At 35.2% G+C, this 261,228-nt stretch overlaps 30 protein-coding genes, 2 long non-coding RNA genes, 27 other non-coding genes and 7 pseudogenes across 80 annotated transcripts; 21 read left to right on the forward strand and 45 right to left on the reverse strand.

Annotated features, from left to right (window-relative positions):
* Window positions 1-4,142: 4,142 nt before the first annotated feature.
* On the forward strand, window positions 4,143-4,773 carry LOC147925336 (PMP3 family protein At1g57550-like). Its single transcript, XM_087493101.1, has 2 exons — window positions 4,143-4,340; window positions 4,459-4,773. Exons 1-2 carry the CDS (start codon window positions 4,266-4,268, stop codon window positions 4,540-4,542), a joined length of 159 nt encoding a protein of 52 aa, XP_087349227.1. The 5' UTR covers window positions 4,143-4,265; the 3' UTR covers window positions 4,543-4,773.
* On the reverse strand, window positions 4,742-7,961 carry LOC104759012 (aspartic proteinase A1). 2 transcript variants are annotated; one of them, XM_010481986.3, is made up of 12 exons: window positions 7,602-7,961; window positions 7,090-7,486; window positions 6,819-6,879; window positions 6,637-6,731; window positions 6,267-6,548; window positions 6,021-6,060; window positions 5,862-5,926; window positions 5,683-5,796; window positions 5,545-5,597; window positions 5,221-5,476; window positions 5,031-5,125; window positions 4,742-4,951 (listed from the first exon to the last, which is right to left on the reverse strand). In XM_010481986.3, the coding sequence occupies exons 2-12, from the start codon at window positions 7,477-7,479 to the stop codon at window positions 4,867-4,869; spliced, it is 1,536 nt and encodes a 511-aa protein (XP_010480288.1). In that variant the 5' UTR covers window positions 7,480-7,486; window positions 7,602-7,961; the 3' UTR covers window positions 4,742-4,866. The 2 variants fall into 2 exon arrangements, with proteins under 2 accessions (XP_010480288.1, XP_010480289.1); XM_010481987.3 differs by lacking the exons at window positions 5,862-5,926; window positions 6,021-6,060 and having other exon boundaries at window positions 7,602-7,769.
* Window positions 7,962-8,151: 190 nt separating this feature from the next.
* LOC104759013 (aspartic proteinase A1) lies at window positions 8,152-11,332 on the reverse strand. Of its 2 annotated transcripts, none has more exons than XM_010481988.2 (12): window positions 11,153-11,332; window positions 10,555-10,936; window positions 10,413-10,473; window positions 10,200-10,294; window positions 9,832-10,113; window positions 9,646-9,685; window positions 9,496-9,560; window positions 9,191-9,304; window positions 9,062-9,114; window positions 8,738-8,993; window positions 8,559-8,647; window positions 8,152-8,472 (listed from the first exon to the last, which is right to left on the reverse strand). In XM_010481988.2, the coding sequence occupies exons 2-12, from the start codon at window positions 10,927-10,929 to the stop codon at window positions 8,388-8,390; spliced, it is 1,515 nt and encodes a 504-aa protein (XP_010480290.1). In that variant the 5' UTR covers window positions 10,930-10,936; window positions 11,153-11,332; the 3' UTR covers window positions 8,152-8,387. The 2 variants fall into 2 exon arrangements, with proteins under 2 accessions (XP_010480290.1, XP_087349228.1); XM_087493102.1 differs by having other exon boundaries at window positions 9,215-9,304; window positions 11,153-11,320.
* A 492-nt stretch (window positions 11,333-11,824) lies between these two features.
* On the forward strand, window positions 11,825-12,950 carry LOC104759010 (uncharacterized). 3 transcript variants are annotated; one of them, XM_010481983.3, is made up of 3 exons: window positions 11,825-11,979; window positions 12,196-12,347; window positions 12,582-12,950. In XM_010481983.3, the coding sequence occupies exons 2-3, from the start codon at window positions 12,200-12,202 to the stop codon at window positions 12,743-12,745; spliced, it is 312 nt and encodes a 103-aa protein (XP_010480285.1). In that variant the 5' UTR covers window positions 11,825-11,979; window positions 12,196-12,199; the 3' UTR covers window positions 12,746-12,950. The 3 variants fall into 3 exon arrangements, with proteins under 3 accessions (XP_010480285.1, XP_010480286.1, XP_010480287.1); XM_010481984.3 differs by having other exon boundaries at window positions 11,832-12,012; XM_010481985.3 differs by having other exon boundaries at window positions 11,856-11,987.
* Window positions 12,951-14,628: 1,678 nt separating this feature from the next.
* LOC104760092 (F-box/kelch-repeat protein At1g24800 pseudogene) lies at window positions 14,629-16,422 on the reverse strand (annotated as a pseudogene).
* An 8,415-nt stretch (window positions 16,423-24,837) lies between these two features.
* Window positions 24,838-24,919, reverse strand: TRNAS-AGA (transfer RNA serine (anticodon AGA)). The gene has a single exon. It is a non-coding gene; the product is annotated as a tRNA-Ser (tRNA).
* A 1,194-nt stretch (window positions 24,920-26,113) lies between these two features.
* TRNAS-AGA (transfer RNA serine (anticodon AGA)) lies at window positions 26,114-26,195 on the reverse strand. Its single transcript has one exon. It is a non-coding gene; the product is annotated as a tRNA-Ser (tRNA).
* Window positions 26,196-26,877: 682 nt separating this feature from the next.
* Window positions 26,878-26,962, reverse strand: TRNAY-GUA (transfer RNA tyrosine (anticodon GUA)). Its single transcript is given in 2 exon segments — window positions 26,878-26,913; window positions 26,926-26,962. It is a non-coding gene; the product is annotated as a tRNA-Tyr (tRNA).
* Window positions 26,963-28,348: 1,386 nt separating this feature from the next.
* On the reverse strand, window positions 28,349-28,433 carry TRNAY-GUA (transfer RNA tyrosine (anticodon GUA)). The gene is given in 2 exon segments: window positions 28,349-28,384; window positions 28,397-28,433. It is a non-coding gene; the product is annotated as a tRNA-Tyr (tRNA).
* A 242-nt stretch (window positions 28,434-28,675) lies between these two features.
* Window positions 28,676-28,757, reverse strand: TRNAS-AGA (transfer RNA serine (anticodon AGA)). The gene has a single exon. It is a non-coding gene; the product is annotated as a tRNA-Ser (tRNA).
* Window positions 28,758-29,941: 1,184 nt separating this feature from the next.
* On the reverse strand, window positions 29,942-30,023 carry TRNAS-AGA (transfer RNA serine (anticodon AGA)). The gene has a single exon. It is a non-coding gene; the product is annotated as a tRNA-Ser (tRNA).
* A 682-nt stretch (window positions 30,024-30,705) lies between these two features.
* TRNAY-GUA (transfer RNA tyrosine (anticodon GUA)) lies at window positions 30,706-30,790 on the reverse strand. The gene is given in 2 exon segments: window positions 30,706-30,741; window positions 30,754-30,790. It is a non-coding gene; the product is annotated as a tRNA-Tyr (tRNA).
* Window positions 30,791-31,986: 1,196 nt separating this feature from the next.
* TRNAY-GUA (transfer RNA tyrosine (anticodon GUA)) lies at window positions 31,987-32,071 on the reverse strand. The gene is given in 2 exon segments: window positions 31,987-32,022; window positions 32,035-32,071. It is a non-coding gene; the product is annotated as a tRNA-Tyr (tRNA).
* A 1,195-nt stretch (window positions 32,072-33,266) lies between these two features.
* TRNAY-GUA (transfer RNA tyrosine (anticodon GUA)) lies at window positions 33,267-33,351 on the reverse strand. Its single transcript is given in 2 exon segments — window positions 33,267-33,302; window positions 33,315-33,351. It is a non-coding gene; the product is annotated as a tRNA-Tyr (tRNA).
* Window positions 33,352-34,736: 1,385 nt separating this feature from the next.
* On the reverse strand, window positions 34,737-34,821 carry TRNAY-GUA (transfer RNA tyrosine (anticodon GUA)). The gene is given in 2 exon segments: window positions 34,737-34,772; window positions 34,785-34,821. It is a non-coding gene; the product is annotated as a tRNA-Tyr (tRNA).
* A 242-nt stretch (window positions 34,822-35,063) lies between these two features.
* Window positions 35,064-35,145, reverse strand: TRNAS-AGA (transfer RNA serine (anticodon AGA)). Its single transcript has one exon. It is a non-coding gene; the product is annotated as a tRNA-Ser (tRNA).
* Window positions 35,146-36,329: 1,184 nt separating this feature from the next.
* TRNAS-AGA (transfer RNA serine (anticodon AGA)) lies at window positions 36,330-36,411 on the reverse strand. Its single transcript has one exon. It is a non-coding gene; the product is annotated as a tRNA-Ser (tRNA).
* A 682-nt stretch (window positions 36,412-37,093) lies between these two features.
* TRNAY-GUA (transfer RNA tyrosine (anticodon GUA)) lies at window positions 37,094-37,178 on the reverse strand. The gene is given in 2 exon segments: window positions 37,094-37,129; window positions 37,142-37,178. It is a non-coding gene; the product is annotated as a tRNA-Tyr (tRNA).
* Window positions 37,179-38,887: 1,709 nt separating this feature from the next.
* Window positions 38,888-38,969, reverse strand: TRNAS-AGA (transfer RNA serine (anticodon AGA)). The gene has a single exon. It is a non-coding gene; the product is annotated as a tRNA-Ser (tRNA).
* Window positions 38,970-39,651: 682 nt separating this feature from the next.
* On the reverse strand, window positions 39,652-39,736 carry TRNAY-GUA (transfer RNA tyrosine (anticodon GUA)). The gene is given in 2 exon segments: window positions 39,652-39,687; window positions 39,700-39,736. It is a non-coding gene; the product is annotated as a tRNA-Tyr (tRNA).
* Window positions 39,737-40,932: 1,196 nt separating this feature from the next.
* Window positions 40,933-41,017, reverse strand: TRNAY-GUA (transfer RNA tyrosine (anticodon GUA)). Its single transcript is given in 2 exon segments — window positions 40,933-40,968; window positions 40,981-41,017. It is a non-coding gene; the product is annotated as a tRNA-Tyr (tRNA).
* Window positions 41,018-42,213: 1,196 nt separating this feature from the next.
* On the reverse strand, window positions 42,214-42,298 carry TRNAY-GUA (transfer RNA tyrosine (anticodon GUA)). The gene is given in 2 exon segments: window positions 42,214-42,249; window positions 42,262-42,298. It is a non-coding gene; the product is annotated as a tRNA-Tyr (tRNA).
* A 1,196-nt stretch (window positions 42,299-43,494) lies between these two features.
* TRNAY-GUA (transfer RNA tyrosine (anticodon GUA)) lies at window positions 43,495-43,579 on the reverse strand. Its single transcript is given in 2 exon segments — window positions 43,495-43,530; window positions 43,543-43,579. It is a non-coding gene; the product is annotated as a tRNA-Tyr (tRNA).
* A 1,196-nt stretch (window positions 43,580-44,775) lies between these two features.
* TRNAY-GUA (transfer RNA tyrosine (anticodon GUA)) lies at window positions 44,776-44,860 on the reverse strand. Its single transcript is given in 2 exon segments — window positions 44,776-44,811; window positions 44,824-44,860. It is a non-coding gene; the product is annotated as a tRNA-Tyr (tRNA).
* A 1,196-nt stretch (window positions 44,861-46,056) lies between these two features.
* Window positions 46,057-46,141, reverse strand: TRNAY-GUA (transfer RNA tyrosine (anticodon GUA)). The gene is given in 2 exon segments: window positions 46,057-46,092; window positions 46,105-46,141. It is a non-coding gene; the product is annotated as a tRNA-Tyr (tRNA).
* Window positions 46,142-47,337: 1,196 nt separating this feature from the next.
* TRNAY-GUA (transfer RNA tyrosine (anticodon GUA)) lies at window positions 47,338-47,422 on the reverse strand. Its single transcript is given in 2 exon segments — window positions 47,338-47,373; window positions 47,386-47,422. It is a non-coding gene; the product is annotated as a tRNA-Tyr (tRNA).
* Window positions 47,423-48,618: 1,196 nt separating this feature from the next.
* TRNAY-GUA (transfer RNA tyrosine (anticodon GUA)) lies at window positions 48,619-48,703 on the reverse strand. Its single transcript is given in 2 exon segments — window positions 48,619-48,654; window positions 48,667-48,703. It is a non-coding gene; the product is annotated as a tRNA-Tyr (tRNA).
* A 1,196-nt stretch (window positions 48,704-49,899) lies between these two features.
* Window positions 49,900-49,984, reverse strand: TRNAY-GUA (transfer RNA tyrosine (anticodon GUA)). The gene is given in 2 exon segments: window positions 49,900-49,935; window positions 49,948-49,984. It is a non-coding gene; the product is annotated as a tRNA-Tyr (tRNA).
* A 432-nt stretch (window positions 49,985-50,416) lies between these two features.
* Window positions 50,417-50,498, reverse strand: TRNAS-AGA (transfer RNA serine (anticodon AGA)). The gene has a single exon. It is a non-coding gene; the product is annotated as a tRNA-Ser (tRNA).
* Window positions 50,499-53,992: 3,494 nt separating this feature from the next.
* On the reverse strand, window positions 53,993-54,099 carry LOC147925353 (small nucleolar RNA R71). The gene has a single exon (XR_015585571.1). It is a non-coding gene; the product is annotated as a small nucleolar RNA R71 (small nucleolar RNA).
* A 10,978-nt stretch (window positions 54,100-65,077) lies between these two features.
* Window positions 65,078-68,894, reverse strand: LOC147925354 (uncharacterized; annotated as a pseudogene).
* Window positions 68,895-73,080: 4,186 nt separating this feature from the next.
* Window positions 73,081-75,200, forward strand: LOC147925355 (uncharacterized; annotated as a pseudogene).
* Window positions 75,201-75,468: 268 nt separating this feature from the next.
* LOC147925356 (uncharacterized) lies at window positions 75,469-76,185 on the forward strand. Its single transcript, XM_087492582.1, has one exon. It carries the CDS (start codon window positions 75,469-75,471, stop codon window positions 76,183-76,185), a length of 717 nt encoding a protein of 238 aa, XP_087348708.1.
* An 8,950-nt stretch (window positions 76,186-85,135) lies between these two features.
* LOC147925357 (uncharacterized) lies at window positions 85,136-87,626 on the reverse strand. The gene is made up of 5 exons (XM_087492583.1): window positions 87,126-87,626; window positions 86,429-87,013; window positions 86,005-86,251; window positions 85,854-85,930; window positions 85,136-85,756 (listed from the first exon to the last, which is right to left on the reverse strand). The coding sequence occupies exons 1-5, from the start codon at window positions 87,555-87,557 to the stop codon at window positions 85,136-85,138; spliced, it is 1,962 nt and encodes a 653-aa protein (XP_087348709.1). The 5' UTR covers window positions 87,558-87,626.
* Window positions 87,627-88,705: 1,079 nt separating this feature from the next.
* LOC104759009 (putative receptor-like protein kinase At2g42960) lies at window positions 88,706-92,269 on the forward strand. Of its 3 annotated transcripts, none has more exons than XM_087492470.1 (7): window positions 88,706-89,228; window positions 89,697-90,343; window positions 90,428-90,532; window positions 90,615-90,737; window positions 90,816-90,986; window positions 91,072-91,201; window positions 91,984-92,269. In XM_087492470.1, exons 2-7 carry the CDS (start codon window positions 89,709-89,711, stop codon window positions 92,029-92,031), a joined length of 1,212 nt encoding a protein of 403 aa, XP_087348596.1. In that variant the 5' UTR covers window positions 88,706-89,228; window positions 89,697-89,708; the 3' UTR covers window positions 92,032-92,269. The 3 variants fall into 3 exon arrangements, with proteins under 3 accessions (XP_087348596.1, XP_087348594.1, XP_087348595.1); XM_087492468.1 differs by lacking the exon at window positions 91,984-92,269 and adding an exon at window positions 91,265-91,554; XM_087492469.1 differs by lacking the exon at window positions 91,984-92,269 and adding an exon at window positions 91,265-91,554 and having other exon boundaries at window positions 88,906-89,228; window positions 89,363-90,343.
* A 610-nt stretch (window positions 92,270-92,879) lies between these two features.
* TRNAI-UAU (transfer RNA isoleucine (anticodon UAU)) lies at window positions 92,880-92,953 on the forward strand. The gene has a single exon. It is a non-coding gene; the product is annotated as a tRNA-Ile (tRNA).
* A 1,789-nt stretch (window positions 92,954-94,742) lies between these two features.
* On the forward strand, window positions 94,743-94,816 carry TRNAI-UAU (transfer RNA isoleucine (anticodon UAU)). Its single transcript has one exon. It is a non-coding gene; the product is annotated as a tRNA-Ile (tRNA).
* A 4,362-nt stretch (window positions 94,817-99,178) lies between these two features.
* LOC104759006 (polygalacturonase At1g48100-like) lies at window positions 99,179-101,087 on the forward strand (annotated as a pseudogene). The gene is made up of 5 exons (XR_015583507.1): window positions 99,179-99,517; window positions 99,591-99,800; window positions 99,883-100,090; window positions 100,165-100,246; window positions 100,412-101,087. The product of XR_015583507.1 is annotated as a polygalacturonase At1g48100-like (transcript).
* Window positions 101,088-101,184: 97 nt separating this feature from the next.
* Window positions 101,185-105,290, reverse strand: LOC104759004 (uncharacterized). The gene is made up of 5 exons (XM_087489890.1): window positions 102,671-105,290; window positions 102,018-102,289; window positions 101,839-101,943; window positions 101,713-101,760; window positions 101,185-101,604 (listed from the first exon to the last, which is right to left on the reverse strand). Exons 2-5 carry the CDS (start codon window positions 102,279-102,281, stop codon window positions 101,362-101,364), a joined length of 660 nt encoding a protein of 219 aa, XP_087346016.1. The 5' UTR covers window positions 102,282-102,289; window positions 102,671-105,290; the 3' UTR covers window positions 101,185-101,361.
* LOC104759008 (pentatricopeptide repeat-containing protein At1g56690, mitochondrial) lies at window positions 102,974-105,282 on the reverse strand. The gene has a single exon (XM_087489889.1). It carries the CDS (start codon window positions 105,280-105,282, stop codon window positions 103,165-103,167), a length of 2,118 nt encoding a protein of 705 aa, XP_087346015.1. The 3' UTR covers window positions 102,974-103,164.
* Window positions 105,291-109,434: 4,144 nt separating the features above from the next.
* On the reverse strand, window positions 109,435-112,611 carry LOC104760090 (GDSL esterase/lipase LIP-4). Of its 4 annotated transcripts, none has more exons than XM_087489895.1 (6): window positions 112,058-112,611; window positions 111,184-111,370; window positions 110,922-111,022; window positions 110,584-110,848; window positions 110,245-110,502; window positions 109,435-110,024 (listed from the first exon to the last, which is right to left on the reverse strand). In XM_087489895.1, the coding sequence occupies exons 1-5, from the start codon at window positions 112,124-112,126 to the stop codon at window positions 110,270-110,272; spliced, it is 855 nt and encodes a 284-aa protein (XP_087346021.1). In that variant the 5' UTR covers window positions 112,127-112,611; the 3' UTR covers window positions 109,435-110,024; window positions 110,245-110,269. The 4 variants fall into 4 exon arrangements, with proteins under 4 accessions (XP_087346021.1, XP_087346020.1, XP_087346019.1 ...); XM_087489894.1 differs by having other exon boundaries at window positions 110,922-111,088; XM_087489893.1 differs by having other exon boundaries at window positions 111,184-111,375.
* A 434-nt stretch (window positions 112,612-113,045) lies between these two features.
* On the reverse strand, window positions 113,046-115,617 carry LOC104759003 (uncharacterized). Of its 2 annotated transcripts, none has more exons than XM_087489892.1 (2): window positions 115,487-115,617; window positions 113,046-114,738 (listed from the first exon to the last, which is right to left on the reverse strand). In XM_087489892.1, exon 2 carries the CDS (start codon window positions 114,727-114,729, stop codon window positions 113,281-113,283), a length of 1,449 nt encoding a protein of 482 aa, XP_087346018.1. In that variant the 5' UTR covers window positions 114,730-114,738; window positions 115,487-115,617; the 3' UTR covers window positions 113,046-113,280. The 2 variants fall into 2 exon arrangements, with proteins under 2 accessions (XP_087346018.1, XP_087346017.1); XM_087489891.1 differs by having other exon boundaries at window positions 113,046-114,735; window positions 115,487-115,608.
* Window positions 115,618-116,711: 1,094 nt separating this feature from the next.
* On the reverse strand, window positions 116,712-118,383 carry LOC104759002 (exopolygalacturonase-like; annotated as a pseudogene).
* A 4,652-nt stretch (window positions 118,384-123,035) lies between these two features.
* On the forward strand, window positions 123,036-123,464 carry LOC147925358 (uncharacterized). The gene has a single exon (XM_087492584.1). The coding sequence runs from the start codon at window positions 123,036-123,038 to the stop codon at window positions 123,462-123,464; it is 429 nt and encodes a 142-aa protein (XP_087348710.1).
* Window positions 123,465-124,213: 749 nt separating this feature from the next.
* On the forward strand, window positions 124,214-125,132 carry LOC104760089 (uncharacterized; the record flags this gene model as incomplete). The annotated part of the gene is made up of 2 exons (XM_010482938.1): window positions 124,214-124,436; window positions 124,849-125,132. Coding segments are annotated over 2 exons (507 nt in total), but the record flags the coding sequence as incomplete, so codon positions are not given.
* A 736-nt stretch (window positions 125,133-125,868) lies between these two features.
* Window positions 125,869-127,669, forward strand: LOC104759001 (transcription factor MYB90-like). The gene is made up of 4 exons (XM_019239076.2): window positions 125,869-125,889; window positions 126,250-126,280; window positions 126,867-126,996; window positions 127,076-127,669. Exons 1-4 carry the CDS (start codon window positions 125,869-125,871, stop codon window positions 127,560-127,562), a joined length of 669 nt encoding a protein of 222 aa, XP_019094621.2. The 3' UTR covers window positions 127,563-127,669.
* A 9,988-nt stretch (window positions 127,670-137,657) lies between these two features.
* LOC147925359 (meiosis-specific protein ASY2-like) lies at window positions 137,658-139,941 on the reverse strand. The gene is made up of 4 exons (XM_087492586.1): window positions 139,833-139,941; window positions 139,215-139,739; window positions 138,266-139,017; window positions 137,658-138,191 (listed from the first exon to the last, which is right to left on the reverse strand). The coding sequence occupies exons 1-4, from the start codon at window positions 139,939-139,941 to the stop codon at window positions 137,658-137,660; spliced, it is 1,920 nt and encodes a 639-aa protein (XP_087348712.1).
* An 8,808-nt stretch (window positions 139,942-148,749) lies between these two features.
* Window positions 148,750-152,005, forward strand: LOC104759000 (triacylglycerol lipase OBL1-like). The gene is made up of 6 exons (XM_010481976.2): window positions 148,750-149,132; window positions 149,516-149,715; window positions 149,962-149,995; window positions 150,396-150,531; window positions 150,674-151,157; window positions 151,524-152,005. Exons 1-6 carry the CDS (start codon window positions 148,829-148,831, stop codon window positions 151,806-151,808), a joined length of 1,443 nt encoding a protein of 480 aa, XP_010480278.1. The 5' UTR covers window positions 148,750-148,828; the 3' UTR covers window positions 151,809-152,005.
* Window positions 152,006-154,488: 2,483 nt separating this feature from the next.
* LOC147925360 (putative F-box protein At1g14315) lies at window positions 154,489-155,464 on the reverse strand (annotated as a pseudogene).
* Window positions 155,465-155,906: 442 nt separating this feature from the next.
* On the forward strand, window positions 155,907-158,442 carry LOC104758998 (uncharacterized). 4 transcript variants are annotated; one of them, XR_015583508.1, is made up of 6 exons: window positions 155,907-156,278; window positions 156,704-156,853; window positions 156,955-157,024; window positions 157,136-157,330; window positions 157,469-157,750; window positions 158,108-158,442. It is a non-coding gene; the product is annotated as an uncharacterized LOC104758998 (long non-coding RNA). The 4 variants fall into 4 exon arrangements; XR_015583510.1 differs by having other exon boundaries at window positions 156,000-156,278; window positions 156,704-156,754; XR_762800.3 differs by having other exon boundaries at window positions 156,000-156,278; window positions 156,704-156,754; window positions 157,136-157,271.
* Window positions 158,443-159,531: 1,089 nt separating this feature from the next.
* LOC147925361 (uncharacterized protein At4g02000-like) lies at window positions 159,532-159,915 on the reverse strand. Its single transcript, XM_087492587.1, has one exon. It carries the CDS (start codon window positions 159,913-159,915, stop codon window positions 159,532-159,534), a length of 384 nt encoding a protein of 127 aa, XP_087348713.1.
* Window positions 159,916-161,551: 1,636 nt separating this feature from the next.
* Window positions 161,552-162,576, forward strand: LOC147925362 (uncharacterized). The gene is made up of 3 exons (XR_015583512.1): window positions 161,552-161,794; window positions 161,965-162,037; window positions 162,210-162,576. It is a non-coding gene; the product is annotated as an uncharacterized LOC147925362 (long non-coding RNA).
* Window positions 162,531-165,548, reverse strand: LOC104758997 (F-box protein At1g56610-like; annotated as a pseudogene). The gene is made up of 5 exons (XR_015583511.1): window positions 165,465-165,548; window positions 165,295-165,373; window positions 163,375-164,375; window positions 163,160-163,291; window positions 162,531-163,052 (listed from the first exon to the last, which is right to left on the reverse strand). The product of XR_015583511.1 is annotated as an F-box protein At1g56610-like (transcript).
* Window positions 165,549-178,318: 12,770 nt separating this feature from the next.
* LOC104760088 (galactinol synthase 2-like) lies at window positions 178,319-181,707 on the reverse strand. Its single transcript, XM_087489896.1, has 4 exons — window positions 181,266-181,707; window positions 179,367-179,690; window positions 179,100-179,251; window positions 178,319-178,747 (listed from the first exon to the last, which is right to left on the reverse strand). The coding sequence occupies exons 1-4, from the start codon at window positions 181,308-181,310 to the stop codon at window positions 178,543-178,545; spliced, it is 726 nt and encodes a 241-aa protein (XP_087346022.1). The 5' UTR covers window positions 181,311-181,707; the 3' UTR covers window positions 178,319-178,542.
* A 5,554-nt stretch (window positions 181,708-187,261) lies between these two features.
* On the reverse strand, window positions 187,262-189,144 carry LOC104758996 (galactinol synthase 2-like). The gene is made up of 4 exons (XM_010481973.3): window positions 188,663-189,144; window positions 187,979-188,302; window positions 187,722-187,873; window positions 187,262-187,640 (listed from the first exon to the last, which is right to left on the reverse strand). The coding sequence occupies exons 1-4, from the start codon at window positions 188,990-188,992 to the stop codon at window positions 187,436-187,438; spliced, it is 1,011 nt and encodes a 336-aa protein (XP_010480275.1). The 5' UTR covers window positions 188,993-189,144; the 3' UTR covers window positions 187,262-187,435.
* Window positions 189,145-198,400: 9,256 nt separating this feature from the next.
* LOC104758995 (AP-3 complex subunit mu) lies at window positions 198,401-201,172 on the forward strand. 4 transcript variants are annotated; one of them, XM_010481971.2, is made up of 8 exons: window positions 198,401-198,551; window positions 198,640-198,739; window positions 198,938-199,048; window positions 199,131-199,220; window positions 199,705-199,952; window positions 200,043-200,252; window positions 200,338-200,545; window positions 200,646-201,172. In XM_010481971.2, the coding sequence occupies exons 1-8, from the start codon at window positions 198,517-198,519 to the stop codon at window positions 200,889-200,891; spliced, it is 1,248 nt and encodes a 415-aa protein (XP_010480273.1). In that variant the 5' UTR covers window positions 198,401-198,516; the 3' UTR covers window positions 200,892-201,172. The 4 variants fall into 4 exon arrangements, with proteins under 4 accessions (XP_010480273.1, XP_010480274.1, XP_019094230.1 ...); XM_087491425.1 differs by having other exon boundaries at window positions 198,432-198,551; window positions 199,142-199,220; XM_010481972.2 differs by lacking the exon at window positions 199,131-199,220.
* Window positions 201,042-203,054, forward strand: LOC104760085 (F-box/FBD/LRR-repeat protein At5g18770-like). Its single transcript, XM_087492588.1, has 5 exons — window positions 201,042-201,096; window positions 201,592-201,785; window positions 201,923-202,489; window positions 202,566-202,737; window positions 202,831-203,054. The coding sequence occupies exons 1-5, from the start codon at window positions 201,042-201,044 to the stop codon at window positions 203,052-203,054; spliced, it is 1,212 nt and encodes a 403-aa protein (XP_087348714.1).
* Window positions 203,055-206,452: 3,398 nt separating this feature from the next.
* Window positions 206,453-209,970, reverse strand: LOC104758992 (putative pentatricopeptide repeat-containing protein At1g56570). 3 transcript variants are annotated; one of them, XR_015584269.1, is made up of 4 exons: window positions 209,353-209,970; window positions 209,156-209,251; window positions 207,536-209,073; window positions 206,453-207,431 (listed from the first exon to the last, which is right to left on the reverse strand). XR_015584269.1 is itself a non-coding variant. In XM_087491087.1 (2 exons), the coding sequence occupies exons 1-2, from the start codon at window positions 209,777-209,779 to the stop codon at window positions 207,865-207,867; spliced, it is 1,833 nt and encodes a 610-aa protein (XP_087347213.1). In that variant the 5' UTR covers window positions 209,780-209,926; the 3' UTR covers window positions 207,442-207,864. The 3 variants fall into 3 exon arrangements, 1 of the variants encoding a protein (XP_087347213.1); XR_015584268.1 differs by having other exon boundaries at window positions 206,579-207,431; window positions 209,156-209,970; XM_087491087.1 differs by lacking the exon at window positions 206,453-207,431 and having other exon boundaries at window positions 207,442-209,073; window positions 209,156-209,926.
* On the forward strand, window positions 206,639-207,218 carry LOC104758993 (uncharacterized). Its single transcript, XM_010481970.3, has one exon. The coding sequence runs from the start codon at window positions 206,639-206,641 to the stop codon at window positions 207,125-207,127; it is 489 nt and encodes a 162-aa protein (XP_010480272.1). The 3' UTR covers window positions 207,128-207,218.
* A 266-nt stretch (window positions 209,971-210,236) lies between the features above and the next one.
* LOC104758991 (alkaline/neutral invertase A, mitochondrial-like) lies at window positions 210,237-213,146 on the reverse strand. The gene is made up of 6 exons (XM_087491088.1): window positions 212,396-213,146; window positions 212,100-212,259; window positions 211,752-211,963; window positions 211,160-211,653; window positions 210,991-211,039; window positions 210,237-210,786 (listed from the first exon to the last, which is right to left on the reverse strand). Exons 1-6 carry the CDS (start codon window positions 212,987-212,989, stop codon window positions 210,619-210,621), a joined length of 1,677 nt encoding a protein of 558 aa, XP_087347214.1. The 5' UTR covers window positions 212,990-213,146; the 3' UTR covers window positions 210,237-210,618.
* Window positions 213,147-229,559: 16,413 nt separating this feature from the next.
* Window positions 229,560-230,105, forward strand: LOC147925363 (uncharacterized). Its single transcript, XM_087492589.1, has one exon. It carries the CDS (start codon window positions 229,560-229,562, stop codon window positions 230,103-230,105), a length of 546 nt encoding a protein of 181 aa, XP_087348715.1.
* Window positions 230,106-234,678: 4,573 nt separating this feature from the next.
* Window positions 234,679-238,385, forward strand: LOC104760082 (disease resistance protein RPH8A-like). Of its 2 annotated transcripts, XM_087491091.1 has the most exons (5): window positions 234,679-235,904; window positions 235,981-236,127; window positions 236,199-237,150; window positions 237,243-237,833; window positions 238,053-238,385. In XM_087491091.1, the coding sequence occupies exons 1-4, from the start codon at window positions 235,586-235,588 to the stop codon at window positions 237,316-237,318; spliced, it is 1,494 nt and encodes a 497-aa protein (XP_087347217.1). In that variant the 5' UTR covers window positions 234,679-235,585; the 3' UTR covers window positions 237,319-237,833; window positions 238,053-238,385. The 2 variants fall into 2 exon arrangements, with proteins under 2 accessions (XP_087347217.1, XP_087347216.1); XM_087491090.1 differs by having other exon boundaries at window positions 235,234-235,904; window positions 236,199-237,833; window positions 237,931-238,145.
* A 126-nt stretch (window positions 238,386-238,511) lies between these two features.
* On the forward strand, window positions 238,512-239,788 carry LOC104758990 (thaumatin-like protein). The gene is made up of 3 exons (XM_087491092.1): window positions 238,512-238,762; window positions 238,892-239,213; window positions 239,286-239,788. Exons 1-3 carry the CDS (start codon window positions 238,699-238,701, stop codon window positions 239,656-239,658), a joined length of 759 nt encoding a protein of 252 aa, XP_087347218.1. The 5' UTR covers window positions 238,512-238,698; the 3' UTR covers window positions 239,659-239,788.
* A 4,146-nt stretch (window positions 239,789-243,934) lies between these two features.
* On the forward strand, window positions 243,935-244,722 carry LOC104758989 (uncharacterized). Its single transcript, XM_010481965.3, has one exon. It carries the CDS (start codon window positions 244,084-244,086, stop codon window positions 244,552-244,554), a length of 471 nt encoding a protein of 156 aa, XP_010480267.1. The 5' UTR covers window positions 243,935-244,083; the 3' UTR covers window positions 244,555-244,722.
* Window positions 244,723-245,598: 876 nt separating this feature from the next.
* Window positions 245,599-246,092, reverse strand: LOC147925364 (defensin-like protein 199). Its single transcript, XM_087493500.1, has 2 exons — window positions 245,938-246,092; window positions 245,599-245,836 (listed from the first exon to the last, which is right to left on the reverse strand). The coding sequence occupies exons 1-2, from the start codon at window positions 246,023-246,025 to the stop codon at window positions 245,673-245,675; spliced, it is 252 nt and encodes an 83-aa protein (XP_087349626.1). The 5' UTR covers window positions 246,026-246,092; the 3' UTR covers window positions 245,599-245,672.
* Window positions 246,093-248,484: 2,392 nt separating this feature from the next.
* LOC147925365 (uncharacterized) lies at window positions 248,485-248,967 on the reverse strand. Its single transcript, XM_087492591.1, has 2 exons — window positions 248,845-248,967; window positions 248,485-248,763 (listed from the first exon to the last, which is right to left on the reverse strand). The coding sequence occupies exons 1-2, from the start codon at window positions 248,965-248,967 to the stop codon at window positions 248,485-248,487; spliced, it is 402 nt and encodes a 133-aa protein (XP_087348717.1).
* Between the last annotated feature and the right edge of the window lie 12,261 nt (window positions 248,968-261,228).

Consider the following 261,228-nt stretch of genomic DNA (forward strand, 5'->3'; position numbering starts at 1 on the left):
TATTTTCATATAAGTTTTAAATTTGTAAAATGATTAAGAAATATATTAATCCGGGTGCTATAACATAGGTGCGTTATTTTCATGTAAATTAGAAAAATAAACCTAGTCGTGTTCACTTTGAAATGGGAAACACGTCTCGTCCTCTCTCATCCCGTCACGTCCCAACCCATCCCGTCTCATCTCGTCTCGTCTCATCCAGTCTCGTCTCATCCAGTCTCGTCTCATTTCATCTCGTCATGTTTCCATCATAATTTTTTTACTTATGTTCGTTCTCTTTTAAATAATTACTCGTTAGACAATATTTACTAAAAGAGATTGGGTAAGATATTTAGACGGAATACCAGAGTTCTTCGTTGAATATTTTTTTATATTTAATTAGTTAAAAATATCCAAAAACATTATATTTTTAAAAAACTATATAATTTTTTTCAAAAGTACCAAAATTTTCAAAGTGTCCGTTCCAAAGTGGTTAATTACTTGTTGTATAGTCAATTCTTATCCAAATTTGTCAAAGTTTGACAATTGAATTTATCTACATATATTTTCTGATTTTGTACTTTTATCTAAAATTCATGTCTCTTTTTCTAAAAAAATATAGTTCAATATATAGTTTTTCATTATTCGAATTACCCGTTTTCAGTTTACGTATACTATTTCTCATCTTAATACCATAAATAAACTGGATATTTTCTCAAAATTTAGGTAATATAATTCCAATGATATTAAGATTATATTTCAAAAATAAATAAATCTTGTGATTAAAGATTTTCAATCGTCTTTTGATTCGATTTTGGTTAAAATTATATTGTATTTTTCCACTTGAAACAGAAAACATGTCACATCTGTCATGTCCTTTCTCGCCCGTCTCCTATTTTAGTTGTTTTTTTGTCAACTAAACATTAAGTTAAAATATAATCTTTTGGTTGGTCGCCCAGATCGGAAGAAAATTGTTTATAAAAGAGTTTTCAGAGATAATATAATAATTATTTTTGTATTTTAGTTTTATTTCATATCTCGTATTTCAGTTTTATTTTTTGTTAGTATGTAGTATAGTTATTATTTTTGTGTTGATCATCGTTTTCATTCTATTTTTCTTATTAGGAAAGTTAGTTAAATAATAAGCATGTTCGAATTAATGTTCTATTATCGGTGTTCATTAACCTGGGTAAATAATTTTCCAATAATATTTTTATTTTTAAAAAGAATGAATGGCTTAATTCATAAGTGGAATACTAACATTTCATTTCCAAATTTAATATTTATATTTTATGTGATAGACAGAAAAAGAAAGGAAAATGAATTTATGTAAGCACAGCTCTTTGTTTTTAAAAAATGTAAAGATTAAAATTTTGGAATTTTGGGTGAACTTATATAGCCAAAGCAAAAATTTTGTTATATTAACATGCAAAGTTTTACATAACCTTTATTTGTTAATTATATTGTAAAATAATTTTGGTGTTAAGATGTTTATATGTTAATCCAATATATAAAAAAAATCATTGTAGTGTTGTTCGATGTTATCATTTCCCTTCCCATTAATCGTCAAATTTTTGTAGATAAGAACATTACAAAACAGGTTACATAAATATTTGTCCGTATTTTATATGATAAAAAATAATATGAAATCAGTTTATGTGTGAAGCTTGCTTTTGTACACAAAACATTACAAAAACAGGTTACACAATTTGTCTTCTACATAAAATTTGAAACAAAAAGTAAAAGAGATCAATTATATATAGAGTAGCATCGATGGTGCTAGAAAGACACAACAAAATGATATTCAATATGAACAAAGGATTACAATAGTAGGGATATTTGTGAACAAATGATTTCGTGCTAAAAATATGAACAAAGGATTGCATGAATGATATATTGATTGTTCTGTTTTTTTTGTTGCATTAGTATAACAGAAATATTATCATTGTTTCGCTTTATAAATGTAAAGAATCCAAGTATTGATATAACATATACAAATGGGATAATAACAATATATGACAACTTCTGGATTATCTTCTTCATATCTTCTCTCACTAAAGCATGAATCTGTATACGAGGTAACAGTTTTTGTTAGTAACTGCATATAATGTTATTACAAAAATAATAACAAAATTGACTAAATTATGGCATCTTACTTGCATATCAAAACCAACACCATATCCAAGGCCTCACCAAATCTGGCTGTGTATAATTTTCATGTATAAATGACCCTCACACGAACTCGCCATGTTGTCTTTCATGGTTTGAGGAAGTCTAAGGAAGGAACCATATATTTTTTATGGATACAAAAAAATGTGATAAAATGAGAATTGCTTGATGAGTTAGAAAGTCGAGTGAATAACCATATTTATAGAGGACTTAGACGTCTAGGGTTATGGTTAAGTTGATTTGAGAAAATATTGGAGAGCTAAGATTTGGAAATCTTCAAGTGGTTTTTTTGCTCAATCACCGTGAATGAAACTAATAGTTAAGGTAAGATTATAATGTCGTGAATTAATAATATATGCATGATTGAATATTATTATTATTAAAGATTGTAGATAACTTTCTAAGGAAAGTCTCAGAATGAAGAATATGAGTTTAATTAGATACCAATTATAAAGATTATACGGGATTTCGATTATTGTGAATTTGTGAACTTGGAAGCGATTAATCCCTCCTATTAATTAGATAACAATCCATAAATTTTGAAATGGTTAAAAAATAAATTTTGGTTTCAACTAACACGATATATGAGGGAGGTTATATGTTGGATTTCAATTTTATATATTTTATCATTGCGAGATCTTAGGAGTATTAAACTATTTATTGTGTTGCTAAATTTTAGGATGTAAATGTAAAACAACCTTATTTGATAAGATTCTGTTTGATTTGATTAAATTGCGGAATTAATTATAATCATAATCAATGTAAATAATCGACATTTATGGAAACATAAATCTTTTGAGTTCGAAATGATAAAGAAACGAATAAAGAAATATCGTTCAATTTTAAGAAACTTTATTACCAAGTCTATGAAAATTATTATTACAATTATCACTATTAATGTAAAAAGTTGGGTCGAAATTTATGAAAAGAAAATAATCTGGTCGAGATTTATGGAACAAAAACTGGAAAGAAAATAAAATAAAAATTTCCTAACGTAAAGACATATCGAAGTCAAGACCTCTCAGTGGAACATTTCGTACTTTTGACCACTTGACCATGACTTCCTTTTACAAAGTAGAGTGGAAGTTAAATCTTTTATTAGTACCGAAAAGGTAAAAAAAAAAAAAAGTTAGATTCGACCCGGGATCCGCGTGTTTATCCGTTTAGGATATAAACAAAATTTCGTTTTTACCTTTAATTAAAATATATTATTTTGTTTTGTTCAATGGCATATTCTTATAATTTTTTACAAAACAAAGGTTTATTAGTTAAACGATTTTACAAATAATAATAAGGATGCAAACCCTCACGATGATTATTCTAAATATACTTTCAGAATTTTAAAATATGACATACGAGATCGTAAAAACTATACATAAGACTTGCATATTTTACAAGTTAAGTTAAGAATAAACTTGTAAAAAAACTGTTTTTGTTTGGGAGGGTTATTGTAAAAAAACCCTATGCATTTGCCACAATATTATGAATTGTATGTATACTCAATTTACGATCTACATATACGGAAGTTAAGTTAATTAACTGACTTCCAAATCATTAATTTTCTCATTTTTCTTGATCTTGAACATTAATTTACGTACCAAATTTAGGATTTTCTTTTTGTTTTTAGAATTTATTGTAATTTAAAAGAAGAATTTTTGAACATGATGAAGATTAATTTTCTTCACTCAATTTAGACATTATTACTGTCGCTTATCGAAATAGATAGAAAATATAGTTCATGTTTTTCTAGAATAGAAAACAAATTCGTATATTATTATGGAAACATTGATGTATATAAATAGAATGTTCTTTACATGTTATGTAGTTCAATTTAATTACATGCGTTCATCCCATTTTTTTTTTTTTTTTTTTTGAACCGACGAGCAATGGGTGGTTGCGTCAATAACGCAAAGGTTCGTTGTTGGTGTGAAATGGAGCTCCTTCATTTTAGGAACAAACAGAGGACGAGGACGACGTTACACAATCAGATTCAGTTTCTTACCATATTTAACGAATCCATTTACTCTTCTTATGTTCTTGTTTATTCACAACAACATAAGAAGAAAGAACAAAATTCCTAACTAAAAAAAAAATAAAAAAATAGGAAAAAGGTAAGAAGAATGAGTAGCTTTATTGAAATTCTTTGTGCAATCATGATACCTCCTGTTGGTGTATTCCTCAGATTTGGCTGTGGGGTAATGATTTTTTTTTTTTTTTTTTTTTTGTCATTTCATAACTCATAAATATTCTATGTAACATTTGCCACTAATGGTAATTATTGTTCTCTTTTTTTTTTTGTATATACGTTTGCAGTTGGAATTTTGGCTCTCTTTGCTTCTAACGTTCTTGGGTTTCATCCCTGGACTGGTATATGCGATCTTCGTTCTCACCAAGTAGGATCACAACAACCATAACAAAAACACTGGATCCGTTCTTTTTTTTTTTTCTTTTAATTTCTTTTATAAGTTGTTATTTTGATTTTCAACAACGTTGCTTTTCAGATTTTTTCGTTTATGGATTCAGTTTGTATAATGTTTAATCTCTCTTGTTTATCTAGCAAACTTTTTGCTATGTTAGGTTTGTAAATTCTAGCAAGTTTCCCAAATTGTTATGATTTAGTTTGTGCAATGAGGTTTGAACTTAAAAGTTCTGATGGAGTCATCGATACACACAATGTACTTATGCGGATAATCATAGATAGATAAACCGGTGTACATAAGTTTATGTAGCTACTGCTATTCCGATTTGAAGATTGCCTGAATCAAATACGGTGTGGTAGGCTCCCATAAAGACATCCCCAATAATCCTGTATAGACACGACAGTCTTGGCATTAGAACACTTAACACTAATGGAAATAAAACCTGTAGAAATAATCCCAGCTTACCAGAGAGGACCAGTCGGTGAAGGCAAGTCGTAACCGGCAAACCCGCTTATGCACATCTCAGTATTTGAGAATGCAACTCGAGTTTTGAGAATGTACTAATACAATCAAAACAGCAAATAGACTATTGATATATAAACACTTCTTAGCATATTTTTAGGTAAAATATAATTGAAGTCTTTTTTTTTTAAACCTGTTGAGGGGTGAGAGAGAAGTGGTTGCCTCCAATTGTAAATGTAACATCTGGCATGTTTTCGATGTTATTGCAGTCGAAAACTGCCTCGCCTGCGGGACTGAGATGGCTCTCACAAAGCTGGTATACGTATTCAAACACTTTCTCTTTGGTTTCATTCATTTTCAGTTTTGTATGAATCCAAACAACAACCATCTCACAAACTTTACATAGAGCTGATGATCTTTCTTTCTCCACAACTGATTTTATTCCGGTCCTGCACACATCAAGATCGATTTTAATACCGATGTATAGTTTATTTTTCTTTGAATATTGCTCACATACTCTTGTCGGAAAACGCAGAGTCCGAGGTCTTTACACACTTGACGACGTGGCACCTTCAAGTAAACATCAGAAATATAATGATTGATAAGAATACTATGTAATGAAGTATGATCTACAAAACTGAGTAGAACATTTTACCTTTGAAACTAACAGATCCCATATCATTTCTCCATATTGAGAGATAATTTCATTGCACTCAGCACTTACAACTCCCTTAGCGCCAATTGCGTGGTTTATTTGTGCAATCACGGTCTGGTTTAAAGATAAGTTAAAAATACGTTTTTAAATTTAAGAACTAAAAGCAATGTTTTTCTTACAGTTGGTCCAGCAATTAGTGAAGTTCCTGAGTACATAATTGCACTACAACCTTCCTCACAAAAACCTATGCAAGATAGTTTACGACTTCATGACCCGCACATGACTAAAACATTCAGCATATGTAATTTAGCTGATGAGCTGATGAGCTATAGTTTTACCAGTTGAGTTGTTATTAACGAAGATATCGCCCATGTTAAACTGAAAAACATGAAAATTCTTAATGTTAGGTTAGGATCCCACTTCCCACATCAAAAGTGTGACAAGACCAACACTAATATATAAGGGACATGCGCCTACCATGTATTTACCAACACTTTTTTTTTTTTTTTAAATTTTGAAACGTATAGACCAAGTAATGTCTAAATCATAAGAGAAGAGATATAGACCAAGTAATGTCTTCTCACCTGCCAATAGCCTTTTCTAGTGACAGGGACATAGGTGTGGTTGCCTTTGAAGTGAGCCGGATCAACACCGCCAAACACAATCTCACCTCCAACTTCAGCTTTGGTATCACGGTTTAGCCAGAATGAGAAAACTTTATCCTTCACTAGTCCTTGATCCACCATGTTGTACCAAACTGGTACCGCATTTCCGACTGAAATCTCCTGAAATCCTAACCCGAGTAGACCATCAAACTTTGCTAGGAGATAAGTGAGACTCCTTTCGCGTGTAGCTTCGATAAACTCCTGATTTGTTTTTACGGAAAATTTAAGTGTAATGCAAAATTTGATTTCATTACAAACCAGATGAGTTTTTGAAAACACAAATCCAAACCTGATTCTTGACTACAAGATCACCAACTTTCACATTGTCCTCGCTAAAGAAGCCAGACATCGAACCTGACCCATATTTTATTGTACCTGGCTTTCCTGTTACTCAAAATGTGATTCAAAGATGATGAGATTGGCTATATGGTTCTAATAGATTATTAAAAACATTCTTTGTAAATTACATACCATTCTTGGTGTATGTTTTGGATTTGGTGGACTTGTACTTGGGATGGAGATAACAAGTTAGCTGAAGAACACAAACATAGACAAGACAGTCAAGACGAGACAACATACGCCAAACGCGATAAGTAGCATTTTGTATCCAAAATTGTTATTATGATTCTAGTTTGTGCAATGTATCCAACATACGCCAAACGCGATAAGTAGCAAATGGTTCAGACCTCATTGCACAAACTAGAATCATAATACCATTCTTGGTGTATGTTCAAGAACTCACGGATAAGTAGCATTTTGAAGATGGAACCCAAAGATTGGAACTTCCGGTATCGAATAGAACTTTGAATTCTTGTGGAGGCGTTCCGATTGCAATAACTCCATAGTATTGAGCGTTTAAGTAGTTTTTAAGAATCACCTGATGATCATGGTCACTAGAACCACCTCCTAAAGTAGCAAAAGAATGGTAATAATCTGTGGGATGTTGTGAATGTGAATATTTCAGCTTACTGATCACTCTGCTGGCTCTTATATCGTCAAGCTCAAGCTGTCTCTTCTTCAGACCAACACGAAACAGATTAGTGGAGGTTGTTGGATGAAGCAAGATTGCTAAGAGACAGAAACAAGTGGCTTGATGGATAAATTTGTTTCTTCGTGCTTCAGAGGAAACCATCTTTATCCTGTCATCATCAACAAAATATTTTAACTTAAACTAGACTTATAGTTAGTCATGGAGAATGCTGGATTTAAAAGTGAAAGAGATGCTGGATTTAAAAGAGTCATGGAAAAACAAACCTCAGTAGACTGGAGAGGAAAAAAGCCACGCCAGAAGGCAGACTATGAGAGGAGGAGCAAATCCTTAGTTACTGATTTTTTTTTTCTCATACATTGTCTCTCTCATTCATTATCCTGTACATATTTTTCTTTGTCCAGTGAAAATCATTGGTTTTTTGGGGTCGAACTAGATTTTCATCTTGTCCTCTTCTATTATTAAAAGATAAAATGTTTTTTTTTTTTTTTTTTTTTTTTTTTTTTTTTTTAATAAATTTATGGTATATGCTATCATCGTTCTTCTCACCAAGTGCTAGGAACCACAACCAAAACAAACAAAAATGGTTCTGTTTTTTTTTTTTTTTCTTTTTTCTTTTATAATTTGTTCTTTTGTTTTTCAACAATGTTGCTTTTCAGATTCTTTTTTCATGTTGCGGTTATGGATTCAGTTTGTAATGTTTGACCTGTCTTGTTTATATAGCTAACTTTTTGCCATGTTAGGTTTGTAAATTTTAGCAAGTAGATATCCAAAATTGTTATTATGATTCTAGTTTGTGCAATGAGGTCTGAACCATTTTAGGGATCATAAACGGGTTTGGAAGATTGATGATACTATTACATACGTGATATAAACTCCTAGTTGTATGAACATTATATCTAAAGACTGATGATTTTTTTTATAACATTATAGGAACGTACGTAACTATATTATCTTAAAAGTTCTGATAGAGATTATTACATGGAGTCATTGATACATAACATACTTATATATGCGGATAACCATACATAGAGAAACAGGTGTACATAAGTTTATGTAGCTTCGGCGATTCCGATTTGAAGATTTTCTGAATCAAATACGGTGTGGTAGGCTCCCATAAAGACATCCCCAATAATCCTGTATATAATTAAGAGACAGTCTTGACCTCAAAAGACTCTTAAACCAAAAATGGAAAAAAAAAATGTAGAATCATCCCAGCTTACCAGAGAGGACCAGTCGGTGGAGGCAAATCGTAAGCCGAAAACCCGCTTATGCACATCTCAGCATAGCCTACTCCAGTTTTGAGAATGTACTAAACCATCAAAAGCAGCAAATAGAATATTAATATATGAACACTTCTTAGCAAAGTGTTAAGGTATATAATGTAAGTCTTTTTCTTAACTTGTTGAGGTGTAAGAGAGAAGGGGTTGCCTCCAATTGTGAATGTAACATTTGGCATGTTTTCGATGTTCTTGCAGTCAATAATTGATTCACCTGCGGGACTTGGAAGGCTCTCACAAAGCTGGTTTACGTATTCAAACGCTTTCTCTTTGGTTTCATTCAGTTTCAGTTTTGTTTGAACCCAAACAACAGCCATCTCACAAACTTCACATAGAAGTGATGATCTCTCTTTCTCCACCACTGTTTTTATTCCCGTCCTGCATACATCAGAATTTATTTAATACCGATGTGTAGTTTGCTTTTGTTTGAAAGATTGCTCACATACTCTTGTCCGAAAACGCAGAGACCGAGCTCTTTACACACTTGACGAGGTAGCCCCTGCAAATAAACATAAAAAACTTTTCTGCTATACTGATGAAGAATGTAATGTGCAAAACTGACGATAACATGTTACCTTTGATACTAAAAGATCCCATATCATTTCTCCGTATTGAGAGACAACACCCTTGCATTCCGCGCTTACGATGCCCTCAGCGCCAATAGCGTGGTTAATTTGCGTGATAACAGTCTGAAATGGAGACCAATTTTCAATTAGACAAAATATGCTGTCAAGTTTAATGACACTATGAGCATCTTCATTGTCACTCTAAAGACACTCATAATTAAATAACAATAAAATTAATTCTTAAAAATCTTTAGACACCCACCAAAAATTACGAGTAGAGAGATTAAGAGATTAAAAACAAATGATTTTCTTACAGTTGGTCCAGCAAGTAGTGAAGTTCCTGAGTCCATAATTGCAGCACAACCTTGCTCACAAAAACCTAGGCATGATAGTTTACGATAATCATGACCCGCACATGACTAAAACATTTAGCATATGTAATTTAGCTGATGAGCTAGATTTACCAGTTGAGTTGTTACCGACTAAGATATCGCCCATGTTAAACTGAAAAACATGAAAAAAAACTTATGTTAGGATCTCACATTAAAAGTGTGACAAGACCAACAATAATATATAAGGGACATGCGCCTACCGAGTTATATACCAACTGTTTTAATTAATTTAGAAACTTATATATAGTGTCTTCTCACCTGCCAATAGCCTTTTCTAGTGACAGGGACATAGGTGTGGTTGCCTTTGAAGTGGGCCGGATCAACACCGCCAAACACAATCTCACCTCCAACTTCAGCTTTGGTATCACGGTTTAGCCAGAATGAGAAAACTTTCTCCTTCACTAGTCCTTGATCCACCATGTTGTACCAAACTGGTACGGCATTTCCGACTGATATCTCCTGAAATCCTAACCCGAGTAGACCATCAAACTTTCCAAGGAGAAAAGAAAGACTCCCTTCGCTTGTAGCTTCGATAAACTCCTGAATGGGGAAGATTTAAGTGTAATGAAAGTGTGATTTCATTACAAACCAGATGAGTTTAGAAGGGGAAAAACAAAAATCCAAACCTGATTCTTAACTACAAGATCACCAACTTTCACATTGTCCTCACTAAAGAAGCCAGAGATCGACCCCGACCCATAAGTTATTTTACACATCTTTCCTGTTACTCAAAATGTGATTTAAAGATAACAAGTTTGGTTATATGATTACGTACTATATATATATGGTTCTAGCTAATAGAGTATTAAAAACAATAAATATCTATATAGATTACATACCATTCTTGGTGTATGTTTTGGATTTCGTTGACTTGTACTTGGGATGGAGATAACAAGCCAGCTGAAGAACACAAACATATACAAGACAGTCAAGAAGAGACAACATACGCCAAAGGAAAGATAACAAGTTCAAGAAACTCACAGAGAAGTAGCATTTTGAAGATGGAACCCAGAGATTGGAACTTCCAGTATCGAATATAACTTCAAATTCCTGCGAAGGCGTTCCAATTCCAATAACTCCGTAGTATTGAGCATCCAAGAAGTTTTTAAGAATCACCAGGTTTTGTTCACTAGAATCACCTCCTACAACAGCAAAAGACTGGTAATCTGAGGGATGTTGTGAATATTTCAGCTTTCTGATAACTCTGCTGGCTCGTATATCATCGAGCTCAAGCCGTCTCTTCTTCAGACCAACACGAAACAGATCACTGGAGGTTGTTGGATGAATCAAGATTGCTAACAGACAGAAACAAGTGGCTTGATGGATAAGTTTGTTTCGTGTTTTGGAGGAAACCATCTTTATCCTGTCATCATCAATTTCACGGTGGAAATTAAAGAATCATTGGTATCTCGTTTCTCGTTCTTGATTTCATAAATTAACTTATTAGAAACTCATCAGTTCTTGAAGCAACTAAAAAAGTAAACTCATCAGCCATGTATAGTAATAATAACACAGAGAGAGACCAAAACAGAAAGAGAGATTGGATTTAAAACTTCAAAAGAGTGATGGAAAAACAAACCTGAAGAGGAAAAAAGGCCTGGCCTGAACTTCTCTATGAGGAAGAGCAAATACTTCTTTAGTTACTAATAATTTGGGGTTTTTGTTTTATCATACACTCTCTTATTTTGTTATCGTGTAGATATTTTCTTGGTCTAGTGAAAATGAAAGATTTTTTTTTTTTTAATGTGAACCATGTGATGACAAAGAATGGTTTAAATCTATCTAGATAAACGGTGTGAATAATTATAGCGGTTAAGGCGGACAAATCCATCTGCCGATTAAACTGCTTTTTGTTTACCATTTGTATTAATTTTAGTCTATAGTAGTACAGTTCAAATAGAAATAAAATCGTAGCGAACCAGTTACAGATCGTTTTTACTTACAAATACAATTGGACTGCAATGGTTTGCTGTCCACACTTAAAACAAAACGGTCTGGTCCAAGACGGATTTATCTGTCCTAACTGCGGTTACCATTCAAATCTAAAATATTTTAGTTATTTTTTTTTTATTTATTTTATCTTTGAATCAATTTTTGTAGTTGAAAAATATTTTTATTTTCTTTCAGAAATTGTTTTTTAATATTAATTGAACTTATATTTAACTCAAATATCTTATTGTTGTAAACCGTGTATCACGTGGAACCGACCATTATTGAGACCGGCCCATTAAGATAGTTTAACAGTTATTGGGCTACCCATATCGGCCTAATTTAGACACGAAGTCGCGCTAGTTAGTTAGCTTTCTCTGATGCTCTTCATCTTCTTCCGTCAGGCTTTTCCGGCGACACAGCTTGAAAGAAAGAGCACTACTCATCACCGGAACGACTGAGATTCCCCTGATTCTGGTATTTTTGTACGCAGATTCATCCAATTTTAATGTCCGTTCGACTTCCTTGAATCTATAAACTAGAGAGTTATTGTGTCGATATCTAATTTTTGAAGCTGTCCTTTAACTGTTCGATGAAATGCTTGAGTGAACATCGTTATCACAAAATCGAGACTTTTCGTTTTTCTTATACTAACTCAAGTTTGAGGGTTTTGTTTTGTTGTTGATTATATAGAGAAATGGCGTTAAGGCAGAAGTTAGGATGGTCAGAGGGAGATCTAATGAGATCAGATGCTAAGCCATGTTCAAGACTGATGAGACAAACTGCTGCCATTTTCACTGTTGGTGGAGCTATTGGTTTCTGGGTTCTCTGCAGACTTCACTATGGTAATAATATATTTCTCTCTTGTCTTATCATTAATAGTTAGATTTGTCTGTTTGAAATATTGGATTTTTAGACGTTTTGGGAAGCAGTTGGTTTTGCCTTGTGCCTATTTGCCATGGCTTGATTCTCGGTGCTGGTTTGTTTTCGTGGATTTAAAATTCCAAGGAACATAGAATAGTTGAGACAAATCTAAGATATGGGAATGTTGTCTCGTGCCATCTATGGGAAATGTGTAGGTCCTAGGATCACAGTGCCAAGGAGTTTACGGTGGGCGGGGTGCGGTGCTGTGTCTGTGAGCACATCTACTGCGATGCTTGTCCGTCTCTTCAGCCCTGAATGTGAACCACAAAACATTGCTGCCTATGATCACATCAAAACCCCTCAAGCTTCACTCCCTTAAACCATCAGTTTCTGGCTTAATATATAATGTGTATGGATCTCATCTTTTGTACATTACGTTGCAATAATAGTGTGCATTTTTCAATGTCGACACTTAACAATACCCAATGTTCCTTTATTTTATTGTGTTTGATGATGACTGTAGCATAATTGGATACTCTTCTCTTTCGATGTAGTCTTCAACTTTATAAAGCTTTTGTTGACAAGGGAAGACTTTTTGATTAAGTTATTGGTTTGGTCGAACTTTTCCCTCAAACTAGTCATGGTTGTTATATATCCACACCTAGCTTGAGCTTTAGCGTGAAACAAAGCTCGCAAAAAGAATATTGAAGCAATGACTTCGTGGAAATACCTGCCAGTAGAAGATGAGTAGGAGTTTGATCACCAACAAATCTCAAGCATAGTTATAATCGACATCAATATGTTTTGATTGTGAGCGAAGAGCTAGGATTTCAGTGATATATAGACAGCATATAAGTCATCGCAGTAGAATGCGACTATATCAGCCTGTGGTTGTTCAATGTTGGGACTTGGGAAAGGGTCATTTCCAACCCTTACAATTTCAATGTGCCAATATCACAGGGAATATAACCTAACCAAGTGAACACTCCAAGCTATGGGGCCAAAGATATGTAAAGAAAGTTAAGTAAATGCTTTGACGTTCTCATGTTATGTTGCATTTTTATATCAATAACTATTATGACCTGTGGGACGTAACTTTTTTTTGTAAGTGTTCTATTTTACTACTAATTTTGTTAATATATTATTTTGTTAATTTTAGTGATTTAGTATATAATTCCGGTATACCATACAATAATTTTTGTTTTAGACAATATTAATTAAATTAATTTGATTCAATATATTTTATATTGGTGTTGTTAAAATATTAAAATGAGGATTTAATTCGTATTGAAGTATTATATTAATGACATTTTATTTTTTAGTATTATCAATTAATTCAATCTTGTCATGTCATATAACCCACCACGTAATATAACTCTTTTATATTATTTTAAATTTTTATTATGTTTAAATATTCATAATTTTAATTTTTTATTAAGTCTAGATATATCAGTTCTAAATTATAAAATTCTTAGAATTTTATAATTTTGTATAAACGGTAAATTTACTATATGTATGTTAGACACACACTTTTTATATTAATTGAGTAATATATGTTCGTTTAAAAAAAAATCAAATCACAATATATGAAAAAAGATTCATTTTTATTAACTTTATGTATTATATGATGATTCACTACATTTAAATTTTAACATCAGAAAGAGATGATAGGAGAATAATTTTTTTTATCGGTAATAAATGTTTTAAATATCTATATTAATTGTAGAACATTCTATATATGAATATTTAAAATATTTTAATTATATTTGGTTACAAAGATATTAGAGAGAGTTAACTAAACTTGTTTGGATATGAATATAGCAATTAATAGTATTAAATGGTAAATGTTTCCAAAAACATATATTTGAACACAAAGTGGTGTAGTTACAGTGGTATAGATTATTAATATGTCAAAATTTTATGATGGACAACCAATATAAATAAAAACGTCAGCAACAGTATTCGAACCTACATGGGCAAAGCTGTACCACCCGTCAACCAAAAAAAAATTTTGGCGGTGGATGTCGAGCGACACCAATAAGATCGATTTCAGTGGATGATGTGTGACGTTTGGGAATCCAGGTGCTTTCGTCTTAAAAATCCACATGATTTCTAGTCATGCCCCGATAACCACTCCGACACGACTACTTGTATATGAAAATAGACCTAGCCATTTATTATTCTCTATCATAAATCTCACTATTTTCACTAGTATAACCATGAAAGTGAAAGTGACAATAGCAATTATTTTTTTTAGCAAAGTGAACGACAATTTGACTTAGCAGTCAACAACGCAAGAAACAAAAATTGAACAAGTGACAGGAGATAGAAACGGAACAAAGATGATGATTTGACTAGCAGTTACGTTCATCTCCTACTTTCCTTTTGCGTCGTTGGTGGTTGATTTGCACTAAGCTTGGGAGATAAGAAGAGGAGCACACAAGAGGGGGGGGGGGGGGGGGGGGGGGGGGGGAAGAAAAACTTGCGGAGTATATCCGGAATTGCCAGATTCGCCGACATAGACATTGGGAGCTTCTCCGAGACTCACAGATTTAAAGAAACCGTCGTCTCCAATGATAAAAGCAGTGTGGTACCGGGCACTCTCGGTGTGTAGAAATCCGTCTACATCGAAAACCACGGCAACTTTCTCTTCCTCGTCAATGAAGAAGCTCCCAGAGTTATGGTCAAACCGAACAACATCAAAACTACTACTAGTGAGTAGTAATCTCATATCTACTTTCAAAAACTTGCTCCAGGACACAACACTAGGATCAATCTTCGTGGTAACCCAAATCTCCAATGTTTCAATTGAGTCATCACCCTGCTGATATAGCACAGCGAGCTGTTCTTCTCTAACACATGAGAGGGTCACAATATCTTCACTATAAGAGTGAAACGAAAGAGGCAGACGCGGTCCAAATCTCTCTGTTGTAAAATCAAAACAGAGTAAGAAATCTTCAACATCTTCATCTTCCAATCCAACGCTGGCTGGTTTGTGTATTGAAGCAAAAAAGTCACGCCTTGACTTCTCATGGGCAAAAAAATAAGTATTTCCCTTTAAAGTCACGCCGCATTGATAGTATTCTACCTCCCAGTCGGGTCTGACGTCTAGAATCCTCCATGACTTAGACCCAAAGTCATAGATCTCGAACCCAAAATAGTGTTTTAAATGGATGCAATTATCCACAAACCTCAAGATTTTGTAGTGGTTACGGTTGATGTCGTATCCCAGAGCCTACCTGTCTAGTATGTGGAAACTTGTATTGGGTCCTATCCACCTTGTTTGCCCCAGATAAGGGTTCCACACCACGAGCCTTGATTTGTCCTTGAGGACGCATAATAATAAGCCGTCGCAGTGAAAAACGGTAGATATCTCGACTTGATCAAGTTAAGGTTGATGTATGAAATCGACAATATAAATAATACGGATTTTAATGGGAATAAATCGGAACTGGTCCTTTTATTAACGATGAATTAAAGGTGAGAGTTTACGGAAAATATAATCTAATATCTAATCGCAATTAATACGAATATAAATGCTCTTTTCTCTCTGATTGCCAAGATTTCGGATCCAGAGCTCTGACAATGACCTATGGTATTTATAGTGGACCATCGACCTAGGGTCCCCTCTGTCTCTTCTGTAAATGACGATTTTGCCCTTGCGGCCAAATGAGCCAGATTCATGACTTTAGGCCCTAAACTTCTTGAGAATCTTCTGCTCGAGCCTCTTAGAATGTTGGGGGCGAAGCTCATATCCAACAGTAAAACTACCTACTTTATAGATAGATCAACCAAGTCTTCTTCCTTGCGGCGGAGATGGAATCTGACTGAATAAACCTTGGAATCCATCGTCATGAACACCAAAAACTGCTGCCTTGATGCTTCTGCTTCACCCACAATCCAATCTTTGGATAAGGCGTCCCATAATTTGCTAGTGGATCGCACTGCTGATAGGGATGTTATCGGAACCTTGGTGAGTATTTTCTCCCCTACCAGTTTCGGTGGAAGATCACATATTGTCTTACTACTCATTCTTCCAACTTTAGACAGACGCATCCGCCTCGCAACAAATATCACTAGTTATATATACACTAGTGGTTCACCAAGGGGCAAAATTTTTTTTTTCCTTTTTCTAATTATTCTTGCACCTTTAGGTTATTTAAATTGGCATAATAATTACATTTTCTCCTTTGCTATATATAAATTTCATATTTTTTTTGTATTTTTAATCAAACTAACTATATATATTCATATATATATATAGGGGATTGTATAGATACGATGAAATTGTAGATAAATTTACAATTGAGCAGAGCTCTAAATATAATTGTTATAGTGCTTAATTTGTTATCTATATTTATTTAAATCTGATTTATTTACTATTTAAATGGTTCATTTTTAAAAAACTAAAATTTTATTTATGATTGTAAGTACACCACCAAACCATTTGTTATCTAAGATTTACCCCGTGGCACACCACATAACCATTTTTTTTTTACATTATCTAATTTAGTTTGTTTGATTTTTTGTTTTGTTTGCTAAGACATATACTAAATATATTTTCAAAATCTCAGTTTGATAAAACTAACTACATATATATAGTTAGTTATTACCCAAGGGGTTATTACTATAATAGATCTTATTATATAAAGTATGGTTTCAAAAGTTACTAAGTCACCAACTTATGATATTTGTCAATTTCAAAAGTTAATAACTTACCAAATCGTGACACGTGTCAATTTTAAAAGTTACTAACTGACCAGATCGTGACACATGTCAATTTCAAAAGTTACTAACTTATAAGATCGTGACAAGTGTCAATTTTACATAAATTTTTAATTTTATAAGAAGAAATCTTAAAAAAAATCAAGGAATTAAAAAAATTACTAATCATAAAATAAATTATAAAGATAATCTTAGGATAAAGATACATGTAGTTTCTAAAAAAAATCCTTCTACAATATATAAATTTGGGTTTTGAAAGTTAGTCATTAACAAGATTTTGACATGTGTTTAGTTTATATCAATCTGAGATTTTAAAATGTGCAAAAGTTAATATTAATAGGAGGGATTTGAGATTACAAAAAAAACAATAATTTTTTTTAAAACAATATTAATAATGTAAAAAGATAATTTTCAAAAAATTAAAGTTATCAATATGAGATTTTGACATATGTAAAAGTTAATATTTAATAGGAGGGATTTGAGATTACAAAAAAAAACAAAAAACAATTTTTTTTTTGTTTTAAACAACATTAATAATGTAAAAAGATAATTATCAAAAATCTAAACATTTAAAAAAAATAATTATAAGGAGATTATATATATAGAAATATTTCATAAAATTCAAAATTATAACATTTATTTACTTATTTTGAAGTTTAAGTTATTAATTCTATAAGAAAAATCGAAGAGGGAATATGAAAAATACACAGTTAATTATTAATTCTAAAATATTCACTTCTACATAAACATAGATTGTCTCATATTTTTCATCTAACAAAATAATTTATTTAAAAACACTACTTTCAACTTTGTTCTATTAGTAAAACTTTTTTAAGTAAATTTTCTTTATTTTTTTAACCAAAAATTTTCTCCTACTTTCTTCTTTTTCAGTTTGGAATAGGTAAGATTAATATGTTGACCCCAAAAAAATGTAAGATTAATATATGCGTCTTCTTTTTCTAATAATGTACTTTAAAATTTATTGTAGTATTTAAAGATTATTTTATCAATTTATATTTTCATCATTGAATTATTTAAGATTCATATATTACCATGCGTATAATTTTCTATTTTTCTTTAATTATGTCAAATTATTTTTCTTCTAATTTCTCAACTTTGATTTGTTGGTCATAGAACCTTTTTTTGTGCAAACATAATTGTTACCATTCATTCAATCCCAAAGAGAGATAAAGAGTAAAAGCTCATCAACTTAATGATTGGATAAAATAGGATAATCAAACTCAAGCTTACAACAAACATAGATTGATAAATTGGAAAAACATAAATCATTGTTGATAGATCAATAGGAGCTCGGAGACAGAGGCTACATCATGGTGTGTCAAAGAAACTTCCGCGAATACATTAGAAAATTTAATATTAGTTACTATCAAAAGATTTTGTGATGTTAGTTAGAAAAGGGTCTTTAGATAGCTAAAAGACTTTGAACAAAAAAAAAAGATAGCTAAAAGACGTGAATATGTTCTCTGTACACAGGAGGAGGACAAAGCTGAGGTTCTCTCCATGGTGTGGGAGGTTGGACACAAAGTTATCTTCCTAAGGGAGGAAGGTGGAGTCAAAATTCTCTCTATGGTGGACGAGGTTGGACGCAAGGTTCTCGCCATAAGGGAGGCTAGCGGAGCTGAGGTTCTCTTTGTGATTGGTTATACACTATTGTGATGATACATCATTGATTAATATACTATATATGTAATATCTTTTTAGTGATTAAAGAAACTATGCAAAAGTAAACGTATAAATAGTTAGCTTAATGTGTTCATATAGACATTTTCTAGATGGTGGTAAAGAATATATTTGTAACATACAATATACTTAGGTGTAAAAAAACACTTTTAATGGTAACATACATAAGATTTTTGTAAATGGATATAAATCAGTGTATTATATAGCAAAAAGAAAATTTATAAATAATATAGAATAAATTTTAATATATTTTTGTTAGATTTAATTTTATTTACAAAACTTTAAACCCTCACATCGGGCAGGTCCTTATCTAGTTATTTACATAAACTCCAAATTGTAGATGAAATCTACAATTTATAATATATATATATATATATATATATATAACTTATTAGTTACAGTGTTGACTTTATAATTTAAGGTGTTAGACATATAGATATATTTGTATACACATTTTAATTTATTTATTTTATAAATATTTAGATATACCGAACTACAAAAAGTAATAATATTTGTTTTTATTAAATCTAACATATATATATATATATTTTTTAAAAATTTTGTCTCCCATGTTGGTCAAAAGATCTTCAACACTTTGCAATACTCTCAAAGTTGTGCATCTTGTTGGAAGACTCATGTAGTCTATCTTTACCTTTCATGTATCTTTGTGCTTTTAAAGTTGTATGAACATTCCTCTCTTGAGACTCTAGTTTTAATGAAATGTGTTTGAGACTCTAGTTTTAATAAAAAATGTGTATTTTCCCTTCAGATATTGTGATTTGAATTTTTTTAAAAAAACATATATTACTCAATTAATATAAAAAATGTGTGTTCAACATACATATATAGTAAATTTACTGTATATAGTAAATCATAAAATTTGAAGAATCTTATAATTTATGACTGATATCTCTAAACTTAATAAAAAGTTCAAAATTATAAATATTCAAACAGATTAAATTTTCAAAATAACACAAACGAGTTATATTACATGACATGTTATATAACATTACATGATTGAACTGATAATACTAAAAAATAAACTATCATTAATATGATATTTCAATACAGGTTAAATCCTTATTTTATTATATTAACAACACCAATATAATATATGTCGAATCAAACTGATTTAATTAAGATTGTAAAAATTGTTGTGTGGTATACCACAAATTATATACTAAATCATTATAATTAACAAAAGAGCACATTAACAAAATTAGTATTAAAATACAGTAAAACCTCTATAAATTAATACTCTATAAATTAATAAACACTATAAATTAATAAATTTTGCTAGTCCCAAGTCGGGACAGTATAAAAAATAATAAAATTCGATAAGATAATAAGATAATAATTTTTTTGAAATCCCTATGTAAAATATGGTCCCAATAGTATCATAAATTAATAATCATGTAAAATTACATACATATATATATATATATATATGCTGATATAGTAAAATATGTTTCTCTTAAACCTCATATCAATAAAACAATTGTTATATTGTATCTTTAAAATATAATGATATAAAATATTCTATAACATTCCGTAAAGCACGTCAAATTTTTTAAAGTTTTCAATTTCTAAATATGCATCATTTACATTTGGATAGATTGATAGACTATTAAAATACGATAATTGATATTCTTATTCATAAATTTGAATATTTATGTCATGTATATAAGTAAATTTGTCTACAATATTTGTAATTCATTGTCAAAAATATTTTTTAATTATTTCAAATTAAATTCCAATAACATAAAATTTACAACATCGAAAATTTTAATCTTATTCTGCAAAAATTGTCTCAATTCATTATTTTAAAAAATTGAGCAATTAAAAATATACCTATAAATTAATAATTATTAATTTACACTATAAAATAATAATTATTAATTTATTGATAAATTAATATCACTATAAATTAATAAAATGTCTTAGTCCTAACATTATTAATTTATAGAGGTTTTACTGTAGTATATTAACAAAAAAAAAGTTAAGAAAAAAACTTACCCTGTGGGTCATAATCTAGTTCGATTTTATTGTGAGAATGTTAGCATTTATTATCAAATAATTTGTTATTAAGACTTATCCCACAAAAAGTAGTAGTAAATCTGGAGATATTACATTTTTTGAGTTTTATATCTTAATTAGATCTTACCTAATATGATTGTGTCTTTAATTTGTTGATATAATATAGGGATGTAAATAAGTTAGCAAGTCCGATAGAAAATTTGTGTGATAATGAGATGAGATTTGCAAAGAAAAAAAATCAAATATATTTTAGAAAGTATCCAATTTGTGAAATCGGTTTAGATTTATAAAAAAAACCCGACCCGAGAAGGAAAAAAAGTGGCACAAAATTGTACTTCAAATCCTAATTTTTTTCCCGCAACCTACCATCTCGCAAGTTTAGAGTTGTATATTTTTCCGATTATGTTTGTTTTGATTTAGGGAATAATGTTAATGCATATTCTTATCTTGATTCTAATTAGGACTTGATTTTATTTCATTCCATCATCCACGATATACGTATACAGGGTGATTGATATAAGACATATAAGTATTTACCAAAATGTGTTTGCAATTATTCTATCTTAATTATATGTTGCCTAACATGTTGCTGTATTTAATTAGTTCCTATATTATAGGAATGTTGGTTAATATAGTTAATTAGTGTTATATCTCTATTTAATTATATACCAAGATCCGATTTCCGCTGTATTTAATTAGTTCCTATATTATAGGAATGTTGGTTAATATAGTTAATTAGTGCTATATCTCTATTTAATTAAATACCAAGATCCGATTTCCATAATCGAGTTATTATATAATATATTAACAAACCGACCCGTTGGAAAAAAGTGTCACACAAAAGATGAAGATCCGATTTTGTCAAATCGGTTTAAAACTTAAAAAAACCTGACCCGTAACAAAAAAAAATAGATGACACAAATTTGTACTTCAAAAATGTTAAGATAAATATATATATACTAGTATTATACCCGGTGCTATGCACCTAAATTATATTATATTATCTTAATTGCATTACAAATTTTACAAAAATAAAAAAAATGTTAGGAATTTTTATTTTTGTGGTTAATAAACTCAATTTACAATTACATAACACACATTAACTAATTTATAATATGTCGCATTTGTTGTTTGTGGACGATAGTATTTTCTTCTGCAAGGCCGATAAGGATCAAAGTGGGGTAATTTTGGATGTCTTAGGGAAATATGAGGCGTTCTCGGGACAACAAATTAACTTTGATAAGTCCTCAATTCAATTTGGACACAAGGTTGAAGAGGTGGTGAAGCGGGAGGTCCAGGGTGTGTTTGGGATATCGCATTTGGGAGGGACGAGTTCATATCTAGGGATACCTAAGAGCCTAGGATAGTAATAATTCCAATGAAAGTTACATTTATAATTTCATTTGTAGTGAAAGTGTTTTCTCGTTTGTTCGGGATAGACTACAGGGTCGAACAAATGGTTGGACAGCAAAAAAACTTTCCGGAGGAGGAAAAGAGTTCATGATAAAATCGGTTGCCACTGCGGTTCCGACTTTTGTTATGTCATGTTTCCGGTTGCCAAAAACAGTCACGTCTAAACTTACTAGTGTAGTGGCAAATTTTTGGTGGAGCTCGGGACAGTTTGGAGGTATGCATTGGTTAGCCTGGGAGAAGTTATGTGGGAGTAAGCAGTTGAGTGGTTTGGGCTTTAGGAATGTTGATGATTATAACACCGCTTTGTTGGCTAAACAATTGTAGCGGCTGATTGAGGCACCAGACTACCTTTTTGCACGGGTTTTCAAAGGCAGGTATTATAGGAACTCTATTCCTATGGATCCAATACGTTCATACTCTCCTTCCTATGGGTTGCAGAGTATCGTTTCAGCTATATCTTTGGTAAACAAAAGCCTGATTAAACGAGTTGGCTCTGGAGAGTCTATATCTATATGGACTGATCCATGGATACCAACTCAATCCCCAAAACCAGCTTTGAGCAAGGGACCCTTTCAGGACCTTTCGTTAAAAATATCACATCTCATTGATTGCCAAACTAATTCTTGGCGAATGGATATGCATGAGCATTTTATTCCGGAAGATGCTGTTTTGATCGGGGGTTTACCATTGGGTAGTTCTCAATTGGAAGACTCGTTAGGTTGGCATTTTACGAAAACCGGTAGTATACGGTTAAATCGGGGTACGATGTGGAATGTTTGTCAAAACAGAGGTCTTCTCAGGTTACTCGGTACGGACCGGACATCACCCCTCTATTAGCGGGAGTTTGGAGGGTGGCCTGTCCACTGAAGATTAAGCATTTTATGTGGCAAGTCTTATCAGAATGCATATCGGTTTCGGCAAACCTGACGCGGCGAGGTTTTGCATGTGATTCAGGTTGTGCTCGATGTGGGGCTGATGAGGAAACAGTTAATCATGCTACTTTTTGGTGTCCGCCATCTCGACAGGCTTGGGCTTTAGCTCAGGTTTCGGTTGGTCCAGTTTCTTTTTTCGACGGACTCCCTGTATGCCAATGTGGATCATTTCCTGGGTTCGTCCAATCCGGGCTCCCAAACAGCGGCCTTTCCTTGGATTATGTGGTATATATGGAAGGCTCGAAATGCTCGCCTCTTTGAGAATCTTCTGGAAAAACCAGAGGATGTTGTTCGGTTAGCGTTGGGGGAGGCGTCTACATGGTTGCAGGCTCAAACAGAGGATGTGGACGAGGTTTTAGCCCAAGGCCCCAACGATTCTAGTGTTCGGGAACCGGGGCGCGTAGGTTAATTGTCTACTGTTTTCTCAGGTTATCGGTATTTTGTCGATGGATCGTGGAAAGCGGAGGATGTTTTTGCCGGTGCAGGTTGGGTGTGTTTATTCTCCCAGGACTTTTCGCCGACGAGGGGCGCCGCCAATTTCCGATGCAGCCTCTCCCCATTGCATGCGGAAGTAGAAGCCTTTGTTTGGGCTCTGCGGTGCTTGATTGGTCATGACTTTCGAGAGTTGGCTTTTTATATAGATTGGCTCAGACTTGGTGAAGATAGTGTCTTCTCCTCAGGACTGGCTGGCTTTCAAGATATACTTCGATGATATCAAGATGGACAAGGAGGAGTTTTCTTCTTTCTCTTTATCTTTAATTTCAAGAAATGCTAATGTAATTGCGGCTTCTTTGGCAAGCCACGCGCGTACATCTCTGTACCATGTTTTGTTTGTAAACGATTTTCTTCTCATTGGCTCTCATGAGATGATCTTTTGTTGTCCTAAAAAGATGCCTTAAATTGTTGACTTAGTAAATATTCTATTAAGGTAGAATCAAGGAAGATAAATTAGAGATAAGAAGATATAAAAATTTAATTTTTATTTGGTTGTAACATAGAAACAATTTACCTACAATACAAAAAAGAAAAGAGTTCCTTACCAAAACATGGTGTAATTAAAGATCAGTTGGAAGCAAATCTTTGGAATGATGTTCTACTTTCACAAACGTTTCAAAGATGAAGATCTTAACTTCCTTTGACTTTCTCAAAAATGGCTTTTCTCTCTAGTTTTTAGTGATAATTGGAGACAAATCAATGGAAAAATAAAAAAAATGGAATAGAGAACTGATACCGGAGAAGAATAGAGATTTTTAAAAAATAGTGAGAATGGTAGATGAGTCTAAGCATGACTCAATTTATAACCTAGATAAAAAAGATTAAAACCATAACACTTGTTCGGCTATCTTTATGTTTCAAGAATTATAAAACATTTTCTGAATGCGAAACAAATTTTTTTGATATATTTTATATGCATATAATATTCGGTTTTTATTATAAGATTATACGCATGTAGATGATTCAACATAGTACTATCGATTTTAAAATTATGTAAAAGAGTAGTAGAAAAAAGGTGAGTTAATTAGTAAATTTAACGTTGTCATGTTGTGTTGCATTTTCATATCACATTTGTATTTTACATAAAAATAATATGAATGAAAACCAATAAAGGCTCTATAACCTAACAATACACAATTTTAGAACTTACACGCACAATAGATGAAAACGTGAACGGCAGGATTCGAACCTGCGCGGGCAAAGCCCACATGATTTCTAGTCATGCCCGATAACCACTCCGACAAGTCCACTCTAATACAAAAATAGACCTATCCATATACTATTCTCTTTCATAAATGCTGGTGTTCAGTGAGAATTGTGGATGAGTCTAAGCATGACTCACTCGATTTATAATCTAGATAAAAAGATTAAAACCACAACGCTTGTTCGGCTCTCTTTATGTTTCAAGAATCATATTGCATTTTCTGAATTCGAAAACAAATTTTTTGAAGAGCTCCTTTGTTGATGTATTTTACATCTAGTTATCTATCTGCATGTAATACGTAGATGTGGGCTATGATTGTTTATATTATTGGAAAATTAAGGCATACAAATCGTGGAAGAAAGTGGCAAAGGGTTCTTCACAACGCTTGTAGGAACGTTGACGATTCGTAAGCACTAGCCACGAGCCTTTAAATATAATTGTGCATATACAACTTTAATTTGATCTTTCAAAAACACTATGATCATATGGGTTTTAAAAGCATAGAATAGAGGAAAGCTCAAAGTATTTTTTTACTTAGTGTACTATAAAATCATTTCTTATGCTATCACAATTGTATAAACCTAAAACATACCAATCGAGTGAAAAAAGAATTGGATCAAAAGCTTTTGTTTAAGTGTTATTTTCTTGCCAGCGTGCACTGTTAGATCCAATATTCAAAAAAGAGTAAAGGTCTCAACGCTATAAAAACCCAACATGTGGGAGAAAATTCCGACCTACCGGATTCGAACCAGTGACCTAAGGATATTCTGCTTCAACTACAGTCCTTCGCTCTACCAACTGAGCTAAGGTCGGATTGTATTATAGTTGATGCATGTGTACTTTTCTAAATAATCTATGAATAAAAAGATTTGCGTAACTTTAGAATACACAAAATGAAAAAGGCTTTAGCCCATAAGATCTGACCTATCAGATTCGAACCAATGACCTAAGGATAATCTGCGTCTACTACAGTCGTCCGCTTTACCAACTGAGCTAAGGTCGGTTTTTCTTATAAGATTATGAGCATGTCGATGATTTGACATAGTACTTCTAATCGATTTTAAAAGTACGTAGAAGAGTAGTAGAAAATAGGTGAGTTAATCACTAAATTTAACGTTGTTGTGTTGCATTTTCATATCACAATTATATTTTACATAAAAATTGGATGAAGGAAAACCATTAAAATCTCTATAACCCAACAATACACAATTTTAGAACTTACATGCACAATATATGATAACGTGAACGACAGGATTCGAACCTGTGCGGGCAAAGCCCACATGATTTCTAGTCATGCCCGATAACCACTCCGACAAGTCCACTCTAATACAAAAATAGACCTATCCATATACTATTCTCTTTCATAAATGCTGGTGTTCAGTGAGAATTGTGGATGAGTCTAAGCATGAATCACTCGATTTATAATCCAGATAAAAAGATTAAAACCACAACGCTTGTTCGGCTCTCTTTATGTTTCAAGAATCATAATACATTTTCTGAATTCGAAAACAATTTTTTTGAAGAGCTCCTTGGTTGATTCATATTACATCTACTTATCTATCTGCATGTAATACTTAGATGTGGGCTATGATTGTTTATATTATTGGAAAATTAAGGCTTTTAAATCGTGGAAGAAAGTGGCAAAGGGTTCTTCACTACGCTTGTAGGAACGTTGACGATTCGTAAGCACTAGCCACGAGCCTTTAAATATAATTGTGCATATACAACTTTAATTTGATCTTTCAAAAACACTATGATCATATGGGTTTTTAAAGCATAAAATAGAGGAAAGCTCAAAGTATTTTTTACTTAGTGTACTATAAAATCATTTCTTAAGCTTTCACAATTGTATAACCCTAAAACATACCAATCGAGTAAAAAAAGAATTGGATAGAAAGCTTTTGTTTAACTCTTATTTTCTTGCCAGCATGCATTGGTTAGATCTAACATTCAAAAAAAGAGTAAATATCAGAACGCTATAAAAACCCAACATGTGGGAGAAATTCCGACCTACCGGATTCGAACCAGTGACCTAAGGATATTCTGCTTCAACTACAGTCCTCCGCTCTACCAACTGAGCTAAGGTCGGATTGTATTATACTTGATGCATGTGTAATTTTCTAAATAATCTATGAACACAAAGATTTGCATAAGTTTAGAATACACGAAATGAAAAAGGCTTTAGCCCATAAGATCCAACCTACCAGATTCGAACTAGTGACCTAAGGATAATCTGCGTCTACTACAGTCCTCCGCTCTACCAACTGAGCTAAGGTCGGTTGTTATTATAAGATTATGCGCATGTAGATGATTCGACATAGTACTCCTAATAGATTTTAAAAGTACGTAGAAGAGTAGTAGAAAAAAGGTGAGTTAATCAGTAAATTTAACGTCGTCATGTTATGTTGCATTTTCATATCACAATTATATTTTACATAAAAATTAGATGACGGAAAATCATTAAAATCTCTATAACCCAACAATACACAATTTTAGAACTTACACGCACAAGAAATGAAAACGTGAACGACAGGATTCGAGCCTTCGCGGGCAAAGCCCACATGATTTCTAGTCATGCCCGATAACCACTCCTGCACGTCCACTCTTGTACAAAAATAGACCTATCCATATACTATTCTCTTTCATAAATGCTGGTGTTCAGTGAGAATTGTGGATGAGTCTAAGCATGACTCACTCGATTTATAATCCAGATAAAAAGATTAAAACCACAACGCTTGTTCGGCTCTCTTTATGTTTCAAGAATCATAATACATTTTCTGAATTCGCAAACAATTTTTTTGAAGAGCTCCTTTGTTGATTCATATTACATCTACTTGTCTATCTGCATGTAATACTTAGATGTGGGCTATGATTGTTTATATTATTGGAAAATTAAGGCTTTTAAATCGTGGAAGAAAGTGGCAAAGGGTTCTTCACTACGCTTGTAGGAACGTTGACGATTCGTAAGCACTAGCCACGAGCCTCTAAATATAATTGTGCATATACAACTTTAATTTGATCTTTCAAAAACACTATGATCATATGGGTTTTTAAAGCATAGAATAGAGGAAAGCTCAAAGTATTTTTTTACTTAGTGTACTATAAAATCATTTCTTATGCTATCACAATTGTATAACCCTAAAACATACCAATCGAGTAAAAAAAGAATTGGATAGAAAGCTTTTGTTTAAGTCTTATTTTCTTGCCAGCATGCATTGGTTAGATCCAATATTCAAAAAAGAGTAAATATCAGAACGCTATAAAAACCCAACATGTGGGAGAAATTCCGACCTACCGGATTCGAACCATTGACCTAAGGATATTCTGCTTCAACTACAGTCCTCCGCTCTACCAACTGAGCTAAGGTCGGATTGTATTATACTTGATGCATGTGTACTTTTCTAAATAATCTATGAACACAAAGATTTGCATAAGTTTAGAATACACGAAATGAAAAAGGCTTTAGCCCATAAGATCCGACCTACCGGATTCGAACCAGTGACCTAAGGATAATCTGCGTCTACTACAGTCCTCCGCTCTACCAACTGAGCTAAGGTCGGTTGTTATTATAACATTATGCGCATGTAGATGATTCGACATAGTATTCCTAATCGATTTTAAAAGTACGTAGAAGAGTAGTAGAAAAAAGGTGAGTTAATCAGTAAATTTAACGTTGTCATGTTGTGTTGCATTTTCATATCACAATTATATTTTACATAAAAATTAGATGACGGAAAACCATTAAAATCTCTATAACCCAACAATACACAATTTTAGAACTTATACACACAATAAATGAAAACGTGAACGACAGGATTCGAACCTGCGCGGGCAGAACCCACATGATTTCTAGTCATGCCCGATAACCACTCTGGCACGTCCACTCTTATACAATAATAGACCTATCCATATACTATTCTCTTTCATAAATGCTGGTGTTCAGTGAGAATTGTGGATGAGTCTAAGCATGACTCACTCGATTTATAATCCAGATAAAAAGATTAAAACCACAACGTTTGTTCAGCTCTCTTTATGTTTCCAGAATCATATCGAAAACAATTTTTTTGAAGAGCTCCTTGGTTGATTCATATTACATCTGCTTATCTATCTGCATGTAATACTTAGATGTGGGCTATGATTGTTTATATTATTGGAAAATTAAGGCTTTTAAATCGTGGAAGAAAGTGGCAAAGGGTTCTTCACTACGCTTGTAGGAACGTTGACGATTCTTAAGTACTAGCCACGAGCCTTTAAATATAATTGTGCCTATACAACTTTAATTTGATCTTTCAAAAACACTATGATCATATGGGTTTTTAAAGCATAGAATAGAGGAAAGATCAAAGTATTTTTTTCTTAGTGTACTATAAAATCATTTCTCATGCTATCACAATTGTATAACCCTAAAACATACCAATCGAGTAAAACAAGAATGGGATCGAAAGCTTTTGTTTAACTCTTATTTTCTTGCCAGCATTCATTGGTTAGATCCAATATTCAAAAAACAGTAAATATCAGAACGCTATAAAAACCCAACATGTGGGAGAAAATTCCGACCTACCGGATTCGAACCAATGACCTAAGGATATTCTGCTTCAACTACAGTCCTCCGCTCTACCAACTCAGCTAAGGTCGGATTGTATTATACTTGATGCATGTGTACTTTTCTAAATAATCTATGAACACAAAGATTTGCATAAGTTCAGAATACACGAAATGAAAAAGGCTTTAGCCCATAAGATCCGACCTACCGGATTCGAACCAGTGACCTAAGGATAATCTGCGTCTACTACAGTCCTCCGCTCTACCAACGGAGCTAAGGTCGGTTGTTATTATAAGATTATGCGCATGTAGATGATTCGACATAGTATTCCTAATCGATTTTAAAAGTACGTAGAAGAGTAGTAGAAAAAAGGTGAGTTAATCAGTAAATTTAACGTTGTCATTTTGTATTGCATTTTCATATCACAATTATATTTTACATAAAAATTAGATGACGGAAAACCATTAAAATCTCTATAACCCAACAATACACATTTTTAGATCTTACACGTACAATAAATGAAAACGTGAACGGCAAGATTCGAACCTGCGCGGGCAAAGCCCACATGATTTCTAGTCATGCCCGATAACAACTCCGGCACGTCCACTCTTATACAATAATAGACCTATCCATATACTATTCTCTTTCATAAATGCTGGTGTTCAGTGAGAATTGTGGATGAGTCTAAGCATGACTCACTCGATTTATAATCCAGATAAAAAGATTAAAACCACAACGTTTATTCGGCTCTCTTTATGTTTCCAGAATCATAATACATTTTCTGAATTCGAAAACAATTTTTTTGAAGAGCTCCTTTGTTGATTCATATTACATCTACTTATCTATCTCCATGTAATACTTAGATGTGGGCTATGATTGTTTATATTATTGGAAAATTAAGGCTTTTAAATCGTGGAAGAAAGTGGCCAAGGGTTCTTCACTACGCTTGTAGGAACGTTGACGATTCGTAAGCACTAGCCACGAGCCTTTAAATATAATTGTGCATATACAACTTTAATTTGATCTTTCAAAAACACTATGATCATATGGGTTTTTAAAGCATAAAATAGAGGAAAGCTCAAAGTATTTTTTACTTAGTGTACTATAAAATCATTTCTTATGCTATCACAATTGTATAACCCTAAAACATACCAATCGAGTAAAAAAAGAATTGGATAGAAAGCTTTTGTTTAACTCTTATTTTCTTGCCAGCATGCATTGGTTAGATCTAATATTCAAAAAAAGAGTAAATATCAGAACGCTATAAAAACCCAACATGTGGGAGAAATTCCGACCTACCGGATTCGAACCAGTGACCTAAGGATATTCTGCTTCAACTACAGTCCTCCGCTCTACCAACTGAGCTAAGGTCGGATTGTATTATACTTGATGCATGTGTACTTTTCTAAATAATCTATGAACACAAAGATTTGCATAAGTTTAGAATACACAGAATGAAAAAGGCTTTAGCCCATAAGATCCGACCTACCAGATTTGAACTAGTGACCTAAGGATAATCTGCGTCTACTACAGTCCTCCGCTCTACAACTTGAGCTAAGGTCGGTTGTTATTATAAGATTATGCGCATGTAGATGATTCGACATAGTACTCCTAATAGATTTTAAAAGTACGTAGAAGAGTAGTAGAAAAAAGGTGAGTTAATCAGTAAATTTAACGTCGTCATGTTATGTTGCATTTTCATATCACAATTATATTTTACATAAAAATTAGATGACGGAAAATCATTAAAATCTCTATAACCCAACAATACACAATTTTAGAACTTACACGCACAAGAAATGAAAACGTGAACGACAGGATTCGAGCCTGCGCGGGCAAAGCCCACATGATTTCTAGTCATGCCCGATAACCACTCCTGCACGTCCACTCTTGTACAAAAATAGACCTATCCATATACTATTCTCTTTCATAAATTCTGGTGTTCAGTGAGAATTGTGGATGAGTCTAAGCATGACTCACTCGATTTATAATCCAGATAAAAAGATTAAAACCACAACGCTTGTTCGGCTCTATTTATGTTTCAAGAATCATAATACATTTTCTGCATTCGCAAACAATTTTTTTGAAGAGCTCCTTTGTTGATTCATATTACATCTACTTATCTATCTCCATGTAATACTTAGATGTGGGCTATGATTGTTTATATTATTGGAAAATTAAGGCTTTTAAATCGTGGAAGAAAGTGGCCAAGGGTTCTTCACTACGCTTGTAGGAACGTTGACGATTCGTAAGCACTAGCCACGAGCCTCTAAATATAATTGTGCATATACAACTTTAATTTGATCTTTCAAAAACACTATGATCATATGGGTTTTTAAAGCATAGAATAGAGGAAAGCTCAAAGTATTTTTTACTTAGTGTACTATAAAATCATTTCTTATGCTATCACAATTGTATAACCCTAAAACATACCAATCGAGTAAAAAAAGAATTGGATAGAAAGCATTTGTTTAACTCTTATTTTCTTGCCAGCATGCATTGGTTAGATCTAATATTCAAAAAAAGAGTAAATATCAGAACGCTATAAAAACCCAACATGTGGGAGAAATTCCGACCTACCGGATTCGAACCAGTGACCTAAGGATATTCTGCTTCAACTACAGTCCTCCGCTCTACCAACTGAGCTAAGGTCGGATTGTATTATACTTGATGCATGTGTACTTTTCTAAATAATCTATGAACACAAAGATTTGCATAAGTTTAGAATACACAAAATGAAAAAGGCTTTAGCCCATAAGATCCGACCTACCAGATTTGAACTAGTGACCTAAGGATAATCTGCGTCTACTACAGTCCTCCGCTCTACCAACTGAGCTAAGGTCGGTTGTTATTATAAGATTATGCGCATGTAGATGATTCGACATAGTACTCCTAATAGATTTTAAAAGTACGTAGAAGAGTAGTAGAAAAAAGGTGAGTTAATCAGTAAATTTAACGTCGTCATGTTATGTTGCATTTTCATATCACAATTATATTTTACATAAAAATTAGATGACGGAAAACCATAAAATCTCTATAACCCAACAATACACAATTTTAGAACTTACACGCACAATAAATGAAAACGTGAACGACAGGATTCGAGCCTGCACGGGCAAAGCCCACATGATTTCTAGTCATGCCCGATAACCACTCCTGCACGTCCACTCTTGTACAAAAATAGACCTATCCATATACTATTCTCTTTCATAAATTCTGGTGTTCAGTGAGAATTGTGGATGAGTCTAAGCATGACTCACTCGATTTATAATCCAGATAAAAAGATTAAAACCACAACGCTTGTTCGGCTCTATTTATGTTTCAAGAATCATAATACATTTTCTGAATTCGCAAACAATTTTTTTGAAGAGCTCCTTTGTTGATTCATATTACATCTACTTATCTATCTCCATGTAATACTTAGATGTGGGCTATGATTGTTTATATTATTGGAAAATTAAGGCTTTTAAATCGTGGAAGAAAGTGGCCAAGGGTTCTTCACTACGCTTGTAGGAACGTTGACGATTCGTAAGCACTAGCCACGAGCCTCTAAATATAATTGTGCATATACAACTTTAATTTGATCTTTCAAAAACACTATGATCATATGGGTTTTTAAAGCATAGAATAGAGGAAAGCTCAAAGTATTTTTTACTTAGTGTACTATAAAATCATTTCTTATGCTATCACAATTGTATAACCCTAAAACATACCAATCGAGTAAAAAAAGAATTGGATAGAAAGCATTTGTTTAACTCTTATTTTCTTGCCAGCATGCATTGGTTAGACCTAATATTCAAAAAAAGAGTAAATATCAGAACGCTATAAAAACCCAACATGTGGGAGAAATTCCGACCTACCGGATTCGAACCAGTGACCTAAGGATATTCTGCTTCAACTACAGTCCTCCGCTCTACCAACTGAGCTAAGGTCGGATTGTATTATACTTGATGCATGTGTACTTTTCTAAATAATCTATGAACACAAAGATTTGCATAAGTTTAGAATACACAAAATGAAAAAGGCTTTAGCCCATAAGATCCGACCTACCAGATTTGAACTAGTGACCTAAGGATAATCTGCGTCTACTACAGTCCTCCGCTCTACCAACTGAGCTAAGGTCGGTTGTTATTATAAGATTATGCGCATGTAGATGATTCGACATAGTACTCCTAATAGATTTTAAAAGTACGTAGAAGAGTAGTAGAAAAAAGGTGAGTTAATCAGTAAATTTAACGTCGTCATGTTATGTTGCATTTTCATATCACAATTATATTTTACATAAAAATTAGATGACGGAAAATCATTAAAATCTCTATAACCCAACAATACACAATTTTAGAACTTACACGCACAAGAAATGAAAACGTGAACGACAGGATTCGAGCCTTCGCGGGCAAAGCCCACATGATTTCTAGTCATGCCCGATAACCACTCCTGCACGTCCACTCTTGTACAAAAATAGACCTATCCATATACTATTCTCTTTCATAAATGCTGGTGTTCAGTGAGAATTGTGGATGAGTCTAAGCATGACTCACTCGATTTATAATCCAGATAAAAAGATTAAAACCACAACGCTTGTTCGGCTCTCTTTATGTTTCAAGAATCATAATACATTTTCTGAATTCGCAAACAATTTTTTTGAAGAGCTCCTTTGTTGATTCATATTACATCTACTTGTCTATCTGCATGTAATACTTAGATGTGGGCTATGATTGTTTATATTATTGGAAAATTAAGGCTTTTAAATCGTGGAAGAAAGTGGCAAAGGGTTCTTCACTACGCTTGTAGGAACGTTGACGATTCGTAAGCACTAGCCACGAGCCTCTAAATATAATTGTGCATATACAACTTTAATTTGATCTTTCAAAAACACTATGATCATATGGGTTTTTAAAGCATAGAATAGAGGAAAGCTCAAAGTATTTTTTACTTAGTGTACTATAAAATCATTTCTTATGCTATCACAATTGTATAACCCTAAAACATACCAATCGAGTAAAAAAAGAATTGGATAGAAAGCTTTTGTTTAAGTCTTATTTTCTTGCCAGCATGCATTGGTTAGATCCAATATTCAAAAAAGAGTAAATATCAGAACGCTATAAAAACCCAACATGTGGGAGAAATTCCGACCTACCGGATTCGAACCATTGACCTAAGGATATTCTGCTTCAACTACAGTCCTCCGCTCTACCAACTGAGCTAAGGTCGGATTGTATTATACTTGATGCATGTGTACTTTTCTAAATAATCTATGAACACAAAGATTTGCATAAGTTTAGAATACACGAAATGAAAAAGGCTTTAGCCCATAAGATCCGACCTACCGGATTCGAACCAGTGACCTAAGGATAATCTGCGTCTACTACAGTCCTCCGCTCTACCAACTGAGCTAAGGTCGGTTGTTATTATAACATTATGCGCATGTAGATGATTCGACATAGTATTCCTAATCGATTTTAAAAGTACGTAGAAGAGTAGTAGAAAAAAGGTGAGTTAATCAGTAAATTTAACGTTGTCATGTTGTGTTGCATTTTCATATCACAATTATATTTTACATAAAAATTAGATGACGGAAAACCATTAAAATCTCTATAACCCAACAATACACAATTTTAGAACTTATACACACAATAAATGAAAACGTGAACGACAGGATTCGAACCTGCGCGGGCAGAACCCACATGATTTCTAGTCATGCCCGATAACCACTCTGGCACGTCCACTCTTATACAATAATAGACCTATCCATATACTATTCTCTTTCATAAATGCTGGTGTTCAGTGAGAATTGTGGATGAGTCTAAGCATGACTCACTCGATTTATAATCCAGATAAAAAGATTAAAACCACAACGTTTGTTCAGCTCTCTTTATGTTTCCAGAATCATATCGAAAACAATTTTTTTGAAGAGCTCCTTGGTTGATTCATATTACATCTGCTTATCTATCTGCATGTAATACTTAGATGTGGGCTATGATTGTTTATATTATTGGAAAATTAAGGCTTTTAAATCGTGGAAGAAAGTGGCAAAGGGTTCTTCACTACGCTTGTAGGAACGTTGACGATTCTTAAGTACTAGCCACGAGCCTTTAAATATAATTGTGCCTATACAACTTTAATTTGATATTTCAAAAACACTATGATCATATGGGTTTTTAAAGCATAGAATAGAGGAAAGATCAAAGTATTTTTTCCTTAGTGTACTATAAAATCATTTCTCATGCTATCACAATTGTATAACCCTAAAACATACCAATCGAGTAAAACAAGAATGGGATCGAAAGCTTTTGTTTAACTCTTATTTTCTTGCCAGCATTCATTGGTTAGATCCAATATTCAAAAAACAGTAAATATCAGAACGCTATAAAAACCCAACATGTGGGAGAAAATTCCGACCTACCGGATTCGAACCAATGACCTAAGGATATTCTGCTTCAACTACAGTCCTCCGCTCTACCAACTCAGCTAAGGTCGGATTGTATTATACTTGATGCATGTGTACTTTTCTAAATAATCTATGAACACAAAGATTTGCATAAGTTCAGAATACACGAAATGAAAAAGGCTTTAGCCCATAAGATCCGACCTACCGGATTCGAACCAGTGACCTAAGGATAATCTGCGTCTACTACAGTCCTCCGCTCTACCAACGGAGCTAAGGTCGGTTGTTATTATAAGATTATGCGCATGTAGATGATTCGACATAGTATTCCTAATCGATTTTAAAAGTACGTAGAAGAGTAGTAGAAAAAAGGTGAGTTAATCAGTAAATTTAACGTTGTCATTTTGTATTGCATTTTCATATCACAATTATATTTTACATAAAAATTAGATGACGGAAAACCATTAAAATCTCTATAACCCAACAATACACATTTTTAGATCTTACACGTACAATAAATGAAAACGTGAACGGCAAGATTCGAACCTGCGCGGGCAAAGCCCACATGATTTCTAGTCATGCCCGATAACAACTCCGGCACGTCCACTCTTATACAATAATAGACCTATCCATATACTATTCTCTTTCATAAATGCTGGTGTTCAGTGAGAATTGTGGATGAGTCTAAGCATGACTCACTCGATTTATAATCCAGATAAAAAGATTAAAACCACAACGTTTATTCGGCTCTCTTTATGTTTCCAGAATCATAATACATTTTCTGAATTCGAAAACAATTTTTTTGAAGAGCTCCTTTGTTGATTCATATTACATCTACTTATCTATCTCCATGTAATACTTAGATGTGGGCTATGATTGTTTATATTATTGGAAAATTAAGGCTTTTAAATCGTGGAAGAAAGTGGCCAAGGGTTCTTCACTACGCTTGTAGGAACGTTGACGATTCGTAAGCACTAGCCACGAGCCTTTAAATATAATTGTGCATATACAACTTTAATTTGATCTTTCAAAAACACTATGATCATATGGGTTTTTAAAGCATAAAATAGAGGAAAGCTCAAAGTATTTTTTACTTAGTGTACTATAAAATCATTTCTTATGCTATCACAATTGTATAACCCTAAAACATACCAATCGAGTAAAAAAAGAATTGGATAGAAAGCTTTTGTTTAACTCTTATTTTCTTGCCAGCATGCATTGGTTAGATCTAATATTCAAAAAAAGAGTAAATATCAGAACGCTATAAAAACCCAACATGTGGGAGAAATTCCGACCTACCGGATTCGAACCAGTGACCTAAGGATATTCTGCTTCAACTACAGTCCTCCGCTCTACCAACTGAGCTAAGGTCGGATTGTATTATACTTGATGCATGTGTACTTTTCTAAATAATCTATGAACACAAAGATTTGCATAAGTTTAGAATACACAAAATGAAAAAGGCTTTAGCCCATAAGATCCGACCTACCAGATTTGAACTAGTGACCTAAGGATAATCTGCGTCTACTACAGTCCTCCGCTCTACAAACTGAGCTAAGGTCGGTTGTTATTATAAGATTATGCGCATGTAGATGATTCGACATAGTACTCCTAATAGATTTTAAAAGTACGTAGAAGAGTAGTAGAAAAAAGGTGAGTTAATCAGTAAATTTAACGTCGTCATGTTATGTTGCATTTTCATATCACAATTATATTTTACATAAAAATTAGATGACGGAAAACCATAAAATCTCTATAACCCAACAATACACAATTTTAGAACTTACACGCACAATAAATGAAAACGTGAACGACAGGATTCGAGCCTGCGCGGGCAAAGCCCACATGATTTCTAGTCATGCCCGATAACCACTCCTGCACGTCCACTCTTGTACAAAAATAGACCTATCCATATACTATTCTCTTTCATAAATTCTGGTGTTCAGTGAGAATTGTGGATGAGTCTAAGCATGACTCACTCGATTTATAATCCAGATAAAAAGATTAAAACCACAACGCTTGTTCGGCTCTATTTATGTTTCAAGAATCATAATACATTTTCTGAATTCGCAAACAATTTTTTTGAAGAGCTCCTTTGTTGATTCATATTACATCTACTTGTCTATCTGCATGTAATACTTAGATGTGGGCTATGATTGTTTATATTATTGGAAAATTAAGGCTTTTAAATCGTGGAAGAAAGTGGCAAAGGGTTCTTCACTACGCTTGTAGGAACGTTGACGATTCGTAAGCACTAGCCACGAGCCTCTAAATATAATTGTGCATATACAACTTTAATTTGATCTTTCAAAAACACTATGATCATATGGGTTTTTAAAGCATAGAATAGAGGAAAGCTCAAAGTATTTTTTACTTAGTGTACTATAAAATCATTTCTTATGCTATCACAATTGTATAACCCTAAAACATACCAATCGAGTAAAAAAAGAATTGGATCGAAAGCTTTTGTTTAAGTCTTATTTTCTTGCCAGCATGCATTGGTTAGATCCAATATTCAAAAAAGAGTAAATATCAGAACGCTATAAAAACCCAACATGTGGGAGAAATTCCGACCTACCAGATTCGAACCAGTGACCTAAGATATTCTGCTTCAACTACAGTCCTCCGCTCTACCAACTGAGCTAAGGTCGGATTGTAAATTACTTGATGCATGTGTACTTTTCTAAATAATCTATGAACACAAAGATTTGCATAAGTTTAGAATACACGAAATGAAAAAGGCTTTAGCCCATAAGATCCGACCTACCGGATTCGAACCAGTGACCTAAGGATAATCTGCGTCTACTACAGTCCTCCGCTCTACAAACTGAGCTAAGGTCGGTTGTTATTATAAGATTATGCGCATGTAGATGATTCAACATAGTATTCCTAATAGATTTTAAAAGTACGTAGAAGAGTAGTAGAAAAAGGTGAGTTAATCAGTAAATTTAACGTCGTCATGTTATGTTGCATTTTCATATCACAATTATATTTTACATAAAAATTAGATGACGGAAAACCATTAAAATCTCTATAACCCAACAATACACATTTTTAGATCTTACACGTACAATAAATGAAAACGTGAACGGCAAGATTCGAACCTGCGCGGGCAAAGCCCACATGATTTCTAGTCATGCCCGATAACCACTCCGGCACGTCCACTCTTATACAAAAATAGACCTATCCATATACTATTCTCTTTCATAAATGCTGGTGTTCAGTGAGAATTGTGGATGAGTCTAAGCATGACTCACTCGATTTATAATCCATATAAAATGATTAAAACCAAACGCTTGTTCGGCTCTCTTTATGTTGCAAGAATCATAATACATTTTCTGAATTCGCAAACAATTTTTTTGAAGAGCTCCTTTGTTGATTCATATTACATCTACTTATCTATCTGCATGTAATACTTAGATGTGGGCTATGACTGTTTATATTATTGGAAAATTAAGGCTTTTAAATCGTGGAAGAAAGTGGCAAAGGGTTCTTCACTACGCTTGTAGGAACGTTGACGATTCGTAAGCACTAGCCACGAGCCTCTAAATATAATTGTGCATATACAACTTTAATTTGTTTTTTATAAAAACACTATGATCATATGGGTTTTTAAAGCATAGAATAGAGGAAAGCTCAAAGTATTTTTTACTTAGTGTACTATAAAATCATTTCTTATGCTATCACAATTGTATGACCCTAAAACATACCAATCGAGTAAAAAAAGAATTGGATCAAAAGCTTTTGTTTATGTCTTATTTTCTTGCCAGCATGCATTGGTTAGATCCATTATTCAAAAAAGAGTAAATATCAGAACGCTAAAAAAACCCAACATGTGGGAGAAAATTCCGACCTACCGGATTCGAACCAGTGACCTAAGGATATTCTGCTTCAACTACAGTCCTCCGCTCTACCAACTGAGCTAAGGTCGGATTGTATTATATTTGATGCATGTGTACTTTTCTAAATAATCTATGAACACAAAGATTTGCATAAGTTTAGAATACACAAAATGAAAAAGGCTTTAGCCCATAAGATCCAACCTACCAGATTCGAACCAGTGACCTAAAGATAATCTGCGTCTACTACAGTCCTCCGCTCTACCAACTGAGCTAAGGTCGGTTGTTATTATAAGATTATGCGCATGTAGATGATTCGACATAGTACTCCTAATAGATTTTAAAAGTACGTAGAAGAGTAGCAGAAAAAAGGTGAGTTAATCAGTAAGTTTAACGTCGTCATGTTATGTTGCATTTTCATATCACAATTATATTTTACATAAAAATTAGATGACGGAAAACCATTAAAATCTCTATAACCCAACAATACACAATTTTATAAGTTACACGCACAAGAAATGAAATCGTGAACGACAGGATTCGAGCCTGCGCGGGCAAAGCCAACATGATTTCTAGTCATGCCCGATAACCACTCCTGCACGTCCACTCTTGTACAAAAATAGACCTATCCATATACTATTCTCTTTCATAAATGCTGGTGTTCAGTGAGAATTGTGGATGAGTCTAAGCATGACTCACTCGATTTATAATCCATATAAAAAGATTAAAACCAAACGCTTGTTCGGCTCTCTTTATGTTTCAAGAATCATAATACATTTTCTGAATTCGCAAACAATTTTTTTGAAGAGCTCCTTTGTTGATTCATATTACATCTACTTATCTATCTGCATGTAATACTTAGATGTGGGCTATGACTGTTTATATTATTGGAAAATTAAGGCTTTTAAATCGTGGAAGAAAGTGGCAAAGGGTTCTTCACTACGCTTGTAGGAACGTTGACGATTCGTAAGCACTAGCCACGAGCCTCTAAATATAATTGTGCATATACAACTTTAATTTGTTTTTTATAAAAACACTATGATCATATGGGTTTTTAAAGCATAGAATAGAGGAAAGCTCAAAGTATTTTTTACTTAGTGTACTATAAAATCATTTCTTATGCTATCACAATTGTATGACCCTAAAACATACCAATCGAGTAAAAAAAGAATTGGATCAAAAGCTTTTGTTTATGTCTTATTTTCTTGCCAGCATGCATTGGTTAGATCCATTATTCAAAAAAGAGTAAATATCAGAACGCTAAAAAAACCCAACATGTGGGAGAAAATTCCGACCTACCGGATTCGAACCAGTGACCTAAGGATATTCTGCTTCAACTACAGTCCTCCGCTCTACCAACTGAGCTAAGGTCGGATTGTATTATATTTGATGCATGTGTACTTTTCTAAATAATCTATGAACACAAAGATTTGCATAAGTTTAGAATACACGAAATGAAAAAGGCTTTAGCCCATAAGATCCAACCTACCAGATTCGAACCAGTGACCTAAAGATAATCTGCGTCTACTACAGTCCTCCGCTCTACCAACTGAGCTAAGGTCGGTTGTTATTATAAGATTATGCGCATGTAGATGATTCGACATAGTACTCCTAATAGATTTTAAAAGTACGTAGAAGAGTAGCAGAAAAAAGGTGAGTTAATCAGTAAGTTTAACGTCGTCATGTTATGTTGCATTTTCATATCACAATTATATTTTACATAAAAATTAGATGACGGAAAACCATTAAAATCTCTATAACCCAACAATACACAATTTTATAAGTTACACGCACAAGAAATGAAATCGTGAACGACAGGATTCGAGCCTGCGCGGGCAAAGCCAACATGATTTCTAGTCATGCCCGATAACCACTCCTGCACGTCCACTCTTGTACAAAAATAGACCTATCCATATACTATTCTCTTTCATAAATGCTGGTGTTCAGTGAGAATTGTGGATGAGTCTAAGCATGACTCACTCGATTTATAATCCATATAAAAAGATTAAAACCAAACGCTTGTTCGGCTCTCTTTATGTTTCAAGAATCATAATACATTTTCTGAATTCGCAAACAATTTTTTTGAAGAGCTCCTTTGTTGATTCATATTACATCTACTTATCTATCTGCATGTAATACTTAGATGTGGGCTATGACTGTTTATATTATTGGAAAATTAAGGCTTTTAAATCGTGGAAGAAAGTGGCAAAGGGTTCTTCACTACGCTTGTAGGAACGTTGACGATTCGTAAGCACTAGCCACGAGCCTCTAAATATAATTGTGCATATACAACTTTAATTTGTTTTTTATAAAAACACTATGATCATATGGGTTTTTAAAGCATAGAATAGAGGAAAGCTCAAAGTATTTTTTACTTAGTGTACTATAAAATCATTTCTTATGCTATCACAATTGTATGACCCTAAAACATACCAATCGAGTAAAAAAAGAATTGGATCAAAAGCTTTTGTTTATGTCTTATTTTCTTGCCAGCATGCATTGGTTAGATCCATTATTCAAAAAAGAGTAAATATCAGAACGCTAAAAAAACCCAACATGTGGGAGAAAATTCCGACCTACCGGATTCGAACCAGTGACCTAAGGATATTCTGCTTCAACTACAGTCCTCCGCTCTACCAACTGAGCTAAGGTCGGATTGTATTATATTTGATGCATGTGTACTTTTCTAAATAATCTATGAACACAAAGATTTGCATAAGTTTAGAATACACGAAATGAAAAAGGCTTTAGCCCATAAGATCCAACCTACCAGATTCGAACCAGTGAGCTAAAGATAATCTGCGTCTACTACAGTCCTCCGCTTTACCAACTGAGCTAAGGTCGGTTGTTATTATAAGATTATGCGCATGTAGATGATTCGACATAGTACTCCTAATAGATTTTAAAAGTACGTAGAAGAGTAGCAGAAAAAAGGTGAGTTAATCAGTAAGTTTAACGTCGTCATGTTATGTTGCATTTTCATATCACAATTATATTTTACATAAAAATTAGATGACGGAAAACCATTAAAATCTCTATAACCCAACAATACACAATTTTATAAGTTACACGCACAAGAAATGAAATCGTGAACGACAGGATTCGAGCCTGCGCGGGCAAAGCCAACATGATTTCTAGTCATGCCCGATAACCACTCCTGCACGTCCACTCTTGTACAAAAATAGACCTATCCATATACTATTCTCTTTCATAAATGCTGGTGTTCAGTGAGAATTGTGGATGAGTCTAAGCATGACTCACTCGATTTATAATCCATATAAAAAGATTAAAACCAAACGCTTGTTCGGCTCTCTTTATGTTTCAAGAATCATAATACATTTTCTGAATTCGCAAACAATTTTTTTGAAGAGCTCCTTTGTTGATTCATATTACATCTACTTATCTATCTGCATGTAATACTTAGATGTGGGCTATGACTGTTTATATTATTGGAAAATTAAGGCTTTTAAATCGTGGAAGAAAGTGGCAAAGGGTTCTTCACTACGCTTGTAGGAACGTTGACGATTCGTAAGCACTAGCCACGAGCCTCTAAATATAATTGTGCATATACAACTTTAATTTGTTTTTTATAAAAACACTATGATCATATGGGTTTTTAAAGCATAGAATAGAGGAAAGCTCAAAGTATTTTTTACTTAGTGTACTATAAAATCATTTCTTATGCTATCACAATTGTATGACCCTAAAACATACCAATCGAGTAAAAAAAGAATTGGATCAAAAGCTTTTGTTTATGTCTTATTTTCTTGCCAGCATGCATTGGTTAGATCCATTATTCAAAAAAGAGTAAATATCAGAACGCTAAAAAAACCCAACATGTGGGAGAAAATTCCGACCTACCGGATTCGAACCAGTGACCTAAGGATATTCTGCTTCAACTACAGTCCTCCGCTCTACCAACTGAGCTAAGGTCGGATTGTATTATATTTGATGCATGTGTACTTTTCTAAATAATCTATGAACACAAAGATTTGCATAAGTTTAGAATACACGAAATGAAAAAGGCTTTAGCCCATAAGATCCAACCTACCAGATTCGAACCAGTGACCTAAAGATAATCTGCGTCTACTACAGTCCTCCGCTCTACCAACTGAGCTAAGGTCGGTTGTTATTATAAGATTATGCGCATGTAGATGATTCGACATAGTACTCCTAATAGATTTTAAAAGTACGTAGAAGAGTAGCAGAAAAAAGGTGAGTTAATCAGTAAGTTTAACGTCGTCATGTTATGTTGCATTTTCATATCACAATTATATTTTACATAAAAATTAGATGACGGAAAACCATTAAAATCTCTATAACCCAACAATACACAATTTTATAAGTTACACGCACAAGAAATGAAATCGTGAACGACAGGATTCGAGCCTGCGCGGGCAAAGCCAACATGATTTCTAGTCATGCCCGATAACCACTCCTGCACGTCCACTCTTGTACAAAAATAGACCTATCCATATACTATTCTCTTTCATAAATGCTGGTGTTCAGTGAGAATTGTGGATGAGTCTAAGCATGACTCACTCGATTTATAATCCATATAAAAAGATTAAAACCAAACGCTTGTTCGGCTCTCTTTATGTTTCAAGAATCATAATACATTTTCTGAATTCGCAAACAATTTTTTTGAAGAGCTCCTTTGTTGATTCATATTACATCTACTTATCTATCTGCATGTAATACTTAGATGTGGGCTATGACTGTTTATATTATTGGAAAATTAAGGCTTTTAAATCGTGGAAGAAAGTGGCAAAGGGTTCTTCACTACGCTTGTAGGAACGTTGACGATTCGTAAGCACTAGCCACGAGCCTCTAAATATAATTGTGCATATACAACTTTAATTTGTTTTTTATAAAAACACTATGATCATATGGGTTTTTAAAGCATAGAATAGAGGAAAGCTCAAAGTATTTTTTACTTAGTGTACTATAAAATCATTTCTTATGCTATCACAATTGTATGACCCTAAAACATACCAATCGAGTAAAAAAAGAATTGGATCAAAAGCTTTTGTTTATGTCTTATTTTCTTGCCAGCATGCATTGGTTAGATCCATTATTCAAAAAAGAGTAAATATCAGAACGCTAAAAAAACCCAACATGTGGGAGAAAATTCCGACCTACCGGATTCGAACCAGTGACCTAAGGATATTCTGCTTCAACTACAGTCCTCCGCTCTACCAACTGAGCTAAGGTCGGATTGTATTATATTTGATGCATGTGTACTTTTCTAAATAATCTATGAACACAAAGATTTGCATAAGTTTAGAATACACGAAATGAAAAAGGCTTTAGCCCATAAGATCCAACCTACCAGATTCGAACCAGTGACCTAAAGATAATCTGCGTCTACTACAGTCCTCCGCTCTACCAACTGAGCTAAGGTCGGTTGTTATTATAAGATTATGCGCATGTAGATGATTCGACATAGTACTCCTAATAGATTTTAAAAGTACGTAGAAGAGTAGCAGAAAAAAGGTGAGTTAATCAGTAAGTTTAACGTCGTCATGTTATGTTGCATTTTCATATCACAATTATATTTTACATAAAAATTAGATGACGGAAAACCATTAAAATCTCTATAACCCAACAATACACAATTTTATAAGTTACACGCACAAGAAATGAAATCGTGAACGACAGGATTCGAGCCTGCGCGGGCAAAGCCAACATGATTTCTAGTCATGCCCGATAACCACTCCTGCACGTCCACTCTTGTACAAAAATAGACCTATCCATATACTATTCTCTTTCATAAATGCTGGTGTTCAGTGAGAATTGTGGATGAGTCTAAGCATGACTCACTCGATTTATAATCCATATAAAAAGATTAAAACCAAACGCTTGTTCGGCTCTCTTTATGTTTCAAGAATCATAATACATTTTCTGAATTCGCAAACAATTTTTTTGAAGAGCTCCTTTGTTGATTCATATTACATCTACTTATCTATCTGCATGTAATACTTAGATGTGGGCTATGACTGTTTATATTATTGGAAAATTAAGGCTTTTAAATCGTGGAAGAAAGTGGCAAAGGGTTCTTCACTACGCTTGTAGGAACGTTGACGATTCGTAAGCACTAGCCACGAGCCTCTAAATATAATTGTGCATATACAACTTTAATTTGTTTTTTATAAAAACACTATGATCATATGGGTTTTTAAAGCATAGAATAGAGGAAAGCTCAAAGTATTTTTTACTTAGTGTACTATAAAATCATTTCTTATGCTATCACAATTGTATGACCCTAAAACATACCAATCGAGTAAAAAAAGAATTGGATCAAAAGCTTTTGTTTATGTCTTATTTTCTTGCCAGCATGCATTGGTTAGATCCATTATTCAAAAAAGAGTAAATATCAGAACGCTAAAAAAACCCAACATGTGGGAGAAAATTCCGACCTACCGGATTCGAACCAGTGACCTAAGGATATTCTGCTTCAACTACAGTCCTCCGCTCTACCAACTGAGCTAAGGTCGGATTGTATTATATTTGATGCATGTGTACTTTTCTAAATAATCTATGAACACAAAGATTTGCATAAGTTTAGAATACACGAAATGAAAAAGGCTTTAGCCCATAAGATCCAACCTACCAGATTCGAACCAGTGAGCTAAAGATAATCTGCGTCTACTACAGTCCTCCGCTTTACCAACTGAGCTAAGGTCGGTTGTTATTATAAGATTATGCGCATGTAGATGATTCGACATAGTACTCCTAATAGATTTTAAAAGTACGTAGAAGAGTAGCAGAAAAAAGGTGAGTTAATCAGTAAGTTTAACGTCGTCATGTTATGTTGCATTTTCATATCACAATTATATTTTACATAAAAATTAGATGACGGAAAACCATTAAAATCTCTATAACCCAACAATACACAATTTTATAAGTTACACGCACAAGAAATGAAATCGTGAACGACAGGATTCGAGCCTGCGCGGGCAAAGCCAACATGATTTCTAGTCATGCCCGATAACCACTCCTGCACGTCCACTCTTGTACAAAAATAGACCTATCCATATACTATTCTCTTTCATAAATGCTGGTGTTCAGTGAGAATTGTGGATGAGTCTAAGCATGACTCACTCGATTTATAATCCATATAAAAAGATTAAAACCAAACGCTTGTTCGGCTCTCTTTATGTTTCAAGAATCATAATACATTTTCTGAATTCGCAAACAATTTTTTTGAAGAGCTCCTTTGTTGATTCATATTACATCTACTTATCTATCTGCATGTAATACTTAGATGTGGGCTATGATTGTTTATATTATAGGAAAATTAAGGCTTTTAAATCGTGGAAGAAAGTGGCAAAGGGTTCTTCACTACGCTTGTAGGAACGTTGACGATTCGTAAGCACTAGCCACGAGCCTCTAAATATAATTGTGCATATACAACTTTAATTTGTTTTTTATAAAAACATTATGATCATATGGGTTTTTAAAGCATAGAATAGAGGAAAGCTCAAAGTATTTTTTACTTAGTGTACTATAAAATCATTTCTTATGCTATCACAATTGTATAACCCTAAAACATACCAATCGAGTAAAAAAAGAATTGGATCAAAAGCTTTTGTTTATGTCTTATTTTCTTGCCAGCATGCATTGGTTAGATCCATTATTCAAAAAAGAGTAAATATCAGAACGCTAAAAAAACCCAACATGTGGGAGAAAATTCCGACCTACCGGATTCGAACCAGTGACCTAAGGATATTCTGCTTCAACTACAGTCCTCCGCTCTACCAACTGAGCTAAGGTCGGATTGTATTATATTTGATGCATGTGTACTTTTCTAAATAATCTATGAACACAAAGATTTGCATAAGTTTAGAATACACGAAATGAAAAAGGCTTTAGCCCATAAGATCCAACCTACCAGATTCGAACCAGTGACCTAAAGATAATCTGCGTCTACTACAGTCCTCCGCTCTACCAACTGAGCTAAGGTCGGTTGTTATTATAAGATTATGCGCATGTAGATGATTCGACATAGTACTCCTAATAGATTTTAAAAGTACGTAGAAGAGTAGCAGAAAAAAGGTGAGTTAATCAGTAAGTTTAACGTCGTCATGTTATGTTGCATTTTCATATCACAATTATATTTTACATAAAAATTAGATGACGGAAAACCATTAAAATCTCTATAACCCAACAATACACAATTTTATAAGTTACACGCACAAGAAATGAAATCGTGAACGACAGGATTCGAGCCTGCGCGGGCAAAGCCAACATGATTTCTAGTCATGCCCGATAACCACTCCTGCACGTCCACTCTTGTACAAAAATAGACCTATCCATATACTATTCTCTTTCATAAATGCTGGTGTTCAGTGAGAATTGTGGATGAGTCTAAGCATGACTCACTCGATTTATAATCCATATAAAAAGATTAAAACCAAACGCTTGTTCGGCTCTCTTTATGTTTCAAGAATCATAATACATTTTCTGAATTCGCAAACAATTTTTTTGAAGAGCTCCTTTGTTGATTCATATTACATCTACTTATCTATCTGCATGTAATACTTAGATGTGGGCTATGACTGTTTATATTATTGGAAAATTAAGGCTTTTAAATCGTGGAAGAAAGTGGCAAAGGGTTCTTCACTACGCTTGTAGGAACGTTGACGATTCGTAAGCACTAGCCACGAGCCTCTAAATATAATTGTGCATATACAACTTTAATTTGTTTTTTATAAAAACACTATGATCATATGGGTTTTTAAAGCATAGAATAGAGGAAAGCTCAAAGTATTTTTTACTTAGTGTACTATAAAATCATTTCTTATGCTATCACAATTGTATGACCCTAAAACATACCAATCGAGTAAAAAAAGAATTGGATCAAAAGCTTTTGTTTATGTCTTATTTTCTTGCCAGCATGCATTGGTTAGATCCATTATTCAAAAAAGAGTAAATATCAGAACGCTAAAAAAACCCAACATGTGGGAGAAAATTCCGACCTACCGGATTCGAACCAGTGACCTAAGGATATTCTGCTTCAACTACAGTCCTCCGCTCTACCAACTGAGCTAAGGTCGGATTGTATTATATTTGATGCATGTGTACTTTTCTAAATAATCTATGAACACAAAGATTTGCATAAGTTTAGAATACACGAAATGAAAAAGGCTTTAGCCCATAAGATCCAACCTACCAGATTCGAACCAGTGAGCTAAAGATAATCTGCGTCTACTACAGTCCTCCGCTTTACCAACTGAGCTAAGGTCGGTTGTTATTATAAGATTATGCGCATGTAGATGATTCGACATAGTACTCCTAATAGATTTTAAAAGTACGTAGAAGAGTAGCAGAAAAAAGGTGAGTTAATCAGTAAGTTTAACGTCGTCATGTTATGTTGCATTTTCATATCACAATTATATTTTACATAAAAATTAGATGACGGAAAACCATTAAAATCTCTATAACCCAACAATACACAATTTTATAAGTTACACGCACAAGAAATGAAATCGTGAACGACAGGATTCGAGCCTGCGCGGGCAAAGCCAACATGATTTCTAGTCATGCCCGATAACCACTCCTGCACGTCCACTCTTGTACAAAAATAGACCTATCCATATACTATTCTCTTTCATAAATGCTGGTGTTCAGTGAGAATTGTGGATGAGTCTAAGCATGACTCACTCGATTTATAATCCATATAAAAAGATTAAAACCAAACGCTTGTTCGGCTCTCTTTATGTTTCAAGAATCATAATACATTTTCTGAATTCGCAAACAATTTTTTTGAAGAGCTCCTTTGTTGATTCATATTACATCTACTTATCTATCTGCATGTAATACTTAGATGTGGGCTATGATTGTTTATATTATAGGAAAATTAAGGCTTTTAAATCGTGGAAGAAAGTGGCAAAGGGTTCTTCACTACGCTTGTAGGAACGTTGACGATTCGTAAGCACTAGCCACGAGCCTCTAAATATAATTGTGCATATACAACTTTAATTTGTTTTTTATAAAAACATTATGATCATATGGGTTTTTAAAGCATAGAATAGAGGAAAGCTCAAAGTATTTTTTACTTAGTGTACTATAAAATCATTTCTTATGCTATCACAATTGTATAACCCTAAAACATACCAATCGAGTAAAAAAAGAATTGGATCAAAAGCTTTTGTTTATGTCTTATTTTCTTGCCAGCATGCATTGGTTAGATCCATTATTCAAAAAAGAGTAAATATCAGAACGCTAAAAAAACCCAACATGTGGGAGAAAATTCCGACCTACCGGATTCGAACCAGTGACCTAAGGATATTCTGCTTCAACTACAGTCCTCCGCTCTACCAACTGAGCTAAGGTCGGATTGTATTATATTTGATGCATGTGTACTTTTCTAAATAATCTATGAACACAAATATTTGCATAAGTTTAGAATACACGAAATGCAAAAGGCTTTAGCCCATAAGATCCGACATACCAGATTCGAACTAGTGACCTAAAGATAATCTGCGTCTACTACAGTCCTCCGCTCTACCAACTGAGCTAAGGTCGGTTGTTATTATAAGATTATGCGCATGTAGATGATTCGACATAGTACTCCTAATAGATTTTAAAAGTACGTAGAAGAGTAGTAGAAAAAAGGTGAGTTAATCAGTAAGTTTAACGTCGTCATGTTATGTTGCATTTTCATATCACAATTATATTTTACATAAAAATTAGATGACGGAAAACCATTAAAATCTCTATAACCCAACAATACACAATTTTATAACTTACACGCACAATAAATGAAAACGTGAACGACAGGATTCGAACCTGCGCGGGCAAAGCCCACATGATTTCTAGTCATGCCCGATAACCACTCCGGCACGTCCACTCTTATACAAAAATAGACCTATCCATATAATATTCTCTTTCATAAATGCTGGTGTTCAGTGAGAATTGTGGATGAGTCTAAGCATGACTCACTCGATTTATAATCCAGATAAAAAGATTAAAACCACAACGCTTGTTCGGCTCTCTTTATGTTTCAAGAAGCATAATACATTTTCTCAATTCAAATTTTTTTTTTTTTGAAGAGCTCCTTTGTTGATGTATATTTCATCTACTTATCTATCTGCATGTAATACTTAGATGTGGGCTATGATTGTTTTTTATTATTGGACAATTAAGGCTTTTAAATCGTGGAAGAAAGTGGCAAAGGGTTCTTCACAACGCTTGTAGGAACGTTGACGATTCGTAAGCACTAGCCACGAGCCTTTAATTATAATTGTGCATATACAACTTTAATTTGTTTTTTATAAAAACACTATGATCATATGGGTTTTTAAAGCATAGAATAGAGGAAACCTCAAAGTATTTTTTACTTACTGTACTATAAATCATTTCTTATGCTATCACAATTGTATAACCCTAAAACATACCAATCGAGTAAAAAAAGAATTGGATCAAAAGCTTTTGTTTAAGTGTTATTTTTGTTGCCTACGTGCATTGGTTAGATCCAATATTCAAAAAAAGAGTAAAGGTCACAACGCTATAAAAACCTAACATATGGGAGAAAATTCCGACCTACCGAATTCGAACCAGTGACCTAAGGATATTCTACTTTAACTACAGTCCTCCGCTCTACCAACTGAGCTAATGTCGGATTGTATTATACTTGATGCATGTGTACTTTTCTAAATAATCTATGAATACAAAGATTTGCATAAGTTTAGAATACACAAAATGAAAAAGGCTTTAACCCATAAGATCCGACCTACCGGATTCGAACCAGTGACCTAAAGATAATCTGCGTCTACTACAGTCCTCCGCTCTACCAACTGAGCTAAGGTCGTTGTTATTATAAGATTATGCGCATGAAGATGATTCGACATAGTACTTCTAATAGATTTTAAAAGTACGTAAAAGAGTAGTAAAAAAAGGTGAGTTAATCAGTAAATTTAACGTTGTCATGTTGTGTTGCATTTTCATATCACAATTATATTTTACATAAAAATTCGATGACGGAAAACCATTAAAATCCCTACAACCCAAAAATACACAATTTTAGAACTTACACGCACAATAAATGAAAACGTGAACGGCAGGATTCGAACCTGTGCGGACAAAGCCCACATGATTTCTAGTCATGCCCGATAACCACTCTGGCATGTACACTCTTATACAATAATAGACCTATCCATATACTATTCTTTTTCATAAATGCTGGTGTTCAGTGATAATTGTGGATGAGTCTACGCATCACTCACTCGATTTATAATTGATATATCATAGTTTTTGCGGTTTTTAACCATGATATAATGAGTCTTTTAGAGTCTTTTGATTTGTTTTCTAGGATGTTTTTGAGTCTTTACAGGTTTTCAAGGATTTTGGCACGAATGGAGCAAAGTGGAGCTATTTGGATCATTTTGGAGCAATAATCCGGAGGAAATCAACTTGGAGACAATCAAGAGTGATGGTGTCGTTCGACACCACCCTTGGTGTCGTTTGACACCACCCTTGGTGTCGTTTGACACCACCCTTGGTGTCGGTCGACACCCCTTTTTGCGACAGAAGAGCCAAGTTTTCGAAGTTTTACAAATCTGCCCCAAAGTTTTCCATATTTGCATCATTAGTCCCTGGACGTGTTTTAGGAATATAAATAGGATTTCTAGGTCATTGTTTACGTTTTATTTTTCCCTACAACTTTTGAGAGAAAACCCCGAGAGATTTTAGAGAGCTTTTAGAGAGAAGAATCAAGACTCCTTCAGAGAAGATTCAGAACTCCTTTACTTCTTCTTTTAATCTCTTAATGATATCTATTTTATTCATGGTTTTTGTTTCATTAATCATGTCTGAGTAGATCTCTTGTTAGGTTCAGGGTTTTTCATAGGGTATTTATGGTTTATTAGATCTGTTATTATTTAGGATTCATTATCTTCTATGATCTTCATCCTTGGTTGTTCTTAATGCTAAATCTTTGATTAGTCATCTGGATTTAGATCTTAGGATTGTTGATTGATATGATATTATAATTGATTTTTCTAATAAAACCTTTGATGAGCGAAATTACTTCATACAAAGAGATTTGATTTTGTAATTTTGTGAACAATCTAAACTTGTTTTTAAAGCTGATTTTTAACCTTGAATTTTACAAAGAGATTTGGATTTTAGGGTTTTAAATTTGGGTAATATTTGCAGTGAGAACTGTTTTATTTTACAATTGTGTTTAGAGTTTTAGATCTGATTTTAACTGATACAATCCTAATATATTAATTTAATTAATATTTTATAAATTCCTGAGAATTTCCCTAAACCTAGCGTTTTTAATTCCTGAATTTACAACACTTTTTAATTTTGTTTCTGCATTGTTTTTAAATTAATATTTTGATTTAGCATAATTAAAAGATTAATAAGTCTATTGTGTGATCTAGAGTCTCCGTGGATTCGACCCCTAAAATACTACAACTGCAAGGTTGTTAGTACCACTAGGGTATTACAATTTGAGCATATCAAATTTTGGCGCCGTTGTCGGGGACTCTTTGATCTACCATTAGATTTGAGTTTTTAATTTCGTCTAAATTTTTATTTTTATTTTCTACTTACACGTTTTTACTTTTTTTTTCTCTTTGGTGTTTCAAGTGCATGCCTCCTAAGCCTAACACTAGGAACAATAAGACTGCTCCAGTTGTGACGCTTTCGAACCAAGAGCTAGGAAGACTTGAGCGTGAAAACCAAAAAGCAGCTAAATCAGCGAAGATGGTCAATCCGGTCATTCTGAGAGTTGATGAAGCTGGTGTGTTGAGAGATCAAGAGGGCCACTTGCACAATGAGCAGGGCCAAAAGCTTGATGCTGAGGGGAATGTGAGTGCTGAGATTTTTGTCGACGAGGAACATAACCTTGGTGTCGATCGACGCCAACAAGAGGGTATCGATCGACACCCACCTCCAGCAGACGTACGTGGAGCTGCCAACCACGTCCACAACCCCGTTCGAAGACAGGATCAAAACCGGGATCTGATCAGGACTATTGCAGACTTCAACAGAACTGATTTGATGTATGAAAACCGCTCTGCAATTGTTTCACCTCCATTTCCTAGGAAGGACTTTGAGCTGAAGCCTGCATACTTCCAGCTAATTGGACAAAGACCTTTCTCTAACCTGCCAAATGAGAAGGTTTTGGACCATATTGAGCACTTTGAAGACTTGGTGACTAGTATCAAGGCCAATGGAGTAACTGAAGACTACATCTACTGCAAGCTTTTCCCATATTCACTTGCAGGAGAAGCATCTCAATGGTTGAAACATTTGCCAGCCTGTTCTTTGACCTCTAGGCAACAAGTGAAGGCGGCTTTTCTCAACTACTTTTATGATGATGCCATGTCCGATGAGCTAAGAGTCAAGATGTCCTCCTTCAAGCAAAGACCAGATGAAGCTTTCAAGGCAGCTTGGGTAAGATTCAAGGCATATCAAAGGGATTGTACACACCATGGCTTTTCAAGAGTGCAAGGCTATGATGCAAGGCTATAATTGAGATGCCTTTGATTGATTCAGTCAAGTTTTCTCCTGGGATTAAGCGGTATGTGAAGAGGATGGTCACTAATGGTTTGAGTCCTGAGGAATGAGCTTTGCTAACCAAGGATGTCAGCTCAATTCTCTTGAATCAGCCTCCACAGAGAAGGAAAGAGAGGAAAGAGAAAGTGGTTGTATCTGAGAAAGTGAGTGCAATGATTCAGAGTAGAATTGCAGAGAAATTACCAGATCCTGGAAGCTTTGTACTTGATTGCTCTATCTCTGCAGGAAAGTTTGCTCACTCACTTTGTGATCTCGGTTCTAGTATCAATTTAATGCCACATTATGTTGCGGTGAGACTTGGGATGACAGATTTCAAGCCAACTAAGATCTCTTTTATCTTAGCTGATCGATCTAGAAGGATTCCTGAAGGTCTTAGAAGATGTTCTGATTCTGATTGGAGATTGCATGATTCCCACTGATTTTGTGGTGTTGGAATATGACAAACAGCCTAGTGATCCTCTTATCTTAGGACGCTTTTTCTTGGCTACAGTGCCATTATTGATGTTAACAAGGGACACATATCTCTATGTGGATGATTTGGTCATGAACTTTGAGATGGACAAGCTGAGAAGAGCTCCTACTATTGATGGTCAGACATTTTCTGTGGAAATTGCTTCTGATGATGATCCGCTCATAGAACTTCATGATGACATTACTGCTGGGTATGTCAAAGAGTTGGAGACTGCTGAGAAAGTGAGCAAGCAAGCTGTTAAGCTTGAAGATTGGAGTGGAGATCATCTAGTCAGTACTAGAGATCATGATGAGGTTCTGATCCATGACAAGTCGTTGGTAGATGACGTTTTTGTATTGGAAAGACGGATTGCTGAGGTTAGTTGTAGAATCGTTGAAGAAACACGAGTTGCAGGCCTAGCATCGATCGATGTAGTTGTAGCATCAATCGACACACCTCTACGAGTCGACCCAGACTTGTCCAAAACCGAAGATTCTCGAGTTGATTCCTTAGCTGCAAGTCTTAGACCAGTTGTAAACCTGGAATCTAACCATTCCACAGTCAAGAACCCACAGGTAAAGCCCAGGTATGCATCTTCTTCACCCAAACCTTCTCCATTCATCAATAGGACTTTCAAAGATACAAAAACAGTTTTGCAGTTAACCAAGCCACGAGATTATCGTAGAGCGCTTGTTTCTTGTGTTGATGATTTTGCAGGACATAAAAGAAGCAAACCCATCCCTAAATCCCACCATGGTCCTGTTCCTCATGTCCTTGGTAGACCTCACTCTTGTACTGCTTATACACCACCTTGGATGAAGAGGACATTCTCTCGGAAGCATGCATTGCCATATTCTGCTCCACCCGATGCCTGAGCTTCAACACAGTCAAGCTAATGATTGAAAACAAGCGCTTAGTGGGAGGCAACCCACTTCTAGGTTTTTCTTTTCCTTTTGAGTCATTTTTCTTTTTGCATTGAGTCAATTTGTGTTTGAAATTTGTTTGAAATTATGAACTATCTATCTATCATGTTGCTTTTAACTTGTGTTTGAGTGCTTCTTAACAGAATAATCATCCAAGGATTGATCCAACAACACATCAACACAACTAACTGCAACTAACAAGGAGTTTCGACTAACAAAACACCATTCGTGATGAGTGTCGATCGACACTGAAATGGTGTCGGTCGACACCAACTGGTATCCCGAGAACAGTTCATCTTTTCATTACAATTTTCAATAAGTTTTTGTTTCTTTTTGCTTTCCTCTTACTTGAAAACACTGGGGACAGTGTCGTTTAAGTCTGGGGGAGGTTAGTACTAACTACTAACAGAGTTTTTGTTTTTAGTGTGTCAAAACCGATTATTTTTTGTTGAGTCAAATTTTTCAAAATTGTGTTGGGGACTATAATTTTTCTTTTTAGGTGTATTGCCTTGGTTGATTAATGTTGCAGATTGAATCCACTAATCCGACTAATGAAAAATTCAATGGCTGACCAGTAAACCAGAGACATCCAAATTTCCAACAGAATCCATAAAAGCCTGAGGTAACTTATGCACTTTTCTTTTTACCTCATCAAGGAGATTGATGTTCATAGAGCTTGACTCCTTGTTCATGCCTGACGAGTTAGATTTTCAAATGAAAATGGTACTCCTCTCCCTTATTTAAGTTGAAAAGATTACTCCTGAGAGTTTTGTTAGAAAAAAAACAAGAGAATAAAAGATGAGATGATTTTGATCAGTTTAGAGGAGGAGGTAAATTACCTATGACCTCATTATTCTACTCTTGAGTCAAATGATCACACAAAGCTTGGAAGCGAGGGGTAGATAAATTACCGATGACCCCATTATTCGCCTACACCTTTGAATCAGAAAAAAAAACAAAAAAAAAACAGCAAAGCAAAGCTCAAAGGAGGATAAGAATAGAATAAGTCTGGGAGAGAGAAAGAGTACCACATGTTGTAAAAGTTATATCTTGCTTGTTATGGTATATTACGGGAATGAGTCTAGAAGGTTCTTGATATTGATCAAATTGATGAGACCCACCGATGAAGGTTTAATGGAGAAAGTAGTGGAATTTGGTTTGAATTTGGGATGCTACGAATGTCAACGGAGAAGTACATGGTGGTTAGATTTGGATATATTTGCTAAGCATATGGATTATGGTTTGAATGATCATGGCATTACCTTAGAGAGAAAATGAGTTTCTATGTTTTCAAACCTCTTTCACAGGTCTAAATTTATGTTTTGCTTGAGGGCAAGCAAATGCTAAGTTTGGGGGAGTTGATATATCATGGTTTTTGCGGTTTTTTACCATGATATAAGGAGTCTTTTAGAGTCTTTTGATTTGTTTTCTAGGATGTTTTTGAGTCTTTACAGGTTTTCTAATATTTTGGCACGAATGGAGCAAAGTGGAGCTATTTGGATCATTTTGGAGCAATAATCTGGAGGAAATCAACTTGGAGACAATCAAGAGTGATGGTGTCGGTCAACACCCCTTTTAGCGACAGAAGAGCCATGGAAGTTTTACAAATCTGCCCCAAAGTTTTCCATATTTGCTTCATTAGTCCATGAACGTGTTTTAGGAATATAAATAGAATTTCTAGGTCATTGTTTAGACCTAAGCTTTATTTTTCCCTGCAACTTTTGAGAGAAAACCCTGAGAGATTTTTAGAGAGCTTTTGGAGAAAAGAATCAAGACTCCTTCAGAGAAGATTCAGAACTCCTTTACTTCTTCTTTTAATCTCTTAATGATATCTATTTTATTCATGGTTTTTGTTTCATTGATCATGTCTGAGTAGATCTCTTGTTAGGTTCAGGGTTTTTCATAGGGTCTTTATGGTTTATTAGATCTGTTATTAGTTAGGATTCATTATCTTTTGTGATCTTCATCTTTGGCTGTTCTTAATGCTAGATCTTTGATTAGTCATCTGGATTTGGATCTTAGGATTATTGATTGATATGAGAATATAATTGATTTTCCTGATAAAACCTTTGATGAGCAAAATTACTTCTTACAAAGAGATTTGATTTTGTAATTTTGTGAACAATCTAAACTTATTTTTAAAGCTGATTTTTAACCTTGAATTTGACAAAGAGATTTCGATTTTCGGGTTTTAAATTTAGATAATATTTGCAGTGAGAACTGAATTATTTTACAATTGTGTTTAGAGTTTTAGATCTGATTTTAATTGATTGAATCCTAATTTATTAATTGATTTAATATTCCATAAATTTCTGAGAATTTCCCTAGACCTAGCATTTTTAATTCCTGAATTTACAACACTTTTTAATTCTGTTTCTGCATTGTTTTTAAATTAATATTTTGATTTAGCATAGTTAAAAAATTAATAAGTCTATTGTGTGATCTAGAGTCTCTGTGGATTCGACCCCTAAAATACTACAACTGTAAGGCTGTTAGTATCATTAGGGTATTACAATTTGAGCATATCAATAAGCCAGACAAAAAGATTAGAACCACAACGATTGTTCGGCTCTCTTTATGTTTCAAGAATCATAATACATTTTCTGAATTTGAAAACAATTTTTTTGAAGAGCTCCTTTGTTGATGTATTTTACATCTACTTATCTATCTGCATATAATACGTAGATGTGGGCTATGATTGTTTATATTATTGGAAAATTAAGGCATATAAATCGTGGAAGAAAGTGGCAAAGGGTTCTTCACTACGCTTGTAGGAACGTTGACGATTCCTAAGCACTGGCCACGAGCCTTTAAATATAATTGTGCATATACAACTTTAATTTGATCTTTCAAAAACACTATGATCATATGGGTTTTTAAAGCATAGAATAGAGGAAATCTCAAAGTATTTTTTTACTTAGTGTACTATAAAATCATAATTGTACAAACCTAAAACATACCAATCGAATAAAAAAAGAATTCTATCAAAAAATTTCGTTTAAGTCTTATTTCTTGCAAGCGTGTATTGAATAGATCCAATATTTTTAAAAAATAAAGTAAAGGTCAAAACGCTATAAAACCCCAACATGTGGGAGAAAATGATTTTTGAAAAACTTTAAAGATAATTCTGCAAAAATCACATCTCAAGACTTTTGATAAACCTCACGGCAACTAAATATTCCAGTACATGCTCGTTAAAGGAATCTTTACGTCCGACCTTGATGGGCTAAACTCAAAAGTCAATACACCAAATTCAAAAGCCATACCTCGAAGAATTCAAGAGTTGTAAAGAACAACTTCGCCGTCAAAACAAGAGTTCTGATCTCATCTCTTCCACCATCTCCGCCTCCGTCAAGCACTATATCAAGTTCTAACTGATAATGCCAAGCTCCTCTCGTATCGGGCTACACTCTAAAGTCGAGTACACGTGTCGCATCCTTAGAAAAGTCGAGCTTGATGCTCGCAACTACAAGAATGAATACTTGGAAGATAAGCCGAGAACTCTTCTTGCACCAAGTCAGCTCATTTGCAGCTTACTTATTTCACAGGTCGTTCAAAGCTTATCTCGCAGTTCTCATGTAGCTTGCTTACTTTGCAGCTCATTAGTGGTTTAATTACCTAGCAGCTCATCCATGCTCGCTTATCTCACAGCTCTCGTGCAATTTTCTTATCTCGCAGCTGGTATGCAGCTTGCTTACTTTGCAGTTTATATACAGCTCATTCGCAGCTTGCATCTCGCATTGCAAAGTTAGCTTCTCAGGGAACCTTGAGAAAGAAAAGATTTCACCCTTCATCGAACATGCGGGACTTATTGCTGGAGGGTGATTTAGAACTATCCAGTTAACTGGAGATAGACCAAGATACACCAGATTCGGTCAACTAGCTTATTGGCTTGGAAACTATTAAGCCCGATCAACTCATCCTCGATAATCGGACGGTAAACCATCTTATAAGGGTATATGGAAAATATTGGATCAAATCTACCCAAATATTCTCAATAACGGGGAAAATGGAATATTTCCCCTGGGGAACAAGGAAAATAAACATATTTTAGAAGCAGCCTCTCTATGTAACGAGGAAGACACTTCACTGAAGAGGGCAGACTCCCACAAAAGACCTCAAACACCATCTTTGGTTCTGATTCCTTCTCACTTGTACGTAAGCAGTCTCGACAAGGTGCAGCTGTAACACTAATAAAACCCTAGTTCGCCACCCATCTCACTTGGTGAAGCTCGAGTTAGGATCCTTTTCTAAAACCAGCCAAAAAAATCATCTCGGACATTGAGGTAAGTTCTTTCCTAGTTATTGACCTAGCTTGTTTTGGATCCGAAGACAACGGTCTAGTAAGGACGCATCAAAGCATAGAAGCACTATCCATTTTCTTCAATTAAATAACCTCCTCGAAGAAGCCGGAGCAAATCTTAATCTCAACCTCAGCTCCCAAAGTATCAACCTGACTATGTCGCAAACAGAAGCAAGACTAAGTTGGCAAATCAGACTCCCTCTACGGTTACAAACCCCTAAGAGTAATGGATGAAGTAAGCTTTGTATAGAAAAACATAGCAATTCAGAGGATTCCAAGATCGTTTTTCAACTCCGGGAACTATGTAATGGAATCCTTGGTTGGAGAACCCATAGACTTTGAGCAAGTCACTAACTGACTTCTTGACGGAAGATGTTGCTACGCTAGGAGGGCCCCTGAAAGGATTTTATTTGGGTGGAGTGGACGCTTTTCTAATAAATTTGAATCCTGAACCCAATCATCGAGAGAACATTCGTGTCGATTTTGAAGATCTCGGCTGACGCAGAATCAAGGTGACTCTCTAAATCCAAAAACAATTATGGACATCGCCACACCCGTGATGCGCCTACTAGTAGCTGGGTAACGGCACATCAAGGGTTATCACTACCCGACAACAAAGAAGTCTCATCGGAGATGATTAATTGATCAGTTCGAGGAAGTAACACATGTCAAGAACCGGATTTTTGTTGTTTACACCGAGCTAATGGATTCTTTCACTTCCCGAGCTCCGAGTTCCATTTCCTCTCAACGAACTTGGGGGGACCTATTGTAGGACGGTGATTTAGCACCACCCGGTTAACCCAAAGTAAACCAACACATATCGGATTCGATTGGATAGACAAGAAGCTTTGCCCGTAAGGCCAGTTAAGTTAAGGAAGGACGTTGAAGTTTGTCTCCTCAGGTGATCAACCAAATTGTTCATCGACTTGAGGAGTAAGGGAAGAATAAAGCTAAATAGATAGAAGATATTCGCTACTTGAAGAGAGATGGAATGTTTCCTTAACGGAGTAAGAAAACCCTATATATATATATCAGAAGTTAGATTTCTCGCGTATAAATAGGAGACGAGAAGGCTCTGATGTAACATCCCGAGCCCAATTTTGGGTGGGTGTCGATCAACACAAGGCTACTGTCGATCAAATTTTGGGTGGGTGTCGATCAAATTGTGGTTATACGGGTTATTTTGTAATCGTCTGGTGTAGCTTGGTTTGAGTTTTGCAACCCTAAGTCTCGTTTTTATAGGCGTGAGCAGCCTCTTTCCTTGCGCTAGTGGTGTTTGTCGCTTTTGAGAGAGAGAGAGATTGTGAGTTTGATCATGAGAGCAATGGGAGCTTTGAGGAAAGTTAAGAGAAACATAAGGATCTTTTGGGGGTTGTTAAAGAGTAGAGAAGGAGGTTTCATGGTTGTTGGTGTCAGGGAGATTGTTGTGGTGTTGTTCCTTATCTTGGTCCTAAATCTCTTTCTAAATCAAGGTGAGTGTATGACCATGCCTTATCTGAGCAATTTGGGTTTGTGTGATTTGTTTTGGTGATTGTTTGATTGATTTCCTTATGTTTTGTGTGCTTTTGTGGTGTTTGTGTGGATTTGTGTGGCTGTTCTTGGATGTATTGTCGTGGAAGATGATACGGTGGATATTTAGGATTGATTGATGGAGGAGATCGTCAATGGAGATGTTGCAAAGTTCAGGTGTCGATAGAAACCATCTGATGTCGAGAAAGGAGTCGCGTTGCAGAAGTGGTGCAGTCTGGTGGTGTTGTCGACCGACACCAGTTGTTGATATGTTGGAGATGATTAAGTTGTTTATGCTTTTGTTGTGCATGTTGTTGGCTGATTGTTGTTTTATTGTTGGTTGGATTGTGTTGTTTGGTAAGTTGGTTAGTTAAGTATTATGGGTGCTTGAATTGATATATTACTTTTTTGAAAACGGATCGGATTGTTTCATCTGAGAAGATAACTCTTTTTGGTACTCAAGAACCCTAAACTCAGCAGCTACAAAGAAAACCCTAGTTTCTTCCTTACGAAAGCTAGTAATTCTTGTAAAGAAACTGTTGGATCAAAATTTTCAATCAATAAATATCTCATTCAATTTATTGAGCTGGTGTTAACCGTTCGGTTTACAGTCCGCGCAGATTACCCTCGCACAACATTAACTTATGATTGACATGATTGTAGATGTATCATATCATTAAGTTCTGACGCTAACATATTGGATTTGATTGGTAACCAAAACAAAGCTTTATAAGTGGTACTGTTTTCAATTTTTACCAATCACAAAAATTTTACCAAAAACTTTATTAAAAGTTCTACTCCCAGTTTTTTTGTACATATATATATATATATAGATATTTACAGTTTTTTTGTACAGTTTTTATTTCCAGCTTTCTTAAAGCTTTGCACTATTCCGTAACAGCTTACAGCTTTTCTGTACAGTTTTGACTATGTTACCAATCAGACCCATTATTATTTTTTATTGAATTGCAAAAAAATAATCGAGTTGTATGAACATTACTTAATGTAAATATCTATATATATATATATGTATATTCTAATCCAAAGAGGATATTTATTTTAAATAATATAAACCATGTCTTTGCTTTACCCTCGAAGTAAGAGAATTATTTACCATATCATGAATGTCTCTATCTTATATTTCTTCTGGGTTTAAATATGCTTCACACGTATTATGAAAATGTATAAATAGTCTATTATATCCATACTTGATAATTAAAGTTCATAAATCTTTAATATTTTATTTATTTAACAAAGGACAACTAAGATAATTTCAACTAAAAAATACATTGAAAACAAAAAATGACAAGTAAATTAAAACAAAAATTATGCCTGACAGGTAAAAAAAAAGGGAAGGAGTAGTATTTACTACGATTACATGGCCGAAGGGTTAAGCCGAATTTTCAAGCTAATAATATGTTCATTAGTGGATGTATTTTTCTAAAATAACATTTTTCTTTCACTTAAGTCATTTACATTATCATTCAAAAAAATTAGTAAACTATTTTTAAATTTTAAATTTTAAACACTTAATGCCGCCAATTCTTTTGGCACCTTTTACAATGCATTCGTCACTCGCAAACATCTATTCTCTCTTCACCTTTTATAAGCTAATATGTAATATGATGATTGAGATAGTATTTTTTTTTTTTTTTTTAATATGTAAAACTTAATCTATATAATAATAACAATATGAATAAATGCGAACAACATTTACGATTTTTCGTTGTATCTTTTTGCAAAAACATTTATATATATATATATATATATTAAAAGTCATACAGTTGTATCTATTTATTGTAGAGATGTGTCTTTTACCAGCTTTTATTCATATTTTTTCATCACAATTTTTTGTTATAATAAGTGTGTTTATTTAAATAGGCATTTATTTTGAGCTCTATATATTTGTCTCTTCATCAATAACTAACAAATCATTGTTCGTTAAAACAAATTTTCCGTTTTATGTTGAATCTAAATAATTTGAATATTAATATCAATATTCAAAATTATTCTATAATCTAACTAAAATTTTAAACTGTTGGTTACAGGAATATAGAAAATTAATAAAACTTAATATATAATTTACACTTGCGTATATTTATTGTAACTTTCGCTAAAAACTATTTTAAAATTAAAAATTATTTTCTTTCTTTTTTAGAAGTTGTTTATTTTAATTATAATTTTTTGCTGATACATTTTTACTATTATTAAATATATTTCATAATTATAATAATTTATTAGAAAATTAGATTTACTCATTACAACCATTAGTTCAATATTCTCAGTTAGAATTACTTTTTCTTAATAGTTTTTTACTTGTACCTCTTTACCATAATTCTTCATAAAATATTTTCTATTTATAATACTTTAAACATTGTTTTTTGCAAAGTTGCGTCTCTTTGGCAAAAAAAAATTATTATAAGGATTCATTTGATAGTTGTGTTTTTACTAGCAGTTTATATTTAATGTATTCAAACTATTCTATTACTTTTAAATGATTTAATAATATATAATTTAAAATTTAAAATTTACATCAGTTTTTTTTTAAATACTTCTTCGCGATATCGCGGTGGATCTGAATCCTAGTAATAAAAATAACAAGAACACAATAATTCAGCATTGCATAATAGTAAGAAAACATCACTTACATACCCCAAACAAAAAAAAAACAAAAACAAAAAACTTTAGCTCCTTCGAGGACATGGTAGCGATGATGATGTTTAAGACACAATCCTCTGTTTTGGAAGTCTGAGTTTCCAATTACCCATTTATGTTTAAATAAATTGTATTATCAATTCATTAATAAATAACTAACCTACTGAGAATGTAATGAGTTTAGTTGCACATAGCAAGTTACCTTTTTATTATGAAAAATTCTTGGGTTCAACCACTCTTATTCATCCCCTCTTAATTAACCAATCAAAATACAACAAAACGTCATGTCATATCATATTTATAAAATAAATCAAAATTAAAATAAAAAGACAAAACAAGTTAAGGAAACCAATTCTATAGATTTTTTATTAAGGAAATTATGTTGGTTTAGGTTTATAAAATAATGATTAGAATTTAGATTTTACAATTAAACAAAATCATATGTCGGTTTGGGTTTACAAAAATTTGGTTAGGGTTTAGTTTTTACAATTAAACAAAATTATATGTCGGTTTGGGTTTCCAAAAGAGTGGTTAGCGTTTAGGGTTTAAATTTACAATTAAATGAAATTATATGTCGGTTTGGGTTTACAAAAGAGTGGTTAGAGTTTAGGGTTTAGATTATACAATTAAATGAAATTATATGTCGTTTGGGTTTACAAAAGAATGGTTAGGGTTTTAGATTTTAAAATTAATCAAAATTATATGTCGGTTTGGGTTTATAAAATAGTGGTTAGGGTTTAGATTTTACAATTAAAGAAAATTATATTTTAATTTGGATTTATAAAAAGAGTGATTTGAGTTTAGATGTTATAATTTAAAACTATAATATTAAATAATTTTAAAATTAATGGATATACAAAATTTGTTTTCTTAATCAATAATTTGTTTCCTTAACTAACAGAGGGTGAATCCAAGAATTGTCCTTTGATTCACTACAAGAAAAATGAACATTTATAGCACGGGGTTTTCGCTATAATATGTAGCAAAGTAGATACAATACTTGCAGCCACATTTCTCTCCACATGCATTACGTCTACGTTATGCCTTACCGGAAGATCCTAACCAACACATACAAGAACAAAACGAAATTTAGATAACTCATCCTCGTCTACTTCTATTTCCTCATCTTCATCCTCAGATGAATCAGTGGATAAATCCTCACTATCAGACATTATTCCAGTACAATCTGTACTTTTCCTCCTACGGACAGATTTTTTCAGATTTCCAAAGTCATTCTTGAAATTTTTCAGGTTTTGAGAAATTTCCTGGCCACTTAATATCCTTCCCTTTCTCCCACGTTCAGCTTTACCATCAAACCACGACTTATTTCCTCTGAAACTAATCGTCCAAAGCAACATTGCCTTCAGAGTAAAAGTAGATTTGCTGAAGGCATCATATATCAACTCTCCATTGTTCCAGAGATGAATTAGATCCTCTATAAGAGGTTCTAAGTATACATCAATGCTATTACCAGGTTGTTGTGGTCCAGGAATCAGTAGCGTAAGCATGATTTTCTCCTTTTTTCATACACAAATCCAGTGGCAAATTGTAGTTTACTAGCAAAACAGGCCAGCAACTATACTTGGTGTTCTTCATATTGAATGGATTATATAAATCAATCTGTGGAAAGTCCAAGCCAGATGTTTCTTTCTTCAGCTGCAAAAGAAGGATACTTGTCGTTCATATGATTCCAAGTAACTGAATCTACAGGGTGTCGAAGTTTTCCATCACTGCTCTTGTTAGTGAAATGCCACCTTAAGTCCTTGGCCATTTTCTCTGATCTTAACAGTCTCTTCAGCCTTGGTATAATCGGAAAGTATCTTAATACTTTCTGTGGAACACCTTTGTTTACTTCACCAGTTTGCATGTTAGTCTTCCACCTAGAAGTCTTGCATTTAGGACACTTATCAAGCGTCTTGTACTTTTTTCTGAATAGACAACAATCATTGACGCATGCATGAATCTTTTGGTAACCCATGTCAAATGATTTCAGAATTTTCTTCACCTCGTACAGTGATGTGTGTAGCACATTATCCTTTGGTAACATCTTCGACAATGTTTCTAGCAGGTCATTGAAGCTCTTATCAGACCAACCATTCTGTGACTTGATTCTGAACAATGTTACTATAGCCTAGAGCTTACTATGGTTGACACAACTTGGATACAAGGGTGTTTCAACATCTGCAAGTTTTGCAAGAAAATCATCTTCTTTCTTCTCTTCACCCTCTCCACTATCACCTAAGTCAGCCATATTACCAAACTCGTCAGCCATATACTCATCAGCTGCTTCATATAACCTAAAAATCTCATCATTCCACTTGTTGAATCTGCTGTCACTGTCACCTTCAACCGCTGAATTCAATTCTTCATGATGATACCATACAGATTGTAGCTTATATGCCTCATCCATTCCCCTTATAACAAGGTGATCAACTACAACACTTTTTGAGTGACGATCTATATTACGACAGTCAATGCAAGAACATATAATCAAATCAACGTCTCCCAAAGATGCAGCCACATCTCTTACAAAATTTGAAGCCCCTCTCACATAAGCAGGATCAGCTCTTCATTTAAGAATGAAGAGAAAAAAAAAATCCACAAACACCTTTTGAAAACTTTAACATCTATATATATAATTACATATAATACCTGGAAAGATGCACCCAATTTTTGTCCAGCATTATATGTTCTAAGCTTAATTCAAACCTTTAGTATCCTTAATATCTTTAGTATCCTTAATATCATATCATAACAGAGTTAATGAAGAAATCTTATAACAAAATAACTCCAGTATAAAACTAAATCGCATATATCAATATAGACAACAATTCAAAAAGATATACCAGATCAGTACACTATGTCAAAGACATATCAGACATTTTTCAAAACAATCACACCAAATAAAACAGAAACCAAAACAATACTACACCAATAGTTATTTTCAACAACACTTTATACAAAAGACCATTCAGACACAAACTATCATAAATAAACCACAATAACAAGACAAACACATTCACAGTAATGCTATAAATGAATCAGAAATCAAACACACAACATAACAAGGTAAGACATTGTACCAACCTGTCGTATGATTTCAGCAAAATAGTAGAGTTGCTTCAGCTATCCAATATTGAAATCAGCAAGACTTGCAAAAAAGGAATATTTGAATTACTATATGATGAATAAATTAGGTTGGTTCGACATTGCATTGTATCAAACAGGTCTAAGAATGAAATCATGAATGTAAATTATAACCTTGCAACTTAAATGCTACAGAAGCCTATGAATTAAATCTGTGATGCAGAGAAGACATTCAACAATGGATAAACATGAGTAAAATTAGCAGCTTGGCAGGCATACTTACAAACACACTCTCAACCTACCAATGGATACTGTGATACTAGTTGGTTTGTACCTAGCATGTGCTATATTTTAAACTTTCAATCAGAAGGGTGTGGAAGTTCAACATTCAACAAAAAAGAAAGAAGAAAGAATCTACTAACCTGTCCTGTGAGTGGAGATAAAGAAAAGCTTGAAAACTCCTTTATTGCACTCATCAACACTTGCAAAACATAAGTATAGCAAGAGTATAAGATTTATGAGGAAATCAAACAAATAAACAGATTTGAAACAATCACGGTAAACAAATAATCATCAAAACATGTTCTTAAATTAGATACACAACCTATATGTAAAAATGGTAGAGAAGCTTTACTCGGATAGACTAACTAAAACTCAGATCTTAAACTAATGTTCTTAAATCGGATACATAACCTTAAATTTTTGTTCTTTTATTTGAAATTAATTTTCACATACTACGCTTAAACAAAATCGCAAAGCCTTTCACATACTACACTTAAACAAAATCGCAAAGCCCTTATAATGAACAAATCAACAGTACACAGATTGAGCAAATGTCTAGCATGTCCAAAACAACTGTGAATTTATCCAATTTCTTGACGGAATCGAAACAAATAAACATATTTGAGCTTCAATCGAAACATATGGATGCAAAGAAAAGAGGAAAACTATGAAATCACATAGAATCGTTGTTTACAATCAAAGGAAAAGAACCCATAGTAAAAGAAAGAAAGAAAGAGTAAGAGGAAGCAAGACATGCTTTCGATTCAAGCTCAAATCCGAGATATGCGAAATTAGGGTCGGCGGCTAAAAGCTTGGTTGTCGCCGGTACTTTCAAGGGTGTTTCCGGCGAGTTTAATTTGTGCCTGGTGAAGCAATTTGAGGGTCTGAGAGAGCGATTTGTGGGTTTGATTTGGTGGGTCTCACAAAAGCTTCGAGAGCGGACTAAGTGACTTTAGTTTCCCTGTTAGTAAAATTTTTTTCACATCGTTTTAAAAATGCTATGCTATAATAACACAATTACTAACTCATCTACGATAGCATTGCAGTAAATCGTGCTATAATGTAATGCTATCAATGCAAGTATTTCTTGTAGTGATTATATACACTGAGCCTCTTTTTTTTTGGGCATCAGATAATAAAAGTATATGCCGACACAAACACAAATGATCACAATGAGAACAACAATTGCTACGATGATATCGACAAAGATATCAACATCCAATGATCCTACTTTCTTGCTCTTACGTTTCTTCTTCGAACCTGCAATTTATTTAAGTCTGTTATATCATATGAAATTTAATTTATTAAAGGATTAAGAATCTCTATTTAAGGAAAATAAAATGAAGCAATTTTATTTAATTTAGAACCTTTTTTACTTTTGCTTGAAGAGCTCTTAGAAACTGCTGCATTCGTAACCACCTTAGAGCCATCGAGAGCTTGAGGACCTGAAGCTTTGACTACATCTTCAACAACGGTCGAAACCGATCCATAATCATTCGTAGCCATAACATAAGTTTCATCTTCATGTCTAAAAATAAAGAAAGCAAAATAATATATGTATCTATTTAGTTGCAACCAATATTTTTTATTTTTAGTTGCAACCAATATAAAAAAAGTGAACGATAAGATTATGAGATGTTCTTACTTTGACACATAATATGTTGTTGAATATCCGGAAATTAGAGCGAGAGAGACGAGTACGAGGAAGATGATGATAGGAAGATTGGAAGCCATCAAATTCGTACGTCGGGCGGACGTACGATTTAGTTTGTGTGGCACGTGCCACATGCTAAATCCTGAAAAAAAAAATTGCATGGGATTTAGTTATCATATATATATATAGTTCATAAAATAATAATAATTAATTATTGTGCTACATGCTGAAGTGTGACGGAACTCTTTTTATAATATAAACTAAAATTAAATGTAAACTATATCATAATTTAAGCTTAAGCTAATATAGGTTAAGTCCAACTATTTTAAAATTATTAATGATTCAAGTCTAAAACTCAAAATTCTATAAACTTTTTTTTTATCAGGACATATACCTAGTTTTCATGAGTTCATCGACCGCAATACAACGCACGGCTGCACCGTAGAGAAAGATAAAATTCTTCTTCTTCTATTTTTGATTGTTTCCAGTATTATTTTTGTCTTCGGTTATCTTCTTATCAAATAGCATATAAACAACAGTAAGTTATTGATGCAAAACTTGTCGTTAAACAAAATTCCTTTTAAGTGTTATTTTTGAATGTTACTTCTATAGTTCTATTGATTTTCAGCTCAATAATAGATTCAATAACTTCTTCAGCAAATGAGCTTGTAAGTAAGGTTGTGTTGGAGAATGCTCCAAAAAATAATCAAATAGTGTCTCACAAAATTCAGACTGATCTAGTGCATTCCTTTGCTTCTTGTTTTGTGATTAACTTTTTGAATAATAGATTCAATAACTTCCTCTGCAAAAATTAAGTATTTTTTTATTATTTTCCTTTTTTGATTTTTTTTGTAAAACTGTAAAATTTATTCGAAAACTGTTTTTATAACAAATACAGCATTTATATATATATATATATATATTATATGAAAATTATGGTATTTTTTTAGGGATAATTGCATTTTGTATACCTTTATTTGGCCTTCAATGCAATAGTAGATCCCATATTTGATATTTGAGAAACATAACCACTAAGGGTACTGAAATTACAGTTGACTCCCTTACGACCAAACAAAAAACACAAGCCGAAATGACAGATGTAACCCGAAGGAATTCTGCAATAGATTTATTTAAGGTAGATTACAAATTGAGTATATGTGAAGACATAACTGTAGGTCTACTCGTTAATTATAGTTTAAATTTTAATTAAAATTTTATAAAAAAATAATTTGATAAACCTATTGACCAAATATTAACCACATAGACTTCCTGCATTGTAATAAAATAAATTTACCTATAAACGATTCACATTAAGGGAGGAAAGGCTGATTAGGTTAAAATTATATGATTTAGGGTTTTACTTAAGTAAACTTCTCTGTAGAATTTTCGTGGTCGACTTTGTTATGCCATCAATTATTAATATTATATTAATACCGATAATTTAACCAAACCTTTAGCTGAACCTAACCGAATTTGTACCGATTCCTTGTTTTTAACCTAACCGGATAATTTAAAGATATATATACTTCTTTCTGTAGGTCAAACCTAGTTTCTTATGTGATCTGTCTCTCTCTTCGAAATTTCTCTCCCCAAAATTTCTCCCTCAAAAATTTCCGAAATTGTGTTCTCGGAAATTCAGATTCTCAGACTTCTCTTTTTGAATCTCAAGAACATCTCAGATAAGTATTTCTTGGTTTATCGTTGGCGATTTGCTTTTGTGACGGTGTAGATATTTTTGTTCGTAAATATATATATGTTCTCATCGTTTTTTGTTCATTTTACACACAAATATGGGGTTACACAGCTACACTCAGCCATCTTCTAGTTCTTTGCAAGTATGGAGTGAAGGTCCACCCGAAGTAAACTTTCTTGGCCTAACAATTGGAATTCCTGACAAATGTTTCTGCGGAAGGGAAACCGTTATGAAATGTTCCACCACAGCCGACAATCCTGGAAGAACTTTCTTTGGATGCAATAACCATTAGGTTGTTAGATTGTCTGGTGGTTGATTTGATGTTATTATTTGAGTATATAATATTCTCATGGTTTATTTATTTCTATTGTATAGGATGGAGAGGACCATATTATGAAATGGTGGGATGAGGCTATTATGCAAGAACTTCAGGCAATGAGAGGTGGACTTGCTGACCAAAGGGATTCTATAACAGCCATCCTGGAAAATGATGAAATGTTGTGGGTTCAGCAGGAGCTAGACAAGGTGAAAGACCAGATGAAAGAATTACGTCTGTCAGTTCGGCGTGTAAGGGGGGTGGTCGAGAATGTCTTAATCGCCGGTATAATATTCATCGTGGTATTAATCTCATTGGTTTTGGTTTCGTAGATCTTTCAATTAAGTTTTAAAATCTGTGAACCTTTCTTCATCGTGTCTGTTTGTTTGAATGGCGTCTTTATGTTTGTAATCTGTGAACTTGCTTCAGTTTTTGTAATAGTTGGATGACTTCGTTGATTTCAATTCAGTTAATAACTGTTTACATATTGTCGGAAAATTAAGATTATGAAGTCTACTACTTAATATGTGTAAAGAAGTCAGGCGTTGAAGTCTGCATATTGGTTTTCTTCGAGGTGACGGTTTGCCTTACTAATTAATTATTTATATGTAACTGTTCATTGCAACCGCTTCGTCTCTTATATATAACCCAAATAGTGGGTCTTGAGATTATTTTAAAACTGCAACCAAAAAAAGTATCCTTCCTCTCTCATCTCTTTTCTCTTAAAAAATTTCATCCTCACGACTGAGAATTTGGTGACTGTTCACGGACCGTACCAACAAAGTGATATTGATCTTCCAGTTTCATTGGAACGGTCAATATAAATCATCACAGCCACGAGGAATTGGAGACTGTTCACGGATTTGGTAATAATAGAAACTTTCTCTATATCACTTCGTTTTAAATATAATTATAAGTATAGAATTCTAACATTCACGGTTGGGTAATTATTAGAAAATTTATATTGAACTTCATCGAAGTTAACGATGTATTAATTTGGTTGATTAGATAGATTTGCAAATAAACGGGTTCATCACAGTTAAGTGAACATATATCATAGAAACGGGTTCATCGAAGTCTACGATGTATTAATTTGGTTGATTAGATAGATTTGCAGGTTAAAGTATGTTTCAGTTTCCCAGGAAGAAGTCTCCTTGAGAAGTCTACTAGATCGTACATGTATTAGTTTGGTTGATTAGATAGATTTGCAGGTTAAAGTCAGTTCCCCAGGAAGAAGTCTCCTTGAAAAGTCTACTAGATCATACATGTATTAATTTGGTTGGTTAGATAGATTTGCAGGTTAAAGTATGTTTCAGTTTCCCAGGAAGAAGTCTCCTTGAGAAGTCTACTAGATCTGACATGTATTAATTTGATTTGATGGGCTTGTAGACGGTTCAATTTCTCTTGGAGAAGTCTGCCAGAGAAGTCGTAAACATAATCATTACAAGGTATAAATTGATTTGACGTTAGTTGGCGGTAATATTATATTTGTTTAAGAAACCGATAAGCGGGAATTGATTTACCGATAAACGGGATCCGGTTTTAAACGGGTTCTTTACAATTTTCCGATAATGTTTCGAGTAAAACGGTTTTAGTTTTAGAAACCGGGATTATTATAATTATTATTATTTTATACAACCTAAAAACTCAGATAAAAATATTGTTATCTCTAATTTCGTCTTCATTTTCTTGTTAACTTTCCTCTTCCGCTTATCTATTTTGCTTATCACTAACAGTTGATTTTCCCTTTACTATTGTGTTAAACTTGAATCTCTATCTTTCAGATTGTTTTTTTGACTTCCTACGCTTAACGTTTCTGTACCAGATCTCGCCGAACTCTGTATTATCCAACCCCGCCGCTTCATCTTAACGTCTTCGCCGTCGTTTCATATTCGATTAAACTGAAGGTTAGCTTCTTTCAAATCGATTGTAGACTTCCTTTTCAATTCAATTGTAGACTAATCGTTTTTGTCTTTCTTATATCTCAAAACCCCGCCAAACATAATCTTATTTTGCCTTATTTTGCAGAATGGAGGAGGCGAACAATCCAAAATTTCCCCGGAGGTTTTTCACGAAAGGAGAGGAACCGTTGTTGTGTAAAAGCATCGGATATTACAGCAACGATACGAAGCTGTTTGATGAACTGTACGAAGCTCTCGCAGAAGATGAATGGGATGAGATTCGAGAGTCTCCACTGGGTGTCTTCTTACAGTTCAACCGTCTCAAATTCGAATGGGCTTCCAGACTGGTTCACTATATGCTCAGCTTTCAGCTAGTCTGTAACAAAAAGTACGAGATATGGAGTCTGGTTGGGTCTAACCCATTAAGATTTTCTTTAAATGAGTTTGAAGCAATCACTGTGAAGCAATCACTGGACTTAACTGTGAAGATGTTGAGTCCTTGGAGCAACCATAGGTTGATGTTACAGACGAGATGGAAGATTTTTGGGAGAAGCTTGGAGACAGTTTAGACATCGGTCCGAGTATTGATCAACTCGTCGCAGCATGTAAGAACGCTGCCGAGTGGGATAGAGTTGATCGTATTAGGTTGGGTTATCTAGCCATCTATATTGGGTTTATAGAAGCTAGAAAATCCTCAATGCCCACCCGTCTAAATATGGCTAGGCTAGTAATGGATTTAGATGCATTTAAAGATTATCCATGGGGAAGAGTTGCTTTCAAGAATCTCATCCATTCTTTGAAGAAGGTGGACATTAACAAGAGTTACCAATTAGACGGGTTTGTCGAACCTTTGCTGATTTGGGTATATGAATCTATGCCGGAATTTGGTAAGGAATATGGCGATCTGTTGCCTAATAAACCTACTCCACCGTTGCTTGCTTACCGTGGTTCCCGCAGTAGAAAATATGTCAAAGAGGGCATTCTAAGACAGGTACGCATAGCAGTAGATTCATATAATATATTTGTTTGATGTTGCTGTTGGATTTGAACAGTTATACTGTTTTATATCAATTGTAGACTCGTTTCAACCACTTCAAGACCATTGGTGGCATGAGTACCCCTGTTTGGGAAGATGATGAAGCAGATGAAAATATTGCTAACATTATGAAAGCATTGACTTGGAATTTTGGTCGATGGAAGTGGGGGAGAGGCTTGTGGGAGACAGACGGTATTTATGCGTCTAACAATTCGAAGATGAAGGTGGAGGATAAGGGTTAGAAGAAGAGAGCCGGTACATTTGATGAACCAAGTGGGAAGAGGCACTGTCCAGATACTTCAACTGCCTTGGATATCAATATCTTGGAATCCATTAAAGATGAGCTCGGCATCTGGGGAGCAGCTCTGACTCATGAGATGAAGGAGGGATTCAGAAGTTGCGATTTGAGGTTTGACATGCTGAATAAGAAGGTGGAAAGCCTTGCTTCGGATCTTTCCAAAACGAAGGGAAATGTAACTGGTGCATCAGATGTCAACACCAACACAAAGGAACAGAATGCTCCTGAAGCTACTGCTGAAGAGGATGAACCTAACACTCAAGAAACCACGGATATGGTTAGTTCTGAACACTTGAAAATTCCTACTACGATTCCTCACAAACATAATACCAGGTACAAGGCGAAGAAAAAATAGACTTATAGAGGTTGTCAACCTCTCAGACTTCTAATCAAGTGTATTTGTTAGACTTCATTATGTGATGTCGACTTCAACTTTATGTTGTCTTTGTTTTGTCAAATTCAAGACTCTTAAACATATGTCAGATATGTTTGATTTAATTTTATTTGTTCACATCAATGATCATGTAGTCTTTATATTGGAATTTGCAGAAACGGAACCCTTCTCCATCTGTGACCGTACGGATAAGAAGGTAACAAAAGAGGATAGCCCTGATTCATCTGACACTGATTCAGACCCACCTCTGTTCCTTCGCACAGATATCCCAACAGCAGCTGACTACACTGCCAGGGCTAAGAAGCAACAACCACGGGTTGAAGCTGCTATGCTTGCGGCACAAGGCAAGGCTGAAAGGGTTAAGAGACTGGCGTCAAGTCAGCGTTCTCCATTCGTTGGTGATAACACAGCCAAGACTATCATGGGTAGTAAGTCAAATACGTCAGCATATAATCCTTTTCTTAAAGCAGACAAGGAGAAAAAGAAGGTTTTGCTTGACTTCTTAAAGGAAGATCCGTAAGCCTACTACATTTTATGTTATGTTGCATGAATATACGTTTAGAATATATTGGTTCATATATGTTTCCAAACCATTCTTCATCCACAGGACGTACAGGAACAAGGTTCCAAACAAATCCCGATGTTGTCTTTGGTGGTACGAACTGCAGACAAGAACAGTGTGGCTTAGAGATTCGGTAAGTCTACTAGTAAACTTTTTGAACTCGTTTATGTTGACAGTCTTCAATACTATTTAACTGTGTTTTAAAATCCATGTGATTATCCAGCACATGGATGCGGGTTTGAATCTACTGAGACAACGATACACATCACATCCTGAGAGGTTTAGATCGGATAGAATTGCCTTCCTAGATGCTATGTTCACTCATATGTGGTCGACGAAGTATTTTGACTTTGAAAAATCTGAGCCGAATCCTGATGGGTCTGGAAAACTTCTGTCGGGCGGTGCCTTCAGTTACCACGCAGGTGAGTATCCACCGTATGCCCAGTCTAACAAACAATGGGGTATGGAAGTGGACGATCTGTACGCGCCGTTAAACATTAAATCTGAGCATTGGGTTGCCTTGTGGATATCGATTCCAATGAGACACATCGTTATCTGGGACAGCATTCCCAGTTGTTCTTCCGATGATGAGCTTGCGGCTGCAGTTCACCTGATAGCTGTGATGGTTCCGTATGTGCTGCGGGAGTTAGCCAGTCATGACCACAAACCGATGTACCCGTACGAGAAGTTCACCCACGAGCGAATCACAGCGGCAGTGCCTCTGAATAAGAAGCCAGGTGACTGTGGTGTTTTCACATTAAAGTACATAGAATTTCATGCACTAAGACTGTCGTTTCCTTCTACATTGTGCGACGCAAACATTCCATGGATAAGGGAGAAGCTGGCTTGTGACTTATTTCACGAGATTGAGTGTCGTGGACCAAATGAGTCAAATTACATCGAGGATTTTGGGCTATATGATCCTCCCCCAATTCGAGACTAACTAAGAACTTGTTTCTTTCTAAATTTGTATGACTTATGTATGACTTATTAGGATGATGTTTTGTTTCTGTTGGGGGATCTTGTTATTTTGTGGGTTGGATATATTATTAATTAACTCGGATAATGGGCGGTATCCATATATTTTTTGTGGGATCCTCCTTATTAACCTCTATGTAAACGACATTACCATTCTTCTATTCATAACTATCTATTTTCACTAAAACAGTGGTTCATCCTTATGTCCACAATTAAAGCCAAGGTTGCTACAGAGTTTCAACAATGCCAGCAAAGCGTCTGTTTAATTGTACATTTGTCTGTTCCTCATTAGTTAGTTATTAAAATATTAATTATTTATAGTCTCTGTTAAACAATAGCTTATCATAATAGACATCTTTATGAAGTTAACTTATAGACTTCGAAGGAATATTGTTGTTCAATCGAATTAGAATTTCATTTTGGTAGTTAAATTTTATGGTTAACTCTGATGATAGGATGCTATCTATATTGTGGGATCTTTTTATTAATATAATGTAAAACAGTGCTTCATCTTTATGCTGTCGGACCTAATGCCGAGGCATCTACAGAGTTTCAATAAATGCCAGCAAAGTGCTTTTTTACCTGCTATCCCTACGATACTCACTCTACACTGTTCTCGAAACCGTGAAGCAAAGTAAAATAATATAAAATGTGACAGCTTTCTAAACTTTATAGGGGAATGTGTTATTTTCAAATCTTAGTAAAAATTAATAAAATAATACAGAAAGAGAGAGAAAGTGGTTACATATAAAAAAGAGAGAGAAAGAGGAGAGAACCGAAAACGTTTCTTCTTTTTTTTTCCTTTTTTGTTGGTCGCCTCTGTTTATTTTTACACTTGTCTGGTCCTCGTTAGTTAATATTTAAATATTAATAACTTGTAGTCTCCACTAAGAAATAGTGTACAATGAAAGCCAAGTAGACATATTACTGAAGTTAACTTATATACTTCTAATGAATATTTGAAAATAATGGACATGTAGAGTTGACCAATAGAATTAGAAATATATATTCATTATTCATGTAGAAATGTAGAATTGACAACTAGAAATAGAAATAGGTAGAAAATAAAAAATTAAATACAAATAGGAGTTTGGGTGATGCAACTAATCGTCGAGACGGACATCAAGTTTGCCCCAATCAATAGGAGGAGGCACCTTACACTGTTTGACATCCGCTTCTGCAACCTCTCTCATCTCCTCTACCCTCTTGTGCTCTGCCTCAAAGTCAACAAGTTGTTGACCCAATATTTGATTCAGTTGAGATAGTTGAGCGTCGATCAGATCCACTTGATGCACAAGGGCGGTGGCCTCTTCCTTCTTCTTCATGTGATCTCTCATCATACGAAGAATTGCTTTGTAGCGATCCTTGTCTCTTCTTCAACCATGACTCTCGTCCTCTCAAACGCTTCTTTCATGGCATCAATTACTTCCTCTTCCCACTCGAAATCAGAACTACTTCTCTTACGCTTACTGGAACTCTCTCCGGCCATAGCTCGTGAACCAACTTATTATCTTGTTATCGAAGAAGGAGATGCAATAGATTGAGTGGAAATTGAGAGGATATTTATAGATCCAATGATCGAAGAAGAAGATGATGAGACGGCAATGATACAATGAATGTAGATAAATCGAAAGGGTACAACGAATGTATAGATAGCGAAAGGGTACAATGAATTTAGAGATATCGAAAGGGTACAACGAATGTAGACTTGAAACAATAGCATACATCGAAAGCTTAATAGACGTCTGATTGAAGTTAAATTAGAGATGGTGTACACATCCCAAGACACATTGCGATGACAACAATGAAACCTATCCAAGAAATAACCATGAATTGTCGGTGCATTTTTCCCTTGCTTTGGCTGTCATAGCCTCACACTCAAACTGTATCTTATCTTCCTCATATTTTTTAACCAAATCAGAGTTCACCAAACCATTAACAACTTGTTTATTCACTCAAACTGTATCTTATCTTCCCAATATATTTTGAGGTGCAACGCTTACGGTTAGCTACGCGGTCCACAATAGAACATATATGCACGTTAAGATATTTGGTGACCTAAAAAGTGTTTGGATCATTCTTCACAGTGGCTAGGACCCTCCATGTGCATCCTGGAACAGAGCATATTACCACCAACAGAGACTTTGTTGACTTCTTAATTTTGAAAGAGAATTTTAACATTACCGCGGTCAAACGCACCTCAGATATGACGTCAGCTTTGCATGCAAAGCATTGACCTACTTTCAGTTGGTCTATCCAAGGATTATTTAACTGTCCAACAATACCACCAAAAAATGGTTTCCCTTCTTCAGAATCTAGTCCAAGGTCATCTCCATCTCTTCCGTCATCTTCATCTTTAAATTTCCCGTACTCACTGTAATCGAAATCCATGTTATCAACATCTTTCGGCTTCTCATCTGTATGATCAGTTTCATGACATTCTTCTGCACATTCATCTGCACACTCATCGGCACCTGGATCTACATCGTTACCAAATTCAGCTGTTGGCTCTCCATTGTCAACAGAACGAGAGTTGAGCGGCATAACCGGATTTCCATCCATGTAATGCGTAGAGACGCAAAGGCGAACAACATTCCTACTACTAAAATCTATCAAGTTCTGAACTGATCTATCATTTTTGACATAGACAGGAGGGGTATCTTGAGGCAATTGCTGAAGCATCATCTCTGTTAAGGGATACGATAGTTGCACCATATTTGTTTCTTTGTCAATCAGATAATCTTCTACAGCCATTTCAACAAGCTCAGCGTATGTACAATCGTGCCACAAAAAAAACATTCTCCCACCTTTGCGTCCATCCATGTCAAAATGCCAAGACCCATTTCTCGTCAACCATACTCTGAAAACAACAGGTATTTGCGCCATTTACCTGAAAGAATAGGCAGCAAGCTAAAATACCATAAACCCTAAACCCTAAACCCTAAACCCTAAACCCTCAACCCTTAACCCTCTAAGGAAAGCAAAAAGTATAAAAATTTTATCATCGTCAAAATATACATAGGCAATTACATAACCGATATAACACAAACGAACTAAAAAATCAAAAAAAAATCTTTATAAATTTCCAATTAAGACAATTTCAATTGTACAGACTTTAGAGATAAATACAACAGTTTGAGTTCCTAAATAATGTATAATTTAATAACCTAACTGCCTATGAAAACCAAAAACTTGATTTCTCCATATGTATAATACATAATCATTTCAAAAACATACAGAAGCAAGTACATATCATATGTCAAAGAGTACAACAAGAAAATCTTTAAAATTATTCACCAACTTGTTGCAAATTGGTTTTCAAATTCTGAGGACTTCATGTTGATGTCAACATTGTACACATAAACAAGTCTCTATACAGAGACTACTTGTGAAGTCTATTACCTGTGGTCTATTTTTGCAATTACAATTTAATAAAGCAGACACCTTTTGAAGTCTACTATTATTGTTGACTTCTTTTGTTGTCTTCCTTTGTTAATTTTTGGGTCAGTTATGTAATTCAAAACATAAAAAAGAGTAGAATTCTTTGAAAGTTTCAAAAAGTTAATTTCGATTGCACTCTACACTGGTTATTTTTGCAATTGACCAAACCATTGACTTTGTAGTAGACTTCTATCTAACAACTTCGTAAATCCGTCAACTATAAAAGTTAGACTTCGTTGTGGTTAGTTTTGCAATTGACCAAATTTGACTTTTCACAATTAGACTACTTATGAAGTATCCAGAAATGGTGACTTTGTTTGTAGTCTGCCCTGGTCATTTTTGGAGTTGACCAACATTTTAATTTTTTCACTAATAGATTTCTTTTCCAGTCAACTTGGTAATTTTTTATAAATAATATTATGGTCAATACTTTTATATTTTGGTCAATTGCAAAACTAACCACTATAGAAGTCTACTACCTTTTTTCATGCAAAGACTTCGTCTGACAGTCTGGACTAAAAAGTCAATAATTTGGTCAATTGCAAAAATACACTTTAGTAGACTGTAAAGGAAGTATCCGTTAGAAATATTATAATGCAGTCTAAGACATATTTTTTTGTTTCCAAATGAAATTAAGGAGACTGACGTTTCAGTATACGGGCTCGAAACTCGATAAACTTTAAATTGCAAAACTCACCAAATAATAGACTTTACATTATATTATGATGGTTCAACTAACAAATGAAGTCTAATTTCAACAAAAACACAATGAAAATCACGAAATCTACCGGAAAATAACCTGACGGTGGTTGTTCGCAATGTCAAACACCAAGGACGTCATCTTAAGTCACCACGGAAGAAACCCAGCGCCAACTTAATCACTATCCAAGAATCATGATATATAACAAGATAAATTTTTTCTAGGATTAAAATGGAGAGGATATGGAAGAAAATGAAGTTCTCTTAGCATTGACTGTTATTTAAGCTTACAAATTCAGGTTGTTGAAGCATTAAGAGCTTCAAATTTGGTTGTTCATGGTTGTTGGAAAATTGATGGCGGTGGTACAACCGTAAATCAAAGAAGAAGATGAGGATATGGATGTAATAAACATTTTCGCAAGAAATTCAAATAAATCATCAATAATGGCATTTTTGTGAATACAATGAATGGACAAGGATTTAATAGAGAGAAAGTAGCAAATGTTGGAGAGAGAAAAAAGGGGTCTAACATTGCAATTGACTCAACTTTGTAGTCTATTTTTGCAGTGTCCCATTTTTTTATTTCAAATTGATTAATTATGAAGTTCATGAAGTTATTACTGATGGGTTTTGTCTGTCAAGCATAAAATTACGGTATTATTTGGTTCGTCACGACTTTATCTTACTAGTAGTTTTGTCAAATATTTTGAAGGGAAAATTAGAAATAAAGGAGTTTTTGCCAAACATTTGTCCATATACACTTTTTTTGAAGATTGTCAATTATGACGGAAATGCCCCTACTAATAGATTTAGTGAAGTTTTTAGGAGTTTAAACCAAAAAACAAACAGTAAAGTCATGTTAGTATACAATGTGCAAAAAAAATTTTGAAAAAAAAAATGTTTTGAGTGTCAAAAATCAGTTTGTAAATTGATGATTTCTGGTCTAAATTGTTCAGAAAAGACTTTCTACGATTTTTTCAAGTTCTGAAACATTCATTCTACAGTTTGTACATGTTCTACGAAGTTTAGAGGGAAAATTTGTTCTAAAAACTTCAGAAACTGAATTTTGTATGTTCTACCAAATTAAGAAAATGTATTCTACATTTTTCTTCATTCTACATCAATTCAGAATATATTTTCTACGTTTTACCTTGTATACTAAAAGAAGTAGAATATATACCATAAACATTTTAGAATTCATAATCTGTAAAACTTAGAATACTTTAGAAATCGAAAGAAAATAAACTAAATAAGGAAAGTGAATATTTTTTGAATAATCGTAATTTATGGTTACGATTCTGTATTTATTGTTTAGATATGTTCTAATATATTTTAGAATGTGTATTCTAAATTATTTAGAAGAAACACAAAAACAGGAAAAATTGACATTCGACATAACTTATGATATCGTGATCGGGTGTTTACCATCTCTTCCACCTTCCACAAAAATTTCACTTAATTGTTTATGATGCAAATCTACGTTACTTGTGGTGTATGGACACTAGGTGCCAACAAGGAGTGGAGATTTATTGATGATGAAGAAAAACGTGCGAGATTACTGACTTTGCAACCCACTACGTCTCTTGAAGAGTTGAAGGTGATGGTTTCAGAAGACTATGAAATAGAGCAAAGTATGTTTGATGTGGAATTCAGTAATTTACCCACAGAAGTTAAAGTTGATTCTCCTCCCGTTGTATTGACAAATGATAGAGGAATGAAAATTTTTCTTGCATATCTGAAAAGGAAAAACATGATTCGGTTGTGTGTTACGTTCAAAGGAATAGTTGATGATGATAGGAGTAAATTCCAGTTCGATCTGAATAAGGACCCACATGATACAAGTGATGGTGATGGTGTGGGAGTTGATCTGGGAAAATCAGTAGCTATTATTTCAAGGAATTCACATAAGCTAACTAATGTTGTATTAGAAAAGCCTACTGATGCTAATCTTGGTGATGCTGCTGGTTCAAAGTTGGAAGATTCAATGGTAAAGAAGGGCGAATATTTTAGCAGTAAGGAAGCTTTACAGGCTACTATGGAAATGTATGCAATTATATATAATTGCGACTACAGGATTAGAAAATCAGATAAGAGATGGTGGTGTATACGTTGCATTGAGAGTGCTTGTAATTGGAGGCTCCGGGCTGAGTGTTTACAAGCGTCTACATATTTCAAAATCAACAAGTTTGTGGGTAACGATACATGTACTCCTTCAAAAAAAATCATTTTGTAGGATTCCATCTGCAAGAACAATTGGACATCTCATTAAGCAAAGTTATGAGGGTGTGAAGGAAGGTCCTAAACCGATTGATATAATTAATATCATTCGTTCAAGGTACGGCTGCGAGCTAACATATCACCAAGTTTGGGAGTCTCGGGAGTATGCAGTTAACGAAGCTAGAGGAATTCCTGAGAAAAGTTATGCTAAGATACCAATATACTTGCACATGCTACAAGAAGCGAATCCTGGTACGTTCACGAATTACGAAATTGACTTTGATGGAAGATTCAAATATCTATTTATTTCTTTTGGTCAATCAAGAAGAGGGTTCTACAAGGCAATGCGGAAAGTGATAGTAGTTGACGGAACATTTTTGAAGAATAAATACAAAGGAGTTCTACTAGTTGCTAAACCTGTAGATGGTAACTCCAATTTGTATCCAATCGCATTTGGAATTGCTGATTCTGAGAATGATTGTTCATGGGAGTGGTTTTTATGCAACTTAAGATGGTTATAGCTGATGAAGAAGGTTTATCATTTGTGTCAGATAGACATACATCGATTGCTAAATCAATTGGAAACATTTACCCATTGGCTAAACATGGTATTTGCATCCACCACTTGATTAGTAATATTATAACATATAATAAGGGAAGAGGTGTTGCTGGTATGGTTGCAAAAGCATCAAAAGCTTATAGAGTTGTTGAGTTTGAGAAAGACTTTGCGCGAATTAACAAAATTAGTCCTGCTATTGGAAGTTATCTAGAGGAAGCTGATGTGAGAAAATGGGCTCGCTGTCATTTTCCGGGTTATAGATATGACATTAACACCAACAATGCGGCTGAGTCAATCAATGCAGCTTTGAGGTCACCCAGAGAGTATCCAATAATTCCTTTGTTAGACAACATCAGAGAAATGATGACACGCTAGTTTTATGAGAGTAGAGAGTTAAGTGCAAAACAAAAAGATCCTTTAACTGTTGAGGTGGATAAAAAGATTTCAAGAAGAATAGAAAAAGGTAAATTCATGAACGGTTATCTGATGAGCAGATCCATGTTGCAGGTTAAAGGTAATGGAGTAGACTGCATTGTTGACTTAGAAAGAAGGACTTGTTCATGTGGAAAGTTCAACATAAGAAAACTCCCTTGTAAACATGTTATAATAGGAGCTTTTGATATAGGCAAGGATCTATATCCTTATGCTGATGTTGTGTATACCACTACCGCATGGAGATCGCAATATGAGGAAACTATTAATCCAATAGGTGTTCCTAAAGAAGAATGGCGAGTCCCACAACATGTTGAAGATGCAAAAGTTTGACCACCTGAAACAAGAAGACATCCTGGAAGGCGCAGAAAAAGAAGATATGAATCCGATGAAGACAAGATAAAATCATCACAAAACTCACAAGGGTCAAAGAGACATAAGTGTAGGCTCTGTGGCAAAGAAGGGCATAACAGAACGACATGTGATATCGTCATATAACAATGGTTTGTGCATCAACTTAAGATTCTTGTTCTTGAATTTTTAGTGGATTTCATTTATATTTACGGTACTCTTTTTGTTTTCAGGTAGTTAGTGTTACTTCATAATCACGCAAAGACAATCAAAAACGTTGTTTATGTTGATCACTTCTATTTTTTTCTTCTTCGATTTTCTTCATGTTTTATTAACAATATTAGTTTGATTTTAGAGCTTATTTCTTCATTTTTTTGTGCATATCCAGTATGAAGATAAAAATTCATTAGAAATACACGATTTAAATATTGCATATCCAGTAAGGAGATGGTGAAGGAGATGGTGTGGGAGATGGTGTGGGAGATGGTAGAAAAGGTGGAAAAGAATATGATTGAGATCATGAGGCAAGAGCTAATGGTTGCAAAGGAGAGTGATTGCTCGAGTATATAAAATCAAAAATGAGAACAGAAAAATTTAGAAAAAGGAAATAATTGTCTGGATTGTAGTCAAAACAACAGAGCTTTCCCATCAATCTTTTTGTGAATCTCCTTCACAAGACGAGGGATGACATGTGCGAATGACTCACCAGATTTGTCTGCAGACTTCACCAGACTTCACGAGACTTGTCTACAGACTTCACCAGACTTGTCTGCAGACTTCACCAGATTTGTCTACAAATTTCTCCAGACTTCACTAGACTTGTCTGCAGACTTCACCAGACTTGTCTACAGACTTCTACAAACTTGTCTACAGACTTCACCAGACTTGTCTACAGAGATCACCAGATTTGTCTACAAACTTCTCCAGACTTGTCTACAGACTTCAGCAGACTTCTCCAGACTTCACCATCAGTGAATTTCTGAACTGTTTAAGATCCTTTGTGTTGTTTGTTTGTTTCAAAGATAACACCATCAAGAAATTTCAAAAGACATGAGTCTCTACATTGTGATTCAGCAAATTATAAATACATTAGAATATCAATAAAAAAAAATGTGGCAACTAATGAAAAATAAAAGTGTAACGACACTTAAAAATTAGCAAAGGTCTACAAACTCAAAAGCAGACACTGGAGGCACATATGTTTTCATTTCATCCACTAGCACATGATCCTTTGCTGCTTCCAAAGATCGACTGCCAACTTCAAACGAGCAAACTTGATGTTTTCATCATCAATCAAATCAAAAGGTAGATTACGCATGTGACACTCGATATACTTTAGGGCATAAACTCCACAATCACAATTTGACCGATTTAATTTAGGTGGCATAGGGACCTCGATGATCTCGTATTGACTCAACAAGGGAGGTTTCCCATCAATCTTTTTGTGAATCTCCTTCACAAGACGAGGGATGACATTGGCGAGTGACTCAACGTGTCTTCTGTTGTGGTATTGATTACAATCGAAGACTTCAATTGTTCTTAGGATGAAGTTAATGCAAACTGAGATCCAATGACTACCGTTAATGAAGACCGGTGCATAAATTCTGTCCAAATCTACATCCCAACTTTTTCCTGTCTTTCCATGAGATGGCAATTCACCTTTGGCATAGCCTAACAAAATTTTATTCCAAACGTGGGTTCGTCCTGCCGATCTAAACTTATTGTAGTCGCTTTTGACGTGCACGCTAAACTGACAATTCATGAAACTAACACGATCCAACTTTAGGCGGCCTAAAGATGTATGCTTCCGAAATATATAAATCATTGCATCCATTTCCTGAAAATATTTAAAGACTCAGGTTTCTCCAACTTAAAATCAGGTTTGTCTAACTTAAAGAATATAATATATGATATTTAAAAAGATTGACACGTACCTCGTTTCCAAGCCATTTGTGGCCCATCATGACTCGGTCAAACAATTCTCGATCAAGTAAAGTTGGACCAGTTGAATGTTTTTGTAAACGTAAAACAATTGTAAGGTTACAAAAAAAATTGATAAATCATAACATGTATATAAAAATGTATGAATCACGTATTCGAGATGCCTACTCCACTCTTCAAAAGCATTCCATACATCATCAGCAACGAAATTCAACACCGCATACGGTTCATCTTTACCCGCATCTCGGGGACTCAGTGTAGGATCAAATCCGATTACAACAGACTTTTGAGATAAGTGTCCTATTGTGTTCTTTAGGTGGTCTTGTGTATCTACATTAAGGTCTATCTCAAGAGGCACAGTAAACAGATTATCTAATTTAAACAGTTCAACCTGTCAAAAAAAAAATTATGAAAGGCTTTGGTTAAAGTTTACAACACATAAGTTAAAAAGTATTATTTTGTGTTTACAACATACACATACAAACAAGGATACAACAAAAGGGAAAGACCACACATAAGATTACAATATAACATGATCGAACAAGGCATTGAGCTATTTCTTACGTACCGAAGTTTTGGGCTTCACTTGTGATGGACTAGGATTCACTTCTGCTGGACTAGGATCCACTTTTGCTGGTCTGGATATCAAGGCCTTGATATCTGATACATCTTTCTCCAATGTTTGCAATCGTTCCCCAAAGGTCTCTGTGAAGCTCTTGAAAGAAGAGTCAATCAACTCCTTAAAGAACCGCTTCATGTCATCTCCACAAGAACAATGTGAAGTTGATGCTCGCTGAGATAACACCATCCTTTTGCGTGTCTCTGCTCCATGATCAACTTGCTTCTTCTTCCTCTTCTTCAAGCTAGACACTTCTGGGGTATTAGCTTGCTTCTCACCACTCTCCAAACCAACCGAAACTTCATTGTCCCCTCCAACAGTCTGAGATTGTTCTTCAACATCCTCAATATTATCATCTTCCACACCATATCCTTCGACACTCTCCCAAATATGATCTCCAAAATCATAGCCAGATCTGATCAAAGCATCCAAGTTGTCCACTTCACAATCTTCAATTTCATCACTCTTCAAATATTCAATGGACTCAAATACATCAAAGTTTCCGGTGGAGGAAATGTATGCATGAACAACATCCTGCGAAAACAAAAACAAAAAAATCAATTCAACATACATTCATGTTCGTTTATCAATTAGTAAAAAAATTCAACATATTCGAATATATACAAAAAAAACATAGTCAACTAACCTTATTTCCAATTGATTTATCTACAAGGAGGAGCTCATCATATGATACTTTTGCAGCACCTTTCCAATTAGAGCATCGACCAAGTGTAACCTTTTTGTCAATTTTCTCTCCCATAAGTTGTCCAATGACAGGAATGGCTTCCATAACCCAAACTTGAAGAGCGTATGAGAAACCATTGAGGATGTAACTTATGGGGTTCTTCAGTTTCTTTCTTGCTTCCATTATAGAGCTAACTAAATGGTCAAAAGCTACAAGACCCCAAGGATAACTCCTAACTTTCTCAAGATCCATGACTAGCTTGATGTATGAATGTGGTATAGCTTTCTTCTCATCCTTAGCCACTACCAGCCCAGCAATTACACAAACATACACAAACCGGATATTATCTTCTTTTTCTCTCCACGATGGAGCTGCTTCAAGGTGGGTCTTCATCAAACTTTGAATGGTAATGATACCACCTCTCTTCAACAATTTACTCCAAAACCCATTATCATCAGTCCATTCCTCTAAATCACCACTAAAATCATCATTGAACTTTAGCCCAGTAACTGCATGGAATTCTTGCATCGAGAATCTAAGCGGCTTCTTACCAAACACAAACCACAGCTCATGTCTTCGCTTAGTCACCAACTGCCTACACATGATGTTGTGTATCAACCGAGCTGAGTACCCAAGACCATTCTCATACAATGCAAAAATACTTGCGAAAACCGGATCACCCTTCACAATCTCATACTCCTCTGGTAATGCGCTCTTGATTTTGTTCAAAATAGACATTCGGCATGAGTTATTTATCTGTCCAACTTGTGGCTCACTTCCATCTTCCATAAGCCGCTTAGGATACTTGTTTTCCATTCCTGCCGAAAAAAAGTAAAACATGAATTAGTATAAATTAGCCACAAGTCAAATAAATCGACAAAGATATGAGACTTCAATTTTGCAAATTCAGTTTTGCAAAACAAAAAAATACAGATTACTAAAAGTATGATTCAAGAACAAGAAAACTATGACTACTAATCATTTAGATGCAAAACAGGAATTTGAAAAGAAAAAAAAAAACACAAGTTCTCGTCAAATTGATAACTATTATAACCAAACGGGATACGACTTTTAATTAGACAATCAGACAATTACAGTTGTATTAAGAAAAAAAACTATACTTTGACTCGTACTTATATCAGATTCTGACGGTGCTTTTGTTGAGAACATTAACATTTGCGACTTAAATAAATAATATATAAACTTTCCACGTTTTATATGAAGTCTATATAAAAACTAAAAACAAATAGTTAAAAAAATAACACATCAACTGAATACGGATACCGCGTTAGCTTTAGTAGTCATGTGGCAGGTGGATAGTCCACTTCTCAGTTTTTCATATGAGCCATGCATGTGTGGGTTAGTTGATGCAGTCTTTGGTAGATTCTTTAATGGCGCAAACTCACATGTCACACATGTCACATGATTCCAAACACCGAGCTCGGTCTTTTTTTTTTGTTTTTTTTGCAATTACCTTAGTCCTTATAATTCATACTATTGTAATTTCCCTATTTAAAGCTCGTGTTTACTAATCATTCACTACACTTTATTCTGCTGTTATGTTTTTTTTTTTTTTTGCCATGTAATGCAATAAACATGACAGTTACTTAATTCCGGTAACTAAAAACATCATCATATTCATCATTCATCACCCTCACATGCAGATTGGACCTTACACATTCCCATGATGTTCTGTGAAATGTAATTGCAACGCAAGGCAAAACATCTCTCTCCCTATTGTCTCTCACCATAAAAATTTAAAGAAAAACAAATAAAAACATTAAAGAACTTTCACTACCTACCACTTGATACCTCCATCTCCTCTTCTTCTCTTATTACCTTCCACCAGATCTCTCACTCCCCACATTTCAAGTTTCTCCTATTTTTAAAATCTTTTCTTTGTTTTATTTTCTCCTCTTCTGGTGTCGTTTATTTGGATATGTTTACAGTTTTAGTGTAGTTGTTGTAGTTACATGACAGCTCCTTACAAGCTTAGATCTCCACAGTCCTTTCGTTATCCTCCTTCCACATTGACACTTGCCTTCAGAAGAGGGCCAAAGAAAGGTCTTGTCTCTTTGTCTGAGCTGTTCATTTCCTTTATTTCTTGCTTCTTGGATTTTCTTCTTTACCGTTTTTCTCCTGATTTTTTTAAGTGTTTTCTTTCTTTTCTCAAATTTGGATTATGCCTTTGGTTCTAGGATATGGAATTCTTTCTCCTTCAAGATTAGTAAATGGGTGTTAATTCTTATAAGATCTGAAATATCAAGATCATGTAATTAAACATTAAATTCTTATCTGCTCTAGTACTTACTCTGACTGTATTGTCTGTTTATATATAATTAAGACCAACATTATTGCTCGTGTTCTTTAATATGTAATTGAGTTTAGCTACTTCTGTTTTGTCCTTTTGTGTGTTTTCCTGGGAATATGTTGTCCCTCTGTGAGTAAATTTCAAATGTGGATAAACAATGGACCACAAACACAAACTTGGACTCTGTTTATCTCAACAAGATTTTGGAAATTTATGTAAAGGTTAGGAAAAATATGGGAGGTGACTTGAAAAGCCAGCTATCTAGAGAGAGCTCTGTCTTTGGACTTAAGGTTTGGGAAGTAATTGGGATAGCTGTTGCTTTACTCATCATAACCATCCTCTCGGTTCTTTCGTTTTGTCTCACTTCGAAAAAGAAATCAAGAAGATCCAAAACCGGTCTTCCCGTCATCCAAACTCCTACGGTCTCCAAGGAAATCAGAGAAGTGAGAGTTGAGCATGTCTCAGCAAGTAACTTTGCTCCTGGTGAAGGCATTCTTCTCACAATTCAGGACAAAAATAACAAAGACGCAGAGAAAGTAATGGTTCATTTGGATATGGGGAAGAAGAGAAGTAGTAGTGGCCGGTCAGGCTCGTTTCATCATTTAGAGATCATAGATAAACATTCTGAGTCGGCTGAAGAAGTCTCGGCTTCTTCATCATTGTATAACGTTGCAACTCCATCTCCATTGTCTGGTTTGCCTGAGTCTCACCTTGGCTGGGGACACTGGTTTACACTAAGAGATCTTGATATAGCAACTAACAGATTCTCAAAGGAGAATGTGATCGGTGAAGGTGGTTACGGTGTTGTCTATAGAGGAGTGTTGCTCAATGGAACTCCTGTTGCAGTTAAAAAGATTTTTAACCAGTTGTGAGTGATCATTTTTACAAGAATTTCAATTTCTTTTTAACATTTTTTTCGTTTTGGGTTTAGTTTGATTGATTAGTTTTGTAGGGGACAAGCTGAAAAGGAGTTTCGAGTCGAGGTTGATGCTATTGGTCATGTGCGGCACAAGAACTTGGTCCGGCTTCTTGGTTACTGCATTGAAGGCACACACAGGTAGGTGAATATTTGTTTAGCCTAGGGGAAAGAAGCCAAATATGTGAGTTTACTTACTAAGACCAGTGGAGATTGTTATTAGGATATTGGTTTATGAGTACGTGAACAATGGAAACTTAGAACAATGGCTTCACGGAGGAATGAGACAGCAGGGATACCTAACTTGGGAAGCTAGGATGAAGGTTCTCATAGGCACATCGAAAGCGTAAGCAAGAAAGATCAATCGTTTAATCTGTTTTGAAATTTCTTCTTCTAGTATACTGATCAATGATTCTCTGTATAGTCTTGCATATTTACATGAAGCTATAGAGCCAAAGGTAGTGCATAGAGACATCAAGTCAAGCAACATACTGATCAACGACGAGTTCAATGCAAAGGTTTCAGATTTTGGCCTTGCCAAGTTGCTTGGCGCTGGGAAAAGTCATGTGACAACTCGAGTGATGGGAACATTTGGGTGAGAGACTTATAAACATTAAAAGCAATCAATCAAGAAGTCTTTTAAGTATCAACGCTAAATGCTTTTTGTGGACGTTTTATAGGTACGTTGCTCCTGAATATGCAAACACAGGGCTGTTAAATGAGAAGAGTGATGTCTACAGCTTCGGTGTTGTTCTCTTAGAATCAATCACAGGAAGAGACCCTGTGGATTATGGCCGTCCTGCTCATGAGGTAACAAACTATTTTCATTTAGTTTAATGAGTTTTAGAGCGAACCAACACCAGAGTATTGTAGGTAAACCTAGTGGACTGGTTGAAAATGATGGTTGGAACAAGGCGATCAGAAGAAGTAGTGGATCCAAACATAGAGGTTAAGCCGCCTACAAGATCCTTAAAACGAGCCCTTTTGACGGCTCTAAGATGCGTTGATCCAGATTCGGACAAGCGGCCGAAAATGAGCCAAGTTGTACGTATGCTTGAGTGTTAAGCTTCTAACTAGTAAACTCCATGAACAAAAGCTTAAACTTAGGGAAACTCCATTAAACCTCCATTAACATGTAAATGCAAACTCAAAAGGTTCAATAACTCTCAGATTACAAGATAGAAATGAAGAACAAAGTGAAAGATAAGATCGGCAACCCTCGCTCACATCCCTCGGGTTCCTCTCTTCCCAAGCAGCCTCATGTCGGCTAACCCCTCACAACATTCATCATATCCTTCTCTTCCTAATAAGCTTCCCCTCTTTATTTATATAGCTTAATCATCTTCTAGGTTCTTCTTAGCCTCCTAAGCAACTTGTCTCATCTCTCACGTGTGAAGTTTGTTGCACATGATCCCAGATAGATTTAGCCCTCCTCACACGTGTGAATTTCTCTTTTACAATTCAGTCCCTGCATCTTATCATTGAGTCTGAAGAATATCCCATTCCAAGAGAGGTTTGTGTTGTAACAGGTGATTTATCCTAACATACACCATAATAGGTGTTGGTTATAACAAGGATTATGTTTCTTTCAGGACCGAAGGCGTCCTAGAACGCGAGAGGGGAGTATGGAGATAAACTGACACTGACATGAGTACTCCAGTTTCAAGATCACAGAGCAAGATCAATCTGCGTAAGCTTTCAATGCGCATCATGATTATGAGCTATTCTTTGAACTTGTTCTTTTGAATTTTGTGTTATTTTTTACTGGTTTTGAATTGAGATGAGTAGACCATAGAGGATTGTTTGTACATGGAAACATGGTTTGTATTTGGAGCTCCTATATCAAAATAATATATTGGTGTGTACAGTATTATTGCATGAGCTCTTCAGACTCTACTCTACTCTACTAAATTCACATGGCAACCATTGAAAGCAAATTAGCTCACTAACCAAAATAATCCATTCACCAAGTGTTGACCAATACGATCAAGTTTATCCACTAGATTGACGGTGTCCTCTAAAGTAGTATAAAAATTCATTTATCTTGTTTTTCTTTAGGACGTAAAAGAAATTTTCAAATATACAAGATAAAACATCTGGTCTTGTAACTCAGCTGGTCTTATGAGCCGCTGGTTCGAGCCTGAGACAAAGTTTTTAAGTTAACTAAGTCTTGCCCATGTGTGCTTAAAGAGATCAAAATGACTATGGGTTACGGTATCAACCTCCCTAATTTACAAATATAACTATTTTATATATTTTCTTTTAATTTTACTCATTTTGGAAATTTTGCCCAGTCATTTTGTGTAAGATCGATCTTTCGATGTCTATATTACACGTTTTGTTAAAAGCTACACTATAAGCACTTCCTCTATGGCGTCAACCATCATCACATCACACTCTCTCTTGCAGGATCACACTATATATGTTGTATATCCATTGCTATCATTGATGTGTACAAGAAATTTAAAATCTGATTCATGAGACATCTGGTCCCGTAGCTCAGTTGGTTAGAGCGTTGGTCTTATGAGCCGAAGGTCGCGGGTTCGAGCCTCGCCGGGACCATATTTTGATACCAATTTCTCTCTCTCTTTGAAGGATTCTATTAATATACCCAATTTATCTATTTTCCTCTAATTTCACTCATTTTGGAAGTATTGCCATAAGTCATTGTAACCACTTCTTTTATGGCGTCCACCATCACCAGATCACACTATTTCTTGTCGGATCACACTACATCATAAAAATAACTAAACATTTTAAAAGTTTTCAGTTTCTAGATATGCACCATCTTGATAGTTTGAAAATTGTGCATATCCCTTTTTGTATGTCATTTTTCAAAAATGTCATTTTATGGTGTGTATTTTCAAAAATATCCCTTTTTAATATATAAAATGATTAAATTCTAAACCTAAACTCTAAATACTAAACTCTACCTCTTAAAAACTATACCCTAAACATAAAATTGAAAACCCAAACCTAAAAAAAATTCTGAGAATTAATTTAACATATTGTAATTGTGTAAAAGAGGGTAAAAATGAAATTGTTCAAAATGGGTATTTTTGAAAAGGAGTATCTCAAAATGGGTATTTATAACAAATTCTCAAATTTGAATATATGAAAGTCATATGTATAAGTGAATTTGTCTATAGTATCTTTAATTTCTTGTCAATAATGTTTTTTAGATATTATGAATTCATTTCCAAAAACATAAAATTTACAGCATCTGAAATACTAATTTTATTTTGCTAAAATTTTCTCAATTCATTATTTTAAAAAACTTTAAAAAATTACAAATATATTTATACTGTATAAAATAATTATTATTAATTTATAAATAAATTAATATCACTATAAATTAATAAAATTTTAAGGTCCCAACATTATTAATTTATAGAGGTTTTACTGTATTTATGTTGGGTATTCATTGCCAACGTTGATGCATACTAGAAAATTAAAATACAAAAATTAAGCAATTGTCATGTAGCTCAATAGGTTAGAGCATTGGTCTTATGGGCCGAAGGTTGCAGGTTCAAGCCTTGTTGAGACCAAACTTTTTAAGTATTTCATGTTGAAATAACCATTCGTCAAACTTTACCGATATGTGCCTAAATATATCAAAATGACCATGTGTTACGATACAAATATCTCTCTTTGACAGATTTTACATATATACTCATCTTATATATTTCCTTCCAAAGTCACTCATTTTGAAAGCTTTGCCATAACACATTGGTGCAAGATTTTAATTTTATGGTGTCTCCTTTACACATTTCGTCATAAGCTCTACTATAATCACCTCTATCATGGCGTCCAACATCCTAAGATCACACTCTTTCTAGTCATACCAGCATTGTCTATGTTGTGTATTCATTGCTACTATCAATGCAAAAACCACGACTTCTTCCACCACTGGTTTCTCTTAAGGAAATTCTCTATCTTTGGGTGCAATTGGATGACAATAAAAGAGAGATGGATCTAATTTTCACGAGAATTCAACTCAAAATGCACATTTTACACTAAATTCATATTCATCTAACTTTTTAGTAGGGTCCATGTAGTAGATGAATAAATAATATTCTCTCTTTCAATCTCTCTAATTTACAAATATAACCATTTTATATATTTTCCTCTAATTTCACTCATTTTGGAAGTTTTTCCTGGTCATTTTGTGTAGGATTTTCCGGTGTCTCCATTACACGTTCTATCATAAGCTCCACTATAAGCACCTCTTTTATGGTGACAACCATTATCAGATCACACATTTTCTCGTCAGATCACACTATCTATATTTTATATTCATTCCCATCATTGATGTGTACAAGAAATTTAAAATGTGAGGAATGAGACATCTGATCCCTTAGCTCAGTTGGTTAGAGCATTGGTCTTATGAGCCGAAGGTCGCGGGTTCGAGCCCCGCCGGGACCAAATTTTATAACAATTTCTCTCTCTCTCTTTGATGGATTTTATTAATATACCCATTTTTCTATTTTCCTCTAATTTCACTCATTTTGGAACTTTTGCCAGAAATCATTGTAACCACTTCATGGCGTCCACCATCACCAGATCACACTCTTTCTTGCAGGATCACACTATTTATGTTGGATATTCATTGCCAACGTTGATGCATACAAGAAGTTTAAAATACAAAAAAAGAAGCATCTCGTCTTATAGCTCAATCGGTTAGAGCATTGGTCTTATGAGCCGAAGGTTGCGGGTTCAAGCCTCGTTGAGACCAAACCTTTTAAGTCTTTCATGTTGAAATAACCATTCGTCAAACCTTGCCGATATGTGCCTAAATAGATCAAAATGACCATGTGTTACGATACAAATATCTCTCCTTGACAGATTTTACATATATACCCATCTTATCTATTTCCTTCCAAAGTCACTCATTTTGAAAGCTTTGCCATAAAACATTGGTGCAAGATTTTAATTTTATGGTGTCTTCTTTACACATTTCGTCATAAGCTCCACTATAACCACCTCTATCATGGCGTCCAACATCCTAAGATCAAACTCTTTCTAGCCATACCAACATTGTCTATGTTGTGTTTCCATTGCTACTATCAATGCAACAACCACGACTTCTTCCACCGCTGGTTTCTATTAAGGAAATTCTTTCAATCTTTGGGTGCAATTGGATGAAAATAAAAGAGAGATGGATCTAATTTTCACAAGAATTCATCACAAAATGCACCTTTTACACTAAATTCAGATTCATCTAACTTTTTAGTCGGGTCCATGTAGTAGATGAATAAATAGTAGTCTTTTTGTTTCATAAAGAGTGTCATTTTGACACAATGCAAACAAATTAAGAAAATTATATAAATTTCTATTTTAGCCTTTATAAATACACTAAAAAAATTATCTTTCTAATTAATAAGCTGAAATAGTAGGGAGAAAAATGAGATTTAGTATTAAAAACTGCATTGAAAAAATAAAATGACATTCTTTTTGTAAAAAGAAAAAATGTCAAAATGACCCTCTTTGTGAAATAGAGGAGTTACTATTTTTTAGATGAAAATGTTCCTCCTAACCAATACGAGAGGAATGGGATGAAAAGTTATTCTTTCTACTTTATCTTATTCCTCTAATTTTTAATCACACTCCTTCCCAAAAAAGTTGCTACCATGATAGCTATATCCATAAATTTCATGTGCTTTATATTGGAATGATGTGATGAAATCTACATTTTCTAAATGTTAATCTCCGAATTTCATGTAATTTTTTTTCATGCAATGAATTCATTACTTTTAACATGTTATTTTGCTTAACTCGCTAAATCCTTCAATTTAGCAGGCAATGTTACAAAAAAAAATCACTAGTTTTTATAATATAGCTAGTAATTCCATTAGATATCCTTCTCAATATTGCATATTTAATGCTATTTTATTAACTTTGGCCCGTTTTCTATCACCAAAATCATGATTCAAGACCAATGACTATACATATTTCATGTCATTAAAAAAATCATTATTTTAAAAGTAGCATTTGAGTTCTTCTTGATGCTTTTCTATAATTCATGTTTTATTTATAAAAGGGATTTTTGCCAAATATGTCATATTTTTTATTAAAGATTTGGAGAATGTCAGATTTGCTTCATCTATCCACAAATATCATGAAAGACAAAAATACCCTTATATGAAAGAGAGTGATTGTCGTGGAGGAGATCTGATAGACAAATTATTAAAGTAAGTCATAGACTTGTCCGCGAATTTCATTTTTATAACTTGTCACGAGAATTATATTAACAAATTTTTCCATGAGTTCAAATTAGTTATTCATATTATTAAAGATAAGTTGTATTTGAAAGATAATTAGACAAAAATGATAAAGTTGTCGAGATGGTAGACCAAAAGAAAATGGTGGACCAAAAAAATATGTCGAGGATGATGAATCAAAAGAGGATGATGGACCAAAAGAGGATGATGGACCAAAAGAAGATGATGGACCAAAAGAAAATGATGTGGATGAGGGTGGACCAAAAGATGATGTGGAGGATTGGTTTTTTCGTAAGCATCATTCTCCATATCATCCACATCTTATCTATGATCCGCATCTTGTCCATCATCCACAACTTGTTCATCATTTGTATCTTGTCTATCATCCGCATATTGTTTATCAACCGTGTCTATCATCCGCATCTTGTCGATCATCGGCATCTTGTCCATCATCGGCATCTTGTCTATTATCATCATCTTGTCTATCATCATCATCTTGTCTATCATCCGCATCTTGTCCATCAGCTGTATATTTTCTATCAGCAGCATAGTGTTCACCGAAGAGCATTTATGTCTTTTTTAAGTGAAAGTTGTGCCATTATTGGAAAAAAAACGAACAAATTGGCAGTTTGACTAAAATTTTTTATCATTCCCGACATTTTTGTTAATTAACTATACCTTAGATATTATCTCTCGTCCTCTTCGGTCAATGTCGTACCTCTTCATATTTTTTACAGTAAATATCCATCTTGAGAAATTTACTCTTATTCTCACAAGAGTTTTTTCACTCTTTATAAGAGAATTATTAGTTAATTGTGTTGATTTTTATATTTTTATGATTTTTTTGATTGAGTTATTTCGTGGTCAATACTTTTTCAAGAGAATTGACGTATTAATAAACTAAAAATCTCAAATATATTTTAAAATTTATATACAATATGTACAGTTTACTTCAACTAAAAATAAATAAATAAATAAATAAATATACAGTCCGACTTTTAACGTAACTAATATTTTCAATTATAAACGCTTTTAAATATGCTACTTTACCCAATTCTCCTTAATCCGATACCAAAAACACCATGCCGGTCTATGAGTCCAGAGTCAAGTACTCAACCTTCTCAATTAGATAAATGAAACAATAGGAAAAGAAAAAGTAATAGTAAATGACCAAAGGAAAATGGAATTGCAAATAGAATCAAAAATCAATTTGCTTAGACATACTTTTGGACTTCAGAGGCATAAGAATGGGAAAAGGGGGACTCAACCTATCGGACAAGTTGAAATTTAGAGAAAACGACTGAAGCTAACAGACTTATCATATATATGTTTTAGGGGTTGGGACTGAAGAGCCTTATACAAACAAAAAGATTTTCCAATACTTGTGTGACCACATTTCACCTATCACAAAACCAAATTACTCCGGGTATTTTGCTAATCCGACATTTTTACGTTGTTTTCAAAAGAGTAAGCTCTCTTTGTTAACTCTTTAAAAAGACTAAATACAGAAAGGCTAAAATTCATTTTCCGTAAAAGATAATCATTTTTTTTTCCTTCGAGTCAATAGGTAAAACGTATATGGACTAGATAAACCAAAATTAACTAGGTAAATCCATTAATTGCAAACCTTACCAAATTGGTCATAATTAATTTTTTTCAAGCAAAATAACATTAATTGGCCTAAGGGTTAACATACGCCAAAATAAAAAGGACTATAATTAGTAACATATGAATTTATTGGTAGAAAATTTTTATTTTACATGGTGACATGATTTGCCCCAAAAAAAAAATGGTGACATGATTAAATAACAACAATTATGCGTGAGGGCAAAGTATAGTTTTATCAAACCATGCAAAAAAAAAGTAATTTTTCACAATTTTACGACTTTACCTTAAATATGATATAACAAATTCCAGGTTTGGGATATATAGTATATTAATCCTAAGAAACAATGATATTTTATGTAAAAATAGTTAATTAATCATCGATAAAGTCAACATAAGATAGCAAAAACTGCGAAACAATTAATAGTGTGTTGAGACCACTTTAGCAGTCCATCTTATGAAAGTAATAAATTGGTATGATCTATATATATAATATATGCATATATTGAAATAAAATGCATAAAACATCATAGATATCACTTAGATAAAAAAATAAACATAATTGTATGTCCTGGCTTAACCAATAAAGTATCTAAAAACAATTCAGAAAACAAGTTCAACATCCTTTGGGTAAAAATATATATTGTAGTTTATACGTTTGGTAAAAATGTATCTCTAACCTCAAAAAACCCTTTTTACCTCCTTGAGGCAAAAAAATAATAAAATATACACCCATAATTCTTTAGGCTCTTTTTCTTTTCATATGCTTGACGACCTCTCCATTCCTCGCGTGTGAGACAATTTGGCTAAACCTATGAAACCCTAGTCTATTGTCTATACATTTACATAGGAATAGGGTAATACACTCCATTACTCTTTTTATAGTTTATTCTCTTAGATTCTTAGTATATATACATGTATATTTTTCACATTCTTCACCTTCTAAAACATTCACAAGAAAATGACGTTACTTAATTCACTAGTCTTCCATGCATTCTTCTTAATCTCATTCTCATTGATTCGTATTTCTCACAATATGTATATAATAAGTCCATCACCGGCTCCAAATCCGGCTTACGATGATTACGACAATATTGCACCAACTGTCTTCGACGTGACTTCGTTTGGAGCCATCGGAGATTGCGCGACCGACGACACGTCAGCATTTAAGATGGCATGGGACGCTGCATGTATGACCACAGGGTCTAAGTCTTCTCTGCTTCTTGTCCCTGACACTTTCTGTTTCTTGGTCAAGCCAACCAGCTTCAATGGTCCTTGCAGAACCCAACTTGTACTACAAGTAAGCTAATTTTGATAACCTATCTTTAATGTTGTGTTTATAGTTTCATGAATAGATTTTTTTTTCCTTATAGATCGACGGGTTCATTGTGTCGCCGGATGGACCGAGGTCATGGCCGTCGAATTACCAGAGGCAGTGGATGATGTTTTACAGAGTGAATGGATTATCAATTCAAGGCTCTGGTTTTATCAACGGCCGTGGTAAGAAATGGTGGAACCTTCCTTGCAAACCTCACAAGGGCCCAAACGGAACAACCCAAACCGGTCCTTGTGACAGTCCTGTGGTTAGTCAATGTTTCACAATCACATTTTTGTGTTATATAGGTCAGAATTAGTGAATTATGAGTAAAATTTTTTTGATCTCAGGCGTTTAGGATATTTCAGAGTTCCAAAGTGACGATCAAAGGGCTTAACTTCATAAACAGTGCACAGTTCCATGTAAGGTTTGACAATTGCAGTGACGTGATTGTAGATTCCGTGACCATCAAGGCCCCAGCTTCTAGTCCCAACACTGACGGGATCCACATTGAGAACACACATAATGTTCAAATTCACAATTCCGTGATTTCCAATGGTATTTATTTCGCATTTTTGCAGTAAATAGTTGATTTCAGTCAGTTTTATGTTTCTTTTAATTCGGTATTACAGGAGATGATTGTATTTCAATCGGAGCCGGCTGCTTTAATGTCGATATTAAGAATGTTACGTGCGGTCCAAGCCATGGAATTAGGTACCTCTTTCATAATTTCCATTAATTCTTGCCATCTGCCAAACTCCAATGTGCCTCTCATAGAGTAGGGTTAGATTCTCAGCCTCTAGGCTCTGTTTTCTCAGAAAGTTTTGTTTTGTTTTCTGGTTTGAAGTGTGAACAACGAACTTATGTGTAATGTTGCAGCATAGGCAGCCTTTGGAGTCCACAACTCACAGGCTTATGTCTCGAACATAACAGTGACTAACTCAACTATATGGAACTCAGACAACGGTGTCCGGATCAAGACATGGCAAGGAGGGTCAGGCTCGGTTTCAAGAATTGTTTTCAGTAACATATTGATGGTGAACGTTCGTAACCCTATAATGATAGACCAGTACTACTGCCAAACAATGAACTGTGCTAACCAAACCAGCGCAGTCATTATTAGCGATGTTCTGTATGCAAATATCAAAGGGACTTACGACCAGAGAAGCCCATCGATGCATTTTGGTTGCAGTGACTCTGTCCCCTGTACTAACCTGAGACTCATGGATGTGGACCTGTTTCCTTCCAAAGGCCAGCTTTTGGAAAACCCTTTCTGCTGGAATGCGTATGGAAGCATGCAGATTACAGTGCCACCTGTTTATTGCCTGCTTGAGGCACTTCCAGACTGAACAGAAGATGTGTTCAACTTGTAATCAGATTCAGAACAAATATGATCACAATAATGTAAGGGTAGATTCGATGTCAGTAAAGCGTATCGAAGAAATTAGTCTAAAGTCTGTAACGTTTTAGAATACACAATACATTCGGTTGGGATAGGCTAAAAGAAGAAGTCAATCGAGTTTGTAACATACTAATATAACAGATACTTTGCAAGTAGTTACTGTGAACGTGGAAAAGAAGAAGATCCTTCAACACAGATTCATAAAAGGTTAGTATTTTGACCAAAAGATGCAACTTTTCCAAATTCTAAATCCAGTGGAACGTAGGCATATTTCATTTCATTAAGCGAACACATTTGAAGAAGCAAATGAATGTAGTAGAGAACTGAACTTATATTCCATTTATTGATAGACAACTTTTTGGTGGGGGAGACAAATCAGTCCATGACGAGCATTTCATGAACAAGAATATCCACATTTGGGATAACATTACTTGCAAACAGAAGCGAGTACCTCCAGCAGAGAAACCGTGAATCTCATTTGGGTTTCTTCATCCACGGCAACGAAAAGAGGAACGTGAACAAAGAGTGACTTGGTCTTATTCTGCTCCGCAAATCTTAGAGAGTGGTAATAGACATAGTTGCACACAAATCGACCTGCATCATCTGATGATATCACCTCAAAGCCCTTATTCCCCAACGCCTTTGTTATATCTTCCACTGGAAGAGTTGTCTGCAAATCATACATAACACTTGGATTCAACATAAAAACAAGAATCGCCAATTCTGCAGACCAAAAGGTTAAGAGACACAGTATAAGGAGACAGTATCAACATTGTACCTTTCTTACAGTTGTGATTGGACCATCAGACGGAACAATTGGCAGATTCTGCAAACAACAAGAGTGTTTCACGGAACTAAACAACTAACCAAACAAGAACAAACCAAAGGAGAGTCAAACAAAAACCTGAGGCTTCCAACCCAATTCATCAGGGCAACGAAAAGTCGCTTCATTCACAGCTTGTTGCTCAATTGCAAATTTTGTAGCGCCGCTATTAACTCCAAAGTGAACCTAAAGAGAACGACATCAGAAATGAGTTTCTTCAACACGCAAATCAAAACACTTAGCTTAACCAACTAACTAACCCAGATGGTTTTTCCAGCCAGGGACTCTGATTCCTCAGTCTTAACAGCAGATTGTAGCAACTGATAAAGAGAAGCGACAGCTCCTTGACCAGCGGTCTCGAGCACCGTACAGCTTCCAAGAATTACATCTTTCGACACACTATTCTTTGCCAAATATTCTTTCAGGTTGTTTGCCATTTTCTCTGTAGGATTCTCAGCAACTCCATGGAACTTCTTGAACCCTGTGATATGAATCGTCACACCCGTTGGTCCTTCAGAACCCATCAATAAAACTGAAACAAAAAAAACAGTCCGTCAGAGAGACATTGGATACAGGACACTGACAGTGACTCTATCCTATTAACAACACCAGCCAGATTAGATGAAACTATAAATGACGAAACGAGTCCAGATCTCAACAACGTATAAAATTAAAAAAGTTGTATGACTTTATCAAGGTTTGCAGCTTTTTCAGATTCCGTACGAACCTAACTGATTTAAACGATAAAAAGATCAAAACTTTCAGAAGTCTGATCATCAAACACTGAATACGTTAATGGATTACACAACAGAGAAATAACCAAATCGCAGATTTTTGAAAACACCCAATATAGAAAAACTAGTTTCAAAAGATGGGCAGATGATCAAGAAACGTAAAGGTCGAAACTTTTTACCTTAGAGAAAACAGATACTGGAACCTGAGAGACGATGAACAGAATTGAAAGCTTTGTGGGTCTGTCTCTTCAAGTGGAATCAATCGATTTGCCTGTAAAATCTGAGAGAAAGAGAGAGAGAGAGGGGAGATGTGACTCAACAACCAGTCTTTGGTCTTATCCAATCAATTGAAACCTAACTTTTAATCATGTTCCACTTTGGACGGAAGTTTGATAATCACATAACAAGACACAAGAGGTACATATGTTTAGTATTCTTTATTGATGTAACAAAAGTGGTAGGTCGCGTCCCAAAGAAGAAAATAAGAACAAAACAGCAATGATTCAATTATTAATCGAATAATTGCAGGATGATATGATTGAGTTTGATGATTCAAGTGGTGCATTGATATGTGTGAAACATTCTTCTTATAAACTATAGGTAATAATAATACACCTATCTCAACTAAACCTATGAATTTGAACCGAAATAAACCAATAGCAATGGACCAATCTCACCAATAATCTCTACAAGAACACTCCCCATTGTTGAAATGGTGGAATCTGTTTGCATCTCTTAGAATGATCTCTCTTTCTGTCACTTTCGAAATGAGTTTGATGGCGGAGTGGCAATCTCCACAGACTTTAAGGTTCTTCATGACCCGAATGGGTACTCCTTCGGGTAGCTTTAAAAGTCCATACGCAACTGCGAGTCTCTCGCTGTGACGGCTCAAGCTATCAACTTTCTCTTCCTCGTCTACATCATGTAGGACATTGCTGCAATCAGGACTATAACCAGCTTCTCTTAATAATCCATCTGTTTTCTCCAATACCATTAATATCATCGCCTGCTCGGGATGGTTTCTTATACCTCCGCGAGTGAACATGTGCACTTTTTTCTCTACCTCAATCCAGCTACAACCAGGGAATTTACTTACACTCTTTGTCCTCATGTTTTTTCTCATTTCTGCAACATCTCCCCACTTGGATCGAGATGCATTTATGCTGGATAGCAAAACGTATGGACCAGCGTTCTCTGGTTCAATCTGAAAGAGTTTCTTTGCAGCAACCTCAGCTAAATCTAGTCGTGAGTGAGTTTTACACGCTCCCAACAGAGCACCCCAAACTGTAGCATCTGGTTTTACGGTCATACTTTCGATCAATTTCATTGCCTCATCTACCCGGCCTGCACGCCCAAGCATATCCACCGTGCAAGAATAATGCTCAACCATTGGTGTCACACAAAACTTTGATTCCATTGATTCAAATATCTCAAGCCCTTCCTCGACTAATCCAGCATAGCTACATGCTGTCAGAATCGCTATCAAGGTCACTTTGTTTGGCATGGTACCAGACGATGCCATCTCATAAAAAACCTTAAGAGCTTCCTCTCCTAAACCATGCGATGCATAACCAGAAATGATTGAATTCCACATGATTATATCCTTTTTAGAAGGAAACCTGTCGAATACTAGCTTCGCTTTTGTAAGCTCACCACATTTGACATACATGGTCATCAAAACAGAGGCAACATACACATCAACATCAAACTGACATCTCACCAAATGAGCATGTACCTGTCTACCATATTGGAGACTTGCTAAAGACGCACACGCACAAAGAATGCTGATCAAAGATGTAAAACTCGGTTTAACTCCTTGTCTCTGCATCTGAACAAACAAATCAATAGCCTCCAATTCAAAACCTTTTCTTTCATAAGCTTTGATCATTCCTCTCCAAGTAGCATCATCTCTATCCTTCATCTGATCGAAAACCCTCCTCGCTTTTGCTATCTCACCTTGCTCTCCTAACCCAACAATCATAGCATTACACGCAATAACCGGCTTCACCGGCATCACCTCAAAAAACTGTTCTGCATCCTCCATTCTCCCACTCAAAGAATACCCTAAAAGCATTGAAGTCCAAGAAACTTCAGTTTTCTCTGGCATCACTTCAAACAGCTTCCTAGCAACATCCACTCGATGATTCTGCCCATACCCAGTAATCATAGTAGTCCAAGTAATCACATTTCTATCCTTCATCTCATCAAAAATCTCTCTTGCCTCATCAACTCTTCCTTCTTTACACAACCCACCAATCATATTAGTACTCGCTACAGTATCCTTAACAGGCATCATATCATACAACTTACGTGCATCATCAATACGCCCATCATCAATCAAACCACCAAACATCACAGTCCAAGAAACCTCATTCCTCACAGGCATTCTCCAAAACAACAACTCTGCTTCACCAACCATACCTTCTTGCACATAACCTTTCACCATAGCGGTCCACGACACAACGTTCCTCTCAGGCATTATCTCAAACGCACTCCTAGCTTCGTTAATCATCCCGTTTTTAATATACCCAGAAACCAACCCGTTCCAAGAAACAATATTTCTCTCAGGCATTTCATCGAACAGTTGGCGTGCTTCTCTCGGCAAACCGTTTGTAAAGTAGCCAGAGACAATTGAGTTCCATGAACCGATTGCTTTAAACCGTAACGAATCGAAAAACTTTCGAGCTTCATTGATTTGACCGGTTCGTGAGAGACGAGAGATCTCAAAACTGAAACTGACTCCAGTGGCTGTGTTGTACGTTCTATGTAAAATTAACTGAACCTTCTTCATTCACCAATCGAGTGCTTCCTGTGTAAGGTTCTTGGAGTTTTTTTTTTTTGAAAGGTTCGTAGAGTTTTAACACTTGAAGTTGCTTCTGCTAGTTGAGAAGTTTGTAAAGTTTTTAGTTTTTACAGTAAAAAGCGCTGAGGAATGATAGATTTTTAGGGTGTGCTCGAACTTATAAACTGGTTATTTAAAGTTATAACTACTCTGCTGATATAATTTGTAGAAATCGTTTACAAAGAAACTCATAGGCTACATAGCCCCACATACATATAATTGTTAAGTGAAAAGTGTTTTTTAAAAAATATATATATTTGGACTTAATTAGTTTTTTTTTTAACTTAATTTCATTGTAGCATTATATAACGGCAATACGCAATACTAATAAATACCACTAAGATGAGTTTTTTTTCTAAAAATACTAAACTATCTACAAAACTAGATTAAATTTTTTATATTAAAAACTAAGTCCTAAACCCTAAACATTAACCCAAGTCCTAAAAAACTATACCCTAAATTTATATGTGTCAATCCAAACCTAAAAAAAAAATTTTACCCAATAAAAAAATAATTTTTTTGTTTTTATGGTAATTTTGGAAAAAAAAAAACTTTATGGTATTTTTGGAAAAAAAAAACTCAAAAGTGGTATTTTTAGAAAAAAACTGAAATTGTGGTATTTTAAGGAGTTTGTCCTTATATAACTACATGACAATAATGATTAAAACTTTATTTTTAGAACAATTAAAAATGTTTATTAGCTAATGGAATTATAAACACAATGTATGCCATTATTATTTTTTAAATGTATGTATTGCTACACCAAAATATGATTAATATATTATTACAAGCACGAAAACAAAAACGAAAACAAACAATTTTTAAAGTATTTAACAATGAATTAAAATAAATAAAATGAAACATCAATTACAAAAACACAAAATAGTTAAGTCCAAATATATCTATTTTTAAGTGAAAAGTGTTTTTGAAAAATAAATAAATATTTGGACTTAATTAGTATTTTTTTTAATTTAACTATGACTCAAATCATTGCGATGTCCCGGGAGAAGTATTTTAAAAAATAAATTAAATTAAATTTAAAATTCAAAATTTAAATTTATATGTTCTAAATTTATTTGAAAAAAAAATAGTATAGTTAAGAATATGTTATAGTAATAAAAAATTATTTTAAAAAGAGAAAATAATAAGTAGGACTAAAACTACATAAATATTAAATATAAAATGTTATGGCAAAGAGACATAAATATATATATATATATACATACATATATATATCGTGAAACTTCATACTGAATTGAAGCAATCTTACCAAAAATATTGTGTAATATATTATAAATATAAGATATTTTATAAAAAATTACGATAAAAAGTTGCAACCATCATAAAAGATATCAATATTTATACTACTAGCTAGTAAAAACAATTATGAAAAATGAACTTGAGTATAAATATCGAACAAATGGTTGTAATGAGTAATTGTAACTTTTTAATAAAATAATTATAAATATATTTTTGGTGAAAATATATCAATGAAATTTATAGTAAAATATACAAGTTCTAAAAATAAAATAAATATAAATTCTAAAAACACATATTTTACTAAGAATTAAGATAAATAGACGCAACTATAAATTATATATTTAAAATTTTTAAAATTTCTATATTGCTATAACTATTTCTAAAATCTTTAGTTAGATACCTCTTACACAGAGCTTAAGGGCCGGTCCTAGGATTACTGAGGCCTAAAGCATTTATTATACATGATATTTTATAAAATATATTAACTCTAAGCATATGATACAAACAATTAAAAAAATACAAAAACTGCTAATTTAGAGCTTCGAACCCTCGGCCTGGTGCATGTTTTCGTACAACAGAACCAACTTAGCTAAGAATTTATTTCGACAATTAATCCAAATTATTTGTATATATTATCTGGCATAAAGCAGATGGTTTAGCTGCTTTGGAGTGGGCCGGGCCTGTTTATGGGCATAATATATAAATACTCTCTTTCTTTTGTGTTTCAACCAGCCCCTGCTTCTGCAAATTGCCTGGAACTTCTTGACCTTGTCAAAGTATGACTTTGGGAACAAGACACTTGCTCATTCGTTGGTTATGCTAGTATTGAGATTCGGAACCTATTCATCACTCTGCTACCGCATGGATTTTGGAAGGCTGCCTATAACAAGAAAGAGTATATATGTTAGATTTTTTTGTTAACTCTCTGTTTGTCTTCTTAGTAACTTGTGAACAGTTAAACCAATATTACTAATATAATTTAAACTTATAAACTTTCTTGCTTACCTTAAAATAATGATTTAGAACAATATTAATATAAGTGTGCTAGATCCATTATAGAAAAGCTACAAAGTTGAAGCTATAGTTATACTGTTATGCTTTTTGTTTCTTATATTTGCATAGGTTTTGCTTATGTTTTGCTTAGTTATTGTCAATTTGTTTTTTTTTCTCCTTTTATTTCAGTATTTTCAATAATCATTATGTATCACTAGATTTGTAATAAAAAAAAAGTTTATTCTTAAATGCACAAGAAAAATAGTTTATTCTTAAATAGTATAAAAGGAACCCAAGCAACAAATTTTACGAGGAATTTTTAATTCTAATTTTGTGAGGAGAAGAAGAATTCAAGCCATCTCTCTCACGCTTAAGCATTGTCAGATCTAAGGGAGATAACTCATTTTGATAATTTTCACACAAATTAAAACAAATATTAAAAATTTTATTATACTCTTAAAATTTAATTTGATCTTGATATTCTTTCATGGATTTGAGGTTAAACTATAAAATTTATATCAAATTACATATCGACAATCTAAAACGACACATTTTTTTGAAACATTCAAATAATCTTAGAATACTCTTTATGAAACAAATGAATTATTATAATTAGATTAAATGCATACATTTTCTCACCAAAAATAGAAAAAACGGCTAATTCCCCCCCCCCCCACGAACTAAGTTACTTTATCGAATCCATATACATAACTTTGAACTATGTTTATAATTACATGAACTTAACTAAAATTTGAATTTCCTACACGAACAATGTAAATCCGGTCTAAACCAACAAATAGACAAATTGGTGTTATTGTTCATGTTTTACCCCATGGCAGCGTGAAGTTTCTCAACCAGATTCATCAAGAAGAATGAGCCGTACTTGTCTGACTGCTACATGATGAATATAATAATATATAAATTTAATCAACTTTAATTATGTACATACAGTTGCCTTTATTTATCATATATCTTCGTAGACTATGTGTTCTTTAAAAATTAACTAATTTATCTTTTATTTCTAGAGATTATTTATTTTTATTATAATTATTGGTTGATAAATTTTCACTCAAGATAATATTCTTTTATTATTTTTAAAATTATTTTATCAGAAAGTTGCATTTATTTATTATTATCTTTCATTTTAACTCACAGTTATATATGTATAATATTAGTTATATATGTATAATATTTATGTAGTTTTAGCTCTACTTAGTATTCTTCTTCTGATAAATTTTAATTTTATTTTTAGCATATATTTCAAACTATTTTATTGCTTTCAAATTATTTTCTAATATATAAATCTAAATTTGAAATTTAATTTAACTTGATTTGAAATATTTTCCCCATGCGGGTCTGAGTCCTAGTATTAAATAAAAACTAGGTATATCATTCATCTAAAATAAATCATCTATACTATTAATTAAGAAGCACAAATAACAAAATGTCCAAAAAAAAAAACATCTATTACATGAAATGCCAAAGTAATTAAAACTAGTTTGCAAGCAATGGAAATTGATGCAGCGCAACCGTCATACATTGATGGGCTTGGTCTCGTTTGTTACTTGCCCATCAAGCTATTAGGATTTAGTTAATTTTCTATTTATTTTATTATCAAGATATTCTTTTACCTTTTACGATTAGGACTAGGGTTTGTTTTAACTTATCTATTTCTATATAAATAGGGATCGAGACTCCATTGTATTATGATCCCATTACCATCAACGGAAACATTTACTGGTTCGCCTTTAACTCTGACTACCCCAATGTCTATTGTATGCCAACTACGTCTATGAAAACGATCGGCTTATGTTATATTTGTGGAAGCTAGAGAGTGGGGAATGGCACTTAGTTTCTAAAGCCCTCACGGCCAATATCATTTATTTCCCCTTAACCATAAACCCTTTTGATGGTAATACAATGTACATGTGGAGCCAGACGAATGGACATTTTGCATCTAATAATTTTTACAAAGGACAGTTTAGGTTTCATAGCGGCCACGGTAGCACTCTCAGTTTTGGCGGAAAATGGGACCCGGACAAGGATATCAAGGACAACCTCTATATACCATTTACCTCAAGTTTTCTTCTCCCGCGGCGGCTGCATCCGATCCCTTCATCGCCATCATAATGAATTTGATTTCAACTTACTTCCCTATGCTAGAGGACAAGGTCTAGGGCATATGGTGTTTTATTTATTTATTTCCTCTGATTAAAAAGAAGTTGTACGGATCAGATTCTTACGTTGTGAGACTTGAGATCACAGTGCACTACACAATAAAAGGCTTTTGAGTTTTGACGTCAGTTGAATATAGGCTTTTACGTCGGTGACTTTAAAAACCTCACTTGGTGAAGCTTCTTTGTAGGATAACACCTGACCTACCCATATATACCCAAGCGTGGATTGCGTCCGAGTGATGCCTACACACTTTTTATAATCTGCACAATATGAACATCAGGTCAGGGAGTTAGTATTGACCGAAAATATATGAACCCAACTTAGACGTTCATAAAAAATTATCTAATTTTTATATATATTGTCCAACAATCTTAATCGCAAATTTATGCTTAGTTTTTGAATTTTTAGTACCTAAATACAACTTGCCAGATAAAATTCAATCGTAAAAAACAGTCTAGTTTCCAAGAATGAGCCTATTACCTATAAATCGATAATACTTTTGTTATCAGCGACGGCAGAAGAAATGGAATGGAGTTGACGGTTTTGAATAGTGCATTGAAAGAACTTTCATGGCCACAATGGCATTAGCTGTCTCGGTGTAATGAATCCCATCCCAGCTTACGAAGCGAGACCCTTTGTCACATACATTAGAGCCTTTGTGGCCACATGTTATGTTCACATTGTAGTTGTAAGGAGTCCCTTCATATCCGCAGCAAGCCATTAACGGTCTCCCAAAGCCTGCATTGATTTAACAAAGATATAACCAATCCCATTCGGCCAATGATGGTATGATGGGAGAATGAGTAAACTCTGCTTTACCGTATTCGTTGGAGTTTGCAATGAGGCTGTATTTAATAGTGTATATGTCGACATAGATTATTGTGGCGTCTTTAAGTTGGCTCCTCAGCTCCTCACACATATGATCTAATCTTTGGTTAAATAGCTTTGCTGCCGAGTTGTAACTGGCTAAGCAACCGTGCTGGTCGAGATCTTTGCTCTTGACCATTGAAAGTTTTTGAGGAAGACAACCCAATGGACCAGTGTTGTGAATCCAGAATCTCCTTCCTCCTTCATTATATAATCTCTGTAGACCGAAACACCGATTACAAAAGGTTACATTGTGCATACTAAAGTTCTACAAACTACGAAAATCTCACCATTATGCCACTTTGTATCTCGGAAACAATTTGTGGAATTAGCTTAACCGTTTGAGAATACGAGTTGCCTTCAGCGAAAGAATGCGAAATGTCGTTCTGTCCTATATCAATCATGTATAATGCGTTTTTGAATCCATTTTCACTTATGTACATTCCCTTTAATGAATCTAGAAAACACACATGCCAACTCTAAGTCAAGATCATTAACTAAGAACAGAGTATATACAAATACAACATTGATTTGGGGATGAGGATGGTTTACTTGAACTAGAAGCGAGCTCGAGTGATCGAGATTTGAAATGACTGAACTGCATGAGCTGAATGCTGAGCGAGAAAGGGACGTTTTTGGGGAGAGTAGCGGATCCAACAATAGCGAAATTTGCACCGTTTTGAAACCTTGTTCCACCCAATGAATCTAAGTATGGTCTCAAAAGACTTGTATTTAAACTCTGGCCTACAAATTTCCTCGTTAGTAAATCCATTTAACAATTTTAAATGAACGCCAAAATTCAGATACAAACTCAATACACACCATCATTAAAAACAGTGTGGCTAGTTTTTAAGTTACACTTGAAAAGGGCTTAGCAAAAATAAAAAATGCAGAACAAAAAACCAAACCCAACCAGCCAAACAAAAATCTCATCAATACGAACCTAAGCCAAATATTTTATGACCCCGTTATAGGAAATTAGGAATCTCTATATCAAATTATTCTAGCCAAATTAAACCAAACCCAAATTTTGTGCAGTTCAACCGACTTAACCAAAATTTTATTAAAAGTGATATATATATATATATATATTTGATTAAATAAATAAAAAATACATATAAGTACAGTATTATACTTTAAATTTTACAGCATAAACAAACATATTATTAATACATCCAAACTAAATTTAAACTCAAACCAAACCAAACCACATCAAAAAATCTCAACTAAAACAAACCAAAGTTTGTTGCCTTCTAACATAATCAACATGGGACCCACTGTCCGATTAGATCTCAATGACCAAATTTGTTTATAGTTCACACCTGCCACGCACCGACATTTATGTCTTAACACATCTAAGCCGTCCATTCCAGATGCAAACGTACGGTGGATATAACACGATCACTAACAAGTTTTTTTTACTTACAGAAGAAATCGATGAGAAGACGTCCGTCGGACAAACGACCGGTGGATCGCCGGAAAAATAAGCGTCCATTTGGGAAGCCAACGGGGTAACCAAGTCCAGCAACAAGGCCTCCTGTATCTGAATTAGAGTCTCCGAAGTTAAAAATCACCGGCGGAGTTGTACAACTCGCCGCCTCAGAGGGTTGCCGGAGACTTAGCAGAACCAGTGACACGAATATGATAAAGAAGATGGACAATGTATCCGAGTGAAGAAAGAGTGTGGCCATTGGAGAAACTTTGGTAGTGTGTGAAGAGAGGTTACCTCGGTAACTTTTTATATTCAGTGTGGTCCAACGATATTTATATTGTATACCAAACTATAAAGGGTGGTGTAGATTTGTACAGATTAAATTATCTCTGACAACATTATTTACTCCATAGTCTATTGTGGTTTGTTTATAGGACAAGAATCTTTTTATGACTTTGGAAATATTTGTTTACCGTAACAAAATATTTGGTACAAGAAAAATAGAAAATACCAAATATGTATTGTGAAGTATATGCATTGGCCGTAACCCGTAAGGAACGGAATGGTAACGTGAAATAAGCTTTCTATTTGGAAATCACAATGCTCATGTCTCTTTCTCAATCCATATGTCAAGTCTCGAGAAGATGTTTGCGTATGTTTTTATAAAAGCTTTAAATGAGTTTTCATTACCATAAATAACACATGTACATATTTCTAACATTCTTGTTATAATCACTATAAAATTTCGAGCTTTTGATCGAAAATTTATGTGGTTCATGTGCCTCAACCCCACAAAAGTAGATCAACCCTTTCCCAATATATAGCACATACGATTTGAACTCGGTTTCGGTAACACTTCAACAACATCCATCTAATCAGTTAAGATGAGCCAACCGCATTTAGATTAAAAAATATAGCTTTAATATCTATAGGTGATGCAACATTTTTCAGTTCATTTTTTGTTGTTGTCACAAACGTCATCTATCCAAAGGAAAAGAAATTTATTATTTTGCCAAAAAAACTTTGTAATATATCAACTCAACATAAATTAAAGGGTAAAAAAAAAAACCAGGTCAAGTGCAACAGTATTAAGTTCAGGTCAAGAAACATGTAGCCTCAACTTCTTCTCGGTCGATGGTGCTAAGTCCATATTATTAAGTTCAGTTACATTGCATTATGCTGCTCCCAAATTCTTTCATGTTTCACAGTTAAAAACATCAATGCTCTCCCTCTGCGTCTTTAATCTGGTTCAAGATCTCAGCCTTTTGCTCCATTAAGGCTCCTATTTTTTCATCTATCTTTTCCAGCTTCGTTTTCAGCTTAGTGATGTCACTACCACCCTTCTTCTTCTTCACATCTTTGTCTTTCTTTGCTTCCTTTGTCTTTGCTTTTCCCCCCTTTTCTTCCTCATCATCTTCAGCTTTTGACTCTTCTATATTAACGTCCTTAGCATGATCTTTCTCATCTTCTTCATCCTCTGTCTTTTTTGTTTCCTTTGTATCTTTCTTCTTGTTCTTCTCTTTATCTTTCTTCTTCTTTTCCTTCCCCTCTTCACTTTCACTGTCTTCTCCTTTAAATTTCTTCTTCTCTTCATTGTCATCTTCTTCCTCCACATCTTTAATATTCTTCTTCTCAGCTTCTGGTTCTTCGAATTTAATATCTCTAGACACCACTTCGGCTTCAAGGTTTTTCTCCTTATTCTTGTCTTCTTTGTCATCTTTTTTAACCTTCTCCTTTTTCTTATCCTTTTTCTGCTTCATGCCTCCTTCTTCCTCATCTTTATCTTCTGATTCTTTCTCACATATCTCATCTGTTTCCTTCTTCTTTGCCTTATCTTTATTCTTTTTTTTCTTTCCCTCCTTATGTTCTGCTTCTTCTTCTTTCATCTCATTATCTTCTGCATCATGTTCTTTCTTCTCTTTTCCCTTCTTTTGTTCATCTTCTTTCTCAGACCCATCCTTCTCTCCCTTTACCTTCTTTCCCTTCATCTTCTTGTCCTCCTTACCTTCGGATTCTTTTTTCTGTTTCTTCTCTTTACCCTCCTTCTTCTTTTTTTCCTCTGTCCCTGATTCATCCTTCTCTTTCTTTTTCTTCTTTTTACCAGATTCTTCTTCTTCTAACCCCTCCTTTTGTTGGGATACATCCTCGTGTTTCTTCTCTTTATCATCCTTCTTCTTTTTTTCTTCTACAGCTGATTCATCCTTCTCTTTCTTCTTCTTGTTCTTTTTACCTTTTTTTTCTTCTTCTACCTCATTTCCTTCTGATGTATCCTCTTGTTTCTTCTCTTTGTCCTTCTTTTTCTTCTTCTTTTCCTCCTCTTGCTCTTTCACTTTTACATCACTGTCTTTAAGCTTCATGTCACCATGGTCTTTTTCATCTTTCTTGGAAACAATTTTTTCGTCTTTCTTCTCTTCATGTTTGTCATCTTTATCTTCTTCTTCTACCTTTGTGTCATCCTTCTTGCCCTTAATCTTTTCTTTTTCCTTTTCCTTCTTTGTTTTCCCTCCACTTTCTTCATCATTCTTAGTTTTAACCTTCTCAATTGACTTTGCCTTCACTTCCATCTCCAACTCAACATTGTCTCCCTTCTCTTTTGTATCCACTTCTTGCGTCTTCATTTTGACATGGAGTTTCTCTTTCTTGACATTTTCTTCACTCGATGACATAATTCTCTGCTAGAAAATGGAAAAAAATAATTTGTTATAATAAAATTCATTATGTAAAGAACTACACTTTTTCTAGTATTAAGGAAGAGGAGTAATGGTTTCTGCCTATATAGTCCTTTTGGTTTCGATGCTGCCAGCAATTAGCGCTAGCGACCAGCAACCAAATCACTTTCGTTTTATGGTCTTTTTGGTTCAGCAATAAATTTCGATAACCAAATCACATTAGTTTGATAATAGTTGGTTCACCAACACATTTCCTACATTGAAACCTTTTGGTAGTTGGTCGTGGAAACCTGTCATGCTTTAATGAACCAACGATTAAAAAATAAACATGATCGTTGATTGTTCCTTGCTAACAACAAGAAAAACATAACGCGTACTAAGAGATAAAATGAACATTTTATCCTCTACAACCCTCACCATCGAGATTCAATGGACTAATTATACTCTAGTAGCAAGAAAGACTATTCCTTATAAAAAAAACAAATGAAGAAGAATGTTCGATACTCCAAATCAAGAACTCCAAGAAAATCTCCAATTGATTCAACCATATATAAAACCCAGAGTATAGGACGCAAAGATTAGTTCACCATAACAAAAAAGCCTACCAAGTAAATCAAGAACAAACCCAAAATCTGAGATCTATCAAGAAGATAAAGAAAACTTGAAATTCAAGGAATATTTATAAGAACAAGTACTAAAAGTTACAGAGATCAATCAAGAAATTAAAGAGGAAAAAAAAAAAAAACTTATGTACCTTAGATTAACCAAAGGCTATAGCTAGAAAAGTTGTTGTTGTGTTTGGAGAAAGAAGAGCGAACCGATCCGTAAAATGATCTAAGATGTGTTTGGTTAATATATACATGGGAAGACTTAAAGTTAAAGATGATGACTTACTCTCGTAAACGAGTCACACGGATGTGACGCTGAGACTCACGCGTTGGTGCCACGTCTTTGTCTTTCCTCATTGCTCTACTTTTTTTCTCGTCATTTTATTGTATTTTTCAAAGTTTTATTTTATAACCTTTAGATTCACATTATGACTTAAAAAAATTAGCAATTTTATTATATAAATCTTAATTTTAAAGTTAATAATTCATATAATTACAATATATATCAAATATATCGATAATATTTTGATATGTGTACAAATAAATTTTTATTTAATAATTCTAATAAAATTAAAAATTCTGAAAATAAAAGAATTACAATTAATATTTTTAAAACTTTTAATAAACCAAAAATAATCTATTATACCACTAATTCTAACAGAAAAGTTATCTATTAAATTGCAATTTTAAATAAAAAAATATGTGCAATTAATAAGGATTTATTTGCAATTGAATTGCAATTATTATTTATTAGAATCATATAGTAAAAAGAGATTTATACAGAAAATTGGTTAAAGTATAAAAAATATTTAATGTATTAAAATTAGTGATTAACATAATATATAAAAACTAAAATAATCAAAATAAGAAATTAATGTTATTTTCTTAAGTTTTTCAATCAGTGAATGATTTGATAATGTATTCAATATTATTTTATTATATAAACTTTAGTTTTCAAAGTTAGTAACTCATAAGATCACGATACATGTCAATTTTAACAATTAAATATTTTTTTAAGTGTTATACAAAAGCTTTATTTTAACATATTTGTAAATTATAAGAAATTAAAAATTTTAACCATTTAATAATTATAAAAGATAGTTCATATATGTATATATAAAATAATACTAATTCTAATTTTATTAAAACCTAAATATTATGAATACTTATTTTCAGACTAACCATTCATTTATAAATTTAGTAATTATATATGAAACAAAGAAACATATTTACATGGTTATAATTCGGTTCGAAATTTTGGTGACAAGAAAGAAAAGAAAATATTACACACCATTTACATAGAGAACTATATTTATACATAAATGAAAAATCATATAGAAAATATTGTCATTGCATTGATGGACCGCCAAATCAATTTAGACAATATTGAGGAACCATCTTACCACTAGTGGATCCGTCAACATTTTCACACATCATAGTGGAAGAACTATCCTCAACTTCGTTATGCTTTAGATTAATGTCAATTAGCTCAACATTTTTGCACGAAAAGCTCTTGCTACATTGCAGATTTACTGCCAATTTGTTCTTTGATGTTCCATATATGTTCTTTAACTTAATGTTTTGGATCTGAACGTGAGATTCACCCTGACAAAAGAATCAACAAGTTGTATTTTGCTTGTTTTTGATCATCTGAATATTCTCATACACGAAGTTTGAAATAAGGATCTTTGAAGCTGAAGATTCCCAAGTCTTGATCTGAATACTATCGCTTGTGCCATTGAAAACGATGTCTCTTATTATTAAGTCATTTACGTCTTTCTCGTCTTTGTTCTTCCCTAAGCTTCCAACACTGATCCCATGTCCGGGACCACACTTGACGTTTGAGATATCGAGGTTAGTGGTTCCCGAGAGAATAGCGATACAATCGTCTCCAGTACCAATGTTTGTGTTTGAGATGCGAATGTTGCTACATGAACCCATCTTGATACCGTCAGTGTTGGGACTATCACCGGAAGCTGTTATAGTGACACCGGTAATGTTAAAATGATGGACGGAGAAGAAATTGAAATGTCCCATTTTGCTGTTTAGTGATGTTATGTCTTTGATATTTGAGTTGTTCACGAATGCAAATCCCATAGTCTGTGAAAAAATTCATATTAATTAAAACACTTGCTACTTTCTCATACATATATAAAAGGACTACAAACGTTAATTGTATCTAATAAATAATGATTAAATCACTTTCTTTTCATTATATAAGTTTCATATCAAATTTTCTGTACTACGCTTTGAATGTAAATAATAAGCATATAGTTGAAAATGAAGTGTAACTTAAGGAAGTTTAAGAAATGTTACCATAGCTAATTTAGGAAAATTGGAGTTTTTGTGGCAGTCATTGAGTGGCCAAGACTCTTTTCCTTGGCCGTCAAGTGTACCAAAGCCGGAGATCGAAAGATCATTGATGTACTTAAAGTTGATCCATGTGTCTTGCTTAATGTCTCTAGGATTTGAAGGAGCCAATAAAGTTCCATCAATGACAAATTCAATAGGACTTTTGCATGGACCCACAAACTCTACACCACCAAGGTAGAAATTTCCTTTTGGTACGTAGATTTTACTACTTCCACTGCTTCTTCCACATGCATGGTTCCATACATTTGTGAATGCCTAATTTTGTGTGCGTGGAAAAGGACGCAAGTTAATTATTAAACTAAGTATATCATAACAATTAAAAACAGTTTTTTAAAAAAAAAAATCTTTTGCTGATATATTGGTCATTTATGTTTATAATTATGTCGTAGATTTTCTCTCAAAACTAAATGGTGAAAGAAATAATTTAGAAAAATTGGTCATATACGTTAATAATTATTTTTTTAGATTTTCCTCTTAAAACGAAATGGTGAAAAAAATAATTTAGAAAAACTATTGTATACGTACATTGGCGTTATCAGTTTTTCCATCCGGCTTCAAACCATAACGTTGGACGTTAAAGACTTTTTGGTTTAATGGTCGAACGACTTGCAACGACAATGAACATGAGAGATAAACACAAAGTCTCAAACGAATAAGCCATGAGGACCATTTCTTGTGTTTATTTAGAGTATATGCAGATATTAGAAAATTATTATTATTAATAGGAGACAATGAGAAGTGTTGGCCTTTTTTACCTACTTATATAGAGTTAGTCTCGCTCGACGAACAGCTAAAATGAACTTGATTGTTGTTATTTAATTAATGGTTAAAATTCAGTAGTTTCTTTTGTAATGATACTAGGTGCTTCCCCACGCAACACATGGGTTGTGGTGTAGTTGGCATTTTCTTGTTTTTTTGGTATTTTTGTTTTTTTTGTATTATTTCGTTTTAATTAGGCATATACGGGCTTTGCAGTCACTTGTATTTATACACTATATGTTTATACTATTTCATTTAGATGTGTACAATTGTGGCGTTTATTTTTTATGAATTATGAGGATCTTGTTTCTTGTTTTTGAGGATCCAATCTTATCATTGACTGATATTGTTCCCAATACATTTATTGTATTTTAGATTTTCTAATTAACTGCTTATGTAAACTTTTCATACTTTTCATACGTTGATGTTGCAATATAAGTTATTTTTTAAAAATAATTATCTTTCGTGTAAGTGATTATGTTTGTATGCCCATGTTTTGGTCTAATATCAATAAGATTGTTTCTGTTTTTCTTTAGTTGGCTTTGAAACCAATTCTGAGTTAAGCAAATAATGGGTCGAATTATGGTGTTAATAAGTAATATAAATTCTTATGTATATATATTGTATATATGTGACTATAAGTTTAGCTAACTAAAAAATTCTGTAATATTTAAATATAATCTTGAACATGTATATATATATATATATATATATATTTTTTATTTGTGGGAGGAATGTATGAAATTATTGGACAGAAGTTATTTTGAGTTAAATGTTATTTTATGCCTTTGAAGTGAGTTAAATATTAATAAATTTTTATATGTGTCTTGACTTTTTTAAATAGGAATACCAAGTGTTTCCTTCCAAATTTGAAGTGACATAGTATTTTAGTTTTCTTATATGATTTTATGAACTTCAATGTAAAGGTTTTTTTAAAATAATAAGTACATTCACATTGATTGAATAATAAAATTTGGAGAAATGTTTATTTCGATTAATCATATGCTCTTTTAAATATATTAAATAAGTATGTTGTTGTTCCTACAAATAGGACAACATATATTATAGTTTAACCATAGAGTTAAGCAATGGAAATGGAACTTGTGATTGTAAGACAAAATACTTATATATATTATGTTACACATTGATCGTTTAAAAATGAATAGGAACATCTAATTCTCAAATAAAGTTGATTTTTTTTGTTAAAACCAACATATGTGAATTTAAATTTAACTATGCAAATTTAAAAAATAAATATGAATAGATTAGAAAGGCAAGAAATATAAAAGAAATATTTATTTTTATATAAATAAAATAAAAGTTGAAAACAATGTTAAATATATATAATACTTTCTAAATTAAAATATAGAATCAAACTCTTACAAGTTACAACACATATGAGATATAACAACATTTGATATTGGTGGGAGAGGAGGAGAGAATGATTACTATAAGATGGTAATCCAAATTAGATAATGGAGATGAATCTTAAAAAAATAGAACAATGTAAAATATATATATATATATAGAAATATATAATACTTTCTAAATTAAAATATAGAATCAAACTCTTACAACACATATGGGATATAACATTTGATATTGGTGGGAGAGGAGGAGAGAATGAGTACTTATAAGATAATAATCCAAATTAGATAATGGAGATGAATCTTTTAAAATAAGAACAATGCAAAATATCTATCATGTAGTCTCTAAAATTAAAATTTAGCATTAAAATTTTACAATGAAATTTCATTTGTTTTTTACAACCCATACAACAAAAATAAGAAATCAAAAATAAATAAATAAACGAAAAATGATTTGAGGTATTGTAGAAGAGAATGAGAAAATGTGAAAATGAGATAGTAAAATAATGCCAATATGAGAATGAGAGATTGAGAGAATGCTTATTTATATGGTAAGAAATGATGGAAGTTACATTTAGAATTATGGAGTTACAATAGTAATTTATTGTGTTTGAATAAAATTGAGTGGTAAAATATTATTAATGCATAATTTATTTTATTTTCAGTTATAATTTTATTTTAATGTGTGAGTTAAATGTATTGTGTTTATTGGGTCTTAAATATTGTTTAAATCAATTAGAAAGCAAATAAAAAAATAAAAAAAAATTAGTAAACATTAAATGAAAATCAACCAATAAGGAGAGACCAAAACCTTACTTTTATATATATGATATATTGCTTTAAACTTTGAATTAAGAAATATATTATAAACAATAATTTTACATGAGAAATATATTAATTTAGCCAACCAAAATATGAAGATAAGTTTAGCCAACCAAAATAATTAAAAAATATTAAAATTTAACCAAAAATATTTTCTCTTGAAAGATAAATAAGTTAGTAGGAGGAGTGAATTAATGTATAACTATTGGATATGAGTTACATTTAAGTTAAATGGAGTTACATACCTTTAATTATAAATAAATATTTTAACTTTTTATAGCCTAAAATAAAAGGAATACAAGTGGCCGAATCAAAATTCACATGATTTGGTTGTTTGTTGATATAAATTCAACACTTACACATAATATTTCAAAATAAAAAAATATTACTTTTGAAGTGACAAACTAAATTAGTTTTCTTATAAAATTATATGAATTCTTCAATCTCAATAATTTTTAAAACCCCAAGGATAACTTATATTTTTTTTGGTTTTTTTTTGTTTTTCACTCATCAATTTAATTTATAGTGGTAGATTTCATACTAATGGTTTCATCTTTAGGGAATTTAGTTAAATGGTAGTTTTAAAATTATATTTTATTTTTATATTTAAGTTCCAGTTGAATATGATTTCTTTTTTGGATCATTTTTTCTTTTGATTAAACATACAAAAACCAATTGTTTAGTTATGTTCTTGTTGTTTTCAAAAACCTCAAATCATAAAAAAAAAAGATATTATATTGATCTTTGCAGATTTATCAATTGGATCACAAAACAAAATAGTCTTTATAAATAGAGTTGATAGACTTTACAAAACAAAATAGACTTTATAAATGGATAATTATATTGATATTTAAATATTATATTGATCGTTATAAATTATTAAAAATGATACATGAATATGTAAGATAACCAGAGACATAATAGATAATTAGATATGGATCATTTCAACTTCATGATTTTATTGTGTGGTGAATATTATAAGAAAGTATGAAAATAATGACTTATAAGATGTTAATATAAAATAGAAAATGGAGATAAACCTTTTAAAAGATTAAAAAATATATATATATAAGATATACATATCATACGAACTCTAAAACTAAGCTTTTACAATGATATTTGATTTGATTTTTTATAACCCATACAACAACAATAACAAAAAAAAAATACAAAACAAAACAAAACAAAAAAAAAAAAGATTTGAGAGTAGTGGAAGAAAATGAGAGAATGAAAAAGTGATAGACTAAGAGAATAAGATAATGAGTATTTATAGGAAGAGAAATGATGAAAAATTACATTTAGAAAAATGAGAGTTACAATTCTAATTTATTGTTTTGTTTTAATATAATTGATTAATACAACTTATTGGAGAAATAAAGTTAATGCATAATTTATAGGGGGAATTTATATGATTTCAGTTTTATATTATGTAAGTTAAATGTGAAAATTAATTATTTTTAAATTTGTGTTTTAATATAAATATATTTTTTTGTTAAAATTGCATTGCTAAGTGGACCAATAAAAAGAGAGTGAAACTTTACTTTTATATATATGATTTGATTGGTTAGTATTTAATAATGCATATGATATCATTTTTTATTTCGTCCGTTGAAACAGAATGTTTAATTTTGGGAATGTGCTAATAAGAGTTACCCATAAATTGCTTTTTGTTTAAAACCAAAATGTATTCCAAATACAGTCTTTATGATTTGTTTCGATTTTAATGGATATGAAAAACTAGTCTTGGCAAAAAAAAAGAACATATATCAATATTAAGAATGACCAAAGTTGCATATATCTCCCTTATTCTGATTGTTTTTGTTTTTAAATCATTAATAAATTGTGAAATTACATGATTAAATCAAAAAGATCATTAATTACAAGATAAAAGAGAGAAATGGACTTGGTTTAAATACTTTTTTATTCCCAATATTTATATTTCACTAAAATATATTTTGCCTCCCATTTTTGTAACGCACTACCAAATTGAGATTTTGCGGTTGTGGCGCAAATACAGAATTTTATGGTTTTGACGGGAAAATGAGATTTTATGGTTTCAAGTGCGTACCACCCGCAAAGTGATGGACAAACGGAGGTAGTAAATCGATGTTTGGATACGTATTTGTGATGTATGTGTAGTGACCGACGTCACCTTTGGAGCAGTTGTCTTCCACTTGCCGAGTTTTGGTACAATACAAGCTTCCATACAGCCACTCAAATGAGTCCGTTCGAGGCAGTCTATGGGCAAGCACCTCTAGTGCATCTTCCTTATCTACCAAGGGAGTCCAAAGTGGCTGTCATGGCTTGAAGTTTGCAGGAAAGGGAAAGCATGCTGTTGATTTTAAAGTTTCACTTGCTGCGTGCTCAGCATAGGATGAAGCAGTTTGCAGACTCACACCGTACTGAGCGAAGTTTTGAGATTGGGGATTCAGTGTTTGTCAAGCTCCAGCCGTATTGCCAAGGTTCAGTGGTGATGCGCTCTACTCAGAAGCTTTCTCCTAAGTACTTCGGCCCTTATAAGGTTATTGATTGTTGTGGTAAGGTCGCATACAAACTACTGCTTCCAACGGGTTCACAAATTCGCCATGTGTTCCATGTTTCACAATTGAAAGCTGTAGTTGGTAATGTGCTCACTTCGACTCAGTTGCCTTCCATCGTAGTGGATGTCCTTGTGAAGGAACTGATATCTATCCTGGAGTGTAAGATGGTGCGGCGACAAGGGCGTGCAGCTACCATGGTTTTGGTACAGTGGACAAATGAGACAGCAGACGAAGCAACGTGGGAGTATCTCTACGACTTGTAGAGGAAGTTTCCATCTTTTGAACCTTGTGGGCAAGGTTCTCCGAACAGGGGAGCTTTGATATAGCAAATGAGGAGCTGGCAGTCGCACGTATGAAGTCAAGGAAGTCAAGATAAGAAGAGAAGTGTCACTTGTGTGATGAGCTGGTGGAAAACATCAAGAGATGTCAATGTTACTGAATAAAGAAGTTAGTTAACATTGTTTGTTAGCTGGCTATATATGAGCACTTGTTAGCTCACGTTTTTCATTATGCGTTTATCTGAATTTTGTAGAACTTTCTAGAACTCTCTTCATCACCGTTAGCTGGTTTCTCTCCGAGAGATTCTTGCTGGTGAGATGTCGTTGCTGCGTTTTTCTTGAGCGTTGTATCGTTTATCATTTCTATCTTGTTTGAAACTTGTACGATTACTAATTTCGTTATCACAATGTAAAATCATTGATGGTAATAGAAATATAAAAGAAAAATAAAAGAATACAAATTTAATATGAATTTTTGAAGGATTAGGATTGGGTGAGTGTATTCAATCTTATCTACTGTCTTTCTCCTCGTTCAGCTTCGCTTTGATACCAGTTCTACAGATCTAGAGATGTAGGTCTTGATATTTTGACTGATTACGATTTGTGTTTGGATCCTTTTTAATTCAAATTATATTAATTAACCATAAACATTAAATGTTTTTTAATTTTAGTTATTTTACCCAAGCCTATACGTTAACTTGCAATTAAACAAAAACTATTTTTTTTTCTCGTAATTTGACCTCATTGATGATCAAATTCTCTACACAATCACATCAGCAACATCTATCTCACCAAATGCACCAACGATGATTCAAATCGACAATATATGCCTCAACACCGTGAACATGTATTACTGTGAGCAATCAGTCATCTCTAAGCTAAAAAACCCTCACTCCGAAATTGCAACATTAGCCAAAATCGCAGCCTTCAACGCATTGCACACCACAAAAAAAAACAGTTGCTCTTATTAGAGATGATTTTCCCAAAGCAGGTAATCTTGTGGCCAATGGACAACTTCGTACTTGCCTTACAACTTACAATGGCATTGAGACGATTTTTGAAGATGCTTATAGGGCAGTGATTGAATGGGTGTGTTTTCTCTAAATTTGTGTTCTGATTGAACAATGTTTGTGTTCTGTTATGATCAGTGAGTGTTAGTTAATATTTTGCTCACAATGGCGTCAACACTTTTGCTTGCAGGTTCTATAACTTCTGTCTCTACCACACTTGAGTATTTGACATCTTTCTTATATGCTTTGCTTAGCTCACTTAGAAAACTAGCTTGTTGCTTTTACCTTTTTATTTATTTTTATTGAATTGCAACTGTACACTCTTTGCTATGCTGATCAAACCAAGTTCATTGATCTAGATAACATGTCTTCCAATGAGTGTACTATGTTCTTTAATATGATCTCTAAGACCCAGCTACGTACTTGTCTTGCGACGTACAATAATGTTGAGAAGCTTATGGAAGGTGCTTATAAGGCAATGCTTCAGAATGAGTATTCGGAAATGAGACGTTACCAATCAACTGTGCTTGGTGTGCTTGATAATTGTAAATCAGATTTTGACCTTATGGTGCGTACAAATTGGTGGGTTAGGTTAATGATCAATATCTCTATATTTGCATCTCGTAAGCTCCCTGCGCCCTAATATGATTTGTAATTTTTGGAAATTATTACTGTATGGCTGAATATTTTATCAATATAACAACAAATCCTAATAAAATAAAATTTGTTGGATCATAATTTAAAAGGTAAGATGTCACAAAAACTATACACCCCATTAGATAAGTTTTTCATAGACTTATTTCAATACATGTAGTTAAAATGGTAATGGAATTTATGGGCCTTTAGCTAAAGTTGGCCCAACAAACATTACCGATGAAGACCATTATATCAGTATCCAGATAAAAAGAGTTATTTTGTACAATTTGGAAAGTGTATTTTTCTATCTCAACTTTGATACAGGGGCGATTTTTACCCGAACCCGAACTAAATATTGTTAAAAATTAACAGTCTGAACAATCAAAACCTTGCCAAACAATATTGACCGAAATAGCATTGGTCAACTACGATGAATCATATGCCATGTTTACTGAAGAAAAGGGATGAAGATACTATTTGGTTGCTATGTAGTACTGTATGAACCTTTTGTCTAATCTAAAATCAGTATACCAGACAATAAGTTAGCAAATTAAGCCCGCAAGTTAAAAACATGCAATGTGGATATCAAACATGCACGTCACCTACACCTACGTATGCCCATCACGTGTTTCGTTCACATATATACTCTCCCTTGTAATTATATAACCATAACCAATCATTAACCGTCTTTAATCCTAATTTTATTAAGAAACATTTAAAAAACAAAAATTCAAGTACTGCCAATGAAGGAAGATGCTAGCAAGGTGCTAAGAACCTTTTTATTTAGTACAAATCAGTAACCGAACAATAACTTAGCAAATTAAGCACGACAGCTAAACAATGAAATGTGGATATCAAACATGCACGTCGCTTCCCTAAGCCCCTCACGGGTTTATATATTCGTTCATACACTCTCACTCTATAAGTCCTCAAGTGATTTGTGAAGCCACAATATATACCCCCTCTCTTCTTTGACGACCCCTTATAAATTTGAAATTTGGTTGGATACTTTTATATTTCTATTTTACGTTCCATGGAGAGTTCGTCCAAAGTGTTGCGAAAAGGTGCATGGACTGCTGAAGAAGATAGTCTCTTGAGACAGTGCATAAATAAGTTTGGAGAAGGCAAATGGCACCAAGTTCCTTTTAAGAGCTGGTATGTTTTTTTAAATATACACACACACACACACACACATAATTTACGAATATTCTTCTTTCTCTATCTAATATTCTTCTTTCACGTGTTTATATTTACTCTCATACTTCTTTCTTTTTCTTTTGATGAAGAAATTAATCATTAATATATATGCTATATAAAGTTGTTAATAAAAATAAGAACTCATGCATCTATATGCCGCATATTGGTTTATTTATGGACCTAAATTAAAAGAGAATTTTATTTACGTTGTATATTGCTATCCTCTTCTTGAAAAAAAATCAAAAGAACGATGCCAACCTCTGTAGAGTCTTTAAAATTCGTTTTACTGGTTTTTCCTTTTCTAAATAAATTCATTGAAAATTTCTAGACGAACACATAAGTATGTATTGGAACAGTTCTTTATTGCTATTGGTGTGCATAGATTCTTCATGATAAAAATATAGAAGGGGACACAAAAGCAGTCTTAGTAAAATTAGTAGTATAAGATGGTTGACTAAACCGGTGCAGGAAGAGTTGGTCAATTTTAGAGTTAAAATTAGTAGTAAAATTAGTAGTATAAGATGGTCAATTTTATGTTTTGTAGGGCTAAACCGGTGCAGGAAGAGTTGTAGACTAAGATGGTTGAACTATCTGAAACCAAATATCAAGAGAGGAAAACTTAGCTCTGATGAAGTTGATCTGCTACTTCGCCTTCATAGGCTTCTAGGAAACAGGTACTTTTTAACTCGGAGTAATAAGTTATCAAGTTTCATACTACTAACTCATAATTGTTTATTGTTTTATAATGCTTAGGTGGTCTTTGATTGCTGGTCGATTGCCTGGTCGGACCGCAAATGATGTCAAGAATTTTTGGAACACTCATCTGAGTAAGAAACATGAACCGTGTTGTAAGATTCAGATGAAAAAGAGAAACATTACTTCTCATCCTACCACACCGGCCCAAAAAATTGATGTATTTAAGCCACGACCTCGATCCTTCTTAGTTAATAACGGCTCCAGCAATCTCAATGGCCGGCCACAAGTTGACGTTATTCCTTCATGCTTTGGACTCAATAACAATAAGGTTTGTGAAAATAATATGACATGTAACAAAGATAAGGAGAAAGCTGAGCATATCAATCATTTCATTGATGGAGATAATATGTGGTTAGAGAATTTACTAGATGATAGCCATGAGGTAGATGCCCTAGTTAGAGAAGTGACGGCAACAGAGAAAGGGGGCACCATGGCGTTTGACGTTGAGCAACTTTGGAGTATGTTTAATGGAGAATTTGATTAGTGTTTGTGGCCATTTGTTTACATTTCTGTATGGGTTTGTAAGCTTTTAGTGTGTATTTGTCGGAATGAACTACTATTTAAACAATAAATTTTATGTTTTGGTGTGAATATGCTTGGGATTTTGGAATTAAAATTTATATTTTCTTAAAGGAGATATATTGGTGGAACTTCAATTGATTCAGTGGTTTGACCAAATATTTATTAACGCATATAAAAAAGTTTTTTAAAAACTATAAATGAAAATATAACTGTTTTGGTCTACAGTTGAATTAATGGCTATTTTTGAATATAAACTTTGTAACTTTTGTTATTAGCATAGCCACGTACGAAAAAGAAACAAAAATCAGTTATTAGATTGATACAATAATGGATAAAAAGTGGTATACAAGATGTATTTTTGAAAATCTCTCTGCTTTTATCGTAACATGTTTTATATTTTTTTGTTGCATGGTTATATAATATACTATAAGCTCGCGTAGACTATGTGTAACTCTGTAAGGGCAAGTCCAATGGGGATATATAATTTTGAGATTCTTAAATTTTTTTAACAATATATTTTGTAAATAAGAGCTTGTGGAATCTTAACTAAAATTATTTCTCCAATGGTAGAATTTTAATTGGGATATTTATTTTTTATTTTTTAAATTTCAAAACAAAAAATATTTGTAAGTAAAATTAGAAAGAATTACTGAAATGTTTTCCAAAGTTGGTTTATTTCTGGTATGTAACAATTTTCTTAAAATTGCTCAAATGTCTATTGCCTTGAGTGTAATTACAATTTACCTCTTGAATTTAGTTTTGTTTTTTTATTTTGGTCAAAAAAAAAAAATACACATCAGCATATTAAAATACACATCAGATATGATTTAACATGTTATTAAACAGATTTTTTTTCAGATCAACAGTTATTTTTTGGGAAATTGGGTTGTATAACCTCCGGCCACCTCCTCCGCCGTCAACCTCCGGCCGTCAACCTTCGGCCAACTCCTCTGCCGACCTTCGACCACCGACCTCCTTCGCCGACCTCCGGCCACCGACCTCCGGTCACCTACCTCCACCGCCTACCTCCGGTTACCGACCTCCGCCGCAGACCTCTGGCCACCTTCTCCGGCCGCCGGCCACCGCTTCCGACCAACAGCCACCACTCCCTCCATCACACAAAATCCTAAAATGATAATTTTGCTCTATCCCTATCCTCATTCTCTAATTTTTTTGAATATAGTGTTATTTTCTTCTATATTTCCAGAGAAGAAAGATGATGACATGGAATGCTGACATGGATGTGCGTCCGACGTGGCAAGTCAGCCATTAATCAGCCTTAATATAACTCAGCCATGAAATAAATTATAACTCAGTCACAACATGAATAACATTACAATAATTAAAAAACAGAAAAATGGCTGCCAAATTCAGCCGCTACGTCAACTGAAAATATATAACTCAGCCGTATCGTTTCATAAGTCAGCCGTAACAGAATAACATTCTAATAATTAATCTTTTGCTTCTAAGTCAGCCGTTAAATGGCCGAGTTGTACGATAAGTCAGCCTTTCACGGCGGAGTTATAGTTTTCATAAGTCAGCCGTTTTTCATAGCTCAGCTAGCCGGAAATACGATAACTCAGCCGTGTCGTATTGATAACTCAACCGAAATTTTGACAACTCAACCATCGGATAATAACTCAGCCGTAAGGACGGCTGAGTTAACTCAGCCAAAATTTTGACAACTTAACCATCCGGTGAAAACTCAGTCGTAACATGCGGCTGAGTTATGCTCTAAGTCAGCCGTCTGATCTTACTCAAATGTTTTTTCCTTAAATCAGCCGCAACATACCTAAATCTCAGCCGTCATTACCTCTATTACGCTTTACGGCTGAGTTATTTAATACACGTCAGCGATTTCTGATGTGGCGTATGACGTGGCAATGACATTTTTGTAATAACGTTTTTTCCGGTAACATAAAACAAGGGCACACTGGGTATTTTGAAAATATCCTAAATATTCTAGTAATAAATTTTTTTTTGTAGATTCTGGTAATATTACCTAACATGTATATCATTTGAGTAAATATCCCGTAAAATTATAATTAATATGAAAGTTTAAACTTTAAACATTTGAGATTTTATGAGAGAGCTGGGAGAGAGAGAGCAAATCGGGCAAAAAAGATTCTCTCAATTAAATGATATACCGAGTGATTTGGTGACATGTCTTAGTCTCTAAAAAAAATTTGAACTTCCTAAATAAGAAGAGCTCTTCCTTATTTTTATATTTCTGATTTATTTTTTTTGTACTTTTTCCTTAAAACTTCACCTAATAACCTCCGTTGGGAATAACGTAAAGCTCTTGCAAAGCTAACAATAAACTTTCATGTCTTCCAAAATAATAGCGTATTAGTTGTTTTGGTTTTCAGCAACTTGAATTATATTGATCAATATGCTAGATATTGATAGGTTAAGTAATTTTGTAGTCCTCTCGCGACTTTTAAATCCTTCTGATACTTTCTTTGCTGTTTTTTTTATAATTATAATCAGGAATTAGTTACACAAACATCATCCTTCAAAAAAAAAATTGAGAGATATTTAAACCAACCAAAAACTAAAGTATGAGCAGCAGCACTGAAATCCAAATTAAAGAAGATTTTATTTTGGCTGTTAAGAGAAAAAGCGCCGAGTCCTGTTATTTTCAATAATTTATGCGACAATGACTTTTGGTTTACACGAAAGTGTTGACATCTCCATCATAAAATGAGAGATATTTTTTTCGTCGTCTCTCTTTAAAAAAAAAAAAAAAAAGAACTGATGTCATGCCACCTTCCGATGATCACTTGTGAAGTACTTTTTCCATGCAAGACACTCCATTTCTCTAACTTCTCTAGAAAATGTAACATAAGAATATTTTGTTAAAGCTGTTTAAAAAGAAAAACAAAAAGTATGACGATGCGAACCACAAACTTTTAAACATATTGCTCACGTATAGTCTAAAATAGCACATAATATAACCAAGTTGTACCTATCGTTACAAAAAAAGTCATTAGTAATTATTGCTTATTAGTCAATAATTATTATCAAATTTTAGTTTATGGCATATTAGTTATCAAATATGTGTCATCGCGAGAGCTAGAAGCACATTTTAACAAATAACTATCATTAATTCATATTAATTATATCTATGCTATTATATATTTAAATAAAATTCAAATAAATTAAAATTCTTTGTATTTATTTAATTTGAATCTATATTATACTTCTTTTAAAAAAAATAAAATTAAAAATTAATTATGTTTTATTAAAATCTAAGTCCATACAAATTTCTCTTTAAAGAATAAAATGTATTTTTACACAAAATAAACGTAAATTTGAATAAAACAAAAAAGACTTTAGCTACACATTTTTTTACACAAACAAATCTTAGATCCCAAATAATAATTTTATTAATAATAGTTGTATTTGAATTGATTGATGTGCATTATGCATTGTTACTTAGTGGGTAGTTAATTGATACACATGCCAAAAGAAACTCGGGTACAAAAATTTAATAAAACATTTTAACATTAAGTTTTAAAAAAACATTGACTAAAAATTCGAATTTCATCAAAAATAATTTTTAACGCTCTTTTGTTTGACTCAACTAGTATTAAATTTTAACTATTTTCATCCAATTTTTTATTCTGAAAAATGACTACCATTTGCAGCCTTTGTCAGATACGTACTGCATCGAAATATGGTTGAAATCAACAACAAAGCACGAACTATAGTAGGAAGAGTCTTAACACCAAAGCGGGTCAAATTCATTTTAGAAGAGGGTAATAACGTTCAAGCCGAACAATCACACGAAAGATAATAATAATAAAAAAATGATTATTTATGAGATATTGTAGTACTATATATGTTCCCAAAATCGAAGGAACTTTCAATTCAAAAAATAATTAATAATTTCTATACTACGTACTGCGTAAAAAAAAAATTATACACTACGTACATTTCGTAAATTAATTTATATATTTTTTCTTATTACTAAAGTGTTTTAAATATAAACTTTTTGGCAAGTACTATCCATTTTGATGGGGCTGAACTATAAATGCATGGACACTTTTGCCAAATTTTGTATCTCTGTTCGTCGCTCGTCATAAAAGAAACTCTTGTCGTTATTACTATAAGTTATGGTCCATCGGTCTTGTCATGTAAATTCAATTTACTGTATCTCTGTAGCGTACGTCTTTTGTGTCGTGTACAGTATATCGATGAACCAATAGAGATAATACATACGGAAACGACTATACCTCTTTGGCATGACGCCCCAACTTGCCCTCACCATAACCGTTGAAATTGTATTGTTTAGTAATAAGTAATAACTAATAAGTCCAGATCTATATGGGTTAGATTTTGTACGTATGTGTGTGTATAATTCAATACTTATACGTGTATAACGGCACACCTCATGGGTTTTTGTTGGTGCGGGATTCAGCACCCCCGACATACCGAGCTAAACCAGAAATATTAATTGATTAGTTAACTGGGAAACCGGTTAAGAGTTTGATTAGGTCAACAAGAAGTCAGTTCGGCCAAAGCGTAGCCTTGAAGAAGAAGGAGCCGACTTCCACTTCGGCACGGCGGCCGACTGAAGCAATAAGGCAGTTTTCCATATCTCACTTCGTCCGATAAGGAAAGTTAATATATTGTGTAATCTTAGAACATGTATAAAGAAGGAGAGATTTCTCTATTGTAAGGCATCCAGAATCGAATACAATAATCGAGTTCTCCTCTTGTTCTTAGCAATAAACCCTAATTCTTTTGAGTTCTACTTCTTTACTTTCAATTCGAAGGCTTAGATCTGTTTTCTAGAGAGATAACTCTATTGAATTTGTTTCCCTCCTTAAACAAATTCATTGTGGAAACCTAGTTTCTACAATTGGCGCCGTCTGTGGGGACGCAAATCGTCTCTAGAAAACTTACTCTCTAAGAACGTCTCCCTAAAAAAGCCCTACAATAATGTCTTCCATTATCAACGACATCCCCGAAGCAAACCGCACAACCTCCAGCATGCCCGATCTCACAAGCGTCGCATCCACTCAGGATAGCATCGCAACACAAGGTGGCGTTTCGACCAGGCCGGCCATCGCCGTGTACTCTCGTCACCGCGTCAACGCAACGACAAACCCGGCCGAAACCTCCGCCGAACTCCTAGTCGGGATCAGATCCGAAGGGGAGACCAGCCAAGAAGCGGGGCGAACTCAAGTAGAGCTAGTCAACCTCGACACAGAGTTCACCGATGAACAACCCCGCAACGAGGATGCGCGCATCACGGAGCAGCAGCTCGGCGCACAGAACGGGAACCTCCATGTTCATGCCACGCCGGCGGTCCAGAACCCGCAGGTCATCTCCATGGAGGACTTCAAGATCTTGTTCGGCTCCATGACGAAAGAGATTTACCAGATGATCTCCGAGACCAACCGCAGAGTCGACGCCGCGGTAACCCAGACAACCCCATCGCAAGTCTCGGCCGGACAATCGCCAAACTTGGGCGGTCTCACTCGTCGTCTCGACTTTTCGGATGCACAATTCGAGCGGAGGAATCCTCCCCCTCACACCACGTCGAGTATTCGACCGACGAATCCGAATTCACGGATACACGAGAGCTCGGCCGCCCCGGTCGCCCGCCTCATGAACCCCGGACCTTGCTTCGAACTCGAAGAAATCAAGTCGCAGATTAGCGGCATGAACAAACTCCTCCATCGGGCTATCAGCACGGCTCCGGAGATTGATAGAATTGTCGAGGTGAATCGGTAGTCACCCTTCACTCAACGGATAACGCGGGCTGCCGTACCGAATGTCAAGCTGAAGCTTCCAATCTACCAGGGAGACAAAGATCCGGTCCAGTTCATGACGTCCTTCATGGCGACCATGTCCAAAGCACGATTCACCGACGAACAGAGGGACGCCGGTTGCTGTCAGCTATTCGTCGATAGCCTTTCCGGCCCTGCCTTGGTATGGTTCACAAGGCTCGAGCCGAACTCAATCGACAACTTCGACCAGTTGTCCAAAGCTTTCCTCAAGAATTACCGAATCCTCATCGAACGAGGCGTTGACCTTTGTTAGCTTCTCCTTGAATCTGTTCAAGAAACTGGCGATGGGCCTTCAGAAAGGGCATGATCCCTGGATCACCATTACGAAAGGACCTCAACATCTGGGAACCCAAGGACCTTGACGACGCACTGCATCGAGCTTCCAGATTCGCGCTCGATGAGGAAGAAGAGGCTCAAATAGCCGCGAAAACTAACGACGAACAATCGTCGCATCCCCCCAAGGCTAAAAACCGGGTCGAACATCACGAACCCTGCAAGCACCACGCAGTCTCCGAGGCGGAAGAACAAGACAAGCAGCCGTCTGACCCGAAGGAACTCTACTGCGACTTTCACATGACCCCCGGTCACTCCACACATGAGTGCGTCCACCTGAAGAATTATTTGTATGGGAAGTATCTCTCTGGCGAAGTCGAAGCTGTCTTTCAGCCAAAAAGCGTTCGCGGAGGCAGCGGTCGCCGTGGGGGATGGCGTGGTGGACGATCTAACGGAGGCCGCGCTACAGGTGGCGGACGAGGCTACAACGCACCACCTAACACAGTCCAACAACCGGCCAACCAAGCATTCGTGAACCACCAAGAAGAGGCGTCCCAAGCAGACGAACTGCTTGGCCCTCCCAAGCGGCAGAGGGGGCAAAACCCGGAGCGGGCCAATTCCCCTCCCCGAGGACGAATAACCATGATACTTGGCCCACCGGAGGACTGCACAGACTCCGTCCGCGCATTGAAGAAGAGGGCACGACAAGTTTGCACCCTTCGAACAGCTCCGAGCGAGCCTTCACTCTGTTCGGACCCGATATCATTCACTTCGGAGGATGCCAAAGGAATCCAACATCCCCATTCGGACCCTTAGATTATCGAAGTCACAATGGGCGACTTCGACGTCGAACGAGTCCTGATCGTCACCGGGAGCACCGTCAACGTACTATGCTGGCAAACGTTAGAAAAAATGGGCGTCACACTAGACCAACTGAAACCCGAAACTCGAATGCTGACGGGCTATGATGGGGACGCTAAGATGTCAATGGGCGACGTAAAGCTACAAGTACGAGCTGGCGGAGTGACCCGGAAGACTAAGTTCGCAGTCATTGATGCACCCCCGATCTACAACGCCATTTTGGGGGTACCGTGGATATATTCGATGCAGGCCGTACCATCGACCTATCACCTCTGCCTCAAATTCCCGACCACCACAGGAATTTGCACACTTTATGGCGACCAAAGGATAGCCCGAGTGTGCTCTGTTATCGAAAAAAAGCAGAGGACGGCGGAGAACGTATAGCAATTACAGAGCGGGGACCATCTTACCGGTCCCCACAAGCCAGAGCGGGATCGCCTCAAGTCTCCGGAGTGTCGAATCATTCAGGCAAATATAGACCCCTCCGACCCCTCGCGAACCGTCGGCATCGGGTCCGAACTCGACGAACACATAAAGACAAAACTGATCGCTTTTCTGCAGTCTCGAGCTTCCACATTCGCCTGGTCAACAAAAGATACGGTCGGGATAAGCCCCGAAGTCATGTGCCATAGGCTCAACATCGATCCTACATTCAAGCTGGTCAGACAGAAACGCAGGCGTTTGGGTCCGTATCGAGCCAAGGCGGTCCAAGACGAAGTCGAACGACTACTCAAGGCAGATCAAATAGTGGAAGTCCAGTACCCTGATTGGTTGGCTAACCCGGTGGTGGTCAAAAAGAAAAACGGCAAGTGGAGAGTCTGCGTGGACTTCACCGATCTCAACAAAGCATGTCCTAAGGACAGCTTCCCTCTGCCGCACATAGATCGTCTCGTCGAAGCTACGGCCGGCAACCAATTGCTTTCATTTATGGATGCATTCTCAGGGTACAACCAGATCGCCATGAGTCCGGCCGACCGCGAGAAAACGGCATTCATCACAGATAGGGGGACCTACTGCTACAAGGTGATGCCGTTCGGATTGAAAAACGCCGGAGCAACCTACCAGCGATTGGTCAACATGATGTTCGCAGATCTGCTCGGCAAAACTATGGAGGTCTATATAGAAGATATGCTGGTCAAGTCTTTGATCGCAGAGCAGCACGTCCAACATCTGACAGAGTGTTTTGACATCTTGGATCAATTCCAGATGAAATTAAACCCAACGAAATGCACATTCGGAGTAACTTCCGAAGATTTCTTGGGGTACATCGTCACTGAACGGGGAATAGAGGCGAATCCTAACCAGATTGAAGCCATCCTGGGATTACCGTCACCGACCAACAAGCGAGAAGTACAACGCCTGACTGGCCGGATCGTCGCTCTGAATCGTTTCATCGCCCGATCAACGGACAAATGCCTCCCGTTTTACCAACTGCTTTGCGGAAATAAAGATTTTCATTGGGACGAGGAATGCGAGGTCGCCTTTCGTCAGCTAAAGGAGTATCTGACATGCCATCCAGTGTTAGTCAAACCGGAGGACGCCGAGGCGTTGTACCTCTACGTCTTGGTTTCAAGTTCGGCAGTCAGCGGGGTGTTAGTCCGAGACGATCGCGGAGATCAAAAGCCCATCTTCTATACAAGCAAAGCACTTAACGACGCGGAATCACGGTACCCCACGCTGAAAAAACTGGCCCTTGCGGTGATCATCGCAGCACGGAAACTACAACCCTACTTTCAGTCGCACTCTATCGTCGTGCTCACTGACCAACCACTCTGAACCATCGTCCATAGCCCTCTCCAATCCGGACGCATGGCGAAGTGGGCAGTCGAACTCAGCGAGTACGATATCAAATACCGTTCTCGCCCAAGTCTGAAGTCGCAAGTTCTGGCTGACTTCATCACCGAACTATCGCCCGAGCTTGACAACCCCACCCCCGCGGTGGAGCAATAGACAATGTTCGTCGACGGTTCGTCAACGAGTCACGGCTCTGGGGTGGAACTTATCCTCCGATCCCCCACCGGTGAAATCCTTGAGCAGGCATTGAAGCTCAACTTCAAAGCATCGAACAACGAAACCGAATACGAAGCCGTTCTCGCGGGACTCCGGTTAGCCCGAGGACTTGGAGTCAAACACCTGGAGGTCTTCTGTGACTCCCAACTCGTAGTCAGCCAATTCAGTGGAGAATTCGAACCCATTCTTAATCCAATCCTTCTGCGACATCGACTGTGTTGACGTTTTCTCCAGAAGCCTGAATAGGGTCGACGTCGGTCTGGTCCGGGATGGGATCGACTTCGGCATTCATTGCAGTACGCAACAAGACATGGCGGCAAAGCAGCTATCTTGTCGAACCCATTCTTAATCCAATCCTTTGGGTGAGATTCCAGCATCTCAAGTTTGAGTAGCAGATCTCGCTGTACTTGCTCCGATGCGGCGAGACGATCGCGATATTCCGTGTGGCGATCTTCCACCTCATGAAGAAATTCTTCCAGTTCGCGCCTTTCTTCCGGTTTAACGCGGAACATCAACATCCAGGGAGCTCGGATGTTCGGGTAGTACGCCATCCCCCTTTCGATAGCTTTGGCATTCGAGAACGTCGGCGCATCATTGCCAACTAGTGGGGATTCTACGCTGCTAATCGAGCTTGACATTGTCTTGATTGAGAGTTCTTCTTGGGATGTTTAATCCGTAGGCAGCGCTGGATAGATTTATACGATTATTGGGAGGAAAATCCCCTTTTCAAAATTGGCAACTTTCCGTGCAAAATGGTAAGAATGCAAATTCTCTGAATTTATCAGTTTTTCCTTTTATGATAAAAAGAAAAATTTCGGCAATTAAGTCCCTAAAGAGAAAATGGGCCGAACAAGTCAGCAATGTTTTACAAGGGTACTCAGACCCGTAGGATTAACAACAAGAAAAAAGAAGAGAAGGAAACAAAAATACAGCTAAGTATCATAGGCACCGGTCAAATCGGCCTGGAAGCTATCGGCACTAGAACCGTACGGATGTTGGACGGAGTCCGGAGCCGTCGTTCCGGGGGGGGGAAATCCATAGCCGAGCTGATCCGGGGACATGTTGAGATCTTTTTCGTTTAGATCAAGGACATCGATCGCCTTGACAGTCTTCTAGGCTTCGGCCTTTTTCTCGTCAATCTCCTTGATTCGTTCCGTCGGAATGATGGCCCCATTTTCGACCAGATATTGTACAGTTTCATGTATCCCGGAAGCTTGGTTTAGCAGATCTTCCAGGGGACGAACTTTCTCCTGTTCAAGTAGATAGGCCTTGACCTTATCCAGTCGAGTCTGCGCTTTCATTGTTGTTCGCTCCACCTTCTCATAACGATCCCGCCGAAGTCTCTTATCTTCGAAATTGAGCTGAACCTTTAACCCATCGCATGATTCCTGCAGTTCGTTTTTCTCTTCCTCGAGAGTAAGCGCTCGGGAGTTCAGTTCATTAACCCTCAGTTCGGAGTTGGCGATGATACCATCTTTTTCGGCAACAAGCACCTCGAGCTCTTTGATCCTCGCATCCTTGGCGTCGCTGGCAATCCGGCTTTGCTCTGCGCATTCTTTCACCTTTTCGAGCTCCAATCCAGACTTCTTACTGGATTTGGCACGCCTATCGTATAATTGAGTCAGTGTGTTCATCTTGGCGGTAGTCTGTAAACCCGAAGAGCATATGTCAGTTCGCCCGCTGAAATTTCAAGCAAATTAAACAAAATGATAGGGCATACCATTAGGTGGCACTCGGCGACATCAAGGAACGCCTGTTTAAATTCAAGTTCATCAACCGATGGAAGGATTCGACTGGAGGTTTTCAAGGTTCGGAAGAGCTCGCCTGAGGCTTCGCGATTGGTCACCAGAGGGTAGTCGCCGAAGTAATGATAGGAGAAGCGATATGTCTTGTCATTTCTCCTTTCCAGGCGAAATCGATCGGCAAATTCCAGTCCGGCTTCTTCCGCCGAGCGTTTGCGGTTCACTACCGGCTGTGGTTCAGTGACTGGGTTATCTCTGACTTGCTTCTTCTTCTTCTTCCTTCTTTTAGATCCTGCCTCAAGTTGTGGGACACCCTGTTCTTCGCCCGAAACATTGGCATTCTCTAAGGCCAAAGGGGGAATATCTCCTTCTGCAACATCGACTGTGTTGACGTTTTCTCCAGAAGCCTGAATAGGGTCGACGTCGGTCTGGTCCGGGATGGGATCGACTTCGGTTGGACCCTGAGATGGGTCGATGTCGGCCTCAATGGCAGCCTGAGTGTCTCGGCGAACGATCTGGAAACTGTCGGATTCAAGGACACGTGCTCCGGTAGGTTCCGCAGTTCGTCCTAGTGACCTAGCAAAACTTGGGAATGTCGTCCTGGGTTTGCCCATCGCTGTTTCAACACGGATACGGGTGATGAACTCCCACTGACGATTGTTTCCGGTTAATAGAGCGTCTCTGACAGGATGGTAGTTTGGAGCTAGCCGCGTCGCGCAGAATGGACAATCTGGAAACATGACACGAAAAAGTTAAAACTGGTTAGAGGTGCCGAAGTCAATTAAAACGTGCTGGAAATATAAAATCTACCAGGATTTTCATTCCACACTCTCCGATGGAAACCCAATGGGTTAGCGAGTGTGTACTAATCGACGCGGACGTAGAAGTAGTGGTTCATCGACTTCTTGAATTTGCTCACTCTTTTACCGATAAGGAAATTGTGCGCCGGCCTCATATTCACTTCCCAGCGGTGTAGACTCTTTGATAACTTAAAATTGGATAGTTGTTCAAAAAATTGAACTCCAATATTGACCCCGACTTCGGCTGCTACAGTGAGGGCAGCCATAAAGTTACAAATAGCTCCGGGGACGAACTGGGAGATCGCTATCCTGCGTCTTTGGGCGTAGAGCGATATCAACGCAAGGATTGGGAATAAGAGGCGACATTCGGTAAAATAACATTCATACAGACATATATACCCTTCCGGAGGGTTCCAAGGGCGTTGGTCCTCTCGAGGAATCAAAATTGTGACTTCGCTGTTGAATAAACCACATGAGTTCAGCATGTCGTTCACGGTTTTGGACGAACTCAAACTCTTTTCGCCACCAATCTGTCCTTTATGGTCAAACAAGGGATCGATATCCTCGATCAAGAGTCCTAAGGGAACAAACCGATCTTCTTCTTGTGACAGTACGCCTTGAGTCAGTTCGGTGCTTTCCTCTTCAGGACGAACTGATGGCAACGGCTATACTTGTGAAGATGAAGTTCCTGCTGAATAGCGAACAATGTGTGGTGGGACTTCGGAAGCCGATCTACTCGACTCACCGATCTGCGCGGTATGCTCTGGGTCGAGAGTTTTCCGCCTGGAAGATCGACGAATTAGCTGTTCGCCCTCGACTTCTGGCGAAGAGATGGGTTCTGATGTGCTTGCCATATTCTGAGTTCGGAGAGTGCGGAAGAAAATCGGAACTAACAAAATAAATAGGAGAGAGATCGGAGCAGATTACCTTTCGTTGTTGACAGAAAATGAGAAATGACGAAAGGGGAGGCGTATTTATAGAGTCGAGCGGGTGGCAACCCTACGAAGAGCAATTATGACCTATGCGACTCGTCGAATTCCGGGCTAGCTGATGTGATGCAAACGACATGTGTCGTCCGAACAATTCGCGGCGAAATGACGCGAGAATCCGGGTAAAATCAATTAAGTTTTAATGGGTTAGATCGGATATTCTCTTCCCATAGTTCGAAACATTCGAATTGAATCTCGAATATTCGGAACTGGGGGAGGACTAATTGTTGGTGCGGGATTCAGCACCCCCGACATACCGAGCTAAACCAGAAATACTAATTGATTAGTTAACCGGGAAACCGGTTAAGGGCTTGATTAGGTCAACAAGAAGTCAGTTCGGCCAAAGCGTAGCCTTGAAGAAGAAGGAGCCGACTTCCACTTCGGCACGGCGGCCGACTGAAGCAATAAGGCAGTTTTCCATATCTCACTTCGTCCGATAAGGAAAGTTAATATATTGTGTAATCTTAGAACATGTATAAAGAAGGAGAGACTTCTCCATTGTAAGGCATCCAGAATCGAATACAATAATCGAGTTCTCCTCTTGTTCTTAGCAATAAACCCTAATTCTTTTGAGTTCTACTTCTTTACTTTCAATTCGAAGGTTTAGATCTGTTTTCTAGAGAGATAACTCTATTGAATTTGTTTCCCTCTTTAAACAAATTCATTGTGGAAACCTAGTTTCTAAAGTTTTGCTAAGAAGGTCCAATCAGAGGACATGATAGGACTTGTAATTGAATAGTGTTTTGTATTGAAAGGTTAAACGTGTGTTGTGTTGCAGATAGATCTAACCAAATTCCAGCATGTTCGTATATGAAATAATAATATTAATAATGAGTGCGTCTACTTAGATTTTGCAGTATATTCCATATATAGATAGATTAGAAAATGTGTTTTATTAATGATTAGCTTGATTCGATTCTTGAAAAATGTATTCAGGTGTATATGCAAATTTCTCGAACCACAATACCCTGGAAGAGAGGAGGATAAGGTTCCACGTACATCGCAAATATTACCACCATTCAACTAATTGCTAGGATTTGATAACCGGTGGTTGGATGTTCAAAGATTTCACTGGTCTAAGATCAAAGCTTTGCGTAGAGAAATATCCATCTCTTTAACTGTTATTTATTTATTTTTTCTTTTTTTTTTGTCGTCTCTTTAACTGTTATTTCTTGGCTACTTTTTCAGATTGTCAAACCTGATGAAACATACTCATCCGCAAAATATATAGGCGATTTATCTCTCATAAATTCATGACTGTTTTAAACTATATTATTATTCATTTAAAAAAAAAAAGGCTTTGGCTCATGTTCTTCGCACTACCAAAATAAAAAGAGAAGAAGATAGCTCGTTCGTTAGGTTCATAAATAACATTTTTGGATAGTATTATATATCCTTTAGTTATATAAATGAGCCCTAATCTGTTAAGGATTATGATGCATGAGCAATGAAATTGAGAAATTACAAAGTGAATAAGAACCATGTTTATGTGTTGGTCTTATTTTACTGGTTTGTCTTCTTGTAAATGAATTTGTTGACAATTTCTCTACGAACAGATGTTTATGTGTTGGAACAGTTCTTTATTTCTATTGGTGTACACAGATTCTTCATGATAAAAGTATAGAAGGAGACAAATGAACAGTCTTAGTAGGTATAATTAATGTCAATTATTGGTTTTGTAGGGAGCTAAACCGGTGTGGGAAGAGTTGTGGACTAAAGATGGCTGAACTATTGGAAAACGATTGGAAACCAAGTATCAAGACAAGAAAACTTAGTTCTGATTAAATCAATCTGCTTCTTCGCCTTGATAGGCTTCTAGGAAATAGGTATTATTTAACTCATATGCAACTTGTTTCACAATGCATGGTTAGGTGGTCTTTGTTTGCTGGTTGATTGCCTGATCACACGGCAAATCATGATGTCGAAAATTATTGAAATACCAAACTGAGTAAGAAATATGAGCCGTACGTGTTGCAAGATCAAGATAAAAAAGAAAAACATTACTTCCCATCCTACACACAGACCCAAATCAAATATCGATGTTTTTAAGCCTCTGACCTCTGATCTTTCTCTCGGTTAACATTCGTTTCAACCATCTCAATGGCTTGCCAAAAATTGACATTGTCTATCCACGCTTTGGACTTAATAACAATAATGCTTGTGAAAATATATATTATGACATGTTAAAGATGAGGAGAAAGCTGAGCTTGTGAATAACTTATGAAGATAATATATATATGATTAGAGAGATTATGGGAGGAGAGCCAAGAGGTAGATGGGCTAGTGTCATTGGTATAAGTATATATTTTTCTTTTTTGTTAAAGATTGGTATAAGAATTCTTATCAATAAAACACAACTCTCAAAATACAATGGATAACCCTAGGACTCTTAAGGTCTTCATTATAGAATTCTTTCATAGATTTCTGAATCCTAAAAACTCTTCAAAAGATTAATAAATCTCTCAGCTCTTAAAACCAAGTAACTTCATCAAAATCCAACTCCTCACACTGACACCCCCATATTATAAAGATAAGATGTGTATACTGTATCAATTTTCACTAGCCATATTGTGGTATTTATTTAGGTAGATAACTGTAGTGACAAAAAATTAAATACTAGAAATCTATTTTGATAAATTACCCTCTAGTTTGCACACATATTACTTGTAAAACATTATTTTAGATTGTATTGAGTAGTTGCATAAAAATAAGATTTTCTTATTTCCTTGTAAGTAAATGTACGATTTAGTACAATTTTCTTCTCTGTTTTTCTTTTTTTTGGTCAGAAAAGTCAGATTTTCTATGAGGATTTTCCACCCACACTTACTTTCTCCAAAACTATTTACAACTACACCTACTTTCTACTACTCATATACTTTTCTCAAGTTTAATTACCTATTGCCCCTCACTCCTTTTAACCCCTTCTATTCTCTCTCTCCTCTCTCTCTCTCTCCACATCATATATTTTCATAATTTAGTAATTAACAAAAAAAATCCAAAAACAAAATAAGAAAACGGTCACAATTTATTTAAAAAAAATCAGATATCTTATTTACCATAAAAACAATTATTACTTTTTAGTTCCCAAAATATATCAAAACAAATAATATTTATGCTATAAAATCCTAATTACTCTACCGCACCTCTCATGATCTTAGTTAAAAGAGTCCTAAAATCACTCTCAATTAAACAACTCATGAATTTAAATTTTACTTGTTCCACCATATATTTTCACAAAAATATTTTAAATTTATCAGTTACAAATTATTTATTTTCCAAACTTATTAATTACTGTAAAAAAGCTATTCGTCATAAACTTTTAGAGCTCCGATAAAAATAAAATCATGTTAATTGATACGTTTCTTTTCCAAAAAAAAAGACATATACAATGCTAAAAAAAAAAGAAATAAAGGTAAAAGAAAGAGCACGTTCTTTCTGTTCTACAAAACAAAAAAAAAATTGAATTACACATTTAAGAAAAATTAAAGTAAAAAAACCAAAAAAAAAAGATAAATGCCATTTAATGTCGTATAATTTAACATAATATATTAACGAGAAATTAACAACATATGTTAAGTTATCTGAAAATAATAAACAAGTTACTAATTTTGTAATTAAAATTTTTAAATTTAACTCCTAAACGATGATGAAAAAACTTATTTCTATGATCTTTCTGCTAACTCCCCCACTATCTATTTATTTCTCCCCACAATAAAAATACTATACATGCTGAATATGAATGAACAAAACACCAACGGTATCCATGCTATCATGTACACACGGTTATCATTTTTAGCGATCAAACTAAACTAAATGATATCCCACAATAACAATACTATACCTACAAAATATGAATGAACAGAACACCAATGGTATCCATGCTACCATATACACATGGTTATCATTTCTAGCGATCAAACTAAACTAAATGATATCCCACAATAACAATACTGTACCTACAGAATATGAATGAACAAAACACCAATGGTATCCATGCTACCATGTAAACATGGTTATCATTTGTAGCGATCAAACTAAACTAAATGATATCATAGCAGAAGAAAGCATGTGCTCATTGTTGGTACCGCAATTAACCACTTCGGGTTATGGGTCAAGGCCCAAGACAGACTGACGTAATGGGCCTCGGTGGAAAGCAGAAGTGGTCCGCCAAGCCCATCAAGCGAAGAGAAGCGGAGCAAAGCAGTCTCTCGCGTCACTTCGGAGATCAGGGAGCGGTCAAAGATTCCCTATATTAATTAGCTTAAATGAAAACGCGAGATTGACGGAGTGAATTGATTTCGCATTTAATTGTAATAACACGATATAAGTAGAGGGATGGGGAGATTGTAAGGGGTATCGAAAAACTTCCTAAAAATGCAATAATACACATTCTCATTCTTGCAACATTCTGTTCCTAAATTCAGTTCGGAATTACAACAGTGGTAGGCTCGTCCGCTCGGAAAAACACCTCGGAAGGAGAACTCAGTTCCAGTTCTCACACTCATGTATAACAAACATATGTCAACAAGTTAGGGTTAATGAACATGTGGTCAAAGTTAAGTGGATGGGCTTGGATGGAAATCATGAATCTTAATGTATGAATATACTTTGTTATTGCCGCACATTCCGAACTGGTGGTGGAAAAGAGATTAACCTTGGAAAATTTTACTTTGTTTTGAATGAATCCATTGAGACCTATCCATAATTTATTTATCCACTAAACTTTGTTTATTTTTCTTTTCAAGATAAGGTCCGTAACTAATCACCATAAGCTCTTTTTATGTTCTCTGACTTTTGGGTAACAAATGAACCTTACAAAGAGATCATAACATAATATTGCAATTGATTAACCACTTATCATTGAACAAATGTTCAATGACAAATGGATACTGTATAATCTAGAAATTCATAAAAATATAGCAATATGTATCTTAAAATGTAGAAAATATATAATCATAACATATTATATATAAATAAATAGATAATTTGTTTTATGATAACCATTTAAAGTGTTAAGAACAATAAAAAAGAGAAAAATAGAGAAAAGAAGGAGAGAAAAAGGAGAGGGGCAGTTTTGCCATAAAAAATGACACCTATAGGAAGAGTAGAAAGTAGGTGAAAGTGAAAGAAGATAGAGGTAAAGTATGTGTGGGTTCAAATCTCTCATTTTCTATTCTGTTTTTTTTTTTGAACAACATTTCTTTTTTCTTTTGCGTTGGAAAGTATGAGTAGTTTGCAGTAAGACAAATTTTAAAAAACCAGATCTTTGAGTAAATCAGTAATCTCAGTATTCTTTTTTTTTCTTATTGAAACCCATCGTAACTCGTAAGACATCTAAATGGACACGTAAATTCGGAACATGAAAAATAACTAAATATGGGTGCCCAAAAAAAAGAATAAATAAATAAAGAAAGAAAAATAACTAAAGATGTATATCGTTTCATAGAACAAATATATTTTTTGTTGGTAAGTCACCAAAGAAAAAAAAAACTGAATGAACTCATAACAATACAGTTCGAGGGAAAAAAATCAGGCGAGTGGATCTCACGCGCGGCGATTTTTTCTCTCCCAAACTCTTCTTCTTCTTATCACAATCACGTGCACCGACGTCGGGTCCTCTGTCAATTCCGGTGACGGTGAGGACCCCTTGGCCCATGGTTCTTCAATCGCGACTCATTGCATCTTCTCGGCGAAGTTGTTGGACGAAATCAAGGGAGCAGTGGAGAGGAGAAGAATCTGTGAGATGCTGATGGTAAGAGCTCTACCAGAGGCGTTGCTACGCGGAGTGGAAGAGGGAGATTCACGGCGAAGAACGAGAGAAGAAGGTAGATAGATCGGGAGACCGGAGATTCTGGAGGTTTCATGGGATCGGTTATGATAGGGGAGGTAGTCTCCGATTCGGCGAAGTTAAGCCACCGTCGAAGGTCTTCTTATCTTCTCCATGCTGCCTCTCTCTCTCTCACGACTGAGCATGAAAACCTCCGCGACAAAGGACAGATCAGATCTCTTCCTCCTTCTCAAAACGGTTCTACGGTGGCGGGATGGCAACGGTTCTTGGATCACCATCTCTGTTTGGTTATCGTCGTCCAGGCTCACCGGAGGTCCTGTTTCGGTTGAGCATCCACATATGTGGACGGCGGCTGCAAACGAGTTTTTCGTTTGTAGATTAGGGTTTCACGGTCCCCGGTTTAGTCTGGTACGTGAACCCGGCCGGTTTTGGTTTTCCAGCGGTTTAATTCGGTTAGATGTAAATGAGTTGGATCCCTTGCGATTTTTGTATTAGCATACTCCGGAAATAGCCCATTGGACATTATATTTTATAAATTGAATACTCTTTAACAAAAAAACTCATAACATTGCAAATCACAAAAGTAGAAATAAAATAAAAAAACTCAAAACATGATAAATAAAAAAATGCTGCTCTACATTTCCTAATGTTCTCCCTAAAGAAAACCCTATTTATCGTCAAATTTTTCTTGACAACCCTCTCTCTTTAATAATTTTCAGGAAAAAGTTTATATGTTCCAGAAACAAACAGATATAGGAACGTACAAGGATACATCGATACTATGCAAATAGCATGTGTTTTAGTTTATGCAACAAACGATTGAAATTAAATTTCAGGAACACAAATTGGTATTCCTTTATAAAATTAGATGGAAACGAAAAAAAATGTATGTATTGAAAGTCATTACCCATAGAAGATTGGTCCAATTGAATAACCTCGGCTAAGACCTATTGAAACAAACGATTGATACTAATTAAGAACGAATCTTCAAATTACAAAACAGATAAAGTACAAATCTTATTCATTAATTGACTTATCTCTATCCACAATTCAGCTAAAAAAAAATTTTAATCGTAAGAAGAATTTGATAAATTGGAATTGAAAAAATTCGATCGAGTTACTCTAATTTTTTTTCTTTTTTTTCGCAAGATAACAATTTATCATGAAAAACATAATAAGCATGGGCTGAATGAAAAGCCTTACAACATAAAATGGATTAGAAGAAAAAACTAAAGGCCAAATTTAGGGAGATATTCGGACCAACATAAAATCGTGGATAAATTGATTCATGGGTCATTTAATTTAGTCTTTTTGATTTAGATACACAAACTAGAATAAGAAACTACTAATACTAATAACTATTTCAATAGTAATAAACTACAGATTTTTAGATAAAACATTTTATATATTTTGTGATAGTAGTTAAAATTTCATTAATTTAAAAATTATATATGTTGTATCAAACCATAATAAAATGCATGCTATATTATTTGGGTATAAAAAACATTATGTAAATTGTTCGGATTGACTTTTACCTCTTTTCGTAGAGTTGTACATATCTCTTATTACATAAAAATACTATGAATGGAGAAAAATAGATCTCTTTTATAAGCTGGAATAGTAGCTTCTCGCAGTGAGTATGTTACTCCTCAAAATAGTTGGACACTATGTTTAAGCGTGCCTAGGTCTATCCGGGCTTAAAACTAACTTAACATTAGAGGTTATTTTAATATATTTTATGAAAAATAAATAAATATTAAAGTTCAAAAGTATAATAAAATAAATATCAAAAATTCAAAACTATAAATTTTTCAAAAAAAAAAATCTAAAAAACCTTAAATATAATTGTTCTTCTTTCTTTTTTCCTTCTATTTCACGACTTCACTTAGTCTTTCACAATTTAAGGTTTTGTTTTCCTTTTTGTATATTTTTATAAATAAATATATTCAAATAAGTCATACATGGGTTGTTAGGAAATAAAAGAACTCTCAAAACCATAATGATACACTATATTTTCCAAAAATGGGATTCCAAAAAAACACACAAAAACTATATATTTTGGACCTGAGGCAAATGCATTTTTTCTTACCCATAGGCAAGCCCCTGTGTTTGTTTAAGGATATATCATTTCCAAGTAGCTAGAGAGGCCCGCCCAAGTGGTACGATTTCAGAAATGATATTAACGATCTTGTGAATTTTTTTTTTCTATTGATCAGAATCGTTAAGATGTTTCTATCAAGAATATTTTATTTATATTAGTTTATGCAATATATTTACGTGTAAGGACATTATTGAATTCATAATTATGTTGCTGCAAATGGAATACTAGTAATGCCTTGTTCCGATGGAACAACAATTTGTGATACTAAAAGAATTATTGTTATTGCGAAGCTAGGCGACTTTGAAATTTTAATATTTTCAAATGCATGACAATATGACATGACAAAGATGAGTTTGTTTATTATGCAAAGCCAACGAAGACCATCCTACAAACCATCAAAGCCTCTAAATATCATGATAGAAGATCTCCTAGACTTTCCCTACGTAGTTGTATAGGATTGTACCCATTTAACTAAGAGGTCAACTTACATGTTGGTGTGGTAACATGTTACAGCGTATTACGTACACAGCAGATAAGAGTAGTTTACTAATGAGGGTTTCCGTCGTTATAAATTTTAGTAACGGCGAGTCACGTTTACGGTTAAGTCTTTGTGCAATTTAAGACGAATATTGATCAATGGTATAAAAAAAATGCCATTGATCATCAAGTCTTGATATAGGAATAAACAATCCGAGCATGGACTCGTGGTATTAAATATATGAATGGAACCCTAGAAATGCAGAATTATATTAAAAAAAACCATTATAACTACACAAAGCTAATCGTGACTTTGCTTGCAAAACAAATCTTTCACATTTCAAAGCTCAATTAACGTTGACAACCAAACTACTAACAACAACAAAATGGTTCAACCTGAAAACTATTTTGTTCTTGATCCAAGAGAAGCCACCGTCATGGATCTGATATATCTTCTCTTCTACTCGGATCTCGAAAATAGAAAGTTCGTTGATTCTTCGGTAGAGAACATTCATAATGATCTTTGCCGATTCAGGGGACGATGGATCATCTTTGTATCCATCGTTGTTCAGAAACTAATGATTATCCTCAGGAAACCTCTTTCCTTCTTCGGATTCGCTCTTGGCTTTTGGCTCAACCTTCCTTCTTCCAATGGTGGCTTCTTCAAGATATTCCTAAATCTTGTCCAAGGTTAGATTTTCTTTTGACTTTCTTGTTTATAACTTATTATTGATACAAGTTCGGTTAGAAATTACACAAAAATAAAATAAAATACAAATTCTAATTCTAATTAATTCATATATATTGATTTCTTGAATCAGCACATAAGTGATGGTTACTATGAATTAATATTCTTCATACGAAATAAAAGCAGTGAAGGCATGAGCTAGGTGTTACTACTTAATACGTAAATACAACCATATTTTCTGTAAATTATCTTGCATTATTATCTATATAATTTGTAGATACTTGTGTACTCATACTTGTGTACATAATCTGTCAAATAAATATCATATCTTCGGTCATATATATACCCTAAGTTTCGCATTTATATTACTTTTGTAACTTTTCAGGAAGGTTTGTTTGGCCGGAAAAAACATCAGCCACATTTGCATCGTTAAACGGAAACCTAGACCAAAGAGTAGACTTAGGTTTAGGCCAGAGCATAGAGATAGGGGATGAAAGATACAAACCACTCTTGTCAATTATGGCTTCTAAGCTGTCTTACGAGAACGAAAACTGTATCAGATCCGTTCTTCAAGACCACTGGCAGGTTTTATTGACTAACTTTTTTTTCTTCCGACTCTCTCATCAGTCTCTAAACAATAGAAAAACGTTTTCTATAGTACATTTAGTTTTTCCTTTTAAGATTAAAAAAAAAAAAGAAGACTTAAAATACGGAAACAATGCAGTATTATTATATACAGGCTGTATCTTTCTCCATGATCATGCATGTTCTCTTTAATTTTGAAATTAATAAATGATCACTATCATTTTTTTATTATGTTATTGGGCAAAGATGGACTTATTGGGTTTCTACACCTGCCGGAATGGTGAGACTGCTTCCCTTTTCTCATAGACAGTAAGTATAATGAAAAATTAACTGTACTGGACCAAAAATGCTGATACCACGTGAAAACATGCACCATCTGATATTGATATGTGGATGTTTTAGTTTTTCTTACTAATCAAATCAATAATCATGATCTAAGAAATGTTATATATAGTTATGTTCTTTCACTTGTTTGGGCTTACAAATTCCATTTTCAAAAATTTCAGAGATTTATCCAATCATATATTTAAAATAATTTGAATTTTAACTTTCTGTATAATTTTATTTTTTTATAATGGAACATAAATTCTTTATTAATAAAAATTGATTATAAATTTTTTTTTCTTGTAATTTACAATTTTCGCAATTTTAAAACCGATAGAACTAATTTGATTTTTCAGATTACATACAAACGAGGTCAACAGAAGTGATTATTATAAGGGACACAAAACAAAATCCGAACCTCATCGTCATCAGTTTCAGAGGCACTGATCCTTTCAACGCTGATGATTGGTGTACAGACTTGGATCTCTCTTGGTAATTTTCTTTTCTCTTGTTGTAACTTTCTATCCTCACAAATCTACATAATAATATATTTGTGTATATAACTAGATTTAGGGGTTTATGTTCAATATTATTAGCTTCTCTCTTGATAAAACTATTGCGAATTTCAAAATAGGTATGAGGTTATGAATGTGGGAAAGATCCACGGCGGATTTATGAAAGCTTTAGGCCTTCCTAAAGAAGGATGGCATGAAGGAATAAACTCTCACGAAACTCAAAATGAAACAAGTCAACTTGCATACTACACAATTTTGAGTCAGATGAAAGAGGTTTTCAACCAAAACCCAACATCTAAATTTATTCTGACCGGACATAGTCTAGGTGGAGCCCTAGCAATCCTGTTCACAGCCGTGTTAATGATGCAAGATGAGACAGAAATATTGGAGAGGCTTGAAGGAGTTTATACATTTGGGCAACCACGCGTAGGAAACGCAGATTTCGGAAATTATATGAAAGAAAAATTAAGGGAATTCCGCGTGAAGTACAAAAGATATGTCTATTGTAACGATATGGTTCCTAGGTTGCCTTTCGACGACAAGACACTATTATTCAAACATTTTGGCGACTGCCTCTACTGTAACAGTTTCTACAAAGGAAAGGTTGGTTATAAATAACAACATATGCTTTTGTTTCTTTAAATTAGTCACTCATTATTAGGGTTTGAAAAAGTTTTTGTCCCTTCCCACATGAGAAGACTTCACAAAATTTCATGTGAGAGATAGGAAGCAATATTAATGAAAAACACTAGCTAGTAGATTCTATAGAGAATTAGAAGTTTCAATATTTCTTACTTTTAAATAAGTTTTATCCCCGTTTAATATATATATATATATATATATATATATATATTTAACATAGTAAAATTATTTATAGATAGAAATATGTCCAGATATGGAAAACGAGAATTTTTTCTTGTTTCCACACAATCCCATAATTTATATTAACATATTTGATATAATATTCAGGTGGAAGAAGAGGAGCCAAACAAAAACTACTTCAACATCTTCTTCGTAATACCAAAGATAATGAACGCATTGTGGGAGTTAATAAGGAGTTTCATCATGTCGTGTTGGCAAGGTAGAGAATATAGGGAAGGATGGTTATTGACATGCTTTAGGCTTGTCGGATTGTTGATTCCAGGACTTCCTGCACATTTTCCTAATGAGTACGTCAATGTTGTCCTATTGGGGAACTTTTCTCGTCCTAATTCTCAACATTTGCCTAATAAGCCCTTTCTGGAAAACATTTGATTCACACCATGACTTGCACCATTCCCAATTTTTTGTTTTTTTTTTCCAATAATGGTGTGTTCCTGATACTATCTTTTTTTGCAAACTCTTTCTTTGTAACTTTTTTTTTTTGAATTGAATGTAAAATTAATTTGATAATGTAACAGTCATTGTAAAACAGTTTTTTTTTCTTTAAAACATTATTTGGTTTTTTGAATTATTTTAATAATTTTCGGGAAATTAAATAATGTGATCAAGATCAACTTTGAATAAATGTGAGAAGCAATATAGTGAATAGTATTTGTATTTGTATTTTTGTATTTATATATATTTTTTAACCACGTGTTTGGTTTTTTTATTAGGGTTAAATTGTATTATATTCTTTTTTCTTTTAGAGCATGAGCATGACCATTGGTCATGAGTGTCAAAAGAATAAAAAAAAAGATAAAAATAACAAAAAGTGGAGGAGAGAAATAGACAGAATGTCCCTGCCCAGATTTTTAGAGACACTCTTTTCTCTCTGCTACATGTTAAAAACTGATTGGTTGTTTTTTTAAAACAAACAAAATATAAATTAAATAATATTATTACATTAAAATATTATTTAAGAGCTCATTTTCAGAGTATTATTATGCTCTTATGTGTTGTCGTACAAAGACATAGGCCATGAATGTGTTTGCAGTTTATAATTGATTTTTGTAGTTTCTGATTTTTGGTGAAGATATGGAAGAGTCCCTGAACTATAAAAGATAACGATAATCACTTTTCTGTTTTGCACATTTTGCTTTTAACACAATAGAACTGAATTCACTAAGCAGCTTGGTTTCTCACACGAAGGTTTTCTATTGTGGACGGCGTATGAGCAGCTTTGGAGTTGCATCCTAGTGTATTGTCTTGTAACTTTGAATAGTCAGGTGAGTAAGAGCACGACACTCCCAGTTGCTCTTAATTTTTAGCCCAAAATAAAAATAAAAAACCTAATATTGGGTCCACACAAGGGGAGAAACGTTTATGCAGGAGGAATTTAAGGGCATCTCCAATGGAGTCTCTTTAGTAGGGTTTCTAATAAAAAAGTGTAAAAAAATAAATGAAAAATAAAATAAAAAAAAGTGTAGAATCGTCTCTTATTAGGGAGATTTTAGAGATGGTAAGAAACCCTGTTGTGGCTCTATCTGATTGGCTAATAGTTTGAGACAAAAAAAAAAAGAAATTTTTTCCTCCTTTCTCTTCCTCGACTTTGTTCTGTCTTGCTCGTTTTTTTCTCTCTTGGTCTAGTCGGTGATGGCGAAATGATTTCGCCGAAATCGAACGATTTTCCTTATGCGCCGTCTGGGTTCTGAAATTGGAAGAGAAGTCGCAAAGAAAGTCGTCATTCTTCCTGTGCATCATATCAACCGACGGTGGTCGGTATCGGTGAACCTCATCGGAAATTTAGTGATTCCATATTGGTGAGTTTGGTGAAACGATGGTGTAATATGCTTCTCCGGGTAAGATTATACATGTTTTCGTGTGTAAATCTTGATGAATTAGGGTTGTTAAGATGTGAATTGTGATTAATATTAGGGTTATCTGAATTGGGAATTGTTGTAAGGTAGAGTATTAAGCAGTTATCGGTCTTTTCTTTTCTGTTTCAGGTTGTTCAGGTTGCTTCATTTTAATTGTCAAAACGTTTCTCCTTCAGAATTTTGGATATATGACTGGAAGTGATGCTCTTCTAAAGGTTAGACTCATTGATTTGACTAAGGATATATGAATTAACTTGGATCTAAAGATTGCTGCATTGTGAGCTATACTAAATCTATGAACCTTGTTTGTCTGGTCTCGATTGGGTAATGGATTGTTAGTGTCCTTATTAGAGCCGTAGGTAACATTACTGATTTTGAAGGGTATTTGCAACAGGGCAGTCTCGTAGCTGCCATTCCTCTTTTGTCGTTGAAACATTCTTCTGAACTTGATGTATGCTTTTGGTTTTTTTCAGGTGAAGTCCAACTCGCCACAAGCACTTTCTTCTGCAGTTAAGTGACATTGGATCAGTTGTAAGCATGGTTGATAGGATAGCTGGTTCTTGATCAGGTTTGTGTCGCTCTTAGCATGTATTAGTTTGGATCCTATATAAGTAGATTGCAGCAAAGTGTGTATATGTAGACTCTAGTTCAGTTGCTGAGGATTTAATTGAATTTTGGTTGTGTCTGTATGTGAATTGTCTTGTGCATTCTCAGTATCCTTGTCTACATTGGCCAAGTCTGATTCTGTTTCTATGATCTTGGCTATGATACTTTGAAGCACTAATACTAGTTTTATTCCTAATGTATGCGTCAGGAGCTAAATTCACAAAAGATGAAAGCTTTGCAGATAGAATGTGAGAAAGGAAACAAGAATGATTAGGCAGAATAGTGAACAATCTTTGCTGGTTTGGCACATCTTAGATCTAGAAGATGATATAGCTGTTGTGAGAGCAAATTAAGATGTTACTATGATCTAAGAGAATCTACAAGTCTCGGCGAGATGTAGGTGGTGTCACATTGACACTACTGAACTTGTTAAATGTGTGTGCTCCCATCTTCTTCTCTACTCTTTTTTTCTAATCTCTCTATGCTCTGTTTTTTTTGCTGCAACAAACAAAAAGCTTCTATCATGGTGTGTTTGTGTAAAAAGCTTCTATCATGGTGTGTTTGTGTTCAAAAAGCTTAAGCAATTTATATCTTGGTGTGTAATTTCCATAAGAGTATTAATTTGTAATTTATTTTGAATGTCAAAAGCTAATAAATTTTATTAACGTCATAAGAGTTATTGGTAGAGAGAGGCTAGCGTCTCAAAAAAAGACATAAAGTATCTAGACCCAGAAGAATGGTTGTCACGAAAAATGTGGGTTTTGGAACCGTAGAAAACCCAGATGGTATGAGAAAGATTTGAAAGGATAAGATAATTGTTGATAGTTGCCACTGGAATCATTGTCATCTGGTCGACTTCAGGCGGGAGGCAAGAATATTCAATGGAATACATGATTTCCGGTGATCCCTTTTTTATGTCTAGACCCCAAATTTTCAAGAAAAGGTCCCCCCTGTTTATATAAGGAGCACTCCTGAAGATGCATAGACGATGATTAAGAGCGCACATGCTTAATTCACGTAAGTATCCAGACCCGACATCCGGTGTAACCGAATAGCTTTGAAACGTCTCTGTGTGAAGATCAAAAGCAATGAAGCACTCTTCCATATTGTTCTAGCCGAAGCAATAAAGCACTCCATCCACGTGAATTATAGGGTGGTCATAGTAAACTCGACGGTGAGGCGGATCTACGTATCTCCAAGTATTAGAGTCGAGGGCAAAAACCTTGCACCTAGTAGATTTATTCACCATTTCATTATCAGCCTTGAAAAAACACACCAGCTTATACCTTGGATTATTCAAGAGTGAGACGAGTTCTGCGTGTTTTTCTCCCAAAGCGTGGTACAATTCTGACGATTCTCGCTTGTCCTCCCCCTAGAGATTTCTGAGACCTGACCTGTTTATCTGCGAACCACTTTGATTCTATGGTTCCTTTCCATTGTTTCGACACCGCTTTGAATCTCACCAGTGATCTCACCGGAACCTTCACCAGAATCTCTTCTACAATGTCATCTAAGATGTTTACGCCTCTTCTCTTCTTGGCATCCATCTCTACACGACTTGTGTGTTTTTTTCACTGAGAAGTTAATATATATGGGCTGAGCCTAAAAACTTGCATTAGTTAACGATTTTTTTTTCTTAAAAAAATTAGAACTTATTACTCAAATTCCCGATTTTAAAAAGGAAAGTAAAGAATGTAAAAAGGAAAGTCTATATATCGATCTCTTATTAAAAACCTTAACCAACTCTTTACCATGTTTTAAAATAATAAAGGAATATTCCCTTTTCAAGTTATTCTTTTAACTTTTATGAAAGATTTTAATTTGGTTAAAATAGCAATAACTTTTTTTTTTTGAACAACCGATAGCAATAATTAAAGATTGATAACTCTCACTACGTCCGCGTGTTGTTTAACTTGTTCATTTTTAGGTTTCGGGTCAAAATTTTAATATGTTATTAACTTGTTCATTATTTTGATTACTTGAGAGGAGAGATTACAACAAAAAATATGCCGAAAATCAATACAATAAAACTAGAACGTTTCACACCGTAGTGTTGACAGAGGTGATGACACTTAGGTAAAAATTTCTGTCCTATCAAATTATAACATTAATACAGATCATATAATTATACTCGTACGTGGACGAAAGAGAAACGAAAGAGAGTGTTTGATCTATTTCTCAAATTCTTCTTCTTCTTCGTCGCCGTTTATACCATGGCCCGACATGCTTGATTTCTTCTTTTCTTCTTTTTATCGATCAAATTCAATACTCGATGGAAGCTTCATGCCGGATTTTTGTATTGTTTGAATACACTCTCTCTGTCTCTACGACGCCACGCTCTCTCTAGAACTCTCAATTGATTCCTCGCCGAAGAATCAAGGTACAACCTCTTCTATTCTCTCTTAGCGCCACAGACTTTTATGTGGTTCCGTTTACGAAAGGATTGTTCTGTTGTGCCGATTTGAAAACCTAATTTGTTTTCGCTCGATGAAAAGCCTACCTTGAAACCTAATTTGTCAAACTGAGTCTATAGACTAAGAACTTGGGGGATCAATTTTAGAGATGTTTGATGTTGTACTCCTATGAGCTTTTAGTTATGACTCGACCAGTTGTTTGTTCCTTTCTAACATTGGTTTGTTTTCGATATTTGTATTGAAGTATATATATATATATATATATATATATATATATATGTGAGCTTATGTTGTTTGACATAATGCGTCAATGTGAATTATGTTTATGATGATAGTCGTTACTGTTGTTGGGTGTGACTTATTTTTCTTTTTAATCGTGTGGCCAATACAGGGAATTGAGATGCTCTCTCTTGGATCATTCAAGACTGGTGCCATCCTTTTGGTAAGAACCGCATCTTTGAATGTTATTATTGAAATTTATTTGGAATGATTAGATGATAAGACCATTCAAGTTATCGAATCCTTTGATGCTCCAATATAGGTTAGTAAAATTGCCTCAGAAGTACACACCAAATAAATTAATTTGATTTTTCTTGTTGTTGTGATCTTGTCAGTAATCTCATTGTTGCATATTTGTTTCAGTTTTTATTCCCTACGGGCAATGCTCTAAGACCCTATCCTATGCTTGGCCTTGGTGACATTGTCATTCCCGGTATGTTCTATTATGCCTAACTCAATAACTATATACAGCTTTTGGTTATACACTCTTTTATTTAGTCGGATATTATATGAATATAAGACATTAGCTTTTGTTTTCCTTTAGGTATTTTTGTTGCACTTGCTCTAAGATTTGATGTGTCAAGACATAGAAAACCACAATACTTCACAAGTGCATAATGCTACAAAGATGCTAAAGATATAGAATTTGAGGGTCTTGGCCTACGAAGAGAGGAGTGAAGGTTGCTGCCAAGAAGACGACGATATGACCTTGATTTCTCTTTTTTTCTTCTAATTTGTAGTAAATTTTTGAAAATTTAATTATTTCTATTTTAAATGCTGAGTCTTTTTTCTTGTCTTCCTCTCTCTTATAATGTGGCTTAAGTGTTTGCTGAAATGCCGAGTTCTAATGGTGTTTTTCTTGTGTACATTCTTTAAGGTGGAGTTTTGTCATGAGCCTAAGTTACAACAAAAGAAGAACACAAAAACCTGCTTGAATGAGCTACCTCAAGCTTCTCGTCAAGGAGACCAAAAGGCTGGTTCTAATCTTTTTATGATTTTGTTTTTCTGTTTGTTGGCTGAATTGTTTATTGAGATCTGGTCATTTTTGTGATAGATTTGGAAGCTTTACCGTTTTTGGGTGAGCTTGCAGGTAAGCTCATGGACGTTGGTGAGCTTTCAAGAGATGGAAGATGGTGTTATATAGTGTTTGAGGTTGCAGGTAATTTTAGGTTTCTTTATAAAAACTGATTTTAGTTTTTATAGAAATTTGAGTCATGTGTTAGTGTTTCTCCACCATTGTTCATTCTGGCTTGAGCAGTTCATTTTAAAAAATCTAGGTTATTTACTGGAACACAAACTCGTTCATTGATTATTCTCGATTTATTGATTCAATACCACTCTTGATTTTGATAGTGAATGTCCTTTTGATATTCCATTTCCTTATTAGCAGTAGATATGTTGGGCCCTTACTTATTGATCATATGGAAGTTAGACTTGAGAACTACATGCCTATTAATTTTTGGCTAGAGTAATAAACAAAATCGAAAACAACAAGTAATTTCAGGTATGAATGCAGGGTATTACCTAAAAGATGTCATCCTTGGAGCATGAGCTAATACCCCACGTCGAGACAGATTCATTAACCAAATTTGAGTTAGTGGATTATGACCCAGTTAGAGGTATATGCCCCGTCATATGTTTCGGTTGGTTCGGTCTGTTCTGAATTGAACCGATTAAGTAGTTAGGTTTAAACTGATTTTTTTTTTCCCTTTTGAAATATTTGGTTTGGTTCACATAAAATATATGGTAGTCAAAGTGAAACCGATTTTTTTTATCTTGATTGTCATCTTAGTTTATATACGATGACTTTGGTGCATAATATTTTGCTTAACGAACTTTGGTTTAGACAAATAATTGTTCTACAATCATATAAGACATGGTGTTCCCTCAAAATGCCACTTGATGCCAAACAACTTCTTCAAAAATGCTAGGCACACATTGGTTTGATGTCAAAATGCCACTTGATGCCAAACAATTTCTTCAAAAATGCTTGCCACACATTTGTTTGATGTAATAATGATTTTAAACAATATGATTTATTACATATCATATTTCTACTGAAAAAAAAATTATCCAAAAAATATATCCCGCAACATAGCACAAAACTAAACACAAATACTGTCATAACATCCACCATGTTAATCAGAAAAAATAAAAAAACAAAGCTTTCTATCACTTTGAAATATCTGAGTAATGAGAAAAAAAAACTTCTTAGTTTAACAAAACAAATGGATTTTGTAATCAGGCTATCTACCTGCTCGGTTTGTTGTTTCTACCGGTACTCCATGGTTCTTTATATCTTTCTTTTTTTTTTAATTAAAAAAATAGTATATTCTTGGGAACTCCCACATTCGTTTATGAAAATAAAATAGTCTTGTCTAAAAAACATTTATGAAACAAATAATAATGAAAAAACAAAAATTATCATCGAGCACAATCAAATATTTTATTGATTATGAAATTTGATTCAAAACAACATAATGAAAATTATCTATAAAATGCAAAATAAAAAGTTTATAAAATAAAAACACATAAAAACAATCCCGCGGTGTAGCGCGGATACCAACCTAGTAGATATAACTAGGAACTAATTAAGGACTTTTTGTGTATTACTCACGCACTCCATAAATATTTAACTTAGTGGATTCGTAAAATGATTATAAGAATTAAGATGCCACAAAAAATAAAACACCTAACCTAACAACTTTTTTTTTTGTAATCTCCTACTGTTTGATGATTAGTTCACTTCTTTGTCTTTTTTCTCTGTTCATTGAGAGTTAATATGGCTGAGACTAAGTTGAATTGGTAGAAATTACTAATGAACAATTGTCCTTAGTTAATTTTAAAAACGTTAATTAAAAAATAGAAATTGTTTTCTAGAATAACTGGTCAAAAAAGAAATAAATAAATTCCAATAGCTACCGTTTCCCTTGATGGGAGTTAGAGCTCTCGAGAATTCTTCAATGGTCGACTGACATCAAATAAAATCATGACCCTGACATATCCTTTGCTCAAAGGTTTGAGGGGGTCGAAAGCAACATGCGTAACTCGACCAATCCGACCTACAATCTCCTTGATGGTGTCCGATGTATTATAGTTCACCGGAATGTTCCTCAGTCGGATCCATATTGGTAAAACCTTCAAATAATCTTCTGGTGGCTTTTCCACCCATCTTTCCAGAGTGACACTCCAGTCATTGAAAGTCCAGGCACCAGTATCCAATACCGTGGAGAGATCTGACTCTGAGTCAAATATGAATTGAAACCTATCATTGGGTAAAGCAATACCCCTTGCCCGGTTATAGACACGCCACATCCATGGCATTTCGTGAATCAGACTAGACATTTTTTTTTTATTTTCTGGACATAGAAGCTTCCCAATGATACTACATTCATTACGAACGCACGAACTAAACTGAGGAAAATCTTGTAGAACAATCGGCTAGTCATCATCAAGCGACATCTCTTACAGAGCTTTGTCCAAAGCGTATTCCATAGCTTATTCCACACGTAATCAACCCTAAAATTGAGTACAGATCTGGGGTTTATCTTTCTGGCGGCGTGGTGAGGCTGAAGAACTAGATTAGACTTGACTCGTAATCTTCAAAGATTCAGTAGATATTGTGAAATAAACAGAAAATATCCTATCAAATCCGGCGAAAACAAAGATTTTCCCGGTATACTTCAGCTTTTTCAATAGAAGGAAACCCTCAATATGAAAAAGAGAGTCCTAAACGATTTCAACATTTGCCTTGCTCTGGAATTTGTACATAGTTTAAAAAGCCATTAAAGTAACTAATTTCTGATTCGTCTTATTTTCTAACCCTTCTTTAAAACTTAGCTTGCTTAGGGTATAATTCTCAGAAATAAGTATAACAAGCAACAAAAATCTTAAAATCGCTAGCAAAATTAAAAGAGGAAGTATAGGAAAAGAGTCATATTCAAAATTAAAAGAGGAAGTATAGGAAAAGAGTCATATTCTCATGAAGACATTAATAGTTCACATGACATCTTCTTTAGTCATATTACACTTTTAAAAAACCAGACATAATAAAACAAACACAGAGATAGATATATAATAATGTCTTAAAACTGATAATTGCACTAACAAAAATTAATTATATATGTTTCTTAGTCATGTAAAAGATAATTTGAACCCCAAAAATAAAAGATAAAGTTATTGGAGAGGTTGTGGGAGGTCATAGAGAGACATAAATTTGCTTCCAGGTTGATCCCAATTGAATGCTCCGTGCTGCTGTTGTGTTTGAAACTGACCAAGCTGATAGAGATGACCATTAGCGTTGACGCTGTTGTTGTAGTCATGTTGTGCACATCATAAAATCTGCACATGATAATATTTTAGAAATGATGTGCTAAATTTAAAACTAAAACATATTTTATGCTATTTGTGAAAATTGTCATTCTTTTAACACACTTCATAATTATAAACTTATAAATGTATATATTTAGATTATTTTCAAAGTAAATATAAATAATACCATGTGCATTTTATATATAATTTAATAAAAAAAAATTTTGACTTATAAAATATTTTTGATTTTATAACCCATGCATCGCGTGATTAAGTTTCTAATATTTTAATACGAATTAATTGTATATTACAATATAATAAAATCTAATATCAATTCTATACACTACACGTTAATATGTATAAAAAATATATATATATAACTTTTCCTATCAAATAATTTCTGCATAAAATCAAATTTAAATTTTATCAGAAAATTAGTAAAATAAAAAAAAACTTGAAAAAGTTCTATCAAACTTTGAAAATCATAATATTTTTTATAAAAAAAAAATCCAAAAGAAAACAATATTGTTCCCATTGCAGATCAAGTCGGTTTAAATTGACCGAATTCCCTTCAAATTTAGGCTTTGGACTAGTTGGGCTACGAGCAAATGACACATAAAGCCCAACAAGAAAGATGGCCTTAACACTTGAGTCGGTGGTAACGAGACGTTCGGCCGGAGGAGTGTCGAGGACACCACCGGAAAAGAGCCCCGGTCCGGCAAAACGGCAAGCCGTACATCCGTGGATAAGGAAGAAAGTATAACCCGTGGAGTATCTGTGACCTACCAAAGACGACGACAAGGAAATCGAGAGCGAGTGTTAACTCTCTCTGTATTTGGATTTGCATATGCAGGAGCAGCTAACAAACTCAGTACATGGAGGAGGATAAGAGGTTTGTTCACACTTTAGTGCATGTATATTGTATAGTCTGTTACACAATTCACAGAGTTTTGTTTTGGTTGTAGTTAAATGTTTGGTTTGTCCTGGCTGATCATGGTACATCTCTGCTTTTGATTTCATTTGGTTGTATACTGATGCTAGGCACTGCTTTTGGGTTATCAGGAACACTTGTGACCTTGATGGTAGCTGACAGCATTTTGTTGTAGGTCTTAGCGAGTGTCGTCCAAAGAAGAAGGTACTGCATCCTTGTGCCTCACATCACATTCTCTTATCAACTTTGTCTATGATATATCAAGAGGAATGGATCAGTCTATCACAACTTTAATCATCTATCCCAACTGTGAACCTTGTAACTTTCTCTAGCTGTTTGTTGACTCTTATCAAATCTATCTTGGAGGCTGGCCCAGTCATTTGAGATTCATGGCAAGGATTCTTCATCTGCTCCACGGCTTTGAAAGAATCGATTGATGTTTGCCCGCTGCTTTACGGGTCTGCAAACTCGGAAAAGTTCGTCTCAGCCTCTAATGATTGAATTTCCAGAATGGAGTGAAGAAGAGATAACTATTGGCTGGCAAGCTCAATAACCAAAATTCTGGTGGTGAGGCTGCCTCGCTAGTTTATCAAGCCACAGCTTTGTAGCTTCATAGTGGAAGTTTCAGTATAGTTTTTTTTATTTAAAGTTGTTTTTATGTTTGTGTTTGCTGGCTTTTTAAGCAAAACAGGGGAACTAAAAAGAGTATACGTGTTTTGATAATAAGAACTCATTATCTAAAAGAAGACACGTCTACAGCCATAAATTGACAAGTACTGAATCACACAAACATGTAATAGAGCATACAAAAGACTTTTTCAACTTGGTCCAGAATTACTCCTACAATACGCGTCAAAAGAGAGGGAGAGAGAGCGAAAAAGACGGTTTCAGATCAGAAAATACCAAAAACATAAGTATATGTTTTAAGCTATGGTTACTGAACCGTAGGGGATGCTTTGCCTTCAAGTCTCCAAAGTTGACTGCCATTCAGAGCAGTAACACTATCTTCGGTTTTGCCATATATCTTCACTTGTTGGAGTCCTGGCATTCTCATCAGAAAGAAACTCACTTGCTCAACAAATCTTGCTTCATCTTCGATAACTTCTCCTATTTCATATATCTCCAGAAAAGTTACAGGAGATGTTACAAGGTAAGACTCATCCCTCATCTGGCAGGGACACACATCACCACACTTATCTGTGACTAAGTGGAAAAGTCCCTAAACAGAAAAGAAAAACAGAAATTAATCAGTTGATGCATCTGTTTTCCTCAGGTTAGCTTTTACTAATAAAACTGAATTTACTAAGCAGCAGCTTGGTTTCTTACCTCCAATACAAGGGTTTCCAGACGTGTACAGCATTTGAGAAGCTCGGGTATCACGTCCCAGCTTAGTGTTTTGCAATTTTGAATGGTCAAGTGAGTCAAGTTTACAAATTCATGGACTAGGTGATGAAGAACCTGAAACATAAGCAAATCACAATCAAATCAGTGTGTTAGTGTTGTTAGACAAGCAATTCTCAAGCTGCACAAAATTAACAAACCTGAACAGTGTTATCAGACAAATAAAGTTTCCGAACACTTGTTATCCCCGTGATAAAAGTTGTGGCATCATCACCAGCATTCACAATCACTTCTTCCTCCTCATCATCTTCTTCCTCCTCATCATCATCTTCCTCCTTTTCATCTATGGTTTCAATTATGATCCTGGCTTCAATAAGTGAACCAAGATTCAATACTGGATATTGCCCAGCAACGTGATCAGTATACTCAAGGTATAACAGTTTCGGAGTGTCAAATGACACACTTTGGGGGCATCTTTCAAAATCGTCCATCTCTACATCATTATTCCAGATGATCTTCAGTCTCTTCAGACTTGCGCTTGCCACAAGACAGGCATTCCATCGTTGCCACTTCATATCAATCATGACTAACTCTTCAAGGACTGGACAACTCGAGATTAACCTAACAAACATCTCATTGTCTTCAATAATGATATCATCAAGCCAAAGTTTCTTCAAACAAGGAAGATCAACTTCGGCTACGTCATCTCCAGAGAGGCTAATCAAGTTTCGGTAAGAGGCCAACTTCAAAGTGACCAGACTCTTTTGCACGAAAACTCTCGGGTTCAGCTCAAAATCGTCTTTTATATCATATATCCCAAGATTCATCTTCTGCACCCCCATTATTTAGCGAGTAGTCAACCCAAGAGGACACATCACTTCCATCAATCTCACCATTAATCTTCAGGTAGAAACTATCTAGCTCACAGTTTGCTCCTCTCAGCCCCAAGACTTGATTAACAAATCTTTCAAATTTTTCTTCCTCTTCTTCATTATCATAACAGAATCTGAGCTTTGACAAACAATTGAGCTTGATTCTCCACTCTCCTCTTAGCAAAAGATATGACACTGTTACTGCTGTTTTGGTTGGCAACCAGGACAGAATCTGAGGCACCAAGTCAGTTGGTATATCAGTAATCGCAGACTTCTCTCTCTTCTTATTTGAATCCATGGCAGACACAAGATGAAACCAACAGAAGAACCTGCACAAGAGAACCCCACATAGAGAAATCACGTGTTTGTTCATCACATTGCAAGTTTCAGAAAGTATAACATAGAAAAAATCTGAGAACTATTCATTCCAAAAAAAAAATGGAAATCAGAGAACACTATAAAAGTTTACACAGAGAAATCTCAACCTTTTGCACTGACGGAACCAGTAAACACTAAGAATGAACAATCAAGCTACTGTTAAGTGATACATTCAGTGGGATTTGAGGATACAATCAGTGGGCTTAAAAGACAGAGAGGAAAGAAGAGAACACGAAAATAAATACCCCACATATGTTAGAGAGAAAGATGAGCCAAAAAAGACAAGAGTTAACAAGGTCACCCCACCAAATATAAAACTGTAACGAAGAAGCTTTCCAAGTGGATGAAACACAAATTCAAGCAGAAAAGCAACAAGCATGAAAAGAGGATCAAAGGGAGGTTGTTCTGTAAAAATAAGGTTGTCTTTACACTGAACAACTTTATACTCGATCTCAAGTATTCTGAAAAACACTTTAGGAAATGGAGTATCACAGTATCACCATATTAAGGGAAAACCTTTTGAACAATGAACATTATAAAGTTTCCATAGAGAAACCTCAACCTTTTGAACTGACGAAAACCAGTAAACACTAAGAACGAACAATCAATCTACTACTAAGCTACAACAAAAACAACTCACGGAAGAAGCTGAGCTTGCAATAAAATTCCATTTTCCCATGATTTTCTCCAACAGATGAACAAATTAAAGAGCAATCAAGAGCTAACAACTCATGGAAGGAGTAGAAACCAAAAAATTAGAAACTAGTCTTGCAATTTTGTTCCATTTTCCCATGATTTACTCAACAAATCAACAATTTACAGAGCCAAAAACAAAAAAAAAAACAAAACAAAAAACAAAAAGGAACGCACCTTCTTGACTCGTGCTTGATCAAGCAGCTTGGTCCAAGCCCTAGTCTCTTCCCGTTTATTGAAATCGAAGAAGAAGAACCTAAACTTCAAATTTAGAAACTAATTTAACAGATGACTTAGGGAGCATAAATCCTCAAAGGACAAAAAAAAAAAAAGGAGAAGGAACTCACCGTCGGAGCAGAGCAGCCTTGTTCGTCGATGAAACTATTAGGAGAAAGTTTGTTAGAGGGAAACGAAGAAGAAGAAGAACTTTGTATTTTCTCTTATTGATCTCGATTGTGTTTTTACAATTACTAATAGTAATGAAGCTAACCGGTTTAACTCCGGTTTACAACCAAATCACAATCACAATTGGTTAATATCAAACCATTCTCTATATACTCTAATAGCCTCTCTCAAGATGGCAAGTATATAGATTTCAGAGCCATCTTGCCAATAAGAGCATTGAACTGAGCCGGTAGTAGAGCCTTTGTGAATACATCCGCGAGTTGCTGATCCGTCTTGACGTGAAGAGTCTTGATCAAACCACTAACAACTCTGTCTCGTACAATATGACAGTCCAACTCCACATGTTTTGTGCGTTCGTGAAAAACAGCATTGTTAGCTATATGTATAGCAGCTGTTGAATCACAGAAAAATGCCACATATTTTGTTTGAGGAGCCTGAAACTCTCTGAGAAGATTAACAAGCCAAGCTACCTCTCTTACGGCAAACTCCATTACGGCAAAAATGCCACATATTTTGTTTGAGGAGCCTGAAACTCTCTGAGAAGATTAACAAGCCAAGCTACCTCTCTTACGGCAAGACTTTAAGAGCTGCCTGCATATGTGATCCTTTTGGGGCTGCGGTAAACTGACACAAGCGATTGACGGCATATGTGATGTCAGGCCTAGTGATAGTCAAATACATCATTTTCCCAACTAATCTTCTGTAGGAAGCAGAATCCTCTAGTAGTGGTTCCTTACTATCAGAAACTAGCTTTATACTAGGTTCCATAGGTATAGAAGATGGCTTACAAGCTAAGAGACCAGCTTCCTCTAGTAAACCCAAAGCATACTTTCGTTGGCAGATAGATATTCCTGATGCATTTCTAGCAATTTCCAGACCAAGAAAGTATTGGGGATTACCTAAGTCTCGGAGCTTGAAGGCTTTTTGCAGATTCTCCTTTAGCTGAGCCACTTCACCATCATCATTACTTGTAATGATAATATCATCAACATAGACAAGGACTGCAACATACTTTCCATTAATATTTCTGATAAAAAGAGTATGATCTGAATGTGATTTTTGAAACCCCAAAGACATTAACACGGCACTGAATTTCAAGAACCATTGTCAGGAGGCCTGTTTTAAACTGTATAGAGACTTTTGCAGTTTACATACTGCGTTTGGAGGAAGAGTTTCACCTTCTTTTGATGTATATCCAGGCGGTAGAGTCATATATATCTCTTCTTCGAGATCACCGTTTAAAAAGTCATTAGAAACGTCCAGTTGATGTAAACTCCATTTCTTTGCAGCTGCAACTGCTAATAAAGTCTTCACTGTTGTCATTTTAGCCACAGGAGAGAAGGTGTCAACAAAGTCAATGCCTTCTTGTTGAGTGTAACCCTTAGCTACTAATCTAGCTTTGTAACGTTCTAGACTTCCATCAGCATTCAGTTTTACCTTATAAACCCATTTGCAACCGATGGCACGCTTATCTGGTGGTAATGAGCATATCTCCCAAGTTGCTGTACTCTCCAGAGCTTGTAACTCTGCATTCATTGCTTGTAACCAGTCATCAGACTTTTTGGCTTGACTGAAAGAAGTTGGTTCAGCATGCTTCGTTACAGAGCAAATATAAGCTCTATAAGGAGTTGACAAGGCATTATAACTCAGATAATCTGAGATAGGATATTCAACACCAGAAGAAGACAGATTGCAGTAATAATCTTCAAGATAAGTAGGTGGTTTTGTTTTTCTGCGAGTCCTTGAACCATTAGAACTAGCCGTATCTACAGGAATGGAACTGTCGATGACATCATTCAAAACTGTAGGAGATTCACTCACAACTACAGGAATTGCGTCATTATGTTCAACAGAGTCATTCACAACTGTAGATGCATTATTGCTAGGAAAATAATCCGGTAAGACAGTGGACTCACCTTTAGCATATGGGAAGATATCTTCATGAAAAACGACGTTGCGTGAAACATATATGCTATTAGTCTCCAAATCCAGAAGTTTATATCCTTTAACACCTGGAGGATAGCCAAGGAACACACATGCCTTTGCTCTGGGTTGGAATTTGTTTATGTTTTTGGAGGATGTGGAGCTATAACACAAGCAGCCAAAAACACGAAGACCATTATAATCAGGTAGTTTTGAAGTGAGAACTTCATATGGAGACTTATCCTAAAGTATGGGAGTGGGTAATCTGTTGATGAGAAAAACAGCAGTCAGTACACATTCTCCCCAGTATTCAATAGGCACTTTTGACTGAAACATAAGAGGTCTTGCAACATTCAAGATATGTTGATGCTTCCTTTCAACTACTGAGTTTTGCTCAGGTGTCTCTGGGCATGAGAAATAGTGAATGATCCCTTTTGCTTTGAATAACTCCACAAACTTCAATTCTGGTGCATTGTCTGATCTAACACCTTTCACTGTACTTTTATACTGAGTCTCTATCATCTTCAGAAAATCAGGGAAGATTGTTAGAACTTCACTCTTATTCCTGAGTAGATACAACCAAGTAATCCTTGTATGATCATCCACAATAGTCAGAAAATACCGATATCCTTCTGTCGTTGGCACTGCAAAGGGACCCCAGACATCAATGTGTATAAGATCAAAAGCAGAGGCACAAACATGATTATTAGATCTGAAGGGTAGATGCTTTTGTTTCGCAAGAGGACAAATGGTGCAGTGAAAAGATCTTTTATTTCTCATTTTGAATCCAAGTACATCTGTGACAATGTCTACTCTTGATACAGAAGGATGTCCTAATCTACTATGCCATAGACTAGAATCAACTACAATGTTTGTAGAGAAAGTGATCTTCTGGGTAATAGAATCTTTAATGCTTTGAACATCCAAGACATATAGATTGGATATCTGCTCACCACTCCCAATCATCAACCCCTTGATAGGATCCTGTATCATGCAAGAATCTTCATCAAATGTCACTCTATATCCCAAATCTTTTGTCAACTGACTTATACTCAGAAGATTCAACCTGAAATCGGGAATATACAGAACATTGCTCAATATGAGACATTCATTTAACTGCACTGTACCTATTCCTGTGATTTTAACTCCAAAACCAGTAGGTAAAGTGACTGAATTATTTAGAGTTTCTGATAAACTCAAGAACAAACTCTTATCATGGCAAACATGATGTGTTGCCCCACTATCTATTATCCAAGATTCTGAGGATAAAATGTTTCCAGTGGCCCTCAAAACTCCAACAAAACCAATGGTAGAAGGAGAGAAAGCTATACCAGGTAATGCGGTAATGGTGGCACCAGAAGTAGAGGCAACATTGATAGGTTGGTGTTGTGAGTTGAAGTAAGCAATAACTCCATTAATCTGATCTTTGGTGAGGACCTTCGTCAAACCATCGATCAAGTTATTTGTCTTTGTCATAGCAAGTTGTGCAATAACCGGTTTGATAGGAGCTGACTGTTTCTCAGAATATGGACTCTTCTCTGTCTGGTTCTTATGCTTATGTTTAAAACCAATCGGATAACCATGAATCTTGTAGCATCTGTCCACTGTATGGTCTACATAACCACAATGAGAACATATCAGTTTCTGTGGCCTCCCGGTATTATACGTTGCATTCACTGAAGCTTGAGCTTGAACTGGTGCTTGAATTGGTGCTGCAACTTGAAAGGCAATGGCATTAGAAGGAGCTGGTGTGAAGCTTCGTTGACTATGATCTTGGTCCAGTAAGTTGTAAATTTCTGCCAGAGTAGGAACATGCTTTTTCATAATGATTTGGCTCCTGACAACAGCGTAAGATTCATTAAGACCAGCCAAGAACTTTATCACACGAGCATGATCTGCTTTCTTCTCCATTGCTTTACAACAATCACATCTCTTACACAAAGTCACACAATCAGATCCATCCAACTCATTCCAAAGAGTTCTTAAAGTGGTATAATATGTTGAAAGATCCATAGTTCCCTGCTGTAAAGACCATATCTGCTGAGATAACTGATAGGATCTTGGAAGATTGGTAATATGGTACCTAGTGAAGAGATCTTTCCATATCTCCGACGCATCATCAAAGCGAAGTATGCTTTTATAAATTTGCCTAGATACTGAATTCATAAGCCAGGATTTCACCATACTGTTACAGCGTGACCAAATCCTAAATATATCATCTGATTCTGGTGGCCGTGGAAGAGATCCATCAATAAAAGCAAGCTTGTTCTTCGCATCTAAAGCAACCTTAATCGCAATTTGTCAATCATCATAGTTTGTACCATCGAATACTTTAGAGATAATGGAAATACAATGATTATCACCATTTGTGAGGTAGTACGATGAGTGTATACTATCATACGACTCAATCACCGGAGCTCGTCTCTGAGATCTGGTTACAGGTGAACCTTCCGGAGACGAATCCTCGCGATTTCCCGATCTCCGAGCTGAAGAAGCTATGCGGACCGTGCGATGAGCGTTTCTTCGGTTAGTCACCATCTTTAATCAACAATTTTACAGCGGAATTGAAAGATTTTTGAAAAAATTTTTTGATCGATACAACGATTCTTCAGCAAATAGCCAAACGAATCGATCGAAACAGAGAAATCGAAGACAAATGAAGAAATTTAGGTCAAAAATCGAATGAATCTTTGGGATTCATTGCTCTGATACCAGATAAGCGTGCCATCGGTTGCAGAAACACAATCACAATTGGTTAATATCAAACCATTCTCTATATACTCTAATAGAAACCCTAAATCTCTCTTGTGAAATCGAAGAAGCAGAGCAAGAGAGAGAGAGACAATCAGAAGAGAAGCGTGGGAGTGAACGTACGGTTGATGAAACAACAAAAATGACGAAAACACCACCCCACACAATCACATTTTTTATTTGATGGGTTTACTTAGTTCTTTCAAATTTCATCATTTAATTTTATGGTATGTGTTACATATTGAAAAATAAATTAAAGCTGTTAATATAAATTCTCACTTTCACTTGTAATATTAAACCTACACAAATAAATAAAAATTCTTCTTTTTAAATATTATTGTCTACTATTACAATGTTACGATGATATAATTTTGCTAATTGATAATGGGTTTCTTAGGCATCAAAAGTTAATTAATAGTTAAAAGAATTAAGCGATAGTGGTATTTTATTTCAGAAGGGAAAATATTATTTTGATCAGTAATATTATAGTGGGTGTAAAATTAATAAAATCAGAAAATAAAATAAAGAGTAAAAAAATAGTATAAACTTCAAACAAAAAATGGAGTGTTCTATTTTTTTTCAAAAAAAAAAATTATGGCCTTTTTATAAATAACTAGGTTCTGACCCGCCATACGTGCAAAGTTAATTTCAAAAAGTAAATTTGTAATCAGATTTGCAATATATAACGTATATACAGAATATTTTTGCAAACCTATTTTTAGTAGGATTGGACCTTCGGATAATCCGTTCAGGTTGGGATATTACCCGATCAAGTTTGGTTAAACGGTTTAGAAAAATAGAACCTATTAAGTATTTTTCAATATATAAGTTCAATTTTGTTCGGGTACTATTGGCTCCGTTTCAGTGCGGTTTACAAATTTGAAACCGATTAGTACATCGAGTACCCAAAAATAATGACTTGATATAGCATTTATATTATAACAAAACATAAGAGTGTATGTAAAAATATATATATAAATAATTAAAACATGTTTGATACAAATATTTCGGAGTGAATGTAATTCATGTTTCGTGTTGTACCTGAATTCTAATTGTATAAAGAATGCATTTCCAATAGTGAAGATTCTCGATATATGACATTTCCGATATTAGACAAAAAAAATATTCTCAATTGGAAACGAGATGAAACGAATACAAAAATTACCAAAATACCATTTGGGACAAACACAAATATAGTTCATAGTATATTTCTATATCATATAATAAAAGAATATTACAAAATTAGTTGACTTTTTTATTCTTATTATTTTATGTCTGGTTCATCTATATTGCATTACATTTCTTAGTTTTTAAAATTTTAATATTGTAAAACACACTTTAATGCTTTTTTAAAAAACATGTTACATATAAGATTTTTTTTTTTAACAACATGTTACATATAAGATTGTAAACGTCGATATAATTCAAAAATAAAATAAAATAATATTTTCGAGGAAAATAAATAGATAAATTAGCTCAAAATAAAATATTATGGTTTGATATGATAATTATTTATAATACGTTCTAAAGGTATATCATTATATATATATATATATATAGGTGAGAGTTTATGTTGCTTTTAATTATAAATAGTAAGGATCACAAAGTTTCTTTTGGTTGCTTCGTGGTTATTTTCAGTTTTGGGAATTCTTGATCACAAATATTTCAGAGTGGATGTAATTATTTGGTCGGTTTATTAAAAGATAATTAATAAACTAATTTACAAACACAGTAACCACCATCAACATTATGCACACAAAAAAAGGGTAGATTGTTTTTCTTATTAGAATTCTGTGTTTTTGTAAATATTATTTGTAGACAAAAAATATTAAATTAATTTTAATATTATTTTTAAGAAACAGTTGAGAACTTTATAACATAAAAACAGAAAAATGAATAATAATGAGAAGGCGGAATATATAAGTCAAATTTCATTTTTGATGTCTCAAAATTCATTAAAAATTATAAGTAAAGTAAAGAAAAAAAAATGAAATGTCAATCCAAAACTAAAATAATTCCAAATGGCTCTTACCAATTTCAATTTTCGTCCCTCATGTTTTTTTCATGTAAACCCCTAATTTAAACAAAGTTCACAAAAGATAAATAGATTTGATCATTCTAATTTTAAAATTAGAATTTTGCACCCTTCTAAGATCTATTGCTTTCAAAGTATATCGAGAACTTTCATGAACCAAGATGGAAATCATCCTCTGGTTTGCAAGCAATTTGTTAGAAAATATATATTAACGCTTGAAATTTGTTCTAAACTTTTTCCGCTTAAGAACATGTAAATACTATAGTAATAGAGATCCATAATATAAACCTATACAACTCAACTAATTACAGTGTCTCAGACTCTTGAAAATGAAAAAAAAAAAATAAGTAGATTATAGTTTCTCCGTCTATTGCTTTGTACACTTTTCCTTGATAGGTTTACTCCATTCTCAAGGAGAATGTATGACATGCTTCAAAATCCTTCCTTTCAATTCACCTAATAGACAACATGTAACAATATAATCATGGAGCATAAAAATAATACATTATTATAGTTAATGTATATATGTACTACCATAGAAAAACAAAAACAAAAAAATCAAAAAGAATGATAAGAGAAAATCGATTAGAAATATTTGATCCTTTAACCTGCACTACTATTTTAAAAGTTGTACAATCTTGACTTTTATATTTCACATGTTTCTGAAGAGTTCCAAAACTGAAACACTTAAAACCAATATGAAAAATAAAAGTTAGAAATTTGAAAAACTATGCTCGAAATTTTTTTGTGAATGAATGAAATGGAAGAGTTTGATGTCTTATATAGTGATTAGATTAGTTAGGGTTTCCTAACACAATTTTTTTAATATATTAACACAAAAAGATATTCATCATTATTTTAGATTTCGTTCATTTAAGTTTGTTATATAGATTTTAGGAAAAGAAAAGAAAATCATAATTTATATATATTTATTGTTTCCGTAAATATCTAAAAATATATAACTAAATTAAATATGTTTACATATATAAGTTTAAAATTAATTGCCCGATTTTGATAGTAACAAATTTACTTTTTATAAATTTGAATTTTAAATTAGTTGTTTGTAATTAGATAGTTTCATTTAAATGCATTAAATAGTTTGAGTGATTTTAGGGATTAAATATGCTTGTAGTTAGTATTATTATTTTACCCACGCTGGGTAGGATCAGAATCCTTTCAAATTGGATAGCATAGGATCCGCGTATTTTTTATTTAACCCGATTACAAACGAACCGGTCACTTTAGGATCCACGAGTTTTTTAGTTTTTATTTTGATCAAATTATCATTTTCTCTGTTTTTTTTGTTCTAACTTGAATGACATTACATTTAATAATAGAGAACTTTATGACTATAGAGTGAAAAATAATTCTCTTTTAATAGTATAAATATATTTAGTCAATGTGAAACTCTACATACACTTTTCTATATATTTTAATATATAATCAAATTAATTTTTTTTACATATATAATATTTCGATTTCTCATTCTTTCTATTTATACTAATCATGATTAATTACTTAAATTTCGTGTAGGAAATATTGTAAAATCTAAACTAATTAATTATTTATTTTTATCTAATTTTATTAAATTGATTTGTTATTTCCGTAAATATCTCACAATATAAAATCAAATCAAATATGTTTATATATATATATATAATTTTCGATTTTAATTCTTTGATTATTATGGAACCAAACTTTAAATAGCTTTCAAAGATATTGAGTAATTATTGGTTCTATTTATATGGCTGTAAAAATAAATTGTGATTTCCTTATATGTCAAACAAATTGATGAAATTCATTTTTTGAAAAAATCTGTTTGTATACGCATTTATAATTGTGAGACTTAATATAATGGCATTACATGTAATATTCTCTAACTCTATGTCTACTTAATTAAAAATATTTCCCTTTTAATAGTATAGATATATAGTAAATATATACTAAGGTTTTCATATTTTTTTCTGTTTTTTTCCATATGTATTAAGATGAATTAATTAACATAGTTTTTTTGGTTAAGAAAATTTAAAAATCTAAAATAAAAGATAATATTCAAAAATTAAATTAGATTTCTATAAATATCTCAAAATCTTGAACCATTTACGTTATATATATACAATTTCAATTAATAATTTGCTTTTATGGTAACAACTTTAAACCATTTCCAAAAATATCGGGTAATTTTAATTTTATAATCAATTTCGTAATTATTATTTCCATAAATATTAGATTTTTGAATAACAGTTTTTTTTATCATATATATTGTTTATTTTTATTTTTAATTATATAAGCAATTGGACTTGTTTGGCAACATGGATATAGGATAAGTTTTTTTTTTCTTTCCAAAATCTTGTTTCGTACTCCCCATTTAATAGTATAGATATTAGTTTTGATAACAATGTATTTGCGTCGGTTTTCATAAATTTAACGTCAGTTTTATTGTGACTTTATTATGCATTAGACCGTGATTAGCGTCACTCATGCAACCGACACATGTGAAGTGATTATTTTTGATTATATTATATTCTAAATTGTTTATGTTAATACATGAAAACTATATTTAAAAACTCATCAAAAATGTTGACAAAAAAAAAAATCATCAAAAATATTAATCCATATAAAAGTCAGATATTCAAACATGATATCGTTTTATATGGAATGTAACTCTGTACAAAATTTTCTATTAGAAACTCAACACTTTCTACCTGCATCCTATAGATCCAACATCATTAGCCTCTTTCTTTCTCTGTTTTCTTCTTTCATGAACTAATAAAAATAAATTAAGAAAGTTCAAACCAGTGGCGGAGCTAGGAAATCATCACATCAGGGTCAAAAAAAATTATTAGGGTCAATTATGTGATTTAAAAATTTTAACAGGGTCAATTGTACTATTATACCAGGGTCAATTTGATTTTTTCCTTAAAATTTTATCTAAATTTAGAATTTCACCAAGATCAATTGACCTACATGATTATACTCTGCCTCCGCTACTACTGGTTCAAACACTATGGATGAAAAGGCTCCACACAACGAAATCATAAATGTCAAGCATACTTGAAAAGCTAGCGAGAGAAATTTTGTGTATAAGCTATGTTGTACTCGAAGAATGTTAAAGTTCTATAGCAACCCTAAGAAACACGAACACAAAGATTACTTAACCTTGCTAACAAATTACCATGGTACTGAAGCTAAATGGGGAAAATTAAAGAATGAATGAAACATTTTACCGTGTGGAACTACGGATAAGGGTCCAACGTTCTGAGGCAAGCTCGTATCCATTAGGATTGTCACAAAGAGGATAAAACATAGAAATGCAAACTCTTCCATCAGAATTAACTGGTCAAAGAGTATAAACCATTAGAAGAATCATTTTAAAAGCTTGAGAGTGGAGAGAGTTGTTTGCTTATTTCCAGAATAAGCACTCGAGATAATCAATAAGAAAATGAGGGTTACTTGGAACAACACTTTCAAGTTTCAGACTTTTCTTCGGACTGATAAAGAAATTTGAAGAAAATGAAAGAAATAAAGTATAGAGAGTTAAACAAACACATAATGTAAATGGAAAACATTTACTAAGGTTTGCAAAACAATGAACACATCCCAAACTTTGAAAGTAAACATCGAACAGAGATGTAATACACATATCAACAAACTCGTTCTATGTCTCTTGACTCTCCTCATTCTAGCAGAGATGTGCTTTTATACACGATTTTTCCATACTAACCTTGAAACACATATTAAAAATGGAAAAATCACATTTTAAACCTTCAAAGTGTCGTTGAGATATTTTCATTAACACTATAAATCTTAAAACTAACTTTTTTGTTTGTGCCGCCATCAAAGATGACTGAACAGTAACATCCTTCAATGTGAAATAGTTAAACTATGATGATTTAAATATTTATTTAATTTATTTTAATTTAATTATTATGATGACTGATAAAAAAATTAAAATATATCAAAGCAAAAAAAATGAAGAATCAGAGGTAAGGTTAAAAAATTTGACAGATGTAAAATTGTAGAGGACAATATATTTAAATGATTTATTTGTTTCCAATGAGAAGTCAATCGATTTGATTTAGAATCCAGTGGAGATGTATTTAAAAAGGATTAATAATGTGAAGAATAAATGAACACATATTTATTTCTTATCTTTTTATTTATTTATAAAAACTAAAAATAATTAAAATTTAAATTAAACAAACATAGTTTAACTATTTCGCGTTGACGGAGATTATTATTCTGTTATTTTTTTGGCAATACAAAAACGAAAGTTAGTTTTAAGGTATAAAGTGTTAGTAAAATTATTTTAAATGTTCAAAATGTTAGTAAAATCATTTTTAAAGGTTTATAATGGTAGTGAAATTCTCTCGAGGTTTAAAGTGCTACCTTGTAACACTTTGAAGGTTTAAAACGTGATTTTCCCTATTAAAAATTGCAAAGAACTTTGACAATCGATACCAAATACTTCAAATATGTGGTATTTAGTAATTTGTACTTACATGTAGAAATAAACGTAGCAAAAGCTATAATATATTTTTCATTTTTTATGTTATTTCTCTGCAAAGGAGCTCAAATCCACTGCTAAGTCAACATTTTGAGTAATATATGTCGTCTATGATTATGTATATATAAGGCTTTTGTTTTACGCTTTTGGTTTTTAGTTTTTTGATCGAAAGCCTTTTGGTTTATAGTGCTTTCTCTATTGAACCAGTGTTGCTTCATGAGAGGAAGCACTAAGAATGGATACAGGAAATAAAAAGACAACTACTGATCAAATGGCACCGGCATATAAATTTTAAGCAAGTTTTAAATCATGTCTTGGCTAGAAATTCCAAATTTCAAAATAAAATGCATAATAATGTCAGCAACTTTACGATATATATGGTCATACTCATTCCTCTGAGGCACATGAATTAAGCTCCTCTCCGTGCTCAAACTGATGACACGTCCGTGAGTTGTAGCTTAATTTCTTCTAGGAATCTTCAGGTCACATGATATATACATATACATCTTGTTATTATAGACATGCAAGCATCAGTTTTATATTCTCCCTCTATGTTTTCCGAATCTTGTGAAACTTGTAAGGCACAAGGCAGTTCCGCCTTCCCTACAATTTAGCAGCTATTGTTTGATCAAAGTTAGGTCTGGTGGCACGGGCAATGCTTTCATGTGTCCATATCTTGTTCAAACAGCTCCATACATGCTATTATTGCTAAGTTGTTTCGTTATATCTTGTCAACATTTCATATAGATATTATATATCAAGTAAGAATTTGAGTCTAAGGTGACTTCTATAAAGAAAAAAATTGCTTGATGCAATAAAAATCCAAATATAATTTAACACATATTAGGGCATGTTTATAGGGAGATCAGTTTAGGGTGTTCTTAGAGTATAAATATTGTAAAAATAATGTAAGATCAGTTGTTAAGAACTTTTGTTGAGAAGTTAGTTATTGGGAGAACATGTGTAAGATCTTAAGATTTAATAATTTAAGAATATTTAATAAATACATAGATTAATGTTTAATAAATAATTTAAGAATATTTAATACTATTTAATAATATAATGTTTATTTATATTCTTAAACATATTACAATTAGAAAAATTTATAAACATATCATTTTAATTGCAAACTTATAAAACTTTTACTAAAATTCATAAAAATATATGGATTAATAAATACATAGATTAATGTTTAATAAATAATTTAAGAATATTTAATACTATTTAATAATATAATGTTTATTAATATTCTTAAACATATTACAATTATAAAAATTTATAAAACTTTTACTAAAATTCATAAAAAACAAACATATTACTTAATTAATTAAACAAGAATTACATTTTATTTAATTAATTAGAGAAGACAAATATTTCGAAAGAAAATTATGTTCGAAAGAAATGAATAATAAAACGCAAGTTTCTTTCCGAGAGTGACACGTGTCCTTTAGATCAAATGAAGAACTGATCTTATTTAAGATCAATTGGGCTGATCTTATGGGTACTGTTCAATTAATTTCAATTTAAAAAAACCCAAGATCACCCTAACTGATCCACCGATAAATATGGCCTTATATGTATATAGTAAATATACTTTACAATACAGCAGGAAGCATTGTTCCTACTAAACAAGCTAGTATCGAAAGGAAGTCAAAACTGTTTTGAAGATTTAAAAACGCCTCCACAACCAATAAAAATAAAATAGTAACACAATCTCATATAATATTCCTATAAACAAGTTTCAAACTAAAACAATATTTTATAGTCATGACTCTTGAGAAGCGTAGAAGCATGGTCTTTAATTTTAAGCTGCAGATGGAGCTTTGACGGACTGAAGCACACCAGCTTCGGACAAAGCTTCAATGAACTGCTGAAATGTCTGTTGCTTCTTGTGGGCGTCTCCAATAATGTTCTTGTAATCAAGAGAATCGTCGTTGTAAATGTCCCACCATTTCTTGACTAGCAGCTTAATGTCTTCTCTATCCATGTTCTCTTCTTCTCCAGTGAATCTGATACAACACATCCCGCAACTTTTCAGAATAATTCAAATTAACAGATTCCAAAATTTTGTAAGAACTCATTTAACAAAATCATGGTCAATTTTAGTTAATATGGTTACATAAAACTATTATATGTGTAAGTTATGTGGGTAAAATGATAGTTTTACTACCTACCTCATAAAACATCTTTCTAATATGACTTCTAAAATTCTGATTAAATTTGCAACATATAGATTTTTTTAATATATTAACTTTATACTTTGTTACTTTTCAAAGATCATCTAATTAAAATTTTTTATCTAATATTATACTATGAAATATATGTATTGAGAGCATTTATCAATTTGAACTTTAAAAATACCTCCAAGGCTTAGCACCAGCAGCCCAGTAGTGAACAACTTTAACTTGGTCAAGCTTTATATTCTCTGGATGTCTCCAAAGCATGGCCAAGACCAAATTATAAGCTGATGGTATTGGTTTGTATATGTCCTTGAAGTACATATTCAAGAAATCCTGTAACAAAAATAAGTATAAATCAAATGATTCTAATATGTTTTGGGTTACAGTATATATAAGAATTATAAAAAAAAATTCTGCTTAAAACTACTTTCAATAGCTTCTATTTTACCTGTTCAGCAAAAAGAGTGGGAGGCACGACTTTGATAGTCTCCAAGAGGTTATGATAAGTGGAGAGGTTAGGCTCGTAAACGAACATTCCGGCGTTGAAGTACAAAGGCGGCTTAGGACCAAGCTCGGCCTCTGGCCACGTCACCTTATCCAGACACTGTTGGCAATAACCAATCTTGTATTGTGGCGAGTGGCTCCATGTCTTTTCGCAAAAACAGTCCATGACTGCGTAGAATTGGCCATCAGGGAGATCAAACAAATGATCTATGTTGTCGAACACTTGTATGTCTCCATCCAAGTATATCATCTTGTTGTACTCCACAAACTGCAATCATAAAATACAAAAGAAATTAAACTAAAAGACAAATCAAAATTTTGGCCCACGAATATTTTATGGGAAAAATGTCATTTAAATCATGAACTTTCAAATTTTGGCCATTTAAACCATGAATTTTGTTGTATGTCATTTAAAATATCAACTTTTGTTGATTAGTTTTTTTAAACATGAAGTTTCATGGACCAAGCCAAAAAATACATGACGTTAAATCTGATAATTGACCTACTAACAGACGTTACTATGTCGTTAATCACTCCGTTAATGACAAAACGACGTCGTTTTAATGGAAGTTTTAATTCGAAAAATGTCATTTAAATCATGAAGTTTTAAATATAGGTCATTTAAAACATGAACTTGTAAATGTATACCATTTAAACCATAAACTTTTAAATTTGTGTCATTTAAACCATAATACATGAAAAATGTGACCAATCCTTCAAACTCTAGTGTAGTGTCCCAAAACAAGATGATCAATCCTTCAAACTCTAGTGTAGTGTCCTAAAACAAGATGATCAATCCTTCCAACTCTGTTGTAGTGTCCTAATAAATGAAAAATACTCAAGACAAATACAAAAAGATACAAAATACATGACAAAGATTGAAAGAGAAGGATTAATTGAAGTTCTTCTTTCTCTTTTTCAGAATCGCATCATGAGGAAGAGTCAAAAAAAGAAGAGAGAAACTAAACTAGGGTTAAACGGTTTAGCCGGTTAGGCTTACATACTTATGCGGTTTCTAATAAACCAGTCTGTCCGAACCGAACCAAAATCCGATTATCCAAATCAATTGCGCCGAACGGTTAAGCTTTCTATTTTCGGTTTTCTTCGATAACCAAAATTTTCAGGTTGTTTAGTTTTCACCGAACACCCATGACAAGTTCATGGTTTATATGACAGAAATTTGAAAGTTCATGCTTTAAATGACATATTTTTACAAGTTCATGGTTTCAATGGCCTATATTTAAAAGTTCACGTTTTAAATGACATTTTTTGAACTAAAACTTCTATTAAAACGACGTCGTTTTGTTAGTAACGGACTGATTAAGGGCATAGTAACGTCTGTTAGTAGGTCAATTATCAGATTTAACGTCATGTCTTTTTTGGTTCGGTCAACGAAATTTCATGTTTAAAAAACCTAATCAACAAAAGTTGTTGATTTAAAGGCGTACAACAAAGTTCATGATTTAAATGACCAAAATTCGAAAGTTTGTGATTTAAATGAAATTTTTTCCCATACTTTTTTTGGAAACATAATAAAATGATTGCAAAAGTTGACAAATATTTTTTTGAATTTATTAATCCTTTTCACACATAGTTTTAGACAAACAAACAAAAAATATTTTAGAAAAATGTGTTTTTTAATGATAATATATATATAACTAGTAACTATTTCGGATGAGAATAAATAATACTGACCAATTCACTACAATTAAAAAATTAACCGAAATTCATTTAATATTATTTTAAATAAATAATTATCTAAATATTCAAACTATATTAAATAAATAGTTTTTATTTTATGAAAAAAATTCAAAAATAAAAATATGTATTTAGACATGCATACCTTCCAGATACGAAGCTTAGAGTAGTTGATAACGTAGTAAGCCATAGCAAACTCGGTTTGATTCTCCGGCGGGTAAACCGGCTCTATCTCCTCAACAACACAGCCTTGATTCACCAGCTGCTTCCGATGATCCTCCGGTACGTCGGGCAAAACCGCCACGACGAGTGGATACTTGCTCTCAACTTTCCTTAACCCCTTAGCACAAGCCCCACCACTCCTTTCACGTAGTCACCGTTCCCAGCAAGAAAAGTCACGTAAGCCCTCTTCACTCCGCCGTAAGCGGTGGCATCTTCTAACTTGTTGTCTTTAGAAAAAAAACTAACTTTTGTGTTCGTGTTTGTGTTTTTGTTCTCGTTTGAGTTTGTGTGTAGTAGTGTGATGAGTTTGTGTGACCCACTCTAACCGTTTGGTCTTCTTTCTCTATGTTAAACTTTCTTATGGTAGTTTGTCCCACAAATGACCAACCGACTATTTAAGTACTTCTGACTAAGAAGTTTACCTATCAAATACAATCCAAAGTTGGTAATACTTTTCAGTTTCTTAATTAATACAGATCTGTGTCAACCAATTTGAAAAAACAAATAGTTTTGTAGAATCCTAAGACAAAAAATAAGTATTTTAATATTAAAATAATAACTGTAATAAGTATTTGAAGATATGACTCAAAAAATAAATCTTCTTCATTTTAAATTTAAATCTGTTAAATGTAATCTAAATTGAGCTTTAACAAAAAAAAATGTAATCTAAATTGAGAAATAAATAATAATAAAGAAACATTAACATTCAGAAATATTGAAAAAATCATGAATTTTATTTATGTTCAGTTAAATGTCTAATTTTCTAAATAAATGATAAATTTTTGTTGATTTTACCAAACAAAACATGATGTTAAATTTGCATAACATTTTTGATTTGCCACAAATATACCTTTTTTGGTATTTTCGTAAGATAATAATTTTTATCACATTTTTACCAACCGAAATTAGTAATACTTTTTGTGATATATATGGTTATTGGACGGTTATAAAACTCTTCAAATTTTAGAGATGGATTTATTTTAAATTGTTTTTGGGTTGAGGTGGATGTTCGATGCATTCGTCGTCATGGAAAGTTTAATACCTGTAGGCTTTAGTTCAATAATGTAAAAAGTACTAATTGGAAAGTTAAGCTGTGAATTTTTGAGTGGGCCGACCTTTGCATTCTATAAAGAGGACAAACTCATTTGAATTGGATAATGTTAGTTTTATGTAGTCGGTTGCTTCAATTCCGCTTTTGACTAGTCCTTTTGTAAGAATATTCTATCGGAATCTAAACAAAAAAAGTACAGACGAATTTCCAATTCTTCAAGAAACTTCAAACCGGTGATGGTTTTTTCTTTTATTTTCGTAATCCAGAATTCTAAATCTATCTATATCTATGCTTTTTTCAGATCATTTGATAACACGTAAATTTATTAGGGTATACGATGTTAGTTTCATACAAAAAGTTCTTCTAAGAATTAAGGTAAGAGTCACTTGTTCTTCCTCTCCTGTGGTCGGTAATATTTACCATGAAGAATCTCGAAGTGTACAAAAATCATTAATATATATATTTGTATCGAACACGTTAATAACACGAGTTCCCAAATACTCTTTAGATTTTCAACATATAACTTTGATTCCAATTTGTGACTGAGACTGAATCCAGAAAGTCATTTTAGTACAGTTAGTATTCTTATCCTTTGTCTGAAATAGACATTTAGATAAAATTGCATCCATTAACTCTAGATCTTCTTCTTTTTTTCCTCTAAAAAAACATTACTAATATATATCTGGGAATTAATAAAATTATAGAAATAATCAATGGTAGTATAACAAAAAAATGGTAAAGTAAATTATAACAAATACATGTTTTTGTTATTTCTGTTAAACTGGTGCCATTTTTTTAATGATGAAATTTCCGTAACAAATTCAAAAATCGTAGACAACGATTCATCTGCTGCATCACAAAACTTTTAAATTCATAGAAACTCTCATGAACAAAGAGAGTTATTGTTCTCGGTTGTATTTAAAACCCATTTTTGTTGATATTTTAAAATGACTCCAACCTCTAGCGACCTCCAGCCACTGTCCACCACCTCCCAACAGAACACCAAAATAGTAATTTTATCTACTCCTCCTCTGATTCTTCCAATTTTTTCAATTACTATGCTATATTCTTAATTAAATTTGTAAATTTGATTATTCAGCTAATTAACCCTTAAACCAATATAGAATTTTTTTTAAGAAATAAACAAACAAAAGATTCTAATAGAAATCACATTTTTGTTCGTAAGTTAATAAAAAAAAATTGTTTTTGGAAATATGGCAATGCTTTTTGAAAAGATCCGTCTTCTTTGAGAATCCATTATAACCTCATCATATTTGCAAAGCTCGGAAAGAAGTACAATACAAAAAGTCGTATAACACCAAAATCACATTAAAACTGTTATTTTTTTTGGAAAAATCTTCATTCAAAAAGAAATTATAATTTGATATTGTTTCTTTAGGGAAAAACTACAGTAAAAAAATTAATTTATATGTTAATAAACATTAGAAATTTATAAAATTTGTTGGTCCCAAGTATGGCCATTCTAAAAATTAACAAAATTCGATGAAAATAATAAAATTATAATTTTTTAGATCTCCATATAAAATATGATCCCAATATATCATAAATTAATAATTATATAAATTTACACACACATATATATATATATATATATCTAATAATATACTAAGTTTTTAAAAAATAAATTTTCTTCTAGAGCTCACCTCTGTAAAACAATCGTTATGTTTTTTTTTTCAAAAAATAATGATAAAAAATACTATATAACATGTCATAAAAATCACTAATTTTTTTTTAGTTTTCAATTTGTAGATATACATCACTTTCATTTAGATATTTTTATAAGCTATTAAAATACGACAATTGATATTATTATTCATTAATTTGCATTTATGTATGTTATATGTATAAATAAATATTTCTGTAGTATTTTTAATTTATTGTAGATAATGTTTTCTAAATAGTATAAATTCAATTCCAAAACCATAAAATTTTTGACATCCAAAAGTCTAATTTTATTTTCATAAAATTGTCTCAATTCCTAATTTTAAAAATTCAAACAATTAAAAATACATCTATGAATTAAGAATTTTTAATTTACAATATAAAATAAGAAAATATCACTATAATTTAATATAAGATAAATTAATATATTAAATTATAAGATAATTATAATTTATATTACAAGATAATTATAATTTACATTAGAGGATAATTTAATATCATTATAATTTAATAAAATATTATAGTTCCAATATTATTAATTTATAGAGGTTTTACTGTATAGATTTCAATAGATTTAATCTTGTGTCTGCCATGGATTTCAATAGATTTCAATAATAAGATGAAGAATTATGAGATATTTGATTTATCGAAAGACTTGTTGCCTCCCAATTTGTCTTGGTTACCAATCAAAACAATCGTCATATATATTCGGAAGAGAAGAGTGGAATCAACATGAAGAGTATATCGACGCTCAAGTTCTGAGTTCATAATGAGGAAGAGGAATATCAGTTTGTGAGATGCTTTCATTAATTCAATAAAGATTACAATTGGAGAGATCCGGTGAGAATTTGGTGAGATTCCGATGAAATCAAAGGATCAAGCGGAAGTTAGTTAGGGATTGAGATTGAGATATTTTTGCTTTAATATCATATTCCCAAATAATCTCATTCTCATTAATTCAATAAATATTAAAATTAAGGGTTTATATACAATTGTTAGAGACCTAAATCAAAGCCTGAAATACTGTAATACAAGCAGAGACTTATGTAAATTGACTATCCTATATACACTAATAAGAAACTTTCAAATTGGTCCACATATCAATGGGAGAGGCGCCTTTGTTTTTTAATCATGGAGTATCGATACTTGAACCATAGCGGATGCTTTGCCTTCAAGTCTCCGAAGTTGACTGGCAATTTCATACAAAGCACTAATGTTATCTTTGGTTTTGCCGTGTATTTTCACTTGTTGGAGATGTGACATTCTCATCAAGAAAAACCTCACTTGCTCAACAAACCGTGCTTCATCTACAATAACTTATCCTCCGTCTTTCGTAACGACTCCTTCATCACTTTGTTTATCATTAATAGTCTCATATATTTCCAGAAGAGTTACATGGGATGTTACTAGGTAAGACTCATCCTCAACCAAAATCTGGCAGGGATGACACCCATCACCATACTCATATGTGGCTAAGTGGAAGAATCACTAAGCATAAAAAAAACAGACATAAATCATTTGATGCATCTGTTTTGCTCATTTTTGCTTTTACTAATAAAACTGAATTCACTACGCAGTAGCTTGATTTTTTACCTCCAAGACGAGGGTTTCCAAACATTGACAACATCTAGAAACTTTGGAATCGCGTCCCAGCCTAATGTTTTGCAACTCTGAATAGTCAGGTGAGTCAAGTTTTCAAATTTTTGGAATGGATGACGAAGGACCTGAAACACAAGCAAATCAGTGTCGTGTTGTCAAAAAAATGGAAGTTTTAGTTGCTTAATAGTGATGTGATAAATAACACCAATCCATATAGAAATATTATGTATGTTAAAGCTGGTTTATTTGTAAAAAGGTTTAGCTATTCTGCACAAATTTTGTTCTATATCAAATTCATTTTTTTAGCCAAAATCTCGAAGACATGAACTAATTAATTATTTTTTCATATCAGATTCTAATTGTTGTACTTTTTATCGAGGCCCTTATATGTGGCTTTGTCAACAATAGCATAATATTAGTAGATAGTTAAAATATTACGCAAAATGTAGAGTACAGTAAAACCTCTATAAATTAATAATGTTAGGACCAAAATTTTTTATTAATTTATAGTGATATTAATTTATAATTAAATTAATTATTATTATTTTATAGTGTAAATTAATAATTATTAATTTATAGGTATATTTTTAATTGTTTATTTTTTAAGAAAATTATGAATTGAGACAATATTTGCAAAATAAGATTGAAATTTTGGATGTTGTAAATTTTATGGTATTGGAATTGAATTTGAAATAATTAAAAGATATTATTGACAATGAATTACAAATATTATAGACAAATTCACTTATATACATGACATAAATATTCAAATTAATGAATAAGAATATCAATTATCGTATTTTAATAGTTTATCAAACTATCAAAATGTAAATGATGCATATTTAGAAATTGAAAACTTTAAAAAGTTTTAGCTGTTTTATGAAATGTTATAGAATATTCTATATCCTTATAATTTGAAGATACAACATAACAATTGTTTTATAGATATGAGTTTTACGAGAAACATATTTTACTATATCAGAATTTATATATATATATATATATTTACATGATTATTAATTTATGATATTATTGGGACCATATTTTACATGGGGATTTCAAAAAAAGTATTATCTTATTATCTTATCGAATTTTGTTACTTTTTACACTGTTCCAACTTGGGACTAGCAAAATTTATTAATTTATAGTGTTTATTAATCTATAGAGTATTAATTTATAGAGGTTTTATTGTATATGACAATGGTTCGTTCTGCCTGATCACAAAAAGAAAGCAATAAACACCATTTAGATTAGAAATAACAGTCAAAACCGATTTAACAAAAGTTTTTGAATAAGATCCAATATGTTAAGGGCTAGATTTGTACATTGAACAGATGAAAGGTTAGATATGTGACATAATTTCAAAGGAACAGCTTTTCAGCCATTGGATTTCACATAGTGATTATAGTTTTTTTTTAGGAATCTTGAGGTCACATGATATATATATTTACATCTTTTTCAATATTGACTTGCAAGCATTAGTTTTCTAATGTGGGGTTTTCTTAGCCTCTGAATCATCGAAATTTATATGAACGTTATTTTTTTTCCGAATCTCGCATGGTCAATATAGCAGGACGCATGGTTACTTTAGCAAAAACTGATTTAGATATATAAAAAATGCCTCCAAAACCAATAAAAATAATATAGTAACACAATCTCATATAATATAGCTATATATTCATTCCTATAAACAAGTTTTTAAACCAAAGCAATATTTAGTCATAAGAAGCGCAGCAACAAGCTTAATGATCTTATGGCTTTTAAGCTGCTGATGGAGCTTTGACGGACTGAAGCACACCGGCTTGGGACAAAGCTTCGACGAACTGCTGAAATGCCTCTTGCTTCTTGTGGCCGTCTCCAATAATGTTCTTGTAATCAAGAGACTCGTCGTTGTAGATGTCCCACCATTTCTTGACCAGCATCTTGATATCTGCTCTGTTCATGTTCTCTTCTTCTCCAGTAAATCTGATACGAAAATTTGTAATTATATTAACTTTACTAGTTACTATTCAATGACTATCTTAATAATATAGGCCCAAAATATACCTCCAAGGCTTAGCACCAGCAGCACAATAGTGAACAACTTTGACTTGGTCAAGCTCTATATTCTCTGGATGTCTCCAGAGCATGGCCAAGACCAAGTTGTAAGCTGATGGTATTGGCTTGTATATGTCCTTAAAGTACATATTCAAGAAATCCTGTTTCAAAATACAAATCAAGTTATTATAATACGTTTCGATTGTAATATCAAAAATAATTGAAAAAAAATCCTGCGTAAAAGTATTATTATCTCTTCTATTTACCTGTTCAGCAAAAAGAGTGGGAGGCACGACTTTGACAGTATCCAAGAGGTTATGATAAGTGGAGAGGTTAGGCTCGTAAACGAACATACCGGCGTTGAAATACAAAGGCGGCTTAGGACCAAGCTTGGCCTCTGGCCAAGTCACCTTCTCTGGACACTGTTGGCAATAACCGATCTTGTATTGTGGGGAGTGGATCCATGTCTTTTCACAGAAACAGTCCATGACTGCGTAGAATTGGCCATCAGGGAGCTCAAACAAATGATCTATGTTGTCGAACACTTGTATGTCTCCATCCAAGTATATCATCTTGTTGTACTCCACAAACTGCAATCATATAGTACAAAAGAAATTAAACTAAAGACAAATCAAAATTTTGGCCCAAGAATAAAGTGATCACAAAAGTTGACAAATATTTTTGAATTAATCAATCATTTTCACACATAAATTTTAGAGAAAAATAAGTTTTAGAAAAAAATGTGTATTTTAATGATGATATAACTAGTAACTTTTTCGGATGAGAATAAATAATACTGAACCAATTAACTACAACTAAACAAATTAACCGAAATTCATTTAATATTATTTTATACAAATATTTATATAAATATTCAAAGTATATTAAATAAAATAGATTTTATTTTATGATTTTCAAAAATAAAATATATGTATTTTATATATGCATACCTTCCAGATACGAAGCTTAGAGTAGTTGATAACGTAGTAAGCCATAGCAAACTCGGTTTGATTCTCCGGCGGGTAAACCGGCTCTATCTCCTTAACAACACAGCCTTGATCAACAAGCTGTTTCCGGTGATCCTCCGGTACGTCGGGCAAAACCGCCACCACGAGTGGATACTTGCTCTCAGCTTTCCTTAACCCCTTAGCAAGCCCCACCACTCCTTTCACGTAGTCACCGTTCCCAGCAAGAAAAGTCACGTAAGCCCTCTTCTCTCCGGCGTTAGCGGTGGCTGAGACGACAGGTCCGGTGAGTTTGGTATTGCTCTCAGGTGCCATCTTCTAACTTGTTGTCTCTTTAGAAAAAAAACTAACTTTTGTGTTCGTGTTTGTGTTTTTGTTCTTGTTTGAGTTTGTGTGTAGTAGTGTGTGATGAGTTTGTAAGTGTAAGCATAATGGTGCTTTATATAGAAATTAAAGTTAATTAATTTAAAGATTAATCACTAATAACTTCTGGATAATTAAATACGACCGACTACTAAACGTTTCCAGAGAAAGATTTTAATCCAACGGCTATTAAACCATGAGATAAAATCCAACGGCTTGCGATACGCGCGCGAAGCTTCGTTTGAATTAATCCAGGTGATGCCACGTTGGCGTGACGACACGTGTCAGTATCTAGACAGTTCGACTCATCAGGGGTTGTTTTGTAAATTAAGATCTCGTCGTGGTGGTTGATCGGTCACTTGTCAGTATGTTCCCACTCCAGGTACTACGACGTCGTTTTAACAATTCAATACTGTTACCTTGTGTGATTTTCTGATTGGCTAGTGAAACGACACGTTTTGATGTGAAACGTACTAGGTGGTTTTGACGCCACGTGGCGCTAGAATAGTCTTTGTCGGACCTACCTGGTTTGGTTTATGTTTAAATTTCTTGTCTGCCCGATGACCGACCGACCATTTCCGGTAACATGTGTACGTAACAATCAAAAAATATTTTAGTTGCATGACTCAAAAGATTTATGTTTCGTCACTTTTGTATTAAAGTTTTGTGTCAATTTGTTTCTGTCAAACGTAATCCAAAGTTGGTTATAATATATATCAAAAAGGAGGTTTGTGTTTATACCTCAAACGAAAATGTACACTAGAGTATTTTTCGTTCTTGTCAGTTTAGCTTACTCTATATATCAAGAAATAAAATCGAACTTACGAAAATATATATTTTTGAATCTAAATGTTTTGACAATATTATCAAATTGTTATCAGAAAATAGTAATCGTATTCCATGTTAATTCGTATTCTATATCAAAATAAGAACGAAACTAAAAATAATTACTTGAAAGTTGAAACAATCTAAATATTTTTTTATCGGTTTTAGTATTTGTCTGACTGTGACAAACACAATTGATATTTTCTCTTACGCAACCTTGTACGTTAAACATTTACTTCACTAAATAAAGTTTAGAATTTACTAAGGTTTTGAACATCATATTACAAATTAGACGTTCACATATATATATATATAGCAAAATAAATCTCTATGAAGGATCTCTTGTGTGACCCACTAACCGTTTGGTCTTCTTTCTCCATGTTAAACTTCAATTTGTCCGACAAATGACCAACCGACTATTTAAGTACTTAAATGACTAAAAAAGTTCACCTATCAATTAAATACAATCCAAAGTTGGTAATACTTTTCCATTTCTTAGTACAGATCTGTGTCAAACAATTTGAAAAAAAAAAAGAATTAGTTTTGTAGAAACCTAAGACAAAAATAAGTATTTTAATATTAAAATAATAACTGTAATAAGTATTTTAATATATGACTCAAAAAATTAATCTTCTTCATTTTAAACTTAAATCTGTTAAATGTAATCTAAATTGAGGTTTAACAAAAAAAATGTAATCTAAATTAAGACAAAAATATAATAATAAAGAAACAGTAACATTCAGAAATATTGTAAAAATCATGAACTTTATGTATGGTCAGTTAAATGTCTAATTTTCTAAATAAATTATAAATTTTTGTTGATTTTACCAAAAAAAACATGATGTTCAATTTGTATAACATTTTTGATTCGCCACAAATATACCTTTTTTGGTATTTTCGTAAGATAATAATTTTTTTTCACATTTTTCCCGACGCAAATTAGTAATACTTTTTGTGATTTGGTTATTGGACGGTTATAAAACTCTTCAATTTTAGAGATGGATGTTCGATGCATTCGTCGTCATGGGAAGTTTAATTAATACCGTTAGGCTTTCGTTCAATAAGAATGTAAAAAAGTAAAAACTAATTGGAAAGTTAAGCTGTGAATTTATGAGTGGGCCGACCTTTGCGTTCTATAAAGAGGACAAACTCATTTGAATTGGATAATGTTAGTTTTATGTAGTAGGGTCGCTTCAATTCCGCTTTTGACTAGTCCTTTTGTAAGAATATTCTATCGGAATCTAAACAGAAAAGTACAGACGAATTCTAATTCTTCAAGAAACTTCAAACCGGTAATGCTTTTTTCTTTTATTTCGTAATCCAGAATTCTAAACCTATGTATATCTATGCTTTTTTCAGATCATTGATAACACGTAAATTTAATAGGGTATACGATGTTACTATGTTAGTTTCATACAAAAAGTTCTTATAAGAATTAAGGTAAGAGTCACTTGTTCTTCCTCTCCTGTGGTCGGTAATATATATATTCCTTTTGGTCGGTAATATTTACCATGAAGAATCTCAAAGTGTACCAAAATCATTAATATATACAGCAAAACCTCTATAAATTAATAAGATCGGGATTATAAAATTTTATTAATTTATAAAGATTTTAATTTATCGATAAATTAATAAAATATTAATTTATGAAGTTGGTGCTCATAAACTTGATTGATTAATAATCTTGGCTATTGTAATATGATAGATGTCAATAATTTACTAGATTATTCAGGTGAAAATGATACATATAGAAATTCGTAGTTTAGAAGAAATCACTCATACATGATGAAGTTAAAAAAGATAGGTAAAGTTTAGCAATTATCGCGTAGATAACTTTTTGCAATTTTTAGATACGACTTAAAAGAGAACACTAGAAGTTTTGATACAGTCAGGAAGATTAGAAATGAGCTCCAACAAGAATACAAATTCAATAATAGGTAAATAATAATATAATCATATATTTCACTAGATAATATATATATATATATATATATATATATATTAGTTTATATGATTATTAATTTATGATATTGATGGGACCATATTTTTTTTTTTTTGTCAACCATTGGGCCACAACTGGCCAGCCCATTAGCCAAATTCCTACATTCGTAGGAGCCGGGACTCGATCCCGGGTGTGATGGTGCCTTCTACAAATGGACTTACCTCCTGCCACTGCACTAAGGTCACTTCACCGACCTAACTTACACTGGACCATATTTTTACACTGGATTTCCAAAAAAAAAATTATTTTATTATTTTATCGAAATGTGTCATTTTTTACACCGACCTAACTTGAGACCGAAAGAATTTATTAATTTATAGCGAGTATTAATTGAAAGAGTATTAATTTATAGAAGTTCTAGTGTATTTGTATCGAACACGTAATAACACGAGTTCCCAAATACTCTTTAGATTTTCAACATATAGTTTTGATTCCAATTTGTGACTGAATCCAAAAAGTCATTTTAGTACTGTTAGTATTCTTATCCTTTGTTCTGAAATAGACATTTAAATTAAATTGCATCCATTAACTCTAGATCTTCTTTTTTTTCCTCTAAAAAACTTAGTAACAAGTTCTTCTTGGATTTGCTGATTGGACTTCGGCCCTGTTAAGTGGATGTGAGGACCGAGACTATTATAGTCAGACATACGAGCTTTAGAGTCTATGACACTCTCTTCCTCTGCTTTTTTAGTCTCCCAATTCTCAACCATTGTTTGCTAAAGAGTATCGTTGACCCATTTAGGTCAATCTCGACTAATCTTTGCTTTTCTAACCATGTCTTTCAACCATTTATGCAGAGACGCCGAATTGGACAAGCTAGCATGTGCGCAGAGATGCTGAATTGGAAAATCAGTCGCTCAAACACTAAAAACGCTTGAAAGATCCACCCACAAACTCCTGCAACCACAACCGCAATTCCCTAAAACGTCCATATTAAAATTATAATCAACATTAGAGACTACTATTCATAAACCTAAAAAATTCTAAAAATCCATAACATGCCCTACCTACCTGCCTTTCGCTATGGGTAGTGGTGACGAGCGCAACTGTTCAAAAAAACCCTGATATTGAGTACCACGACAATTCCGAATACACCAGCTCGAGGGAGAAACCACTTCCACAACCTTCGCATACTTGGGAATGCTAAAAAACCCTGATATTGAGTACTACGAACAATTCCGAATACACCAGCTCGAGGGAGAAACCACTTCCACAAGGACCACAACCTTCGCATACTTGGGAATGTTAAAAACCCGTGGACAAAAGCGCCTACTTAGTAAATAAGACAGCCCAAAAAGTACCATTTATCACGCGAGAACAGAGTTGAGGTACCGTTACCTATCTCAAGTTTCAGAAATGTAGCTACAAAATCGCAAAGTTTTAATAACTTCCGCCACGCCCATGAGCCTGAGTTTTAAAAACCGAACAATTTGCTATGTAATATATATGTAGACTATTAATATTTTGAGTTGTGTTTCTACCATCTATTTTATTTTAGTAAGAACCACTGACATTTAATTTGTCAACATATGTAATGTAATTTTAGTGTTTAATTTGGTCATTCACGAACTAATTAGGTAAGAGAGTCACTATACATGATTTTGTTTTGACTAAAAATCTATAAGAAAATTATTTGAAACTTCATGTTCCTTTTTTATTTTTTTTTACCATAAAAAAAATAACCTTTTTGCATATGTTTGTGTTATATATATAATCATCTAATCTAGAAAATTTCATCAAACAATCTTCAGAAATATCACAAAAATGGTTATCAAAATAAAAACTTTAATAACATATGTTTTTACTATCTTTTTCGTCATATCTTTTGTTCACAGTCGTACGACAAGATTGGGTACTACTGTATTCTTACATCCACTTTTTAAATCATGGGCTTGATTTTTTCCATATAATTAATGTGTATATTGGTTTAATGATTTGTATTGACAAACAGGTTATGGAATGTTGTTTGACGAAGTGAAATGCTTCGGAGGATTTGAACCGTGTCATGATCATGGGGACGTCAGTTGCACTGATTATTGTAACGATTATCAGTATGATTTTGGCGTATGTACTCAAGACCGTGTATGTTGTTGTCATAGAAATATTCCAAAATAAATCATGATAAATTAATCTAGTCAAAATGTATTGTTATTTCCTTTAATAATAACATTAGTTGTTTCAAGACTGAAATCTTATATCCTAGCTTCGTCTGTTTTATTGGTCAACGGATCTGAAGGGAAGGAAAACTAAAAAATGTGCAATGTCGATGCTATCTAACAAGGGGTGTCAAAATGGGTAGAAAGAGTTTATGTTGTTCGTCTATTATTTTAACCGGTATGGTTAAGCTTTTATACCCAAATAAATAAATGAGTATTGATGGATTCGTCCAATGGGTTCATGGGTTTAACGGGATAAACTCATCAAGGTTATGGATTACCTATAGATTAATCGAAAAAAACAAAAAATAATATATATCTAATATAATGACTTTTTATTTTGGTTTAATGGATTTTTGGCTTTAGGATTTTAGGATGTTTTTCTATTTTAATATCTGATACTATTTTCTTAAGTTTGAAAACTTTGGTTGGTTTTATAATTCTATTTTATAAGATATGTTATGGATTTAATATTAACTATTTTATTTTATTTTATTTTATTTATATATGGGTAATCCGTATAACCTATTTAGCTATTGGATTTTATATTATTGAATTTGGATAGATAAATCCAACCCATTATAACAAATGGGTCAGATTGAACCCGCCCACAAGAGTCTCCAACCCACATAGGTATGAGTCGGGTCAGGTCGGATTTAACCATCGCACCGGTCAATCATTACCTTTCCTGATAATGATCAAGACCTTGCCATATAAGCGAGGAACTATTTGGAATATGATCTGATTGAGAATTAATTTAAGGAATTATTGTCTCTGACTTTTTCATATAGAAGAAGTTATGATTTTGCAAACTTTGACAGTTCGACGCATGGTATATTATACATGACCATAAACTCATCAACAATTAGAACTCATATGTATACCAGCTAAATGGTGCCAATACCACAAATGGTTCGTCAGTGTATTTTGATACTTCCTTATCTATTTAAATGGTTTTATTTTTCCTGTTTTAAAATATGGTAAGTTTATTGGTAAATCTTTTAAAGAAGGAGAATAAAAAGATAGAATAAACAAGCTAAACGTTCTTGAAGACGTTCTTTGATGAGAATGAGTCTATGAAGACGATTAATTATCTTACGAAAACCGTATTTGCTAACGGAAAATTGGATGTCAAACGCTGTTTAAAGAATGTGTTATTTCACTAGGATTATAAATTTTTAATGTTGCACAAATTACTAAATTAGTACAGCAACTAGCTAATTAAGCTGTTCGTAAAAAATAGCCTTGGAAACATGATTTCTTAATGGGTGTTTTCTGTTCGTGAGATTTTGATGATCTTCGACCATGTAACCAGAGAGGCCAAGGCCAACGCCTTGTTCGTTTATTCATTTGGATGGACCATCTGAATGAATCATTCAGGTGTTGCTCGTTTTTGTAAAAAAAAAAAGCATCATCCAAAATCATTCACATGGATCATTTGAATAGTTTTAAAATTTTAGGCAAAAATTTGAAACTCATTTGGATGATTCTAGTTGGACCATTTGGATGAAAATGGTTCATCAAAAAATAACAGGAAAATTATTGATTGACCATCCAAATGAACTATTTTTTGATCCTGTTCGTTTCACCAGTTAGCATGTTCATTCAAATGATCCATTCAAAAGCGTTATCCAAATGATTCACTTGAATGTCAAATGACTCAACAAACAAAAAAAAATAGTTCATTTGGATGATGCATTTGAATGGAAATGTGTTTGTTTGGTTATTTTACATTCTCATCTAAATGGATTTGATTAGAATAATGACTAAACTACCCATGTTTTGATCTAACAATTTTTTCTTTTAATCTTAACCATATTAATTTTAAATATTGATCTAAAATATATATACATAAATTTTCATTCAAAACCAAACAAAAACTCTAGAAATCCCAATATAAATTATTTATAAGATATAAAACATGTTATGCCATTGTAAATTATTTGTAAATTATTTATAATAATTTTTTATAAGTTTTTACAATAAAGACGTGAAGTGAAGGAGAAGCTGAACTGCTCAAGAACAAGAGCAAGAGACTTAGGATTGAAGCAGAGGAATCACTTTTGGCTTGGAATGGGAAAGAATCTGTGTAATCATCCAACTCCCAAATGTTTCCTGCAAAACCAATGAACATCAATCAAGTTTGTAAATCCTTAGCTAAGTGACAATCCCAAATCCTACTATAGTAACATCAAACAAACACACAGCTTTACCATCAAACAAACCACAACAACGAAGTCTCTGGTTTACTAACCACAACTTCAAGCATCAAATAAACAAACGTAACCACAAAGCTTTACTAACCGAAGTCTCTGCTTAGGATCAGAAAACACAGAGCTCAGAAAAAGCTGTAAAATTCACAATCGGATAAGAAGCAGAGACTCAAACAACCCCATATACAGAGCATAAAACTGAGCACATACCTTCTAATATGGAAGTGTAGTTCCTTCTGCCATCTCCATAGTGATAGAATCATGCACATCTTCCATCATTCTATCACCAGCAGGTATGTATGGAACATGTCCATCATTTTCATCACCATGATGTTCATATGATTCCACCACTTCCCAATGTAAAAAATCAATATCATCCTCTTGTGAATCTTTGATAAAATTATGGAGAGCCATTGTTGCTATCACAATCTTAATCCATTTATTCAGCTCATACTGAGGGTGCTTCCTGTCAAGAATTCTCCATTTGGCCTTCCAAACACCAAAGGTTCTCTCAATTATCGATCTCAGACCAAAATGTTTACGGTTAAACAGCTCCCTACTGTTGGTCGGTGGTCCTCCTCTGCTGAACTGGTCTAGGTGATATCTAACTCTACGATGAGGGCCTAGGTAACCACTTCTAGTTGGATACCCTGAGTCCACTAAATAGTATTTTCCAGGCGGAGGATGAGGGAAAGAAGCTTCTTGTGTAGCACAATATGTTAGCACTTTTGTGTCATGTGCTCTCCCGGGAACTCCAACATAAGCATAAGTAAATCTCATACTGAAATTGCATATTGCAAGCAAATTCATTGTTGCTTCTGCTTTTCGACCTCTAAATGGCTCTACATTCCCTGATGAAGGACGAACTGGCACATGAGTACCATCAAGGGCACCAATGCAGTCTCTAAAATAAGGCATATACCGGCTATCATTCACTAGAAAAGGACTAACACTTGTCAAATCATCCCTTGTAGGTTTCACTATATCTGCTGCAAGTTTTAATAGAGCACTTAAAACCTCATCCAACTTCCTCTTCACTGTATCGAGTGAATGTTGATATTGCTCAGCTATGACGCGTACAGTTAGATCTTGTGCAACCATCTCTAAGAACATCGCAACACTCTTTTCTAGAAAAATATGGCAAGATCCCTCTAACTTATACTGTTCCGATAGCCTCTTACATAAACTCCTAAATGTTGACTGGTTCATGCGTAGAATATCAAAGCATTATACCTTAGACTCGAACATAAACCGATGCACACGGCACCATCCTTCACCTCTGTTTGTCCTCACTAGTTGTCTGTCAATATTAACTTTCTTCACTCCATACTTTTCTTCTATAAGAGCATACATGTAGTTTTCCTCCTTTAATACCAAATCCATGTCATCATCCTCAATCAAACACCTGAACGTTTCCTACAATTTGTATCAAATGGTATCAGAGGTTAGCATCACGTTTCCTATAATTTGTATCATTCGAAAGCATGAACTTATACAAAACCATACCTGCATAATGAATAATCTGAGAAAAAACTTGAATGAAGCAATATTAAAAGACCTTCAAGGACTGCTCTTCAATTCCAAGTGATAGACTTGTGACCAAAATTAGTAGGACAATGAAAGACAATCTCAAATAAACATCATAAATTCCCAAATACACATAATGAAATCTCAAATAAACATAATAAAATCTCAAATAAACATCATAAAATCTCATAGGTATTGAAAGTTAAACACTGGAGTTTACAGAAAACATAAAACAATAGTAGAATCTGGGTACAAGATTATCAATAAAATTATAGAAATAATCAATGGTGGTATAACAGAAAAAATGGTAAAGTAAATTACAACAAATACATGTTTTTGTTATTTCTGTTAACTGGTGCCACTTTGGTAATCATTTTTTAATGATGAAATTTCTGAACGAATTCAAAAATGGTATACAGTGATTCATCTGCCGCATCACAAAACTTTCAAATTCATAGAAACTCTCATAAACAAAGAGAGTTATTGATCTCGGTTGTATTTAAAACCCATTTTTGTTGATATTTTTAAATGACGAAAGGAAAACAAAGAAAAAAAAGTTTTAGAAGTGCAACAGTAAAATCAAAAGCGAACAAAAACTACGGACTTTATAAGCCCAACATGAGCCCATTACTCTACTATTTCCAATCGTAATTGAAAGTCTCTGACTCGCCCAGAGTATTCTAGCTCGAAGCTAAAGAAACCAAAATCGAGAACACAAAGGCAATCACAGATTCACGCATCGTGGGGAGAGAGATGCTTCAATGTATATTTCTCCTCTCCGATTCTGGGTAAGTGAATCTTCAACCCTGAAATCTTCAGATTCAGATCGACTTTAATTTAATCAGTCTGAAATTTTTGGACTTTGTGTGTTCACAGAGAGGTGATGCTGGAGAAGCAGCTTACAGGTCATCGCGTTGATCGATCCATATGTGCTTGGTTCTGGGATCAGTCTTTATCCCAAGGCGATTCCTTTAAGGTATTCTTATACTAAAGTTCCTTTTTTTTTACTTCATTGATTCTTGAATTTGTCTGATTTGTCAAGTTTCAATCTTTTATCATTACATTTACAAATTCGAATCCAAAGTTGGAGACTTTAACTTATGGTTCATCTTTTACCTCTTGACTGTACTGTATTAGTGTGTGTCTTATGCATTCTTGTTTTGTTTTTGGATAGTCACTTCCAGTGATTGCTTCACCAACACATTACCTATTTCAAATCGTTCGTGACGGTATCACGTTCTTAGCTTGTAGTCAAGTTGAAATGCCACCTTTGATGGCAATCGAGGTGAATCTTTTGCTTCTTTCTTTGTAGATTCCAATGTTTGCGTAAATGGTGAAGCTTTTTGTAACTTTTTGTGAAGTTTTAGTTCCTTTGTAGAGTTGCTGATGTTTTGTCTGATTACCTTGGTGGGGTAAATGAAGATCTCATTAAGGATAATTTCATCATTGTCTATGAGGTATCTTTGTTTATCAGTATGCAATTTATGAGTGGCTATTATAGTTTCTGCACGTTCGTTAGTCTAGCTCATATGTGCTTACTTGTTTCTCTGGTGGGATGCGGTTCATTTGTTACTTCGATTTACCATTTGTGCAAAGTTTCTGACACCAAAAGAAAGACATTTTGGGATACGGTTACATATTTTTTGTGTGTGTAATCAACTGTAGTTGTGGATTCTTTCTATATGATCTGGAGATTGGAGAATATATGTTAATCGTTACATTTTTCTATGTCAATATCATAGTATCCGCATTTTTCTCCACCTTTTGAGTGATTGAAACAAAGATGTTACTGTGTTGAATTGTTCTTCTTTTCCTGTGAACTTGTTTCGTTGGTTTGCTTTAACTGTTAGATTAATAGCTTCGTTGTGTCTGCCGAAGTTTATTTTTGCTATGGCCTGATTGCCTTAAACTGAAAAGGTTACCCATATTTGTGACTTGTAGCTTTTGGATGAGATGATCGATAATGGTTTCCCTCTCACAACAGAACCAAGCATCCTGAGAGAAATGATAGCTCCACCGAATCTAGTTAGCAAAATGTTGAGTGTTGTAACGGGAAATGCTTCCAATGTTAGTGACACACTCCCGAGTGGAGCTGGCTCTTGTGTTCCATGGCGACCGACAGATCCAAAGTACTCTAGCAACGAAGTTTATGTTGACCTCGTTGAAGAAATGGATGCAATTGTAAACAGGTTTGTGCTTTAAAGAAGATTCACAAAAAAACTTCATCTAACGTATACAACCCACATCACTCGAAACATATACTTTTGAAAAACATTCAGGGATGGAGAGTTAGTAAAATGCGAGATTTATGGCGAAGTCCAAATGAATTCTCAGCTCACTGGTTTTCCAGATTTGACATTGTCGTTTGCAAATCCATCAATCCTCGAAGACATGAGGTTTCACCCGTGTGTACGCTTCAGACCGTGGGAATCTCATCAAGTTCTCTCCTTTGTTCCTCCAGATGGAGAGTTCAAGCTCATGAGTTACAGGTTTGTGTTCTTTTCTTTCACAGCCAAACGTTAATCTTACACTATCTTAAAGATGTATTCTACAGTCTAAGGCATCTCTGATTAGGGTGAAGAAGCTGAAGAACACACCTGTATATGTAAAACCTCAAATAACATCAGATTTGGGTACATGTCGAGTTAGCGTGCTAGTGGGAATCAGAAGTGACCCAGGAAAGGCGATTGAGTCGATAACCTTGAGTTTCCAGCTTCCTCATTGTGTTTCATCTGCAGATCTCTCATCAAATCATGGAACTGTAACCATCCTCTCTAACAAGGTAATATATGTGTGTCAGGCTTTTGCTTTTGAGTTCAGTTTCCGGATTTAGAAAATTTTCCCGTTTTGAGTAGGATGTGCATACTATGTTTTGCTTGCAGACATGTACATGGACGATCGGGCGAATCCCAAAGGACAAGACTCCGTGTTTGTCCGGAACACTAGCGTTGGAAACGGGGTTAGAACGGCTTCATGTGTTTCCGACATTCAAACTCGGGTTTAAGATAATGGGTATTGCTTTATCTGGTCTAAGAATCGAGAAACTTGATCTTCAAACTCTCCCTCCTCGTCTGTACAAAGGGTTTCGTGCTCAGACACGCGCTGGTGAATTCGATGTCAGATTGTAGCTTTACTTTCCCTCCGCCTACGGTCATGCTTGTTCAAAAGTCTTCACTTTGGGCTCCTGTTGTTTGTGCCAAATTGTTTCGCCTTCGATTAAAAAAGAAAAAAAAATGTATTGCATCCAACGATTTTTGTGATCGAAGTTACGATATTTTATGGGTATCGTTAACTTGGAGGTCAATATTATATTACGTAGTGTACTAGATTTTGGTATAGTCATTTACACAAGAAAACAACGATGATGTTGTTCTTCCTCCTCTTATAAAACAACGATGGTGTTACAGCACGAGTTTGACTTTTATTTTATACAGAATTTTGTATCTTATTATAATAAATAAGATTATAAGATAATCATAAAATACAAAACATCAAAACCATATCAGAGAAAGAACATTTTGAAACAAAACGAATAAATATTAGAGCTTGTCTAGTCGAAATTTTCGCCTAAGGTATCGTGACTTTTACCTTCTTGAGCCGTTTCTTGAAATCTCTTTTGAGAGCATTGCAAAGAATTGTAAATTCCGCTGCGTTACTGAATTGACATCTTAATATAGCTCCAGCCAGATCGGAAGCCTCTTGTTATGCGTGTTTCCTTTTAATTCTCCTGTGCTACGTACCAAGGATCAGGTATGATTGTATGAGCATTCTATAAGAAAATTGGTTAAGGTTTTTGAAATCGATAGACTTGAACAAAAACGGCTATAGAAGGAGGAGGTGTCAGAAGCGGGGATGATAGGATAAGCTTATTACCTGAAGATTTGATGTGTAACATAGTAAGCTTTCTTAGGCCTAAAGATGCTGTTAGGACAAGTGTTTTGTCCTCTAGATGGAGAAATCTTTGGCTAAAAGTTTCTACATTGGACTTGAACGTCGCTCATATTCGAAACTACGATGCATGTGTGAGTTTAATCGATATGTTCCACAAGTACGGGTCATACTTGAGTACATTCAAGTTAACCTTTGATCAAGATATCTGTGGCCATAACTTTTCACCTTTGGAGCCATGTCTCAGTAGAGTGCTTATTAACCAATTCAGCGTTTCGAAGTTTTGACTAAATTCGGATATATGATAGAGATACCGTTAAATAATTCTGTGTGCAAGAAATTGGTATGCTTAAGGCTAAGTTTGGTTAGGTTGAATGGTTTTGAGTCACTTGAGTTTCCTTGTCTCAAGATTATGAACTTATCTCATGTCAAGTTTCCCTCCAATGACGCTGCAACGATGCTAGTTCCATGCTCTCCGGTTCTCGAAGAGTTAGTAATACGTAGGGCATTAAATACTATAGCGGAGTTAGATTTACGCGTTTGCTCTAAGTCACTAGAGAGATTATCTCTCTCACTCTTTTATTATGCTGATAATAAAGGCGGTGGAACCGCAGCTGTGATCGATGCTCCGAGACTCAAATATCTGAGCCTCAAAGCTAGCCAACACGAAATCATCAGAATAATCAATATCAGTCCTTTGGCCACGATTGGTCTTGATGTACTAGACTTTGCTTCGACTGATGATAGTTGTAAGTTTAGGGAAAGAAATAGCTTATATAATCTACTCACCAATGTCTCAAGTGTTGGAGATATGACCATCTCAAGGGAGACTCTTATGGTATGTATCTCTATACTTTTCTCTTAGTCACTTCATATTATATAATATACTCTTACATGTTATTTTTTACTGGCAGTTGATCCATCATATGAGGGACTTTAACCCATTGCCCAATTTTTATGACTTGTCTCGTTTGAGCGTTACTATGCACTCATATGAGTATCAGGAACTGTTGCCATTTTTTCTTGAGAGCTGCCCCAGTCTGAAATACCTTACCTTGGTCTTGGTGATGATTTTGCTTAAACTGTGCAACTTTTTAACTTTATAGAAGAAAGGTTTTTTCTTCAATTTAGTATTTTTATTTTTGTGACTGCTGGAACTGGATATGGACTATCAAGTAGATAAGGAAACAAAACTCTCCAGACTCTTACCTTGTTGTTTGTTATCTTCCTTTGAATCTGTTGATATCAAAAGCCCGATCACAAAGAAAGGAACTGAACTAAAACTAGTTAGATACTTTCTGAAGAACTCAGCAACACTGAAGAAGCTTGTGTTACGTTTGAATCAGTCTTATGGAGAGAAACAGGAGTTTCAACAACTGCTTGAATATCCACGTGTCAATTAGTTATTCTTTGACTTTTAATGCATTTTACAGGGTTTTTGAGCTTTTGAGTTTTATGATATGCTTTTTTATTCACCTCGTTTGACATTGATCGTATATGCTTTTTTATTCACCTCGTTTGACATTGAAAATTCGAATGGGTTACGATTTATTAACCATCTGTTATGGTTATATATCATCTTTAATCGTAATCTTAACTATTATATATATGGTTTCAAACGGGTTCTATACATAAGAGTTATTTGATGATTGTTGTTGTACAGTCCAAAATCTTACATTTTTTATAATGAAAAATTAAATGACGATGTATATCGACCAATTTTTGTTTTACAATATGAAATATATGTGATTAATATCTTTATCCGAACATTTGACATGTGTATTTGCATTATACACTGTTACTAGAAAATTACATGTGTATTTGCATTATACATTGTACATTTGAAATGTGTATTTGCATTGTACAGTACACTGTTGTATTATACACGGTTGCATTATACATGTGTATTTGCATTATACACTGTTAAAAAACTAAAGAAAATATATTAATTATTCAGAAATTGTAGGGATATTAAATTTTTTTAAAAAGGTGTGGTCGTATCATTTATGATTTGCTTATTTCGATACAGTTTCTAGATTTTCGTTTTTTCCACTGGAAAATAGTTAGTAGTTCCTAATAGTTTGATGTTTAGGATTTTTCATACATATTATAATAATAGGGTATATAATTAATTTATTATTTACTTTTTTTTCTTTATGATTTTGATTTTTTATTTTTGGTTATCTCATTCATATGGTGATGATTTATTTTTCTTACATTTTCTCTACTTTTCTATTTTTCCACCTTTTTAATATTAAAAATATTTAGAACATCAATTTTTTAGAGACATTTTTTTTTAAAACATTAAGTTATGAGGGACAAAGGAAGTACTAATTAAGAAAAATGATAATAAAAAACTAATATAAAGATGAAAGAGAAGGAAAACAGAAGAGAATTGTTCCTTTAATTATAGGAGTGTCAGAATGGGTAATCTGATCCGACCCATATCCACATGGGTTTGCAACTTTCGTGGATGAGTTCAACCTGACCCATTTATTATAATGGATTAAATTTATATATCCAAACCCAATAATATGAAATCCAATGGCTAAATAAGTTATATGGGTTACCATATATAAATAAAACAAAATTAATTAATTAATATTAAATCCATAACATATTTATATAAAATAGTATTATAAGGCCAACCAAAGTTTTCTTTAAGAAAATAATATCTAGATATTAAAAAAAATAAAAACTATTCTTAATTTAAAATAAAAAAACACTTGAATTTATTTAGATGATTTAATCCGATTCATTAACTTTGTAGTCTTCATTCTTCATCTTTCGTTTCATTCATTAACCCATTTGACAAACCCATCAAAACCTATTTATTTATATGTGTATGAAAATTTAACCCATATCCGTTAAAATAATAGACAAGCACGGTAAACACATGGATTTTTATCCATTTTAACACCCTTATTTAATTGCTTATACAAGAAACATTTCTCAAAACAAGTAGACAACTATCATTTTTTAATGATTACTATTAATAATATATATATATATATATATATATATATATTTGTTTTAAAGAAACGTTACACGGTTATTGCTGCTAGAGTTGGTCTAAGCATTCCATCAAATATAGTTTTTTTTTTGTTTTAATATGTTTTTATTAATTTCTGAATCTTTCATGTCAAATTACTCCAATGTATAATCCAAGTCTATGTGTTAATGTCTAATAGCATATTTTTGGATAAACCGTTATTTATTACTTCCTCTCTTTCATTTTAGTTAAAATACAAAGGTTAAGAAATTACAAAATATATCTTTATTTTTACATGACATAATATTATTTAATTTTATTTAAAAGAGTTTAACCAATTAAATAAAATACTGCAGAATATAAAATGGTCATAATATATTAAATAAATATAAATAATGTATTAAAATTTGAAAAAGTCTTATAAAGTGGAACAAAAATAAAAGGCTAAAAGATATTATAATTGGAAAAAGAGTATATGTGACTAATAAAAATTATTTTTAAAGTGAGGAAAAGAAGAACTAAAATTTCATATAAGTTAAAATTTAATTTTATTTATGAAACATGCTATGCATTTCAATATTTTGACTAAAAATTATTTGGATAGATGTCAATTGCTCAATGTCCCATAGAATGTTTTTGAGTGAACTCTTTTTATTATATATAAGATAATAAATTAAAAGATTACCTTATTAATTTATAAAAGCATGAACCTATATATGTTTTTATTTTTTATTTTGTGAACTTTTAAATACTAATTGAATATATAGATGTATATATGAAGAGGTTTTTGGCAGTAGGATCTAAATTTCAGGAAACTTTTCATTTGATGATTTCTAGTTACAAAAATAGTATTATACAGCATGTATCTACTAATTCTGTCCTTAATGTTGTTATATTTTCTTTTGGTCAACAGTCAACACACATAATTTACTACTAAAATTAAACGATCTCTTTTTTTTTTAGTCACTCTATTTTTTTAGAAAAAAGTGCTACTAAACAATTTGACAACAATAAAACAATAAATATATTGATTGACAAAAAAAATAAATAAATATATTTCTCAATACTTAAAACCTTTTTAGTGTAAAAATAATCCATTACTTTTAGATGTACATTACAAAAATTTAGATATCTACGTAGTGGTTACAAGTTTTGGTCTATACTTAGAAATATTAATCTAACCTAACTATAACTTTATTTGAAGTCTTGTGATGACTCTAGAGAATAGATCTCTGCATACGAGACCGTGATTCATGTACCTTTTATTTGTTTTTGGTTTATTCATCACATATGCAAGTTGTAACCTCACAATGCGAATAAATGAGGTGACCGTCCAACCTATAAATGTAAAAAAATGCGTTTCACACATGTCCACGCGTTATTGGTTACATATTCTGTGACGTTTGTCTCCTCACCCAAGTCACTTTAATTTAGGCCATAAATCTGCCCAACTGTAACCATTAAAGACCTTTACTGTATGTATACATGCATCAACCCAAATTTTTTATTCATCTTTTTTTTTTTTCACCTAATAAATTAATATTTCTAAATATAGACTGACCTAAAAAAAATAATGCTAATAAAAGGATGATATCTTGATTTTTGATCTTTTGATATAAATGTGTGATTTGTAGTAATTTCAATGTGATGTTTTGAATATTTGCAGATTGGATTCTAAAAACCAAAGACTCACAACTTTAAGGCAATGATCAACTACTTTTCTTGCTCAAATTGTGTAACCTTTTTTAACATCCCAATGCTTTTTAATCTTTGACTTATAACTTTTTAACCCTAAACCTTTGTAGGAGCTTTTCATAGTCACATGTCATTCTATTTCATACAGTGGCAAAATCCGTAATTAAATAGAGAATACAAGGGTGAATCCATACCACACCACCTATAAATTAAAAGGCAAAAATCTCTCACTAAAAACCCAAAAGACAGAGATCTTAACACAAAACAAAGCAAACACCAAAAAAAAAAAAAAACACAGAGATGGGTTTGGTTACAGATGAAGTGAGAGCTAGGGCAGAGAAATACACAGGAGATGAGTTATGCCGTGAGAAGACAAAGGAGTTTCTCAAGGAAGTCTCTATGCCTAATGGGTTATTGCCATTGAAGGACATTGAAGAGGTCGGTTACGACAGACAGACAGGTATTGTGTGGTTGAAGCAGAAGAAGAGCATCACCCACAAGTTTGAAGCTATTAGTAAACTTGTCTCTTACGCCACTGAGGTTACCGCCCAGGTGGAGGTCGGAAAGATCAAGAAGCTCAGCGGTGTTAAGGCCAAGGAGCTTCTTATCTGGGTCACTCTCAATGAGCTTGTCTTGGAGGAGCCGATTAGTTCAGGGAAGATCAATTTCAAGACACCGACCGGTCTGTCCAGGACTTTCCCAGTGTCTGCTTTTATTGTTCCTGAGGTTGAGAAGCCTGCAATTGAGAAGAACAATGTCAAAGAAGCTGTTGCAGTCACTGATGCTTAGTCTCTCTCTATTTTATCCTTCTAATCATGTTTTACTTTCTGTTTAAGTTCCTTTATCAATAAGATAATACAATTTCAGATTTGGATCTAAAGATATCTATAAAATTTATATCCTTTATAAAAGCAGATTCTGTATTATCAAAAAAGAAACTATGAAAAAAGTTAAGGCTCTTAATTGTGTAGATCTGAACCTAGTGGACAGCTTCTGATGTTAACGTTTCAGCAGAAAGCAATATCTTGTGCTTTTAATGAAGGAAACTCAGAGGTTACTCCATACCCAACGATTTCTAAAAGTTGCTTGGAGGCTATCATAAATCACAAGAAAAAAGAGATGTATTATAAATAGGCCAACAACACTTGATCCACTGAGACATGTTAAGATTGTCCTGATACCAAAACTTGCCATTACCTGATCTAAATCGAGGTATGGTGATGTTTGCTCTTCAATAAGTAGGACAGTCACCAATACCATATGTATGCATAGAGCCATACCTAAAAGAGACTTGTCCAGGTACTGTCAGTTTCAGTGGTCTTCAACAATCCTTTGACGTCATTCATATTAACTTTCGTGATCTTTGTTAGTTGTGTCTTGCGTCATTAAATAAGCGGAAAAAGCCGTTGAGCATCAATCCAACCGACAACTTAACAACAAACAACAGCACTAGCGCATTAATATACCAAATCCTCTCCATTTTACTCGATCACGACGAAATCAAGAACCAGATTATGATATCATGTTTAAGTTCCGACTTCTTGATCATGAACTAAGGAGTCTAAGTCAGGAACATAGCCAGCTTCTTTGGTCTCTTCTATCAATAGACCTAAGACTGAATACACAGAACTCGCATTAGGACACATTTTGTCGCTCACAGCGAAGCTAAAAACCTGGTTTTCGACCTGGATCCAGCTCATACCAGCTTCTTTTTTGTTCCCCATCATCTTCCTCACTCTCGCAAAATCAACCCACTGCCCTTCTGCTGCATAGATGTACGAAAGCATCACATAAGTACCCACCATTCTCGGTTTCAATTCCATAACTTTTCTTGCAGCCATTCTACTTATCACTCCCGTGTGCTTATGAGCTTTACAAGCCCCAAGAATCGCTCCCCACGTGGATTCATCTGGCCTAAACGGCATCTTCTCAACCAATTCATAAGCCTCACCTATCTTTCCAGCTCTTCCAAGCAAATCCACAACACAGTTGTAAATATCTCGGTCAGGAGTAAGACCATACTCGCTTTCCATCTCTTTAAAGTACTTCAATCCTTTCTCCACTAGACCAGCATGGCGACACGCACTCAAAACCGCCATGAACACAATCCGGTCGGGTCTAATACCTGAACAAACCATCTTGTCAAAAAGCTCAACAGCTTGTTCTCCACAACCATGTGATCCGTACCCAATCATCATCGAAGTCCAAGACACAAGATTCCTCCTCTCTGTGATTTCTCCAAATACTCTCTGAGAGTCAGGTATGTCACCACATTTAGCATACATATCAATCAAAGCATTGGCTAACTCAACGTTCTTGTTAAACCCTCTTCTATAAACCCTTCCATGAAGTTGCTGGCCACAGTTCAACGCTGCTATATTAGCACAAGCAGCAACTAAGCTTGTGAAAGTGTAACAATTAGGCACAAAGCCTTGTGATTCAAACCGTTGAAACATGAGCAGAGCTTCACTGCTGTCTGATCTCTCGAGTTCAGAAATAAGAGTGTTCCATGTGATCAGATCTCTATCTACCATCTCATGGAAATAGCGTTTCGCCTCTGGTAAATACCCACACCTGCAATACAAGTCCAGTATAGAGTTCATCACCGGGAGGTTAGACTGAAACCCGCGTTTAATCACTGATGCATGAATTTGCTTGCCGGTTGTAACAGAATCAATCGAAGCTGAAGCTCTAACTGCTATCGTTATACAGTAAGGCGTCACATCTGCATTCTCCTGAACACACAAAACATATGCAAAAATGATAAAACCTCAAAACATAACAACTTCTTTGAAGGCAAAGATGTAGGAAAATTACCAGAAACATCTGCTTATACATCTTTAAACCGCCAAAGCCATCACCCAAATGTGTAAACCCGGTGATTAGAGTAGTCCATGTAACATCATTTTTCACCTTAATATCCCGAAAAATCAAACAAGCCGACTCCATTGTTACAGAACAAGTAGCGTACATATTCATTAAAGCATTGTCAACATACAGAGAACCTTCCATACCAAGTTTAACCACAACCCCATGAACAGAAGCACCATAAGCCAAAACCTTCATGTTTCTACAAGACTTCAGAACGCTCGAGAGTGTGAACTCGTTCGGACTCGTTCCTCGCCTAATCATCTCTTGAAAACACTCCCAAGCGCGAGCGTTGTAGTTGGAAGAAGCGTAACCGGTGATCATTGCGGTCCAGGCAACTACGTCTCTTTCAGGCATTTCGTCGAACAGTGAGCGTGCTTCTTCGACTAAGCCTTTTTCGAAATATGAAACGATTAGATTGGTCGCTAAAATGTGATGCTTCTTGGGTTTATAAGGATGAGACGACTCTGTGTTTTGACTTGACTCGACGCAGGCGTTGCGTAGGGAGCTTCTGACAAAGTTTGGGATTGGTTTAAACGCATTGGAGCGTGCAAGTTTCGTCGTGATGCTCATTCTCTTGCTTACAGACACTAGCAATGTCTGATCACAGTTTGTTTGAGAATTCTGCGTTCTTTAGTAATTTCACCATTGTCGGAACGACAAAGCTCCTAGTTGACTAGTTGTAAATTGTAATCCTTCGGAGTTGAGCATGGCGCATTCGGCAGTGTTCGGGTATCCGGGTCGGGTTAGTTCGAGTTTAGGACGGGTTTGAAGTAAAAGGTTTTAGAATTTAAACCAGATCAGTTCGGTTTGGGTAGGTGAAAGTTTGGTTCGGGTATCCGGGTTGGGTCATTTGAGTATTTAGTTTTTCATTTCTATGAAATTGCATGGTCAGTTAGCTAAAATTTGAATAAGTTTCGATTGCAAATTGGTTAATTTCACCAAGTTTTTTGCTCAAATTTTTTATGAATTTTGGTTTAAGTATTAAAATCAAAAGGGTCAAAAGTTAAAAGCATTCTGAGATAGACAATTTGGTAAAATCTGGCTTAAGCAACACTTACTTTGTCATCTACATGAAGATGCAACGATATAAAACTGTTGCAATCATTTGTATACACACACAAACAAAGATCAATAATAAATATATATGACAGACAAGTTTCTGTGAATCTTCAATGTCCTGTGGTATCTATAGCCTAAAAAGCTTATTGTGTTCGATTGTCGAGAGAAGCAAAAGAGACTGTTTGCACTCATCGAACAAGAATCTGAGTCTTGGCAGCGACTCTTGAGCATTTCTTCCGGTCAGATTTTCTGAGACCACATGCACATATATCCAGGAGTTCGTAATCTTCTTCCCAGAACAACAGCGATGCCATCTCTGGATTTGCTAAAAGGAGTTTAGAAGTCAAGAATCAGGCGACTGTCCATGTCTGGTAAAGCCGGGACTGCTTTCCAATGAATTTTCCAGATCGGGTATCGTAATACTCTGGCCAACGATCCGCCATCAGTCTCTTCTCAGCCAATGCAAGAGCTTTCTCAGCTAGCTCTGGTCTTCCCATCTTCATACATGCTAATGTGAACTGTTATAAAAATCAAACACACAAAAGTCTATTAAAAACTAGAAATCCTCAGATGTTACCAATGAAAACTCTGAAATTGTAACCAGTTGATTTTTCTGGTCTCATTGGCATCTTAGCAAGTTGCCTAATTCTACGCGTATTTGAGTATTGTTAATAATTATTTTATCTAATCTAAATTCCTGACATATATCAATATCAGCGTACCTGCCAAAGAAGCGTTGGCCAGGATCCACTGTTGTGATACGACCAAGGCCTGCAAAGTTTAACAAGTGTTTTCAGGGTGATTCACCAAAAAAGTTCAAAACAAATACATATGTTGTCCACAAGCCAAGGGAGTGCACAAAGGAGAAAATGAAGAGTAAGTGAAACTCACGTGTTCTTTGGGTCGCTTCCAGTTATGATACGCCAATCATCGTACTCTAATGCAGGGTAACAAATCTTAAGAGGCATATTCCCAATAATGTCGTCCCATTTAGCTTCCATTAAGTTCAATATAGCTTCATTCTGCTTTGGTGTACCCAAGGAGGAAACAATAGACCAAAAGTTTCCGAGCGAGAAGAATCTGAAATCCATGTGCGCAGGTTGTAGGTTCCCGAGGAGATACCCACCTTGCTCGGGGATCCAGTCCATAAGCCATGGAGGAATTTGCTCAGGATAAATGTTGAACTTGTTAGTAGCATCCGTGGAATACTCTTCTGTCTTGTAACGGTATATCTCATTGATCTTTTTTATGTCGACCCAATAGTATTCTCTGATATGAAAGGACAAAGCACTTAATCTGTTGTTAATGGCTCTTACAAGATTCTTCGAACTGTCATTAACAGAAAGCATCTCCCGGGAGCATCTGAGTGCCGAGTAGAATAATGACTGCAACATATCCAGAGAGAAAAGTATGTATAAGTCTCACTATATGCATATCAACGCTGCGAAAAGACAATCAAACAAAGACTTAGTGTTGTACATACTTGGATTTCAAGGGGATGGCCATGAATACCCATTCGACGATCAATCATACAAGAACCGTCAGTGACCAGAAGTGTAGGAAACATATCAAACCCATCTGCTAAACACAAGTTCATGATAAGCTTTATGCCTGTCTGAACATCTATCCTCTCTTGTAATGAGAAATCTCCAGTTATCTTTCCATATGCCCGTAAGAGAATAATCCACCACAAACCTAAAACAATGAAAACAATCACCAAAAAAACTTCCAATGGAGAATACAACCCACATAACTCTCCCAATGGCACTCTCAACGAATAGTCAAATCACATATGCATTGACAATTTACTAGCCAAAGAGAATCTACTGACCAGAATCCACAGGAGCAACACGGCCAATAGCTGATTCACCAAAATCCGGATCCAAAACCTCTTCTGTAGTGTTCTCATCAAGTGCCACGGTTCTTACTTTAAAACTTGCAGGCATCAATCCCTGGCCAGGACTATAACAGTCTACTGTCTTTTCCCAGCTCTTTACAAAAACAAACAAATCTCCATCAATACCAAACCACACAACATCATACTAAAGTTCCTATATCAAAAGTTGATTCCAACCCATAGAAACAACAATCACTATACACATTCAATGAGAGAGTCATCATACAAACCTGAAGCTGCAATGTATGTAGGAGAAAGTTCCTAACAATATCACCTTCACCTTTAAGCAAAAACGCTAAAGCAGAAGGCACGAAATCTCTAATAAACACTTGATCATAATTCAAAGGCGTCTTATCTCCAGGATCATTAGCCGCCACAGTACCAACCGGAGAACCACAATACCTAACAATAGCGTTTTCCAAAATCCTCCACGCTTCTTTCTCAGCCTCACTCTCTTCTCTCAAAGCTTTCCTCTCACCAGTAGTTTCTACATTTACTCTAGAAACTGTTTCTTCCTCTTCTTCTTCTTTTTTGTGTATCCTCTCTACAATTACACCGCTCTGAACGTGAATCCTCTCGAAGGTTTTGTCAGTGGGATTGGTTTCAACAGATGTTGAGAATTCTCGTCGATTTGGTGAAATCTTCGATTGGGGGAAAAACCAAATTGACGAAGGGGCAAATCTTTGGGTGAAGATAGTTCTGGTGGTTCGTGATAAATCTGGTGGTGGTGATGATTCTTTGGAGAAAGTGGAGAAGAAGAGGTTTCTATGAAACCGTGAAGGAGGTTTCGTGGAGAATCTGCGGAGTAGATAGATTGCGCTCATGGTTAGAGACGAGAATTTCGAAATCAGAATCTGTAAAAAATGGAGAATTAGGGTTTATGAATTGGGGATTTGATTAAATTAAGCGATGGAGAAGAAGGAAGATAATTTTGGGAAAAATCATTGGATTGAGGAAGAAGAATAGATTATTTTTCTTTCCTTTTTTTTTTTTTTTTTTTTTTTTTTTTTTTTTTTTTTAATTTGTGGTCATAACGGTTCATGCCGGTTTATTCTAGTACCAAAAGAAGAATTGGCGGTTCAGATCAAACCACACCACCCCAATTTGACTCTGTAAAATTACTAAATAGTATGGTTTTCTGAATATATTAAAAAAATCTCAAAACTTTATCCTGTTTCTTGAAAAAGATTAATTATACGAAATCAAAAATAATATGCCATGTAACTTTTTTTTGTACTACTGTTAACTTTGTCAAAAAAATTAAAATAATATATTAAATTTAAAAGCTTTTGCCACAATAAGTTCAATTATTATAAAATTTTGAAAATATCTTATTATATAAAATTGGGTTTTGAAAGTTAGTTGTTAACAAGATTTTGACATGTATCAAGTTTATATCAACTTGAGATTTTGAGATTATAACAAAAAAACAAAATATTCTGTTTTTAACAATATTAATAATGTAAAAATATATTTATCAAAAAATTACAAAAATTATAAACATTAAAAGTTTTTTTTAATACTTATAAAGAGATTATATATATATATATATATTTCATAAATTTGAAATTATAACGTTATTTACTTATTTTTAATTTTAAGTTATTAATTCTACAAAAAAAATGAAATGGGATTAAAGAAAATATACAGTTAATTATTTATTCTAAATTTTGTAAATAGTCACTTCTATATAAACATAGATCGTCTCATATTTTCATCTAACAAAATATTTTTTTCAAAAATATTGTTTTCAACTTTGTTCTATTGGTAGAACTTTTTTAATTGAAAGCTAAATTTTTAACAAAAATATATGTGTGTTCCTTTTCTAATATTGCATTTTAAAATTTAATGTAGTATTTTTAGTTTTTTTATTTAATTTATCTTTTCACCTTTGAATTATTTGAGATTCATATATTATCGTGCTTATAATTTTTTTATTATTTCTTTATTTATGTCAAATTTATTTTCTTCTAATTTTTCAACCTTGATTGGGTGTTCATAGACTCTTTTTTGTGTAAACATAATTTTTACCATTCTTTCAATCCTAAAAAGGAGGAGTACAAGCTCATCAACCTAATAGTTAGATAAAATAGGCTAATCAAAAACAAGCTTACAACAAACAAAGATAGATAGATTGGAAAAACATAAATTGTTGTTGATAGATCCATAGGAGTTCGGAGACTGTGACACGATGGTTTGCGGATAGGTTTAAAAGAATTGATTTGGAAACCTATTTCACCAAAGTGCACTTATCTTTTCGATCACGGGTTAAGAGAACTCCAGAGTTAAGTGTGCTTGAGCTGAAGTAGTTTTAGCATGAGTGACATTTCGGGAAGTGATTGTCGTAACTGTGCGAGCGAGGACAAAACAACTATTATGAGGAAGGGTCGGTAATATGGTGATTTGTAGGGTCGGTAAACAAGTATTCCTCCCGGACGTAACAGACCGGCCGCCGAATATGGGTGAGCCAGGAGTAGACAAGGGGCTCACTGAAGAAGGTGGCCATGAACTGGGAGTGGACATGGGACTCATTAAGAAAGGTGGCATTCAGAGAGTTCTAGAGACAAAGGCTACATCATGGTGTGTCAAAGATACTTGCACAAATACAATGGAAAAATTAACATTAGTTACTATCAAAATATTTTATGACATTAGAAACGAGTCTTTAGTTTCATTGGTTATCGGAACAAGCCATTTTGAGATAATTGAAAGACGTAAATATGTTGTCTCCACACATGAGGAAGGAAAAGCCGAGGTTCTTTCTATGGTGGAGGAGGTTGGACGCAAGATTATCTCTCCAAAGGGAATAATGTATAGGAGGTTGGACACAAGGTTGTTCCATAAGGGATGAAGGTGGGGCCAAAGTTCTCTCCATGATAGAAGAGGTTCGACGCAAGATTCTCTGCATAAGAGACGAGGGCGGAGCCGAGGTTCTCTCCATGGTTGGTCATACACTATTGTGATGATACATTATTGATTAGTATACTATGTAATATATGGTTTTTTTTAGCCAATAATTTTAATAATTAAAAGTACTATGCAAAAGTGAAAGTAAAAAGACCTATAATAGTTGACTTAATGTGTTCATACACACATTTTCTAGGTGGTGATAAAATATATATATATATATATATAACATACAATATATTTAGGTGTAAAAAATACGTTTTTAATGGTAATGGTAATATACATAAAAAATTTGTAAATAGATATAAATCAGCATATTATAGCAAAAATAAAACTTATAAATAACGTAGAACAAATTTTAATATTATTTTTATTAAATTTAATTTAATTTTACAAAAATTTAAACCCGCACATCGGGCAGGTCTTCATCTAGTAATATATATAATATAGTAAGAAAGATTTTAAATATGTATAAAAAATTGTATTACATATTATTTATTATTTCTTATGTTTATAATTTAGATTATATTTTCTTTCCAGCGTAAAATTGAAAAAATTAGGAACTTCAAAGGTTTGTCAGAAAACTGTAAATATTGAAAGACATAAAAATCATGCTTCATTCTCAACAAAAAGACAAAAAAAACTTTTATTTTGTTATCCTTATTTTAAAGTCATCGACTCATCGTCACTAAATTCAAGAGTAGAACAGTAGGGAAAATAAATTAAAACTAAAAATTGAAAGAGTACAAAACTACCCAATCTTCTTCGGTTCTTCCCAAGAACTCTGTGAGCACAAAGCTAGTCACATTCCTGATTCAGAATAGAGGTGACTTTTGCAACTTCTTTTTCTTCTGCGCTTGTGTTTTGCTTTCATCTGTCTTTTGTACTTCTTTAAACGACATGATTGAATCTGCTTCTTTTTTTTTTTTTTCCTTTTTCTAAATGTCAATTCTTGAATCTGCTTTAGGACCAATGTCTGAATCTTCTTGATTAAGAAAATATCTCTGAATTGTTATGGTTATAGAAGCCTTGTTTCCGGATGTATTAATTTTCATTTTCTTGTCAACCACGAACTTGAATCGTTTCACTAAACTTACAAGTTTTTTTAATATTTAACTCTTGACATCTTTAAGTTATACTTACTTCAAAGAGGTCTCACTTGAACAAAACAATCTATCTTTTAACTTTGAAATTGGTGATTGTTGGAGCAGAAAAGAGGGTAGTGATGGCTGAGGGAGTAGTGTTGTTTGGAGTTCAGAAGCTTTGGGAGCTCCTAAGTCGAGAAAATGAGCGATTGAGTGGAGTTCATGAGCAAGTTTTTGAACTACAACGTCAGCTGGTAAGGTTACAGTCCTTGTTAAACGATGCAGATGCCAAGAAACATGAAAGTAAAAGGGTGAGAAACTTCTTGGAAGATGTCAAAGACATTGTTTATGATGCTGAGGATATAATCGAGACTTTTCTTTTGAGTGACGAAAGAGAAGAGACAAAGAAAAAGGGATCAAGAAATCTGCGAGAAGACTTGCTTGCTTCTTAGTGGATCGCCATAAGTTTGATTCTGATATCAAAAGCATAACTATGAGGATATCTGATGTGATTGGAGAGATGCAGAGTGTGGGAATACTAGAGATCATTGATGCTGGTCGTGTTGTTCTGTCTCTATTAGGGGTGGATTTCACCCCAACAATAGGCCCAGTCCAGAAAAGCCCCAAAAGAATTAATAGGCCAAGCAGGGTATTTTGGTCTTTTCGGATAACGAACCGACACATTAATCTATAAATAGTGAATGTACAGCGTACGGTGCAAGGACACGAAACACGAGGAGGAAATTTGTACAAGAGAACAGGTTCTCGCAGTATCGACTTGACGAGCTTGCAGTTCGTCAATTGTTTCCTTTTCGTCATTTTATAGCTCGTCATTATCACTTGTCGCCCGACTTTTTCATATATAAAAGAGAACTTCGACCCTCTAAATACCGAACTAAAACACTCTAATTGGACTGATTTGGACATCAACAATTTGGCACGCCAGGTAGGGGAAGCCAAGTTGAAATTCTCTTTGAAAGTTTGAAGAACGAACCTACAATAGTTACACGAGATGACCATAACAACCAAAGAAGGAAGCAAGGAAGCCGGATCGTCAGGGGGAACAACAACCCCGGCAGCGGATCAAGTAGAACAGACAGTCCTCCCAACCCCGGACGCTCCGAGAAAGGCTGCCACAGCGGAGAGTCCAGAAACATTCATCATCTCAAGAAACCTAGTGAGCCCGACGACCACAGAACCGACTCCGAATCCAGCGCAACTCACCCTGCTCAACAGCCAGCCCATCTCCAGCATAGACGAGCTATTCCGCGAGATCTTAGCACGCCTCGACCAGCAGGAACAGCGAACCAATACTTGATTGGATGCACTAACCGCAACACAGGTCGGATCCCAGGAAGAAATCAACCATCTCCAGGCCGTCTGACAAGGTTCGACGAATTTCTTCTCAGCAAGAATGATGCCAGGGCCGAATGCGAGAACAGGCGGGCTCGAGCGCGACCCCAACTCGCGCATCGATGAGCAGAGCCACAACGCCAAGGATGCCGAGCTGAAGCAAATTAGGGAAAATATGCAAGAAATGGAAACTATACTCTATAAAGCAACGAGTAGAGCGCCAGAGGTAGATCTCATGCTCGAGGCGACTCAGCGAACCCCATTCTCAAGAAGGCTTGCAACCACACTAGTAAAGCGAGCGGTCAAGCCAAGGCTGGGTTACTACGACGGGACAGCCGAGCCACGAGACTTTCTGCTTACTTTCGGGGTAGCTCTCGGTCCCTTGCAGTTCAGCCCGGCAGAGTACGATGCTGGAGCATGCCAAGTATTCGCCGAGCACTTGACCGGAGCAGCTTTGAGTTGGTTTTCGCGACTTCCGTCCGGATCGATTGATAGTATCAAGGATCTGATAACCAAGTTTTTAAAGCAGTTCTCCGTTCTGATGGAAAACAAGAACTCCCATGCCGATCTGTACGCGCTAACTCAAGGGCGAAATGAATCGCTTCAATCATTCATCGGACGTTTTAAAGAAGTCATCGTTAACGTCTTGATTCTGGACGCTGCAGCTATTGTTGCACTCAAAAATACGCTGTGGTACGAATCTCGGTTTAAAGAGGAGCTGTCCTTGACCCATGTAGAAACCATAGCCGACGCGCTACTACGAGCTGCGAAGCACATAGAAGTCGAAGAAGAAAAGGTGGTCAACGCTAAGAAGCATGCCGCAGAAACAAGCCACCAACGGTCACAGCTCCAAAGGTCGAATACGTTGAGCCACGCCAGCACCTCTCCGAAACCCAGACCGAACTTGTCGAACCTTCGCGATCGGTGAAAATATATACATCAGGAAGGAATGAGGTGAAAATTGCGCAGCTCAATACTGCGAATTCCATCAAAGTACCACACAGTCAACTGAGGAGTGTCGTTACCTCCAAACGATACTGATGGAGCGCTACAAAAAGGGGGCAATAGTTATCGAGTCTGACAGAAGCAAGACGACCCGACCCGGAAAAGCTGACTCCAAACGAGTTGAAAATATCGCCCGGAATTTTGTAAAAGATTCCAAGGCATCCGCTGACCAGAACGACGACGAAATAGAGGCGGTAAATAACAACGATCATTACAAACGACCGCGCACAGATCATCAGACCGACCACCGTCCCCCGGTAAGACGGATAAATATGATCATGGGCGGGCTAGCAGGATGCAACGATTCGGTCAGGTCAATAAGACATTACACCAAGAAAGCCGAAATGAAAAAATCCTGGCCGTCAAAGATCAGTTCCAAAAACACAACGATAACTTTCGACGACAGCGATTTGGAAGGCTTAGATTTCCCGCATAACGACCCACTAGTCGTCGAACTTTTGATCGGAGAAAGTGAGGTTACGAGAATCTTGATCGATACCGGAAGCTCGGTAAATGTGATCTTCGGGAACGTCCTGGCAGACCGGTTTCAATGGAGATCATCTCATGTCAGTCGGTACTATCGACCTACCGATCTTTGTCGGAGGAATGGCAAGGTATTCTCAGTTCGCCATCATCACCGTGGCGCCACAAGATGAGGGCAGTCCCGTCTACATACCATTAATGCGTCAAATTTCCAACCCCAAAAGGTGTGTTTACATTGCGCGGCAACCAGCATAGCGCTTGGACCTGCTTCCTGATCGAACACAAGATTCGTACAACGAAGAAGTTATAGCAATCAAAGCAGCGGGTCAGCAACGATGACTCGTCACCGACCGATGGAAGATCGACCCCGATCCAACAGGGCGTTACCGCAACAGAAGAAGTAAGCCTCGACGAGACCAACGGAAAACGATGTGTGAATATCGGAACAGAAATAACCAAAGCCATGTGCACCGAGCTGATCCTTTTCCTCAAGACAAACATCTCGACGTTCGCATGGACTGTGATCGATATGAAGGGAATCGATCCAACAATCACAACACACGAGCTCAACGCTGACCCAAAGCACAAGCCAATAAAACAGAAACGACGCAAGCTAGGCCGAGAGAGGTTGCAAGCAGTCAATGACGAAGTCGACAAACTGCTCGGCGCAAGATCCATCGTAGAAGTAAAATACCTAGAGTGGTTAGCCAACCCAGTGGTCGTCAAAAAGAAAAACGGAAAATGGCGAGTCTGCGTAGACTTTACAGACCTAAACAAGGCCTGCCCAAAGGATAGCTTCCCACTACCATGGATCGATCAGCTCGTCGAAGCAACCGCGGGCAACGAACTTTTGACCTTTATGGACGCCCTCTCGTGGTACAACCAAATTTTGATGCACAAGGATGACCAGGAAAAAACGTCATTTATCACAGACAGGGGCACTTACTGTTACAAGGTAATGCCTTTCGGCCTAAAAAACGCCGGAGCAACTTACCAGTGACTTGTTAACAAAATGTTCGCCGAACAGCTCGGCAGAACCATGGAGGTATATATAGACGACATGCTCGTCAAGTCGCAGCTCGCTGACGACCATATTACTCATCTCCGACAATGCTTCGACACCCTGAATAAGTACGGGATGAAATTGAATCCGGCCAAGTGTACCTTTGCAGTCAAGTCGGGAGAGTTTTTGGGTTACCTGGTAACTCGGCGAGGAATCGAAGCAAATCTGAAGCAAATCAAAGCGATCATCGACCTCCCCTCACCCAAGAACGCCAAAGTGGTACAGCGACTAACCGGGCGAATCGCCGCCCTGGATCGTTTCATATCCAGGTCGACGGACAAGTGCATCCCCTTCTACCAAATCCTCAAGACCAAAGGAAAGTTCGAATGGAATGAGGCTTGTCATGACGCATTTGGAAAATTGAAGAATTATTTGTCAACACCTCCAGTACTTGCGAAGCCAGAGCTCGGCGAAGTTTTATTCCTGTATATCGCGGTTTCCACGTCTGCAGTTAGCGGAGTGCTCGTGAAAGACGACCGAGGAGAGCAACGACCTATCTTTTCTGTGAGCAAATCCCTCGACGATGCCGAAACCCGTTACCCGACAGTAGAGAAGGTCGCCCTAGCAGTCGTCACTTCGGCACGAAAGCTCCGACCGTACTTCCAATCACACACCATCGCCGTCCTGTCCAATCAACCTTTGCGATCTATTTTGCATAGTCCGAATCAATCCGGACGATTAACGAAATGGGCAATCAAACTCAGCGAGTACGATATCGAATTCCGCACCCGCCCGGCCGCCAAATCCCAAGTGTTAGCTGACTTCTTAATTGAACTACCCTTGGACAGTGCCGAGCCTACGCCATCTGATCCGATAGATGGACAGTGGATCCTGCATGTCGACGGTGCGTCCTCCCATCTAGGTTCCGGTGTGGGCGTTCGGTTAACATCTCTGACCGGGGAAATTCTGGAACAGTCCTTCCGGATTTGGTTCCAAGCAACCAATAATGTCGCCGAGTACGAAGCATTAATCGCCAGACTCAAACTCGCCAGCGGGATGCAAATCAAACGAATCAGGGCTTTTTGCGATTCACAACTCGTCGCAAATCAGTTCAGTGGGGAATACGACACCAAAACCGAACCAATGGCCGCCTACCTCAACGTCGTCAGACTTCTGTCCAAACGTTTCGACGAGGTCGAACTCATTAAGATCCCTGATAACATCATTATTTTACCCATTTTAGCTATAGTTTTAGTATGCATTTAGGAAGAGTTTGATATGATTTCAAGGCGTTAATGTCTATTATCAAGTATTTTAGGTTTCAAGAAGGTTTTACAGGTTTTATAGCAAAAAGGCCAAAAGACAAGGAAAATACGTTTTAGGAAAGTTTTAGAGCTTTACAGTATGGGAAACGTTTGAAGAAATTCCAGAACTCATATTTCGACGTACTTGGTGTCTATGGAAAGCTGAGAGAGTCATATTTCTCCTCGAAGTGGAATCAAGTCAATCCATCCAACCATCCAGAAGTTATGCCCGATTTACCGAGACGTACCTTAAACCGACGTAAGGAGAACCATCAAGCCAATGGGCTTTTTATTGAAGGCCTGACCAGCTACCACCACGGCGGCCCAATCCAAGTCTTCACCACCGTTCTAGAAGCTTCCTACGCCGCCCCTTGCCATGCACTTAACAAGAGAAGACGTTTCTACTCTTACAAAACCCTAAACCTAGACAGAACCCTATCAATACTCTTCTAAGCTCTAGGGTTTTGAGTGTGCAATCATTGGAGCAGCCAAGAGACACGAACAGAGGAGCAGCCGACGTCCAGACCTCTCCCTCGTCCCTCTCTTTGAAGCTTTGAGATCCACCAACTCTTTCTATTCTATTTGCTTTGTACTTTGTTTCTAAGGGAGAAGATCCTACAACTTTGTTTGACAATCATTGAAGTAATATCTAAAATCCTCTTCTCTATTTATTCTTTTATGTTTAGGAATTGTTTAAACCTTTCTTTGATGATTCCCTTAAACATGCTAGAGTAGTTATCTAGTTGGGTTTAAAGGGATAAATCAAAGGGGGGGGAGATGATCTTAGTTTAGGTGGCAATTTTTAGGGTTTGTTAGATTTAAATCTGTTTATTCTATGCTTTAATTCTAAGTCTTTACTTAATGCTTTAAGTTAGCCCCATGAACTAACTATGATCTAAAGTGTGCGCTCTTTGCCAAAAGCTTGCATGTGTGCTTGACCTAGCTTAGATGTGTGGGGAGACATAGGAAGCACATACCCCTTACCTATGGAATTCCACGGATTATAATCGAACCTGTTTTAAATGCTTTGATCTATGCGTCGTTGCCTGGGACAGTTGAGTAATGAATTTTAGTGATCTTAGACGGTTAGCTTGAGAACATTAAGTTAACGGTTCATTAGTGTTTCGTAGTCCGAGTTTTAGATAAACAAACTAATCCTAAACTTTCCTAGATAGATAGATCATTGAACCCTTGCGATTCCCCTTGATGCCCAACGCTTGTTTCATTTATTTTACTTCCTTATATTTACATTCATTTGCTTGCTACAACAGTGACAACCAAAACCCTATTTTTATTGAGTCCTAGCCTTACTTACCTCCGGCGGATTCCATTGGACAACAACTCTCTCTCTGTGGGATCGATCCTTAAATACTACTATCGATTAGCTGTGCACTTTCAGTAGTTATGTGGTCTTTTTAAGGTAAAAGATTTGAAGTGAAAAACCACACACATCAAAGCTTTTTGGCGCCGTTGTCGGGGAGAGATTGTTGTTTACAAGAGTCTAGGAACTAGAGTAACGTCTAGGACACCTTGCTTTTTAATTTTTCTTTTTTTCATTGTTTCAGGAGACCTTGAGGATGAACCTCGACGCTCTCCCAGGAGATTTTGAAAACCTTACTATTGCTGAGCTCATGTCACATTACCGAGCCACGGACGGAGACCCATCCGGTCCGCAAGCCCACTCGCTGCACGGTACAAGCCTTGGTCACTCTCGACAACCATTGTACCATCACTTAGGCGACCTTGTCGCAGTTCTTTTACTCGACCATCTGGAGGCCGAGAACCTATGGGACCTGCTTACTGCCCAATTGCCCATTCATACATTCCGTACCACACGGACGTGCCATGCTTTGGCACGGACCAATACCTTCATCCGCAAGAAATCTTGCAAGTCGATGTCAATGAAAACTTTTTCTATGACAATCGAAAACCAATCACTTCAAGGAGCTCTTATAATGAAGACAAGATCATGAAGATGATGGATGAACTTATATCAAGTCAAGAGGAGGCTGATAGAGTTCTAAATGCTAAGTTGGACAAGATGAGCATTGAGTTTGGAGCCAAACTCGAGACTATCACCAAGGACGTTACACGCTTGGAGGAACAAATCAATGGTGTCAACAATCAAGTCTTAAACAACACTGAGTATATTGATGATGACCGAATGAAGATTATCAATATGGGTTACACCATTGACACCATCGAGAGCCGTTTAGAGTGGAAGGTTGAAGCCTTACAAACCTTATTCAACAAATCCGGTGAATGCAATAATTGGAGTGAAGATCAATTATATCAACCTACTGATTCTGAAGAAGAACATGGAGCCTCATATGAGTACCCAACCGATCCTAACAAGTCCAAAGAGTGGACTAGAGAAAAAGATTACCCAACCGATGAAGAAGAAGCTTATTTCAAGGAGAGAGCTATAGAATATGAAGATTTGCCAAGAGAGAATGATGAGTCTTATGATCTATCATCTACTAAAGAAGATGAAGAAGAAGAGCTCAAAGACTTCTACTGTTGCATGACATATCAGTTCCCTAATGAAGAAGTTACCGAAAACCACAATTTTTGACAACTCCAACATCAAGAGGAAGCTTTCTACCGAGGTAACCCTAGAACTCGACCATCTCCAGCACCTTATGATGTTTATGAAGATTGGGAACCTGCCCCTATCCACGCTGAGAGCCCTATTAAATTTGATTCCCTCACCAAGCCTATCAAGACAATTTTCATATGTCTACCCAACAAAGAGCTGAAGAAGAGAAGATGCTGGACCTAATATTCAATTAGCTGATCTTCAAGATGAGACTATGAAGATGCTGCATGAGAAGCTTGACAAAATCGATTCCAATCTTTCAAGAAAAATTGATGACATTGCTGTTAGAGTTAGAAGCATAGAGGATCAAAGATCTAAGGATGCTGAAGCCATGGAGAGAAGACTCCATTGTCTTGAAGAAGAACAAGAGAGACATCTCAAGAGTGCCCAAGATGAGACTTGGGCAATGAAGTTTCGGACTTAGAAAGGGACCATGAGTCCAAGTATGGAGTTTTATTCAACAAGGAATTAGACACAAGGAGGCGTGTGCAGAAGCTTGAGAACCGAGCCTATGAAGCTGAGAGCAAGATGTTTGGTCTCGAGTTTGAACAAAAACGCTTTGGAGAAGCTATGTCCGAAAAGTTTACATTCACCAAGGAGAACCATATGCTGCTTAAGGAGATTGAATCAGAAATAAAGGAGAAGAACCAAGATCTTGATGATAAGATTGAGAATCTAACCTCATGTGTTGCTGAACACAAACCAGAAGAAGGAGCTCAGCTCGTCGAGGAAGAAGTAAGAGAAAAGGAAATCCTATTCGAAAAAGGAAAACATTCTAAATTCCTTTTAGGAAAAGGAAAATTTTCTTTTACTTCAACACAAGAGAATTTCGTGGAGAACAAGCAACAAGGTTCCATGGAGACTGAAACCTGCAATCTCAACTCATTCGACACCTCTCAAAAAGGAGAAGACGAATCAATACCCCATGTCGCTTGTAACACCATCACAACCTTCAAAGTAGTCCAACCTTTGCAAGAACTTGAAGAAGGGGAGATTTATGAAGAAGAAGATGAGCCATTCAAGGGAACACAGTTCCAATATGAACCACGTTGTCTCACCCTCTTGAACAATCATTGGTACCCATGCATGATAAGCCTAAGAGATCTAGGCGATTTCAACCGAGCTGTAGGAAGACTTCCCCAAGGTACCACTTTTGAAAAAGCTTGTTCTATTTATCATGTTGACCGGTTCTTTCTTGAGAGTTGTGAGTCAAGGAAAGAGATGAAGGAGCTATATGATCAAGCCTTACAATACCCATGGCCGTTCAACACACTACACAAAGTGGAGAGCCCTGGCCGATTCCTCATCACTTGTTCCATCAATGGTGTTAAATTCGAAGATGCATTATGTGATTCCGGTTCATGTATCAACATCATGTTAACCGATGCTGCAAGGAAGATTGGCTTGAGACACTTACAACCCTCGGACATACGCATAAGACTTGCCAACTCCTCATTCACAATACCCGAAGGAATGGTCCGAGACATTCATGTGAGAGTTGGAATCTGCAATGTTCCAACCGATTTTCGAATCATCAATGCTAAGAAAGGGAAGGTTACACCACTTATCCTTGGAGGAGCATTCCTAGCCACAGCCGGAGCCGTCATGGACTGGCCTAACCGAAGAATGACTCTCACCAACATCAATGGAGACATATCTATGAAGCTAAACCATTCAACCCACCTACTCGACGGTGTAGAGAAGAAGACTATGTAAGAGAGCCACCCGATAAATTTGATGGAGGAAGATCCAAGAGAGCTTGTCTAAGGACAACCCACTCTCCTCACCCTGCTTGAGAAAGCAAGCCAAAGTCGAGCCAACGACGTTAAACAAGAGCGCTTCTTGGGAGGCAACCCATGTCTAGTAAGTATTTATTTTTAGGATTTATTTTCTTTTACTATTGATATTTTTGCACTTTAGTTTCAGGTTGTTATAAAAAAAAAAAAAAATAGAAAATAGAAAAGCAAAAAAAAAAAGAAGGAAGAAAAAGTACCCATGGATTAGCAATGCACAACTATGTCTAGTGGCAAGCACCACCTACTGACCGGCCATGTACAATGTGACCGAAGCAAGCCGAAGGCAACAGATCAATCAAAATCCTCATGTGATCGATGCCGAGAGTCCCCACTAGCCATACCAGCCATAGCCGATGCCATGTCCTGCACCGTGTACCGCATACCATGCCCCATGTACCGCGTACCGCACCACCATACCAGCTGCTATGTCCGCATCCGTTCATCCGTGTACCGCGAGACTAATCCGAACCACCACCATCCTCACCACCAACCATCAACATTCTTTTATTTAGGTATGCATTTGTTATTTTTTTTTCTCATTTTTATTGATGGTTTTAGGTTTTTGTTTCAAGGAGGATGCATTTAGAGATATATCAAACAGAATTCGATTGAACTTAGCCTAGTTCAAACTCGATGTCAAGCAACCAAAGGAAGTTACAAATGGTTAGTCACCACATTTTCATTCCACAGCCGACTTCTAGACAATTTTTTGGGCAACCATAAAATGTTTTAGAGTCGACACAACATCATTCCATCAAGGTGACATTGTTCTTAAACCCTACACTTCTCCTTATGATTTTTAATCCTCATCTCTTTCTTTTTTCCTACCGAGGATGGTGTGATTTAAGTCTGGGGGGAAGGATGTTCCATCCTATACTAATGCTACTTTCTATTTTGTTGACTTGAGACATTTTTTCCAATTTTTACATCAATAATTTTGACATTTTATCGAGTCACATTTTTTTTTATTGAGTCAAAACTAGTAGGGGATTATGATCTTATTCTAAAGGTTTATTTGATTTGGATTAACACTCTTATGATTCTTGATTATGCTTGACAACAGAACCAAAGTTTGGAAAGACTGTGAGCCGACTCAACAATCCCCCAAGTCCCTATTCGATGGATATTCAGATGATCTAACGTTGTCTCTAACTTTTATAGGACCTAAACCAGACTTAATTTTCAAGCCCTGGGAATTGGTATACATTGGACTAGATTTCTACATTCAAGCCACACAAGACATTGCACTTCTTCAAGAGTATGTTCCCCTCTCTCTTCCCTTCAATACTATTAAAAAAAAAGAAAAAAAAAGAGAGAATAAAAGATGAGATGATTTTGATCAGTTTAGAGAGGTAGGTAAATTACCTGTGACCCCGGTATTCGCCTACACCTTTGATTAAAAAAAAAGAAGAAGTGAGAAAAGGGAGAGGAAAGGAATCATATGAAGAAAGTCTTGGCTTGAAGAGAGTCTGCAAGCCATTGATCGATTTTCCCATGGTAAGATTTCACTTTTTATAATTGCTTAATTTATGTAAAGAGATGACAATGGAGATTCTGGAAACTCTAAAGAATTGTGGGATCAAGGAGAGTTGATGACTCTCATGGTGGATTACAAATGGAAATTATTAATGTCAAGGCGATGAAGAGTGCAAAGACAATATCCCCAAAGATAAGTGAATTCCCAGTATTTTCAAAACCTCTTTTCCATGATTTAGTTTGATTATTTGCTTGAGGACAAGCAAAGACTAAGTCTGGCGGAGTTGATAACATCATTATTTTACCTATTTTAGCTATAGTTTTAGTATGCATTTAGGAAGAGTTTGATATGATTTCAAGGCTTTAATGTCCATTATCAAGTATTTTAGGTTTCAACAAGGTTTTACAGGTTTTATAGCAAAAATGACCAAAAGACAAGGAAAATACGTTTTAGGAAAGTTTCAGAGCTTTACAGTATGGGCAACGTTTGAAGAACTTCCAGAACTCACATTTCGACGTACTTGGTGTCTATGGAAATCTGATAGAGTCATCTTTCTCCTCTAAGTGGAATCAAGTCAATCCATCCAACCATCCGGATGTTATGCCCGATTTACCGAGACGTACCTTAAACCGACGTAAGGAGAACCATCAAGCCAATGGGTTTTTTATTGAAGGCCTGACCAGCTACCACCACGGCGGCCCAGTCCAAGTCTTCAGCACCGTTCTAGAAGCTTCCTACGCCGCCCCTTGCCATGCACTTAACAAGAGAAGACATTTCTACCCTTTCAAAACCCTAAACCTAGACAAAACCCTATAAATACTCTTCTAAGCCCTAGGGTTTTTGGTGTGCAATCATTGGAGCAGCCAAGAGATACGACCAGAGGAGCAGCCGACGTCCAGACCTCTCCCTTGTCCCTCTCTTTGAAGCTTTGAGATCCACCAACTCTTTCTATTCTATTTGCTTTGTACTTTGTTTCTAAGGGAGAAGATCCTACAACTTTGTTTGACAATCATTGAAGTAATATCTAAAACCCTCTTCTCTATTTATTCTTTTATGTTTAGGAATTGTTTAAACCTTGCTTTGATGATTCCCTTAAACATGCTAGAGTAGTTTTCTAGTTGGGTTTAAAGGGATAAATCAAAGAGGGGAGATGATCTTAGTTTAGGTGGAAATGTTTAGGGTTTGTTAGATTTAAATCTGTTTATTCTATGGTTTAATTCTAAGTCTTTACTTAATGCTTTCAGTTAGCCTCATGAGCTAACTATGATCTAAAGTGTGTGTGCTTTGCCAAAATCTTGCGTGTGTGCTTGACCTAGCTTAGATGTGTGGGGAGACATAGGAAGCATATACCCCTTACCTATGAAATTCCACGGATTATAATCGAACCTGTTTTAAATGCTTTGATCTATGTGTCGTTGCCTGCGACAGTTGATTAACGAATTGTAGTGATCTTAGACGGTTAGATGGAGAACTTTAAGTTAACGGTTCATTAGTGTTTCGTAGTCCGAGTTTTAGATAAACAAACTAACCCTAAACTTTCCTAGATAGATAGATCATTGAACCCTTGCGATTCCCCTTGATGCCCAACGCTTGTTTCATTTATTTTACTTGCTTATTTTTACATTCATTTGCTTGCTACAACAGTGACAACCAAAACCCTATTTTTATTGAGTCCTAGCCTTACTTACCTCCGTCGGATTCCGTTGGACAACAACTCTCTCTCTGTGGGATTGAGCCTTAAATACTACTATCGATTAGTTGTGCACTTTCATCAGTTGTGTGGTCTTTTTAAGATAAAAGATTTGAAGTGGAAAACCACACACATCAATCCCAAGAGGGGAAAATGCTCCGGCCGATGCCCTAGCAGCACTCACATCGACATCAGACCCTGACCTTCGACGAATCATACCAGTTGAAAGCATTGACACGCCGAGCATCGAAGACACTCCAGTAGCGACCTACCTCGCCCTTCACCACCCAAACGAAATCAGACCCACCTGGCGAGTCGCCACGTCGCGGCAGTAATTCGAACCTCCTTCCGACGACGACAAGATAGATAGATAGACCCACCTGGCGAGTCGCCACCCACAAAAACGTTATATTCTCGTCCTCACCGATTACTTCACTAAGTGGGTCGAAGCCGAGTCCTACGCCAACATCAAAGCCAAAGATGCCCAACTTTTTGTATGGAAATATATCATATGCCGCCATGGCCTGTATGAAATAGTCACCGATAACGGCTCGCAATTCATTTCTTTGCAATTCGAAGAATTCTGTGCAAAGTGGAGAATCAAGTTAAGGAAATCAACGCCGAGATATCCGCAAGGAAATGGGTAAGCCGAAGCGACAAATAAAACCATACTCGACGGCCTAAAAAAGAGGATGGACGCCAAGAAAGGCGCTTGGGCCGACGAACTCGACGGAGTGCTTTGGTCTTATCGTACAACCCCACGAAAAGCTACGAACAAAACCCCGTTTTCCCTAGCCTACGGAATGGAAGCAATGACACCAGCTGAGGTCAGTACAAGCCTTCGCCGAACAATGCTCGTCCAAGACACAGCACTCAACAGCCAAATGATCCTGGATAGGCTAGACGAGCTGGAAGAAGAACGCGACAAGGCACTTCTACGAATACAAAACTACCAACTCGTCGCCGCCAAGTACTACAACAACAAAGTCCACAATCGACACTTCGACGAGGGAGATCTTGTCTTACGAAAAGTCTTCGAGAACACTGCTGAGCCCAATGCTGGAAAAATGGGAGCTAATTGGGAAGGTCCGTATCAGGTGTCCAAAGTTGTCCACCCCGGTGTTTACGAGCTCCTGACAATGAGCGGCGAGCCAGTACCCCGCTCCTGGAACGCCATGCATCTAAAGCGCTACTATTACGAAAAAAAAAAAACCATATCCCGTTTTCTACAGTTTTAATTATCTATGTAATGTGAACTACGAGGGGCTTGATCCCTCCTGATCGGGGGGTACGTAAGCAGTCTCTTTTACGAGAGACAACTGCCAATAATATTTTTTTTTCTTATGCTTATCAGCGATCGCGGGTTGCACCAGAGTAACAACAAAAGCATAAAATAAGAGCTGGTTCAAAAATTAAAACAAAGGGGAGTCGACCCCCAACCCGACAAAAGTTCAAAACGGGAGCCGACCCCAATACAACACATGCAAAAAACAAAAAAAAGGGGGGGGGAGTAAGAAGAAATTGGGATCGCTACTATCAAGCACTCCGCATAAGGCCCCACTACTCAATCCCCAGGTCGGCGTTCGAGGGTTCGTCAAACTCCAGGCGACCGATGGTCGTCTGCCAGAAACGACACAAATCTTTCAATTCTTTCTGCCTGTCCATTGGGACAACAACACCCCTGGAGACCATCCTCTCGAGGTAGGAGCAAGCCCCCTCAACACGACTACTCTCGCAGAAGTAGTGATCTGTACTCTCAAGCTGAATAACGTACCACCGCAACACGTCGACCCGAGTTCGGCACGCGTCGAGTTCCACATGATCTTCGTACGACCTCCTACCAATAGGTCCAGGATCGTCCTCTTCAAGATCGGGAACCCCCGCTTTGGTCAGTAACGCCTCGCAGCGAGAACGCTCCTCGAGCAGTCGACCCCATCTCCATTTTGGGATGAACAGTTCGTCGTCGATCAAAAGCTCGAGATGCTCCACAGTCCCATCTACACGTCAAAATTGGAAACGCCGCTCGAACTGCCGACACGTTTCCACGATATAATCCCGCAGCCGTTGAATCCGGGCATTATAGTACTCTAGCTTCAAACGAATCACATCATCAGGTCGTACAGCGAGCCGTTCTTGCGCCCTCCTCAACCACGCCGACCTCATTGTTATGGGCATCGCAACGTGTTTACTGGAAACAAACAGAGGAAAATGAAAGAAGGTAGAGGCCGGATGGGCAATTTATAGATTGCAAAGTGCGTGTTCCCGAAGGGAAAAATAAATCAAGCCTCGGAAAACGCACCCATTAAATGACCAAATGTGTTTCATAAAAAAAAAAAACAGAGTCGACCAACGCGTGTCGCGTCTATATAATTAAGCCTAGTGGCTACTCGCAAAGTCGTGGGCAAGCCGACCACCGCGTGTCGCGTCTAGATAATTTAAGCCGAGTTGCTACTCGTAACGTCATGGGCAAGCCGACCACTGCGTGTCGCATCTTTATAATTCAAGCCGAGTTCGCTACTCGTAATAAGAAAATAAGCCGACTCCTGTATGTCGCACTCGAACAAGAAAAAGCCGAGTCACCACTCGTGAATTAGGAAAAGCCGACCAAACGCTATTTCTTCTCGCTAGCCACTATCCCACAGGTTGGCTCGTCAAAATCAGGACGAGCGGATCTACTCTCGCCAAAGTTGGCATCCTCCCCGCAAGAACACTAACGTCACCACTAGAATCTCAGACTCGAAAATGGAGTTCGAACTTACGACGTATTACGACCTGCAGTGATATATTCACGAGCTCTCTTCGAAAGACACCGACCTTGCTGTTGCAAGTGACGCAACGACCTCGGTCGATCCCAAGGAAAAGCTCGTACGTTTAAAGAAGAGAAGAAATAGCGTGAAGAAACTTTCGAAGCAAAATGACGATACGAGTTAAGCAAAAACAAGGAATCCAAAGTAAAAGAAGATCGTCAAACAAACATAAATAAGTTCCAACAACAAAATACAATGCCGTAACGGCCCAACATCCGATACATCAAGGGATAAGTTCAAAAAAAAATCGCTCGTCAAGGGGCGACAAGACCATCCCCAGGAGAATTAACACCAACCTCCGGGACATTGGGTTCAACTGATGGAGCGGCAGTCGAATCGTTCGGCGCGAGAGGAGTATGATCAGCCGCAGAGCGACCTGGTGTAGCAGGAACGGTATCTTCTTCCTCGGCTTCCTCACTGGACGCACGCTCCGACCTATTACCTGCGCCTCCTTTAGACTCCAAATCTGAATCATATGCGACACCTGGGGAAGGAACCCATTCGAGGGTATCAGGGAAAGGCTCGGCAAAAACGGAGGAAATGTCGAAATCCCCGGGATTGAGATCCGGGATGTCAATCTTGAGGATTTCCTCCTTTATCCCAGCTGCCACAGCAGCAACCCTCTTCTATATTCCATCAGCCAGAAGGGAGATCTGGCCATTGGCAACCAAAGCCTTGAGCATGTGCAAATTCCCCAAGGCCTGGTTGTACTCGAGCAACTTCAGACGAGATGCTTCAATAGCCTCCGCTTGAGCCTTGTGACGATCTAAAATCTTCTGGGCACGGTCGGCAACCCTACGATAAGCAGCCATCTTTTGATACCGACCAAACCCACGACGACAAGCCCTAAGCCTCATCGTCTCGGAGTCCAGAGCGATCCGAAGTTGGGCACAAGACGCTTCTGCCACGTTGAGCTTCGACAGAAGGGCAGCTTGTGCAGAGTTCGCCACATCTCGCTGACGCTCCAACTCGGAAATCTTCCCGCTCAGCGTCCTGTTCGAGCGAACTGCCTCTTCGAGCTGAGCTTCAAGCTTCTTGACTTGCTCGACCGAGGGACATGAAGGCGTAGAAGCAGCGGACTCCAGGTCGTACACACGCTTCTCATAGCCAGAAGCGAGACGGTTGATGCGACCTATGAGCTGCAACGACCACAAATCAGAAATGCGAACTTAAATAAAAAAAAAACAATTAACGAGCTACGAACCTCGAAGGCGGTATTCGCCAGATCGATGATCTTATCGCCCTCCTTCATCCTCTCGATCGGCATAAGACGACCAGACCCAAAATGGATCTTGCGAAACAATTCAGTGCATGCTTCCGAGTCGTTCGGAAAAGCTTGGGTTGCCGAAGTATGAGAGAAATCCCACCGATAGTCAATGGTGCTCTACCGCTTTGATGGGTCCGATCGATCCTGAGATTGATCTGCCTTCTTCTGCGAAGGATTCGAGGAATGCTCCTTCTGACGGCTAGAGTCACCCGTAGGCTTTTTCCCTTGGGAGTCAGCTCCAGCGGGGAAAGCCAGGAGGTTTGATGGGAGAGGAGACGATCGTGATGCCGGCCTTTTGCCAGCGCGAATCTCAGCCGAACGAGAATCGTGAGAAGCCGGAGGGGATCTCCGTGACGAGTCAACCATGGAAGGGCGAGTCTCGGATTGGACCTCAGGGCGAGAAGGTGGAGAGAGCGCAGGTGGACCAGTAGCTTGACGGTAGCGAGCCGACACGTTAGGAACATCCAAATTAAGTCTCCCCATCGTACTAGCTACATAGAGAATTCGAGTTAAAAAATAAAAAATAAAAAATAAAAAAAATAAAAAAAAACCCCGACCTCCTAACAGGTTGTCAACGAACGCCTTTTACAAGGCAAAGAAAAGTTTGACTATAACCTGTCGGTCGAGGAACCTTTTGTTTTCTTGGACGACCTCCTTTCCTCTGTCCAGAGCCTGGCCAAGTATATGGACCCACTGCTCGTATCGTGTCGATATCAGCTCGAAACGCAGGACGATAAGGAAGAAGGCACCACGGTATGACAACTGCAAAGAAGTGAACGGGGTAAGTAACGAAAAATATATGAAGGACGTGAACAAGTTACAAAGAAAAATGAACTACCATGTGAAAGGTTCCACCCAGAAAATAAAGGGATCGCAGGATCCTCGACGATCCCCGGAACTATTTTTAAGAAAATATAAGACCCTTCCCAATTGTGGGTCTTCCCTGTTGCCCCTTTGACGAGCAGAGGGGGTCGCGAACTGACATAGTAAACTCCGGGTTTCTTATTTCTGTCAGACGCTGTAAGATGGGTAAAGCTCTTCGAAATGATCAACCAAAAGTCGAATCCCCGCTCTCTTCGCCAAAATCGAGATGCCAACCGCGTTCCGGAACGTACCCGGAGGCGAACTGAGAAAACACCATTTTGCGTTTAGCAAAATACGACATCAAAAAAGAGGGAAGGGGAAAAGTAACCCCACATTCGGAGAAACGTTTCTCTGAGAGATAAATGAACCCTTCAGGAACATCCCATGGATGCTGATCGCGCTCGGGGATAATAATGACAGGATCGGCTGGGAATTCGCCAATCTGAACCGACACGAGAGCCGATTCGCGTTTAGAGGAAGACCGGGGAACGAAAGAAAGGGCATGCTCCCTGGTTCCTGAAGGGTCGGCAACCAACGAGGGAGATTTGTGCCTGATGATGTGATCCGCCAGAACGATCATGTCGTCGAAGTCCTCGTCGATAAGAGAAGGGATCTAGCATGGAAGGGCTGACGAACTCGGAACCGCCACATCGGAGAAGATGCAACGCTGGAGTTCGGCCAAATTGGTGTCGTCATAATTAGACGACGATCCCGAAGAAACGTCACTAATCGTCGGAGACCTCGCCACACGATGGTCCGATCTAGTCGAACCACTGAAATCAGGCGAAGTGTTCTGACGAAGGTGGCTCGCCACCGAAGAATCAGACGAAGTGGACTGGGGGGGCCATAGAGAGTCTCAAGAAAAACTAATATATAGACGAGCTAGAAGATGAGGGAAGAGAGTACCTGGGACGACGAGCTGAGGAAACAATCGATGGAGAGAAATGAACCCAAGATGAAGAAGGGGTGAGTATTTATAGGGTTGAAAGGAAGATTCCCGAAGAAGTCATCATTACAACTCGAGGATCGAAGCGACGTTACAACTTTCGGATATCACGCGCATCAAGATAAACGCGTGACGATGTGACCGCATTTTTCGGGAAACGGGAAAGCTCACGCGCGACTCTCCAATTTCCCAATATTTGTCCGCGTAACCTTCAAGTGCCATCGTTTACCGACCTCGGATCCAGCTCGTCGTCAAAAACAAAGGTTCGAAGCTTGCGCGACAGCCGGGGAATCACTAAAGGACACAGAGTTCTCCGCATAACTACGAACTAAAGATGGGGGGAATACTGTTAGGGGTGGATTTCACCCCAACAATAGGTCCAGCCCAGAAAAAGCCCAAAAGAATTAATAGGCCGAGCAGGATATTTTGGTCTTTTCGGTTGACGAACTGACACAGTAATCTATAAATAGTGAATGTACGACGTACGGCGCGAGGACACAAAAAACGATGAGGAAATTTGTACAAGAGAACAGGTTCTCGCAGTATCGACTTGACGAGCTCGCAGTTCGTCAATTGTTTCCTTTTCGTCATTTTATAGCTCGTCATTACCAATTGTAGCCCGACTTTTTCATATATAAAAGAGAACTTCGACCCTCTAAATACCGAACTAAAACACTCTAATTGGACCAATTTGGACATCAACAGTCTCTACAAGATAGACAAAGAGAGATCAGACAAACGTTTCCTAATAACTCCGAAAGCTATCTTGTCGGAGTGGAACAAAGTGTTGAAGAGTTGGTTGGGTGTTTGGTGGTGACTAACAACAACATTCGAATGGTTTCTATATCCGGGGTGGGTGGTATTGGTAAAACCACTCTCACTAGACAAGTATTTCATCATGACATGGTGGGTCATCATTTCGAAGGGTTTACATGGGTTTGTGTTTCGAAAGAGTTTATGCAGAAACATGTTTGGCAAAGGATCTTGCATGATTTAAGTCAGCCTGATGCAGATATTTTCCAAATAGATGAACATACACTCCAAGGCAAACTATTTAAGTTGTTGGAAACTGGTAGGTATTTGATCGTTCTTGATGATGTATGGAAAGTAGAAGATTGGGACCGAATCAAAGCAGTGTTTCCACAAAACGGAGGTCAGATCTTGTCTTCTTAAAATCTCACAAGCGTTTGTTAATAGAGTGATATGAAAGCAAGACAATATTTTTGCAGGCTCGAAGATATTGCTTACTTCTCGCAATGAGGGTGTTCGTTTACATGCCCATCCAACATGTTTTTTCTTTAGACTAAGAAGTCTTACACATGAACAAAGCTGGACACTATGTCGAAGGATAGCATTTTCTAAGAGAGACGAAACAGGTACAATCAGAAATCATTAAAGATATTTTAAGGCTCAAATCTTGAAACATATTACCCTTGTGATGGTGCAGAATCTAGGATTGAGGAAGAATTAGAAGCCATGGGTAAGAAAATGGTTACATGTTGTGGAGGACTACCATTAGCTGTTAACGTGTTAGGAGGGTTATTAGCTACAAAACATACAATTCCCGGGTGGAAAAGTGTGTACGACGATATTGGATCTTATATCGTTGGAGGATCAAGCAGCTTAGATGACAATAATCTCAATTCTGTTTACAGATTGTTATGTTTAAGCTATGAAGATTTGCCAATGTGTTTAAAGCATTGCTTCCTTAGCCTAGCCAGTTTCCCTGAAAACTACAGGATAAATGTTGAGACGTTGTTCAATTACTGGGCTGCAGAAGGAACTATAACGTCTTATTATGGTGGTGGTGCAACCATTCGAGATAGTGCAGAAGGCTACCTAGAAGAGCTGGTTAGAAGAAATATGGTTATTGCTGAGAGAAACTATGCAACTTCGAGGTTTGACTATTGTCATATGCATGACATCATAAGAGAAGTCTGTTTATCCAAGGCTGAAGAAGAAAACTTCCTTCAAATCATCAAAACCACTACTTCCACATCTACCTTCAATGCTCAATCTCCCAATAGATCTCGCAGAGTTGCTTTACATAGTGGTAATGCGTTTCGAATGATGGGACGTAAGTACAATCCAAAAGTGAGATCTCTTTTGTTTCTCTGTATCGAAGAAGAGGTTTGTATACGGTCATCAACGATGTGTTTCGGGATTTTACCATTGCTAAGGGTTTTAGATCTTTCTCGAGTAAAGTTTGAAGGAGGAAAGTTACCTTGTAGCATTGGAGAACTCATCCACTTGAGATTCTTGAGCTTAAACAAGGCTGTGATCACTCATCTTCCTACTTCTTTGCGTAATCTTAAGCTTCTGCTTTATTTGAACTTGTTTGTTGATGTTAGGCAATCAGTTCACGTGCCAAATGTTTTGACAGGGATGAAAGAACTGAGGTACCTTTTCTTACCTTATACAATGCATGATAGAACAAAGCTGAAATTGTGTGAGCTAGTGAACTTGGAGACGTTGTGGTGTTTCTCAACAGATCACACTTGCGTGACGGATCTACTATGTATGAAAAGGCTCAGGAATCTAGCTGTCTCTTACCATGGTGGTTGTAAATTTGAAACTCTAACTTCAACTCTAAGTCAGTTGAAAAATCTCCAACAGCTTTGTTTATATGATTTCATGAACGGCGCCCGTGTGGCTGATGGCAGAGATTTCATTCAAGATTTTGTTTATCTCAAAGTATTAGCTTTAGACATGCGTATGCCAAGGTTGCCTGATGTATGATATAATGCTTTCTCCGGGAGGAGAATGGTGTGTTCCAGAGGCGGGTTTCCTCATTTACGTGCTCTAAAACTAGAAGAACAAGAGGAGTTGGAAGAGTGGATAGTAGAAGAAGGGTCCATGCCATGTCTTCATGCTTTGAGTATAATTGGCTGCAAAATGTTAAAGGAGACTCCAGGTGGACTCAAATATATTACTTCCTTGAAGGAACTGAGTATTAAATCAATGAAGAGGGATTGGAAAGTGAAACTGTCTGAAGGAGGAGAAGATTATTACAAAGTCCAACACATTCCCCGCATTCAATTTACTAAGTGCGACCAAGATTGACTAGAATGAACGATAACAGGTAATAATTTGATGAACAATACTAAAAATCTTACAAATTGTTAACTACTTTGCAGTGTGATACTATTATTGTTCTAACTTTCTTTCTTGGTTTTCAGGTTAGTCTATTTTGAAGCAAATTTTATAATCATACGTCAAGTAACACATTGTGTGTGGTTTAATGACACTAATGAGCTCTTTGTATTTGTCTTGATGTGTAATCTCCCCTGAATGCACATAGCGTTAAGTGATGGCCAATATCCTTCATAAACTATAACACCACCACGAGACCTTGAAGTTGTCATCAATGTCATCAACAAAAACCTCGCTTAACTCTTTCAAATCCACATCAAGAAATCTACTTCTAGTGTGATTGTGTTAATCGATCTAACCTATTAATCTGAATGAACTTGCTTAGTTTATTAGGTGGAAATTCATATTTTATGATTCAATACTAGTTCGTGGGACTTGTGCTGCAACGAGATTCTATATTTCATGTTTCGTGACTTTTACAGAGTCATAACACTAGTAGTGGTGGATTGGTGATAATCAGAATCCCAAGTTGGATTTTCAATATACCAAGTGGATTCAAGTGGGACATTCTAACATTCTAATAGCTAGTTGATATATATAATTCAAACCATAGAAAGAAGTTATCATTTTCACTTGTTGATAACACGAATATTAAGAGTTGAACTCTAATGATGAAAGGATGGTTACATTATTTTGACTATAGAAAGCTATCACGCACTATAACTGGTCCAACAGTCTCGACCAATGTAGCATTTGCCATTATTACACTACCCAAATATTAAATTTTCAACTTGTTTCTTAATATTCCCATAAAAGCATTGAGAAGTGATCCAGTCTTACGTACTCTCCCATCAATGGCTACGATCAACTTCCTCCACTTTGCGTTCTTTCTTTTTGTTCTTCTCTCTCACGCATCAGGTTTGCTTTCTTACAACTTTACATTCCAACAATATCTGTCTTTGTTCAAAAGTGTATTTTCATAATATTACTAGTTGCACAATTCTTCTAATCACACTAGCTAGCTTTGTTGTTCTTTTTGGTGATCAGCTTCAACGGTAATATTTTACAACAAATGTAAACACACGGTGTGGCCAGGAATCCAACCTAGCGCCGGCCAAAACTTACTAGCCGGCGGTGGATTTGAGCTTCCAGCCAACAAATCCCGTACTCTTCAACTCCCACCACTATGGTCCGGCCTTTTTTGGGGTCGCCACGGTTGCACCTTCGACAGATACGGCCGGGGTCACTGCGCCACCGGGGATTGCGGTGGTTTTCTCTCCTGCAATGGAGCCGGTGGTACACCTCCGGCCACTCTCGCCGAATTCACCCTCGGCCCAGTGGATTTCTATGATGTTAGCCTCGTCGACGGGTCAGTAAAATTTAATAAAAATTGCCTCCTTTAACACATATTTAATACAACTTTAATTATTTGTAATGTTAGATATAACCTGGCGATATCGATAACGCCGATGAAGGGTTCAGGTAATTGCAGCGACGTTGGTTGTGTAAGCGACCTAAACAGGATGTGTCCGGTTGGGTTGCAAGTCCGGTCACGTAACGGGAAACGTGTAGTAGCATGTAAAAGCGCTTGCTCTGCCTTCAAATTACCAAAGTACTGTTGCACCGGCTTGTTCGATAACCCAATATCTTGCAAACCAACAGCTTACTCCAAAATCTTCAAAACCGCTTGCCCTACAGCTTACTCCTACGCTTATGACGACCCAACCAGCATCTTCACTTGTTCCAAGGCTAACTACATCGTCACTTTTTGCCCTCACCATCGCCGTGAAATTACGAAATCTAGTTGTGTTTGAGATTACCCTTGAATGCAACTCCTTTATATTAATATCAATGGTATCCATATTGCTAGTGTTATGTACGGTAGGTTTTGTATATGCCAACCAAAAACTTTCATAAATATAAAGATATCATGAGCTTTCTCTATCTCTATGCAATTCCATCGAACAATTTCAGGGAAGACCAGGTTGGGTTATATCGTAACATGTGAAAGATTATTTTCATACATAATAAAAATGTTTTCAAATAGATAGACAAGATGATTTAATTGTAATTGTTGTTTGATTTTCCTAATCTATTTTTTCTTGATATATATATATATATATATATATAAATTTAGGACATGTCATGCTTAGTAACATATATTAAAATCGAAATTTAGTACAAAATGACTTCGTAAATAATATAGAGAAGAATTTTGAGGACTTATTTTTACACTTTGAGAAATTAATTAATTAATGGTATATATACTTTAGGAGTTTAGGTACGTATTATTAAACGATCAGATTTTAAAAGTTGAGATTTGCTTTAGTCGTTTTCCCTTTTAGCAAATGACGATAAGTAATTTATGTAACCAAAAAGAAATTCTCTCTCTCTCTCTCTCGCCGAAGACAGTTAATTCAGCAACACAACCTCTATTATCACCGGTTTCCGGCCGGAGGCGTCGGCCAGTTCCTTCCTTTTCCTTCAGTTTCTAATCTTTCTTGTTTTTACTTTGATTTGCTGCGAATATAAAAATCCCAAACCGCCGTTTTTGTCAATCTCGTCCATTTCACTCCTAATTCAGATCTCGAAATTATCATCTTCTCCAGTTTGGGTGATGTTTAATAACACCTAAAGATCATTATACTTGGCGGACGTGTTTCTCTCGTTTCATAACAGCAGGGAACAGAGGTCTCAGAATCAAACGATGGGATTGGTAGTGTCATCGTCTCAATTTCGTGTTCTCTTTCTCTTCCTGTGGAAGAGTTTAATTCCGACCCTAATCTGGTCTCAATCCATGAGTTTTTGTGTCGGTTTCTTTCCGTCTTCGAACGGTGTTTGTCGTTTCATCATAGAAACGTGTAGCTACCAACTTCAAAGGGGATATGTGATAAAGGTTGTGAGTTACAGTTCTCCAATCTCATCACCTAAGAACAGAGCACATAAGCTCTAATTCCTCTTTACACATCAATGATCACGCATGATGCCCTTTACCATAGTAATCTATCTCTATTTATACTCTACATTGTTCTCATTCTTCTTTTTAGCTCCTCACATGTGCCTCTCATGTGCTTATCAATACTCCCCCGTTTGACGACAGCTTGTCCTCAAGCTGTGAAGGAGCAAATAGGATTGACACAGAAGCAAAGAAGACGACCATTCCTGCCACGGCAAAGCTGCTGCACGCACAATCATCTTCTGTACCATAGTAAGTGACTCCAAGAAAGTGCAGGTCCCGACTTTGTGGCTCTGAACATCCATTGTTCAGATTCTTCTTTCACCAACAATGCCACACAGAATAATAGACGTTCCTTTCCCCATATGGTGAGTACAAGCCAATAAACTTCCCTTCATAACTCTGTTTTGCAGTAATGCTGCCAACACACTTCTGTTTTAATCCGGCGTCAAACTTTTGCTCAAAATTCTGCAAATACCGAGCTTTCCAACGGTGCCAAGAATGGTAACTCAAAATCCCACGCTGCATCTTTCTACTTTGAACCATAGACTCTTGTACTCTCTCCCTTGATCTCTCCTAGTATTTGAGCAGCCAAAACTCACTAAGCTTTAACTTCCTCTTCTTGTGTGTTACTCGCTGCCTTTGAAGTAACACTCTGTCAAACACCGGATGATCACACAACCACAACTTATCACCATTTGTGTTCCAAAGTGCAAAAATATCTTCATCCTCGTATGTTTTCTTTTCAAACAAAATTTTTTCCTTTCTCAGCACTCTTGTATCATACCTATCTTTGAACTTAAATTTCCATGTTTTAGAACACTTCTGTTGATGTCCCCTTTGTTGCAAGGAATGCTCACAACAACAACTATTGTTTCTAGATATAGTTGCAGATGCAAAAGGGACAAGAGACGCCTTGCATAGGCAGTGTACTTTGTGTGATAGTCATGAGCTGCAAATGCAACAGCAGAGAAAATGTTCTAAGTTCTGGACATTCAAATATAATAACAAGGCTTTACGAGGAGAGAAGATATTAATGAAGCAGAACCAGTTCAATCACAGAGGAAAAATCAAGTTTGAACATATTAAGCATGCTTGTTGGCTGATCCAATGTAGAAAACATAGTTGCTATTTGTCAATGTCGCTTCAGCGATTCCAATTTGTTGTTATGGACTTCTCAAAATTTTGGAGATTTAGGTTCAAAGGCCAGATTTTGGAGATTTTCATCGTTGTGTTTGAAAGAAAAAAGCTGCAAAAGTTTAGCTTGCAACTATGGATGACCTGCAACTTCACGGTGAAGCTATGGTGCGGAAGATCAATATTGATTGATTGTACTCTACTATCAATCATAGTAGAGCTGCTGATGTGATGTGATCTCACATGCTCTCTACTATGGCAGGAGACAGAACAGAGAGCAAGGATTGATTGTACTCTACTATGAGGATAATGTTGTGTGGTGGTCTCAGATTGGGAAAGTAATTCAACCTGCAACTTCTGCATCTATGTTGTTAGCTCTGCCAATCATCCCAACAACTCTGCAACAGCTTATCTACATGAAGATGGAACATGATTTTAACATTCAAAGGGCATTGGAACAGATTCAAAAGTTTGGAGATACTAGGATGAAGGCTGTTTGTGTGCTTTGCTTGGGTGGTCTACATATCTGTTTTCCAGATTTAGGGAAGAGAAAGTTTTGCAAGGACTGGTGGTTTAAGTTCAAGCACAACACATCTCTAAAGACAGCAGTGCAGCTTACATAAGTCACGTTAGTGCAGTGGATCCGTTTCTCGGGAGCAGCTCTACCAGTGCATCAACGATTCTATTCTCTACTGCAGTCTACAATTGTTACATCACAGCTTGAGGACAAGCTGTTTTGAAAGGGGGGAGTATTTATAAGAGAGCATGTGAGAGGAACATGTGAAGAGTAAAGAGAAGCATGTATGAAGTTTAGAGTATAAATAAGAATAGTGTAAGATTGTGAAGAGTATCTTGCGTGATCAGAATTGTGTGAGTTTGTTAGAGAGCCTGCGTGCTCTGTTCTTAGAAGATGAGTTTGGAGAACTGTAACGCCATGCTTGTCAATTAGGGTTTGAGTTTGTAACTAGGATCGAGAGAGATAAGAGAGAAGAGTTTGTATCCTCAATCTTATCAATATGCCTCTTATTTGGATCTATCCTATTTAAGAAAGGGAGATCCATTCTGGATTTGGGATCCAGGAATATGTGATTGTGTTTTATTCTCTTGGGGGATGGAACTATGGATGCTTGGCTTCGACTACAGTCGGACGGTGATATCGTTTGATACTTTTGGATTTAGAGATATGTTCACTGGTTACAAAACAAAGGAATCAACATTAACTGGCGATGATGTTGATGGTTACTTCTTAAGGTCGACAACCTACCCATTGTTGGAAAAATTATGGGGTTCTTCACTAACTCAAGAGAATTTCATTTATGTACTTGGTCCGAGACGGAAGCGATGTTCTCAGCGAGTTTCATTACCCACCACCTTTTGGTTTGGGTATGCAATTTGGTTTTTCGACATAGGAATTGGCAAGATTAGGGTCAACGAAGAGGCTCATGATAGAATGATGCTTGTTTGGGATATTTCGAGAGGAAAACAAGGTCACTATTTTTTAGAAAAACACTGATACGGACTAATTGGTATCAGATTGTTGACTGTTCAGAGCTATCAACGAAAGCAATGGGTTTTGTAATACAATGTGCATTTTGGTATTTCTACAAAGAAAAGTTAGCCAAGCACAACTTTCGTATAAGAAGATCGATTACTGAGGAGGAAAATAACGGTTTCATTTGGCTGTTAGCGAGTAAGGCTTTAAAGAAAGCATCGTCAAATTTACTCTTTAGTTTTATCATTTTCAGTGTATGGCGCATATTTCTGCTTATGTAATAATTTGCTTTCGAAGTTTCTGTAATGATCTTGTAAACTCATGTTGATATCAATGAATGAATTTGTATAGCCGAAAAAAAAAGTAATTTATGTAAAAAAAAAATATTAATCGAAATTAGGCTACATATCAACATATTACATATCGAGCGAAATAATTTACATCTTATCCATATAAAAAAGATATATCTTCAAGTAAAATCAAAGAATCAGATTACTAAATATTTTATACCAAACTTGTTTCTTCCGTAGATTCCTCATCTACTTCTCCTCCCCAAAGTAGTCCACCTTCCAAGTTAATTAACCATATCTTCATCTTTGACAATGAATCACTGCTTCTTCTTTCAGCCAAACATAAACCCCCAAAATCAAAAACATGCTTTTCTCTCTACTCGATCAAAAAATGGAAAGCAAAGAACGAGAACTTCAGTGTCCTCTCAGTATTTGGAGACGATTCTACGATTTCGTGGTGAAGTTATTAGCTACACAGGCCTTGAAGAAAGAAACACTTGGCCAACGACATACACTTGGTAAAGTTGAATCAAAGAAGGAAAATTCTGATATTGGCTCTAATATCATAAGTACTGTTGAAGAAAACATGGTTACAAATGAAACGGTATCAGTCGATGGGGAACAAGTAGAATTATGTGTCCCAAAAGAAAAGGCTCCAAGAAAAATTGTGAGCATAAAGGATGAAGTTGATGAGATACGCATAAGTTCAAGGAGAATCAAGAAGAGGACATCGAAAGGAAGTTTTAGCTCCTTCGATGATGAGCATGAGGTTGTGTCTTTGAAACCATTGAAATCGATTCTAAGAAAGGATTCAGGAGTAAGCAAAGATCTATGATTACATATTATATTGGATTTGTATTAAGGAAAATTTCATACATGTGTAAGTTATGTAATTCTGTTGTGGTTGATGTCAAATTAAATTTACATACTGTTCCATGCACGATATGCATGAGATTAACTAAAACTTTTTATATTAACAAATAAATTACAATTTTTAAAAAAATTGATAACAATTGTTGATATGTTTAAACAATGTTTTGGTTCGTTTATATATTTTTTTCAAGCTTATGATTTTAGATAAAATATTTGAAAAGAAAATTTAAACATAATTTTAAACAATTTTTGTAAGAAAACATCAAGCTAGTTGCTGTACTAATTTTTGCAACATTAAAATCCTAGTGCAATATATTCTTCAAACCGCGTTTGACATCCAAGTTTTCGTTAGCAAACGTAGTTGCGTAAGATAACCGTCTTCACACTTGAAGAAAACGGCACTGTACAGACTCATTCTCATCAAAGCTGACTATTAATACGTCTTCATTAACGTTTAGCTTGTTCATTCTATCCATTCATTCTCCTTCTTTAAAAGATGTACCAATAAACTTACCATATTTTAAAACGGGAAAAATAAAACCATTTAAAATGATAAGGAAATATCAAAGTAAACTGATGAACCATTTATGGCATTGGCACCATTTTTATATGTTTAGCTGGTAATATATATGAGTTCTAATTGTTGATGAGTTTATAGTCATGTATTATATACCATGCGTCCAACAGTCGAAGTTTGCAAAATCATAACTTCTTCTATATGAAAAAGTCAGAGACAATAATTCCTTAAATGAATTCTCAATTAGATCATAATTATAGTTCCTCAGCTCATATGGCAAGGTCTTCATTATCGGAAAAGGTAATGATTGACTAGTGCTATGGTTAAATTTAGATAGCACCGACAGATACACTGTGATACACTGTGTTTTAGTTTTCTTTCGCTTCAAGATCTGTTGACCAATAAAGACAGATGCAAGCTAGGATATAAGATTTCATTTTCGAATCTGGGAATTCCGTAAGATGATTGACTGGTGCTATGGGTTATATATTCAGTCTTGAAACTATTGATGTTATTATTGAAGGAAATACCAATACATTTTGACTAAATTAATTAATTATGATTTATTTTGGAATATTTCCATGACAACAACATCCACGGTCTTGAGTACATACACCAAAATCATACTGATAATTTTTACAATAGTCAGTGCAACTGACGTCCCCATGATCACGACACGGTTGAAATCCTCCAAAGCATTCCACTTCGTCAAACAACATTCGATAACCTGTTTCTTACCAATACATATCATTAAACCACTATACACATTAATTATAAGAACAAAAATCAAGCTCATAAAAAAAAGTGGATGTAAGAATATAGTAGTACCTGATGCTGTCGTACGACTGTGAACAAAAGATATGACAAAAAAGATAGTAAAAACATATCTTATTGAAGTTTTCATTTTGATAACCATTTTAATGGTATTTTCAAGTTTTTTTTTGATTAAATTTTCTAGCTAAGATGATTAGATATATATAACACAAACATACGCAAACAGGTCAATTTCTATGGTAAAAAATAAAAGGAACATGAACATTCAAATAATTTTCTTATAATGTTTTGGTCAAAAGAATTCATGTATAATGACTCTCTTACCTTTTTTTTTTTTTTGATCAAAAATGACTCTCTTACCTAATTAGTTCGTCAATGACCAAATTAAATACATTAAAATTACATTACACATGTTCTATAGACAAATGTTGGTGGTTCTTACTAATATAAAATGGATGGAAGAGCTCGAAATATTAATAGTGCTACGTACAGTACATAGTAAATTGTAAGTATTAGGATACGTGTTCGTATATATGTAAAATATTCACTTCTGATACGAGTCTATTATATTAGGCAATCTCAACTTGTATAAATTACTAGATAAAGACCGGTCCGACGTGTGAATTTAAAGTTTTGTAAATAAAATAATATTTAATAAAAGTTTATTATACTTTATTTATAATTTGTTTTTTGTTATAATACACCGATTTATATTCATCTATAACTCTTTGATATATGTTATCCATTAAAAGTGTATGTTTTATACCTAAATATACTGTATGTTACAAATATATTATTTATCACCACCTAGAAAATGTTTTACTTTCACTTTTGTATAGTTTCTTTAATTACTAAAATTGTTGGCTCAATTTTGAATAAAAAATAAATTACATCACAATATTGTATATGACTAACCATTGAGAGAACTGTCGCTTTCCTTCCTCCCTTGGGAAGAAAACCTTGCGTCCAACCTCCCCCACCTTACTCCCTTGGAGAGATAACCTTGCATCCAACCTCTTCCACCATAGAGAGAATCTCGGCTCTGTCCTCCTCCTGTGTGGAGAGAACATGTTCATGTCTTTCAGCTATCTCAAAGTGGATTGCTCCAGCAACCAATGAAACTAAAGACCATTTTCCAATGTCACAAAATCTTTCGATATTAACTAATGTTAAATTTCACAATGCATTCATGGAGTTTCTTTGACACACTATGATGTAGATTCTATCTCCAAGCTCCTATGGATCTATCAACAACGATTTATGTTTTTCCAATCTATATATGTTTGTTGTAGGCTTGTGTTTTCTTAGTATATATTATCCAACCATTAGGTTGATGACCTTCTCCTATTTATCTCTTTTTGAGATTGAACGAATGGTAACAATTATGTTTGCCAAAAAAAAAAGTCTATGACCAACCAATCAAGGTCGAGAATTTAGAAGAATTTTTTGTTTGTTAAAGAATTTAGAAGAAAAATTAGTTTGACATAATTAATGAAATAATAGGAAATTATAAGCACGGTAATATATGAATCTCAAATAATTCAAAGATGAAAATATAAATTAAATAAAACAATCTAAAACTACTAAAATAATATTTAAAATACAGATTTAGAAAAAGAAGATGCATAGATTAATCTTCTATTTTTTTGGCTCAACAGATTAATCTTACCTATTCCAAACTGAGAAATTATAAAGTAAGAGTATATTTTGATTTTCAAAAATAAATAAAATTTGTCTTCCCATTAAAAAAGATTGACCAATAGAACAAAGTTAAACCAATAATTTTGACTAAATTGTTTTGTGGGGTTAGATGAATAAAATGAGACGATTTATGCTTATATAGAAGTGAGTATTTACATTTTATAGAATTTATAATTCTATGTATATTTTCCTTAATCCCTTTCCTATTTTATGAGAAAATTTATTACAATGAGCTCATTGTTTTTTTTTTAAATTTATTGCTTCCCACTTTCTTGTGAGACGTACTATCGTTAGACGATAAGAATGTTTTATGTTTAGTTGATCTAGTTTTAACAAAGTTTTTTTTACCAAGAAAACAAAGGTAGTCGAAATTATTTTGTTTGGTGAAAAATATGTCATCATCTATTTTTTTTTTTAATGAAAGTAAAATTATATTTAAATCAAAAAAGTGTCCTCTTTACAATAAATGCATCCTTGAGCCAAATGGTTTTTCATAGAAGTTTAAGAAAGAATTTAAAGGATTTAAAGGACCTTAAAAAGACCTAGGTGCGAGTAGCAAACCAAAGCTGCAACCCATCCCCCCCTCCCCACTTTGATGTTAGCGTCTACAGCGAAAGAAGCTTGTAACGAACCAGTCGATCAAGGAACCAAATTAGTTGATCCGAAATTAATGGTGTGTCCCCATTCCGTCGCTAATTACGTTCCAGCTAGATAGAGTGAATCGAGGCCTGAAAACAATACGCAGAAGGAAACAGGGGGTACCCTTGATTGTTACACCGGAAAGCAAACTCAGAATTTGAGTGAAACAGGTTGAGACATGGCTAGGTAAAATCTTCCGAGACAGAGCCTGCCACACCCGAGAGGAGAATGGAAAGGTGAAGAAAAGATAAGACAACATCTTCATTTGAGCACAACAAAAACACAGGAGGGATCAACCCTTCTATTCCATGAAAACAGACGGTCCCCTGTTGCAAGTCTGTTCTGAGCTGCTAGCCAAAGCAAGAAAGAATGCTTAGGGATAGAGAAAGGAAACCATACTCCTCTGTACCAATTCACTTGTAATCCAGGTCGACGTAGCTGCAACCAAGTCTCAGAAGTTGAAAAACTAGGTACATACTGATTAGCTGAATTTCTCCAAAGAGTCGTGCCATTAGAACTAGTGTGAGGCCTGGTGCGGAGCTGATCAATTTCTAGTTCAATCTAATTGATCAGAGCTGAGCGATGACGGCGATTTGTGTGAGGCTATAGAACGGTTAAGACCGAGGAAGTAGACGGAATACCAAGAGCAATAAACTCGCTATCCCCAACCAGATCATAAAGACATCCCATGGGAGACCAGTGATCATGCCAAAACGAGGTAGAAGCACCATCCCCCACCACCATCTTATGGAAAATTTTAGCATGCCGTCTATATTTGAGTAGCTTCCGCCACATCCAAGAACCTTTAGCAAGGGATTCTTTTACAGACCAAAAAGAAGCTGAACAGAGCTACTCCCTCTGAATCCTATTCACCCAAAGCGAATTAGTGGCCGAGATAATACGCCAAATCAGTTTGAAGCACCTAACCTTGTTCACCTCTACAAGGGACTTCAGCCCAAGTCCACCGTCCATTTTAGGCAAGCACACATCCTTCTAGGCCAATTTGTTTTTGGATGCATCAAGATCAGGACCTGAACAAAGAAACGCTGCACAGATTCGCTCCATCTATTGAACATAAGCACTCGGGAGCCGAAAAGCAGAAATCCAGAAATTTATGAGGCTTGCAATGACTGAGCTCAGTAACTGCAGTCTCCCAGCAAAAGAGAGAAAACGATGCTTCCATGAACCAATGCGTGAACGTATTTTTTCTATAAGAGGGAAGCAATCTTGAATCGTCATTCTCTTCGTAAGGAGAGGCAGACCCAAATAATAAACTGGAAGAGTGCCAACAGCAAAAGGAAACTGAGTTAGTAGCGCCTCACATGTACGATTAGAAACTCCGGCAAGGCATAGCGTCGACTTCTCTAAGCTAATACACAAACCAGAGTATGCAGCAAAGTACTTAAACACTTGGAGGTATACCATCCATAGAGGAGGCCCAACCATCTGAGAACACCATAATATCATCAGCAAACTGAGGTGAGTAAGCTGCAGACCTTTACACCGAGGATGGTAACCAAAGTGTCGAGCAGCAGCTGCCCTATTTAGCATATTAGATAAAACATTCCTACATATCACAAAAAGATATAGAGAGAGTGAGCAACCTTGGCGGACACCATTTGCACTTCTGAAAAACCCTCCATTAACTTGAACAGAAAAGGAGGCCGTAGAGATGCACAAATGAATCCAATGCACAAATTTATCTGGGAGGTTTAGCGCCGTGAGGATATTTAGAAGAAAAGGCCAATGTATCGAATCAAATGCCTCTGAAATGTCAATTTTCATTGCACATCTAGGGGAGATTCCCTCTTTGTGGTAATCCTTCACAATTTCCGTTGCGAGCAAGAGATTTTCCATCAAAAGCATGTCCTTTATAAACGCAGATTGGTTTGGTGCAATAAAGTCAGGTAGGATAGGTTTTAGACGGTTCGCCAATAGCTTCGGAATGAGTATTAAAGAACATTGCTACAAGAAATTGGGCGATAGTTGATGTTCATATATTTTACCCTGTTTTCCCTTAATATATTCACATCTTTTGCATCTTTTGCTATCCTTTTTGACCATTATTGCATAGTTTTAGGATTGTTCGTGCATTAGAGTATAGTTGCATTGCATTTGCATCTTTTCTTGCATAAAAAGGTGATTTTGGAGCCTAAGGAGCATGGAAGCAATGCTGAAGAGGAGAAAGCAAGGGAGTTAGAGCTGAAGAACCAAGGTCCGAAGTTCCACTCGACCGCCCACTCGACCAGACACTCGACCGTATGCGGAGAAGGACTCGACCGAGTGGAGGGAACAGAAGAAAAGCCAACTCGACCGGTCACTCGACCGAGCACTTGGTCGAGCTGACCGAGCCGCCTAGCTATTTTGTCTTCTACCATTTTTAGGGCTTCCACTCCTTTTTCTATATAAGGCCTTGTACCCTGCAGCCACCAAGGGGTCCAGTTTTTTTTTAGATATTCTAAAACCTAGTATTTACCCTTTTGGGAATTTATGCTCTTTGCACTTTTATTTTCTTAGATCTCTCATCTACTTTTGAAGGAAAACAAGAGATTCCTTGATATTTGTTGGTTTCATAACTTTCAAAATATTAAGAATTCGAGTTTGATTCCTTCTTCAATATTGTAGATCTCTGTTTCATCTATCTAATCATGCAAGTTTCGTTATTTTCTGGGTTTATGACTTTGCTCATCATGTTTAGCATTTGTGAGTAGTTGCTTAGGATCTTGAGGATGGGTTAGACTGGATTGTGGTTGAGGTTTGTTTAGCTAGGTCAAGCTTGATTGTTATAGATCTCTTCTAGGCTAGATGTACTCTATGCTGATCCTATAACCGAGAGGGTAGGGTTTGATTTTAAGCTTCTTAGCATCACATCAATGTCTAGGTTGCAAGATAAGGCTATATCTAGAGATTATCATTAGGCATGCTAAGAGATTAGATGTCTTGTTTGATTTTTGACATAAATGATCTGTTGCTTAATGCTTGCTTGTATAAGTTCTTTGCTTTGTGAGAACAAGTCTATAAATATATGAGTTTGATTGTTTTTGCCATGAGAGTGGATTAACATGTTCTAGGAGATCATTGTCTAGAGATTAGCTCAAGTTGATTGAGATTTGTTGACCAAGTTAGATGACCTTAATCATTAGTCCATCCCATGAATCCCTTCTCAAGACCTTCCTTGTCTATTGATTTCTTAGTCTAAATCCTGTTGCTTGGTCGTTGTTTGATTTACTTTTGTCTTGCTCTGTTTTGTTTGCATTGCTCTGTTTCTCGCATTTGTCCGACTCGACCCTGTACTCGATCGCACACTCGATCGAGTGCTTGCTCGAGCTCATCCCCAAAATTCTTGTTTATGCTTTGTGTTTGTCCTGTTTCAATTCCTGTTTCATTTTAGTTGCTTTTCTGTTACATTCATTTAGTTTCCTGTTCATTACTTGTCTTGCATTAGTTTATTACTTGCATTACTATAGTTTCTATTTCTGTTTCATTGCATTGTTGTTTAGATCATCCTGTTCTCTTTACTTTTAGCATCTAGTTTTATAAGCTTTTACATTCTGCATTTTACATTCATCATTAGGTTGTTAGTGACAAACATCCTTTATAATTGGCTCAACTTAGATAAATGTGCATGTCCTGATTGCTTGCATCTCACTCAGATTTGGATTGACACCCTTTATACTGCAACATCATAAAAGGAATTGAAACCCCTTGCTTTCCACCCATTCATTCATATCTTATATCATTCACCAATCATCACCACCACAAGAAAGCAGAGTTCCAATTTGGCGTCGTTGCCACTTTTGAGTGTTTGTTTGTGACATTTAGGATCCACATAAGTCTAAGATTGAGTTCTGTATCTACTTTGTTCACTACTAATCTCGATTTTTCATCTGCTTGTCTGTGTTGAGTCTCAGGTACCAACTCGACCATCAACTCTAGCTACCACTCGACCGTCTGCTGATCGAGTACCTGATCGAGTCACAACCCGAATACATTTGTCTTCTCCTCTCAGTCAGCTCGAGCTTCTACTCGAGCCTGTGCTCGACCGAGTACCTGTTCGAGTCAGTAAAGATGTTCCACAACAGTATGTTCCATTATGTACCCATGCAACATCAACCAGTATACCAGACTGAATTGTATCCCTCTCTAGGGTTTCAAACCTCACAAGCCCAAACACCTGACTTAAGAGCTATGATGCAACAATTTTTACTAGGACAAGCAAATGGGCGGATTGAAAAAGAAAAGAAGTTTGCTGAGCTGCACCAAACGTTGAATTCTTATTCTACTGACCTGAATAACAAGTTGGAGAGTCTGAGCTCTAAAATCACGTACATGGAGAGCTGATTTGCTTCTACTTTTGCTCCTAAGCCAAACCAACTTCAACACCTAAGGGAAATTGCAGTTCAAGCCATTCATCTCCATGAAGCAGCTGTCACTGAGGACAATGAAGTTCAAGCTGGGGAGGATTCATCATTTATTGAAGCTCAGAGTAAAGGTTTCTCACAACAAACTGAATCCAGCAAAGCACTCGACCAAGTGCTCGACCACACACACGATCGAGTACCTGCTCGAGTGACCGATCGAATTGCTGCCCCAGAAGCTGTTAAGCCAGTTAAGTACATTCCCCCTGCTTACAAACCACCTCTGCCATTCCCAGTACGTTTCAAGGCACAAAAGCTGAAGGAACTCAGGGAAATTATTGAGAAAAGGGAAGAGTTGGCTTTGCAACAAGAGAAGGAGTTAGCTTTACAACAAGAGGAAGTCATTGAGAAGGAAGAAGTGATGGCTTTGAAGGAAGAGGTTGTGTTTAAAAAGAAGGAAGTGATGGCCATTCAACAGGAGGTTGTCATTGAAAAGAATGAAGAGGAGAGAGGACCAGCTTTGGAACAATATGCCCCATATCCTCTCTACAAAGGCATGTTACTTGACATATCCAAGCAGAAGGCTCAGAATCAAAACAGGAGAGATCAAGAGGAGATTGGGACAGCTATTGTTCCAACAAAACTTGAAGATCCAGGTCCATTCAATCTACCTTGCTCCATCAGCTACCTTCACTTTAACAAATGCTTGTGTGATCTTGGAGCATCTGTTAGTGTCATGACCTACTCTATAGCAGAAAAGCTTGGACACACTGAATTCAAGCCAAGCAATCTCTACATAAGTCTAGCTGATGGTTCACACAAGGATGTAGTTGGTAAATTGGAGAGCCTCCTAGTCAAGATAGGCAAGGCAAGAATTCCCACTGATTTCATGATAATAAAGATGGATAAGGAGTTAGAGGATCCAATCTTGCTTGGGAGACCATTCCTTGCCACAGCAGGAGTAGTCATTGATGTTAAGGAGGGGTTGATAAGGTTGAACATAGCTGAAGGTTTGACCATGAACTTTGATATTACAGATCCATCTAACCAACCAACCATTGGAGGTCAATCATTTAAGATTGAAAATAAGGCTGATTTTGGGGTTTTGAGAGAAGAAGAGACTTCAAAAGCTAAGGTCTCATCTCATGAGGAATCAGTTCAACATCTCAAGAATTCAGTTCAAGTGTTAGCTGGTTTAGTGAAAGATCTTCAAGTTCAGCTCAACAAGAGGTCTTTGAAGAAGGCAAGACCAAGACTCAAGTTTAAGAAGAAACATGGTTCAAGTGTCAAGGAAGTAGTGATCAAGAAAGAACACCAAGGTTATCAAGTAGAACCAGGGGAGATTTCATCACCTCCTTGGTCTCTAAACCAAGCCTGAAAAGGCATCAAAGTCAAGCTTAGTGACTTAAAACAAGCTCACTAGGGAGGAAGTCCCTAAGGTATCTTTGTACATATTGTTTAAGGTTTTGGTATTTTGATCTTTGTTTTGGTGTTTTCATGGTCAGGGGAGCAAGGGAGTCTAAATAAAAGAGGAATAGAAGCCTTGCGCACCAACTCGACCCCCCCACTCGACCGAGCAATCGACCGAGTACCAGTCGATGGCCATAGTCGAGTTGCCCCAATCTCCTCCTCCAAGTCAACTACAAGACCCCCACTACACATATGACAACATGAATGAGGATGTGGATAGCTTCTTCCACAATCCATGAGGTACCACTATCACCTTATCCTTGTAAATACCATTGCATATCATTTTGTGTTTTGTTTTAGTCTTGAATCCTCTTTCAAATTTCTCTCACACAGAGGACTGTGTGATTTAAGTTTGGGGGAGGGTATAAGATGATATTTGATGTTGTGTTTTGTTTTCTTATTTCAAATTTTTAGCATCATCATGTTAGTATTTGCATTACATCTAAGGCATAGAAAAACCCTAAAAAAATTTGAATTTTTTTGCAAAAATCTTTATAAAAAAAGAGTGTTCATGTAGTTTGCATTGCATATTAGGATCTTGTTTAGCATGCTTCATGTAGAACTGTTTAATATTTGCATTAGGGATCTATGATGAGTTTTGCCTTGTTAGCTTGCTTAATTCACTAAACTAGGATCAATGCCCAAGTTAATAGTACTTTGATGCTATTTGAGTAGTTAGAAGCATAAGATTGAACCAAGCCTTGAATTCCTGCATTGCATTTGGTCTAAATTGAAGCATGTTGTGATTTGATGCCATTTCCTACTTATAAGAACCTAATATTGACTTTTAATTATCAACTTGTGCATTGCTTTAAACTCATGGATACCATACACATATTTGGATCATCTTTCTCCTTTTTACCACTCTTGTTGATCCAAGAAGCTGATTAAACACTAAATTCAGTTTCCCCTACCCCTTAACCAACCTTTTTTTCAAGCCATGTTTATTCTTGTGAGTATGAGGCCTATTTTGGGATTGAACTTGGTAGAAAGTGTTAGGTTTGAACTGACAAGAGTAAGGCCTTGTGTAGTTCTAGTTTGCAATTTTCAAATTAGATAAGACTAGGTGGTTCACTTGTTGGGTTTGGGACTTGACTGTTTTGAAAAGAAAAGAGGAAAAAGAGAAAGAAAAGGTTAGAGTCTTTAGGAGGGCAATGTGTTTAAGTAAAACCAAAGTCTAGTGAAAGAATGGGAAGTATAAGGTTGTTTAAAGATGGTTCTAGTTAAAGAAAAAAAAGAAAGAAAAGGTTAGAGTCTTTATGAGGGAAATGTGTTTAAGTAAAACCAAAGTCTAGAGAAAGAATGAGAAATATAAGGTTGTTTAAAGATGGTTCTAGTTAAAGAAAAGAAAGAAAGAAAAGAAGAGTATAGCAAAATGCTTTTATGTCTTAAAGAATAAGAAGAAAAGAGAACCATAGCAATAAAGTAAGAAACCCCCATTCCACTAGAAAGATCAAATAAGAAACCTCTCCTAAGACTTTAAAATCAAAAGAAAAAAGGGTGAAAGAGAAGTGAAGAAGTTAAAGGGTAGAAATAGGATCATTTGGGTTTAGATTGATAGGATAAACACTTTGGGTGCCTTTGGGTAGACAAAGTTTTGTTCTTGTATGTGTCTAAGTGTTCTTACCTTTATCCTTCTTCTAAAGCTCAATCCATTTTTTATGAGAGAACCTTGATATTGATAAGCCCCACTCTAAAAAGAGACCATCATTGTCTCTAAACCTTTATTACCAAGCCAAATGAGTTTAAGCATTGCATAAGATTGATTCATGTTCTTGATTAATGAATGTTAAAGGAAATGGTTGATTTGAATGCATGTGAATATCAAAGGCTCAAATCAGTAAAGGTTGTGATAGCTTGTCTAACATCTTTAAGTACAGCTCATTCAACTTGCATCATAGTACTAGTAACTTGGACATTGATTCTAGCTGGTTTATTGGCAAGCTTTAGGAGCTGAGATCCCATTTTGAAACCTCACCTACCTTCTTATGTCTTGTTTATTTGCTTGAGGGCAACCAAAGACTAAGTTTGGGGGTGTTGATGTTCATATATTTTACCCTGTTTTCCCTTAATATATTCACATCTTTTTCATCTTTTGCTATCCTTTTTGACCATTATTGCATAGTTTTAGGATTGTTCGTGCATTAGAGTATAGTTGCATTGCATTTGCATCTTTTCTTGCATAAAAAGGTGATTTTGGAGCCTAAGGAGCATGGAAGCAATGCTGAAGAGGAGAAAGCAAGGGAGTTAGAGCTGAAGAACCAAGGTCCGGAGTTCCACTCGACCGCCCACTCGACCAGACACTCGACCGTGTGCGGAGAAGGACTCGACCGAGTGGAGGTAACAGAAGAAAAGCCAACTCGACCGGTCACTCGACCGAGCACCTGGTCGAGCTGACCGAGCCGCCTAGCTATTTTGTCTTCTAGCATTTTTAGGGCTTCCACTCCTTTTTCTATATAAGGCCTTGTACCCTGCAGCCACCAAGGGGTCCAGTTTTTTTTTAGATATTCTAAAACCTAGTATTTACCTTTTTGGGAATTTATGCTCTTTGCACTTTTATTTTCTTAGATCTCTCATCTACTTTTGAAGGAAAACAAGAGATTCCTTGATATTTGTTGGTTTCATAACTTTCAAAATATTAAGAATTCGAGTTTGATTCCTTCTTCAATATTGTAGATCTCTGTTTCATCTATCTAATCATGCAAGTTTCGTTATTTTCTGGGTTTATGACTTTGCTCATCATATTTAGCATTTGTGAGTAGTTGCTTAGGATCTTGAGGATGGGTTAGGCTGGATTATGGTTGAGGTTTGTTTAGCTAGGTCAAGCTTGATTGTTATAGATCTCTTCTAGGCTAGATGTACTCTATGCTGATCCTATAACCGAGAGGGTAGGGTTTGATTTTAAGCTTCTTAGCATCACACCAATGTCTAGGTTGCAAGATAAGGCTAGATCTAGAGATTATCATTAGGCATGCTAAGAGATTAGATGTCTTGTTTGATTTTTGACATAAATGATCTGTTGCTTAATGCTTACTTGTATAAGTTCTTTGCTTTGTGAGAACAAGTCTAGAAATATATGAGTTTGATTGTTTTTGCCAAGAGAGTGGATCAACATGTTCTAGGAGATCATTGTCTAGAGATTAGCTCAAGTTGATTGAGATTTGTTGACCAAGTTAGATGACCTTAATCATTAGTCCAGCCCATGAATCCCTCCTCAAGACCTTCCTTGTCTATTGATATCTTAGTCTAAATCATGTTGCTTGGTCGTTGTTTGATTTACTTTTGTCTTGCTCTGTTTTTCGCATTTGTCCGACTCGACCCTGTACTCGATCGCACACTCGATCGAGTGCTTGCTCGAGCTCATCCCCAGAATTCTTGTTTATGCTTTGTGTTTGTCCTGTTTCAATTCCTGTTTCATTTTAGTTGCTTTTCTGTTACATTCATTTAGTTTCCTGTTCATTACTTGTCTTGCATTAGTTTATTACTTGCATTACTATAGTTTCTATTTCTGTTTCATTGCATTGTTGTTTAGATCATCCTGTTCTCTTTACTTTTAGCATCTAGTTTTATAAGCGTTTACATTCTGCATTTTACATTCATCATTAGGTTGTTAGTGACAAACATCCTTTATAATTGGCTCAACTTAGATAAATGTGCATGTTCTGATTGCTTGCATCTCACTCAGATTTGGATTGACACCCTTTATGCTGCAACATCATAAAGGGAATTGAAACCCCTTGCTTTCTACCCATTCATTCATATCTCATATCATTCACCAATCATCACCACCACAAGAAAGCAGAGTTCCAATAGTCCTTCATTTCCTTTGGTGTCATTGTTTTGGGTATAAGAGCGAGGATTGTAGTGTTCACACCTTTTGGCAAAAACCCAAACTGAAAAATACTGAACAGCCTTCATAAGGTCAGCACCAAGTACAGACCAAGCACTCTTAAAGAACTCAACCGTAAATCCATCAGGTCCTGGTGATTTATTTGAAGGCATCAAAAAAAGAACTTGTTTCACCTCCACCCCAAAACCTCCATGAGTAGAGCATTCTGCTGTGACAGGGAACACCGAAACGGTAACATGTCATCATCTATTTGCTTATATAGAGGGGTATATTTACAATCATTTTTCTTTTAGAATTAACGAAGTTTTTTTTAATATAATAAGTTTACAATTATCTTATGCATCGGTTTACCAAGCTTGAAAACTGTGATTTCTGATCGTTAAAATTGACACGTGTCACGATCTGATAAGTTACTAACTTAGATATGTAATCGTTAAAACTGACACGTGTTACGATCTGGTGAACTTTGAACTTTGATCTATGATCGTTAAAACTAACACATGTCACGATTTGGTGAGTTATTAACTTTGAGAATCAAGTTTTATATAATAAGATGTGAATGAATAAAATCAGACTTTTCAAAATATTTTATGGTATTGAGTATGTGGCTTAATCAAACTCGATGATAGTGGGTTGGATTCGTACCTATATTAATCTAAAAATTCAGTCCACCGTATCTTTTGTCTTTGACACCTCGTCGTCGTGGTCTTCAATCCGTGATCGTTTCTCTGTTGGAAACAGTGTCAGAAAACAAGTTTTGAAGGATTAAATCTCTGCTTGCAAACAACAGGAGAAATATGTTTTGGAATACTATGGACGTTTGTCCAAACTGTGGGAAGAGTGACAAAACTACAACACAAGTCGCTTTTATCGCTGGGAGCCTGCACCCGACATTGCCATGGAACGTGAAGACGACAAAGTTCATCAATTCCTCTTTGGTCTTTATCTTCCTCACTTCACCAATATTTGTTCTAATATCACTAATCAAGAACCTCTTCCTAATCTGAATCAAGTTTATCTCATTGTTGCCATCGTAAGAGAAACCAACAAAACATAGGCAATTGGTTTCTTAGTTCAGTCAGAGGTGTCTCCTCATGTTGTTGCCATCTCCGGATCTCGTTTCCATGACCGTTCTTCGCCCTTTCACTCACTACCATCGTCAAGGCCATGAAGTCTCAGAATGTTTTTAGTTACATGGATTTTCGGACTAATACTTTGAACAGAGAGGTGGTAATCAAGCTTCTAATTCTGATAACCGCGACCTCTCGGTTCGTGTCAACTTGGACTCACGTTATGCTAACATGGTGGTCGATCATTCAGAGGACGTGGGAGGGGCCGCGTCAACAATTCTCAAGCTGCTTCAATCTCCGACAATAGCACAGATCAAATAACTCAGCTGATCAGCCTCCTTCAAAGCCAACGTCCATCTACCACCTCTAAAAAATTGTCGGGTAAAACTCACCTCACTGATGTGATTATTGATACATGCGCTTCACATCACATGACTGGAGATAGTTCCCTCTTAGTTCATGTTGTGGACATCATTATGTCCTCAGTGACGTTACCTAATGACCGCCTTTCTCGAGCTACTAAGCGAGACTTTTTCTGACTACGCTATGCTTATTTTACTCAACGACGTGATTTTAGTTCGGATTTTGATTGAACACTCATCTCTATTTCCAAACTGTTGAAACAAAATGGTTCAATAGCGATATTTACCAACACTTTGTTTTTCTTGAAGGATAATTTTTTGAAGACTTTGATTGGAAGAGGGGAGGAACGTGAGGGAGTGTACTAATTTAATTACCGGTGTGTTAGCTGTATGTGTGTTGACACTCTGCAACTGAATAGCCACGTGGAGCGTAAACATCGTCACATCTTGAATGTGGCACAAGCTTGTCTTTTTTAGAGTCATTTACCAACTAAATCCTGGGGACAGAGCATACTTACATCCACACATCTTATCAACTGTACAACCTCATCTGTTCCTGGTAACAAAACTCCATATGAAATGCACTTTGGTTTGTGTCCGTCTTACGATATGTTGCGGACGTTTGGTTGTCTGTACTATGCCCATCACTGGTCCCGCGACAAAAATAAGTTTGGTTTGAGAAGTCGAAAGTGTGTGTTTGTTGGTTACTCTTTTGGTAAGAAAGCACGGCGTTTGTATGATCTTAACACAAAACAGTTTTTCACAAGTAGAGACTTCTGATTTCAAGAGAATGTTTTTTTCCTTCGCCTCCATCTGGATACTGTCACCACTTGTCATGCAACATGATACGTCTCTAGTGAAAATTATTGTGATATCTCTTTTGTTGAGACATGTCCTATCGGTGTTTCACCACCTTCGGTTTCTACTGCTCCGGTCACTCCTGAAGATGTAATAGGTGTTCCTTCTTCACCGGTTATTGTTACTGACACACCATCTAAACCACCATGACCGGTGGTGCCTACGCTAGTAATCTCTCCTCGAAGTGATACAGCCTCTGCAAAGCCATTTTTGTTACCCTAATCTAGATCTGCTGCTGTTGATTATACGTTGTCCTCTCCTGGCCTTCCGGAGTTACTTAGGAAGGGTCATCGTGTGAAGAAACCCTCGGTTTTGCTCAAAGGCTACATCGTCTCTCGGAATGTACACTCTCTCTCCTGGTTTCTCTGACTCAACTCCTCTTCATCTGTCTCCGGTAAGGTCTTGTATCCCATATATGAGTATTTGCATGATTCTGGTTTTTCTGCAAATCACATTGCCTTCCTAGCAGCAGTTCTTGATAGTCATGAACCAAAGCGTTTTAAAGATGCTATTCTTATCAAGGAATGGTTTGAAGCTATGCAAAAGGAAATTGCTGCTCTTGAAGCCAATCATACATGGGATGTCACATACTTACCTCCAGGAAAGAAAGGAACCAGCAGCAAATGGGTATATAAACTAAAATTCAATTCTGACGGCATCCTAGAGCGTCACAAAGCTCATTTGGTCATTATGGGAAACTATAAAAAAGAAGGAACCGATTTTAAATAAACATTTGCGCTTGTTGCTAAGATGACAACTATTCACTCTCTTTGGTGTTGCCGCTGCAAAAGATTGGGAAGTTTATCAAAATGGATGTTCACAATGCATTCTTACATGCTGATCTTGATGAATAAGTTTACATGAAACTTCCTCCGTGTTTGAAGTCGACGGATCCGAGCAAAGTGTGTCTTCTACGAAAGTCTTTGTACGTTCTCAAACAGTCCCCTAGATGTTGGTTCTCCAAGTTATCTACTGCTCTTCGGGAGCTTGGTTTCACTCAAAGTTATCAAGACTACACTTTGTTTTCTTTACTCAAA

Source organism: Camelina sativa, chromosome 16, assembly GCF_030686135.1.
Source record: "Camelina sativa cultivar CO46 ecotype springtype chromosome 16, ASM3068613v1".
Taxonomy (NCBI): Eukaryota; Viridiplantae; Streptophyta; class Magnoliopsida; order Brassicales; family Brassicaceae; genus Camelina; species Camelina sativa.

Coding starts and splice junctions, on each gene's coding strand:
- LOC147925356 (XM_087492582.1), top strand. CDS start 75,469: ATGGATGCGGGTTTGAATCTACTGAGACAACGATACACATCACATCCT.
- LOC104758991 (XM_087491088.1), bottom strand. CDS start 212,989: ATGAGCGCAATCTATCTACTCCGCAGATTCTCCACGAAACCTCCTTCA. Junction 212,260..212,395: donor TACATACATTGCAGCTTCAG/GTTTGTATGATG, acceptor GTTTTTGTAAAG/AGCTGGGAAAAGACAGTAGA. Junction 211,654..211,751: donor GCCATCCCCTTGAAATCCAA/GTATGTACAACA, acceptor GATATGTTGCAG/TCATTATTCTACTCGGCACT.
- LOC104759003 (XM_087489892.1), bottom strand. CDS start 114,729: ATGTCATCGAGTGAAGAAAATGTCAAGAAAGAGAAACTCCATGTCAAA.
- LOC104759009 (XM_087492468.1), top strand. CDS start 89,709: ATGGGAGGTGACTTGAAAAGCCAGCTATCTAGAGAGAGCTCTGTCTTT. Junction 90,738..90,815: donor CTCATAGGCACATCGAAAGC/GTAAGCAAGAAA, acceptor TTCTCTGTATAG/TCTTGCATATTTACATGAAG. Junction 90,987..91,071: donor CGAGTGATGGGAACATTTGG/GTGAGAGACTTA, acceptor GACGTTTTATAG/GTACGTTGCTCCTGAATATG.
- LOC104759013 (XM_010481988.2), bottom strand. CDS start 10,929: ATGGTTTCCTCCAAAACACGAAACAAACTTATCCATCAAGCCACTTGT. Junction 10,474..10,554: donor CTTCAAAATGCTACTTCTCT/GTGAGTTTCTTG, acceptor TGTGTTCTTCAG/CTGGCTTGTTATCTCCATCC. Junction 9,115..9,190: donor GGGATCTTTTAGTATCAAAG/GTAACATGTTAT, acceptor GTTTATTTGCAG/GGGCTACCTCGTCAAGTGTG.
- LOC104758993 (XM_010481970.3), top strand. CDS start 206,639: ATGGGTTTGGTTACAGATGAAGTGAGAGCTAGGGCAGAGAAATACACA.
- LOC104760082 (XM_087491090.1), top strand. CDS start 235,586: ATGGTTTCTATATCCGGGGTGGGTGGTATTGGTAAAACCACTCTCACT. Junction 235,905..235,980: donor AGTGTTTCCACAAAACGGAG/GTCAGATCTTGT, acceptor ATATTTTTGCAG/GCTCGAAGATATTGCTTACT. Junction 236,128..236,198: donor TTCTAAGAGAGACGAAACAG/GTACAATCAGAA, acceptor GTGATGGTGCAG/AATCTAGGATTGAGGAAGAA.
- LOC104758992 (XM_087491087.1), bottom strand. CDS start 209,779: ATGAGCATCACGACGAAACTTGCACGCTCCAATGCGTTTAAACCAATC. Junction 209,074..209,155: donor TGTATAAGCAGATGTTTCTG/GTAATTTTCCTA, acceptor TTGTGTGTTCAG/GAGAATGCAGATGTGACGCC.
- LOC104758990 (XM_087491092.1), top strand. CDS start 238,699: ATGGCTACGATCAACTTCCTCCACTTTGCGTTCTTTCTTTTTGTTCTT. Junction 238,763..238,891: donor TCTTCTCTCTCACGCATCAG/GTTTGCTTTCTT, acceptor TTTGGTGATCAG/CTTCAACGGTAATATTTTAC. Junction 239,214..239,285: donor GATGTTAGCCTCGTCGACGG/GTCAGTAAAATT, acceptor TTGTAATGTTAG/ATATAACCTGGCGATATCGA.
- LOC147925364 (XM_087493500.1), bottom strand. CDS start 246,025: ATGGTTATCAAAATGAAAACTTCAATAAGATATGTTTTTACTATCTTT. Junction 245,837..245,937: donor CAGTCGTACGACAGCATCAG/GTACTACTATAT, acceptor GGTAAGAAACAG/GTTATCGAATGTTGTTTGAC.
- LOC147925336 (XM_087493101.1), top strand. CDS start 4,266: ATGAGTAGCTTTATTGAAATTCTTTGTGCAATCATGATACCTCCTGTT. Junction 4,341..4,458: donor TCCTCAGATTTGGCTGTGGG/GTAATGATTTTT, acceptor ATACGTTTGCAG/TTGGAATTTTGGCTCTCTTT.
- LOC104759004 (XM_087489890.1), bottom strand. CDS start 102,281: ATGGGTTCTGAAGGACCAACGGGTGTGACGATTCATATCACAGGGTTC. Junction 101,761..101,838: donor AATTGGGTTGGAAGCCTCAG/GTTTTTGTTTGA, acceptor TGTTGTTTGCAG/AATCTGCCAATTGTTCCGTC. Junction 101,605..101,712: donor CAATCACAACTGTAAGAAAG/GTACAATGTTGA, acceptor TATGATTTGCAG/ACAACTCTTCCAGTGGAAGA.
- LOC104759010 (XM_010481983.3), top strand. CDS start 12,200: ATGGCGTTAAGGCAGAAGTTAGGATGGTCAGAGGGAGATCTAATGAGA. Junction 12,348..12,581: donor TCTCTGCAGACTTCACTATG/GTAATAATATAT, acceptor GGAAATGTGTAG/GTCCTAGGATCACAGTGCCA.
- LOC104760090 (XM_010482939.2), bottom strand. CDS start 112,322: ATGGCCACACTCTTTCTTCACTCGGATACATTGTCCATCTTCTTTATC. Junction 110,849..110,921: donor AGATACAAAGTGGCATAATG/GTGAGATTTTCG, acceptor TTCGGTCTACAG/AGATTATATAATGAAGGAGG. Junction 110,503..110,583: donor TGCAAACTCCAACGAATACG/GTAAAGCAGAGT, acceptor AAATCAATGCAG/GCTTTGGGAGACCGTTAATG.
- LOC104760085 (XM_087492588.1), top strand. CDS start 201,042: ATGGGTATCGTTAACTTGGAGGTCAATATTATATTACGTAGTGTACTA. Junction 201,786..201,922: donor TTCGAAACTACGATGCATGT/GTGAGTTTAATC, acceptor TAACCAATTCAG/CGTTTCGAAGTTTTGACTAA. Junction 202,490..202,565: donor TCTCAAGGGAGACTCTTATG/GTATGTATCTCT, acceptor TTTTACTGGCAG/TTGATCCATCATATGAGGGA.
- LOC104758996 (XM_010481973.3), bottom strand. CDS start 188,992: ATGGCACCTGAGAGCAATACCAAACTCACCGGACCTGTCGTCTCAGCC. Junction 188,303..188,662: donor CTAAGCTTCGTATCTGGAAG/GTATGCATATAT, acceptor ATATGATTGCAG/TTTGTGGAGTACAACAAGAT. Junction 187,641..187,721: donor GCTGGTGCTAAGCCTTGGAG/GTATATTTTGGG, acceptor TTTTCGTATCAG/ATTTACTGGAGAAGAAGAGA.
- LOC104759012 (XM_010481986.3), bottom strand. CDS start 7,479: ATGGTTTCCTCTGAAGCACGAAGAAACAAATTTATCCATCAAGCCACT. Junction 5,797..5,861: donor CACTAATTGCTGGACCAACT/GTAAGAAAAACA, acceptor TCTTTAAACCAG/ACCGTGATTGCACAAATAAA. Junction 5,126..5,220: donor TCTCTCTCACCCCTCAACAG/GTTTAAAAAAAA, acceptor TGATTGTATTAG/TACATTCTCAAAACTCGAGT.
- LOC104759001 (XM_019239076.2), top strand. CDS start 125,869: ATGAAGGAAGATGCTAGCAAG. Junction 126,281..126,866: donor CAAGTTCCTTTTAAGAGCTG/GTATGTTTTTTT, acceptor TATGTTTTGTAG/GGCTAAACCGGTGCAGGAAG. Junction 126,997..127,075: donor CATAGGCTTCTAGGAAACAG/GTACTTTTTAAC, acceptor TATAATGCTTAG/GTGGTCTTTGATTGCTGGTC.
- LOC104760088 (XM_087489896.1), bottom strand. CDS start 181,310: ATGGCTTACTACGTTATCAACTACTCTAAGCTTCGTATCTGGAAG. Junction 179,252..179,366: donor CCACTCTTTTTGCTGAACAG/GTAAAATAGAAG, acceptor TTTTTGTTACAG/GATTTCTTGAATATGTACTT. Junction 178,748..179,099: donor GCTGGTGCTAAGCCTTGGAG/GTATTTTTAAAG, acceptor GTGTTGTATCAG/ATTCACTGGAGAAGAAGAGA.
- LOC147925365 (XM_087492591.1), bottom strand. CDS start 248,967: ATGGTGGTGGGGGATGGTGCTTCTACCTCGTTTTGGCATGATCACTGG. Junction 248,764..248,844: donor GTATTCCGTCTACTTCCTCG/GTCTTAACCGTT, acceptor GAAATTGATCAG/CTCCGCACCAGGCCTCACAC.
- LOC104758995 (XM_010481971.2), top strand. CDS start 198,517: ATGCTTCAATGTATATTTCTCCTCTCCGATTCTGG. Junction 199,221..199,704: donor ATTTCATCATTGTCTATGAG/GTATCTTTGTTT, acceptor TGTGACTTGTAG/CTTTTGGATGAGATGATCGA. Junction 199,953..200,042: donor ATGGATGCAATTGTAAACAG/GTTTGTGCTTTA, acceptor AAAAACATTCAG/GGATGGAGAGTTAGTAAAAT.
- LOC104758989 (XM_010481965.3), top strand. CDS start 244,084: ATGCTTTTCTCTCTACTCGATCAAAAAATGGAAAGCAAAGAACGAGAA.
- LOC104759008 (XM_087489889.1), bottom strand. CDS start 105,282: ATGAAGAAGGTTCAGTTAATTTTACATAGAACGTACAACACAGCCACT.
- LOC147925361 (XM_087492587.1), bottom strand. CDS start 159,915: ATGCCATGGATGTGGCGTGTCTATAACCGGGCAAGGGGTATTGCTTTA.
- LOC104759000 (XM_010481976.2), top strand. CDS start 148,829: ATGGTTCAACCTGAAAACTATTTTGTTCTTGATCCAAGAGAAGCCACC. Junction 149,716..149,961: donor TTCTTCAAGACCACTGGCAG/GTTTTATTGACT, acceptor TATTGGGCAAAG/ATGGACTTATTGGGTTTCTA. Junction 150,532..150,673: donor ACAGACTTGGATCTCTCTTG/GTAATTTTCTTT, acceptor ATTTCAAAATAG/GTATGAGGTTATGAATGTGG.
- LOC147925359 (XM_087492586.1), bottom strand. CDS start 139,941: ATGGCAAGCACATCAGAACCCATCTCTTCGCCAGAAGTCGAGGGCGAA. Junction 139,740..139,832: donor AGAGCATACCGCGCAGATCG/GTGAGTCGAGTA, acceptor CGTTGCCATCAG/TTCGTCCTGAAGAGGAAAGC. Junction 139,018..139,214: donor GGCGCACAATTTCCTTATCG/GTAAAAGAGTGA, acceptor TCATGTTTCCAG/ATTGTCCATTCTGCGCGACG.
- LOC147925357 (XM_087492583.1), bottom strand. CDS start 87,557: ATGAAGACCCACCTTGAAGCAGCTCCATCGTGGAGAGAAAAAGAAGAT. Junction 87,014..87,125: donor ATAAATCAATTGGAAATAAG/GTTAGTTGACTA, acceptor TTGTTTTCGCAG/GATGTTGTTCATGCATACAT. Junction 86,252..86,428: donor AAGTGAAGCCCAAAACTTCG/GTACGTAAGAAA, acceptor TTTTTTTGACAG/GTTGAACTGTTTAAATTAGA.
- LOC147925363 (XM_087492589.1), top strand. CDS start 229,560: ATGGACGCCAAGAAAGGCGCTTGGGCCGACGAACTCGACGGAGTGCTT.
- LOC147925358 (XM_087492584.1), top strand. CDS start 123,036: ATGAAGCAGTTTGCAGACTCACACCGTACTGAGCGAAGTTTTGAGATT.